The 288358-nt window shown below is 37.7% G+C and overlaps 3 protein-coding genes across 5 annotated transcripts; 1 reads left to right on the forward strand and 2 right to left on the reverse strand.

Moving 5' to 3' along the window:
* Positions 1-23193: 23193 nt before the first annotated feature.
* On the reverse strand, positions 23194-83567 carry Rbm41 (RNA binding motif protein 41). Of its 2 annotated transcripts, none has more exons than XM_060375600.1 (7): positions 83507-83567; positions 78798-78914; positions 77727-77919; positions 76758-76962; positions 45200-45603; positions 31264-31339; positions 23194-29776 (listed from the first exon to the last, which is right to left on the reverse strand). In XM_060375600.1, the coding sequence occupies exons 1-7, from the start codon at positions 83512-83514 to the stop codon at positions 29610-29612; spliced, it is 1170 nt and encodes a 389-aa protein (XP_060231583.1). In that variant the 5' UTR covers positions 83515-83567; the 3' UTR covers positions 23194-29609. The 2 variants fall into 2 exon arrangements, with proteins under 2 accessions (XP_060231583.1, XP_060231582.1); XM_060375599.1 differs by having other exon boundaries at positions 31264-31411.
* Positions 83568-91393: 7826 nt separating this feature from the next.
* Positions 91394-156560, reverse strand: Nup62cl (nucleoporin 62 C-terminal like). 2 transcript variants are annotated; one of them, XM_021663211.2, is made up of 9 exons: positions 156405-156560; positions 130123-130229; positions 127589-127745; positions 118405-118552; positions 118130-118179; positions 117864-117995; positions 115253-115364; positions 111917-111983; positions 91394-92424 (listed from the first exon to the last, which is right to left on the reverse strand). In XM_021663211.2, the coding sequence occupies exons 2-9, from the start codon at positions 130178-130180 to the stop codon at positions 92339-92341; spliced, it is 810 nt and encodes a 269-aa protein (XP_021518886.1). In that variant the 5' UTR covers positions 130181-130229; positions 156405-156560; the 3' UTR covers positions 91394-92338. The 2 variants fall into 2 exon arrangements, with proteins under 2 accessions (XP_021518886.1, XP_060230857.1); XM_060374874.1 differs by lacking the exon at positions 156405-156560 and adding an exon at positions 156206-156260.
* Dnaaf6 (dynein axonemal assembly factor 6) lies at positions 155894-210498 on the forward strand. The gene is made up of 7 exons (XM_021663210.2): positions 155894-156238; positions 164392-164562; positions 172036-172108; positions 174373-174478; positions 178515-178611; positions 206473-206558; positions 210338-210498. The coding sequence occupies exons 1-7, from the start codon at positions 156212-156214 to the stop codon at positions 210462-210464; spliced, it is 687 nt and encodes a 228-aa protein (XP_021518885.2). The 5' UTR covers positions 155894-156211; the 3' UTR covers positions 210465-210498.
* Positions 210499-288358: the final 77860 nt, after the last annotated feature.

The raw sequence follows: 288358 nt of genomic DNA on the forward strand, positions 1-288358 counted from the left end.
AAGAGAGAGGACCCTAACTAAAATGTCCAATCCCCATCCGGAAAGGTAAAATTGCTGTCTTTATCCACATGGAATTGATATTTGTATAGGATGCGAGATAACTATTAACTTTCACTCTTTTACGTGTGGATTTCCCATTTTCCTAGTACTATTTGCTGAAGAAACTCTTTTCTTCAGTGTGTTTTTGACATATTTGTCAAAAATCAGGTGTAGCTGTAAGGGTTTATGTCTGATATTCTACTCATTCCCATTGTGGTTCTGTGTCTGTACCATGTTGTTTTGTTACTATTGCTCTGCACTAAAACTAGAAATCAAGTACAGAGACATGTTCAGTCTTACTTATTTGCATAGGATTGTGTTGGTTATCCAAGGGCTTCATGCTTCCAAATGAATTTTGGGACTATTTTTACTTTCTGTGAGGAATAATAGCATTGGAACTTTGATGGAGATTTCACTGAGCCTGAAGACTGTTTTTAGTAAAATAACAAATTTCAAGAAATTTATTCTTTCAATACATGAGCATACACGGGTCCAAAAGTTTTGATCAAGACTAGTGCTTTCTTAAAATCCTGCAAGCATTACTTTCTTTTTTCATGGTCTTTACAATAATGTTACTCATGTCTAAGGCCTCATCTTTCCCAGTTTTGCTCTTTGTAGGATGGTTCAGCCATTCTGAACTCGTATCACTTCCCTAACACACTGTCCTAACCCATTTTTAGGCTTCCAAATCTGATGTATTGCTGGAGTATTCTCACCTTCGATTCCTACCTCCTCACTTAATAAATTTCTCTTCAGCCTGATGTGTTAGCCTACGGATCACTGACTCTAAGAAGCACTCTATGATCCTAACAGGCTTTGTTCACTTCTCCTATGTGCTTTCATAACATCCTTAAATATTATACACAGCCATCAAATGGACAGTAGTAGAGAACACAGGAAAACTGTATATGGCCCAGGTGCAGCTGGACACTTGGGGTCTGTGCTTGAGAAAAGGGAGTCAGCTCCATGTTGTTCTCTTTAAGAGCAAGTGACAATAGCTTTATCATAAGAGCAAAAAGCATTCACATTTTAGCTAGGCATGAATGCATACACCATTAATCTCAGCACTTGGGAAGCAGAGGCAGGCAGAACTCTGTGAGTTCAAGGCCAGCCTGATCTATATAATGAGTTCCAGGACAGCTAGAGTTACTGAGACCCAGCCTCAAAAAAATAAAAAGAAAAAAGAAATCAAAACCAACCAAACAAACAAACAAAAGAGTCCACATTCTGATAGCAAAGAATCAAACTTGTTGCTAATTTCCTGGGAGTTGCTAGAATTGCTGAAATCTTACTATTTAAATACCTCAAGGGATATGCAGATAATGTCCAGTCCATTTTACCAAGGCAAAAGAAATCTATATATCTCATTTCCAGTAAATATTGAGAAGGTAGTTTTATTGTTGTTTAACATTCCACTATTTTTGTAATGATCATGCCATACTAAAATTGGTTGTAAAGCCTCCATAACAAACATGGATGGCTTTTGAAGACGGCAACTCTATTTCATTGACCTTTATATCTCAACCACCTAAACAAGTTTTAAAGACTTCAGCTTCTTTGAAGGAATAGAATACCCTTCAAGATTAGACTTGGAAAGAACTGATAAACAAGTAATTTAACAGATTCTTTTCATTTATATGTGTTATTCCTGTGTGAGTCTTTAGAAGAATGCCTTGTCTCTAAGAAATAAATAAAAAAAATATGGAAGCTGGGCAGAACTCCTTGGGGTTATAAGGGTGGAGACTTACATTTCTTGGACTACTTAATTTTTGTGCATGAATATTCTATCATTCTTCCAGCCACAATCATGGAGTATTGGAAAATATTTACATTGGAACATTCATTGAAATAATTTGGGTAGGCTTATCAAATTTAAGCATAATTTTTGACAGCTTAAAGATAATATTTTAAAAAATGGACAATTTAGTGTAACAAAATCTTCCTTGGGAATCAATTTAATTTTTTAATATCTCTCAATGTTTTGGGAGCATGCTGCTGACATTCTATATGCTTGTTAGTTAAACTAGAAAGCCACAGCAACATAGCAAAGAGGAACAATTTATTTTAGTACAGTGTCATAATATTTTTTTTCAGACAAGGTCTCATTGTATAGCCTGGCTGGCCTAGAACTCCTCTGTAGACAATGATGGCCTTAGACTCACAGAGATTCACCTACCTCTGCCTCCAAGGTGATGTGATTAAAGACATATGCCACCATACCCAGCCCTACTAGCATCATGTTTTTGAGTGATCTTTCTGTTATTATTATAAAAGCTCCAAGATAGCATATTTTTTTTATTCCTTCTGGGTGAAACAACAAAATACACTTGTAACATAATCTAGAAAATAAGCCCTCCCATCAGTTTTGACAGCCACATTGTTTTCTCTTGATCCTGTTATAAATCTTAGACTATCTATATAGATATCAGCCCATCGGTGAAAGAGAGAATGGGTTAACAAGAACACTTGGACTCTAATCAGTTTCAATGGGGGAGGGTATCAACAGAAAAAGTGAATGTATGAATGAATATGAAGATCCACCTGGAAGAAATATCTCATCTGCAAATTGGCTAGTGAAGCCTGACCTACTTTATTGAGAAAGATTTTTGTTCTTGTTTGAGAAAAACTTAATTCTATATGTTTACAGTTGCATTTAGTTAGGAGAAATCCTAAGTAAAAAGTAACAAATCAAGAGGTGGGGCTATCACTCAGCAACAGTGTGCTTTCCTAGAATATCCAAAGCCCTAGTTTTGATTCCCAGCATGGCCAAGCTTTTCCAAACAAAGAGATTCAAAAACAATGAAGTTGGTTTAATCAAATTTCAAGTTCAAAAGAAATGACATTTTTTATATTCAATAGAAGTTTATTTTGTTACCCTTTTGTTGCACTGGGAATCAAAACCAGGGCTTTGGCAACAAAATCAATCTTGTCCTTTCTAAGCCACGAATCAATAAATATTTACAATTGATTTTGACAAGAGGACCAAGCGAATTCAATGGCAAAAGAATGGTATTCATAACAAATGTAAAAAATCCTAGTATTCAGTAATGGAAACTCACTATATCTGACCCTGTCTGCTGACTCTTGTTCCAGAGCCATAAGACTCATCTGATATTCTAGAAAAATACAATTGGAATTAGTGCTCATTGTTTGATTCTTTTTAGAAATTAATTTTATTGCTGCTTATTTTTAATTATTTATTTATCCATTAATTTTTAAGTTTTTGAACATTTGTATATTTATATATTATAATTATTATATATTTTATAATTATTATAATTATATATTATATATAATTATATTATATAATTATATATAATTATAATATATATGAATAATATACAGTATAATATTATACAGTATATATAATAATATACAGTATAATATATACAGTATAAACCCTCCAAACACCATCCACTTTCTTGCTCCTCCACCTCCTACTAGTTTCCTTTATCCCTCTAGTTTTACTTATATTTTCATGACATATATACATTTTTTACTTTTATATATCCATACAAAATATAAAAATCACAAAGAAAATAAAATGTATATTATTTCTTATCAGTGTGGATCCAGACTTTGTAATTTAGATGTTAATTGTTGAAGATAAAGTTGCAAATGCAAAGTATTAAGTACGCACTAGCCAGTTTTATAACTCACTTAGAACGTTATTTCAGCACATTTTTATTTCACTATTTTGAGTTCAATTCCAGGAAGCTGGAGCAATGGTTCAGTGATTAAGAGTCCTCACTTGCTGATCTTACAGAGGACTGGTTTCTGGCCTCCATATCAAGCGGCTCATCACTACCTGTAATGCCAGTTCAAGGGGCTCTGACATCCTCTTCTGTCATCTACGGTCACTACACACATGGTGCACATGCAGACAAGCAGGTATACATAGACATACAAATAAATTCAGTCCCGAGGCATTGTATACAAGTCGTTCAGTGATTAAGAGCCTATACTGCTCTTATACAGAATTCAATTCCCACAATTCATATTAGGCAGCTCACAGCCTTCTGGAACTACAGCTCCCTGTGAAATCTGATGTCTCTGCTCTCCACAACACTTGCACTCACCTGCACACACACTTACACATCATTGAAAAAGAAATGATAAATAGAAGAAGCAAATTCAGTCACTCATATGTTCCTTGGAATCTGTTATCATCTCATTATTTTCTACATTAACAATTTCAATAATCTTTGACATGTTCACTATTTATTAAAGGCTAGAAGTATTTATTATTCATTCATTTTGGTATTGCAGTTTTCTCAGTGTGTGTGTGTGTGTGTGTGTGTGTGTACATTCAGGCAATAGCTCTATTTCCAATTTGCATTTCTAGCACAATAGTTTTTTGTTTATAAGCATTTTGAAACCATATCACATATGTGAACTAATGACTTATCTACAAAATAAATATATACACTTCCATTCTAGTAGGTATATGACTTTAGAAAATTATTATAAGAGTTAAGCTGTCATGTATTTCCTCCTCAAATTTCTGGGCTTTTTTCCTTTTGGCCTCTTTTGACAGTCACTCACCATGTGATGCTAACACCTTACAACAACCCAAATTTGCAACCTGATCCCTAAGTTCCTTTTTATCTCAATTTCAAGTACAGAGTGAGAAACTGCTGTCAAACTGTCTTGCTTTCTTTTTTCTACTCCATTTGTCGTGTGTTTAATACCAGTTGTTTTGCATCATTTATCTTGTAATCAAAATGTTTGTTGGTTGAATTTACAGCATCTACACCTTGGCATGCAGCGCTTTCTGATATTTTGAAAGTTATTTTCCTTACACTGTTAATCTTGTATTAAACCTGAACCTCCTTGATCTTCCAAAACTGCTTTCAGGGCTACAGGCTGGGAGCTGGGGGTGCAGATGTATGATATCTTCTCAAGACAACTTCAAGGGTGGGAGCTTTAAGGAGGAATGGGTCATTTCCAAGGGGAAGGTCCTTTGTTATTCAATAAGAATAGGGTTATGATCATTGTTAAAATATTTCAGGCAACATAGCAGCTCAGTATCCAAGTGGATTCCTTAGTAAGGGGAACAGTGACTGTCTCTGACATGAACTCAGTGGCTGACTCTTTGATCACCTCCCCCTGAGAAGGAACAGCCTGGCCAGGCCACCAAGGAGGACAATGCAGCCAGTCCTGATGAGCCCTGATAGGCTAGGGTCAGAGGGGAGGGGAGGAGTACCTACCCTACTAGTGGACTTGGAGAGGGACATGGGAAGAAGTGTGGAATTGGGAGGGAATAAGGGACGGGGCTACAGCTGGGATATAAAATGAATAAACTAATTAATATAAAAATTAAAATTAAAAATGTTTCAGGTGTGACTGAAAAATAATAATACTGTGGTGTGACTCTAACCAAGCAAGTCAAAGACTTGTATGAAAAAAAAATTCCAGTGTCTGTAGAAAGAAATAGAAGAAGAAATCAGAAGATAGAAAGATCTCCCATGCTCATGGCTTGGCAGGATTAACATAGTAAAAATGGCCATCTTAAAAAATCAGTCAACAGATTCAATTTATTTCCCATCAAATTACCAACACAATCCTTTACAGACCTTGAAGGAAAAATTCTCAACTTCATATGGAATAACAAGAAACCCAGAATTGCTAAAACAATCCTCTATAATAAAAGATTTTCTGGAGGCATCTCCATCCCTGATCTCAAGCTGTACTATAGAGCAACAGTAGTAAAAACTGTATAGTACTGGCATAGAAACAGAATGGTGGATCAATGGAATCGAATAGAAGACCCAGAAATAAACCCACACACCTAGGGATACTTGATTTTTGGCAAAGATGCCAAAACCATGCAAAGGGAAAAGACATCATCTTCAACAAATGGTGCTGGTCTAACTGAAGGTCTACATGCAGAAAAATGCAAATAGATCCACATTTATCACCCTGCACAAACTAAGGTCCAAGTAGATCAAAGACCTCAAATATGTAACCAGACATATGAAACCTGTTAAAAGAAAAAGTGAGGAAAAACCTTGAACTCATTGGCACAGGAGACAACTTCTTGAACAGAACAGCAACAGCACAGGCTCTAAGATCAACAATCAATAAATGGGACATCATGAAACTGAAAAATTTTGTAAAGCAAAGGACACTGTCATCAGAACAAAACAACAGCCTACAGATTGGGAAAGGATCTTCACCTACCCTATATCTGACAGAGGGCTAATATCCAGAATATATAAAGAACTCAAGTTAAACAGCAACAAATCAAGTGATCCAATTTTAAAAATGGAGTACAGAGCTAAACAGAGAATTCTGAATAGAGGAATATTGAATGTCAGAGAAACACTTAAAAAATGTTTAACCGCCTTAGCTATCAGGGGAATGCATATCAAAACAACCTTGAGATTTTACCCTACCCCCATCAGAACGGCTAAGATCAAAAACTCAAGTGACAATTCATGCTGGAGAGGATGTGAAGAAAGGAGAACCCTCCTTCATTGCTGGTGAGAATGTAAACTTTTAGAACCACTTTGGAAATCAATCTGGCACTTTCTCAGACAATTAGGAACAACACTTCCTCAAGATCCAGCTATACCACTCCTAGCATATATCCAAAAGATGCTCAAGTATACAACAAAGACATTTGTTCATCCATGTTCATAGCAGCTTTATTTGTTATAGCCAGAATTTGGAAACAACCTAGATGTCCCTCCGTTGATGAACAGATACAGAAATTGTGGTACATTTACACAATGGAATACTATTTTAGCAATTGCAAACAAGGAAATCATGAAATTTGCAGGTAAATGGTAGGAAGTAGAATAGATCATCCTGAGTGAGGAATTCCAGAAGCAAAAATACACATATGTTACATATTCACTTATAAGTGCACATTAGATATTTAATATAGGAAAATCATACTAAAATATATATACCTAAAGAAACTGATCAAGAAGGACGATCCTGGGTAAGATGATCAATCCTCATTCAGAGAGGCAAATGTGATGGACATCAGAAGAGGGAAAAAACAGGGAACAGGACAGGAGCCTACCACAGAGGGCCTCTGAAAGACTCTACCCTGCAGGATATTAAAGCAGTGGCTGAGATTCATAGTCAAACTATGACAGAGTGCAGGGAATCTTATGAAAGAAGGGGGAGATAGGAAGACCTGGAGGGGACAGGAGTTCCACAAGAAGAGCAAATATTAAAAAAATAAAAAAATTGGCACAGAGATCTTTTCTGATACTGATACTCTAACCAAGGACCATGCATAGAGATAAACTAGAACCCCTGCTCAAATATAGCCCATGGCAGCTCAGTGTCCAAAGTATGTTCCCTAGTAATGAGATCAGGGACTGTCTGGAACATGAACTCAGGGGCTGGCTCTTTGATCACTTCCTCCCCCTAATGGGGGAGCAGTCTTAGTGGGCCACAGAGGAATATAATGCAGCCAGTCCTGATGAGACCTGATAGGCTAGAGTCAGATGGAAGGGGAGGAGGACCTCCCCTATCAGTGGACTTGGGAAGGGACAATGGGTGGAGAAGAGTTAGGGATGGTGGGGTTGGGAGGGGAAGAGTGAGTGGTCTATAGTTGGGATATAAAGTGAATAAAGTGTAATTAATAAATAAATAAATAAATAAATACATTTAAAAAAAGAGCTAAAGTGAAATTAACAAAATAAATAAATACATTTTTAAAAAGAGCCAGCCACTAGCATACATGCACTAAGTCATTGCTTTCTTCCTTTGACTGTGGATGAAAAGTAATTAGTTACTTCAAATCCCCGATGCCTTGAATGTTATACAATGATGGAGTATCATCGGGATGCTGAATCAACTAAATCTTTCCTCCCATAAGTTGTTTTTGTCATGGTATTTTATCATAGCAATGGGGAAATAAGGCAGTAACTGTAATAATCCCTTTTCATACATTTACATACATATTCTACTTAGGTAGAGATTATGAATAGGTTCTCCAAAGCTGTTTTAACTTTTTTTTTTTCCTCACAAAGTGTGAGAGCTCTTATTACACTCCCTCATCATTTGCTATCATTATGCTAATTTTGACACTGGTGATTTATCATTGGGTCTATAATAAAAATTTCTCTGATAACTAATAACACTGCATGCCTTTTAATGTATTTCTCAGTCATTTTGATATCTTCTTTTGTCGAGTGACTCTTCAAGTCTCTTGTCCATTTTGTATGTAATTTTCTCTTTTTCATGGTGATTTGTAAGAATTCTTTATTTTACGTGTGAGTCATTTATCAGTTATATACATTTATATGTATTTGTTCCTACTTAATGATTTGCATCACACTTTTAAAATTAATATTTAACAGTATACAAAGTAATGGGTTTTACTGTGACATTTTAATACATATAGATCACCAAATTATTCTTACATATAAATTTAAACCCATATTCTGCATATAAGAGAATATATGTGACATTTATCTTTGTTTGGCTAATTTTCCTTTACTTGATGATTTTGAGTGCTCTCAATTTTCCTGCAACTGCCATAATTTCTTTCTTCTTTACAACTAAATAAAAGTCCATTAGGTGAATGAATTACATTTTTTAAATTCAGTCACCTATTTATGAATGTGACAGTGCTAATTTTCATCCTGACAAAATCTAGAACCATCTGGGATATAATCCTCTGACCATATATGTGAGGAAATTATCTTGATTATGTTAACTGAGGCTGGAAGACTTGCCCACTGTGGGTGGCACCATTTTGTGTCTGGAATCCTGGACTATATAAAGGGAGCAAAGGAACTAGACAGCCTGCATGTATTCCTTGCTCTCTGCTTCTTGACTGTGGATGCAATGTGACCAGCTCCCACAGGCTCCCACCATTGTGACTCCCTCATCATAATGGACTATACATTTAATTTGTGAGCCAGAATAAACGTTTCCTTCTTTAAGTTGTTTTTGTCAAAGTATTTTATCACAGCAACAGGAAAAGAAACTAAGACAATGGATCTATAGGCTGGTTCCATATTGTGTCTGTTGCTTCTGTAACAATATATCTAATAGAAGCAACGTAAAGAAAGAAAGATTTGTTTTGGCTCATATTTAAAAAGGAATAAATCTCATCACAGAGGGAGGCTGGTATTGGGAACGTGATGCAGTGTGATATGCAGTTTGAATACGAATGATTCCCTTAGGTTCACGTAATGCTTAGATATCAGGGGATGGCACTACTTGAGGAGGTTTAGGAGGTGTAGCCTTTTTGGAATAGGTATGGCCTTGATGGAGGGAATGTGTCACTGTCGCGTGGGCTTTGAGGTATTAAAAGGCCAAGCTAGGCCCATGCCAGGCTCCCTCTTCCTGCTGCCTGAGGATCTGGATGTAGAGCTCTCAGCTACTTCTCTAGCACCATGTTCTCCTGCACACTGCCAGGCTTCCCTGCCATGGTGATAATGGACTAAACCTCTGAAACTGTAAGTAAGCCCCAATTAAATGTTTTCCTTTGTAAGAGTTACTGTGGTCACAGTGTCTATTCACATTAATAGGACAATGCCTAAGTGTTGTGGATATAAACATGGTTTTATTTTAATCCTAGGTGTGGGATGTGGGACTGATTCAGATGGTCCACAGCAGCAAACCATTTGCCTTATGCGGGCTCTGAGAGGCACTCTGTCAGCTGCAGAGGGTTTAGATCTGAGGACTCTGGAGAGAGAATAAATGACAGAGCCCAGAGAGTATTGGGGAGCTCCAAGAAAAAACAAAACAAAACAAAACAATACAATGCTGCTCCTGCTTGCCCCTGCAGCTGCTAGTTACTGTTGTTGTTGTGAGACAAGAAGTTGGAAATTTCCTGAAATGAGTGTTGGACTGGCTCCAAGGAACCCAACAATCCTAACCAGCAGGAAACAGCTAAGAAAGAGAACTGCCCCCCTCCCACTAAACATTTCTCTCTCCTACCTGGTGTTGGGATGTTGGAAGGGGTTGGGGTGGAGTAGGGAGGAAGAGAAATAAAAATATATAAATAAAAGAATTTTAAGAAGTTCGCCAACACCTAAGAAACAGAGTCACATTTTGTCTGCAGTGAGGACAGATAGATAGTGCAAAGAGATAGATGCTGATGCTCAACTAACTAGCTTCCCCCTTTCCCCGTTTTCATTCAGTCTTGGACCCAAGGTAATGGGTTAGTGCTTCTCACATGAAGGTTGTATTTTCCCTAATTGAAACCTCTCAGGAAATACCCTCACAGACATAGCCTTAGGTATGTCTCCTAGAGGATGATTCCAAATCTAGTCACATTGACAATGAAACATATTAAAAATCAAACATACTTCGCTATTGTAAATAATGCTATAATTAACATGGATATGCAAGTATCTCTGTGGTACACTGACAGAATCCTTGAGGAACTGTTGTAAATTAAAATTGAGTATCGGACTGTATAATGCTTATTGTTATTATTATTATTATCCCTATAATTATGCAGCAGTATTATCTAATCTACTACCACAAATAATAAGACAGACACCTCGTCGATTTTATAATTGTCTTATTTACCTTGGGTAGGGCAGATATTTCACCTACGCTGTCTCAATAACCTCACCATCCATCTCCCAGGCCCCATCCAATTCCATCCACCTGAATTCTCATGTGGTTTACCTTCCAACCAAAATCCCAATATACTTGCTTATATTTTTCACCTTGGTGTTTTTGTTGTTGTTGTTACTGTTGTTTTTCCATCCATGCCATCCTCAGAGTCCTTCCTCCTCACCCACATGCTTCCTTCTCCATCTAACCCATTGTGGCATCCTCCTTCTTCCTCTCTTCCTGTCTGTTTCCTGTGATTCTCCTGTTTTCCAAAGCCCAGGAACCTTAGCCACACCTACCCTATTTTGCCCTGCCCAGACATAGGCCGTTTAATTAGCCAATCAGGTAGGTTTACACAACAAGGATAGGTGTATCCAGATCTTGAGGGCCAATAACATGCATCAGACCAACCTCCAACAAGGAATATAATCTGGAGTGGTATAGCTAGATGGATCATATAGTAGTTATATTTTCAGGAATTTTTAAGAAATCTCTGTACTGATTTTCAGAATGGCTATCCAGTTTACATTTTTACCAGGAATGTAGAAGAGCTCTTCTTCATCCACATCCTCACTAGCATTTTTTTTTCCTTTCAAACTTTTGTCTATAATGCACTCTGAAGTGTTTCACACAGGTGTGAATTTGGGACCAAGATTCATTTCCTTTTTTAATTCCTTCTATTGATTACAATAGAGCGCACAATAAATTCCTCCCTCCTCTGCAATGCTGTCATTGTCATAAATAAATATCTATGTGCATTGGATGTATTCCTAGACGCTATTATAGTTTGCCTGCGATTTAAAAAAATATATCACTTTGCCGTTGTTAATGTAACTTTATAAAAATTGCTATGTGATGATATTATTTTTTCCTTCTACTTTATAACTGGCTTGGCTGTCCTCAGCGTCTTAATTTTTTTTTTTTTTATGTTGTGAGAAAGACATTGTGACCAAAGTAACATGAGGAGAAAATGGTTTATTTTACTTTCATGTCCTGATTACAGTCCATCACTGGGGGAAGCCAAGGCAGGAACTCAAGTAGGGCAGGAACCTGGAGGCAGGGGCTGATGAAGAGGCCATGGAGGGGTGCTGCTTACTGGCTTGTTCTGATTTCTTATAGAACCTGGACCACCAGCCAGGGATGACACCATGCCCAGTGTACCGGCACTTGTACATCAATCATTAATGTAAAATTTGATTGGAGGCATTTCTCAGTAGAGGTTCCTCTTTCCAGAAGACTCTTGCTGACAAAAATCTAATAAGAGACACTTGAGTCTTTACCTTTCTTTGAGCAAATCAGAGTCAACTGAAAAATTTCAACCAAAATAAGAAAATGCATTGAGATTTTGATTGAATTGTATTACATATACAAATCAACATGAATAGGACTGAGATCTTCAGTGTCCAGTGTTTATATCCATGAACTTAATTTTTCCATTTCTTTTTTTCTACTTCACTCACTAATATTTTGTAGTTCATTTTTAAATTGTTTTAACATTTGTGGTGTGTGTGTGTGTGTGTGTTTGTGTACATAGACATGGAACAGTGCCTACATGGAGGTCAAAGTACCACTTCCAGGGATAAGTTCTTTCCTTTTACTATGTGGGTCCTGGGAATGAAATTCAAATCATTGGGTTATAGCAAGTGCCTTCACTTACTTGGCCATCTATCACCTGTCCTATTTTAATATAGTTCTTAAGCAGAGGTGTTTTAAAATTAATTCCTAGATATTATATGTTATTTTAAATGCTATTTTTGATTTTTCATTTATAATTATTTTGTTGATATATTATCCAGTAAAAATTGCATATTAACTTGCCAATTCTAATATGTAACGGCAGGCTAATTTTTCTACATATACATGTATATAGTCTAAGAGTCTAGGTATGTTCCAAGATTTCATTAGCTGTTTGAAACTATGAATAGAAGTAAATTCTGCATATGTTTTGATATTTGCCTATATATATATATATATGTATACATACATATATATATATACATATATATATATACATACATATATATATAAGTTTAATTTATAATTAGGTATATTAACAGATTGGCAACAATAGCTACTAATAAAATACAGCAATTATAATACTATCTTTTTGGGGTTTTTTTGTTTTTTAATACAGGGTCCTCACTATGTAGCTTTGTCCTGGAACTCACTGTGTAGATCAGGCTGAATTCGAACTCACAGAGATCTGCCTATCTCTGTCTCCCAAGTGCTAAGATTAGGTGTCTACCACTATGCCCAGTTTATAGTATGATCTTGTAATAAAAGTTATATAAATAAGGTTTTTCCTCTTTCAAAATATATAGGTTAAGTATATGATTTTCTTCCTTAAGCTAAAAGGTTTTACCTTTGCTTCTGTTTGTATGTGTGAGTATATATATATGCACTCTCCATTAAAATACTGGTTAATTAAATTAGTACTATGACAATGACAGTCCATCTGGTTACTATGATAGCTACTCAGAGACTAAGAGTGGGTGATAAAAACATTGTGGTCAAATATACTGGACAAAGGTCTGATTCACATCACAGGCAGGATGTACAGCACTATATAAGAATTTATTGTGTTACACAGAATGGTATGTAGTTTATAACTTATGAATTACTTATTTCTGAAATTTTCCATGTAATACTTTCAGACCACAGTTGGCCTGAGATCAAAGGAAACTCCTGTGCATTTTTCTGTTCCATTGTGTATACATGCATCTGTATGTGATTTTTTAAAAATGTCTGTAGAGAAAACATAGCAATAGGGAACCTCATTCATGACTACAATTTCATTAATTAGCTGCAGTTATTACTTAGCACTCACTCTCACTTTTATTTATTTCCTGGCTTCCACTTGGCCACTTCTGCTGCCTGCCAAACTGCTCAGAAAAGCAGCAGCATTGACATCACCTACAGTACCAAACAGACAATTTCTATATGCTTTGAAACACCCAGTTTTTGAGGTATCAGACTTGTTTGGGGTTGCATGAAAAGGAAAAAAATATCTTATGTATTCTGTTCTGGATTATGCTTCCTGGGATCTAAGTCTAACTGCATATACTCCATTTTAGAGCCTTTCATAAATGCTCCTTGCAACTTCTGGCTCTTTTGCCAGTCATTGACCATGAGAGGTCACTCAGTCCACAGTACTAAGGACACTTCATCATTACCTCTGTTTTCTAATTTCATCTCTTTTGTTACCTCCTCACAGTAAAACAACCTTCCTCCCCACCCACCCCCCAAAAACCTGTCTCATAGTTTAATCGATGGAAGTAAATGGACAATAATATGAGTACTGGGTATAAAAACAAAACAAAACAGACAAAAGATCACATAGTGAAATTCTAGTCAGATTTTTCCATCTATCTAAAACAAAATCTAAGACAAAATATTCAAAATATTGGCCTTCTTTATTGAATAGGTAGTACAGATATACTATCTCCAACAGAAATAACAAAGATGTAAACTCCTGATTTTTTTACCCCAATTGCATGCCTGAATAAAAATCCCTGAATTGAAGATACATAAGATTAAAGGCTATCAAGATACTGAAAATTTGAAAGACACAGTAATAGAAATGAGAGAACTGAAAAGGTAATGAGGTGAGATGGAGGTAATAGGTAGTGAGAAAATGAGGAGGACGAAGAGGGAGAGGAGGAGGAAGAGTAAGTGAATAGGAAGAAGGATAAAATAAAGAAAACAAGAGGCTAGAGGCATAGAGGGAGATGAGAAAGGAATGAAGAGGGGAGAAGGGTAGGAGAGAGCAACAGAGACAGAGGCTGTGACAGAGAGAATATCCAAAACTTGTGGTCATATAGAAAAGACTTCCTTGATCTTTAGCTGAGTAGTGATTATTTTATGTTATTTATTTTTACTAATTCTATTTGTTTTTGACAGTTTCATATATAGCACATGATTTATTCTGATTATTTTTTACATCCTCTCTCCTATCTCACTCCTACCCCATATTGTGTGACACTATTCTTGGGGAAACATGAACAAACATCTATAGACCAAAGTAAGGGCACCAAGGAAGTCCAACTTGGTGAACTAACAAGTTTTAGTGTGGCTACTTAGAAGAATGTGAGTGACAAGTTACTTACAGTCATTTAAATGACTCATAGTCATCTGAATCACCAAAATCTCTCCCCAGCATGAGTGACAGATCTTGAAAACCAGAAACCAGAAGTGAATTACACAATCTGCAGATATCTGAACAGGTTGGTATGTGTCCTTTCCAGGTAGCTCAACTGCTCTGAGCCTCTTCCAGGCATTTTGGCCTGTCTGAAACTCTTCAGTTACCTGATCTTGTTTGAAGGTATCGCTCAGCAGTCTGTACAGCTTATATATGCTTGTAAATGGAGGAATCCACTGAATCTGGTCAGTTTCAGTGTTTACTTCCAGAGCTTAATGAGCTTCCCTACAGGACATTCTGTTGTTTCACCTCCTCGTAGACCACCTTGTTGTTTCACCTTTCATTTAAAGTCTTAATGAGCTTCCCTTATCTCAGATGAAATTGCCACAAAGCACCCCAGTCAAGCCCCCATCCCTTTCTACAGGTCCCTTTCCTATGTTCTTGTCATGTGGTTTTGTTTCATGAAGCACCGACTTTAACCAGGGCTACGTGACCATGGATTTGGAACTATCAAATGGAGCCTGGAGGGCTCAGCAGTGGATGGATACACAATTGAGGACAATGACTCCTTCAGCTTCAGAACCTATCAGGAACCAAAATTTCAGCAGGGAAGGGTTGAACCATATAAGTCCCTTCTTCATCCACAACTGACGTGTTACAAGCTCAGTCTTGTGCAAGACCTGTACAGGAAACAATAGCTTCTGTGAATTCATGATTGCAATGGCTGTGTCATATCCATTTGGACAGTATTTCACAGCCTGTCTCCCTAGCCTCAGTTCTTACATATTTTCTGTCCATGATTCCTCCATGTTTCCTCTGAGCCTTTGCTAAGAGAGAAAGGGAAAAATATCCTGTTTTAGGACTGAGCACTCTTCCCTTATTCTCAGAACACTGAGAAGCCGCACAAGAATCTCTACATTTATCTCCCACTGTTCAGTGTAAAGAGAAGCTTCTCTGATTAAGGCTGAAAGTAGTGTCTGTCCTACAGGTATAAATATAGATATTCAGAAGGCAGTTTGGTGCTATGCAAATTTAGCTAAACAATAGTAGTAAGTTCTCTCACTAGGGCCCATGGCCTCCAAATACATACGTTTTAAATAAAGTCAACAGTATAAAGCATGAATATTTTCCTAGGGATCTGGTCTCAAATTCAGTCTAAGAGCTGCTGGTTACCTCCACAACAGTTGTGCCACCATTGCACTAGTAGGCATACCTTGCCTGAGAAGATAAGTTCCTAAGGTTCACAGTGAAGATTAGTCATGCCTTTTATACCCCAGCAGCCTGCATGATACCAAATGGCACTGTAAAAGTTAGGAGGAAGTTTCCAGCTCAGTTCCAGGTTGATTTTTCTATATCTAGCAATGGAGGTGTGTATTGCCTTCAGCAATAAGGGTCTATTTACTAGCTACGTGGGCAACCAAGAGAAATGGCAAGAGCTGCTGTTATTTTCAGAGCCAACAACTCAAAAAGGGGTATCTCACACCCAGCACTTGTATTTTTGTTTAACCACCCATGGAACAAAGCTGGGAGATGGAAAGAAAAATTGAAAGCAATAGGAAGAGCAACCTTTAGCATTCGCTTGAGCTAAGAAATACTTTGTACTTCTCCCAGGCACAGTAGAAAATTCCAAACTCCAAGCTATAAGATTCAGTGCCCATAAACACATTACTTCAGTAGTGGAGAAAGACAGCTATATACTAAAACCCAATAAAGTTTAAAGGCAAGCCTCATAATTATAACACAGAATAAAATTAATTTAATCATACCTTAGAAAAACTTTTAAAAATTAAATGCATTTTAAATATTTATCATTCATCAATGAAATGGCATGATGGCTGATATCCAACAAAAATTGTGAGACATTAAAGAAAGTATAAAATTTCAACCCACAATGAGTATAAAAAGTGAATAAATTAAAAGACACAAAATATACCAATGAGATAATTACTATATATAAATATTAAAATGTTCAACTCTTCCATGTTTTTCAAACATATGAACATGATAAGAAGATATGAAGCCAACCCAAGGTAAAAATTTGAAAAGTCTGAGAGGAAAAATACCCCTACTAGATTACATATTTCAGTGGAAAGATTAACAAATTTGAAGAGAGAAAAAGAAGAATCCTTAATGAAATACAGAAGAAAAAATTAATGAAGCATCACCTAGCTCTCTCTGTAAGACAACTTAAAGCAGAATAATATAGAGTTCAATGTGAGAACAGAAAAATGTTGGAAGAAATAATCACAGAAACTATATGATGACAAAGTTATAAATCTACACATCTCAAAAGCTCAATAAATGTCAAGCACAGGAAATATGAAGGAAAATACACTAAGACATAGTTTTAACTGCTTAACACCAGTGGTAAATGAAAAAAAAAGTCCCTCAAAGCAGCCAGAGATCACATAACATATAGAGACACATTACTTACAGAAGGACAAGGATAAGCATGATGGCACAATTTTTTTCATGGAAAACAATACAAGCTACAGGAGTGAGGAACAACATATTTAAAGACCCAAGAGAAATCAAATGTCAACCGATACCCATGCAAACTATCTTTCAAAACGTGTGTGAAATAAAAATATTGGCAGACAAAAAGACCTAAAAACATATCACCTATCATTCAGTTAGTCAAGAAACATCGTAGGAATCCTTTAGATGTGAGCAAAAGGGTAGAGGTGATAGCTCCAAATGACCAACTTTGTGGAAACATTAAAAGAAATAAACAATTAACCTATGTCACAAAGATCTGTCAGAAATACCTTCACCAGAATTGTGGAGATCAGGATAACTTTTAGAGGAACTGAGTAAACACTAAATCAAGAAAAAGGTAACTTTTAAATGCTGTTTAGTGTCTTTGCTTCTTTTCACCCCAGTGTACTTTCCTGTTCAAAACTGGCCTTGAAGACAATAAGTCATGTTTGCAGTATGGAAACCCAGTCTGTAATTGTGAGGAGAGCAGAATAGACAGACACCATTCAAAGTATTGGGTTATTTTTGATCTACGTAGCCAATATATTAGAAGCAGGAACCTGTCCATTATAAATAGCAAGCTATCATTTGCATTTTTAAAATTAACTTTGAAAGTTATGTTATAAAGCACTGGGTTTCATCCTGGTATCTTCATAAATATGTGTCAGTACAGTACACCATGTCTTCATTCATCCCCTACCCTATTGCCTTCTGTCATGGCCCTGGCCTGCCTGAATGGTTCACTACATTCCTCTTGTCCCAATATGCCCTTATGCTTTTATGTGACATGTATTCATTTCACTACCCTTTCTTCCTCCCTTGCTAGTAGGTATGCTCTAAATTTGTATAGTTATTATATAACCATGTGTGTATATTATCGAGACTCTTGGCACTATTCAGTGTCACCAATCTCCTGTTTGAGACAAGGTATGGTTATGTAGCTTTGACATGAAACTCACTATGCAAATATGGGTCCCCTTAAATTTGTGGTAATTCCCCTGCTTCTGTCTCCCAGAATGCCACCATACCCCATTGGTGTCATCAGTCTTTATATTCGATTTTCTGAAACTTTGACTTGGAATGGACAGGAGCTCCACAAGGAGCAACAGAACCAAAGAATCTGGGCATAGGTGTCTTTTCTGAGACTGCTACTCCAACCAAGGACCATACATGGAGATAACCTAGAACCCCTGCTCAAATGTAGCCCATGGCAGCTCAGTGTTCAAGTGGGTTCCCTAGTAATGAGATCAGGGACTGTCTGGGACATGAAGTCAGGGGCTGGCTCTTTGATCACTTCCTCCCTCTGATGGGGGAGAAGTCTTACTGGGCCACAGAGGAAGACAATGCACCTAGTCCTGATGAGACCTGATAGGCTAGGGTCACATGGAAGGGGAGGAGGACCTTCCCTATCAGTGGACTGGGAGAGGGGCATAGGAGAAGAGGGAGGGAGGATGGGATTGGGGGGAGTAAGTGAGGGGGCTAGAGGTGGGATACAATGTGAATGAACTGTAATTAATAAAAAATTAATTAATTAAAAAAACAACCACATAGTGTCTAGCTCTTGGTTTCTATGATCCATTCTCCAATTAAAGAAAGCATGGGCCCATGAAAAAAAAAATGATTATTTCCTGGAATAGGGAAAGTATCAGATGATTCTAGAAAGCTTGTGGAGTGAGAAATTCAGAGGTTCGGGGGTAGGTGGAATAAGGACATGTCAAAATGACAGAAAAAAAAAAAAAAAAACACCTGATGGAGCTCCAAATGGTCAAAGAAAGAACAGTTTCATCAACAAAATTATATTGATTTTAGGACATAAGCTACTGAGTCTATTCCAGTAAGAATAAAGGTAAAGAAATGGATGCTATGTTATCTTTATAGAAAGCTGAAGCCCAATGACTCTAAAGGAATTAAAGAACTAGGAAAGCAGATGCAGAGACTCAAAGCCAAACTTTGGACAGAGCACAGGGAGTTTTAGGGAAGAAGGAGGATATAGAAGGACCCATAAGAGACATGAGCCCCACAAGGAGACCAACAAAGAAAAACAAAAAAGAATGCTGGGCCAAAGGTAGCCTGTAGAGAATTATGTATCAACCATGGACCATGCATAGAGGGAACCTAGACCCCTTGCCCAGATGTAGCACATAGACAGCTCAGTCTCCATATGGGTCCCTTAATAAGGGAAGAAACAGTCTCTGACACGAACTCAGTTGCCTGTTCCTTGATCACTTCCCCTTGGTGGAGCGACCCAGCCAGCCCACAGAGGAAGAGGATCCAGACAGTCCTGATGGGACCTGATAGGCTAGGGTCAGACAGTAGGGGAGGAAGACTTCCTGTCGGTAGACTAGGGAAGAGGTACATAGCGGGGAGAGGGAGGAAGAGTGGGATTGGGAGATGAGGGAAGGGGCTACAACTGGGATACAAAGTGAATAAATAATACTACTACTACTAATAATAGAAAAAAAGAACTAGGAAAGCACTGCCACTTTGCCACTGGTAAAGATACTTATAAAATCTCTCTGTTGAATTTTATTTTTGTCAATGTGATAATATGTATAGGTGTTTCCTTTATGAGGTCATTAAGTCCTGAATGTGAAATCATGTAAGAAGGAATTTACGACCTTGCAAAATAAGTTTGATGGATTTGTCTCCTTCCTTTCAATTTTTGTCCTTCTCTACACGGTACCATTAGAGAAGCCAGAGTTATTCTCCTCTACAGAATAGACATCAGATGTGGAAGAAAACAGGGAACAGGAAGGAGCCTACCACAGAAGGCCTCTGAAAGATTCTACCCAGCAGTGTATCAAAGCAGATGCTGAGACTTATAGCCAAACTCTGGGCAGACTGCAGGGAATCTTATGAAAGTAGGGGGAGATTGAAAGACTTGGAGGGGACAGGAGCTCCACAGGAGAGAAAAAAAAATCTGGGCACAGGGGTCTTTTCTGAGACTGATAATACAACCAAGGACCACGTATACAAATAACCTAGACCCCCTTGCTCAGATGTATGCCATGGCAACTCAGCCTCCAAGTGAGTTCCTTAGTAAGGAGAGCAGTGGCTGGTTCTTTGATCACCACCCCCTGAGGAGGGGCAGCCTTACCAGGCAAAAGAGGAAGACAATGCAGTCAATCCTGATGAGACCTGATAGGTTTGGGTCAGAGGGAAGGGGAGGAGGACCTCCCCTATCACTGGACTTGGGAAGGGGCATGGGAGAATGAGGGAGGGTGGGATTGGGAGGGAATGAGGGAGGAGGCTATAGCTGGGATACAAAGTGAATAAATTGTAATAAAAATAAAATGAAATTTAAAAAAGCAGAATACAAAAGCAAGTCATAATTTTGAGTGCAGAGAGAACCTTCACTAGAAATCAAACCTGTTGGTGTCATAATCTTGGACTTCCCAGTGTTCCAGAACAACGAGAGAGAAAAAACAAAACAAAGCAAAACAAACAAAAAAAAGTCTCTTTGTTCTGTATAGGATGACTTGTAACTGATCTCCTTGTATGACACATGAACAAGGACAAAAGATCACTTCTGTGGTTTATTAACAAAAATGCAAAACTTCACCTAAATATGAGAAAATATCTGACAAAACCCAGTTAGAGCCATATATGGAGGTAGATGTGTTCCAATCCCATACTTAAGAGGCTGAGGCAGGAGGATCTTCAATTTGAGACTAGTGTAAGCTACACAGCAAAGCTTTGTATGAAAACACACACACACACACAGAAAGAGTAAATCAAACAACTCAGTTAAGGAAACTTCATTGTTGTCACTTATATTTGCTTCACTATGTATTTTTTATCCACTTTGAAATTTTACTATTGATTTGACATATAGTTGTTGTATTTGCAAATCTTGTCAACCTGAAAGACTTCTACTTAGTATTAAATCCCACATTTGGGGTATTCCATGTGAGAGTATTTCCAGATACAAGTATGTGTGTCAAAAAAGGGAGGAGGACCAACTATAAAAATGTGAAGAGCTTGGGTCGAACAAATGCTAGAGGAGGACACATGCCAGAGCACTCTGTCTTTCTGCTTCCAGGCCACTATGAAGCATACAGCTTTACTTTGTCACCTGTATCTCATTATCTGCCTTACCTATGGTCCCAAAGCAACCCTACCAGCCAAACATGGGATAAATCCTGCATTCAGAGGAACAATAAATCTTTCTTTAAATGGTTTATCTCAGGTATTTGTGGAAACAAAAGGTTTGGCTTAATACTATTCTCCATTCTTGGTAGGGTCAGTGTTCGTGGTTACAGTTATCAGCAGTCAACAAAGTCCAGGATTATTAGATGGAAAATCCTAGAAATTGGTGACACGTATATTTAAACTTCAGACTCTTCTGAATACTGTGATGAAATTTCATAACATTCTACTGACTAGAATCTACTCCATTCTGCCCATATCACACAGGGGATGTGATTTAATCCTTTGTCCAGGGTATCCACATTATATATGCTACCCACCAGCTATTCACTTAGAAGTCATCTAAGCTATCAGTTTATCACAGTACTCATATTTAAGTAAGCTTGTCCACAGACTATGGGGGCACACATTAAATGTGTATATGGCAATGTTTCAGGGTATATAGGAGAAAAACAAAATCAAAATCCAGTAGATAAAGGGTTTGGTATTTTCCAGTGAGTTACTAAAATAAATATTGTACATAAAGGATATTAGTTTTTGGAACAATAGATTTCCTAGTTTTTAATGGCAAAACTGTGTATGCATATACAGATTTTTTTTTAAAGAAAAGCTATTTGTAGCATAGGCTGGCTTGTAACTCACCACGTATCTCAGGTTAGCCTTTAATTGTCAGCAATCTTTCTGCTGTCTGGTCCTGAGTGCATGTACTATATCTGGTTCAAATTTTTTAATTAATTTTTATTTTTTTATATTAATCAGGTTATTTGTATCTAGCTGTAGCCCCCTCTCTCTTTCCCTCCCAATCCCACCCTCCCTCCTTCATCCTTCCTGCCCCTTTCCAAAGTCCACTGCTAGGGGAGGTCCTCCTCCCCTTTCATCTGACCCTAGCTTATCAGGTCTCTTCAGGATTGGTTGCCATGTCCTCCTCTGTGGCCTAGCAAGACTGTTCCTCCCTCGGGGGAGGGGGAGGTGAAGGAGCCAGTCATTGAGTTCATGTCAGAAATAGTTCCTGTTCCCCTTACTAGGGAAACCCACTTAGTTACTGAGCTACCATGTGCTACGTCCGAGCAGGGGTTCTAGGTTATATCCATACATGGTCTTTGGTTGGAGAAACAGTCTCATAGAGGGCCCCTGTGCCCTGATATATTTTATTCTTGTGGAACTCCTGTCCTCTCCCAGTCATATTAACTCCCCTTTTTATCGTATAATTCCCTGCACTCTGCTGAAGGTTTGGTTATGAGTCTTAGCATCTGCTTTGATACACTGCTAGGTAGAGTCTTTCAGATTTTTTTAAATTTACATTTTAGACAGTACAGGGGATTGAATCTAGGGCCTCGTGCATGAAAAACAAGTGCAATACTCCTGAGTTACAGAGATTTGTGATTTGTAGAAGATTAACTGTCATGAGCTCACATATTAGAATACTTGATCCTTAGTTTGTGACCCTATTTGGCAAGGATTAGGGGGTGTGGCTTTAAAGAGGATGTGCTCCCCTGGGGGCCCAGTCTGCCTCTTTGCTTCCTGTTCATAAATCAGGATGTGAGCTCTCAGCTACTGTGTCAGTGCCATTCCTTCCTGCCTGTTGCTATGCTCCCTGCCATAATGGTGATGGACTCCTATCTCTCTGCAACTGTGAGTTTTAAATAGACCCTTCCTTCTGTAAGTTACTTTGGTTATGGTGTTTGTCACAGCAATAGAAAAGGAACTAATAAAAGATTTTGATTTAGTAGCATGGGCTCACCTGTGAGAAGCAAGAGAAATAGAGCAGCTTTGAGCTTTTTCAGGAGTAAGCAGAGATCACAAATATTTACAGTAGTTAATAAAATGACTGTCTTTCCAAATCTCTATTTCATTAAAAATTGCTTTTATTTTTAAAAATCCACACATTAAAATTCATTCTTTTGGTGTATAATTCTGAGTTTTAACAAAAACCATACACATTGTAACTACAAACAACATACAGAAAGTTCTCATTATTAAAAAAAAAAATCCCTTGTGCGAACACTTGATAGCTACTGGTTTTTCAGCCTTATTGCTTCACCCTTTCTGAAAATCACACAAGTAAATATAACAGTAAGCAGCCATTTGAGTTTGACGTCTTCAACTTAGTAAAATACACTTATGATTTATCTAAGTTGTTAATACATGGTTCCTCAGTTTTTATTGCTGAGTAGAATTTTGTTGTCTGGATATACCAGTTTCTGTATCTCTGCACCAGTTGAAAGGTCTCCTCTATTATATTTTCTCCATTTTTAAGTGGTCTTTAGGTCTAGTAATGAGGAGGTAAGGTTTCCCACCTGAGAGGAAGCAGTCCCTTTTGGGAAACCTGGCTGAGAAGTATGACCAGGGTAACATGTTCAAGAGGCTGTAACTAGATTTCACTTCTCATCGCTTAAACTCTTTCAAAAATTGGAGCATTAATCATGTGAGCAATAGAGAAAATGAACACAAGTTTGTCCTGAGTAAAGTCAGAAATCCTCTGAGTAGGTCTGACAAATATTCTGGAAGCCAAGTGTTTGTAAGAATATTTTAAAAATTACTTTTTAAAAAAAAATAGTGAAAAAGGTAAAAAAACCACTCCAAATCACACCACCTAAAAATCTTCACAAGGTGAAGGTATTTTTTTAGCTTGTATTGACCCACTTCCAGAAGGTTTACAGCCTGTATATACATTTCCTATTTCTTTTCTACATTTGTTTGAAATTATCTCTACAAATTACACACATGAACTATTTGCTTAAATTGTGTCCTTACTATACACACATCTTAAACATACATACATCTTACTCTATAACTTATAAAATCTTAGATATGAGTACAAGTCACAAAATATTCATAGGTATAATCTATTGTTTGAAAGGCTTCATAGTATCCTACTAAATGAGTATGTGACATAAGTCATAAGCCACTCATGTTGACAGATGGGCATTTGGATCATCTCCAATTTCCTGTTTTGTTTTTTCAGGTTCACTGAGATTTAATTAACATACCACAAAATTTACCCACTTGGTATATTTATTGTTATACAACCATTAAGGTAATTTATGAACATTTCATCGGCTAGTAAAGAACTCCTATCCACTCTAGTTTTCCCTGCCTATCATTTACTGCTATATATGTATGTATTATATATGTATGCATGCATATTTATATATATATATATATATACACAGATATACCAATTACGGATGCTACATATACATGGAATTCTAGAATTTGTCATCATCAGCGACTGGTTTCTATGACTGAATAGATTCTCAGGGTTCCTCCATGTTGTAGGATTATTTCTCAGAAGTGTTTTTATTTTTAAAACAGCTTGTGGATAAATTGGATTTCTGTTTTATTAAACATTCAGTAGTATTCTAGAATTGAAATAAAAAGCAACTTAAGTATGGGTATCTTTGTGGGTATCTGTCCTGTTACTTATTTAATCTATTAGTTATTAGGTCTACTCTGACTTCCTATATTTTGTTCTTTCTAGAAATTTGTTCATTTTGGGTAAGTAAATTTATTGCCACAAGTATAATAGTATTCCCTCATACATCTCTTACTTTTCAAAGGTCAGTAGTAATAGACTTTCCTCTCTTTATCATTTTAATAATTATAGTCTACCAATTCCTGCTATATCTAGCAAAAGTTTACTACTTTTTTACTTGGATTCATTGCTTTTCCTCTGTTGTTTTCCACTCTCCCATTTTGTTCTTTATTGTTATTATTATCATTAACTACAATTTATTAACTTTTTATCCTGGCTGTTGTCTCCTCCCACATCTCCTCCTGGTTCCACCTTCCCTCCCTCTTTCCCCCACCTATGTCCCTCCCTTAGTTCACTGAAAGGGTAGGTCCTCCTCCCCTATCTGATCCTAGCTGATCAGTCTCATCAGGACTATCTGGATTATCTTTCTCTGTGTCCTAGTTAGGCCACCTCGCCAGAGAGAGGTTATCAAAGAGGCCTAGTTAGGCCACTGAGTCCATGTAAGACACTGCCCCTGCTCCCCTTACTAGTAAACCCAGCTGGAGACTGAGCTGCCATGGGCTACTTCTGAGCAGGGGGTCTAAGTCTTCTCCATGCATGGTCCTTGGCTGATTCATCAGTCTCTGCAGGACCCCCTGAGCCCAGATTTTTTGGCTCTTTTGGTCTCCTTGTGGAGCTCCTGTCCCTCCAGGTCTATCTCCCCTTCTTCCATAAGATTCCTTGCACTCTGCCCAAAGTTTGGCTGAGTCTTAGCCTCTGCTTATTGGGTAGTCTTTCAGAGGCCCTCTGTTGAAGGCTCCTGTCCTGTTCTCTATCTTCTTCCACTTCAGATGTCTATCCTGTTTGCCCTTTTGAAAGAGGATTAAGCCTCTTCCCTAGGGTCGTCCTTGTTGTTTAGCTTCTTTAGGACTATAAATTTTAGTGGGTTTGTCCTATATTATATGACTAATATCCACATATAAGTAAGTATTTGCCATGTGTGTCTTTCTGCTTCTGGGTTACCTCACTCAGGATGATCTTTTCTAGTTTCCACTATTTGCCTGCAAATTTCTTCCTTTCCTTGTTTTAAACTGCTGAGTAGTATTCCATTGTGTAAAAGTACCACAATTTCTGTATCCATTCTTCAGTTGAGGGACATCTAGGTTGTTTCCTGATTCTGGCTATTACAAATAAAGCTGCGATGAACATGGTTGAGCACCTTTTGGATATATGCCCAGGAGTGGTATAGCTAGGTCTTGAGGTATTGCTATTCCCAGTTTTCTGAGAAAGCTCCAGATTGATTTCAAAACTGGTTGTGCAATTTTACATTCCCACCAGCAGTGCAGAAGGTTTCCCCTTTCTCCACATCCTCTCCAGCATGTGCCTGTACTGTTGGTGTCTTTTCCACTCTCCCATATATTTTGCATGTTTTCCCATTTTTCTATTTGTTCTAGATATAGTTTGCTATTATTTTCTTACAGCTTAAGATATAAACTGAATTACTATTAAATGATCTTTCTTCTCATTAAGTAGGCTTATCTCTAAACATTTCCCACATAGAAAAAGGTGGCTGTGAACAACTTAATGTCAGTGCTCAGAATTAAACTTAGCTCCTCTGTAAGAGCAGCCAGCACTCTTGTATACTGAGCCATTTTTCCAGCCCTTCTTTTCTGTTTCTTTATTGACCTATCTGTTATGAAGTGTCATTAATTTTCACTTTTTCATGAGTTTCACAATTTATTGTGAGTGATTTGTAACTTCCTTCCACATGGTCAGAGAATATGTCTTACTTCAGTCTGTTTGTATTATTAATAACTGTATTATGGTTCAGCTCATGATCTAGCCTAAAGATGTTTCATGTGCATGGGATGAAAATATATATTCTAGTGTTCTAGGGTAGTATGTTCTATAGCTATCTTTCAGATCTATTTGGCTTACAGTGTTGAAGCAGTCTGCTTTGTTGTTTCTCATCTGTGTTGCACTTTTATTAGAAAGGGGACACTTTTTTGAGAATTGTCTATTTCTCCTTTCATTCTTTACTTTGTTACCTTGCTTGAGGTTATTTTGGGGCTCTATTGTCAAGAATATGTGATTACAATTGTTACATCTTAAAAGATCGATCTTTTAAACAACAAAAAATGGATTTTTATCTCTAGTATTTTTGTTTCCTTATTTCATACTTGGGCGTATGACAGCTATGCAGACTATTTCTACATGTTACAGGGCTAACAATACATTATAATTATCACTTAACATACTTCTGTACATTCAGGAAGCTGAATTATTTTTATAGACTTGTAGAATGTTGCCATCTTATTTCTCCTTTATTTTTTCCTATAGATTTATGCATTTTTAAATAAAATACAGCATTAACAGGACTTTATGTCCTATTAATGGCAAATACATTGACTTTTATGTTATAGCAAATACAATGCAACTATGTGCAACTTAATGTAACTTTTAAATAGAAATTAACAGAAATATAACATTGGGGAGGTAGAGGAGAGAAGATTTCTGAGTTTGATGCTAGTCTGGTCTACAGACCCGGATGTAGGACAGCCAGGGTTACACAGAGAAACCCTAACTCAAAAAACTGAGAGAGAAAGAGAGAGAGAGAGAGAGAGAGAGAGAGAGAGAGAGAGAGAGAGAGAGAGAGAGAGAGAGATGAGAGGGAGAGGGATGAGAGGGAGAGGGAGAAGGAGAAGGAGAGGGAGAGGGAGAGGTGTAGTGGTGCATGTCTTTAATCGCAGCACTCAGGAGGCAGAGGCAGGCAGATTTCTGTGAGTTTGAGACCAGCCTGGTCTACAGAGTGATCAAGGGCAGCCCAGCCAAGGCTACACAGAGAAACTGTCTCAGAAAACACACAAAAAAGAAAGATTAGTTTAGTTAACAGAATAAGAAAAAAGAATTCAAGGTTTTCTTTTACAGTCACACAATCACCTTTGTCTATGTTCTATGTGTAGATTCAAATTATTCTTTAAGGTTACTTGCTTTCAGCTTGACAAAGGTACTTTTTCATGTCTTGTGTGATCTGCTGGCAACAAATTCTCCAGCTTTTAAAAATTAGGTGGGCAATTTCTAAGATCACATTTGTGTCACTTTTTCTTAGTTTTGGTTTTTGAGCCAGGGTCCACTGTTTTACACAGACTGGTTCTGAATCGGGGTGCAATGCCTGCCTCAGCCTCCTGAATAGTTGAAAGAACAAGAACATGCCTAGGCGACCATTCTTATTTCTGATGAGAAGCTAACTGTTAATTTAGTTAGAGTTATATGACAAATAACCCTCAGCTTTCTTGGGTTACTGTCATTATTTTCTATGTCTCTTGAGTTATAGCATTTTATTATAATGTAGCTGAGGTTTGCATGGCTTTTGGATTGGCTCTACCTTTTTTGCTCAATTTGAAGTATGTATAACCATTATTTCTTTAAGTTTTAAAAATATTTATCTGTTTATGTGTATGTGTGTGTGTGTGTTTGTGTGCCTGTGTATGTGTGAATATGCTTGCCATAGTATATACTTCTGAACATTAGAGACAACTTATTGGAATTCTTTCCTTCTAGCATGTATTTGAACTCAGGTCTTCCTGTTTATTGGCAAATGCCTTTACCCACTAAGACATTTTGCTAGTCCTCTGGTAGTATTTTTATGCACCTTTTTTTCTTTTAAAATGGAATTCTTTTTATATGTTGTTTGATATCCTTAAGAGAGTTTCCTACATTTCCTTAATCTTTTCCCTTGCTCCTTACTTTGGATAATACAATCTCATTTAACCCTTATTCAGTGAGGTAAGTAGCAATATTACTCTTTATAGATGAGACAAATGAGGCTCACATTAAGTGACTTTCTAAGTTCAAGGTAGTAAACATAAGAGATTATGAGGGTCCACAGGTCTGACTCCAAAGCTGGCACTATGTCTGTACCATATTATGTTTCTTTTCTGCAACAACTATAAACAAATCATTAGGGGATTTGAGGTAGGGCCTTTATTCTAAAGAACCTTCTTTCCATGTCCCTTTAGTACTTTTTGCTATTTCATTTCCTCTTAAAAGTTCATATAACTAATATTAACTAGGCAGGTACTCCATGTTTAATGTTTATTGTTTTGAATTCAATATTTTGGTTTAAAAGATGTCAGAATAACATATCTTTTTGAGGACTCTGAAAACTTGGTGTGGAAGAAATCATTAAATATGTTGATAAACTCATGAATCTACCTATTTAATAGCTGTTGAAAGTTCTGACAAAACACAAGTGAGTTCTAGTAAATAAATATTTTAACACTGGATTAGTTTTAAAACTTTGCATTCAGGGACAGTCCTAGGAACAGTCCTAGAAAAGGTGTTATCTCTAGGACTAAACACTGAAGACTGCAAAAATGTTAAAGAATTTTCAGAATCTTCAGGAACAATCCTATGTAATATATCCCGAGAATTAAAGGTTTTCATATGATCTTAATACTCAGGCTATTATATGCCCTATATAATGTTTGATTATTTTATTTAACAATGAGGATATTGTTAATTTAAAATAATGTTTTCATATATTATACAGTATTTAATTATAGAAAAAATTTTTACCAATTTTCTCCAAATGCTGAAAGCCACTGTCCTAATTACTGTCTTTCTGATATTTCCTCTTTAATTTTAAAGAAATTGGAGATATATATATATATATATATATATATATATCCTAGATCTAAGATTATGATAAAAAATATCATCTGAGTGTGAGTTTACATACATATATACATACATACATATATGCATACATATCCAAATATGTATGTCTGTGTAGGTAGATGTGGCTTTCTAGCTACCACTGGTTTCTGTACTGTTTTCTGTAGCAGATGTTATAATGGAAGCACCCTGAACAGCTGACTGTTGCTTTTTGTTTTTTCCAAACTGTATCACCAGTATTTTCCCATGGAGTTTATATCCATTTATTTGATGCAATGCTTGCCATGCTATGTCTTTATCTGGAAAAAAAAATAAAAAAAAAAATGCACCGAATTACATAGAGCTTAATCACTCAATTATATTACAAGTTTAATTTTAACTAAACTTATATTTAAGCTTAATTACAAGTATAAAAATCATACTGTTTGATGTTTTTATCTTACCCACAATCCCCATCTGTGTATGTTAGCAAGATTAAATTAATGGGTAATAAAAATGATGACAAAAGATACTCAAAATATTTGATTCTAAGATACAGAAGAAATGGGGAAATAGTACATAGGGAATGTACTGAAGAAATATAAGTTAAACCTAATTATAAACATGCCTCTACCTTAGATATATTATAGATATGACAAGAAAATTTTTCAAAATTGTTACACAAATAGAAGAAGTTACATTACCAAACATACTTAGCTACTTTCTTTTTCCTTTTAGAGAGAAAGCAGTTGTGGGAAACCCTACTGAGATAATGAATTTTTCTTGCAGGTATATGGAAAATTTGTGTGTGAGAAAATACATAGCAGGAATATTCAACATATGAGTCTCAGAGACTCTAAGTAATAAATAAGGATGGGGTAGATTTTGGACTAGAGGCTATGGAATTATAAGTAGATAATGCCATTAGACTGAGATCATTTTGTCTCAGATATACCCTGAAGTTTCAAGTGTGTACTATACTTGTTAGGATTACCAAACTAGCTACAAATTATGAAGTATAAAGCTGGGAGATGGCTCTGTTAGCAAAATGCTTGCCATGAAGGCATGAGGACTTTGCTCAGATCCCTGGTACCCATATAAAATTCCAGATATTGAAGTATACATTGGTAACCCTAGACGTAGGAAGGAGTTCCTGTAGCTCACTGGCCAACCAGCCTAGCCACATCAATGATCTCTCAGTTCAGTGAGAACATGAAGGTGGAAGAGCAACTGAGAAAGACACTGTATGCATGCATAAAATGCATATATACACATGTGCACATACACACACACATGAACATATACACACATATGTATACATACTAACAAAAAAGACCAATATAAATATGCACTGACATGCAAGTGATATTTGGCAGAATGTATCATCTTCCAATAATTATGAATTGCTAATGACTTAATTCATTCACTTAGAATTACTTAATCCTAAAGAAATAGGGCATAAGACAAGTATGTCTTCTGATCAGAATACCAACACAATAAGTATGAATAATTCTATTATAACATACAGTAGAAACAGTACTGTAAACAAAAGAAAGTAAGTATTGGTAAGGTAGGAAGGAAAAGTCAAAAAAGAGGCAAACTGAGGTCACCAGGATAAGGTGGTTATGTAGTATCCACAGAGAAGAGGAAGTAAGTATAGGAAGGAGAATCTAGGAATACGGGAAATATATTTTCCTTACTGGCCCCCCTTTCATGTGCTAAGGCTATATCAAATTCAGCAAGGTAATATGGAGTTTTTCATGAACTGATGCTGCATTGGAGTGATTACCTAGATGAAGTTACTTACTAGGAAAGGTGATGAAAGCCTGTCCCCTCATGCGTCCTGTCATCATTTGGAACTGAATGGGTGGTCCCTTTTTCTCCTGGAACCGAGCAAATAATGAGATAAGGTCCTTTTCTTTCACCCGAGGACTAAGGTTCTTCAGATATAGCACCTAATACAAATTGGAAAAGTGACAAATATATCTCAGAACGAAAGCAACTTTTTCATTATGGTTTGAATTACTTTCAGATAAAGGTGGGAGACTGAACATTCATCTGATGTTACTCTCTCCAGAAAATTCTGAAACTACAGGGTCTGAAACAGTAAGGTCAGTAAGAACAGAGAAAGAAAGTAATAACAACAGTATTCCAGATGATATAAAATAAACAAGTAAGTAGAAACTAGGCACACCGAAGGAGGTACAATATCAAACTCATAGGGTGGAAAAATCCAACATATTCAGTCTTCTTCAAAAGTCAGATGTGGGCTACGGAGTACAAAGGCTTGCTACACTAACATGAAGACCTGATTTTAAATCCCTGGTATCTATGTAAAAAGCTGGCTGGATGTCTAGAGCTGGATGGACAGCCAGTCTAGCCAGTTGGTGATGTCTCAATTCAGTGAGACCCTTTCTCAAAAAATAAGGTGGAGAGCATTAGAGGAAGACAATGAGACATTGACTTCTGGCCCTATGTATGTGCATGTACACATGCACACACGTGCACACACATACACACACACACACACAAATAAAAATTTAAAAAGTCAGCGCAGTGGTGAAAACCTAAAGTTCTACCAATTAGGAAGGTTGAGTTGGGACAAGAGTCCAGTCTGGGTTATATAGTGATATCCTGTCTAAAAATTGAATAAATATATAAAAACAAAAATAAGTAAGACAAAACACATGCACAAACAGTTCTAGAATTGATAGCTTTGGAGGGCTTCAGAAATAGATATGATTAGATAAGGTTAGAATGAGGATGGTAAGTTGAAAGCAGTTGTAAGTTGAATTAGATCTTTACCCCTTCCACATTTATAGTACTGGGTGAGGGCAACTCACCAACCCTGGTCGAATATTGAAGGTTAATTGTCAGAAAATTCGGAATGTCTTGTACAGCTGTCAAGAGTAGTGTTTTTGAAAGCAAGGGCACTGAAAACATAATCTAGACAAAATACACATCAGGAACACTGATGATCTGGCCACCATTCTTCTAGTAGAACACTGATAGTTCTTTTGCAAGAGACCCCAGAAGCAGTCTCCTCTATGGAAACTAAGCCCGAGGAAAGATAAAAATACTAATTTGGAGTAGGAAAATTCTCCAACAAATGATCCAAGCTGTTTTGTTATTGTCATTTGGAGACAGTCTCACTATATACCCCAGGCTGGCCTAGAACTCACAATTCTCTTGCTTCAGCCTCCTGAGTGTTGAGATTATAAAACATCACCTTAAATTCAAAGTACACAATTGCCATGATCTCAGGGCTGATAAACAACTTGCATTCCTTACTGAGAAATAACAACAGGGATTTTAGGGAATTGAGAAAGGCTTTTAATGTGAAATCCAAAAAACAGGGGCAAAAAAGCAAATGAGAGAAAACAGAGATCAAGAAAAAAACAACTAAAAAAGAAAAAAAACAAAAACAAAAACAAAAACAAAAACTTGTGACTAATACACTCAGGAAAATATTCTATCAATTAGTAAGAAGATGTTATTGAAATTTTAAAAGATCAAAATAATCTTATGTTATTTAACTTATATATTGTCAGCTTAAAGCATCATTTTATTTATAGTAACTACAAAGAAAATACATAGAATAAATGAGAAAGGAAATGTCCAGCAACAGATAAAGAAAAGGTAGTACATACATAGACTAGAATATTATTTAATCTTGCTTTCTTTTTCTTTCTTTTCTTCCTTCCTTTCTCTTCTCTCTTCTCTTCTCTTTTCTCTTCTCTCTCTCTCTTCACTTTGTATCCCAGCTGTGGTCCCCTCAATTTCCTCCCAATCCTATCCTCCCTCCCTCTTTTCTCACCTTATGCCCCTAGTCCACTGATAGGGGAGGTCCTCCTCCCCTTCTATCAGTACCTAGCCTATCAGGTCTCATCAGGGTTGGTTGCACCATCTTCCTCTGAGGCCTGGCATACACCCCCCTAGGGGGAGGTGATCAAAGAGCTGGCAACTGAGTTCATGTCACAGACAGCCCCTGTTCCTCTTACCAGGGAACCAACTTGGAAACTGAGCAGGGAGTCTAGGTCCTCTCCATGCCTGGTTCCTGGTTGAAATATCAGTTTCTGCAGGAGACCCTGGGCCCTGGTATTTTGTCTCTGTTGTTCTCCTTGTGGAGTTCCTGCCACCCTAGGTCTTTCTATATCCCTCTTCTTCCATAAGGTTTCTGGCACTCTGCCCAAAGTTTGGTTATGAGTCTCAGTATCTCCTTCGATACCCTGCTGGATAGAGTCTTTCAGACTCTGTGGAAGGTTCCTGTCCTGTTCCTTGTCTTCTTCTGATGTCTATCTTGCTTGCTCTTCTGGGTGAGGTTTCAGCCTCCTCCCTAGGGTCCTCCTTGTTGTTTAGCTTATTTAGGACTAAAGATTTTAGTATGTTTATCATATATTATATGGCTAATATCCACTTATAAGTGAGTATATACCATATGTGTCTTTCTGCTTCTGGGATACCTCACTCAGGATGATCTTTTCTAGTTCCCACCATTTGCCTGCAAATTTCACGATTTTCTTGTTTTTTAATAGCTGAGTAGTATTCCATTGTGTAAATGTACCACAATTTCTGTATCCATTTCTTAACCGAGGGACATCTGGGTTGTTTCCAGCTTCTGGCTATTACAAATAGAGCTGCTATGAACATGGCTGAGCAAATGTCCTTATTGTGTATTTGAGCATATTTTGGATATGTGCTAGGAGTGGTATAGCTGGATCTTGAGATAGCACTAGTCTTAATTATCTGAGAAAGAGCCAGACTGATTTCCAAAGTGGTTGTACAAGTTTACATTCCCAGCAGCAATGGAGGAGGGTTTCCCTTTCTCCACACCTTCTCCAGCATGCATCATCCCTTAAGTTTTTGATCTTAGCCATTCTGCTAGCTGTGAGGTGGAATCCTGGGGTCAGTCTGATTTGCATTTCTTGGATGACTAAGGACCTTGAGCATTTCTTTAAGTGTTTCTCTGCCATTCAAGAATAAACCATGGCTTACTCTTTTTTGAGGTAAAAGTTCTTTTTCATTAACACTATTATATGCTATGACACAGACATTTAGTACATGTTAAATGACAGAAGGACAAATATTACATCATTTTAATCAGACAAAGTATTTAAGTAGTTCAACTCATTGAAGATACAAGTATAATGGTGATAAGTTATTGAGGCTGGAAACTGGAAATGAGAGCATTGCTTCTGTCATAGAAGATGAGAAGCCCTACAAGCCTGCTTGTACAAGAAACACCATGCTAAAGCCAACAATAGTGTTTTGGATACCTAAATTTTTCTTAGGAATGTAGATCCAATGTAATCTTTAAACATAATACAAAAAAGATTGGAAGATGAAAAAATAATCATTTAAAATATTTTTAGCTAAAGCTAAAGAGTAATTTTTTAAGTTAGAAAAGAGTTCACAGTAGAACAGAAAAGACAACAGCTAGGAAATGACGGATATAGTCACTGAAAAACATTAATCATTAAAATTTCTAAGTAGTAGACTCTTTAGCTCTAACACACAAGAATTATTGAGACTTAATGAGCAGTAGATGGCCCACACAAAATAATCTCAATGGTACTTTTGTAAATTTTTGTCTCATAGTTCTTTGTTTGGGCATTTACAAAATAATCTTGGCAGTCTTTTGCTTACATATTATAGTTTCTGATCTTGTATTTTATGGGTTTGTTTTACATGTGGTGTGTGTGTATGTGTGTGTGTGTGCATACATGCTTATGTCTTTTCTTTCCAGGTTTTCTACTCTAGTTTGCTTATTTGCCTGTTTGTTTTCTTTTATTTTTTATTTACTTTTTATTATTAGTTACATTTTATTAACTCAGTATCCCAGCTGTATCCCGCTCCCTCACTCCCCCCCAATCCTACCCTCCCTCCCTCATCTGTTCCCTGCCCCTTTCCAAGTCCACTGATGGGGGGGACCTCCTCCCTTCTCATCTGACCCTGTTTAATCAGGTATCTTCAGGACTGGCTGCAAAGTCCTCCTCTGTGGCCTAGCAGGGCTGCTCCTCCCTTCGGGGGTGGGGACGTCAAAGACCCTGCCATTGAGTTCATGTCAGAAATAGTCCCTGTTCCCCTTACTAGGGAAACCCACGTGGTTACTGAGCTACCACGGGCTACATCCAAGCAGAGGTTCTAGGTTATATCCATACATGGTCCTTGGCTGGAGAAACAGTGTCATATAAGACCCCTGTGCCCAGATATATTCGGTCCTTGTGGAGCTCCTAACTCCCCTTTCTTTCATAGGATTCCTTGCACTCTGCCGAAGGTTTGGTTATGAGTCTCAGCATCTACTTTGATACACTGCTACGTAGAGTCTTTCAGAGGCTCTTTATGGTAGTCCTGTTACTTTTATTCTCCTACATCTAATGCCCATCCCATTTGTCTTTCTAAGTGAAGACTGATCATCTTATCCTGGATCTTCTGTTTGTTTTCTAAAAAGAAAGCAACAGTGGAGTTGGATGGGAGATGGAAAAGCATGCTCAAATACATAAAAAATATTAAAAAAATTACATTTAACAGGCTTAAAAAGAGATGTGTAAGAACAGATTACAAGTTTTTCAGTAACTAAAAATGACCCATATTGACTGTTCCTTTTGATAAATATAATTTTAGTTTTATAGTATTTAAAAATATTATTTTACAGGTTTGAGTGTTTTGTTTGCAGGTAAGTCTATGCACCATATGCATACACTGCCTGCAGAGACCAGAAGAGGACATAAGATCTCTTGGAGCTGGAGTTACAGATTGTTCAGCCTGTGGATGCTGGGAATCAAATCTAGGTTCTCTGAAAGAACAGCCAATGTTCTAATTGCTGAGCCATCTCCCCAGGCCCATAATAAAAAAAAAAAATTCTCTTAAAAATACAAAGGGCTTCTGGACAAGAAGTTCTCTGAGATCTTTTTTAGTTCCATGTTCTCTGCTACAAAAATATAAACACATACCTATATGTACAGATATATGTACGTGTATATACAACATACACAACAAGAAGCTATTGGGAGACCCTAAAACAAGGTAAGCATGCTCATGAAACAGAGTAACAGAATCTCCTGCTATCACTGTGTAATATGTAGTTTTGATTGCACACTTTGATGTTTATATACAGTTTTATGTTCTCTGCATTAATTTCTAGCCCTTACAAAAAGCCTCGTAGATTTGACTTTAGTTTTAGAACAATTTTAGATTAACATAAAATGGAGTGTATGCTCCACATCCAGTTTCTGACTCAATATATTATTATGTTACATTTATTGTAATGAAACTACTGTTGTTATATTATGACTAACAGGAGTCCCGAGTCCCTTGTTTATTTTGATTTCCTTAGTCACTACATGTCATTTTTCTGTTTAAGACATTATCTAGGATACTGTATTTATTTTAGTTGTCATGTAACTTTAAGTTCCTTTTGGCAATTTTTTAGATTGTCCTCATTTTTTTTTATGATCTTGAAAATCTTAGGAATCCTAGTCAGATTTTTTTCTTATATGATACTCCAATACTAGAATGTTTCTGTTGTTTTTCTTAACATTAGACTGTACTAATGAGCTATAAGTAAGAAAGCTATACCAGAAGAATTCAGTTTTGATCATATTGTATCAAACGGACATACTGACAGCACTGATTTATGACAGGTGATATTATTGGCTTTCATCACCTGGCTGAGGTGGTGTTGGTCAAATTTCTCCATTACTTGCTTGTCTTCCTTTCCATATGGTAATTTTGGAAAACAAGTCAACACAGCCCACTCAAAACTAAGCATTGGGAAATTATGTTCCTAATATTCTTCTCTTCTTTGTTTACTTCCTCAATTCTTTAATTATTAGCACCTGTATACAGACAGGGATTTTGAATCACTGCTCACAGTTAATTTGTTTAGTGTGTTGCAGAAATATTTGTAGCTTTGATTATTGGAGTTTTCCTTCAGTCCCAGTGTTTTATGTTGTTATTTTACTTTGGCTACAGAAAGATGTACAAGGCTAATAACCTTGTATATTTCCTGCCTGAGTAATAGGAGCAGCCATTTATTTCTCCAAAAATCTCATTACACTTAGTAGAGAATGGTATTAGAAATAATCCATCCTGAGCAAGGGCAAGTTTGTTTCATTGGGGCTTGCTCAACTCAAAGAAGAAAGACATGTTCATACTAACCTGTGTTTAAACACACATAAATTCTTCTACATGTAAAATAATTGTGTCTACATTAAGTTAAATATGAATCTACAGTGATGCATCCAAATTTAAGCTTGTACCACATGGATCATTTTTAACTCTCCCCCTCCATTTACTTATATATAAATTCCAACGAGAACCTTAGCTTCTACTATCTGCCTATCATTTATTTAATAATGCATGTACAGCAGTATCAGTACTGCTAACCTGGAGACACAACCTTAGCAACCAGGGTGTGGTGTTTATGTGCAGTTTCCATTTATTGTTGGTCTTGCAGATTACACATTTCCAAAGCCATAACTTAGCTCAGCACCTCTCCCTTTAGTGAGACTGTCTTATATAATTGTAGTACAGAAAGACTTTTCATAATCTTTATTCTTTCCTGAAAGTCTATAGGCTCTTAAATGATTTTTAAATATCTGTATACATTAAGAATCTCTTTATACTATGTAGCTTTATATATGTTGTCAAAATGTAGAGGTTGCTTTCAGCATTTCAGTATAATGCAGAATAATTTTAATCTCTTAAAAAGGCCCTATACCTTTCACTTATTCTCTCCTTTCTCCAAAACTTTTGGTAATCAACTACCATTTTGATGCCTGCCATTCTGAATTTTCCATAATATTGCAGGATGAAATAATACAATGCTTTATTTTCATAGTAGCATCTTTTATTTACTAATATGCACTTAAAGTTTGTGCATGTCTTTATATGGTTTGATAGATCAGTCCTTTTGTTGCTAAATTATATTTCATTACATCAATCTGCCAAAATGATCTTTATGTAGGACATTTTGATTGGCTCTAATGTTTGACAATGCATACACACACACACACACAGAGATTTTTCGAACAGTTGAATAAATAATAGAGTAAATTTCTAGATTCCAGAAAAAAACAATATTTTACTTTTAAAATATACTTTCAAACTGGCTTCCACACAAGTAATGGCATTTTATACCCCCACTTTCAATTATTAAGTGTTTTTGTTGCTCTGCATCCTTGCCAGCATTTGGTATTGTCAGTTTTATCATGGATTTTAGTCATTTCAGTGGGTGCTTAATAGTATCTCACTGTTTCATTTTGCAATTTCTTTTAACAAGTAACGGTACGATTTTTTTTTCCATAGGCTTGTTACATTATAATCTTTGCTGATAAACCAGCTAGTCTTACCCTTCAAACATTTTTAAAATTGAGCTGTTTAATTATTGTCAAGTTTTAGGAGTTCTTTGTATATTCTAGATTTTTGTTAGATATGCATGTGTTTTGAACTATTTTTCTAATCTATGCTATGTCTTTTGTATATTTTAACGTCTTTCAAAGAAAAAGTTTTTGTAATTTAAATAAAGTATACTTTATCAATTTTTTAATATAAAGTGTGCTTTGGGTGAAAAATAATCATCAAAGACAAAGCCACTTAGACCCCCTTCCCATTTTCTTCTAAATGTTTTGGAGTGTTTTATCCATGGATCTATGACACATTTTCAAAAAGTTTTTATGATGGAGGAAAGGTTTGTGTCTAGTTTTGAATGTGGCTATCCAGTTATTCTCATGCCATTAGAGAAAAGACTATCATTTCTGCATTGAATTATCTGTGTCAAAGTTCAACTGAGTATATCTGTGTGAACCTAATTCCGAAGTTTCTGTTCTGTTCCATTGGGCCATTTTTCTTTTTCTCCACCAGTACCACACTATATTAGATTATAGGTATTCTTGATAGTAGATAGTAACAGTTGTTCTTCAGTGTCGTGTGGGACATTCCAGAACTTTTCTCTTTCCATATAAACTTACACTGTTTGTTAATATCCACAAATAACTTGCCAGATTTTTTGAGTGGTGGATTGTATGGACTCTACAGACCAATTTGGAAAAAAACATGTTTTAACTATATTCAGGTTTCAATCTATTAATCCAAAGTATTTCTGCATTTAGTATCTTTCATTTTTCATTAGTTTCAGCATTCCTGCATACAAATCCCATGTTTTGTAAAATTATATACAGTTTTTAATATAGTTTATATATATAATTATTTACAGTTTATTTATAATTATTTACAGTTTATTTATATTATATATAAATAATTTATATATAATCGTTTCTTCCTTTTGTGATACTAAACATTTTTAAACTAATAATTTGAAGTCTTTATTTCCTATATATAGATAAAAAACTGACTTTTATATATATGGCTTGTATGATCCAAACTGTACTTACTTAATAACTCACTTTATTTCTTGTCAATTATTTGGGATTTTTGATAAAAATTACTGAAGAGTATAATTTTTCTCTTCCTAATCCATGAACTCTCAATTTCCTTTCCTTGGCTTAATACACTGGCCAACACTTTCAGTGTACTGTCAAAAAGGATTGGATAAAGGTGAAAAAAAAAATCCTATTTTGTTCTGGAGGGAAAGTATCTCCTTCCTTACTACCAGGTATGATGTACAGTGTTGTAGCTGTTCTTCACTATCTTAAGGATGTTCTCTTTTCATAGCTCACTGAGTTTTAAAACATGAATAAAAGTTAAGGCATTTTTCAAATGCTTTTTCTACATCACATGAAATGAACGCATGACTTTTCTTATTTAATCTATTGCTATGGTAGGCTACATTGATTTCCAAATGTTGAACCAGCTTTGAATATCTGTTGATAATGATAGGTAATTATTTCCACAAATTACTAAATTTAATTTTCTCATATTTTGTTTTTTACGAAAACACCCAAGAAAAATATACTAATGCTTTCATTAGCATATACTAATTATATGTAATAATGGATTTCATTATGGCACTCAAAATGTTTTGATTTAGGATTTTTGCTTTTATGCACAAAATAGGTTGTAATTTTCTTTTATTGTAATGCTTTTAACTGGTTTGTGTAATAAGCTAAATCTCATCTCACAAAATGTGTTCTTTCTGCTTCTGTTTAACAGAATTAGAAAATAATTTTATCATTGTGTATTCTTTCCTCAAAGTTCTTCATTTACATAGATCTGAATTATTAAAGTTCCTAATTTTGTTCAACTTTGGAGAATGACTTTATTATGACAGATTCTCTACATTCTTGTTTGAGAAACTTATTTTACTGTAACTGTTTTGAAAAGATAAGTTTTCTGGATAGACTTCTAGGTAGATGGAAGGTTTTTTTTTTCTAAACATAAATATTTCATTCCATACTCTTCTTGCTTTTTTTTGCCTTGTGATAACTGATGTATTTTCATCCTATACAAAGTATTCCCTTTTTTTGTCTTGTCTTTCTATAGTTTGAATATTTTATGGTTACGTGTAGTTTTTAGTATTCATGTTGCTTCATGTTCTCTGAGATTCCTGGATGTATGGCTAGAATAATGTAATTATTTTCAGAAAATAATCAGAAATCAGTAGTCCAAATACCTCTCTTCTTTATTCTTGTTCTCACAAATGTGACACACACACACACACTTATAAAAAATAAACATAAATCTTTAAAAAATGAAAAATAAACCTTATAAATAAATACTGAAGGCAAAAATATCAAATGATGGACAATGAAACAGAAAATTACCTCACAGAGAGTAGTAGAATAGTTAATAAATGTATAAATACACGTATATCATTACATGAGGAATATGCAATTACCTGTCCAAATTATTAGTTAAATTTAAAGGTCTAATATAAACTCTTGGCAAAGATGAGGCAAATCTCTGAAATACTGCTTGTTAGCTGTGTGGTGGCACCATTTTTACTTACTTACTTACTTACTTACTTTTAATCTCAGTACTTTGGAGATAGAGGCAGGCGTATCTGTTGAGCTTGAGCCTAGCCTGCTTTATATAGCATGTTCCAGGAGCAAGTAGCCAGAGTGACACAGAAAAGCCCTGTCTCAAACAAGTAAAAGTAGAGGAGGAAGAGGAAGATGAGGAAGAAGAAGAAGATGAGAAGGAGAAGGAGGAAAAGGAAGAGGAAAAGAAGGAGGAGAAGGAAAATACAAATATCCTCTATCATAAACATACTAAAATATACACCTAAAGAAGCTAAGCATAAGAAGCAGGACAGGAGCCTACCACAGAGGGCCTCTGAAAGACTCTAACTAGCAGTGTATCAGAGCAGATGCTGAGACTTATAACCAAACCGTCAGCAGAGTGCAAGGAATTATATAAAAGAAGGGAGAGTTAGTAAGACCTGGAGAGAACAGGAGCTCCACAAGGACCAAATGTATCTGGGCACAGAGGCTTGTCTGAGACTGATTCTCCAACCAGGGACCACACATGGATATAACCTAGAACCCCTGCTCAGACGTAGCCGTAGTCCATGGCAGCTCAGTATCCAAGTGGCTTCCCTAGTAAGGGGAACAGGGACAGTATCTGGCATGAACTCTACAGCTAGCTCTTTGACCTCCCCACCCCCCGTGGGAGGAGCAGCCTAGCTAGGCCACAGAGGAGGACATTGCAGCCAGTCCTGGTGAGACCTGATAAGCTAGGGTCAGATGGAAGAGGAAGAGCACCTCCCCTATCAGTGTACTTAAGAGAGGGGCAGGGAGAGGATAAGGGAGGGAAGATGGGATTGGGAGGGAATGAGGGAGGGGGCTACAGCTGGGATACAAAGTAAATAAACTGTAATTAATACAAAAAAATAAAAATTTAATAAAAAAGGAAAACTTAAAACACTTCATAGTAGTTGCTTTAAATGTAAACCTATCAATGGATTAAAAGCAATTATTAAAAAAAAGTAACAACAACAAAAAAAAAAGAAGCTAAGCAACAAGGAGGACCACCCTGGGTAAGATGCTCAAACCTCACTCAGAAAGGCAAACTGGATAATCGGAAAAGGGAGAAAATGGAACAGTACAGGAGCCAACCACATGGGCTTCTGAAAGACTCTACCCAGCAGGTGAATGAAGCAGATGCTGAGACTCATAGCCAAACTTTGGGCAGAGTGTAGGGAATCTTATGAAAGGGAGAGATGAAAGACCTGGAGAGAACAGGAGCTCCATGAGGATAGCAACAGAACCAAAAATCCTGGGCCCAGGGGTCTTTTCTGAGACTGATTCTCCAACCAAGGACCATGCATGGAGATAACCTAGAACCCCTGCACAGATGTAGTCCATGGCAGCTCTGTATCCAAGTGGGTTTCCCTAGTAATGGGAACAGGGGCTGTCTCTGACATGAACTCAGTGGTTGGTTCTTTGATCACTTCCCTCTGAGGGGATATCAGCCTTACCAGGCCACAGAGGAAGACAATGTAGCTAGTACTGATGAGATCTGATAGGCTAGGATCAGAAGGAAGGGAAGGAGGACCTCCCCTATCAGTGGACTGGGGGAGGGGCATGGGAGATGAGGTAGGGAGGATAGGATTGGGAGGGGATGAGGGAGGGAACTACAGCTGGGATATAAAGTGAATAAAGTATAATAAATAAAAAATTAATTAATTAAAAAAACAAATATCCTGTATCACACTAATTTCATTCCTAGGTATACAACCTATAATAGCAATTCTGTAAATTCCACCTCTTAGACCAATAGTTTCAGCATTTCCTGGGAACATGTTGGAGGGTAAATTTTCATACCATTTTTCCAGATCCACTAAGCCAAATATCTAGTGGTGTTTTAATAACTCCTTCAGGTGGTTTTCATTTCTGCTAAAACGTAAGAGACATTATAAGAGAGTGATATATTTTCCAACGTTTTGCCTGAGATCTACAGGAAGAATTGCATTAAACACTGTAGGCCACATAAACTACTTCTTTATCATATTCTCTCACATATATGCATGCACAAAATATAAAGTTTTAAGAAACGGTGATCAATTTTGTGGAATACAATTATATGGGATATACTTTTGATTTGTTATTCTGTTCTATTCTTCTATTTATATTCTTAAAAATAAAACACCACTGGTGTGAACTATGAATTTTAAGTTAAGTTTGAAAAATATTGTCTAGGAAGAATGCTTGTACATGGACAGTAAGAGATGTGCATAAGCCAAGCCTGGTAATTTAAGCCTAGAATCCCCATTATTTAGGAGGCCTACGCAGGAAGATCACAAATTCATGCTTACTTGGGCTACAAAGTGAATTCAATATTAGCCCACAGTTAGTGAAATCCTGTCACAACATAAAACGTGAAAAAGAAGTCTATGGCTATAGCTCAATGGTAGTGGGTTTGCCTAGCATTCACAAGGTTTTAGGTTCAATCTATAGTACTGAAAAAAAAATATGAACGATAATGTTGTTACAGCTTTATCTGTATTAGTAAAATAAGAGGGGGAAACAAATCATCAACAAAATGGACAAATTAATTATAGCATATTTTTAAAATGGGATAGTAAATAGTTCATTATATTCTTAGAAATAAAATTTCCAAGTACTGGGTATACTGAGTCAAAATAGTAACAGAAAATATATGTAGGGTATGGCATTATCTATGTAGTTTTAAAAATGTATAAAATTGTATGAATATCTATACATATTTATAAATAGCTAAGATACAACTTGGGTAAAGACAGGGCTCTTGATAAATCCTTTGTAACATGAAAATATCGTAAATTGGAAATGCAGTTAATGTACGTAATCTATGGAACACTGCGACTTAGCCACCTTGTACTCCTGAGTGTCAGCTGTTTCCCTCATGATATGTAGCTGACTGTGAATGGTAGGTCACTGTGCTGCTCAGAATCTCAATAAAGTACCACAGCATCACAATGCATATTACTAGCTTGACAAAAATAAAAATTCAAAATCTAGAGTACAGGTTCTACTGAAAGCATATTTTTTCTTATACAACCATAATGTAAAAGAAAATAAATTTACTTCTCATTACTTAGGGACAGTTGTAGACAGTTTAAGGCAGTAAATACATAAAAATGCCCAGAGGAACAGAACTAACAAATTCAAAATAGTGGTTAAATCTGGGAAGATGGAAGAATGGGACAGATGAAAATGTGAAAGCATTATCCATATGTTTTAGTAATTTTTAAAATGAAGCAAATATGAAAGATTATTAAATCTTTGTAAACATGGCTTTCTAAGTATGCAGATAATTCCATAATGTATTTGTGGGATATGAAGTAAGAGCTCATGACAAAAAGTACATGAGAGTCGAGCTGCCTACCCTAGGAACTGGAAGTACTTCAGAAAGTCACTCAAAGTACTTCTGTATCCCTCCATACATTTTTTTTAATTCAGGGAATGTTTCATTATTTTAATTCTGTACCCTTAAATTAGAAAAAAAAAATTAATGCTGTAAGGATTTATGCTGTTGACACTACCCACAACCAGTGGGTCAATCACTAGGAAATTGGTGGGTTACTTTTTCCTGTATCCCAGAGCTTCTAGTAGGTAAATCTCATTATGATATTTAAAAAATTTTGAGGAGACTTTAGAACCTAAGAAAGGCACACAGAACATGGTAGAAAATAGGCTACTTAAATAGTATGCAGAAAATTATGGTTAAGGTCAAGGAAAAACAGAATCAGTATAACTATGTCACATTTTTGGCATAATCAAAGGTAATTTTAAAATGCTACGTTAGGTAGAGGTAAATAAAAGTGAAAACAACCCATGTTGTTTTCTTGATTTGGCCTATACCTTGTTTGGTTCCCCTGGATTATATGAAGAAAACACAGGAATGTTTCGGATCTCTTCCTCTGACAAACGATTTCTCTGGATCTCATCTTCTGGGATAAATTCTACTGGTTGCGTCAGCTTCTTAGGCCCAGTCCAACATTGCTCAGGTGGAAAATCAATAACTTTTGCCACATGGAGACTGGGGCCTTTACCCTGTGCTGCCTGTTTCCCCTTGTCCTGGAGTAGTGATGGGCTCTCAGCTGTGCCACTATCACCCACTGATGTAGCTGAGACCAGTGAGTGGGAAGCAAAGGGTTCACCTCTCATAAGTTGGAACTCTTCAAGACGTTTTTTCATTATAGCCTCGTGGTAAAAACCTTCCAGGTTGTTCATGGGATCACCTTTGTTCTTCTTTGGGGGTTCATCTAGATCAAGACAAAGAGATATGGAAGTTCTACAAAGCCTCCCCAGTACAACCTTTTAAAAATTAATAAAAATGAAATTCTGGATCTCAGATACAGAAACTCTTTTAGGAAAGGTCTTTATAACATGTAGCAATACATCTGTATGTATGTGTGTGCGTGTACATGCATGCATGTGCACGTGTGTACCCATGAGTGCACATGTGCATGTATCTTGGAACTGTGCATCTCTAGCAAGGCCAATACATGGCAAAATAAGTAAAGTACCCAGAAACCTTAAGCTTATGCAAGTATATATACCTGTAACTCACAAGGATATTTGAAGAACAGAACCAGGATGGCATTTTCATATTCATGATTCCTACACATCATTTAACCCCAGGGTTATATTTGAATTATCTTATTTCAGTGATTTTTTTTAACACTTGGTTATTTAATCAAGATCTAAATCAGTTTTGGGGTGTTATGGATTTTAAATTATTTTTTCTGTCCCATCCCTTCATCAACTTTTCTCCTCTATCCTTTGAAACTATAGAACCAGTCTGTTCTATGAACAAAAAGATTTAATGAAGTATTTTATGATGATAACTTTTTCCTAATTTCTTTCATTTCTTCAGAGTTAAATCTAGTCACCTTGGTCACCTGTATTTCTTTATTTTTTTTTAAATCAATTTGGGTCGATTTTAGTACATTTCAAATGCTTGATTCTATCTGTTCTTTATTACTTTTGAGAGTAAGGAAACTACTACTTTAAGAAATATCTATGGTGACCAGTGGTTAATGTCAGTGTAACTGTAAAATCACATATTTTTATATAACGCACGTGTTTTAATTAGATATGTTCACTATTTGTAGTAGTGGACAAACGGTCCCACTTAGGACCCACAGGAGTCCCAAGCTTATCTTGCACATTTTCTAACTTGAACCTGGACTATTTTTCCAAGGATCTCTGGTTCCTTTTAAAGAAAAGTACTTGGATACTACTGTTGTTCAGAGTGACTGTTGTTGTTTCTAAGACTTTGCAGTAGACAAAGCAGGTATAGCTTATAGGAGAAAATAGATGCTAGATTTATAACAGCATTTCCAATTCAAATTTAACATGACAAGATTTGTTCTTAAATTCTGATTTTAGACTTGCATCGCTTTAATTTTATTTTGTTTGGAGGGTTGTTTTTGGCAGTCCTGGGGATCAAATGCAGGGCTGTTTTCCTTTTAGGCAAGTACTCTATCAATTGGCTCTATTTCCAGTTCCTTGGCTCCTAATAATATTATCAAAGTTGTTTATTGTCTTTCTCTAACTACTCACATAATTGAAAATTTTCACAAGCAATACTAATAACAACAATAAATATACAAACCAAAACAAAATAAAATGCTAACAAAATAACAATAAAATGATTGAATATACTTTTATATTAGTAATAGGCATGCATTACTTTAAAGTCACTAAAGTAATAATTTTCTCTGTACAGTTTTGCTACCAACCATGGATATCATTTGTTTCATTTGCTTCAGGTTGTTTTTGAATTTTACAGACTTACTCTTTCTTCAGTTTTATGTGTTTATGATCCTGTGCAGTGAATCCAGGGCTTAGTGCATGCTAAGCAAGCACTCATCTGTGAAGAGTATCCTCCAGCCTCCCCTTTCCCTTTTTATTCAAGTTTTACTACATTTGTCATCATGCAAAACATGATTGTCTCTAAAGTGAAAAGGGTTATACAGTACCTTTACAGAAGAAGCATTCCATCTCTGATCCTTTCATTTCATTCCCTTCCTTCCCCATAAGTACTATTTCTTATTATTAAGTTTGACTTATGGTTCCAGTATTTCCTTTTATATTTGAAACTGAAATTCATTAGTTATATCCTTTTCTTATATAAATACTTGACCAAAACTTGCATGTTTTATTTTAACAATACATTCCATCAATAATTCCATATTAATGTTAAAAATATTATTTTGCCTTTTACAGTTACACAATACTTTACTTGTTTATATGTACAATAGTTATTCAAATACTTTCCTACTAACAAATACTGAAATATTTGTCTTATAGTCCAGTCTTACGCTGTTTTGAACTATGCCCTGAAAATAAGCCTTGTGTGTATGTGTACACACACACACACACACACACACAATTTGGTTTTTTTTTTCAAGCATTTCTTTCAAATAAACTCTACGAAGTGAAATTGCTGAGACAAAAAATATATGTCCATATACTTTTTATATGTTAATTTCACCCTGTAGGAGTTGTATTATTCTGTATTTCTACCAGCAATGTGTCAGACTATTTATCTCTTAAGATAAAAAAAAACAAAAACAAAAAAAACTGAATTCAAGAAAAAAGAGCCATGAATCGAGAGCAAGGGGAAAATCATGGGAGGGGCTGGAAAGAGGAAAGGGAAGGGGGAAATATATAATCATATTTTAATTTCAAAAACTAAAAATACTGTATTTTTAAAGGGGACAAAGGGTGCTCTTTAAGGAAATAACTGCTCAATACAGCTGTATTAAAATAAAAAATTCTGATCCTGAAAAGTGTCTGAAAATGTGCTACAAAATGTCTCAGTGGGTAAAGGTACTTGCCACAAAACTTGCTAACCTGAATTCAATCCCTGAGGTCCACATGTGGAAGAAGAGAACTAATTTCCAAAAGTTGTCCTCTGACTTCTACTATATGCCATGGCACAAGGCATCCGATAAATAAAAGTAAGAGAGTTGTAAATTGATAGAAAAACCCTGGGTTATGATATAGCCGGGTGTGGTGGCACACACCTGCAATCCCATCACTTGCGGAAGCAGAGGCAGGCTTACAAAAAGTACCTAGCACAGCCAAAGCTACACAGAGAAACCCTGTCTTTTAAAAACCCTAAAACAAATAAAAAAATACATATTTACTATACAGATAATTATTAAAGAGCGTGAATACTGAATATATGAAATTCCATATATCTACAATAAACAGAGTTGGGTAACCAAGAGGAAAATGAGCTAAAGATTGATGAATCTTCCATAAAAGAGGAATGATACATAATCAATAGATATGTTAAATCTAATGTTGATCACATTAGTTGTATTTGGTGAAATGTAACTCAGATGAGGAGTGAGTTCCATAGGAAAAAAACTTACGTTCGAAAATATATAAAATCATGCCAGTACATTGTTAATGAGGCTGCATAACTACTGGAATTTTATGAGCATTCTAAAATATATACTCAAAAATACTTATTTAATGACCACTATGAGGCAAGCGCTGTTCTAGGTTTTCAGGTGATATCAATAAGTAAAGACCCTAGGAACTTAAAGATGGGAGGAACCAGGTGGGGTGGCACAAATCTTTAATACCAGCACTCACGAAACAGAAGGACACAGAACCCTGAGTTTGAGACCAGCCTGATTTATATAGTGAGTTTCAGACCAGCCAAGGCTGCAGAATGAGACCCTGTCTCAACAAAACAAAACAACCTCCCCAAAATAAACCAAAAGTTAATGATTTTTTCCTTATAAATACATCATAATGAATAGCTATGAATAAAGCATGCAGTGAAAAAGGCAAGAAGATAATCCTTCCCTGACTCCAAGCAGATCAGCCTGGGGAGAGAATTAAGACCAGGCCTGCCACAGTGATACCTAGTGCCTAGTACCTGTAGGCCAGTATTTGTGGATTTTGTCATGAGAACTACATTAAGTTCTGAGGTAGAGACTATTCCTAAAACCCTTCCTCCAACCTCAGGAGGCACAGTATACAACTGGACTCTACCTGTCCACATAAAAACTACACAGAGCTTTTGTCTCAGAGTTTCCTGTCAAGGCCAACATAGTGAAAGATTGCATTGGGTAGAAACTAAAGGCTCCAAGCAGAGTCCAGAGCTCAGACTTACTCTCTAGATGCATTCCCAAATCAGGTGTAGACCTGGGTAGCTATGAGGGAGACCCAAGTTTCCACTCTCTCAGTTCTAGCCTGAGTGTGGAACTGGAGTCCTCTCACCCGACTTTCTGAACTGGACGAGCCCTGGCAACTTTGAGGTTCCACTGTGACTCACCTTAGAATCAGATTTAGTGGCCAAGATACTATTTCTACTAACTATACCCAAACCTTGGGCATAGCTATTACTATGCTGGTAACTCATGGTAGCTCACAGATGGGAGCTCTACAATTGTATAGGTACATGCACATCAGTTGTGGCAGACTTGTATTTTGCCATATCACCAACACATAAACACTGAAGTACCTGAGGCAGGGTGGGCCCCTGCAGCTGTGAGACTCAGTTGTGAGTAGCTTAGCATGAGTTTAGATGGCCAACAGTCTACTTATGCCAACATCTCTCCAATCTTGGGCAGAATAAGATGGTGCAAGAAGCCATTCCTTTAGATAGGACTTTCCTGTGCAGCTTACTTAGTGCTAGGCACAGAATATACCACATGAAGTCGATTCTAAGAGTCCCAACTCCAGGTCTGTCTGCTGTTTCTTTGGAAAATTTAACTAAATGACAAATCATTTAGTAGCACACCAAAAAAATAGAGAAGAAAAAAATGATTGAAATTATGAACTAAAGAGGAAGCATCACCCCTCGTGGAAATGAAAGCAACTACACAGAAACACTGTGAAGAACTCTAAGTCAATGAGGCAGAAAATTTATATGAATTGACAAATTCATCTATCTATCTATCTATCTATCTATCTATCTATCTATCTATCTATCTATCTAAATTATCAATACAGATTCCAAAACGGGAATGACTTAGCAAGCCTATAACAAGAGGTTGTTAGTAATTAGTAATAAGCAATAAGTAATAAGTAAGTTAGTAATTAGTAATAAGCTAGCTATCAAAAAGAAACAACCAGGTTCATTTGGATTCATTGCTAAATTATATGAAATATTTAAAGACTCAGTATCAATCCTGCACAAAAACTTAGAAAGTAGAGGAAGAAGAAATCTGTTTCAACTAATTCTCTTAGTAACATAGTCACCAAAAGAAAACAAGGATAGCAAAATAAAACAACAGACCAATTCCTCTAATGAACCTAGACGTAAAAATATTAAATGTGATGACATATGGAACAGTTGGAATAATGTGAGAAAGGGGCCATGAGTCAAAGAATGTTAGTGGCTTCTAGAAGTTGAACAAAACTCACCTAATCTCAAGACACATTTTAACAAGTTGCTCTTAGGCTTTCCGACCTCTAGAACTATGCTAGAAGAGATCTATGCTGCCTTATATTACCAGATGTATGGCAAGTAATTATGATAACCACAAGAAAGTAATAAAGTGCTCGGAGCTGGCAAAGAAAACCTAGAGATTAATGGTTAAAAACAGTTGTCTCCCCCTGAAAAGGGTACTTGCTGCTCTTCCAGAGAAGTTGAGTTTGGATCCTAGCACTTATGCCACGTAGCTCAAAGCCACCTATAAGTCCATCTCAAGGGGATGCTTTCATAGGCATGCTGACAAACATGAACACACACACAAACATACATACACAAATAAAAATAAAATAAACCTTTTACTAAACCAACTGGCTTATGGACATGACAGGACTGCTGTACTTATGAACTCACAACAGCTATGGCTACCTGCATAAGACCTGCACAGGATCAAGTCAGTCAACATTCTAGCATGAAGTATAGTAGTGTATTCGGCCCTGCTCCTCAGGAGCTATTGACATCTGATAGCTTTTGTGGGAAGAAAAGTCAGTTTTCCTTAAGGGAAATTAGGATCAGGTGGAAAAGTAAGGGTAGATCTGGTAGACATGAACAGGAGTAAAAGGTGGATATGATGAAAATATAGATTAACGGTATATAAAAGTCTCAAAGAATTAATAAAAATATTACATTAAAAGACTGGGCAGCAGGTCATGGTCGTGCACACCTTGAATCCCAGGATTCAGGGAGGCAAAGGCAGGTGGATTTCTGCGAGTTCAAGAACAGGCTAGTCTACAAAGCGACAGCCAAGGCTACACAGAGAAATCCTTCCTCAAACAAACAAATGAACGAACGAATGAAAATAAAAGAAGACTGGGCCAGGTATGGATGACACATGTTTTAAATCCCCAGCACTCGGCAAGTCTGTACATGGATATTTGTGAGGCCAGCCTGGTCTACAGAGAGTTCAAGGTCAGCTAGGGTTATTACACAAAGAAACCCTGTCTCAAAAAGGTGAAAAAAAAAAAACAATAAAAGAAAAAACAAAAAAAGAGAAAGAGAGAGAGAGAGAGAGAGAAGATTAGGAATAAAATACTAGCTCACAATATTTCCATTCAACAATGGACTGAAGGTTCTAGAGAATAGAAGGCAAAATCAAGTTTCCAGACTAGAAAATAAAACTGTATTTAGAGGAACCATGTATTTTTCCTGTGTAGAAAAATCTAAGCTATCTATAATAAAACCATTAGAACTAATAAAATAATTGGTAAAACATTTAATTAGATCATTTTAGACTAATATAAGATCAATACAAAATTCAGCTTATTTCTATATACTTGCAGACAAGAATCTAGAATATAAAACAGAATAATTCTATTTATAAGAGTGTTAAAATGACCCTGAGATTTCACTGTACACCCATCAGACTGACTAAGATCAAAAACTCAAATGACCCATACATGCTGGAGAGGATGTGAAGAAAAGGGAACCCTCCTCCACTGCTGGTGGGAATGTAAACTGGTACAACCACTTTGGAAATCAATCTGGTGCTTTCTCAGACAATTAGGAATAGTGCCTCTTCAAGATCCAGCTATACCACTCCTAGGCACATATCCAAAATATGTTCAAGTAAACAATAAGGACATTTGTTCAACCATGTTTGCAGCAGCTTTATTCCTAACAGCCAGAGCCTAAACAACTCAGATATCCATCAATGGAGGAACTGATACAGAAATTGTGGTATATTTATACAATGGAATACTACTCACCAATTAAAAAGAAGAAAACCATGAAATTTGCAGGCAAATGGTGGGATCTAGAAAAGATCATCCTGAGTGAGGTAACCCAGAAGCAGAAAGATAGACACGATATATACTCATTTATAAGTGGATACTAGACATATAATATAGGATAAACCTACACAAATCTGTATACCTAAAGAAACCAAGCAAGGAGGAGGACCTTGGGTAGGATGATAAATCCTCTCTCAAAAAGAAAAAAAGGATGGACATTCGAAGAAGGAGAAAACAGGAAACAGGACAGGAGTCTACCACAAAGGGCCTCTGAAAGACTCTACCCAGTAGGATATCAAAGCAGATGCTGAGACTCAACCAAACTTTGGGCAGAGTAGACGGAATCTTATGAAAGAAGGGGGAGTTAGTAAGACCTGGAGAGGTCAGGAGCTCTACAAGGAGAGCAACAGCATGAAAATATCTGGGCACAGAGGTCTTTTCTGACTGATACTCCAACCAAGGACCATTCATGGATATTACCTAGAACCCCTATTTAGATGTAGCACATGGCAACTCAGTATCCAAGTGAGTTTCCTAGTAAGGGGAACAGGGACAGTGTCTGACATGAACTCTATGGCTGGCTCTTTGATCACCTCCCCCTGACAGGGGAACAGCCTTGCCAGACCACAGAGGATGACATTGCAGCCAGTCCTGATGAGACCTGATAAGCTAGGGTCAGATTGAAGTAGAGGAGGACCTTCCCTATCAGTGGACTTGCAGAGGGGCTTAGGAGGAGAAGAGGGAGCGAGGATGGGATTGGGAGGGAATGAGGGAAGGCATGAAAGCTGGGATACAAAGCAAATAAACTAATTAATATAAAAAATAAAAAGAGTGAAAAAGAGTGTCAAAATAAACGAAATGCTTAGAAATAAATTTAATACAAGAAGTAAATGTTTGTTACACTATAATATATAAAATACTGCAATAAATTACATATAATATGAAGAAAAAGACACTGTGTTCATGGAGTAGAAGAAACTGTCTCTAAAAATGACATTATTTTCTAAATTAAATGACAGACTTAATCTAATCTTCATTAAGTTTCAGACTTTTTATAGAAAATCAACACAGTACTGATAAAATTTACATGGATAACAAAGACCTAGGATAAAAACATAAAGTTGGAGGAGTTACTCTCGATTATCAAACTCACTATAAAGGTCCACTATGGATATGAAGCATCAACGCAGATACATGGATCAAAGGAACAAAATTGTACATGGAAATTCAATGGGAAAATTAGTCTTTGCATGATACAGAGTGAATTAATTGGAAATAGTCACATGAAATTAAGGACTTAGATCATACAAACACAAATTTCCATGCATAATAAATAGATCTAAATATAAGATCTAAGACAGCAGGTATTCTAGAAAAAGACATAGAAGACTATTTTTTACTTTGATTTCAGGAAAGATTTCTAAGTTAAGATACCACAAGCTTCACCTAAATGAACATTGGTACAAACTCGCAATTTCAGAGATCAGACCTCTACTCTTGCCTGATGCGTCTAAAACAAAAAGGGGGAACTATAGAGAGCTGCGTAATGCCGCGCCTTAAAGATGGAGCTGGTTTCCGCCTTCCACCTTCCCGATGGTGAGTGCTCTCTGTCACAAACAACTCCATATTTGGCTAAGGCTGAGGATCTGGCTTGCTTCCATGTATGTGGACCTATCTGCATTGCCCACGAGGCACGCTGGGGTTGACTACCCAGAGGCTATTTAAGCTGTGGGCTGGCTTTCCCCAGGGTCAGAAGATTGTTCAAGGTTCCTGAATAAACTGCATTGAGAAGAACAAAAAAAAAAAAAAATCAGAAAGAAGGAGAGGAGGACCTCCCCTATCAGTGGACTTGGGGAGAGGCATGCATGCAGAAAGGGGAGGAGGGTGGGACCGGGAGGGGAGGAGGGAGGGGCTTATGGGGGGATACAAAAGGAATAAAGTGTAATTAATAAAAGTTAAATAAAAAATTTAAAAAAAGATACCACAAGCTTAAATCATAACAGAATTAATTCCTAAATTGAACATCATTAATATATAACAGTTGTGCTTCAAGATACATTAAGACTATAAGTGATAAACTACAGACCAGAAGAAAGCATTATGCCTTATAAGCAACTTGACTTAAGAATATACAAAGAAATCATAGTATACAATGTTAAAAACACCAATACTCAGTATACAATGCTAAAAATACCAATATTCCACAAACTTAAAAATGGACAAAAGATACAAATAAACATTTCACTAAAGAGTATTTTTGGTGCTGGGTAAACACATAAAATATAATTGATAGTGAAAGTATAAAATCCATGTGAATACCCACAGCTTCAGAGTGCCTACTGTTACTGTATAGACTTTCACTGAGATGTATAGATTTGGGTGTTGGTTAGACTTTATCTATCTGAGGAGAAAATCATAAACTGGAACTCTACTTTATAATGTACACATAAATCAGTTCCAAGTAGATTAAGGACTTAAATGTGAAGGACAAAGAAAACCTTCAGAACGAAGAACAATAGCTCCCTATACTCACACTAGGGAGGATTGATTAACTGAAACACAAAAAGCCTTAAGCATGAAGAAAATATTAAAACACTTTATTCCATAAAGATGAAGAATTTTTTTTATCAAGAGGTATCATACAGGCAAGGAAATGATTAGATAGAATGAGACTGTATACTTTAAATACATATAACTAACAAATTAATTCATAGCCATAATGATAAGAATTTGTACAAATTTACAGGAAAGTATACACTATGACTAGAGAGGTAGAGATAAAATATTCAGTACATATAAATGCCTAAACATTCTTTTCTTCCTTCTTCCTATAGTGACACTTAGATAACTGGAGACCACTGAGATCTACCAGCTTCAAGGAACTCTGGAGCTGAGCTACAGTTTTGATACAGGCTTAAAATAACTTCTGAACCAAGACTCTCCCTGAAACACACACAAACAGATGGAAGGAAGAGTATTTAGAAGTAAATAATCATTTTTACATTTATTACACAGGCAAACATTTTAAGGCCCATTCACAAAGGAGGCTGCTCAAATGGTCAATGCAGGTGTGAGAAGGTGTCCCTCATCAGTAGAAAATTAAATTTTCTAGAAATTATCTAGAAAATGAAATTAAACCCACAATGAAGCAAACAATATAGATTTAAACCCCAGAAAAGAATAAATGTCTGGAAATACAACTGTCTTTATAACACCACTCACACATATGTATACACACATGGATGCACATACACACCATAAGAGATATTCTAAAGCAAATTAAATGCAATGTGTGATCATGATTATAAGCTGGATAAAATGATAAATCTGATTACAAAATGTATATTTGATAAAATTATGACAGTAACAATTTCTCAAGGATATTATTATTGTTGTATAGAAAAATGCCTTTAGGAGAGACATAATGAAATATTTAAGAATAAACCCTACAGTCTGAAAGGATGGCTATTTCTTTCACAGAAGACTCATATTTGTTTCGCAGCATGCATGTGGTAGCTCACAACTGCCAATAACTACAGTTCCAGGATAATGGATATCTTTTGGTCTCCATGGGCACCAGGCATGTACACATGCATACAAACAAGTGAACCACTCAGACACATTTAAAGGATGGTTACTTCATATATTTGGTAAGTATTCTTTTAATTTTTCTCCATGGGGGAAAAATTTCAAAGCAATAGGGTTAAAGAAAATAATACTTGAATAAGGAAGGGTTAAAGTGTAAAGTATAACACTAATGTTAATTCTTAATACAGGGAATACAGTCAAGGAAACATTAGTAAACATCTATTAGATTGAAATCTGACAAGACTGTGGATGAGTTTAAGGTGCAACCCAAACATTCCTCCTTGACCGTTGAGATGTCAACTTGGGGGAAATGCCTTCAGATATTAATTAATATTTATTAAAGTGGAAAATATGTGGACTCATCACTTCTCAATTCCATTCCCAGGTCTAAACCCTGAGAAAATCATGTATATATGTTCCAGGATTCCTGTACATGAAGCATCACGTAGCAGGACTGATACTGACGCTCCATCCAAATGAGAACACCCCAAATGTCCAGTTATAGCAGAACAGAAATAAAACTTAACTGTTCATATAAAGGAATACTACACTTCAGTGAAAATAAATTTTCTGTAGCTCCAAACTGTAATGTGGCTGAATCTCACAAATAATAATATAAAATAGAAAAGGAAGACCCAGTAAATGTACAGTTTAGTGGACTGACAGAGTATTTAAACACAGGAAAAGTAAGTATTGTCTATTCATGGACATACAGACAGTAAAACAAATATAAAGAAAAGTATCATTATGAGTCAGTACAGTACCTGAAAGGAAGGGGGTTGTGGTTTATAAGGGGTATACAAGGGCATTTACAGTTTTCCACTGCTCTATTTATTGATCCCCTTGAGTCAGTATCGGAAGTAGTCTTCAGAATGATCAGTCTTATTACTTGAAAAATACAGTTTGTACAAATATGAATGAGAGACGAAGAAGAGGCAGTAGTAAACATACTGGGTTAAAGAATATTCCAAAGCCTTAGAATTTAACTTCAAATAAGAATGAGGTCTTTGCAGATATAATTTAATCAAGATGAAATCATAATAGATTAGGGGAGGGCCTAAGTCCAAAGACTGGTGTTCTTATAAGGAGGCAAATGAAGGCACAGTGCCATGTTCACAGAAGGAAAAAATGTTATGTGATAACAGAAGCAGTGATGGGAATGCTATGAGCCAAGGCTGGTCAGGAGTTAGGAAAGAGGCATCCAAAGGATTCTCCCACATAGCCTTAAGAGGGAAGCTACCTAGCCAACATCTTGCCTTTGTCCTTCCATACCCACGAGATACTATATTCCTGTTGTTTTGTTTTGATAACCCAGGAAGCTAATAATTATTTTGGACAGGAAATGGAATGATGTTGGAAGAATTTTTATGTTTTTCATAATAGAAGCCCAAATTTCCTTCAGGAATCCACTGGCGAAAAGACAGGTCTTAAAGACAGTTCTGTTAAAAGCTTAGGGGGGGAAAAAAGGAACAATAGGGAAAGCTCATGCAACCCTCTATGCATATAGACAAGCACATGTATACATACTCATCATGAATACCATGTGGCTACAGGTATAAATACTAATATAATTTCTGGAGAATCCTTAGGAAAATAGCAAACATTATTTGACACTGGAGGAAAGGCGTTTTTTATTATGCAGAGGCAGAAATTTGGCTGAAGTGCTTCCAGGCTACTTAGAAAAAAAAACCTACCTTTTAGGTGAACAATTTAGATATGTAGCTGAGACTTCCAAAGTGTCAAAGGTAAGAGTTGTTTCTTCTTGATATTCATAATAAAATCAGAACACTACAGATATAAAATGAAACTGGAAGTATTAAGGAGAAAGAAACCACCACTTGATAATCTTGAAAATCCTAAGCCTATTTACCTATCCAGATACTGTGCTCTGCAAAAAGGGCCATGGCTATAGCCAGACAAACTTTTACTGACGATATGGGGAGTGTGACTCATAGACTCAAGCAACAGCAGGAGCCAGAGATAGAGACAGGATTATCTAAGCAGGATCTGCAGAGAGCGTCAGGTCTAACAGCATGAACCTCTTGACTTCCTCAAAACTGACATGGTATCAGATAATTCTGCACCAGCGGAACCAGTGGTGGTCTGGTGGGAGACAGACATGGGACAAAGGGAATAAAGGAGGAGCAAAGAACCAGCTACAGAGGTCAAAGGAGCTCGGAATGTGGCTAAGGAATAAAACTTGCCCTGCTGGGTGGTTGACTAGATTAGTAACCCCTTTATTCCTTCTTTCTTGCTCTTTCAGAATATGGTTGTCTCGTATCCCTGTCCTACCATCACATATTAGAAGAGTATGACTTATTTTCCAGTTATACTAGTCTCTGGGTATGAAGGAAGAAATTTTGTTCCAGGATGTACTATATCCTGAATCTCATCCACACCTGATTTAGATTGAGTTGATGTGTCTCCACAAGTCACAGAACATGAAGGAGCGCCAGGAAGTCACAGAGACTAGAAAAGGTAAGGATGGATATGTTATTAAAGCCTACAGAAAGATGACCCATCAACATGTTGATTTGTCACCAAAACTGTGAAGGAAACAATTTTGTCATACAAAAGATGATTTATTTGAGGTTATTAGCAGCATTAAGAATCCCATACAGAAAGGATAGGAGCTCCACAAGGACCAAATATATCTGGGCACAGGGTCTTTTCTGAGACTGACATTCAACCAAGGACCATGTATGGATATAACCTAGAACCTCCACTCAGATGTAGCCTGTGGTAGCTCAGTAACCAATTGGTTTCCCAAAGTGAGGGGAACAGGGACTATTTCTAACAGGAACTCAATGACTGGCTCTTTGGTCTCCCCACCCCTGAAGGGAGGAGCAGTCCTGTTAGGCCACAGAGGAGGGCTTTGCAGCCAGTCCTGAAGATACCTGATAAAACAGGATCAGATGAATGGGGAGGAGGTCCCCCCTATCAGTGGACTTGGAAAGGGGCAAGGTGGAGATGAGGGAGGGAGGGAGGGACTGGGAGGTAATGAGGGATCGGAACACGGCTGGGATACAGAGTTAATAAAATGTAACTGATAAAAAAAATAATAATAAAATAAAAACAAAACAAAAGAATCCCATACAATGATTATAGAAACTTCATCTATAAATTGTGTTAGAGAAAGACATAGCTATTGAGTGACAGGTATACACAACAGTATACCTCAAAAACTTTATGTTGAATTAAGTAAATTTTCACAAAGAATAGTTACTATATTGTTATAAAAAGCTCTATAATAGGCAAAACTAATATATACTGGGGAAAAAAATCAATGTGTAATTTGCCTCTGGGTGAATAGGATGGGGTTACTGGAAAGAAGTATGATGAGACTTTCTGGAATGATGGTAATTTATAAAATTTGATAAGTGTTAAGTTATGAACGTGCACTGATGTGGAGGAGATGGTCTAAGGATTGTGGACACCCATGTTTAATTCCATGATGAGTGAGAATAGATTGGTAACTGCAACTTTCCATAGTGAGAATATATAGACTATGGAAACTAGCAAATAACAAAAGTCATGCCTGAACAACTAATGCACATTCTTACTAGTATATAACTATTCAGAAACATATTGTCTAGAAACGGGCAGATGAACACTTCAGGTGTGTATATTTAATAACATGCAAATTTTATGTAGAATCAAAATAAATATTTAACTACAGCCAACAATATGTATGCTGATGTATTGGGTAGTACATTAACAACTTTTGAAACATTTGTAAGTAAAATGGAGGCGCATGCATGATCTGGACCTAGGCCCCCCTGCACACATGTAGCTGACAGGGTACTTGGTCTTCAAATGGAGTGCCTAGAGAGTGGACATGGGGCCTGTTTCTAACATGGACTCTATTGCCTGCTTTTCGGTCACTTTCTCATAGCAGGGGTGCCTTGCAGGCCTAAGGGGATGAAGATATTCGAAGTCCTGATGTGACTTGAAGATCTGGGAAAGGTTGATTGGGAGGGCTCCATTTTCTGGGGGAGAATGGAGAAGAGAAAGGGGAAGGAGTGAAAGTAGGGGAGGGGCTGAGAAGAGGGGAGAGAGAGGGTACCCTCTGGATGTAAAGTAAATAAACTAATATAAAATTAAAACAAAAATAAAAAATAAGTTAAATGGATTGATATGTGTATAGAAAGATATTTTATAAGGTATACCAATATATACAGATGTTATAGGTATATGGTACAATACTGATTGTGATGTAATGAGTGTTTGTGAGAAATCTTTTTTAGTTTTCTACATGTTTGCAATTTTTCATTGAAAAAAGAGATCAGAAATCTCTTCCCACTTAAGTATCAAAAATATTAACAGATACATATAAGCCTGGATTACTTAAGACTTTGATTGATACTGTATCTTTTATATAGTATAAGGTGAAAGAAGATCTAAACATTTTTTTTTCAAGAACCTGAAATGCTGAAAGATTCCACCCCACCACCCATTTTTCACGTTGTTTAGATAAAAGGGGTATGTACTCGGGGGAAGCTGGAAAATGACACAATGATTATTATGTTGGAGTCTTCAGAGGAAAGGAGGGACAACTGAAGTCCCTTGGGAGAAAAGGACAGAATCCAGTACTTGAGTATAAAGGTTAGCACAAAAGAATCCCCTATCTCAGAAGAGCCTTGAACTCATTGGCATAGGAGACAATTTCCTGAACAGAACACAGGCTCTAAGATCAACAATCAATAAATGGGACCTCATAAAACTGAAAAGCTTCTGTAAAGCAAAAGACACTGTTGTCAGAACAAAACGACAGCCTGCAGAACGGGAAAGGATCTTCACCAACTCTATCTGACAGAGGGCTGATATCTAGAATATATAAAGAACAAAAGAAGTTAAAAAGCAACAAATCAAGCAATCCAATTAAAAAATGGAGATAAACAGAAAATTCTCTGTAGAGGAATATAGAATGGCAGAGAAACATTTAAAGAAATGCTCAACATCCTTAGTCATTCAGAAAAGGCAAATCAAAACGACCCTGAGATTTCACCTTACACCCATCAGAATGGCTAAGATCAAAAACTCAAGGGACAACACATGCTGGAGAGGTTATGGAGAAAGGGGAACCCTCCTCCCTTGCTGGTGGGAATGTAAACTGGTAAAACCACTTTGGAAATCAATCTGGCGCTTTCTCAGACAATTAGGAATAGTGCTTCCTCAAGATCCAGCTATACCATTCCTAAGCTTATATCCAAAATTTGCTCAAGTACACAACAAGGACATTTGCTCAACCATGTTCATAGCAGCTTTATTCATATTAGCCAGAATCTGGAAACAACCCTGATGTCTATCAATGGAGGAATGGATACAGAAATTGTGGTACTTTTACACAATGGAATATTACTCAGCAATTAAAAACAAGGAAATCATGCAATTTGCAGGCAAATGGTGGGATCTAGAAAAGATCATCCTGAGTGAGGTATCCCAGAAGAAGAAAGACACACACGGTATATACTCATTTTTAAGTAGGTACTAGACCTATAAGATAAGATAAACATACTAAAATCTGTACACCTAAAGAAGATAAACAAGAAAGAGGACCCAGGGTAAGATGATCAATCCTCACTTAGAAAGACATATGGGATGGACATTGGAAGTAGGAGAAAGCAAGCAATATGACAGGAGCCTACCACAGAGGGCCTCTGAAAGACTCTACCTAGCAGTATATCAAAGCAGATGCTGAGACTTATAACCAATCCTTGGGCAGAGGGCAGAGAATCATAGGAAAGAAGGGGGAGTTAGTAAGACCTGGAGAGGATGGGAGCACCATGTGGATCAAATATATCTGGGCACAGGGGTCTTTTCTGAGACTGAATCTCCAACCAAGGAACATACATGGAGATAACCTAGAACCCCTGCTCAGATGTAGCCCATGGCAGCTTAGACTCCAAATGGGTACCCTAGTAAGGGAAACAGGGACTGTTTCTGACATGAATTCAATGGCTGGCTCTTTGACCTCCTCACCTCCGAGGGAGGAGCAGCCTTGCTAGGCAAACAGAGGAGGACCCTGCAGCCAGTCCTGAAGAGACCTGATAATCTAGGGTCAGATGGAAGGGGAGAAGCACCTCCCCTATCAGTGGACTTAGAGAGGGGCAGGGAGGAGATGAGGGAGGGAGGGTGGGATTGGGAGGGAATGAGGGAGGGCGTTACAGCTGGGATACAAAGTTAATAAACTGTAACTAATAAAAAAATAAAAATTAAAAACAGAATCCCTTATCTCTGAATGAAGTGGGAAGAAAGGGAGAATGAGAAACCAAAAGTTAGCAGGAAGTGGGAAGAAGAAGAAGAAAGTTCTTGCTGCTCTGAAGTTGAACAGAATTCTATCTGTTAAATGTAATAGAGTATGATAGGAAAAAGGAATGAATATCTGCAATAATCCTCATAAGGAATGAAATGGAGGTCTGACTAGGGAGAGAGAGAAAGAGAGAGAGAGAAAGGGTAAGAGAAGGCTTTAGATGGTACCAGAGAAGGAACTCTGAGAAGTACTAATGTATGGAACTAGAAAAGATCATCCTGAGTGAGACATCCCTGAAGCAGAAAGACACACATAGTATATACTCACTTATAAGTGGCTATTAGTCATATAATATGGAATAAACATACTAAAATCTGTACATCCAAAGAAGCTAAGCGACAAGGAAGACCCTAGAGAAAAGGCTCAAACCTCATTCAGAAAGGCAAACAGGATAAACATCGGAAGTGGAAAAAGACAGGGAACAGGACAGGAGCGTTCCACAAAAGGCCTCTGAAAGACTCTATGAATCAGGGTATCAAAGTAGATACTGAGACTCAGCCAAACTTTGGGCAGAGTGCAGGGAATCTTTTGGAAGGGGAACTAGAAAGACCTGGAGGGGCTAGGAGCTCCACAAGGAGACCAACAGAGGCAAAAATTCTGGACCCAGGGGAGCCTGCAGAGACTGATGACCCCCTGCTCATATGTACCCCATGGGCAGCTCAGTCTTCAATGTGGGTTTTCTAGTAAGGGGAGCAGTGCCAGTCTCTAGCATAAACTTGTTTGTTTATTCTGGCGAGGTGGCCTTACTAGGCCACAGAAAAAGAGGATCCAGCCAGTCCTAATGAATCCTGAAAGGCTAGGGTCAGATAGTAGGGGAGGAGGACCTCCCTTTCAGTGGACCTAGGGGACGGACATAGTGGGACAAGAAGAAGGGAGGGTGGGACAAGGAGGAGATGCGGGAGGGAGCTATAGCTGAGATACAAACTGAGTAATTTGTAATGAAGAACTAATGAATGAAAAGTCACATGATTTTTCTCCAGTAGAGCTTGCAAGCAATGCTCAAGGAAGACATCTGTCTAAGGAGGCATGATACACAGACAAGAAAGCAAAGAGAATGATTCCCTAAGGTTGAAGCTGAATGAGACTAGGCAAGAAAAGGAACCAGGCAAGAGATGAGAGATTACAAATAAAAATATAAGAACTGAAGATATGGCATGGTCTAAGAGAACTCTGAGAGCTGGTAAGGTAAAAAAAAAAAAAAAAAAAAAAAAAAGAAGGAATGGCAGCTGGCCATGGTGGTGCATGCCAAAATCTCAACACTTGAGAGGCTGAAATCAGTTGACTGCCAAAAGTTCAAGGCAAGCCTGGGATACACAGCAAGTACCAGGCCTGTTAACATTGCACAGCAGGACTCTGTCTCAAAAAATGAAAAAAAAAAAAAAAAACAACAAAAAATATGGTCAAAGAGCATATGTAAATTTCTTAAGTATACTTCTAGAAATAATATATTATGATTTTCCATGAATTTTTAAATGATATTTCATAATTCAAGGGAGAGTTTGTCTCAAGAGCTGGAGATACAGCTCAGTGGCAAAGCCCTTGCCTGGTATACAAGAAGGTAGAAGTTCAATCTCCTGTTATTGCAAAGGAAAGGAAAGGGTTGTTTCAAGATATGGTCTTTAGAAATCATATACACAAGTGCTGTGACCAAAGTATCATTGATTTTTCTGGAGATGGCATATTTAAGGGACAGCATAACTAATTAATAGCCGTTATTTGAGGAAAGTTATTTATTTTCTTCAAAAGCTCAATGTTGTTACAATATGTGTAATAGAGTTATATCTTATAGGGCTATTACCAGAATTAAATGCATCAGTTTGAAAACAAAAAGTATTTAGCACAAGGATTGGCATAAATAAGCCTTCAAAAAGTATCAGCTGTTAGGAGTTCTCTTTCTAGGTAAGATGAAATAAACACCCCTTCACTCTATCTCATGAAGTAGAGTTAAAAACATATCTTGTCTAACCCACAAAGTAGAGTTACAAAACTTAGCAAGAATGTATGGTCCATTTGAAGATTGTGCTAATAAACAGTAACAGCCAGTTAACTGGTTAAAGGCCTGGATACTAAACTCAGAACTCATTAAATTGATGAAAATAACAAGAAAGCCAGAATAAGCAGCTTAATCCCAGTACTTGGAAGGTAGAAACAAGAAGATCAGATGTTCAATATTATCTTTGGCTAATACAGTAAGCTCATGGCCATCCTGGACTGCATGAGACCCATATCAAATACAACAAGGAAATAAACAGAAATAAAAAAGTTAAAATATTATATTTGTGGTAAATTTATTTTCTACACTGGTGTCAAGACAATTTAATGTGAAATGGCAGCCTTTTCATATGTAATGCCAACTGTACATAATATGTGTGTGTGATGAATGTAAATGTCTATTATATGCCAAAGTAACTCAAAATGGTTCGTAGACTTAAATGTATGAGCTGAAACTGTAGTATTTTAGAACACAGGAAAAAACTGGTATGACCCTGAGTTAAAAAGAAATCTTCATCATAGCACCAAAAACAGAAGTCAAAAGCATGTCATCAAAATCACACACTTCAGAGCTTTGAACTATGCCATTAAAACAATGTCAGCAAAAACAGCATAGTAGGAACACTTGAAAGATCTCTTCTAAAAATGACAATAAAAAAATGTCAGAACTAAGTCTTAGAATTCTAGAAAATAGTCAGTCTTATGACAACCTGGGGGAAGATTTCTTAGAAAGAATAGCTCGATCTCTGCAAGAATAATGAGTTTTTAGTGCTTTAATCTGTCCTACTTCCATCCCAACTCTTATTTTGGTGGGTAACATTGAAAGCCTGTGATTTGAAATCAAAGAGAGAGAAGAGAGAGACAGAGACAGACAGAAGAAACCTAAATACTAAAACCTAGCAGAAAAGTAGCTACAGGGCCACCAGTAGAGAGTGAAGAATGAGGCAGCAACCTTTTGGAAGTACTATTCCCAGAGCTGTCACACACTTGACCCATCTGGTGGCTTTCAGGAAATTCAAGGGACACTGTCTTTACGTGAGCTAACTCAAAGCTCAGAAAGAGGTAACAGCCTTTTTTTCTAAGGAACTTCTGGCAAAAATGTTCATATGAAATTGCTGAATTTCACAAACATTTGAGTAGGTAGAAAACAGTTGGGAGAAAATGCAGGTTAATAAAAAAAAACTTAAAAAGGCGAAATCAAGGGAATGAATCTCTAAAACCATCTAGCATTTTGTGTAGGACTACACATCCATACATGTATATAGCCTATCCACAGACTTAGGTTTCTGCATGCTCAGGAAAGTCCTGAAAAAGCCACGTGGTGTCACTTTTGAGCAACATGAGGCTTTGTGCAAACAAGAAATGAAAGGTGAGATTGCAAAGTACACGGGTGAGGGCTGATGATGTTTTCAGCATGCACACAAAAATCCCTCAAGAAACACTGAAAGAATACTACTTCTAGACACCAGAAAAGTAGAGAGCACCATCTATTACATGAATCATTTATATAAAATGTCCCAAATAGGCAAATCCATAGGGATGGATATTTTCTCAGTGGCTGCCAAGGATGGGAGTGTAAATAAGAACTAATAGCGTCTCTGAGGTGATAGAAATATCCTAAAACTAGGTTGTTGTTATGGTTGATGAATTCTATAAACTTACTACAAATCACTGAATTGTGCACTTAAGGAATGAGTTTTATGGTATGCAGTAAATGCTAACTCAATAAAGTAGGAAAAAAAATGACCCAACTCCATGCTATACAAGCTTACTCTTTCCCAAGTGTAATAACATAAATAGGATAGAGATAAAATAATGCCAAGAAAGCTAGAGTGAAAAAGCTCTAAAAAATCTGTGTCCAAAAAGCAAAAAGGACATTAGCAAAAAAAAAAAAAAAAGGTCAAAATCAATTTTGGAGGAAAATTAAATGCTTGCAATAAAACATGGAACACTGTTTTAAGAAAAAGTAAGATTAGTATGGTTTGTAGCATTCCAAGTTTCCATAATCACCTTTCTCTCCAGCTTCAAAGTCTTAAAAAAAAAAAAAAACAAAACTTTACTGCCATTATAGAAGCTGTAACCAAGAAAGGTAGAACAGTTCTAGAGCATTAAGAAAAAACAAACAAACAAAAAACAATAACACAATAACAAAAAACCATCCTCAGAGAATCTGTACTATTTCATGTGCTGGCACCTCATGGGAAAGCTACATTCTGAGGACTACTCTTTGATCTGACTGATATCCTACACTGTAAGAACAGTTCATCTCTAGGGCATTTGTCAAAATTAATCAGTGGGGTTTATATACAGTACATCTGCTTGAGAAGGAATTAACAGTTGAGACTAAAAAGGAGCCAACGCAACGATCTTGCACAGGATGAAAACAGTCAACATTCCACTATGGGGGAGCATGGGAACCTAAGCCCTGACCCCAAGCTGAGGATTATTGTTTTTAAAGGCTGTTAGGGGAGCAAAAGTCACTTTTCTTAAAGAGTACACTGCCTATGCTCTAGTGGACAGTTCTCTACCCATGCACATTAGACTCAATGAGGTTATCCAAAAAAAAAAAAAAAAAAAACACAAAAAAAAAAAGAAGGCATGAAGATGGGTAAGACATGGGAGAGGATTAAAGGAAGGATAGGAAGGGAGGAAGTGAGGGGCAGGCATGATCAAAATATTCTGAATACATGTATGAATTTCTCAAAGACTATATAAGTTAAAAAAATTTAGAAACTTAAAACAGAAAATCAAAGTTTTAAATATCCACATGTGTTCCCAAGGATCTGAAGAGCAATAAACTTAAATGCAAAGCTGTGTGTATACACAGGACATCTGGGAACTGATAAGACCCTAATATATCACTTTGGACTGACACTAGGGCTTAGCATGAGTAGAATGTGACGTCAAAGGCAGAGTTGTAAAGTATTTGGGTTTTGAAGAATGTTCCAAGCTATATCCACATGAACCCTTGAGCAAGTGATGATAAGACATTCTGGTTTAAGACATTTAAGGAAACTCTCTTCAATCATTAGAAGATTATTTTGCTAAGAAAGCAGAGAGAAGACATAATTTTTAGAATTAAGTACAAAGGAAAATTACTAAATAATGGCACCAACAAATCCATGATGTAGTGGTGATGGTGGATTGGTTTTTCAGAATAACCATGTTTTACTGTTTAAAATCTCTAATTTTCAACAAAAATACAACATATTACAAAGAAAGCAAAAAGTATGGCCCATGCACAAGAAAAGTCAATAAGAAGTATTTTAGGTAACTAGGCAAAAATTTAAAACAGTTATTCTAAGTTCCTTAAACAACTGGAGGGAAAAAAAATCAAACTATCTGATAAAGTAGAAACTAAAAATAAGCAGAGGAAACGAAAATAAAGACCCTAGTAGAAACTTTGGAGTTGTACATAGAGTAACTGACATGAACCCTTCACTAAGAACTTAACAGAACTCATATAAGCACTGAGATAACTCCACTATCTACTCATAGGACAATAATCCAGTCTTGAAAAAACAAACAAACAAACAAAAAGAACAAGGAAAAAGTAACAGCCTCAGAGGAGAAAGCAAATGATTAACCCTCTCAGATAGCACATACAGATCACAGGAGTCCCAGAAGTTAAAAATGGAGCAAAAAAACAAAAAACCCACATTTTTAGAAGCAATGGCAATTTACCCTGCCTACAAGATACGCAGGGCAAAAATAAAACAGGGATTGAAGCAATTTCCAACCAACGCCTGGCCCAACCTGAGAACTACCCTGTGGGAGACAGCTAACTCCTGAAACTATTAACGATACTCTGCTGTGCTTGCAGACAGGAGTCTAGCATAGCTGTCCTCTGAGTGGCTCCACCTAGCAGCTAATGCAAACAGATGATAAGACTCACAGCCAAACATTTGGCAGAGAGCAGGGAGCCTGTGGAAGAGTGGGGGAAAGGATAGAAGGACCACTAGGGCACGGGAGCTCTACAAGTCCAACAGAGCCAACTAACTAGGACCCAGAGGGGCCTGTGGAGACTGAAGCATGAACTGAAGACCATACATGGGCAGGACCCAGGCCCCTTACACAGATGTAGCTGATGGGTCGCTCTATCATCACATAGGTTCCCTAGTAAGAAGAATGGGGGGTGACTTTGAAATGGACTGTTACCTGCTTTTCAATCACTTTCCTCTTTCAGGGCCACTTTGCCAGGCCACAGGGGAAGAAGATGTGCTCAGGTCTGATGCAACTTGATGTGCTGGGGTGGGTTAGGAGTAGAGGAAGGGGTTAAAGGGAACTGGGAGAGAGGGTGAGATTGGAAGGAAAGGAGGGAGGTGGTTATGACCTAGATGTAAAGTGAATAAATAAACAAAACAAAAAAAAAATAAGCCACAACATCTGTGCGTGATGGTACATGCCTTTAATCCCAGAATTTGGGAGGCAGAGGCAGGCAAATCTCTGAGGTTGAGGCCAGCCTGGTCTACAGAGTGAGTTCCTGGACAGCCAGGGCTACACAGAGAAATCCTGTCTCAAAAGACAAACAAAGAAGAAGAAGGAGAAGACGGAGGAGAAGGACAAGAAGAAGAAGGAGGAGAAGAAGAAGAAGGAGAAGCAGCAGCAGCAGCAGCAGCAGCAGCAGCAGCAGCAATGGCTAGTAAAATCTCCAAACTGATGAAAAACATTAATCTACACATTGAAAAAGCTCAACAGGGGCTGTAGAGATGGCTCAGAAGTTAGGAGCACTGACTGCTCTTCTAGAGATTCTAAGTTCATTTCCCAATAAGCACACGGTGGCTCTCAACCATCTGTAATTAGATGTGGTGCCCTCTTCTGGCATGCAGGTGTACATACAGAAAGAACATTGTATTCATAAATATAAATAAATCTTAAAAAATCAATAGAATCAAAGTAGAATAAATTCAAAGACACACACACACACACACACACACACACACATACACACACACACATACATATATATATACACATACATCCAAACTGCCAAAGCAGAGTGCAGAGTAAGTATTTTTTGTGTGTACATGTGCACTTGTAAATGTGTGGGTTTATGGAGGGATACTCATGTATTACAGAGGTTTGTACATATACATAAGTGACCATGCATGTATAGGACACAGGACAACCTCATTGTTGTTCCATAGGAGCCATCCACTTTATTTTTGAGACAGGATCTCTTATTGGCTTGTAGCTTCTCAGGCAGGCTAGGCCAGCTAGGCAGTAAGGCTCAGGGATCCAGCTATCTTTGCATCTTCAGACCCAGGATTAATGCTGAGCTTTTTATGTGGGTTCTGGGGTTTGAGCTCAAGTTCTCATGATTACATGACAAACACTTTACTGACTATCTCTTTAGCCCAAGAATGAATATTTAAAACAGCAACTCAAGAAAAGGGACACATCGTGGAAAGAGGTCCAAGTAAAATTAACAAAGGACTTAACAAAAATCACAGAGGCCAGAGGCACTAAGATGCCAGATTCAATGTGCTGAAAAAAGAAAAGGTTGTGAACCAAAAGTTTTCACCCATCAGAATTTCAGAGAAGAGGATAAAAAGAACTAGTAAAGTAACAGTGGGATAATTATATCTAAAATATAATATATTCATAAGAAAATGTCCCAATGAATTCATTATTTTGCATAACTAACATATGCTAATACAGTGTTTTATAAAAATTATAATTAACAATTTTCAGATAAGACATTCATTATCAGAAGACCTGCCTTAAAAGAAAAAAAATTATTTAGGCTAAAAAGGAATGAAGAGTGCATAGTAACTCACATGCACAGAATGAAAAAGCACTCAGAAAGTTGACTACATGGGTAAATGTAAAACATGGTATAAGTATCTTTTCCTTTGTAATTATTTTTCTTCCTCTCTGATATAGTTACAAAACTGCTATTGCGCTTGAAAATCTATACAAATATAATCTGTATGATAATGCTTCAAGTAAAGAGAGAACAAAAATTTTAGATATGATTAAAATTTAATTGTCATTAATATTAACTATTTTGATTAATATAAGATGTTAATTGTAATCCTTAAGACAAGTAGGAGTAGGAAAGAAATAAAAGATACACACAAACATACACACTGTGGATGGGAGGGAAATAATCAAGTTAATTAAAATGACAGACTAGACAAAACTAATTCCATAAATTAATGAACAAAATAATAAATGTAAATACTATCTTATCTACATAACCTAATACTTTAAAATAAGCAAACTGAAAACCTCAAAAGACATGAGAAGCTACACCCATAAAGTTTCAATAATATGATTGCTTAAACAAGACCTGCATGATAAAACCACCAGCCGACATGCCAACACTTGCAACACTAAATGGATCGAGCAGGATTTGCATGTAAACAAACACACACAGACACACACAGACACACACACACACACACACACACCAATTAACATGTTTGTAAATGAATGCTGTGCAACACTAAATATACTGAGCAGGTTTTATATATGAACAAACAGACAAACACCCAAACACACACAGACACAGTCATGAATTTGAGAAGGAATGGGATTTGGTTGTTGTTTTTGGCTTCCTTATTCAAGACAGAGTTTCTCTGTTTTCTTGAGTGTCCTAGACTCGCTTTGTAGACCAGGCTGGCCTTGAACTCACAGAAATCTTCCTGCCTCTGGTTCTCTCAGTGCTGGAAATATAGGCAAGAGCCACCATGCCTGGCAGAATTTAGTTTTGATCCACTCATTATCTAGTAACATGATGTATTTTTTGCATATTTATAAATTTCCTGTCTTATTGATATTAACTTTCTATTTTTATTTCATTTTAAATAAAAGGGCTGAGTGTTACTTTTTCTTCTTTTGGTGACAAAATTTCAGTTTTTCACTAATATAATATTAAGTACTCACACATAAATATAGCAAAATAAATTATGAAAATCATATAAAGGTAACATAGTAGGGGAGAAGATATTCCTTTGTACAGCTAGTGCTCAAGCATTCATACACAAGAAAAGTCAATCTCTTTCTAGATCTCATGTATAAAAATATCAAGTAAAAATGGAATACAGGTGTACACACACACACAAAAAAGTATAATTACAAAACCACAAGAAGAAAAGACCGGAAAATGTCTTTGACATCACCTGGTATTAGGAAGAGTTCTTAATTCTTATATTCTTATAAAGGTGTATGTCCACACATACACCTTTGGACCATTGGACATACAACATGCATGTATGTCCATAAAAGAAACAAGTGATAAACTGGATAAGAGTTCAGAACATTTTCTCTGAGGTGGAAGACCTATACACTGAAAGCTAGAAAACATAGTTAAAAGAACTAAAAAATAAAAAACACACAAATAGCATTTAAGAACTCATGATCATTTAGAAGACTTGATACCATTAAAGAATGGACACACTAGCCAAAGGTCTCTTCAGATTCAATTCACTCCAAAATGTCAACCAAAATGTCAACGACCTAGTTTTGTAGAAATAAAATATTCTACTCTAAAATTCACATGAAATCTCAAGGAACCACCAAAATCACCAAGACAATGTGAAAAATGCCATAAGTATTAAATATTATTACTTCCTGATTGCAAAACTTAACTACAAAAAAGCGTTCTCCATGCCATGTATGGAGACACACAATTTTAATCCCAGCACTTGGGAGGAAAAGGCAGGTGGATATCTGTGAATTTAAAGCCAGCCAGGTCTATAGAATGAGTTCCAGGACAGCCATGGCTATGTAAAGAGACCCTGTCTCAACCTAACCAAAACGGCATGCTATTGGCAAAAAGCCAGACACATATACCATAAAAGAGCCTGGAAATAAACTCTCATCCATATGATAAATGATCTCTGGACAGAGCAGAAAGATTCAGTGCAGAAAGAACAGTCTTCAAAAAATGGCCCTGTGAAAACTGAATAGCAACTAATGTACTATGACCTATGTACCTTAACTCATTCTATATGCAAAAATTAACTCAAAATGGATCAAGGACCTAAACAACAATAACATAAACCATAACAGCTCACAAGGTAACAGAGGAAATGCTTCCTGATTATTTGGCAATGACCTCTTATATATGCTAATAAAATCATAGATAAAGGGAAAAAAAAAAACAGCTGGGTCGTGGTGGCTCAAACCTTTAATTCCAGGACTCAGGAAGCAGATGCAGGTGGATCTCTCAGAGTTCAAGGCCAGGCTGTGTAAGAGTGAGTTCCAGAACAGCCAGGGCTACACAGAGAAACCCTGTTTCAAACAAACAAACAAAACAAAAAAACGAATAAAAATGAGAAAATGCTGTGCATTAAAGGATAGTATAAAAAATAAATAGGTATATAACAAGAGAAAATAGTTACAAATCATGTACCTGAGAAGTGATTAATATCTAGATACTTGAATAGATATCTATTCATAAAATAGTCAGAGTATATGAAAAAATACACAGCAGCATTAGGTAGGAAAATGCAAATCGAAATTATAATATGTCATGACTTTTAAAGCAGCAATTATCTAAAAAGAGAAAGCCCCCAAAATAACATGTGTTCTTGAGTATTTAGAGAACCATAACTTTTGTGCATTGCTGGTAGGAATGCAAAATGGCAGTCTGTATGAAGATCAGTAGGGAGGTGCATCAAAAAAGTAACCATAGAGTTATTATAGGATCCAGCAATTCTACTTCTATATATGTACTGAAAGAACTAAAAGCAGATATCAAACATTTGTACACCAATGTTCACATCAGCATTACCTGCAATATCTATAAAATGGAAATACTTGAAGTATCCTCTGATGAATGAATTGATCAAAAAAGCAGTATGTATATACAATGAAATATTATGCAGCCTTTAAAAAAGAATGGAATTCTGACACATGCTACAATGTGAATCAGCAGTGAAGACATTTATGCTAAAGTAATATAACTCAATCATAAAGGAAAAATATTGCACAATTCTATTTATGTGAGATAGAGTAGTCAAATTCACAAAACGTAGAATGGAAGCTGCTAGAAGGCAGGGGTTGTGAGGTAAGATAAAGTAGCTTTTAATGTGTATAACTTTAGAAGCTCTGGAGCTGGACAGTGGTAATAGTTACAGAACAATCTGAATATACTTAATGCCACAGAAGTAATTACTTAAAAATAGTTATAATAGTAAATTTTATGTTATGTATATTTAAGCACAATTAAAAACATACTTCAAAGGAATGAAATGACAAGCTCCAAACTGTGAAAAAATATTTGTAAAGCACACATCTGACAGACGACCATGTTTAGCATATATAAAGAAATCTCAAAATTCATTATGAAGGAAAAACAACCCAATGATAAAATGACAAAGATGTGAAAAGAAACTTTAACAAACAAATATAATGATGGCAAAAAAGCAAATGGAGAGATGCTCAGCATCATTAGCCATTAAGAAAAGGCACATTAAAACAACAGGGAGGCATCACTTCACACCTATCAGGACAATCACAATAAATACTGACAATACCGAATACTGACAAAGATGTAGAGCAAGTGAACTTTCATACACCATTGGTGGGAATGCAAAATGGTACAGCCACTCTGGAAGATGGTTTGGCAGTTTCAGATAAAGTTAAATGTGCACTTACCATATGACCCAGTAATCCCACTTCTAGATATTTACCTTAGAAAAATAAAAACTTATGTTCACACAAAAACCTGCACAAGAATGTTAACAGCAATATCATTCATATAAAGACCATAACCTGGAAAACCCAAATCCACTGCAATATGTGAATAGATATGGAATATCCATACAATGAAATGAAACTCCACAAAAATGAATGAGTTATTGATATTAACAACTTGGATGAGTCTCAAAAGCATTATGCTGATTGAAAGAAGCTAGCCTCACAATGTCACACACTGCATGATTCTATTTACATGACAGTCTCTAAAAGATAAAGCAGAAGTAATGGAGAGAAGCGATTGCCAGGAACTCGGGGTGAGCAATGGGAGTGACTCTAAAGGGGATAGAATGAGGAGAGCTTGTCTGAGTGATGGAGTTGTTCCCTCTCTTGATTGTGGTAGTGGATACATGAAATCTACATGATTTACAATTCACAGAATTGTACAGCAGGAAAGGCCCCATGCAATTTTAATACAAGCTCGATTCAAAATAAAATGCTAGTTTTGATATAATTATCATCATTATCAACAGTTACACTGATTAATGGTATTCAGAATTATTTGTGCAATGGGATCTAAAATTCAGCAAGGTCAATGTACGTCTGGCACAATAAAACTATAGAAGTAAAAACAAAAATAAATGTAAAATCTTGACAACTTCTACTAATTCCTCTCTTTAATATTTCTTATCAGGAAAATATGTTCTTTCTGGATCATTTCCTATAAACATTGTCGTATAGTGAATATGGAAATAAATAAGTGCTCAACTTAGAAGCCTGGGACCCTAGTTTACATTCCTAAATCTAACACTGTAAGAAAACTCTCAACTTGCCTTTTGTGCCTAATTTTATCTTCCTCTTCATTGAGGTCATGTACTTGTTTGCACTTGTCTTTGTGGTATGCTGTGAAGGTTTAAAGCAAGGAGTTTCAAAGAGAGGAAACAGAAACAGAGACTCACACACTCCCACCCCCCACCCCAACCCCAGGCACCACTCTGATTTCCAGGTATTACCTCATTTAATCCTCCTAACAATGCCATACCACAGCTACTATGGATAGTCTCATTTCATAGAGGAAGCAACTAAAGCATAGAGATTAGGTAACATGAGCACCACTTCACAGCTAGTAAGTTGGGGAGCCAGGCTTTTCCCAGGCAGGCTGCTTCCAGAGTCTATGCTCACATTCAGTATGCCACAATGCCTCTTTACAGAAAGCTGCTCATTTGTTCCTTCCATCCTCCACCACAGCTTGGCCACCTGTATATATCTTTAACACACCATTCAATCCCTCATGTAACTTTAACATAAAATTGAAACAGAGATGAGTCCTAGCTCCAGAGACCCACTTCTGACTTCTCAGCTTCACTGCTTCATTTCTGCATCAGTATCAACATATGCTAATCCCACCATTCTCACAAATTCAACATGTTCAAATGAAAACACACCATCGTTCCTCAAAATAGTCCCCTAAAGAGTTAATTTTACCAACTGTTAAGTCACATGGCCTTGAAATATCTGACTTATCTTGCCATATTCCTCTTCACTTCATTCTTAGTCAATGATCCTTCACTCAGTCAACAGGTTTTATCAAGTATTCCTTTGACATATCACATACAACTAATCCCATCTCTCAATTCCACTGATGTCGTTCCAGTCTAGATATTGATAACTCAGTGATTTTAATGCCATTCTCTTTCCTTTCTCTGATTTCCTTTCTTGACCACCACATTAATTATTTCCAAATACAGTTTTTATCATCTTACTATATTCAAATGTATTAACTAAAAAAAAAAACTAACACCATATACCTTTGCACCATCTAACAAATAAAGAGGCAAAAATTCTGAGCTACCTTTTCAAGCTGATCTCTTAAACTGCACCCAATTAACAGTGCTCATACCAATTACTGCAACTGAATGCTATTTCCCCTCTTGTCTAATAGATAAGCTTAAAAGAATATTTAAATCTTACCTCTTCTGAGAGGCCTTCTTCAGTCATACCACTAAAACTCTGAACTTCTGTGGCACCAAGAGCCACTATATCTAATATTACTTCTACAGAGTATACATGGGCATCTCCAAGCTGACCAGTACAGGGCTAGGAACCATTTCATAAACCCTTTCTGTGTGCTTTCCACCATGCAGAGTGAATTCTTTATGGTTAAGACACATATTGTTTATGTATATATTTTGCACTATTTTACAGTTCAGTCTAAAGATTCATCACAATCTAGCTTTATTTCCCTTTCGTGTATCAGATGTCATTCCTTGCCATAACCTGTTTCGCTGCGACACAGACGACCTCACTGTTCCCTACATATACCAGGTCTTTGCATCACGTGGCTCCTATCTGCTCACTAGCTGTAATGTTCTTTCCCATTTACATTAAAAATATGCCAGTTGCCCTGTCAAGGTAATACAAATGTCAACTTCCAACTCCCACAACTAGATTTGGATGCTCTGTGTTCTATGCCACCTTGGCATTTGATTAAACTCTCCATAGCAACACTTTCCATGTTACCATGCAAGTAACTATATACAAATTTGTGTCTCTCTCATGGGACTACATATTTCTCAAGAGTAGTGATACCCTGTCTTTTACTAATTCCCCATATCTAATGCCCTGATATTAAAATCTTTCTTTCAATTAAAGAACAGTTCAGAGTCAGTGAGGATCCCATACCTTGGTAATAAAGAGCCTTAAGGAAGGAGTGACGATCAGTCCCCTGAAATAAGGATTTTTCGATTTCCATTTCTCTCCGGGTCAGTTGTTTGCTCTTTGAAAACCTCTGTGGCAGGCAAAGGATACGCTGGCGCTCTGAGATCCTTTCTTCAATATCTTGAAGCCGTTTCTGTATTGCTTCGGGAGTTGCCCTTAGCTTTGTCCTCTGAAAACAGGGAAATAAGATGCTTTATATCAAAAAGGACACAGCACTAAAGTGAATCCGAGACCTCACATAAGAAAAAAAGATGAGAAAGGCCCAGAAAATGGAAGTGTTTGTGGAAGTTTTAGTTAAAGGTAAGCCAGAAGCTTATCATTAGCCAATGTTTCTACAGGAAAAACTAAAGATGATTCAGATGCAACACTCAGTTTCAAAAAACTCAAAACATAAAGGATTTCAATGACAAAATGAAGCAATCACTATGTAGGGGAGTTCAGCTGTGCCCTCTTGCAAAACATCATCCTAAAGCTGGTTGATGGCTTACAAACCCCAGCATAGAGGCAGAATTGGGCATAAGATTTATCTTCTGAGTATCCTACCACTCCCTACCAACTGGAAATAATATATGTGATCTGGGAGAGGGCTAGAGTATACAGAGGCCACAGAACACTAGCCAGGGGCTTGTGGCTATGGGAAGGCCCTCATCAGTGTTGGGTAACTCTTTTCAGGCATAGTTTGTTGAGCGAGTCATGCCCACACCCTTATCGGTACCCTTTAACCTAAGCTCTGTGAGGAAGCTCAATAAATTCATTGGTTTCCCAGAGTGAATTTTGGCAGAACTATGCCGTAGTTTGTTGGTTTGTTGTTGGGATCCTGGGAGAAAGGGCAGATGCTGCTCTAAGTCTCTCTTAGGGAAGAAATTGTATCAACACAGGCACAAATACACATAAATGAAAATAAATTTGTAAGAAAACAGCTCTTTTTTTTACCTTTTCACCTGAAACGTGGCCTTTCCAGATCAATATTTCTGTTTCACTGAGCCCTAGTTCCCTGAGAGAAGCAGTTTCCTGGTCTTTTTCATGTAGTGTCTGGAACTGGGACAAAGTCATTGTCCCAGCTGCTTCCTTCCCAAAGGGCTTGTACATAGTACCAGGGGCAAAACTCTCTTTCTTAGAGACACATCTGCAAAACACAGAAAAGAGTAAGAACAACTTGTGGTTACAAGTCACAGTAATGGGGCCTCCTATTATAACAGGTCAAATGATGCTCATAGGCAAAGTCTCTCTCACATTCTATTGCCAGGAAGCACCATGGAACCAAAACGGAATTCCACCAACAGCCCCCAAACATCCAGGACTAATAAATGACTAAATTAAAAGAGGTTTACTGAGTACCTGCTATGTATTAGATGCTGTATTCTATACTAAGAGTTAACAGTAAAAAAAAAAAAAAAAAAAATCAAGGGGCTAGAAAGATGGAGCAACAATTAAGAGCTCTTACTGATTTTACAGGGGACCTAAGCCAGTTCCCAGCACCCACAGGGCAACTCACAACCACCTGAAACTCCAGTACCAGGAGATCCAAAACCCTCTGGCCTCTGCAGACACTGGCACACATGTGGGTCACATAAATTAACATGTTCTCTCTCTCTCTCTGTCTCTCTGTCTCTCTGTCTCTCTCTCTCTCTCTCTCTCTCTCACACACACACATAGACACTCATGGACAAAATAGTCTTCTATAAAAATATTAAAAGAGGTGCCACTTATATAAAAAATAGTAGAAAGGAGGCAACTAATTAGGAAATAACCATACAGAATTATAAACGTCATGTTAGAGGATATGCAAGATGCTTAGTAGGACACAGTAAAAGTACTCAGCTTAGGCTTAGCACGACATAGGAAACTTCCTACAGAAAGATACAATAGCAAAATCTGATTTTGTATAAAGAGGTCTTTCAAAGAAAGTGTTTGTGTGAGAGAAAAGTGCTCCGATCAGGCTTTACGCGGGATGTATAACCTGCAGGTGAGTCTATTATAATCTGTTTTCAAATCAATACTCACTCTTCAATGGAGACAGAGGTATCGAGTTGATGTTGAAGGAGGCTCTTCAGCTGCCTCTCACCTTCTGTTTCCAGTTCCTCCAGGACATGTTCTTCACTTTTCACACAGCTATTTACCCTGGAGTAGATGTAAAACAAACAAATAAACAAAAAAGCAAAGACCACAGGAAAAGCAGACAAAACATATAATCCAAAAATATATTCCTTATTTATATTACCTATTAGTGATCCATTTGTACAAAGACATTTCTTCAACATTCCCCTGCCCTGAGTATTGATAATACAAACATTTACTAAATGCCTATGCATGGAATACGTACTGTCTTAGTTACTTGTACTGGCTAGTTTTATGTCAAATAACACAAGCCAGAGTCATTTTGGAAGAGGGTACCTGAATTAAAGGAATGCTCTTAAAAACTGGCCTATGGAAAAAAAAACAAGTGTAAAAACAAGTGTATGGTGAACTTTCTTGCTTGATAATTGATATGGGAGGGCCACACTCGCTGTGCATGGTGCTACCCTTGGGCTGGTAGTCCTAAGTTCTATTAAGAAAAGCAGGCTACACAATCCATGAGAAGCAAGCCAGTAAGCAGCACCCTTCATGGCCTATGCATTATATCCTGGCTTCCAAGCTCCTGCCCAGTTTGAGTTCCTGTCCTGACTTCCCTCAGTGATGGCCTGTAACCTGACAGTGTAAGCTAGAATAAGCCCTTTCATCCCCAAGTTGTTTTTGGTCATGGCAGTTTCTCACAGCAATAGAAAACTAAGACACTACTTGTGGAAGTTTTAGATGTTCAAGGCATAGTTTTGATCAAGGAATTTGTAATATATTTAGGAAGAGGTCTATACACTTGTGCTGTGTGCATGTGCCTACAAAGACAAAGAATCTGAATAAATAATAATAGAGAAACATGTTCAAATTAGTAAAAGTTTGCAGAAGAAAGGGGCAAACTGGAGCTCAAGTGGCAAAAAAAAAAGACTTCAGAAAGTTTTTCTTAAACTGGTATTTGAAAGTGTGGGTGGGGCAAACAAATGGAGAGGTGAGAAACCAAATATAAAGAGACAGAACACATACTGCGGGACAACTGGAACCTCTATTTAGATGTAGTCTTAAATACATGAAGGGGTTCTAGACCAGACCTGATCACACAGGTATTAGAAAGCAAATTATCAGGCCATTAGGTGTCAAAGAGTAAGCAGTGGTTTAGGCCATATGGATTAGAAGATAACTAGAATAACTAGTTAGAAAACTACTAAAGCATAAGGCAATGAAGGTGCAGACAAGGCAGTAATGGCAGAAATACATAGAAGGGAACAAATGAGAGCTATCTTTTGGAGGCTGATGTTAAGTAAAACAGATAGATAGATAGATAGATAGATAGATAGATAGATAAATAAAATAACACAATTTTTTCTTTCCTTTTTCTTTTTGGTTATCTGAGGTAGGGTTACTCTCTGAAGAAACCCTAAACTCACAAAGACCCTTAAACTCACAAAGATCCACCTGCCTCTGGGTGCTGGTTAAAGGCATGTGCTACCTTCCCCAGCCAATACTCAAATCTGAAACTACTGGTATAGCAAAAATTTCAAACCACTGTAAGAATTTGAAAGAATGTTACTACCAATGTAGGAAAAGAATTCCAGATGGAAAAAATGCCTAGGAAAGTGACATTAATACCCACATTGAGTTGACCAACTCTTACAACTCTAAAAGACTGGTGTAAAGTACACTTCCCATACACTGCCTGTGAAGTAACACTAAAAGTGACTAAGAGGCAAGTGAATGATGGCATATTCTTCCAGGGAGGACAGTCTGAGCCTGAACATGGAGAAACCTTAAGCCATTTGTGTACATAGATCTGAAGTCTTTAGAGAAGTAATTCTGCAGGATGAGCAGAAAATACGAAGCATGTCAAGTTAACAACTTCCAGACTAGCCACTCTACTGTGTAGATACCTGGATCACGTCTATGAGCCAAGATCAAGTACCAAAAAAAAAAAAAAAAGAAAAAAGAAAAAAGAAAAAGAAAAAGAAAAAAAAAGAAAAGAAAAAAAAACCCCGCAACCCTTTAACTATCTAATAATAGAGTAGAAAATAAAAACCAACCACAAAAATAAGTGAAATCAATGCGAAAAAAAAATAAGTATTACATTTCTTACAAAAAAAAAAAAAACTTTGTCTACTGGGGTTTATATAAAGTATAGGAAAAATCCTTCTAATTGTAAGATTCCTATAAAGACCTGGACCTATATTGAAAGATTCTAAAATAACTTTGGAATGAATTTTTTTTTACAACCATTTAAGACTCTCCATTATTTAGAATTTGTTGTTAAAAATGAATAAGCATACCCTATACAATGACTTGCTAAACCACTTTCTCATCATGGTATATCACACAAAGGCTCCGAGAATCTAGGCTTCTGATGCATCTCCACCAGAGTGCATGGCTGGCCTTTCTTTAGCTTTATGTTACTTGTATCTGTCTTCCTTAATCTTCTGTAGCTCCCAGACATGTTTCAAAGACCTGTCTCTGAAGTCCATGGAGAATAGCTAGTTAAAGTAAGGTTATATATGAGCTATTTAATAATATGCTACATACTTTAAATATTGGTGAATTATATGTAGCAACTATAGTAGAAAATTATGGCTTATTTACTTATTTATTTATTTATTTATTTTGTCTAGGAACTAGATTTGGTCTCACAGCCTTTATATTCATGAGTAATTCTCCTAGATTCTCTCACTAAACTTTTTTTGTTTGACTATGTTGGCTATAAATTTGATCTATTTGTGCCTCTTTGTGGTTGTGAAAAAAATGGAGTGTTTGGTAAAATTTTTTCAAATTGTAAAACACCACGAAGATATAATTTTCCGTTAACTGGTGTTTTCTGGCCAATGACCCATCAGACATTTTGACCAGTTGTTCTGACAGATTTGACAAGATGAGCTTCAAACAAATGATACATGTCTAAAATGGGCTCTTTTAGGCAATTCTCATTAAATCTTTCTAACTACTGCCATACTGAGTGCTAAAACATGGAAGCAAAATCTCTACTTATTGTCACCCTCAAAGTTTTTCATTTCAAATAGAAAAAAAAGAAACATTCTCCGAAGATACATTATGACATTACTACTGTGCCATGTTGGATTACTGGCATAAATTCATGTTAACAACAAACTGCATTTGGCTAATTATCTCATATCAATCTATTACTGCTATTTGCTACATTCAAGGTTTAGTCACAAATGATTTTGAATATTTTAAAGATACAAACTGCTTTTATTGGGAAAACAATAAAAACTCACTATTGTTGAACTGATGGCAGAAAAAAATGAATAAGCATATCAGCACACATGAATCTATAGAGAAATGTTGTGTTAAAAAAGCTTGCCACAGAAAAAATAAAGACAATTATGTTCCCATTTATATAAGATTAAAAACAAATGAAACTAGAAATATTTCGTTCAGGGATTAAATTTATATGTGGAAAATGTGTTAAGAAACAAAACAGGGGGCTGGAGAGATGGCTCAGTGGTTAAGGGCACTGTCTGCTCTTAACCAAAGGACCAGGGTTCAATTCTCAACACCCACATGGCAGCTCACAACTGTCTATACCGCCAACTCCAAGGGATTTGACACCTTCACACTAATGCACATAAAATAAAATTAAATAAATTATCTTAAAAGGGGGGAGGGGCAAGGGAATAATTGGTGCAAAATCCTAGAGAGAAGGGGGAGAAGCAATCAGGGAAGAACCAGAGGTTTTTCAGCTATGTATGCTAATGTTCTACTGCTTACACTTGTACAGTTGTAGCCTTTATGATTATTCTTTAAGCTCTACAATAGATAATTTATTTTTCATCTATGAGGTATGACATCACAGAATAATTAAAATGTTACTTTCTAATTAGGGCAGAGAAAACTTAAAAACAACAGAAAATCTTTAAAAGTTCAGGCACTAAGAAAGCAGGAGAGAGCATTCTTCAACATGTAAGTTGTGCAGCACGTTCTAGCGTGAAGATTCTCCTGCAGAGTGAATGCAAAACTAAAGTAGAGCGGATCCTTTCTGCAGGATTCCTGTCCTGTCAGTAACTGTGAAGCTCTGGGTCTCAACCGGGGCCATCCCAGGTTAAAAGGGCCACTTACTGCAAAAGCGGTAGGAGAAAATGCCCTGAAGTAATGCCTTTCTTCTCCCAAAACACGTGGCGCCAGTTTTGTGCTCAATTCGAAAACAAAAGCAAAAACAAAAACAAACAAACAAACAAAAAACCTATCGCTAACTTTAGTATCTGTAAACACTACCCTGTGTTGCAGCCCCTTTATGTCTTTAAAATCTAGACAATGACCACCCTGAGACCCTCTGTAGGGTGAGTCGTCCCAGGGAGGGCCGGCCAGGAAGGAGCTAGCTTGCTAATCTCCAAAGAGAGGAATGTGAGAACCCAGGCAACAACCCAGGGTTCTGGCCCGAGGGAAACATTCCTATGGAAACCGGCCTGGCAGGGGCCCTTCCAGAACTTCACCTAGCAGACTGGTCCGGCCGGCCTTCCTGTCCCCCTTCTCCTTTGTCTTCTCGCTAGAGAGAACCCACCCTTCGAGAACGTAAAACATCCCAAACAAAAGGAAAAAGCAATTTTCAAAGTATAAGATAAAAGTTGCCACCTCAAAGTATAAGATAAAAGTTGCCACCTGTCACTCGGACATGACCTTACCTTTTCATGTTTCCGCAGGCCCCTATCACTAACTTGGGTAAATAGGCCCCAGACCTCAACTCCCAGAAATCTGTGAGGCGGACTCGAAGGTAATGGAGGTGGAGCGTGGGATTCTGGGACTTGTAGTACCAGAACTATGTGGTTATGGAAAAAGAAAGTAGGTTTCGGGTGCCAGGTATATTGTAAGTTAAGAACTCCTAAAGATAAAAAAAGATAAAGGCTAAAGATAACCAAAAATGTAAAGCTTATAAACCCAGGATTTGCCTTTGGCTTCTTAGCTCTTTCTCTAAGTATCAATAAATCTAGTTCTTCTCTAATTGCCTTCGAATTTGTTCTTGTCAGCAAGGCTTCTCTTTCGAGGATTTATGTGACCTACCTGCTATTTCCAGTCAAGCTGCTGATCTGACCACATCGCTTGCACTAATGCTTCTCTCTTCTTAGCTGTAATAGATCCTTCTTGGTTCCCTTAGTTTAAAGTCAGAATCAGTATGTAGCTAGGCTATTGGATATCTTATTGATAAAATATATCAAATCAAGAAGTAGATATAGTAGGAGTTGGAGACTGCACTTGTGGGAACTCAGTTCCCAAACTGCAACTCACAATTTTCTATACCCAGTTCTGAGAATCCAACCAGTTTCTGGGACACACATGGTGGACATACATACATGCAGGCAAAACACTCATACACAGAACATATATATATATATATATATATATGTTATATATATGTATATTTTAAAGTTTCATATAATAAAAGTGTTTAAAGGGGCTGGAGAGATGGCCCAGGGGTTAAGAGCACTTGCTGCTCTTCTATAGGTACTTAGTTCAATTTCCAGCAGCCACATGGTGGCCTCTTCTGTCCTGCAGGTATACATATAGGCAGAACACCATATACATAATAGACAAATAGAAAGATAGATAGATAGATCTTTAAAAAATAAAAAAGAAAAGTGTTTAAAAGCATTGGTTCTTGGGTTTAGGAATGAAGCTTAATCTGTAGAGTCCAGGCTTGGCATGCATAAAGCACGGGGTTGGATCCTCAACACCACAACCTGGCTGACAAACCTGTGTGCGGAATACTTGCTTGTTTAGACACTGAGTTCAAGGCCAGCTTGGATTACATGAGACTCAATTAAAAAATTACAACAACATCAATAACAAAAACAAAGTAAGTGTTCTTTGTAAAATTAAGTGTGTTTGTTATATGAGTGCTCTCTCTGTCTTCACACATGCAAGAAGAGGGAATCAGATCCCATTGCAGATGGTTGTGAACCATCATTGCTGGGAATTGAACTCAGAACCTCTGGAAGAGCTCGATACTCTTAACCTCTAAGCCATCTCTGCAGCCCCAAAGTGTGTGTTCTTAACTGTAAAAATTGGAAATGCAAATATCCCTAAACCTAAAAAGAAAGGTGTTAATTTATAAGATGGAAATTTCAAGTTACATTACACAGTTCAAGGCAAACCAGGTCTACATAGTTAGAGATTCTCCTGGAAAAAAAAAAAGTCAACATAAACAAAAACATAAAACAAAAGAGGACTCCCATCACTCCTCTAAACTATCAAAGCTAAATAGAAAATTCTGAGATTGTCACATCTATGAGGACACATGAGAATGATGGTAACATTTGTTATCATCATGGTGGGAAGCATGGCAGCATCCAGGTAGACATGGTGCAGGAGAAAGAGCTGAGAGTTCTATATCTTGATCTGCAGGCAGCAGAAGGCTACCCCACGCTGGGTGCAGCTTGAGCACAGGAGACCTCAAAGTCTGCCCCCACAGAAACACATTTCCTCCAACAAGGCCACACTCTTCCAGCAAGGCCACACCCACAAATAGTGCCACTCCTTATGGCCAAAAATTCAAACACATGAATCTATGGGGGCCATTCCTATTCAAACTAACACATTTCACTCCCTGGTCCCCATAGGCTTGCAGCTACAACAAAATGCAAAAGTGCATTTAGTCCAATTTCAAAAGTTTCCGTTGTCTATAACAGTCTCAACTTATTTAAAATTCCAAAGTTAAAATTTTCTATTGAGATTCCTGTAATCCCTTAACTGTAATCCTCTTTATTTTGCCTTTTTTTCCCAGAGATGAGGACCTAATTGAGGGCCTTTCGCTTGCTAGTCAAGTGCTCTACCACTGAGCTAAATCCCCAACCCCTGTAACCCTCTTTAAAATCAAAATAAAAAAGCAGATCACAAAGCTTGCCATGGTGGCACATGCCTTTAATCCCAGCACTAAGGGAGGCAAAGGCAGGAGTAACTGTGAGTTTGAGGCAAGCCTGCTCTACAAAGAGAGTTCTAGGACAACTAAGGCTACACAGAAAACCCTGTCTTGGAAAGAAAGAGGAGAAGGAGGAGGAGGAGGAGAAGGAGGAGGAGGAGGAGGAGGAGGAGGAGGAGGAGGAGGAGGAGGAGGAGCACATACTTCCAACATATAATGGCACAGGATTGTAGGATCCTGAAACAAAAAGAGGACACTAGGTAAAAATCTAAGTAAATGTAAATAAACAATAATTTTTATTTAATAAAGTTCATTAGATGTGACAAATATACTGTGTTGTGTAAGATGTCAACATTAAGTGAAACTGAGTGGAATATGTATGGAACACTGGAATATGAAGCTTTTATCTAAATCTGAAACTATTCTAAAAGAAAACTTATTATTTTTACTTACTACATAGGATAAGATGCCAAAATGAGAATACATTTGTTTTGCTGACATTCTGGTGAAATGAGCACTCTCATATATTGCTGGTAGGAGGATAAATGGGTACAACCTCTACTAAGAGCAACTTGATGTCACTACTGAAATTTAAATACACTATTGGGCGTTGGTCTGATGTTTGTATATTGATGCCTGGGTACACCTATCCTTGTTGTATAAATCTACCTGATTGGCTGATTAAACATGTATACCTGGGCAAAGCAGAATGGGGTAAGCATGGATAAGGTTCCTGGCCTTTTGAGACAGGAGAATCACAGGACACATATGGACAGGAAGAGAGGAGGCAGGAGGACACAACGATGGGTTAGCATGGAGAAGGAACCATGTGGGCTACGAGGAAAGACTCCAAGGACAGTGTGGATGAAAAAAACACCAAGATAAAAATATAAGTATATTGGGATTATGGGTGGAAAGCAGACCAGATAAGGATGATTGAGGTGGCTGGCATTGGATGGGGGCTGGGAAATGGATGGTGAGGTTATTGAGAGAGCATAGGTGAAATATCTGCCTGGCCCAAGGTAAACAAGGCAATTATAAAATCTAACAGTTGTCTGTGTCTTATTATTTGTGATAGTGGGTTAGATAATAGCGCTGTAATAATGTTATGGCTAATAATAAACATTATATAGTCCATCACTCATTTTTTTAAATTTACAACAACAGTAAACATTTTCTTTAAAGTGGCAATTTAACACATCTACAAATAATCCTCAATACAATAATAATAATCCTTAATCTATATGCATTACTATTCAATAACTGACTGTAGCAGAATCCTGGGGGGGGGGACTTAAACATACAAATACTATCAATGGAATCTATGTAATGATGAAAGGTGATAAAGTCCTTTGGATTAATACAATCTTGAAAATATACCTAGCAAAATAGCAATTTTCAGAAGAACATATAGTATACTTGCAAAATAACACATAGTATATTTACATTTGTGAAAAAGATGGAATATATATGTGCCTGAATATGCATGAGATATTTCTGTGAAAATATATGACAGTGAATAGATCCAGTTAACAGAATTCAATGATTGAAGGACATGAACAGAAAGAAAAAATACAACTCTTCATGTTTTGTCTCTATTGAAATTTATTTTTTTCATTTATTATTATTATTTTTTATGTATTATAATTTATTAACTTTGTATCTCAACTGTAGTCCTCTCCCTCATTTTTGTCATTGTATTGATACTGGGTTTTGTATGTAGCTCAGACTGGCCTTTAATGTGTGATCTTCATGACTGAGCCTCCCAAGTATTGGGATTGCAGGTGTGTGCAAAGCATGCCCTTATATCCTTTCAAGTTTTAACTGTATGACTGTCTCACCTAGTTGATTTCTTTTTTAATTAGATAGAAATTTTCTTATATCAGGAATCAGGTAAGAAAAAAATATCTTGTGAGCTTTGGGTTCATAATATTTGGGTTGAGATTTCAGTTCTCAGTTGCTGAAAATATATCATAACCAATATGCATGTTGAAATTTTACACCAATATGTATGTTAAAATTTTGTTTTGGTAAGTTAGTGGAATATAAATTTCAGTAAATTTCTTTGACTAGTTTAATTCAGCTTCCTCTTAGGTAAAATGAGGATAATCAGCAGTTCTCAACCTGTAGGTCATGACCCCTTTTGGGGTTGACCGACCCTTCCACAGGGGTTGTATATCAGATATCCACAATTCATAGCAGTAGCAAAATTACTGTTATGAAGTAGCAACGAAAATAATTTTATGGTTGGGGCATCAGCAAGACTGTATATAAAGGGTCACAGCATTAGGAAGGTTGAGAACCACTGCTTCAGAAAAATAGGCAACAGTGAAGCTGTATGATTTTAAAGCTTTTTCATGACAGGGTGGTTATTTAAATATTCCAAGGTTATCCAGTAAGTTCAGGCTTGTTCAAACTCCTTCATACTGTCATGTTCAAGTCAGCAAAAGACCAAAGAGCAGCTAAAGGAACAAAATGAAATCTTTATAATTTTGTACTTTCTGAGAACTTTTCTAGTAGACTTAAAATATCATGACAGGTATTAAAGTTAGCTGAAATCTACCAAATGCAAATGCCAGTGCCCTAGAAGCACACTGATAAATAAATGCAAATATAAAACACATCACTTTGTAGCTCTGACATAGAATAAAACTGAATGTATGTATTAACAAAATGTGGGTCATATCAGTCTGTAAGTTAGGCATATTCTCTAAGGTGGTAGGGCTTAACATTGTTGCTCAGCCAAACTGTCCACCTGACAAATTTGTAGAGAGGAAAATGGAAAACATACCAAGGTTGTTAATATGCTTGACTTCCTGGTTGGATGGAACATTTTTTTCATCACCGTAAATTTGTCCAGTTCTAGTAAAAGAGTCTATTGACACTGGAGTGATGCACACACTACATAACAAATCTCCTAGGTAGCATGAGAGGAGAAAGAATGGCTAAAATACAGTTACATGGATGTGGAATTGCAAGTGGAAAGCAAGGTCATGAAGTGTTCTGTGTATCTGTATATAACTGCAGACAACCCAAGTGGTAGGCACCAAGAGATGTTTAGAAAATTTCACTAGAGGGAATGCCATTGTACTTCTAGCTCTGCCAAACTAAGGTATACTAGCTATTCCATTTTCTTTTTTAAATTTGTTTTTTAATAAATTAGTTTATTCACATTGTATCCCAGATGTAGCCCCCTCCCTCATTCCCTTCCAATCCCACCCTCCCTCCTTCATCTCCTCCCATGTCCCTCTCCAAGTTCACTGATAGGGGAGGTCCTCCTCCCCTTCCATCTGACTCTAGCCTATCAGGTCTCATCAGGACTAGCTGCATTGTCTTCCTCTGTGGCCTGGTAAGGCTGCTCCCCACTTCATGGAAAAGTGATCAAAGAGCCAACCACTGAGTTCATGTCAGAGACAGTCCCTGTTCCCATTACTAGGGTGCCCACTTGGATACTGAGCTGCCATGGGCTTCATCTGTGCAGGGGTTCTAGGTTATGTCCATGCATGGCCCTTGGTTGGAGTATCAGTCTCAGAAAAGACCCCTGTGCACAGATCTTTTGGTTCTGTTGCTCTCTTTATGGAACTTCTGTCCCTTCCAGGTCTTTCTATCTCCCCCTTCTTTCCCTGCACTCTGCCCAAAGTTTGGCTATGAGTTTCAGCATCTGCTTTGATACATCCGGTTTCAGCACCATCTGTCAATGCCCTGCAGTGACACCTGAATACCACCTGAGTGAAGGCTGGAGATAAAGAGACAGGGCGACACAAAGAAGGACACCAAATCTAGGTTCTGATCAATGTGTCATTTACTGAATGTCAAGTTAACACTTAAATAGCAGGAAAGTACAAGCAGTTTCTCACGGAGGCAACTTTACTTGGCCAAAACATACGAGGGCTCACTCAAGGTTACACAGAACCTGCTCTCTGGTTACCATGGTTGCACGGAATTTATTGTCTAGTTCTCAGGGTCAGAGCCCTCTGCTGTAGAACTGTCAGGGTCAGTCTCTGGGTCACTGAGCTTTTGATTAGAGCCAGGGCCAAGAGGCCAAATTACACTGCTCAGATGTGCACTCCAATTTGGCAATCAACTCCAAATAGGCTGTCACATGTACTCATAAGCTGATATTAGCCATAAAGTACAGGATAACCATGCTACAATCCACAGACTCAAAGAAGCTAAGTAACAAGGAGAGCCTAAGGAAGGATGCTTGAATCTCACCCAGAAGGGGAAATAAAATAGACATCTGAAGTAGATGGAGGGAGAGACCTGGGTGGGAGAGGAGTGGGGAGAGGGACAAGGTGGGGATCTGGTGTGGGGAGAGCAGGGTGGGCAGGGGGAGAGAGGGCTGAGACACAAAATGGAAATCGATGGGAGGACATCTCTGGGACATAGGAGTCTATGGAGGTGAGCCTAGGTAAGACTCCTAGCAGTGCAGGTGGAGGGTGGGGTTATGGAGCTTAAAGTGGACACCTGAAATTCCTTCTTAAAGGAGAAAAATGGCTGTGTGTTGAGAAGGGGCCATAACATTACAAATGTAAGAGCTCTCCTTCAGTTAATACTTGAACTTGATAACAATAGTTCCCTTGGTATTATTGGCAAAATGGGTTATTTCTTTAAAAGTTAGTATTGGTTTAATCAATGTCATTTCCTTTAGACAAGTTAGAACCAGAATCAAATATACTTTTGGGTAAATTTAGTCTGAGGTTCTAAATTTCAGACAAGATACTTGGAGGTTACTGCATGAACCTGGAAGCTACTTGTCATTTTCCAAATCTTTTATGTACCAGTGGTAAAAAATACTCTAAATTCCAGTAAAGGTAACACAAAAGACAGTGTAAACAGGACTTTAGCTTCCTCTCTTTATAGAAAGTTTGCAAAATATCCTCTGCTTGTATTTAAAAAGGAATAAGAGAATCATAAAACTTTGGAAACTTAAAAAAAAGTTTATTCTCAGAAAACAGTTGGCAAAACCAAATGACCCCACGTTTCCTTTTTGTACAAAAATGTTGCCTAAGATGATTTTTTTTCTCTCCAGTAAATTAGACAAATAGACGTTTAAAACCATAAATTTACAGAAAACATTATATTGTCTTTACTGAATGTGGAACCTCACTCATATGTAAGCTATTATACAAGAGGTTCATCAGAAACAAACAAACAAAGAAAAAAAATCAATGTCCTTGTCTAAGATACAGTGGTAACAATATTGAACCCCCCAAATTAGAGATTACTCAAGATAACCACCCCCCTCTCCATATCAATATTAAAGACTGAAGCTGTGGTGTGCTAGCACAGCACTCCATCACAGAACTTGCAGGACCGGACATTGTTTTATTCTTTGAGACACGGTCTTATTTAGTTGGACTCATGCTAGCCTTGAATCTGTGCTCCCTCTGTCTCAGCTAGGTGGGTGGGATTATAGGCCTCTGCTACCAGGTCTAGTTCATACTCTATAATTGTGAGTGGTGGCAAAAACTTACTGAAATAACTAGGCATTTCATGGAAACGTTTGAACAGGAAATGAAACCATTACGTTCTAGTATTTATTATACTCACAGAACTTACCATCACAAGTAGTCATTTAAAAAATTATATTTTTCTGTGACATGAACCCTTCAATGAAGCCATGTGTGATCTGGACAAAAAATCAGTTCAGTCATTTAAAATCTTTTAATCAGTTTATTTTCATTTTTAGGACATCACATTATTAGTGACTTTAAGGAAACACAGAGATGAAGATGTTTAAAAGCTAAGAATAAGGCTTTTTCTTTAAAAACATAAAAAGTCACATAAAATAGCTCTATATCATATGCTAAAACAAAACAAATGATAAAAATCACTAGGATACCTAGGTGTGGTGGCACCTGGAAAACTGAGGCAGAAGGATTGTAAGTTCCAAGCCAGCCTACGCTATACAGTAAAATCTTGATTAAAAAAAAAAAAAAACACTGAGGTATTTATATAATGCTGGGTATATAATCCAAGAGTGTGGGATGGGTTTGATCTTTAGTACCATAAGAAACATTAAATCCCTAATTAAAATCCTTAATCCGTATCTTCTCTGACACTTGTCCCTAAAGACACTTGCTCTAACTCATGAGACACTTCCTTTCATTGCCCAAATTGTTCAATTACATATCAGAGTAGACAGCAAATTTCACTTAGGCTTTGCAGTTTCTAGCATTTTAGGGGAATGGCAAATGCTCAGCCAAGACTGTTTGGCATGTGCATTTTGCCAAACATCTTTCCACAATGAAGCTGCAGTAGGAAGTTGGTGGGTACTGGTGATGGTATATAGAATCTAAGTAAGTAAAATAGAGATTGTGACACAAAAGCAATACTTCATAAGCATCTGTCTGGGCAAGGGAGCTAACATACCTTTTGCTTCATTTTGGGTAAGCCTCTATAACTAAGTCCTGATCTTACTTCATTATGAAAGAAAAAACAAATGTATACTTCTTTTCACAGTATTTAAATGAAAACTGTTCGAACACATGCACAAATTATTGCAATCAAAGATTAAGAGGTAAAAGTAAACACTACTCTATTTAATAGCATCAGGGTAAATGAATAATCCAAATGGAGCAGGTTGGAGCAATAGGTATTAAAAGGCAGTCTTCATGTTCTCCTGTTCCTTGCGGAACTCCTCAAAAACCTTCGTAATCTCTTGGACCTTCTGATGCATTATGCCTATAGAGGAAAGGCATACAATCATCAGTCATCACATGACAGGAACATACCATCACACCCTCCCGTCAACGATAACATATAAAACCTTAAATCTCAATTTTAATAGTTTTAAGTTTTAGAAAATGAGAGAGAGAGAGAGAGAGAGAGAGAGAATCCAACTGTTTGAAAACAATGAAACAATGGGTGAGAATAATCTTTATTTATTCTCTTTAATTTTGGAGCAATAATAGTCTAACTTAAATTTCTGTTTTGCTGGAGAATGAATGTGAAACCTCATTCATATGTAGGCTATTATACAAGAGGCTCATCAGAAACAAACAAACAAACAAAAAAGCAATGGTGACCTTTGTCCTTGTCTAGGATACAGTGGTAACAATATTGAACCCTCCAAATTAGAGATTACTCAAGATAACCACCTCCCTCTCCATGTCAATATTAAAGACTGAAGCTGTGGCGTACTAGCACAGCACTCTACCACAGAACTGCAGGACTGGACATTGTTTTATTCTTTGAGACAAGCTCTTATTTAGTTGGACCTTATTTAGCTGTTTATTTTTACTCGTTAATGCATAAAAGTACAATTCAGTGTTATCAATAAATTGAACACATAAATTGTGGTAGGTCTGAACTACCTGTAAGACACAAGTCTTAGGGAATATTTACATTTCTTGTTTTCTCAGTGATTTATACACATTGGTTGTTCTTAAGTTTGCTTAGGGGCAGTGTACCAAAAAATACCATTAACAGTGACCATATCAAATAGTACTTTTCTGTCATGAAAAATAAACTCTTGAAGGAAGTGTGTTAATCAGAGATTTTTTACAAAATGCACAAATAGAAATGGTCATTCATGTGAACTAAGGAATAAAGAATAGTTGGTACCCCAAAGGAAAGAAAAGATTTGCAAAATGAAATCTAAAGTTTAATCGATCTACTTTATTTCTTCCAGGCAGACAAAACAGTCTTACTATTTACTCAGTTTTTCTTAGAAGCATAATGGCTCCTCTTATCATATAATGTACATTCTGCAAGCTCACACTCTTAAAAATAGGTAATTTAAAGCATGGTTATCTGCTGAAGGGCCAGAACAACAATGAATGAATGATATCTTGACAAAACAAACCTCTTCCTTTTGTTGTAATCACAAACTGCAGGGTGCAGATTTCCCCCTTAAATAACCATTTTAATGTTATGGAAACATAAACAAGCACTGCAAGGAACCATTAACTTCAGACTACAGAGGTCAACATATGCACAATTTACTAATTTGCTGTTTGGAACATATTAAATGCAAAAGAATGCATTTATAACAATCTTAAAAAATTAATAAACTATCAAGAAGCAAAAGTCATTGTTATTAAGAGAGTCTTACTATAAATATTTTGTCGTGTCTTTTAGTTGAATTCTCAGGACTATTTCTGTATTAACGCACTTTAAATGTTTTAGGCCCTTCATTCATTAAATAGTGTATATGGTGCCTACTGTCCAGAATTCTGGTCCCAAGACCATCATCATTAATTGGTTTCTGTCAATATATTTAGTTAACACATCACAATAAAAATAAAATTTTAGTAGCAGTCACTTGTAAGAAAATATACCATGCACACATTTGCATTACTAAAAATGTACAAAAAATAAAAATTCTATTCCAATGAGTTTGAAAGAGAGAAAAGAGGGGTACATAGGAAATTTAGGAGGAAGAAAACAGTAAGGGAAAATGATGTAATTATACTATAATCTCAATATTGAAGAAATAAAAATATACACCATGACATATGAATATTTAGCAGTCATTAGCAGCATAAAAAGATATTTATGTATACAAGTCTGTCAGCTGTCAGTTTTGTGAAAGCTGAGGGTTTGGTTGAGATAGCTCAGCTGGATAAAAACATGCAGGTTTGAGTTCAAGCCCTAACATCCTCATAAATGGTGCTGCAGAAATGGAGACAGATGGATTCTGTGGGCTTGTTGGTCACAGCCAGCCTAAATGACGAGCCCAGGTTCCCAGTGAGAGATTCTCTCTCAAAAAGTAAGGTAAGATGGCTCCTGAGGAATGACACTGAGTTTGACCTCTGGCTACACACACACACACACACACACACACACACACAAACACACACGCACACGACTGTAATATGACAGCAAGCTCTTGCAGTATAAAAGTTATGGGGTTGTACCAGTTTACATTCCCACCAGCAATGGAGGAGGGTTCCCCTTTCTCCACAACCTCTCCAGCATGTGTTATCACTTGAGTTTTTCATCTTGGCTATTCTGATGGGAGTAAGGTGAAATCTCAGGGTCGTTTGATTTGCATTTCCCTAATGGCTAATGAGGTTGAGCATTTCTTTAAGTGTTTCTCTGCCATTTGATGTTCCTCTTTCGAGAATTCTCTGTTTAGCTCCGTTCCCCATTTTTTAATGGGATTACTTGGTTTGTTGCTTTTCGGTTTCTTAATTTTATTTTTCTTTGTAGTTACATTTTGTTAACTCTGTGTCCCAGCTGTATCCCACTCCCTCATTCCCTCCCCAACCCCACACTCCCTCCCAGGTCTCCTCCCTGCCTCTTCCAAGTCCACTGATAGGGGTGGACCTCCTCCCCTTTCATCTGACCCTGTTTTATCAGGTATCTTCAGGGCTGGCTGCAAAGTCCTTCTCTGTGGCCTAACAGGACTGCTCCTCCCCTGGGAGGGGGGGAGTCAAAGAGCCTGCCCTTGAGATCCTGTTAGAAATAGTCCTTGTTCCCCTTACTTTGGAAAACTACTTGGTTACTGAGCTACCACGGGCCACATCTGAGCAGAAGTTCTAGGTTATATCCATAGATGGTCCTTGGTTGAGTGTCAGTCTGTCTCAGAAAAGACCCTGTGCCCGGATATATTTGGTCCTTGTAGAGCTCCTATCCTTTCCATATCATACTAACTCCCCTTCTTTCATATGATTCCCTGCACTCTGCCGAGGGTTTGGTTATGAGTCTTAGTGTCTGCTTTGAAATACTTCTAGGTAGAGTCTTTCAGATGCCTTTTGCGGTAAACTCCTGTCATACATTCAATGCACATCCCATTTGTCTTTCTAAATGAGGATTGATCATCATCTCCCGTGTCCACTTTCCTGATTATTTTCTTTAGGTGTGTAGATTTCATTATGTTTATCATATCTTGTAGGTCTATATAAGCGAGTATATCCCATGTTTGTCTTTTTCCTTCTGGGATACTTCACTCAGAATGATCTTTTCTAGATCCCACCACTTCCTGCAAATTTCATGATTTCCTCCTTTTTGATTGCTGAGTAGTATTCCATTGTGTAAAAATACCACAATTTCTGTATCCATTCCTCCATTGATGGACATCTGGGTTGTTTCCAAGTTCTGGCTATTACAAATAAAGCTGCTACAAACATGGTTGAACAAATGTCCTTGTTGTGTACTTGAGCAAATTTTGGGTATATACCCAAGAGTGGTATAGCTGGGTCTTGAGGTAGCACTACTCCTAATAGTCTGAGAAAGTGCCAGATTGACTTCCAAAGTGGTTGGGAAGGGAATGAGGGAGTGCAATACAGCTGGGACACGGAGTTAACAAAATGTAACTAAAAAGAAAAATAAAATAAAATAAAAAAAGTTATGGGGAAAAGTTTCCTGTTCAACAGAACATTTGGAATAAGAAGTAGAGTGCAGATCCAGAAAAGTTAACAAAAATATAGAGACACTTGGAAAGAATAAAAATGTAGATCAGTTCAGGGAACCAAACATTCAATTAAGCATGTTTCCGGAAAGTGGAACAGAGATAACATAAGCAAAGAAATGAGCAGAAAGCTCATTTAAGAACATAGTCTCAGAAAGAAATGAACTTCTTGACTCATTAATATTAGGTTCAGTAGATAAAACAGATTCACATCAAAGCATATCATCTGAAATGTAAGTATTCTCCCAAAGAACTTAAAATTTTCAATAGAGAGAAAAAAAAGCAAAATGAAGAACTTAAAAAAAAAAGGTTCAGAATCAGACTAGCTCTCAGAGTTAGAAGACAACAGAACTGCTTCTTCAGAAGTCCCAGGAAATTTTAATTCCAAGCTATAACTCAATACCTAATATTATCAGGCAAGTTAGATGGTGGAATATATTTATCTTTTCAGAAATTCACAATATCAAAATATTTAAAAGACATACAAACTTTCAGGAAGTTGCTGGAATATTTGCCATATTGGAAATAAGGATATAAATCAAGGGACTGGAAATAAGAGCCATGAAAGAAATTTGTCAATATGATAACAGTGCAGAAAGGAAGAACTTACCTAAAGAACACACCGAAACAGCAACAATTTCAGAAGGTAAAATAAAGAGGAACTAAAGGGATGATAGCTCAGGGGTAGAGAATTTGCTTAGCATGCATAGGCTCTAGGCTCAATCCCAGGCACTACCACCACCACCACAAACCAAATAAACAGCCCAGAGAAACAACAGTACAATAGCAATTACATGACTATGGAAGATAGCAGTCATGTAAGTTGAACTAGATAATTTAAATTAAAGCACAGATTTAGGTAATGACATCCTGATAAATATACAGAAAACTACACAAAAACATGAATAACATTCAAAAGTAAGCAAAAAATTGTAAAAAGAAAGAAAATATAGTGTATTAGGCTGTGAACAACACCTGAATGATTGCAATTAAAGTAATAATGATCAAAGTAAAATTTATGATATATGTATATGGCAAGTTAGTAGAAAGACATAATATAGAAAGTCGAAGAACTAAATAGTTTGCAACAAATTTATTTTAATTTTAGGTGCGTTTGGCATAACTATGTTTGAATGTTTGCTAATGCAGAGTTTTGACAGTGAAAATAAAAATAATCATATGTGAAAGTTATGGCTGGAGATGATAACTGAGGTCAAACATATTACTGGTTAAAACAGGAAACAGAACAGGAGCCTACCACAGAGGGCTTCTAAAAGACTCTACCCAGCAGGGCATCAAAGCAGATGATGAGACTCATAGCCAAACTTTGGCCAGAGTGCAGGGAATCTTACGAAAGAAGGGAGAGATAGTAAGACCTGGAGGGGACAGGAGCTCCACAAAGAGAGCAACAGAACCAAAAAAAAATTGTGCACAGGGGTCTTTTCTGAGACTGATACTCTAACCAAGGACCATGCATGGAGATAATCTAGAATCCCTGCTCAGATGTAGCCCATGGCAGTTCAGTATCCAAGTGGGTATCCTAGTAAGGGGAAGAGGGACTGTCTCTGAAATGAACTCAGTAGCTGGATCTTTGATCACCTCCCCCCCTCCCCCAGGGGCAAGCAGCCTTGTCAGGCCACAGAGGAGGACAATGCAGCCAGCCCTGATGAGACCTGATAAGCTAGGGTCAGATGGAAGAGGAGGCAGACTTCCCATATCAGTGGATTTGGCGGGGGGCATAGGAGGAGATGAGGAAAGGAAGATGGGATAGAAAGGGAATGAGGGAGGGGGTTACAGTTGGGATACAAAGTTAATAAACAGTAATATAAAAAATAAAAATTTAATAAAAAAGAACAAAATATAAAATACATATGTAGAGAGAGAGAGAGAGAAAGAGAGAGAGAGAGAGAAGGCTTTTTAAAAGAATACTATTAGAAGAAAAAGTAGGGAAGATCCTCGAACTCTTTGGCACAGGAGACAACTTCTTGAACAGAACACCAACAGCACAGGTTCTAAGATCAACAATCAATAAATGGGACCTCATGAAACTGAAAAGCTTCTGTAACGCAAAGGACACTGAACAAAATGACAGCCTACAGACTGGGAAAGGAGCTTTACCAACCCTTATCTGACAGAGGGCTGATATCCAGCATATATAAAGAACTAAAGAAGTTAAACAGGTACACATCAAGTAACCCAATTAAAAAATGTGATACAGAACTAAACAGAGGATTCTCAATAGCAGAATATCGAATGGCAGAGAAACACTTAAAGAAATGTTCAACATCCTTAGTTATCAGGGAGTTGTAAATCAAAACGACCCCGAGATTTCATCTTACACACATCAGAATGGCTAAGATCAAAAACTCAAGAGACAACACATGCTGGAGAGGTTGTGGAGAAAGGGGAACCCTCCTCCACTGCTGGTGGGAATGCAAACTTGTACAACCACTTTGGAAGTCAATCTAACTCTTTCTCAGACAATTAGGAATACTGTTTCCTCAAGATGCAGTTATATCATTCCTAGGAATATACCCAAAATATGCGCAAGTACACAACAAGGACATCTGCTCAACCAGTTTTGTAGGAGCTTTATTTGTATTTGCCAGAACCTGGAAACAACCCAGATGCCCCTCAACGGAGGAATGGATACAGAAATTGTGGTACCTTTACACAGTGGAATACTACTCAGCACTTACAAAAAGGAAATCATGAAATTTGCAGGCAAATGGTGGGATCTGGAAAAGATCATCCTGAGTGAGGTATCCCAAAAGCATAAAGACACACACGGTATATACTCACTTATAAGTGGATATTAGACCCATGAAAAAGGATAAACATAGTAAAATCTATACACCTAATGGAGCTAAGCAAGAAGGAGGATCCTGGATAAGATGATCAACGGTCATTCAGAAAGGCAAATGGGACAGACATCAGAAGAGGGAGAAAATAGGGAACAGGACAGGAGCCTACCACAAAGGGCCTCTTAAAGACCAGCAAGGTATCAAAGCAAATGCTGAGACTCAGCCAAAATTGTCAGAATGCAGGGAATCTTATGAAAGAAGGGGGAGATAGAAAGACCTGGAGGGGACAGGAGCTCCACAAGGAGAGCAACAGAGCCAAAAAATCTGGGCACAAAGGTCTTTTCTGAGATGGATACTCCAACCAAGGACCATGCATGGAGATAACTTAGAACTCCTGCACAGATGTAGCCCATGGCAGCTCAGTGTCCAAGTGGGTTCCCCAGTAAGTGGAACAGGGACCATCTCTGACATGAACTCAGTGGCTTGCTCTTTGATCACCTCCCCCTGATGGGGGAGCAGACTTACCAGTCCACAGAGAAGGACAATGCACCCAGTCCTGATAAAACCTGATAGGCTAGGGTCAGATGGAAGGGGAAGGGGAACCTCCTCATCAGTGAACTTGGGGAGAGGCATGGGAGGAGATGAGTGAGGAAGGGTTGGTTTGGGAGGGGGTGAGGGAAGGGGCTATAGCTGGGACACAAAGTGAATAAACTGTAATTAATAAAAAATTAAATAAATTTAAAAAGAATACCATTATAAGCCCAGTGTGATGGAACACATCTGTAATCCCAGCACTCAGGGAGAGAGTGGTAAGTGGGTCTCTGAATTGAAGGCCAGCCTGGTCTACAAATAGAACCTAGGATAGCCAAGAAAAACAGAAACCCTGTCTAGAAAAAAAATACCATTAGAAGCAAAGAGAGATCTCAAAGTAATATTCTATTTGCCTACCTTAGAAAATAGAAAAAGGACAAAATCAACACAACTCAAGGAAAGGGAGAAAATGATCAAGACAAGAGCTGAGAGCAACAGAAATGCAAAAGAATCACCATAGAAGAAAATCAATGAGCTAAAAAGCTAAGTCTTTGAGAAAAAAGTCAATAAAATTAATAAACTTCAGACAAGAGAGAGAAATTTAAGCACAGGAAATATAAATCACCAATAGCACAAAAGAAACAGGATATCGCACTATAAAACTACAAAACTGTATTTATATCTTAACAGCTTAAAAGAAATGTACCCATTCTATGAAAACCACAAGCTTTTAAAATTTAACCAAGGTTAAAATACACAATCAGAATAGTTTTACAAACAAATGAAAATTTCTCCCTATAAAAATACCCAGGCCCAGATTGTTTCCCTGACAATCTATCAAACATTCAAAGAATTAATACAATTTCCTCACATATCCTAAGAAATAGAAGATAGTGTTAATACCAAAACCAGGCAAAGATAGTACAAAATCAAAAGGGAAAACTACAGACCAATACATCTGCAGAAACTCAAAATATCTCATATATTTAAAAGCTTCTAGCAGAGCATTAGCAAAGTAGATAAAAATAAAAGTAGATTTTTATTCTATATATGTATGGCTGACTCTATTAGAAAAGTATCAATGAGTCTAGTAGTAAAGAAATTAAAGTTAAAAAAGTAACAAGTGATACAGAAAAAGCATTTGATAAAATCTAATATGTACTTCTGATTTAAAAGTATCAGCCCAACACTCAGGAGGCAGAGGCAGGTGCATTTCTGTGAGTTCCAGGCCAGCCTGGTCTACAAAGAGAGTGCAGGACAGCCAAGTCTACACAGAGAAATCATATCTTGAGAAAACAAAAACCAAACCAAACCAAACCAAAACAAAAATCAGCTAGTTAAGAATAAATAAGAATTGTATATGCTTAATGAAGAGAATCCACCAAAACCCTACAGCTAATATTACTAAATTAAGATGAAAGACTGAAGACTTTGCATATATGATCAGAAATGTATAAAACATAAAAGCAACGGATACATAACCTTAGGGCTGTGTGATATAAGAGGAAAGACACAAATATCTACAAAATAAAGACTTCAGGGAAAAAATTCAAGCATACAACAAACTGATTTTTGATAAGGCATGAAAATAAATTCAAGGGCCAAATATGGTGGTTTATGTCTGGAATCCCAGGTTTAAGGAGGCTGAGGCAGGATTGCTGTGAGTTGGAGATCAACTTGGTCTATGGTGTCAGAGACTTTCTTTTAAAAGGAATGAAACTTAGACAACATGATACCTCAGCAGATAAGAGTGCTTGTCACCAAACCTGAGGATCCATGTTCAGTTCCTGGAACTCACATGGTAGAAAGAACGGACTCCTGCAAGTTATCTTCTGTCGTTGACATGTGTGTTGTGGCATGTGTGTACATGTGAACACACACACACACACACACACATATAGAATATAAACAAAAAGCCATGATAAGAAAAGAAAAGAAACTCATCTGTCAATGAATAGCTGTTCCAATAGTGTTGGATCAACTGAATGAATGCAGTTAAAATCAACAAGCAAAAAGCCCTTGATCTAAACCGCAATGGATCACAACTTAAAACATAAAATGTAATAAGATGAAACTTACAGAAAAAAAATGGGTGAAAAATCTTTGGGATACAGATAATAAAAGCAAAAACAAACACTGACAAATTTCCTATCATCAAAATCATACTTTTGTCCTGTGAATTAACTCCCATGAAGAAGATAAACAGATAAGTTATAGATTGGAAAAATCATCTTATAGCTACATACCTGGTAAGGAACTTGTATCTAGAATACATGAAAAATTCTTAAAACGCCAGAGCAAAAATCAATTAGATAAAAAGAAAGATTCATGGAAGAAAGTTCAATAAAGCAGGCAAAAAAAAAAATGTCAGTATCATTAGACATGAGGGAGATGAAAACTGAAAACAATGATATCACTACACAACCATTACAGGGTTAAAATGAAAAGATATATATAACACCATACAGTGGTAAGGACACAGAAACATCATATCACTCATACATTGCTGGTGCTGATGTAAAATGGGACAACACCTCTATAGAAAACTGCAGCCTTTTCTGAATCGGTGGTTGGGCGTGGCAGGGTCCATCTGTAATCCCAGTACTTGGGAGAAGGAAGCAAGAGGATCAGAAATTCACAGCAGTCTCAGCTCAAGGCCAGCCTGAATTCCTTAAGACCCTGTCTCAAAACATGTAAACACGCAACTACCATGGGGACCAACAATTATAGTCTAAGACATTTATCCTAAAGGAATGAAAATTTATATCCACTTAAGTGTTCACAGCAGCTTTCCTCATTTTATCTCCAAATGTCCTAGACAGATTAATAACCAGTTAAATAAACTGCGGTACACCTATACTGGAAAATTACCTACCAATATGAGAGTCAAACTATTGACATATTCAGCAAGTCAACTGAGTCTTTATGGAATTTTGATGCATGGGGAAAAAGTATTCTTCAAGATCACATGCTGTACAATTCTATTTATATAATAAATCACAATGAATTTCTGCAACACAGACTAGATTAGTAGTTCCCAGGAGTTTAGAACTCAGTGGTAAGGCAGGGGAGCAGATGGAAGGAAAATGGGCACCTGATAAAGCTGCATATAATTAACATGTATCCAATTAAAACTGAACAAATCTGTGACAAGATGGGTCAGTGTCAGTACCCTGATCGTGGTGTTATACTACATTTGTGTGTATGTGTTTGCTTCTTTTATTTTTTTTAATTTTTTATTTTACTTTTATTGATTACAGTTTATTCACTTTGTATCCCAGCTGTAGCCCCTCCCAATCTCATCCTCCCTCTTCTTCTCCTATGCCCCTCCCCGAATCCAATGATAAGGGAGGTCCTCCTCCCCTTCCATCTGACCCTAGCCTATCAGTTCTCATCAGGACTGGCTGGGTGCATTGTCTTCCTCTGTGGCCTGGTAAGGCTGCTCCCCCTCAGGGGGAGGTGATCAAAGAGCAAGCCACTGAGCTCATGTCAGAGATGGTCCCTGTTCCTCTTACTGGGGAACCCTCTTGGACACTGAGCTGCCATGGGCTACACCTGTGCAGGGGTTCTAAGTTACCTCCATACATGGCCCTTGTTTAGAGTATCAGTCTCACAAAAGAGCCCTGCGCCCAGATTTTTTGGTTCTGTTGTTCTCCTTGGGGAGCTCCTGTCTCCTCCAGGTCTTTCTATCTCCCCCTTCATTCATAAGATTCTCTGCACTCTGCCCAAAGTTTGGCTATGAGTCTCAACATATGTTTTGATACCCTGCTAGGTAGAGTCTTTCAGAGGCCCTCTGTAATAGGCTCCTGTCCTGTTCCCTGTTTTCTCCCTCTTCCTATGTCCATCCCATTTGCCTTTCTGAATGAAGATTGAGCATCTTACTCAGGGTCCTCTTTCTTGATTAGCTTCCTTAGGTGTACAGATTTATACTACATTTTTGTAAGAAGTTATAACTGAGAAAATAAGGTAAAAATAAGAAGGGTTTCTGTATTATTTCTTACAACTGTGTGTGAATCTTAATTGACCTCAGAAACAATTTTGATAACAAAAAGACCAACACATTTAAATAAGGTATTTTGTTTTTGCTGTTTAAACAGTTTTTCTCCTCTCTCTCTCTGAAGTTGAAGCTGGCCTGGGGAACTCGCTATAAAGTTCAAGCTGAACTAAACTTGTGGCCCTCCTACTTTAGGCTCCGTAGGTACACCACATGTTCAGGTTTTAGCTATTACATAATATATCCTATATATTAGGTTAGGTTACTTTTGACTATAAATTTGAATTTTTTTTAATTTAATATAATTAATATTTCCTTATAATTTAGAAAATGAGAATGAAGAGAAAAAGAGGAGGGGGAAAGGTGGGGGAGGGGAGAGAGATGACATTTTCTGACTAGTCATAGCTACTCTTAAGATATTCAATTTATTAAAATTCAAGTAACAGATGAATATACTTAAGTTTTTGGTCATATATACCTTTCAATAGAAAAGATATTTATAGAAGTACAAAGCTCTCACCTCCACCACGAGAATTTAATCTGGTCTCTTTGTTGATATATTAAAGTGATGACAAGACACTATGCTTGTTATAGCACTGCTCTTTACACACAATTGATTAAAAAAAAATTCGTCTCAATGACGAATTAAAAAATAAAAAAGATTACCAAATGGCAAGGTGTCCTGAATTATTGCAGTCAAGTTAGGTAATCCAGGTAGAATTATTTTTACATTTGTATGTGGTCTTTGCTTGGTTATTTATCAAAATTATCAAAATTTACTCATTATAGAAGTCTCACTAAAAATGTCAGAAAACTAAATCCACAACAAAACCTTGTGAGCCATTTTACCCACTCAGTTTTTATTTCTTTATCACCTCTTACCTCCCCCTTTGTACTTGTTGAAGGCAGGTATAACGTGGACATTTATGCCAGCTACAGAGTAACACAGGGCCATGCCACATAGGTGTTTTGTTTGACATCTAAATAATATCTAAAACAACAATACTTAATCACATAGTACTTTAATTTTCTGCATGCACATGGTGTATGTATACACAACAGAGTGCATGGCATATGCATGTGTGCTGTATGTGCGTGAGTGTGTGCATGTATGCATGCAGAAGACATCAGGTGTCCACTTTTAACTCTTTACCTCATTCTGTTGAGACAGGATCTTTTAATCAGGAGCCAGGCTAGCACCCAGCAAGCCCCAACAATCTTCTTTCTCTGTCCCTTCCCTCTCCAACTCTGTGTTTACATGGAGAACCCAGCTTTTTGAACTTGGGACCCTATGACAGCACAGCAAGCACTCTTACTCACTGAGTCATCTCCCAGCCCCCACACTTGCATTTTCAATGCCTGTGGATGCTACTTTGGTTCTTACAATGTATGTAAGGAAGTTTACATAGGAAGTTTTAAGCAACTTATCAGAGGCCAAAGCTAATGAGGATTTAGTTGAGCCTATATGATAGACTCCTATCTAATAGTGCTTTTTTCTATTAATGTACATCCTTGTCAAATGCTATGAAGTTTTAAAATAAACAGTTATATAATGCATGCATATATTGAAATATCACACTGAACTTCATTGACACTTAATAATGGATAATGTTAATTAAAATAAATTAAATGCTGGGCCAGCAAGATGGCTTGGCAGATAAAGCAACTTGCCACCAAGACTGATGTCATAATTTAGATCCCAAGAGCCCATGTGGTGGAAAGAAAAAAGTTTGACTTCCTCCTACAAGTTGTCCTTTGTATTTGACAGATTCACATTGGAATATGCAGAACCCCACCAAATTAAAAAAGGCAATAAAAATTTAAAAATAAACTAAGCACTGACCTATGTGTGGTGGCACACACTTGTAGTCCCAGCACTTATGAAGCTGAGATAGGAGAAGCACCATGAATTCAAAGGCAGCTTAAGGTACATAGTGAGACCCTGTCTCAAAAGTAAAATAAAATAAGCACTGTGCTGGCTCCATAATGGCATTTGTTGTTCTTAAACACTGATGTACACAAAATGAGGATTGCCTATGTGAATACTTCATGGGATGCTTAACTGAAAAAAAGACATCATTATAGCTCATGTTTGAAGTAGCTATTGAGCATGGCATCCAAAACAGCATTATCATGAGGTTCCAGCATAGTTATTTATTTATTTAGTCACTAGCAAGAGGAAAACTGCTTTGGAGGAAAAAAATACCTTTCTCACAAACAATATAAATTCTGCTATTTGGGAGTGATTTAAATTATATTACATATAATTCATGTGGGGAAGCTCACCAGCTTGAGGAAATTCACTTGGGCACAAAATGTACATAAGTAGGATTAGTGAGAAATCTAATTTTGCAGATGTATTGAGGGTATGTCAAATCTGGATTTACATATAGAAAAAGAAGTTTGGGAAGTCAGCTCTGAGAATGTTAACCATCATACACTATTTCTTAACAGGAACTGAAGATTTGCTTAATTTTAAGTTAGTCCTCTAATCTAAAGTACAGGACGTTCTTTGGAATTAAGGGACAACATCTGTTTTGTTTTTAAAGAATAGCAGAGATGATCAAGTGGATCATTGCAATTGTTGGAAGATACAATTGCAAGAGTTAGTTAAATACAGTTGGTGACTAAGAATATTTAGCACAGAACGTAAAGCAGTCACAGACACGGGAATATGTTTTGGAAATATTATAGCAACCCCTAAGGCCATTTTAGTTATGCTAAGGAGTAACTCTTTCTGCCCTAAATAAAAGTATAAATGTGAGAATCTACAGAATAATTATGCAGTTCTACTCTTTAGGAGTGTGAGATGAATATACATAAAATATCTTTGGTCTTAGAGGCCTGGGACCTTTCATGAAAGAAGTAAAATGCCATGATAATACTGAAGTTTCAAATGATAGCTAGCACATGTTCTTCCCAGAGTCTGCTCCCTTCTTATTGTGCTTTTTGGTCATTATCCATATACACAAGCAATGATTTGGTGGCATATAAAGCAACAGGAAATATGGATCCCTTATCCCACCTTCCTCCTCTGCCAGAATGAACTCCACATACTTAAAACAAATAATAATTTGCCAATTGTGTTACAAGAGTTACTGCAACTTCAGGGACTGTCAACTCAGAAGACAGATGTGACTGCAACACGATCCTCAAGCCAACCTTGAAATAATGCTGTAGTGTTTTACAAAAAGGAAGACAAAAGAATGGACACTTATTTGGATCTGTGGCTACTATCCACTCTCAATTATTTACTTGGGAGAAAAAAAAAACATAATGTCGAACAGTGACTAGGCATCATATTTGAAATCCTTCATGTTCAGGTTCCCCTTAATTTGAGGGCTTCTAACCCCCTTTATTTCTGCCCTATCCCTATGGACTGTGTAGAAGTTAGTGGCAAACCAGGCCACGTTTGTAGATGCTGAAAACTTGATTGGACAATGAATGTAATGTGTCAACATACTTAAAGTGTATGTGATGTTTGTCTTCCAATTTATTTGTACTTGTTCATTTCATTTATTTTTCTTTTGAAATACAAATGATTATTTGGAGTAACTTTACATCCATGGAAAGGGATTTCTCATACACTCAGTGCTCGACCCTCACAAGCACACCCACCCCAGCTACCAACATCCCATACCAGAACAATGCATTCACTGCCACTGATAAACTACCATTACTACCCAAAGTCCATCCTTTACACTGAGGTTCAGTTGCAGCATTGCTCATCCTATGGGTTTTAGCAAAGGTAATAATGATAAGATCCATCATTACAGGACCACAGAAAATATTTTTACTGCTCTGTGTTTACTACTACTTTTTTTCTTTTACTATCTCCACTCTTTTGCCTTTTACAGAATGCCACATATTTGGAATCACACAATATATAGTCTTTTCATTTCAGCTTTTCTCAGTTAATATTTATCAAAATCACTTTTAAAGAAATGATTTTCAGCTAAATATGTGATCTTTTTCATGTAACAGCTGCCATGTTTTATGTTGGAAAATTTTTGTGCCAATATTACAGATATTAAGTCACAAAAACATTTCCCGGAAACCTTTTAAAATAAAGATTTGATTTTATATGAGTTAATGATTTATCTTTAGTAAAATATAATATTTGTATTACTATAATAACACACTCATTCATTTTTCTATCACTGCTGTTTCAATGTGAACAAATGGACTCATTTAATCTTAAAACTTGCAGTCCATAGATCATTTCAGCAGACATGTTCCTCCAATTAACTATTAAAAAGCAACCTAAAACAAAACAAAACAAAAAAAAAACTCTTCTCCTGGACAGCATAAATAAGCCCTGCCATTCTCCACTTCTTTATCACCCCATTTCCTGATATGAATATGAAAGGTAAGGCTTGTTGGGTGGGAATGGCAACAATAATCTTTCACTGTCAGGAATTAACAGGCTTCTCCCATTCTGCAGCAGAGCCCCTATCTCAAATGCAAGCGTCTACAACAGTGGTTCTCAACCTTCCTAATGCTGTGACCATTTAATATACTTTCTCATGTTGTGGTGACTCCCAACCATAAATTATTTTCATTGCTACTTCATAACTGTAATTCTGTTATGTTATAAATTGGAATGCAAGTATTTTTGGAGATATACTTTTGCCAAAGGGGCTGTGACCCACTTGTTGAGAACTACTGCTCTACAACATTCTGCTGCTTCTCTAAGCTCAAGTGACTCTTCAGTGAAAAAGAAATTCTCATTAATCATCACTCTACTGTCATATTCTTGCTACCAATTTTGACTGAGAGCTTTACTAAGACACCTAAAATTTACATTCCATTGAAATATTTTCATATCTTGACAACCCTGTCCTCTACTGTTTTGTACATGATCAAATTTTGTTTTTATAGCCAAGTGTGGTGGTGCATGTCTGTAATTCCAGCACTAAGGGAGGCAGAGGTAGGCAGATCTCTGTGAGTTCGAAGCCAGGCTAGTCTACAAAGCAAGTCCAGGACAGCCAGGGCTACACAGAGAAACCATCTCAAAAACAAAAATAAAAAAACAAAAAAAATTGTTTATATATCTAATAATACCTACATTGTTCAAAAAGCATACTAGAATTAAAAATACTGCTTTGCACATAAGGAAATCTGGATCCTGATCCCAGTTATTCTCTGATTAGTTTTAGCTATGTCTTCTAAAGGCCTCGAGAGACTTAGGTACATGCTAAAAAGAGGTAGTAAGTTGACTTTAGTGTGTGTATTACTTTTCTATTGCCATGACAAAACACTATGACCAAGACAATGTATATATATATATATACACATATATATATATATATATATACATTTAATTTGGGACTTATGGTTGCAAATCTATGACTATCATGGTGGAGAACATGGCAGCAGGCAAGCAGGCATAGCATGGCACTGGAATAGTAGCTGAGACCACACATCACAGTTTACAAGCATGAGGCAGAGAGAGTGAGTTAGCTGGGAATGGCCTGGGCTTTTAAAACCCTAAATCCCATCCCCAGTGACACACCTCCTCCAACAAAGCCACACCTACTCCAATAAGACCACACCTCCTAATTCTTCCCAAACAGTTCCCCCAACTGGGGTCCAAGAATTCAGCCTATGGAGACCATTATCATTCAAACCACCACAGTATGCTTCTCCCTATTTTAACAAATTCATGTGCAAACAGTATAGAACTTAACTTCCTGTCAATGATTCTAAACACAGTTTAGGAAGGAGCAGGGCATTTCTTCCTCTAATACAGGGAAAAGCAGGTAACAATGAATGATAATATTGCTATATTTCTAAAGAGAAAAACACAATCGAGATTCACTCTATTTGTTGTCGATAAATTAGAGAAAGGAATACAGGAAGAAAAAAATGTATTATTTTAAGGCTATGTCTTGAAAAGTTGTAATTGGTTGCTTAACTAAATTTTGTGTTCTTTTTTCCTGATATATCTTCATACAACTACATTTAGTAAAAGTTTATAAAGTGACTTGCCCTATATTTAATGTTTTTACTAGTTCTTTCCGAATTCCTGTTTTGATTATATTAATCCTCTCTCCTCCAATTCATCCCAGACCTTCCTTACACATACAACTTAGTGCCTTTTATTACCATCAAGGCCAATTTGTACTATTCAAATATTCTTGAATGAGTGGCCTTCTAACGGACCACAGTCAACTTTCCAGGAGCTGCACTCTTAGAGAAAAGTAACTTTCCTCTCCCAGTAGCTAAAAACAGCCCAAAGCTCTATGGCTGAGTAGCAATTTGTGTTCCACTCCCCTTCCCGTGTTCTTTTCTGTCTGTTTTTGTTGTTGTTAATATTATTTTGTTTTGTTTTCCTCGAGACAGGGTTTTTATGTGTGGCCTTGGCTGTCCTGGACTCACTTTTGTAGACCAGGCTGGCCTCAAAGTCACAGAGATCTGCCTGCCTCTTCCTCTCCAAGTGCTGGGATTAAAGACATGTACCACCATGCCCTGCTGCCTATTGTTTTTATCTGTAGGAAAGTTCAGAGAAGTGTAAAACTGATATACTTGTATGCCCTTCATCTATATATGAGTTCATTGTTTTGCCATAAGTTCCTCTATATTTTCTAGGAAAATATTTTCTTACACAGTGATGATCATCGCACTCAGGAAAGTAAACGCATTCTATTTAGTCTATATACCATTTAAACTCCTTAATTATTTGAAAAAATGTCTGTTTTAGCTCTTGTAGTATATTTAATCAATGACTTAATCACCATGTCTCTTTTAATCTATGATTATTTCTTTCAGTTTTTATTTTTCATGATTATTTTGAATAGTCCAAAACAATGATATTTCAGGATGTATACACACAGATTATATGATTTTGCTCTTAGTTTCAGGTGAAAATTTTTGATAATAATACTATTTACATAAGTCAAGTATATACTTATCATGCATGTCAAATCATGAGGCATACTAATCACCTTATCCATTATTTGTCAGGTCCAGTTTGATTACTTCATGAAAGTGATGTCTGTCAGATAGCTCTTATAAAGCCTGTCTTCTCTTTTGTAATTATTAATCAATATATGAATGATACATGGAGTGATTTTAGTACATAAATATCTTATTCCTCAGTCATCCTAAACATTATAGCTTTTGCCATTTATCGATGTCCTTGCCTGAATCAGCTACTAAACACAAATGCGAAATTGTAATTTCTCCATTGACTTAAACAACTAAAATGTTGTTTCATGGTATGCAAATTGTGCCTCAATAAGACTATTTTTATAAAGTTAACAGACTAACCTGTAGTCTTTATTTGGTTCATTTCCTGCTACCATATTTTTCTGCCAAGAAATGACTATTAGTTGAAAGATTTTATAAATGAGGCAAGGTATTCAGGATGAACGTAAACATATATTCCATGGAAAACTTGTAATTAGAGTTTACTAAATTTGTCACCTTCTATAATTATTTGTTGGCATAATTCTGCAAAATTTTCCCTCCCCTTCTCATTCCTCACTTTCCTTTAGAAGTATAGTTGTGAGCTTATGAGGTTTTGCCTTTAAAATATTATAATCTATTACTGTTATTATTATTTTTATGTTCAAAGCATCCTAACATAGTAGTGGAAGTCACACAAAGCAATCTTATGTTCTGATAGAGCATCATTAGTATTATAACAATGTTTTCTTTCTTGTACCTCCCCTAGTCCTCCTGTACTCCCCTCCTTCAGCCCTGAGGTCAATGTCCTCCAAGAATCGCTTTCTTATAATGGGATTCTTTGTAGAAACCAAAATCTTGGTGCTAGATATGTATTTCTAAGCCTAAAACAAAGAAATCCAAACCTGAACCATTGAGAAAGTTTACTCATATTTGCATTTTTGTCCACCTAATGAGAACACACTACCAAGAACACTGTGCTCTGGGATGCTGGAGATAGCTCAGTTGCTTAAGCACTTGCTGCCACTAAGCTTCAGGCTCAAAGACTTGGTAAAAAAATAAAAAAGGCAGAGAGGCAGAGAGGCAGAGAGGAAGGTACCCAACATTGACTTGCCTAGTCCCTGTAGGCATGCATACATGTAACAAAAACACACACAAACACATACACATGCATACCCTTACACATAAAACACTCAAAAAAGAATGTTGCATTCAATGGTATCTACAATGAGTTAGTATATTACAAATTGCACTGATTTTTTCATGGGAGAGGGCTTTAGTATTTGTCTTTCTTTCCATTTTGGGATCCAATTATGAGTATATGAAATGTTTATGTTTTACCAAGATCAAAACTGCATACAAACGATAAATTTAAAATGTCTGCTTCTATTTGTACTGGCAAATACTTTACCTCTGATCCAGTCACTGTTTTCATCAATTTCCAGTTACATTTTAGAATTTCTCCAGAGCATGAGATGCACAAACTTTCAGCTGATCTCTGAAATCAGTGTGGTCATAGGGAGCACAATATGTGTTGTACACTTTCATATCTACAACATGATATACAAAACAAACTCCTACCTGAATTCTGACTGATCCAGTAGAGAGACTGCATATGAGCATTCAGAATTTTGGAGATCTGTTGAAGCTGAAAATACATCCAAGCCTTTTAGATTATGATCATTGTAATGTAGTAAACAAACAAACAATTAAAAGGAAGAACACAGAAAAAAGAAAGAAAGAAAGAAAGAAAGAAAGAAAGAAAGAAAGAAAGAAAGAAAGAAAGAAAGAAAGAAAGAAAGAAAGAAACACAGGAAATTGAAAATAGGAAGCAACATTTAATTTTGTTCTGGTAAGTGGTGCACTAACAAAAAACTACATATTAATGGTGCTTTGTCATTTCATACTTACACACTAATTACTTTTATGCATTACTTCAGTCTATTCATTTTGTAACTGTCAGGAATTAGATTCCTATAAATTAAACAACCTGACAGGTACAATATAAAAATAAAGGACATTAAGAGATGCTTCAAAAAAACCAAATTAATATATCACATAAAGTTAAGAATATCAAATCGTCAATCAAATCAGCAATTTTAAAGACAGTGGATTGTTAGGTAGTTCAAATTGGCCAGGAAGTTAACCATGTACCCTAGGCCATTCCTCAGTATCCTGAGTGTTGTGCCAGCATGCATGGCTCCTCAAATTCATTATTTTAAAAATAATAACATTCAATAGTCAAGTACAGGTTGATTACGCCTTACCTAAAATGTTTGGAACAGAATTGTCTCATATTTTCTTTTCAAAATTTTGGAACATTACATTATATATAATGAAATATCCCAGAGATGGGAAACAAGCCTAAACATGGAATTTATATGTTATACATATCTTGTATATATAGCCTGAAGGTGAAGTTATATAATATTTGTATTATACGTGCAGGTTTGTGTGTGTGTGTGGGCTTGCTTGCTCATTTGTTTCTCTTGTGCTACACAAGACTATGACCACTGAGCTACACTCCAAGTCCAGCTATGCCCATGTTTTTTGAGTATGACCCATTTCATGATTGTGAACTTTTCCACTTGTGCATCATTTCAGCTTTAAAATATTTAAAAGATTTTGGAGCATTTATAATTTCAATATTTCAGATTAGGAACACTCAATTTGCAAGTAGGAAAAATCAGCACGTTAATACATACTCAAAGTAATATAAATTGGTCCAAATTTCTGAATGTAAATTTTTATAGCATGTGTCAATAGTTTTAAAATATTTATACTATCATTTTTCTCAGTATATGCTACTTCCAGGAGCCTACCCAAATCTAAATATAACTGGTCATTACAAGGCTACATTAGAATTTGCATCAAATTTGGAAATAATATCTCACTAATAAAAATGTGAAATTCAACACTAGTGAAATATCTGGGCACTACTAAAACACACATTGTCAAAGAATGTTTAAAATTTTCAGAGAAGAACATGAAAACTGAAGGTAAAAAAGAATATAGGTATGTTTCTGATTTTGCTTAAATAGAAGAACATATTTGTGCCAGCACTGTAAAAAGACTAGAAGAAATACATCAATACAGAAGGAAGGAGTTAGTAATTTGATGTTTTAATTTTTTATGGATTTTATAAAAAATATAACTGGAAAACTGAACAGAATATGTTCAATAAAAATGTAAGTATTATGTGGTCTCTCCCATTCACCCCAACACACACACACACACACACACACACACACACACACACACGAGTAATAAAAGATTAAATCCCAGCAGTATGAATACTGGAACACATAGCTTCTACTGTGATTCCATGATATATAGCACACAGTAACAGAGTTTGTGATGATTGTAATATGTAGGAACACTGTCATTAAGTGGGTGTGTTTTTTCCTGCTTTCTGTCCAATGATTTTTTTTTTTTTTGCTATCTGAAAAGAGGGATTATTTCTTTCTTCCTTTATCCTGCTATCACACAATAAGTACCCTTAACTCACTCATCTTAAACATCTCAATTATCCTTACCAGGAAAAATGGAAACAAAAGAATATTTATTAGTAAAACAAATACAAAACTACTTGCTAGACTATTAACTAGTAGAACAAAATAGTCACGGGACAAATTTAGAAAATGAGAAAGATAGGATTTTACTAATTCTGTTCACAACACTTCTCATATTAATTCACTCCAGGTCTAAACATCAGTTCTGCACTATGCCTATCTGCTTGTATTTATCTATGCACTGGAAACCTATCACAACAAACCATTTTTGAATTTTGGAATTACATTCAGAATCTAATAGAAATGTGCTTTGTGGGCTCATGATCATCTTGGGAACGCAGGGCAGATGGTAGCATTGGTAATTCCAGACTAATTTATATTTGTCACTGTTCAATTATATATTGATGCTACGTAGAGAACAGCACTATTATATGGCTGAAAGGGACCCAAGGAGATTATGTGACAAACAAAGTACTAAGAGTTTCTTAACTATAACTGGCCATCTTATCGTAATTAAAAAAGTCGATAATAATATGTATGCACAGAAAGAACTGTCTGCATCCAACTGGACAAAGAGAATAATCACCACTTATGTATATGTTATTAATTCTCATCTACCCAGATCCTAGCCTCACTCCTACTTATAATTAATGAGAGAAAGCACAATGGAAGCTCCTACAATGGGGGATTCCTCTTAGCATTAGTTCCATTGAGTGAGAGTGGGGAAAGAGGACAATAGGAAAAGATAGAGGAAATAAGCTCTTTATAATTAGAGTATAAAAAATGAAAGAGAAACACTCCTTTCTTACTAACAAATTGATTCACAGAATCTCAAATCTGACAGGATCTTCAGCCATACATTTCCATAATAGAATGTATTTGCTTTATGAACTAAGTAGTACTCTGTGAGGCAGTTAGAAACATGATGACAATATTTAACAAAAAGTTTCTATAGGAAAATGCTAAGTCTTAATAGTTAAGTCACTATATTTTAAAGATATAAATTGAAGAGTACCTAAATATGTCTAGCAGAAATACACCCATCTACTCATATTTATTTGAGTATGCAAATAATTATATGTTATGAAAAATTAGTAAGTGGGAAAAGAGTACCAGGATACATTTAATTATGCAGAAAGTAAATCCTGAATAACATTGAAAGACTCACTTATTTTACCCTCTGGGAATAACCACAAAAACCTCACAACTGTAAATATTTACTAAATGTTTACTGTCCCACTAATCATGCCTAAGAGCTTGGTATCTCTAGAGAGCAGATAAGGAGTACTCTGGAAGACAGGCAAATGTGACTAATTAGAAGACCTATAGAGGGGTAATTTCATATGAAATCTTTCAATTTCATATGAAATCTTAACTGTCTAAACCAAAAGAGCAGGGACCATACCTGTTCATCAATGTTAGCAGGACGTGCAAGCGAATTCAGGTAAACAATAATGTCCCTGAGATCTTGAGACATTTTTTTCAGCTCAGCATCGATATGTTCTGCTAATTTGTAACTGCAAAGGTAAATGACAGAAATATTTTCTCACTTTTGTTACTGACATACAAAGATATAATTGTCAACAGGATTTGTCTCAGTTCCCCTACATTCACATTGGTTCCTAGTTTTAATCAATAACATATAGTCTCATGGATTCAATGTTTGTAAACTTATTACCACCAGAACCTAAGAATGTAAAGACAAAGGTTATTTAGCCTCTGGCTAAATTTCTGATGAGTGTTACTGCAAAGGAACCCTTTTGGGGAAACAAAAAACATGCATTGGACATTTGAACAGATAAAAGACCAGTGTTGAACATTATTCAATAAAGGTTGAGATTTCCTCAATGATAGAGAATACATAAAATTTCATAGTAAAACCTTACATGATATAGCAACAAAGGATTTATTTTCCGTTTTTCTTCCTTCCTTCCTTCCTTCCTTCCTTCCTTCCTTCCTTCCTTCCTTCCTTCCTTCCTTCCTTCCTTTCTTTCTTTCTTTCTTTCTTTCTTTCTTTCTTTCTTTCTTTCTTTCTTTCTGTTTGCCTTTTTGGGACAAGGTTTCTCTGTGTAACAGCTCTGGTTGTAACAGCTCTGTGTAACAGCTCTGTGTAACAGCTCTTGTAGACCAGGTTGGCCTCAAAAGCACAGAGAGCCACCTGCCTCTGCCTCCCAAGTGCTGCGATTAGAGGCCAGCACCACCATGCCCAGATAACAAAGGGTATTTTGAGAAATGAGCTTTTCAACAATAAAAGGTAGATATATCTAAGTTTATGACAAATGGATCAATGGCATAAATTCTCAAAACTTCCACTCAAACTGTTTATGAGACACAGATCAGGGAGGAGGGACAGAGAAAGACTGATTGATTTGGTTGAAAGATTTCTCAACTTTATTATCTATAAAATTAAAAGACTCAATTAGATTTCTTGGTAACTATCTTGGTTGGCTAAACAGATGAAAATTCCTGTGAAAGTATTAATGCAATATAAATCTGACCACAAAAGTGCAATTGGAAAGCAATTGGTGTTTCTAATGTTTTATTCCCCAATCTACAGATAGCTTATGCTAAAAATGTGTTTTAAAAACAAAACAAAAATGATAGAGTAAAGTTGAGCATGGTGGCTCATTCCTATAATCACAGCACTTGCAAAGTATAGATAGGAAGGTCAAGCTTGTCAGTCAGCCTTAGCTGTTACACAGTTTCTACTAGATGAGACCTTCTCTTAAAAACAGTGATAAAAATATAGTATATATCAGGCATGGTGGAGCATACCTACAATCCCAGCACTCAAGAGCTGGAGACAGGTATATGGATCTCTATGAGTTCAAGACAGCCTTGTCTACGTAGAGAGTCCTAGGCCAACTTGGTCTATATAGGAAGTCCCAAGCCACCCATGGATACATAGTCAGACCCTTCCTCAAACAAGGAAACAAATGCGTGTGTGTGATTGTGTGTATGTGTGTGCATTTCATAGAAACAATGGCATAGAATAGAGCAAGGAAATAAAAAAAAAAAGAAAAGAGAAAAAAAAGACTGAAATATAGAAGTAGAAATAAAATGGAGGTCAGCACAGATTAGCTGTGCTTATCCACATTTAAAATTCCTACAAAAAAAAAAAAAAAACAACCCCCGTTAACTTGCAAGGCTTACAAAAAAAAAAAAAATAAGTTCAGTGGCAGAGCACTTGCAAACGATCAGCTGGGCACTATGATGTGTGCCTGCATTTCCTGCTACTCACAATGTGAGTGACAGAATCACTTTAACCCAGGAGTTTGACATAAACCTGGGAAAACCAGTAGGAACCTGTCTTAGAAACCAAGAAAGAAAAAAAAACTAAAATATAAAAGACCCATCTCAATTCATTAACAAGCCACTGATAAAATGAGTCCAATTAAGTCTCAATTTAGATTATGTGGTATATTCACACAAAATCTCTTTAGGCTTTCTAAACTGGCCTGATTATCAAATCTCAGGTCCAGGGACAGTTACTATGGAAACGCTGACAATGAACAGATACAAGGTAAAAACTGAACAGTACATAAATAAAACATACCTAGCCAGAAACACTGAAAAAATCATTCCATTTTTGAAAACCATAGTTCATCCTTATATTAACAGTCTGTCTTTTAAATAGTAAGAAATGTATGACTAAAACAACTGTATATTAGGTTTAAGATGTGTCATTATGAGAACAGAAATATTCCACAATGCTGTGATATCACACATAAGCTTTGTATTTCTAATCTAAGAACACATTTGACAAATATAAAAAGTTTATAGTAGACAAACATGAGCTTGATATTAATAAGAGTGAATGAAATGCTATAAAACAAAGCTACCAGAATGATTTATTCATTTCCAAGCATCCATTAAAAATAAACATGGAACAGTCCAACAAGCTGATAAATACCAACTAGAAGAACTTGCCCTTTTCTACCAATATTTATTTTCTGCTTTGTAATTCAATTTCTCCCTCCTCTGCCCAATTCTTCAATCTTTATTTAGTTACTTACATTATCTCATACTCTTTATCTATAAACACATGTAAAGGCCCATTCTGTTCCTTCAAAAACTCCTCTAAAGGAATCAACACATGTTCTAGTTCCTTCTGCTGTGTCAGGATACAATTCAATTCGTGTTCCAGCCTGAATAAAACAAGTCAACAGAAGGGCTGATGAAAGCAATTTTGGGTAACAAATTAAATGTCAATAAACAGCAAGGGAAAGAAAACAGCACAAAAGTATCTTGAATATTTCAGCCAAAGAAGTCAAGGTTCTACCTCTTCTGGTCCAGTTTCACTTTTTCCACTTCGTTATACAAAATGGCAATCTTTAAAAAGAAATAGGAACAAGATGATGTTGATACTCAGAGTTTCTCAATGATTTGAGAACGATATACATTTTCTCAAACATGCCTCTTCCTAATTCAGGAAAATGTTTTTAAGCTACTCTTCAATATTGCCACAGGACACTAACCACAAAACAAAAGTCTATTCTCTTGTTTATCTGAAAATACGTGTGTAATACAGGAAGATTAAGGAGAATGTCTTCCTACCTCATCACCATAATCAATGAATGTATTATTCCAAGCACTGTATTTGTTTTCCTGATGAAGAAATTTTCCTTGTTCTTGTGGGTAAAGATTCCAGTTGTTCTCCACACTATCCAGATGTCCATATGTCATTACAGGAGTTACTATTGAGCTAAAAACATAAACAGATGATCATATTTATTAAAGTATAATCATATTTAAAATAAAAAACACAGGAAGACTAGGGGTGAAAAGCTTTTGGGGAAATTCTCAAATTTGCTTTCCAGCAAAATCAAAATAAGTAAAGATGATTTTTAAACATCCACTTAAATTCTTTGAAAGTTATCCTAAGGAAATAGAGTAAATTAATACTTCTTAAGATGTCTACTAAATCAAAGTATAAACAGTTAAGTCTGGGCCACAATTCACTTCCACTCTTTCTGCTATGTCAGCACAGCATGATGAAAGCTACAGAAATTAGTCATCTTAGTAAAAGTATGCTTCTGAATACTAGTAACAACTGACAGGAATCCCTTACCAACAAGGAACTGTTGTACTGAACTCCAACTCCTCTGCCAATTTATTTAAAGACTAATCTTTGATCTTGTGATCAAGGCAGCTCAGCCACACTGTGACTCTAGCAGGGGTAGTATCAGTGGATCTCAATGGGAAGGTAAAAAGTAATACCTTCTAATTTCCTACTGGGATACTAATGGGGACATATAATGGCAGACTGAAGTTAAATCCTCTCTCAAAAGCAACATCATTTTTTTAAATTAAATATTTAATTTTACATTAATTACATTTTAGTCGCTTGTATCCCAGCTGTAACCCCCTCCCTCATTCCCTGCCAATCCCATTCTTTCTCCCTCATCTCCTCCCAAGCCCCTCTCCAAGTCCACTGACAGGGAAGGTCCTCCTCCCCTTCCATCTGATCCTAGCCTATCAGGTCTCATCAGGACTGGCTGCAGTGTCTTCCTCTGTGGCCTGGCAAGGCAGCTCCTCCCTCAGGGGGGTTGTCAAAAAGCCAGCCACTGAGTTCATGTTAGAGACAGTCCCTCTTCCTCTTACTAGGGAACCCACTTGGATACTGAGTTGCCATGGGTTACATCTGAGCAGGGGTTCTAGTTTATATCCATGAATGTACCTTGGTTGGAGTATCAGTCTCAAAAATTACACCTGAACCCAGATATTCTGGTTCTGTTGTTCTCCTTGTGGAGCTCCTGTGCTCTCTGGGTCTTACTAACTCCCCCTTCTTTCATATGATTCCCTGTACTCTGCCCAAAGTTTGGTTATGAGTCTCAGCATCTGCTTTGATACCCTCCTGGGTAGAGTCTTTCAGAGGCCCTCTGTGGTAGGCTCCTGTCCTGTTTCTTGTTTTCTCTTTCTTCCAATGTTCATCCTGTTTGTCTTTCCAAGTAAGGACTGGTCATCTTACCCAGGATCCTCCTTCTTGTTTAGCTTCTTGAGGTATATGGATTTAGTATGTTTATCCTTTCTTTTAGGTCTAGTATCCACTTATAAGTGAGTATATTCCATGTGTGTCTTTCTGCTGCTGGGATACCTCACTTAGGATGATCTTTTCTAGAGCTCACCATTTGCCTGAAAATTGCATGATTTCCTTGTTTTTAATTGCTTAGTAGTATTCCATTGTATAAATGTACAACAATTTCTGTATCCATTCCTCAGTTGAGGGACATCTGGGTTGTTTCCAGGTTCTGGCTATTACTAATAAAGCTGCTACGAACATGGTTGAACAAATGTCCTTGTTGTGTACTTAAGCATATTTTGGATATATGCTTAGGAGTGGTATAGCTGGATCTTGAGGAAGCACTATTCCTAATTCTCTGAGAAAGCACCAGATTTATTTCCAAAGTGGTTGTATAAGTTTACATTCCCACCAGCAGTAAAGGAGGGTTGCCCTTTCTCCACATCCTCTCCAGCATGTATTGTCACTGACAACTTCCTGAACAGAACACCAACAGTACAGACTCTGAGAGCAACAATCAATAAATGGGACCTCATGAAACTGAAAAGCTCCTGTAAAGCAAAGAACACTGTCGTCAGAACAAAATATCAGCCTACAGACTGGGAAAGGATCTCCATCTACCCTATATCTGACAGAGGGGTAATATACAGAATATATAAAAAACTAAAGAAGTTAAAAAGGAACAAATCAAGTAATCCAATTAAAAAATGAGGTACAGAGCTAAACAAAGAATTCTCTGTAGAGGAATTTAGAATGGCAGAGAAATACTTAAAGAAATGTTCAACGTCCTTAGTCATCAGGAAGATGCAAATCAAAATGACCCTGAGATTTCACCTTACACCCCAAAGCAACATAATTTAATGAGAATGAATTAGGCAGGATTAACTGTTAAACCTCTCCATTTGCTCTGGCATCACAGAGACCCAATAGAGAATCTAACCTCTAAATCTAAACACTCTAAGACAAGTTCAGACTGGTAAGGATTCTCATTTCCTTCGTCCTGGATGTCAACAAGACTTGGTGGAGAGTTTAACCTCCACACTGACTGGTAAAACCAAAAGAGGTGGCTGATCAAAGAAGGCCTATCCTTTTCTCCCATGAACCTTGTATCAGAAAAGTGCAGTAGAAGGCCAAGCTCCCATGTCAATAGAGTATCAATGAGGTCAAATACGGTTGTATGAGGTAGAGTAGTTGACATACTGCAATCCACTGTTACCAAGATCCAAGTAGTTGAAATTTTGCCCATAGCTATATCAATTAAGTATTGAGTCAGCTCATCACTTGCGTCTTCACCTAGAGCTCCTGGCCACATCTGCAAGCTGGGCTCACATTTCTACAAGAGGTAGTGAAGTGGTATGATGCAATGCCCCACTGTCATAGGGAGTGAGTAAGCAGAGCTAAGACTGTTGAACATCCACACCACCCATGTGCACTGAGGCAGTATGACTCAGTGCTCAATTTTGTTGGGGTGCTGAGGGCAAGATACAGTGAGAAGCTAAACATAAAAACACACCCACTCTCTGTACTAAATTTCAACAAAAGACTATCTAATGAAAAGAAAGAAGATATAAATAGGACCCAAACACTCTGAACATAATAGAAAAATGTCCATGACACAATAAAAATCAATATCATATCAAGAACTAGGAAAATCACCACTTGAAAGAGAAAAAGGCTAGCTAGCATCACAGATAAAAACATTAAGAGGTATCAGATTTTGGGAACTGTCTGAAAAGAATTTTGAAGCAGCCACTAAAAATGTCTAAAGAGGGCAATTTTTAATCCTCTTGAAATTAAAACAAAAACCAAAGTAATAGGGATTATAAAAAGGAAGCAGAAAATATACAACCGAAAATAAAATAACTGAAATAACAAGCCACTTGAAAGGCTTGACTCTAGAGTGGAGCGTGCAGAAAACAGTCAATAAATGTAATGGCAGGTAATTAAAATTTACAGAACAATAAAGAAAAAACAGAGGCAAATGAAAAAAAAGGCTCAAGGACATAGGAGAACAATAACAAAGTATATGCAACAGAAGTTCCAGAAAAAAGAATGGGTCTGAAAAATTATGTGAAGAAAAGGTTGCAAACTTCCTTAATTTGGGGAAAGACATAAACATGCAGATTCAAGTTAAACAAATGAAAATAGTATAACTCACAAAGATTCATGGCCAATACAACTGTGTTATATAGGCAACTGTGATAGCCAATACATTATGGAAATGGCCCTACAAATTCTATGGTAAGACACAGAATAATTAGACTTCTGGAAGGTAAAGAAGATTTTTAAAATTGTGGAAGCAATTAGACAGAAAAAAAAGTGCTTCAAAGAAAAGAGCAGTTGAATGATAGCTGGCTTCTCATCTGAAACTGAGAGGTTAGGAAGAAGTCATATACTTTCAAAGAACTGAAAAGAGAAAAAAAAAAGTTCATCATGGCCTTCATATCTTCAGAAATGAAGAGGAAATAAAGATACTTATGCAAGTGAAAAAATAAGGTAAAGCATTTGTAACAAATTTACCCTTGAAGATAAACTCTGCAGAAAGGAAATGAAAAGTCTTGTAAGGTGCATCAAAAAGAGGGGAAAGTATCAGTGTTTCTTAAATTTTATGTGACAGTTGGGATGAAAAACACAACCTTCTGTGGTGTTACGTTCAATGTACATAGAAGAAATACTTGCAATAACAATACTTCCAAGATAAAAATGTAGGAAAATTAATTTATGAGTTTCTCTACTTGACGCAAAATGGTAAAATGTCAATATGAATTTAAGTTATACATGCATAACTTAATATCCACAGCCACCAGTAAAAAACACCATATATACAACAAGGTGAAACTCCGTGAAAATTTCCAGCAATCATGGGAAGATTAAAAACAAGGAGAAATGGAATGCAAATTAAAATCAAACAACCAAAGAGCACAGCCAGGCTTTGATAGTCAATATCTGCTTTACATATAAATGTTCTAACTTTAGCAAATATAAGACAGTGTTTGACATGATTGATATGGTGGTTTTAAAATATCCAACAATATATGGCATAAAAGAAATCACTATAGCCAGGTGTGGTGGTACACGTCTTCAATCCCAACACTCTGGGAAACATAGGCAAGTAGATCTCTGTGAGTTCAGGGCCAGCCTGGTGTACAAAGTGAGACCAGGACAGCCAGGGCTACACAGAGAAACCCTGTCTTGAAAAACTGCCCCCCAAAATTTAAAAAGCAGAAAAAAAGAAAATCATTCCAAGGATATGGATAGGTTAAAGGTAAAAGAACTGAAGATGTAGAACTAGTTTTCGTATTTTTTAAAGAAAAGATGATGTTCTTATCGAATAGGATAGATTACAGAATAACAAAAATTACCATATTCAGAATAAAGGGGAACTACAGAATAGTAAAGAAATCAAGGATCAAGGAGAGCTACCAATCTAAATGTATATGCAACCTAACAATAAAGCCTCAAGATACATGAGAAAAAGATAAATATAATACAGATCATGAAAACAGAAGACAGAACTATTTAGGGGACAGGAAGGGACCACTAACAAGAAATGAATGTGGGAAGCAGGGAAGAGGAGCAGGCTGGCCAATAAAAGCAAATTATAATGATATATATGTATGGAAATGTCATAGTTATGCCCATTTCTTTGTGCAGTAATAAAGAGTAAATAAAAATAACTACAAATATCACTCCAAATTTATCAATAGAAAAACTGATAAAGCTAAAGAGACAAAAATAAGACAAATATGTAATTATTTGGTTGAGAACTTCAAAAAGCTACAATCCACAATGGAAGGAATTAGACTGAAATATGGCAAAACTCCAAAATCTGAAAATACAGTAACAGAATCTAAGAGACATATATAGAACATTATACTGAATAAAAGAAAACAGAATATTTAGGTTTCCATGGAACATTTTGTAAGATGGACCATTCCTTACATACAGGAAAAAAGACTGAATAAATATAAAATAGCTAAAATCATAGGGAACACAACTAATTTAAAAAAAAAAAAAGAAGAAAATCTTGAAACACTTGGAAATTAGACAACATGCTTCCAAATAATCCATTGCTCAAAGTGAAATCAGAGCATAATGAAAGACGTGGGCTGCGGGAAAAGCAGTGCAGAGGCTATTTATAGCACTAAAGGCTGCTGTGAGAGGAAAATGCCTCAAAGATCATTCATTAGGAAAGTAGCAAAAGAAAATGAACCCAATATAATCAGGAGAAAAGAATTAACAGTGGATAACAATGAACCTGAAAACAGGAACGTTTTACAGAATAATCAATGAAGCAAAAGCTGGTTCTTTATAAAAACATCAATAAAATTCATATAAAAAAAAGACGCCGGCCACAAATGTCAGAAATGAAACAAAAATATCTCTCCAATATAAAAAAAGACTATGGGGGGCCATAAACAAGTTTATGCTCATGAATTTTGGACCTTTTCCTTTAAAATAACACGCTGCTGAAGCTCCTGAAAGATGAGCTGGACAGGTTGACTAGTTCTGGATCCATTAAATAGGTTTATTTTTAATTTAAAGGATTCTGCATGAGATTTATCTAGGTGTAGAAGTTTTCATTAAAGAAATATTTAATGAATCAGTACCAATTTTACAATTTCTTTGAGAAAACAGGAGTAAGAATGCCTCCCAGAGAATTTTATAAGTTGTAAAATTGGTACTGATTGATTAAATGTTATTGTGTTATCAAAACATAAGAATATGTATCCACATGCATACATAAAAAATGTATATAAAAATACAAAACTATTATCAAATATATATCATTACATCATAGCCAGCCAGAATGGAGGGTATAAAGAGTAGAGGTAGTAGATGATGACTACAAGGACAGCAGTTGTGACAACATGCATGAGGTCTGTGCAACCTCAAGCTAGTCAAACCCCAATATGGAAAAGGTAGGTAGCCATGACGTCCTACACTTAGCCAAACTGCTGAGAAAGGGACAGTAAGTTTTCATCAAGAGTATAGCTAGAGAGGAAGTCCACACATCCAATAATATACGGTTAGGACAAATCTTGATGGGTGTATCAAACAAGAAAGGACAACACAAACTTGAGCCAGTAGGATTGGGGTAGATCTGGGAGGAGTTGAAAAAGAGGATGAATGTGATCAAAGCACATTGTATTAAATTCTTGAAGATACAAGGAATAATTAAATACGTACATCATTAGATATTAAAATGCAAACTATCATAAGATCACATCTGTAAGAAAGATAATAAAAGGTATCATATTGCCCCTACCAAGCAAGTAAACATGGACAATCTGGGTAACTCACACACTACTGTAAGGTACTCATAGCCACTCTAAGAAAGTGTTTGGCACCTAAAAATATTAAATACAAAAATATCACACTGACATGCACCTATATTCCAGGATATTTACCCCAGATACATAGGACTTAGTGTCATCAAAGCACATGTACACACATGTTCATTCCATAGCCCCAATCTGGAAACAGTCTGATGCCTATCAACATTCTATTCTTTTTTTTATTTTTTAAAATTTATTTAATTTTTTTATGTGTATTATTGTGAAGGTGTCAGGTTCCTTGGAATTGGTAGTACAGACAGTTGTCAGCTGTCATGTGGGTGCTGGGAATTGAACCAGGTCCTTTAGAAGAGCAGACAGTGCTCTTAACCACTGAGCCATCTCTCCAGCCCTAACACTTCTATTCTTAAAGAAACCACATCACACCCAGAATGGAATACTTCTCAGAAAAGAGAGAGAGAGAGAGAGAGAGAGAGAAAGAACAACAAACTTTCTGGTGGAACTTGAAGAAGTATGCTAAATGAAAACAAAAGGGCTGGAGAGATGGCTCAGAGTTTAAGAACACTCACTGTTCTTCCAAAGGTCTTGAGTTCAATTCCCAGCAACCACATGGTGGCTCAAAACCATCTATAGTAAGATCTGGTGTGAATGCAGAATGTTGTATGAATAATAAATAAATCTAAAAAAAAAAAAAGAAAACAAAAGCCAAATTCTTAAAGGACACAAATGTCATGGTTCATCTGTATAGCATTTTTAAAGTATTGTGAATATGGAAATGAAAAACAGATTAATTAGTGCCCAGAAAAGAAGAAATGTGCTCATCAAAGGGCACCAAGAGGAACCCTTGTGGTGACAGAACTGTTCTATGAGTTTTTAAAAGAATATTTTTAATATTTGCTTTTATTTTTATGTGTACTTGTGTGCAGGTGTCCATGGAGATCAGAAGAGGGTGTTGGAACCCCTGCAGCTGGAGTTCTAGGCAATTCTGAGCAGCTTGATATAGGTGCTAATGTCCAAACTCCAGTCCTGTGGAATAACAGCTACTGCTCTGTTGAGCACTCTTTCTCTTGAGCTCACTCCACTGAGCTTTCTCTTGACTGAATCACTGTCAATATGTTTTTAAAATGATTTTTTTGTTTTTTCTTTATTAATTACACTTTATTCACTTTGTATCCCCCCTGTGGTTCCCTCTCTCCTCCCGCCCCAATCCCTCCCTTCCTCCGCCCTCTGCATGCAGGCCCCTCCCCAAGTCCTCTGATAGGGGAGGTCTTCTTTTCCTTCCTTCTGATCCTAGTCAATTAGGTCTCATCAGGAGTGGCTGCATTGTCTTCTTCTGTGGCCTGGTAATGCTGCTTCCCCCTCAGGGGGAGGTAATTAAAGAGCAGGCCAATCAGTTCATGTCAGAGGCAGTCCCTGGTCCTATTACAATGGAACCCACTTGGATACTGAACTGCCATGGGCTACATCTGTGCAGGGGTCTTAGGTTATCTCCATGCATAGTCCTTGGTTGGAATAGCAGTCTCAGGAAAGACCCCTGTGCTCAGATTTTTTGGTTCTGTTGCTCTCCTTGTGGAGTTCCTGTCCTCTCCAGATTATACTGTTTCCCGCTTCTCTCATAAGATTCCCTGCACTCTGCCCAAAGGTTGCCCGTAAGTCTCAGCATCTACATTGATAGTCTGCAGGGCAGAGCTTTTCAGAGGTCCTCTGTGTCAGGCTCCTGACTTGCTCCCTCTTTTCTCCTTCTTCTGATGTCAGCCTCTTTGCTTTTCTGGATAAGAACTGAGCATTTTAGCAAGAGTCCTATTTATTTTTATTTAATGGGCATTAGTGTTTTAACTACATGTGTATCTGTGTGAGGGTGTCAGATCCTCTGGAACTGGAGTTACAGACAGTTGCAAGCTGCTATGTGGGTGCTGGGAATTGAACCCAAGTCCTCTGGAAGAGCAGCCAATGCTCTTCACCACTGAGCCATTTCTCCAGCCAAATGGTAATATTCTAGCTGGTTCTAACCTATAGTAATGAAAGATTCTGTCATCCATTAAAGGATTACCTTATCTCTATGTTTTCTAGTCTTCTATTAAACAGGACCCCAAATAGTGTTTATTTCATAGCATAATTGTGAGTGTTAAATGATATGATGTTTTTAAGGTATTACCATCTTGCTAAACATAAAAACTGCACATAAATTACAGCTGTTAGTAGTACTGTATGTAGTAGTAGACTGTATCACAACAGTATGAAGCCTGTTGACTGTTTGCTTTCCAGAGCAACAGTAAAAAAAAAAAAAAAAAAAAAAAAAAAAAAAAAACAACCTTTCCTTGTTCCCACAACTGATTTACAAAATACCAGTCTAAAGCTACCTATGCAATTATGTCTTTAAAGTGATCAAACCAAACACAAAGTGCCAAATAGACAAGCTTACTTTACACTCATGGTAACAGGTAGAGAAGCCACACTGACTAAGCCAGCATTATCAACCCAAGGTGATGCCGCAGTTTTGACATACAGATTGAAGCCACTTGTCATTGTGGTAGTGGTATTGGTGGTAACCGTGGTACTTGTAGATGTTGAGGTTGTAGCTAGAAAACAAAATAGATAGTGTTGAGAAGATTTTACAGTGTTAGTAAAAAACGCCTCAGTCATTCGACATTTTCTTTAAAAAAAATTTGTTAGTGAGAATTTGAAATCAAAGCCATGGATTTAAACCCAATATTATTGCAATATGAAGTGATATACTGCACATCAGGCATCTAAATTAACCTTCATGCTGAAAATTAAAACTCCTGGAGAGATTCATTAAAATATAAAACATAACTTAACAAGCTCTATAATCGTTTAGGGAATTCTATCAGTTTTCAAAACTCTTCCCATAAATATGGGAACTTCAGACCCAGATGACCTCCTTGCTCTAAGTTCTACTAAACTTTCAATGTAAAAATACATTGCAATGTACACAAAACCTTGTACATATTTTGCATAAGAACATGACTATACTTGAGAAAGTAGTTCCTACAAAAGAAATAAATCAACAGACTGGCATGCTCTAAATCTTAATGTGTCTTGTGAAAGTGCCCTACCAAAGTGATGCTGAAGAAAGTATATTCTTGTCAATAGGAAAAAAGTGGCTATTTCTGTACTTCTTAGCTAACACTGGGCATGCCTTTTTTACAACCTGCAAGCGAAAGCCTCTTAAACATTTTGCTTACATTCCTGACCACCTTTATAACTCTTTTGTTGTTATATTCTTTCTACAATGCCTTGCTGTTTTATAGATTAAATATGAATAGACTTCACAGCTTAAGTCCTATGTTTTCTATGTTTGTTTCTGATATCTACTCTTACTTTTCATAACTTCAAGGCCACTATTGATCCTTACTATATGCCAAGCGTATAAAGAAAAATACAAGAAAATTGTGGCTGGTGGAGACTGGGAATATATAATAAATATATTATTTTCTTCTTCTTGATCCTCTGTAGTTTCAAACATTCTTGCAATTAAGTGGTTCTTATGCAACATGAATTTTGTAATACAAATTTTTCTTGTACACAATGGTTTATGTTAGCGTAGCTTTCCCAATTAGCAATATGTTTAAGGTAATGGTTGTACAACATAACCACAGAAATCATGGTGCCTGCTAAATAGACTGCCTAGTCTAAGAAAGCTTCTTCTACTCCATTCCTGTTCAGGGAAGATTCAGGCACTCCTTTATTCCGGGTAACTTTGTCTATTGATCCTGGTTCATAGTACAGCTGTCCAGCAACAAGTATGTGAAGTCCAGGAAGCTGCCCCATTTGCCACTGGCTTATGAGAGGACCCGACATAAAAAGCTCTATCTAGACAGGGTAGATCAGAATCTGATTCTCAAACATTGAGTGACATGGAAGAAGTAATACCTGTCAGCATAAATGTAAAGGAATCTCCAGTCTTATTCAAATGCTATGATTCTGTCTTTGTAACCTTTTTCTGTCTGGTATTTTTATTTATTTTCCATATTATTTTTAAAGGTGTAAACTAGTTCTGGCATATTTGAGTAGAAATAATATTTCAGTTAGTACCAGAAGAAGCAATGAATCTCAGAGTTCTAGAAGATAAAATACAAAGAGCATAAACTGGGGCGTGTGCATAAGAATGCACTATAGCAAGGTTCCAACACTTATCTTTTTTGGATTAGTCACAAACACAATAAGGATTTCTTCCATTCAGGTGTACTTGGAAAGCTTCCCTTCTTATTCTTATATTTATGGTTGTGAGCCTAGCCTTTAATGGCTGAGCCATCTCTCCACCCCCTTTCTTCTTCTTAATAGTTATTTCAAACACCATATTGTTAATGAAGTAGATGCTAAATGCATCATTTTAAACCATATTTAATGTGGTGGCTTCAGTGAGATTACCCTCCATAGACTCCTATATAACTGAATACTTGGTTCTCAGTTGGTGGAATAGTTTGAGAAGAATTAGGAGGTGTGCCCTAGTTGGAGGAAGTGTGTCCCTGGGAGTGGATTTTGAGGTTTCAAAAGCCAATACCATTCTCAGTTAGCTCTCTTTCTCTGTCTTGTGGTTGTGGGTCAGATGTAAGCTCTCAGCTACTGCTCCAGTGCTGTGCCTGCTATTATCATGCTCCCTGACATGATGGTCATGGACTCTCACCTTCTGAAACTGTAATCAAACCCCTACAGACTCTTTTTTTCTAGAGGCTGCCTTGGGCATAATGTCTTGCCACAGTGATTTAAAGGTAACTAAGACATTAACCATGATAATAATAATAAAAAAATAAAGCCTCACAGCTAAAGCCATGATAATGAGCTTTATGCAAAGCTACTACTGACATCAACAGTCATAGATGAATTAAAGCATAGTGATTAAAGATTCAGGAAATCTATAGCTTCTCTTGAGAAATGGAGTTAAGTGGGCTCATGGGAAAGAAGAGTGATTTCTTTCAAATCAGTAAAACTTACATGCAAGTCCCTGGGAAGCCATGTAGGCAGGAAAGTGTGACATTCCAGAGAACATCATAGTCCTTGAAGTGTCAGTGATGACCACGGCAGTAGATGCTGGAAGCAACCTAAGAACAGAGTAATAAGTAAAATGCAGTGACTGAAAATAATTCTCCAAAAAGAAAACACCAGTACAAGATTCACTTACACAGGGGAACAAAAACAAAGAATGGAAAAGCAAGTACTACAAATGAAATATCTTATATTAAAAGAAATAGTAAAAGCCTTATTTTTAAAATGCTCTTCAGTACTGCCTGCTCAGAGCCTCCTAGCGACCTCAGTTGAAACAGTAAACAGATGAGAAGCATCCTTTCCCCGGAAGGTCAGCATAAGAACTCCTGTGAAACTATCTGAAACTGGTAAACATGGTTTTTAAAGACTGTAAAGTGCTGGAAATTATTCTAAGGGTATACAGTGAATGAAAGAACATTTCTTCAAGAACATCTGTTAGAAGTCAGTGATCTAACACTGATGGTCTACATATGGCATACGAGCCATAACTCACTGTCTTCTTCCCATCCTTTTCCTTGACTTTGTAAAAGTAACACTCCAGATAAGAATGGCTTAGAAGACTGGATGCCCTCTGGCCTTGGCCCTCAATCAAAGGAGACAAGCTTTCCATGAGAAGGCAAGCAGCCGGGATTCTCATCACCACCAACACGGATATGAAGGGCAAGATTCCTGGTGAGTAAAGCCAAAGCTTCTGGGACATGTTTCTTTTAGCCAGTTCCCATGCCTAGGACAGACACACCCTGACACAAAGAGCAGAGAAAAGTAGAGATCCAATCACTCCACTCTGATTCCCTTGCCTAAGCTTATTTGCAGCTCTAAGTTCCCCATGCGAAGAGGCCATCAAGATGAGTGGTTGTTATCACTGCCCGGCACCCAATGTACTGCCTCAAATAAAGATTTTTGCCCCAGAGATAACAGCTGCTCCTAAGAACAGGGAGCTCCCAAACTCCCCCACAAAGAAGTGACTTTATGTGAAACAGAAGATAAAGCAGTTTCAACTGAAGGATTCTCTCTTAGAAGCTGAATATTTGGTCGTCAAGAATTAAAAGTTGACACATAGCTTTATGACAGCAAGAAGTCAGGCTCCCAGTGTTCTAGTCTACCAGAGATATCAAGGAAGAGTTAAGTATGCTATACCATGAAACTATGATTATTTAAAGATTATTTAAATAGTTGGGAAATATTTAACTCTGCTATACCATGAAAAAATATCTTGGAACTAGTAAGCTAAATGAAGAAAAAAAAAGACACAAAAGGCAAAGTGTTACATGATTTCAATTATATGAAATGTCCAGAATAGGCAAAACCATAGACAAAAAGTTTATTAGTGGTTTCTAGGGGCTGCAGGATGGAGGGGGAGAGGGTTTAATGGAGGGTGACTGCTAACTGGCTACAGGGTTTCTTTTAGGGGTAATGAAAATGTTCTCAAGTTACATGCTGTTGATAGTTATGTACTCTGTAGCTATATTAAAAACCAGTGAATTGTACAATTTTAAAGAGTGAATTGCAAGATGTGAATTATATGTCAATTATACTGTTATTAAAATACACATTATCATCTCAGGAGAAGAAAAAAAAAACAGCATTTGACAAAAATGCACTGCCTTTTCATGATAAAAACACTTAACGAACCAGAAAGAGAAGGGAACATTTTCAACTCTTCTAATGATTTTTTTTAATAACATGAAATAGCAAGACTATTTATTCTGCCATATGTTGTAAATATTCTCCCACCCCAGTTTGTCAATGGCCTTTAATTTTGTTACTATTCTAGAAGTGGCCAAATCTTTCTATCCTTTTTTTCTTCCTTTATGGTCTAGTCTAGGTCTCCATATCACATTTACAAAGTCTTTCCGTCTTAAACATAAGAAAAAGTGTTCAATCTTATTTTCAAAAGAAAACTACAAATTATCCTTACATTGAGAGCAATTTCACATAACAGATGACAAGAACTCAAAAACTACTAACACACTCAATAAAGGACATCAAGAAAAAATAAAACACACAGCCCTATGAATTTCTAATGAGAATGTAAAATGGCGTTGTTTCTGTGGAAAATAGATGGTCAATGTTATAAATATTAAAGTGCATCTATTATTTGTGATAGAAATGCTTCTAAAAATTTATCCATAAAGAATGCACTTTACGTCACAGAACTACCTACAAGCGACCAACCGTACACTTAAAGTGCTGATGTTTTTTGTTTGTTGGGCTTTTTGTTGTTGTTTTTGCTTTGTTTTATTTTGGTTTTTGATTCTTTTGAGAAAGGGTTTCTCTGTGTAGTCCTGGCTGCCCTGGACTCGCTTTGTAGACCAGGCTGGTCTCAAACTCACAGAGATCCTCTGAGCGCGAGGATCACAGGCATGTGGCATCACTGCCCAGACTATTTATTTTTTTTAGTGTATATTTTATCACAATAAACATGTAAGATGTTAATGTGTACTTGTGAAGTGTCACATAAGATGATATCCAGGGCCTGAAAGGTGTTTAAGCTGGTGAAAATGGTTGCCATTCTGGCCACCAAGCCTAAGACCTGAGATCCGTATCCAGGTTCCACATGATGGGGTGAGGCACTTGATGGAAGAACAGAATGGACTCCCCTAAGTTGTCCTCTTTTCTCCTCCACAGAGGTGCCACAGCACACAAAAATACATGAGCAATAAATAAATGTAATAAAATGACATGCACTACATTACTACTTGTATTGGCAAAACAGAAAACTAATATATCAATCACCAAGGGAGTGGATGTACACATTTTTAGTATGTCCAGATCATGGAATACTATGATGATATTAAAAAGATACTAAAGAATCTCTCAATGATGTCAAATGAACTCAAAATGGTTTAAATAAGTATACTATAACATTTACAAGTTGAAAAGGTGCACACTAGTATACAAAACATATTATCTACGTCTAAAAACAGAAGGAAGGCTGAAGCTGCTGGTACATCTCAGTGCCACAAGATGATACAAGCCTGACAACCTGAGTTCTGACCCTCGGAACCCATTTAAAGGCAGAAGGAGAGAATGGACTCAAGAAATGTTCTCTAAACTTCATGTAAGCCATGACATGTGTGCTAACCCCATCTCTCTCTCTCTCTCCCTCCCTTCCTCAGTCCCCCCCCTCTCTCTCACACACACACACAAATAACAACTATCATAATCATAATTTCTAAAGGTGGAAGTCTAAGAACACAGGGGTTTTCTTTGTCACTGGAAGTCTCTGGAAGGAAGAACACTGTGACAGTGGTTAGCTGGGTATAGAAAACAAAGACAGCTGCAGTGCACAAGGGTATGGTACATATATTTGTAGTATTTATAGCTTTATTTTTATACTGTTTGCCTGTATTATTTACAAATTAGAAATAAGTACATGTTCTTACAGCCAGTATGGGAAATATTACTTACACAGTTTCAAATTCACCTACACCTTTAAAATATTTATGTACTCTATTTTCTATCTTTAATTCATGCAGTATTTCTTATGATTAATATTTTAAGCAAACAACAGTTAGCCAGCTATTACAATTCATTTATTCATTATTTCACTCTCTTCCCCTATGGATTTGAAATGCTACCTTCATACACATGGGTTTATTTCTATGCCTTAAAATATTTCACCAATTGTTTTTCTTCCTCTGCCTGTTATATAATACAAGCTCAATTATTATTGCCTTAGAATTATTTATTTTCACATTATATACGATTTAAACTTATAGAAAGATCACCAACTTATGCATATTTTCCCAAAAGCACTCTACCATTTCTTGACTAAGAAAACATCAAGGATGGCAGGTCTCATGCATTTATTCTTCCATTTGAATTTTAGAATCTTTTCAAGTTTTATGCTCCTTTCCTTCTTCCCAAAGAACAACCATCACTTCACCAGAATTGCATTAGATTTATAAATTAATTTAGTAGTAAATTTCTTTTGATATTATCAAGTCTGTGAATACAGTGGTCCTGTTCATTCTTAGATGTAGCTTTTATATGTCTCACTAAGTTTGTAGTTTTTTCAAAAGTTTATTTCTGGGTATTTCATAATTTTGGCTGAAATTGTAAATGGGCCTTTTCTCAGCTATATTTCCCAACAACTATTGCCTAAACATGGTGAAGCTATTGATTTTTATATTATCTATTTTGTAAATGGCTGTATTACTGAAACTACTTCACTCGCTCTAATTAAATTTCTTCTTGATTTATGCCCATATTTTTAAAATCCTAATCATTTATCTCCAATACAGGCATCATTTCAGTGCCTGTCCTTAAATCACATACCAAAAGATTACTAAGAAAGCAAATACCACTTAATATGACTTACTTTTAAGTTAAATGAATCTTACTCTAAAATAGAAAAGGGTTTAAGACACAAAACCTTCTTTTCTCTAATTATAACTACAGTAAGATTTCTTAACTTGACACTATTGATATTTTGGGTCTGATTATATTTTGTTAAGGAAGACTGTCCTGTAAAACACAGGACATTTATTGAACTCTACTCAATACATGCCACTCCTGGGTATATAATCAAAGGACTTTATGTCCTACCTACAAGTCACCTACACATCCATGTTCACTGCTGCATCAGTCACAAGCTAGGAAACTGAATTAATTTGTATATCCATTGTCTTAGCTAGGGTTTCCATTTCTGTGAAGAGACACCATGCCCACAACATCTCTTATAGAGGAAGACACTTAATTGGGGCTGGCGTACATTTCAGAGGTTTAGTCCATTGTCATGGCTGGAGGCATGATGGCATGCAGGCAGACAAGGTGCTGGAGAAGCAGCTGAGAGTTCTACATCTGGATCAGTAAGACATCAAGAAGAGAAAATGAAACTGGTCCTGCTTGTGCATCTGACACCTCAAAGCCTTACCCCAGAGACATACTTCCTCCAATAAGGCCACATCTACTCCAGCAATGTAGCACTTCCTAATACTGCCACTCCCTGTGAGGCTATGGGGGCCATTTTAATTTAAACCACCACATCCATCAACTGATAAATGAACAATGGAAATGCAGTATACACAATGGAATATGACTTAGATATAAAAAGTAAACATTTTCAGAGAAATGGATAGTACTGGAAAAAATTATACTGAGTGATGTCATCCAGGCCCAGAAGGACAAATGTTACATGTTCTCTCTTATATGTGCATCAGAGTTCTGCATTGTTTCGTGTTGAACTCAGGAAATTATAAAGCAACCAATTGCAAGGGATACATTAATGAAGAAGGGAAAGTATAATACAAGCAAAATACAAGTAAAGACGGAATACTGAGTGGAAAGGCTCAAATGGGGAAAATTGAAGAGAACATGGGGAAAACAAGGGAGCAGTGGGAGGGTTAACCAAAATGAAGGGTGAATGGAAAAGTTATATGGAATCCTACTATCATGCATCCCAATTAAAATGTAATAGGGATAATAGAATACATGTCATATGTAAGAAGATGCAGAGATACTGAAGATTAAAGGTTTAAGAATTAATGGGACTTAAGGATATTTGGGAAGAGGGGATAGGAAGCTAGCTGATCAAACTAAGAAGACTTATGGAAATCTAACAGTTTGTTAATTATTTACAAAATAGAATTTTTTTTTGAAAAAATAGTTTGAAGGGTTGGCTCTACCAACCCTTGTAATAGTTGGCACTCTGGACTTGGGGAGAAAAAAGGAGTTTGAACGGTGGTAGCATAAAGGGGTGAACAATGCTGCTCCCAGAAGACACAAGTTACCAAACAAAAATCTCAGTGTCAGGAAGGCCGTTGTTCTTGGCTGCCCACCATAACTACTGCTGAAGACACCATACACTTTGGTTGAAGGACATAAGGAAATCCATCTCAAGCTGACCAAGAAACTTCCTCCTTGCTGGGTAGCTTTCATAGTACCAGAAAGTGCTACTTATACTAGAAGAGGAAAAAATATCAGTGGCCTTACCCAGCACTGGACTCTGAATCCTCAATACCAACCTCTGAAGCAAGACATGCTCAGTGTGCAATAGTGGTATGACATATGGGGGTAGCTCACCACTTTCTGATTAGATTTGATGTTTGTCCCATAGAGGAAATTCATGTCTGGTACTCTACACCTAGTCAAAAGCCCATGTCTTAAGAAGTCGTAAGTTCAAGTGGAGGTACCTAATATTGTTATGCTCTTAAGTGGTCATGTCAGAGATAGCTCCTGTCCCCTTTACTAGGGAACCCACTTGGAGACTGAGCAAGAGGTTCTAGAACTCCATGCATGGTCTCTGGTTGAAGTATTGAGGGGCCTGCTGGGTCCAGGTTTTTTGGCTCTGTTGGTCTCTTTGTGCAGTTCCTGTGCCCTCCAGGTCTTTCTATCTCCCTCTTCTTCCATAAGGTTTCCTGTACTCTGCCCAAAGTTTGGCTATGAGTCTCATTATCACCTTCCATACCCTGAGGGGTAGAGTCTTTCATAGGCCCCCTGTGGAAAGCTCCTGTCCTGTTCCTTGTCTTCTACTACTTCTGATGTCTATCCTGTTAGGCCTTCTGAGTGAAGTTTCAGCCTCTTCTCTAGAGTCTTCCTTGTTGGTTAACTTCTTTAGGACTATAGATTTTAGTATGTTTATCTGAAGTTATGTGGCTAGTGTCCACTTAAAAGCAAGTATGTTCCATTTGTGACTTTCAGCTTCTGGGTTACTTCACTCAGGATGATCTTTTCTAGTTCTAGAAATTTGCCTGCAAATTTCATGATTTCCTTCCTTGCAATTGCTGAGTAGTATTACAATGTGTAATGTACCACAATTTCTGCATCCATTCTTCAGTTGAGGGACATCTGTGTTGTTTCCAAATCCTAGCTATTACAAATAAAGTTGCTATGAACATAGCAGAGCAAATGTCCTTGTTGTATGGTTTAGCATCTTTCATATATGTGCCCAGGAGATCTTAGCCATTCTGATGGGTGTGAGGTAGAATTTCAGTGTTTCTCTGCCATTCTTTATTCCTCTGTTGAGAATTCTCTGTTTAGCTCTGTACTTCATTTTTTAATTGGATTACTTGATTTGTTGGTGTTTAACTTCTTGTGTTCTTTACATATTCTTGATATTAGCCCTATGTCAAATGTAGGGTTGGTGAAGATCTTTTTCCAGTCTGTAGGCCGTCGTTTGTTCTAATGAGTGTCCTTTGCTTTACAGAAGCTTTTAAATTTCATGAGGTCCAATTTATTGATTGTTGATCTCAGAGTCTGTGCTGTTGGTGTTCTGTTAAGGAAGTTGTCTCCTGTGCCAATGAGGTCAAGGCTCTTCCCCACTTTTTCTTCTAACAAATTTAGTGTGTCTGGTTTTATGTTGAGGTCTTTGATCCATTTGGACTTTACTTTTGTGCAGGGTGATAAATAAGTGTCTATTTGCATTTTTCTACATGTAGACAACCAGTTAGACCAGTACCATTTGTTGAAGATGCTGTCTTTTCTCCATTGTATGGTTTTACCTTCTTTGTCAAAAATTAAGTTTCCATAGGTGTATGGGTTTATTTCTGGGTCTTTGATTTGATTCCATTGATCTACCAGTCTGTTTCTATGCCAGTACCATGCCATTTTTATTACTGTTGAAGCAGAAGAATTATGAATTCCACTGCAGCCTGACCTGCAAAACAAGTCCCCCTATTTCAAAAAACAAATTCTAATAAAAAGTTGAAATATCAGATTTATGCCCAAATATAACAATAATTACAAAATATGTTAAGTGATCCATGCATACCAATTAAAAGAGAGCTTGATAGAAGGATTTAAAAGCCACGAGCAGCTATGTCTACTATGTGTATAAGAAATTCATTTATCTCTGATAACCTCCCCCTGGGGGTGCAGACTAATCAGGCCATGGAGGAAGACAATGCAACCAGTCCTGATGAGACCTGATAGGCTAGGGTCAGATGGAAAGGGAGGAGGAACTTCCCTAACAGTGGACTAGAGGAGGGGCATAGGGAAAGAAGAAGGAAGGAGGGTGTGGTTGGGAGGAGTTGAGGAAGGGAGCCACAGCAGGATACAAATTGAATAAATTGTAATAAATGATAAAAAAAATAAAAAGCAATTTATTTAAAAACTATTACATCAGCAAGCTAAGAAGAAAAGATAAAAAGATGTGTGCCATACAACATTAATCAATGGACAGAAAGATTCAGCATAACATTATTATATAAGTAAACTTCAGAGTAAATGAAATTACCATAGATAGAAGGGATGTTTACCTAATAATTAATGGTCAAACCTCTAAGGCATCTGGCATTCTTATTAATGCAACAAATAATGGAGCTCTAAAAAACACAAAACAGAAACTGATAATATAGCAGGAGAAAATGTCCTACATGGAGACTTCAGCACCTGTCTCTTACCAGCTCCTAAAACTACAATGTTAGCAAAGATACAAAAGAACTCAAAAAAAATATCATGAACCATCAATATCTAATTGATGTTTGTAAAACACTTTGCCCCATAATGGAATACATTCAATTTCCACGGTGGAAACAACACCAAGATAGATCGTATTCGAGGGGTACAAAATAAAGGTCAACAAATTATTTTGAAGAATTAAAACACACACACACAAACACACACAGAGTGTGTGTGCTCTCCAATTGCAATCAAATCAAACTAGACATCTACATCATGAAACTAGAAAAAAAAACCAATAAAAAGGGAAAATGGTTTTATTAGGGAAGAGGAGATTAGGGACTACATATAACAGGAGTGTAGAGAAGGGGCCTTTGGGAAGAGGAAGTGAGTCATCAGAGAGGGCAGGAGGGCAGGAGAGGGCAGTGGAAGAAGAGGATGAACAAGAACAAAGTATGTTTGGAAAACACTATAATGAAACTCAGTACTTGCATGCTAATTTTAAAAAATAATAAAACTGGAACTAAAAGAAATCAATAACAAAAGACAACAAAATTTTCCAAACATTTGGAAACCAAGCACACTTTAAATAAATGGTGGTTCCAAGACGAAGAAATGTGCTGAATTGAAAGAAAATCAAAATACATCCTATGTAAATTTAGGAGAAACAAAGCAGACTGGCAGACAAATCTGTGGTAAAAAAATGTGGACATCAAAAGACAAGGAAAGCATAACCAATAGTATAAGCTGCCAACTCAAGAAATGTCAAAACAAACCCAAGGCAAGCAGGAGAAAGCACAAGGCAGAAATCAATGACATTAAAGACAAAAACGATTGAAAAATTCAGTGATATAAACTTCCAATTCTTAAAACACATCAGTAAAATTTAAATTAAAAATGCTGGAGATCACGTCAGTGGGTAAAAATGCTCGTTACATAGACCTAATGACATGAGTGTGGCTATCAGAACCTATGTAAAAGCCAAATGCGTGGTGTGTGTCTGTAATTTCAGTACTCTGAAGTGAGATGAAACAGGGAGTACTAATCCTAAGCTTACAGCCTAGCTAGAATAGCATACATAGCATTGCCTCAAAACAGGGTGGAAATAACGACACTTGAAGTTGTACTGTCACTTCTACACACACACTGTGGCACATGTAGACTGTTACACACAAACATGTACACATGTATGTATATAATACACCTAAACACACACACCTACACATAATCACACACACAAGGATGCACATATATAGGAGGAGGATCTCCCCTATCAGTGGACTGAGTGAGAGGCATGGGAGAAGAAGAGGGAGGGAGGGCAGGATTGAGAGGGGAGGAGGGAAGGAGCTACAGCTGAGATACAAAGTGAATAAATGAATAAATGAATTTATTACACAAATAAATGAATGAATAAATAAATGTAAAAAAATCCAATTGAGCAGCACTTCTGCTTTTTTTTCACTTTTTAAATTTTTATTAATTACACTTTATTCACTTTGTATCCCACCTGCAGCTCCCTCCCTCACCCCTCCCAATCCCTCCCTCACCCCTCCCAATCCCTCCCTCCCTTCCTCCGCCTTCTCCACACATGCCCATCCCCAAGTCCACTGGTAGCTGAGGTCTTCTTTTCCTTCCTTCTGATCCTAGTCTATTAGGTCTCATCAGGAGTGGCTGCATTGTCTTCCTCTGTGGCCTAGTAAGGCTGCTTCCCCCTCAGGGGGGAGGTGATAAAAGGCCAGTCACTGAGTTCATGTCAGAGACAGTCCCTGTTGCCATTACTATGGGACCCACTTGGACACTGAACTGCCATGGGTTATATCTGTGTAGAGGTTCTAGGTTATCTCCCTGAATGGTCCTTGGTTGGAATATCAGTCTCAGAAAAGACCCTTGTGCCCAGATTTTTTGGTTCTGTTGCTCTCTTTGCGGAGCTCCTATCCTCTCCAGGTCTTACTATTTCCCACTTCTTTCATAAGATTCCCTGCACTCTGCCCAAAAGTTGAGCCTGCCATAGATGGCCTCTGAAAGGCTCTACCCTGCAGGGTATCAAACCAGATGCAGAGACTTATGACACTTCTGTTTTTTATAAAATCACATTATGTACTAAAGCCAAGTTCCTATACAAAAGGATCCATGTAACAATACATTGCTTTTAATTTTTTTTAATTTATTACAGTTTATTCACTTTGTATCTCAGCTGTAGCTCCTTCCCTCCTCCTCTCCCAATCCTGCCCTCCCTCCCTCTTCTTCTCCCATGCCTCTCACTCAGTCCACTGATAGGGGAGGTCCTCCTCCTTTCTATCTGACCCTAGCCTATCAGGTCTCATCAGGACTGTTTGCATTGTCTTCTTCTGTGGCCTGATAAGGGTGCACCCTATCAGGGGGTTGGTGATCAAAGAGCTGGTCACTTAGCTCATGTCAGAGACAGTTCCTGTTCCCATTACTATGGAACCCACTTGGAGACTAAGCTGCCATGGGCTACATCCGTGCAGAGGTTCTAGGTTATCTCCATGCATGGTCTTTGGTTGGAGTATCAGTCTCAGAAAAGACCCCTGGGCCCAGATACTAAAATGTGTACAACCAAAGAAGCTAAGGAAGGACAACACTGGGTAAGGTGATCAGCCTGCCACAGAGGGCCTCTGAAAGACTCTACCCAGCAGGGTATCAAAGCAGAGGCTGAGACTCATAGCCAAACTTTAGGCAGAGTGGAGGGAATATTATGAAAGAAGAGGGAGATAAGAAGACCTGGAGGGGGCAGGAGCTCCACAAGGAGAGCAATAAAACTAATACATTGCTTTTTTTTTATCCTGGCTGAAGAAAGACATCCACAGACAACTTAGATAGATGAGACATTAACATTGGAAAAGATCCTCAGCCTCATTAGCCATCAGGGAAATTGCAAATTAAAGCTGCACTATGGTATCATTATCTACAAGGGAATAAAATTTAAAAAGAAAGATAACACCAAATGATAGTGACAATGCAGAGAAAGTGAACCACACACATATTGTTGGTGAGTATGCAAAATGGCAAAGCCAACCTGGAAACAGTTTGGCAGTTTCTTATAAAACTGAATATGCAACTACCATATGACCCAGCAATTACATTCCTGGGCATTTATCCTACAGAAATGAAGGTTATTTCTGAAAAATGTTCAAAAATATTCATAGAAGCTTTATTTGTAATAGAAAAAAAGTGATAAATTTTAGGGGCTACATTTGAAATGTAGCCCCTAAAATTTATATATTAAAAATTAATACCTGAAGAGAACCCAGAGATGGCCCCATAAATATGTCATTAGATCTGTTCTATGAGTGGCTTAATATCATTTTTTTCTAAGAAAGGTCCTTTAAGACAAGATGAGCTTGACACCCTCCCTCTCTTCTCATGCTCATTATTGTACCATTTGCCCAAGGATAACACAGCATGAAAGCCTTTATCAGATACCTACTAGATCTCTCAGTTTTCATAACTGAAGGAAACCATTCTTTATAAATTACCCAGATACTGTGTAAAAATGAACAAATGGTCAAACTACAATGCATCTTCATGATAGAATAGTACACAGCAATAAAAATAAACAAAGAATTTATATACACAACAATCAGGGAATTATTATAGAGAGTAAAAAAAAAATCATTCCCTAAAGATTATATACTATACAGTTTAGTGTATATAATTATGCACATTGCCAAAGATTAAAATACATAACCATTTTAAAATGACAATCATTGATATAGAACAGATTGATGATTACTAGGCCTAGTGAGTAGGGGTGGGAAAAAAGTTGATGCCTCTACAAAAAGGCATACCAAGGAAGATATCCTTGTAGTGACAGGGATAGATATTTATCAACTGGTATCCCATGTATGGTATGAAAAATGTCAGTTCTAGACATAATATTCCAGCAAGAATATACCACAATGTTTTCATACAAAAGCAGTTTAGAAGCAAGGTGTATAGGCATGCACTTGCAATTCCAGCATTCAAGAGACAGAAGTAGAAAAATTGCTTCAATTTCAGTGCCAACCTAGCTTAAATAGGTCAGGGCTGCATAGCAAAACCCTATCTCAAAAACAAAAAACAAAACAAAACAAAACAAAACAAAACAAAAAAACTAGGTAATTCATAAAACATTCATTCTGGCAGATAATGGGCCTTACCTGTTTGCTTTCTGCAGTTTATTAAACAAGACAAGTTTTAGTTTTAGAAAGAAAATCAAAGATCACAAGAAGCATTCACTTGATATAATTTCTAGAAACGCTGAATGCATATTTCATGACCTATGGCAAAGTGCTTCCGTATTTATATTACTCCTAAGAAAATGTGCCATTACTATAATGGGATCAAGGAGTACGGCAAGGAGAATATTCCCGCTCTCATCAGGCCACCAGGTTACTACTGAATGATACAGATCCAACTGTGTTTATCTAGAAGACACTGAATGAGTATCTCCCCCAAATTCATTTAGGCAGAGAGGGATGTGCCTTCAGAAGACTGAGTCAAAAGAATTATTATGAGTCTCAGGCCAGCCAGGGATACAACATGAAATGCTGCCTCAAAAAAAAAAAGTCATTAATTCTGAAATGCATCTGCAGAATCAAGGTGATTATAATGATGGTAAGGCTTTCTCTTTAGAGGGTTACTGTGTAAGCAACTCCATTTCTGCATGAGATCATATCTAAACTCATAAGATCATTTCTAAAACTCAGAATCCTTTGATGGCTCACAATAAATGCAGGGAACACACCGATCAGAATTCAATGTGTGTTCTGTGCCTCGTTTTTGAGAGGATGTCAGTTTCTAAGACTATCTTGGAAATGAGTGGCTCAATTCCAAATGTTAAACATGCCATATTCTTCTGTGCTCTAACCTTAAAGTCTGTTTCTAAAGATGAAGCTTCCATAGCCATGAGAAAAACCACAAGCTGTTTTGCTCTAACCCTGAGGGGATGCAGTTTCTAAGGTTGGAGTTGATACCGCTGGAGGCACATTCCTGCCATCTATGGAGCTGGACGCAGGGTGGTAGAAAATGGCTGGACAGCTTTTCAAAATGAGAACCAGAGGGAGCAAAAGTAAACCGTGTAGTTGAAATGGTGAATGCTGTCACTGCCAAGTCAAAAGCAAACCCACCTGGAGGGGGTACCAACTCCTCCTAAATTAAACCTGCTCCTGGCCTCAGACCCTAAAAGGAGTAAAAGAATGGCAGGAGAGAGAGAGAGAGAGAGAGAGAGAGAGAGAGAGAGAGAGAGAGAGAGAGACCTTAGTGAGACTTCTAAGTGAATATTTTGGATGGAAGCCAATGTGGAATCACTTCCTCTTACTCCAGAACCCTAGAAATACAAGTTTAAAATACTGAATGACACATTTTAAAATATAGAAAAAAGTTGTTTTTTTTTTCCAAGAAGAGACTATCAATTTGCTCCTGCACGAGGTCAATCCTCTGATTGAACACCATCAAGTCTCCTTTTAGTTGAGCATTAATTCATTAATTCCTTTTTGTACATCTAAGGCATGAGCTACATTGGCTAAAAGGTTATTCAGGGTCTGAGCAGTCTGCACAGTATGACTCCTGGCTAATGCCGCGGTGGTAGCTCCAACAGCCGCCAGTGAGATGGCAGTAACAATGGCGGCTGTAATTCCAAGATCCCTTTTCTGTCTGAAGAGTCATAGCGTGAGGGGCATCAATGGGCGCAGGCACCCAGCGAGGCATGCGAGTAACCAGGGCATACCTAAATTCACTAGCATTCCAGCATTGGGCCAAAAAGCAAGTATCATTACCACAGAGATCAGACCTCTACTCTTGCCTAATGCATCTAAAACAAAAAGGGGGAAGTGTAGAGAGCTGCATAATGCCACGCCTTAAAGATGGAGCTGGTTTCCGCCTTCCACCTTCCCGATGGTGAGTGCTCTCTGTCACAAACAACTCCATATTTGGCTAAGGCTGAGGATCTGGCTTGCTTCCGTGTATGTGGACCTATCTGCATTGCCCACGTGGCACGCTGAGGTTGGCTACCCAGAGGCTATTTAAGCTGTGGGCTGGCTTTCCCCAGGGTCAGAAGATTGTTCAAGGTTCCTGAATAAACTGCATTGAGAAGAACAAAAAAAAAAAAAAAAAAGAAGAGACTATGGTTTGGGTATGGGTATCACACAGATGTGGAGTTATTATTTTTGAACAAAAGGTGAAACAGCTTAGTACAAATGAGATATGTGCCTTATTAGCTGGAAACTCAATGATGGCTGGAGAACAATTTGAGATCACAGGGTGAAGACCAGAGCCTTGTCAATCAACATAGACCTGGTAGAATTTAAACCTGGGCACAGTCTATGGGAGGGTTAAAAAGGAGCAAGAAGACAGCTCTCAAGCTGGTCCAGTAGACATGCTTAGAAAGCCCAAGTCAAATTTGCCTTTGTGATCTGGAAACTTCAAGCAAACATGAAGTTGTTAAAGAAACATTCAGGACAAGTGGTAGTGGCACATATCTTTAATCCCAGTATTCTGGAGGCAGAGACAGGCAGATCACTGTGAGTTCGAGGTCAGACTGGTCTACAAAGCAAATCCAGGATAGCCAAGGCTACACAGAGAAACCCTGACTATAAAAAAAGAAAAAGAAAGAAAGAAAGAAAGAAAGAAAGAAAGAAAGAAAGAAAGAAAGAAAGAAAGAAAGAAAGAAAGACTATTTGAGCCAGAGATCTAGCTTAGCCCTAAGCTTGATCCTTAGCACTGAAAACATTTCAAGAGATAGATTTAAATGATAGCTTCACATAACTGGAAAAAACATAAAGTCACTGAACTGGACAAGAAAAGCAGCAAAGACTGCCAGAACACAGAGTGACAGAGTAACCGGAAATGAAAGAGATAGTAAAAAATAGGGAAAAGGGGCCACACAAACACTTCCGTACAGGGAACACACCTTAAGTCACTTGACTTTTTAATTTTTCTAAAAGATGTTCTCATTGATTTTTATCAAACATATAGGAACCAAGTAAAAAGTCAGCTATGGTAGCACATGCCTATAATCCCAGATCTGGTAGAGGCAAGATACTCACAAGTTAAATGCTAGCCTGGGCTACATAATGGTAACTTGCTTCAAAAGAGCAGAGAGGTCAAGAAGAGAGTTTGAGAGTAAGGGAAGGAAGGAAAGGGGAGGGAAAATGAGGCGATGATAGGAAAGAAAATGAGGGAAAATGATACGGAAAAAAAAAGCCTAAGTAACCACATATATAATCCAATTTTCACCTCAAATTTATTGGTACTCTGTCACAAACAGATGAAGATATTAATTCATCTACATTTTCTCCTCCTCCTCATCTCTGTTCCTCTTCTCCTCCCCCTCTCCTTTCTCCTCCTCCTTTCCTTTCCCACCTCACTTTGAAACAGGGTCTCACTATGCAGCTCAGGCTGGCTTTAAACTTGAAATTCTCCTATCCTGTCTCCTTAGTATTGGGATTACAATTATGTACCATGGTGCCTAACTGAAGCAGTATTTCTCCTGCTTCTTTTTTGTTTTTATTATACACAATTGTTATTAAAAGCAAAGTTTCTGACATAATCTGATTGGCCTGCTCTTTGATCACCTCCCCGTGAGGGGGGAGCAGCCTTACCAGGCCACAGAAGATGACAATGCAGCCACTCCTGATGTGATCTGATAGACTAAGATCAGAAGGAAGGAGAAGAGGACCTTCCCGATCAATGGACTTGGGGAGGGGCATTCGTGAAGAAGGGGAAGGGAGAGTGGGATCGGGAAGGGAGGAGGGAGGGGCTTATGGGGAGATACAAAGTGAATAAAGTGTAATTAATAAAAATAAAAAATTTTAAAAAGCAAAGTTTATACAAAATATTAAACAGATTAAAAAATCCTTAGCTACAAAAGCCATTTATACATGTGTACATGCACACTCATATACAGTACACTCAGTATTTTCCATCATAATTGTTATACATGTATACAAATATACTATTTAAATGTATGCATACATTTATCCAAACAAGAAACAATTATAAAAACAAAAAGAATGGAAAAGTAACTAAATAGTCGCGGCATTTAAAATATTACAAAAATATTCTTTAATCTAAGAATGAAGGTATTTTGTCCAAATATCAAAACTAAAATATCAGTATTAGGTCCCTGTTGCTGTTATTCTTTCATTTGATAACAATTTAAAAATAAATGTTCTTACTAGTGACAGGTAAGTGAAATTGTACTGTTGATCTGAATAAACTGAGCACACAGATCAGATGAGCAGAAAAACGTAGACGATCATCTAGTAATCAAGACTGAGACAAAACTCCACCTAGTTCCTCCACTTAAACCCAAAACTTCTGGATAGACTGAAAGAGTGATGAAACTCCATGAAATGCACTTTGACTCCTTAAAGAGTGCAGAGGGAAGGGGGGGAGGACCTCCACTATCAGTGGACTTAAAGAGGGCCAGGGAGGAGATGAGGGAGGGAGGGTGGGACTGGGAAGGAATGAGGAGGGGCTTCAGCTGGGATACAAAGTAAATAAACCGTAATTAAAAAAAAATAAATTTTAAAATGTTTCTTCAGCTTGAAGTAGCTTTAAAAAAAAAGTCTGGAAATCATTTTGCTATATATTTCTAACCAATTCCACAAATAGCTGTTTCCTAGGAGTCAAAAGCCATTCCCAGAATCTCAGAGGTTTTTACCCCAGCTGACCATCGTGCAGACTTTGATCCGAGAGATTTTCACATTACCTGTGTGCACAAGGAGGATTACGACATCAAGACTACCTCCGGTACACCACACACTCTCATTACCCTTTCTGAGGTTAAAATGTGAAGCAGCAGTACAGACTTCTTACAACTGAGTATTGCCATCATGGGGTTGAGAGGAGGACGACAACTCGAAAGGACGGTAGCGAATGTGTTAGTTACTAGCTGCTTCTTTTAAAAGTCATCTACACTTCCTACAACTTTTGAAGTGTCATCTCCCTTTGGTGATTTCAAGTGGAATAAATCCATCTCAGAAGGCACAGAGCAAGAAGGTGCAATGAGCAGAGTAATAGCACTTAGTACTATATTTCATTTTACATCCCCGAATGTACTACTCTTCTGGGGCTCAAGTGCTATGCTGCTATAAATTATATTAGATATTTTATAGCATATAATTATATGCTTTTATATTTATAGATCCTACTTATGGTCATAAAATCCGTCTATCTATGATAAAATTACAAAAAAAAATGACAGAAAAACTCAGTGTTGTCAATCCTGATGCTGATCTTATTGCAGAATTTTGATATGTTTTTCTGCAAGGTCTCACTCTTCACCCTAGGCTGCCTTGGCACCTAATGATGTATTCCCAGGCTGTGTTTGAGTTCATGGCAATCCTTCTATCTCAGCCTCCTGATGCTGGGATCTCAGGCATGAACCACTGTCACTGACTCTTAGAGTACAAATTAACAAACACTTTCAGATTTATGTACTGTCTCTGGTAGCTGCAATACACATTGAAAATGAAAAGACAGTGTTTGCTGTTAATGATACTGTTATGCTTGCAGACAGGAGTCTAGCATAACTTCCTTCTGAGAGGCTTCATCCAGCAGCTGATAGAAACAGATGCAGAGACCCACAGCCAAACAATAAGAGGAGCATCGGGAGTTTTGTGGGAGAGTGGAAGGAAAGATAGAGGGAGCCAGAGGGGTCAAGGACACCTCAAGAAGACCTGCAAAGTAAACTTACCTGGCCCATGAGGGCTCACAGAGACTGAACCACCAACCAAAGAACATGCATGGGCTGGTCCTAGCCCCTACACATGTAGCACATGTGCAGCTTGTTCTTCATGTGGGTCCCTAACAATGGGAGTAGGGTCTGTCTCTGACTGGTTACCTACCACTGAGTCACTTTCCCATAGCTTGATTGCCTTGTCTGACCTCAGTGGGAGAGGATGCACCTAGTCCTACTGTGACTTGAGGTACCAGTGTGGGTTGGTATCCTTTAAGGACTACCCCCCCTTCTCTTAAAAGGAGTAGAATGGAGATTGGGGAGAGGGCAGGGCTGAATGGAGAGAGGGAAGGGGTCTGGTATCAGGCTTTAAAGTGCTTACACAAAAATAAATAAACGAAAAAGAAGGGAGTGTTTCGGTAACCCCCAAAAGGTGCTTTTGCAACCACAGACTACCTATTTTTTTGCAAGTAAGTGAAACAACTTTCTATGAAATTATAGCATTCACCTTTAAATTGTTTTTACTTTAGAAATTTGGGGGAGAAAATCTTCTCCAAATCATTACATTTGGAGTTGAAAATTGACTTTTGCCACTAAAAATTGTTAATCAAAGATTATTTCCCTTCCAACTAATGTCGATCTTAACGAGTATTCTGAAATTGGCTTTACTCAACTAGTTTCTGATAAAGGTGTTTTTCGAAGTTATCCACCATCATTAGAAATTGTCAATTTCCCTGTATAATTCCATTGCTCTTTACTTAATGTATGGGTGTAAAAACCGTACCACGAGGGCCTACAGTGAAACTTGTCCCGATGACTCTTTTGGTAACTGTTTTCCCTTTCATTAATATGAAGTATCTATTTATTGCTAAGCTGCATTAAATCATATTTTGTCTGATATTAGTGTTGCCTTACTGCTTTTTCTTTTGGTTGTTATTTATCTATTTATCATTTTCCAAGCCATCGTTTTAAATTACCATTTTAAGTGTACCTTTTATCCTTTCTGCATATTTGGGTTGGTAGGAATTCTCTTTACTCGTTTAATTTTCCCAATTTTGCAAGTTATATATTCAAATTATATTTATTACTTTATTTAGGTCCTCTTACATTCTTTTATCGGGAATATTTCCATTATGTTTTTCTAACCAGTCCTATGACATTTTGATAAACAGGACAATGGCACACTTTGATTTCCCTGTACAGATCAGTATTTTCCTTTAAAAGCCTGTGCTGCTTATCTGTGGCTATCAGGTGAAAAAAAATCTGTCTGTCTTGTGGAGTCCCTTTTTCCATGCTACTCCTTTTTCTAGCCTTTCTGTCTCCAAGGGGCAATTTAAACTAAGTCAATTATAGCTTTTCATGTTGAGTCCAGTTTACAATTCTATCTTGGATGCCTCAACAGAAGTACACTTATTCAAAGGAAAATAGTTAATGGTAAAACGCCTTCTGCAGAAAAGCAACTAGGCCTGGAGAAATCATCCCAGATCACGGTGAGGGCTATTGGAAATGGGCAGATGTTCTCGGCCCAGCTGTACAATCTAAAGCTTCTTAAGTTAACTAAATTACTAGAGGGAAAGAAAATAGCTCACTGAGTGTGAGTTCCCGCCAGACTCTGCTAGCTCCGAATGCATGGTTGCATCTCTTGCCTCATTTCTACACTTCTGCTGGTTCCACTAGGTGGGACATCAAGATAATTTTTAAAATAAATTCACTAAAGACTCTCTGCATAAATTACCTTATCTAATTCAATTTAGTGTGAAGTGCTGAGTGAGGATCAGCAAATCCAGGGTAATTATGAAACCTTTTCAGCTGGGCAAGAAATTGAACATAAATTGAATTTCAATTTTACAAATCATACCATACATTTATCTTATTTATCAACATGCGAATTAACTATCGAATGTCATTTATTGACCCTAGGAACATTTTGGGTAGTAGGACCATAATCTAGGATCAATAATGACAGTAAGACACTTCAGACCACAAGAGTCTATCACTCAAACTTTTGAATCTCCTGTAAACAGAGACTAATAAAGGAGGAAATGTACTGAATCTAAACTTTTTTAGCTTTAATAATTCGTAGGAGGGAATTGTGATCACGATTGTGTAGCTGAGGAAATTTAGACACTCCAACACCACACCAGTTCCCCAAAATGAAGCAACTATTAAGTGAAGGAGATGTACACAATAAATATTTTCATAATAACTTGAGCACACAACATTAGGAAGATAAATGTGTGCCTCAGAAGAAAGATGAATTCAAACCTGGGTACCTATTAGAAGTCATTTTGTCATCAATGTGTAGGGACGTTTGTCTCTCCAGATATAAAAATTGTGTTTGGGGTTATTTGTACCATTATTTCCCTACATTTATTTTGACAATAACTGTTGAGAGGTAACCAGCATAGAAACTCAATCATATAATTTATTAAAAATTGTTCCCACCTTCTTAGAAGCAAATAAGCTATTTTCCTCGGAGATAGCATTTTCTCTAAAATGCCTAGTTACGTGACAACCTTTGAGTTCCATGAATATGCTTTTCCTCCTCAGGAGCATCATGATGAAAGGATCCGGCCAGAAAATGAGCAAAATGTGACTATCAAGTAATAAAGCCACTCCTATGAATAGCAACGGCTAATGGTGTGTATGATTCTTTAGCATACCATTCATTAGAAAGGCGGAAAAGCAAAAGAGCACAAATTTTCTTTAAAAAAAAAAGAAAACAACACAGCTCTGAGTCTACTAAGATATAAAGCATTAAAAAAAAAAAAACACTGAAGAAGAAAGTACAGAACTCTCAAATTACACTGAACTCTTTACTACTGACTACGGATGCCAACTTTGAATACTCTAGTTACTGATAGTTTCTTTTAAACCAGTCACTGGTAAGCAATAGCTAGAGAAAGGTAGGTTTTGTATGTATGTTTTAAAGGAAATAGAGAAAAAACAAATGTGTAAAGTTGTCATTTTATTTGATGTCAAAATAAAATATAGGGCTTCTGAAAATAGTGTGCCAATTCTGAGTTCATATTAAATATCTTATGGAGCAAAATATTCTTATTATCTCTCCGACTAAGTACATTTTCACGCATTTAAACTAGAATGTCTTAAAGCTGTAAGATCAGAACTTAATTTTAAGAACTAGAAAAAGTAAAACAAAAACAAAAGCAAATGAAGAAAACCAAAATCCCTAAAGACCAAGATCTAAAAACAGGACTATTTAGCAGGTAAAAGGGGGCTTGGGGAGGGGTAATAAGAGAGGGTAAAGGGGAATGTGTGATTTGAACAAATTATAGTATGATGCCATGTATAAATATGTCACAATGAAAACATAATTTGTACTCTACCTAAAATAATAATAATAATTTTTAAACCTCAAAAACATATCTTCAAAAATTACAAGTGTGATGCTGGTACTGTGCCTCAATGCTACACTGCTTATGAGTATGTGTAAGACCTTCAGCCCATTGAAAACTGAAAACAAAGAGGGACAAAACGTGTGATATTGGCAAAGATTTTAAATTGCAATGTGATGACCCAAATCTCATTTGTGTGTGTGTGTGTGTGTGAATGATGTTAGCATTTAGAATACTGGAAAAGGAAAGATCAAGATGGTACATACCCCAAGAGAAGGTAAGCAAAACTAAAAAAAGGGGGAGGAGGAGGTCTCAGATCTGCTGAATCCAAGAAAGATGTGGCAGGGTAGGAAGACCCAAAAGTATCCTGCAAAGAGATAAAGGAATTCAAGAGAGGGCAGAGGATATGGAAGTGAATATCAGGAATTATGAGAGAGATTGGAGAAGGGAAAGAGAGTAAAATATTTAACAAAACTGGTACAGAAAAGAAATTACAAAACACATTAAAGCAAGAGAGCTTCAAAGATATTACTCCATTTAGAAAATTGGTCCCCTAAAAAAGAAGGCAGACAAGAAGGAAGAGAGCAGAATAAGAAGAGACCAAGGAAGAAAGAAAGGCAAAGAAAAAAAAATGGGAAAAGTATGAAGCATTTAAATATCTCAAAAATAATCTTACAAAAACAAATAGATCTGGTTAATAGAATTTCTTAAAGTTAAAAAAAAATACATGTATGGGTTCATTGCCCATATGTTTGTCTGTGGAGGCTGGAAGAAAGCATCTGATCTCCCAGAACTGGAGTTACAGACAGTTGTGAGGTATGGTGTAGGTAATGGGATTTGAACCCAGGTCCTCTGAAGGAGCAGCTAGTGCTCTTAACTCCTGAGGCACCTCTCTAGACACCGCCTGCATGAAAAAAAAAAGGATAGAAAGGACAGGTCCTGTGTATCCAAACAGCCAAGGATAAACTTGAAGTTCTAATTCATTTTTTTTAACCTCCCAAGTGCTGAGGCGACAAGCACGTACCACCAGAACTCCATTATATCTCCACTTCTAAAGTATTTTTTTAATATTTTTTTTACTTTATGTATATTTCAAACATTCTACTAATTGTATTATATCTCCACCTCTAAAGTGATTTTTTAAAAGATTTACTTTTTTTTTTTCACTTTATGTATACTGTTGTTTTTGTATGTAGGCATACCACATGCATGCAGTTCTCATAGAAGCCAGAAGAGGGAGTCAAATACCCTGGAACTACAGTTACAGACAGCTGTGTCCCACCACGTGGGTGCTGGATCTAGAGCCTGGATCCTCTGGAAGAGCAGCCAGTTCTTTTATCCAGCAATCCATCTCTCCAGCCACTCTAACATATTTTTTTTTTAAAGAAATACATTTTCACTCTGGTGAAAATTCCATACAAAGATACAAAATTAATATAAACTTGAGGCTTGTTTTTAATTTTAAAAAGAGAACAGTTGAAGTTGGGGGTGATATGTTCAACCAAGTTACAGTGCATAAAATTCCCAAAGGATAAAATTAAACCAAAAAATACATTTTGCGGCTGGAGAGATGGCTTAGCACTTAAGTTAAAAGTCTATACTGCTCTTGATGGTGACCTGAGATTGGATACCAACTCCAGAATCAGAAAGCTCACTACCACCTGTAACCTAGCGCCAGTATACTGAGGCCTCTGGCCTCCTTGAGCACTTACACGTACGTGAACTCAACCACACAGAGCTGAAAAACACATAATTAAAAAGAAAGTAAATCATAAAAAAGTTGCATTTTGGTCCGGAGAGATGACTCGGTGCTTAAGGGTACTAGCTGCTCTTGCTCTGGCCTCACTGAACACCAGACATGTCTGTATGTGATGCAGAGACATACATACAGGCAAAACATTCATATAAAATACAATAAAATGAAGGTTAAAATACAAACACAGAAAAAAATACAGTTTCTCAAAAACACTAAACATGTACAATGGGTAAAGAAAGTAGCAACTATGAAATCTACTGTGAGTATGTGGGTGGTGGAATATTACTGAGTATTTTTTTTTTTGCTGTTTGAAATATTTCATAATTTTTATGAGGGACTACTTAATATTCTCCAATGTAAAGGGACAAAAAATATGAGAGTGTCTGTGCTCTGCAGAGCGAGGTGTTCTCTAAGGTCAACTATAGCCTTTCTTATAGTCAACTTAATTGGCTACTTTGTAAAAAATTAAAACTTAATAGACATAATCTTTGAAGAAGATATTCATAAAAAGAGCTAATCAGTGTGAGTATTGTTATGACACTTGAGTCTCCTGGAGTCTTCTATGACTCATAAATTTTAAAAATCATTCTGAAAATGTCTATTTGGTTAAAAAAATGCATCCAGCCTAACTCTTCTATATAAAAGATACTAAAGCTCATCACTTCTGCTTAAGCATAGGAAACTAGACAGTCTTCTGTTGCTGGTTTAGTTAAGCTAAGTAAATTAAAACCATGTCACTTATTGGACTATTGTTAGGTTATTAAGGCAAAATTTAAAAAATATCAACATGCTAAAAAATGTTTCCCCAGGAAAATATTAAGCAAACTCTCCCCAAACTGGTAAACAAGGCTGAAATCCCAGTATACAATCTGGAGTTATATGTATAAATGTGGGAAATAAGACTATGATATGATACAGGAATGGGTTAATTTTTCATCCTTAATTTCTTTGAATGTTGGTTTAATAAAGTATTTAACCAGTATTTTTAAAGTGGTTACATATATTCAAAAGAAATATCTAAGTGAAGTGCCCCTTTTATAGGTAGAAACGCACAGAAACCTTCAAGTGTATTTTGCTCTGTTTTTTACATCATTCAAACTTCATTACTTTAGAACAGAATTAGAAGTCAAATTCAGATAGCTATCTGTGCTCAGGCTAGGTTAATCCAGGAAGCACTCTGTATTCTTCTCTTCCCTCTAGATCTGTTGTGCTATTAAAGCAGGCTAGAAGAGAATATTGTACTTTAAAAAAAAGAATATTTTACTTAATCAAGCGAGTACTATCTCTGAGAACAAGTCACTGACATCAAGAACCTGACGGAGTCTCTCAAATCCCAAAGTTTCACAATCTCAAAATTTCTGTATTCAAGTTCGGATGGTTTGTCTCAGAACCAGGACCCACCATCCCTTCTAGCCTCACTGCTTAGCAGTGGGTTCCATCTTTCAGGGACAAACCAAATCCTAAGGGTCCATTATAACCCTAAAATAAATAGCAAGTCTTTCCCTAAGCACGTGGGCCAGGGGAAAGGGCAAGACCACACAGGACTGAACTGAACACTTCCGCCATTTCCTGAATATTCCTGAACAATCTGTGCTTTTTCATAAATTCAGTAAAGGCCTACAAAAGTGTGAAAGCCAGAAGTGTAAGACCAGTATTTTTCATAATGAAAATTAATTCATTAATGGAGCATGGCATATATATATTTAAAATATAGTACAAAGTGTTAGACTGCATTTCACATTATAGTGAGTTTTACAAATGTGTCAATTATATTGTCTTTTTGTCAAATAAAAAAAAAAAACTTGATTTTTTTTTTAAAGTGTTCTGCTACTTAGTTGAGGCTGGTTTTGAACTTGTGATTCCTCTTGCCTTAGTCTAGCGCTAAGAATACAGACATAATTCCTTACACCCAGGTCTTAAAATGTACTTCTTTATCTGTGAATTATAGTCAAAAGGTTTCCAAAACACTGGCTGGATATTACAGATTTAGAATTAATGCACAAAGAGGCACAACAAAGACAAAACAGGCAAACCAACCGAGATAGCAAACCATACGTAACAAGCTGTAGAATTATCTAGAGACTTAACAAAATGGACGGCATTTTAACTGTGATCATCCACAATAATAAAGGGAATTATGGTCTTGCTTACTTGGCTAAAAAAAACAGCATTTTAAGTACCTCACTATCATATTTTTATTTATCGTACATAATAACAACAGAATGAATAAATTACTAAAACTTCATTATTATTTCCTCCTTGCCGTATGCGGTGAGGCAAGGGCCGTTGTTCAGTACCTTCGTAATCGAATCCCATTCCCTGGATAACCGAAAGTATTCATTAAAACCATCTTACGTCTCCTAGCTTACAGTTCAAATCCCATATCCAAGTAATTTTTCATCATTCCTTCCTTTCTCCTTTATTTAAAATCAAATCAAGCAATTCGTGGGAACTATCCTTAAGGTGAAGCTACTCAATTCCCTATCGGTGGCTAAGGGTACGACTTCCCCACTCCAAAGCCGTCGAAGCTGGGCACCATGCCCAGAGACTTTCCCAGGATTTCGGAGGCTCGGTGGCCTTGAAAACTGCTCCGAAGGAACATCGTATCAGATGATGTCCCGCTCCCCCGGGGGCTCCTAGAAGGTCGGACTTTGCCCCTGTGGGGAATAAAAGGCTCAATTCCGCTACCGCCAGTACCGTGCCGCCGCCGGGACCGCCACCAACCGTCTCCCCGATGCCGCCACGACCACCACCTTGGAGGCTCCTGACCAGCGAGTGCCCAGCAGGGACAGAGGCACACACAACACGTGTCTCTGTCATGGGAGGGGGGCGTGGAGAGCCAAAGCATCACTGGGAGCAAAGCTTCTCTCCCAGACCCCAGGCAAGGAGCCCTACCTTTCCATGTCCGCAGCAACAGACCTGCTGAAGGTAAGGAGTTCTTAGACCCGGAATCCGCCAAGGGGAGGGTAGGGGAGGAAAGAGTCCATGCAAAAAAACAAACAAACAAACAAACAAACAAAAAAAAAACCCGGGATGCAAATGTAGGTTGATGCAAAAAAGCCCGCGATGCAAATGTTAAGCCAGGAGCACTTACCTCTGTGGTTGAGCAAGCTCGCTGTCGCGTCAGCGAAGTAGAGGCAGAGGCCAGCAAGAGCAATCAGCAAGAAGGGGGCGGACCCGGGCCGGACTCACTCCAGCGAGGAAGCAGCGATCTCCCCGGAGCTAGCCGCAACACAGCCTGCAGCTTTGCTGCGGTCAACCTACTTAACCAGAAAGGGCGGCCATCGACCAGGGACGGGACGCGCTGGGATTGGTTGCCTTTGGTATTGTTTCAAAGGAGGTTCTTCTGTGATTGGCTAGCAGACTCAAGCGGGAACCCGAGGTGGGACGTAGGAGAGGGGGTTTAACAAAGTTGTTGCCCAGGCAACAGAGAGACGCACAGCGAGCGGCAGTCTATTCGGAGCCTAGGTGAGGAAAATTGAACCTTAGGGGGGAAGAAAAGGGAGAGTCCTCTAATGTGGTGACCCTTGGAGAAACTAGGGAGAACTTAAAATACCTAAGGGCTCATTGAGATAGCTCTGAAAAGCCCCGTGTTGCTCAAAGTAGAGGAAAACCTTCCTGAAGTCCCGCCCTCCTTGACCCGAAGCAGAATGTTTCTAGAAAAAAACTAGAGAAGGGATGGGTATTGACCTACTGTAGAAAATGCACCTTTTCATTAAAAAATATATATATTTTTAGGTAGGTCTAGGTGCTCAAAGTTGGGAGACTCACTATACCTTGCATTTTATATGAACAAGCAGTAGTAATTCAGGGCCAGTGGGCCCTGTATGAGAAACGGAGGAAGAGTGTATTCTGTAATGCCTTTCAGACAGAAAAAATAAAATAAAATGGCTCCTGACAGTTGCTATGGAACAGTATTTCCGAGGGAGAGAATTTCAGAGCCCTGAGTTCAGAGGACCTTGGTCACTCCTTAAGAAATGGAGAATAGTCACACCCACAGTAACTGAGTAGGAGCATAGGGTACAAAGATTACTCGTACCTTAAAATTCATGCTACTCCAAAGGCTGATTAGGAGAGTATTTTGTCATTTTACTATTACTTTGAAAACATACACCACTGTGATAAAAAAATTAAATCTGAAAAATGGAAAAGAATGGAGTTTGAGCAGAGAGATAAAAATCATTAATCTTAAAGAGTTTTCTGTTGTAGTAGGACTCAGAACAGGGACTAAAGAAATAAACCAAACAGGTTTTTTTTTGACATTAGGATACATTCGAAAGAACTGTAAGAAAAGTTACCAGCTGATGCTCTTTTTATATAGAAGAGGAATTCAAAACTAAGAAAGAAACTTAATGAGCTCATTTCAGGCAAACTTAATACTTTTGGCAATAATAGGCAAAGAATTACTGATGAGTATAGTTATCAAAAACTAATAATGTATCTGTGTGTGGGTTTGTACACAAGAGTCTGGGTACTTACTCATGGAGGCCAGAGGTGCTGGATCTCCGTGGAGCTGGAATTTCAGGTATTTTTGAGCTGTCTGATGTGGGTGCTAGGAACTAGAGTCCTCTGCAAGAGCAGTGTGCACTTTTTTCACTTTATTCATTTTATAACCTGAGTGTAGCCTCTTCTCTCATCTCCTCCAGTCCCACCCTCCTTCTTCATCCCCCTATTCCCTTCCCCTAGTTCACTGAAAGGGGGAGTTCTCCTCCCCTGCCATCTGACCCTAGTTTATCAAATCTCATCAGGACTGCCTGGATCCTCTTCCTCTGTGGCCTTGCAAGGCCACATCTCCAGGGGGAAGTGATCAAAGTGCAGATAGCCTAGTTCATGACAGAGGCTGCCCCTGCTCCCCTTATGTGAGAACCTACATGGAGACTGAGCTCTTAACCACTGAGCCATCCGACCAGTCCTTTCCATCATCCCCCAAATATTTTTTTAATGACAGGAATAGTTACTGTGCCATAATTGAACACTTATCTACAAGCATAGGGGCCTAGATTCAATCTTAAGCATCTCCAAAAGTAGAAAAACCTATTAGCCAGAATATTATCATTTAATTCAGACATGAGCAGAGATGATACTTTACTTTTGCATTCTTAGAAGAATTTCAATGCCCAAATTGCTAAATAAGGAACTATAAAAAACAAAGTTATGTAAGAAATGTAAAATTCATTTAGAGAATAAACAGATTTTGAAATACGTGGAGTCATTTAGATATCAACAGAATTTTCCTTGGGAATATGTTTTCACTTACTTAAGTTCAAACAAGATGCTGGTTGATGATTCGTTGCCTTTCTTGCAGCACTTGCGATCAAAATCAGGCCTTCTCCCATATCTGGCAATCATTCTACCCTGGAGCTACACCCCTAGCGATGGTTGGCGGTTTTTCATTTCCTGATCTCATTTACTGTGCATACCTAATAATACATATTGGTACTATTTTATTTATTTTATGTGCTTAATAAAATAATCTGTACTACACTAACTTAACTTTGACTTTTCTCTGAGTAGTTAAACAGCCATTCTTATTGATGCTGTATATGGAAGTCATTAACAAACAAATAAGAAAGAATGGTTATAGGCTCACACTCAAAATCTGACTTGATCCTATGTCTATTGGTATTGCCTCAATGCCATGAATCTTGAGCCTTCTTGGTATACATTTTAGTCCCCAGCTGGTCCCAGTGTTTTGGTTCGAGCTGGTTCCTGACTGTCTGTTGTTTTAACTGGTTAGCAAGACAGATCCCCCAACTACATTGTTTTGTTGTTGTTGTTGTTTTTCTGAAGGCTCTAAAGGCTCAGATTGATGTAAGAGTAACAAAGCTCTGTCCGGAAACACTGGTTTTGCTATTGGCTGGTCAAAATAGACTTGGGAGTGGAAGAAAGAAAAACCACAGCCTTAGAAAATTTATTTTCGCTGAGCGCGGTGGCACATGCCTGTAATCCCAGCACTCTGGGAGTGGGGAGGGGGCAGAGGCAAGTGGAACTCTGTGAGTTCAAGCCCAGCTTGGTCTACAAAGCCAGCACAGGACAGCCAAGGCTACACAGAGAAACCCTGTCTCAAAAAAAAAAGAATCAAAATCAAAACAAAACAAAAAGAAAGAAAGAAACTTACTTTCTAAGTGGCCACATCTCAATAAAAAGATTCTTTGCTCTTACCACCATCACCACCCTGCTTACTTGTTGAAAATCAAGCCCAAGGCCTTATGCAAGTACTTTACCAATCTTAGTTTATTTAAAATATTCCTGTCAACAGTCAGGCATGGATGGAAGAAGGACTAAGGAGCTCCAATTCTCACTCCAAACTATCACTGCTACCGATGTTTCTTCAGGGACTGAGCCTTATTGCTTTGTGTAGCTACTGTTGACTCTACCAGTTCCAATGGATAGATCAAATTCAATGGTCACACAGATGGCCCTGTTTAAACTAAATGGTTAACAAAACAAAACCCCCAAATCAAGAATCTGGAAAAGGAACTGATAGAGACAAGAAGGGGAGACAAGGATAGAAGCAAGATAAGTGAAAGTATTGAGGAAAAAATAATCAGAATTCATTATGTAATTGTATCTATGAAATTCTCAAAAACTTAATAAAAGAAGTATAAATGTTACATTGAAACATAGAATCAATAGCTCTAGAAATTTTTAGTTTAGAAAATCACCACACTAGTCTGCCCAAGTAGTCTAGTAATTAGAAGAATGTACTCTAAGATTCAAAGGCTGCAAGTTAGAGAGTACATTATTAACAGAATGTAGAATACATGTAGAAAAGAATGTGTGAGAAGAGCAGAAAATTAGGCTGATACTATATCCTGAAATCAGTGATTGCTAGACTTGAGATTATATCAAACTGACAAATAAAATATTAAAAGGCATGTCTTCTTTTCTTTTTTACTATGATGATCATGACAAATGAGCTTTGAAAACTATCTTTCAATTTAAGAGTATTCTTGACTTGCTAGACTACTAAAATGTTAGTAAAATTTGTATTTTCATTGAGTTAACTTTTCCAATATTTCATTTAATTGATTGCTTTTTGGTATTTTGAGGTATTTAATAATTCACAAAATATTTGTAATTCTTTTGTTTCTAAAAATGTATCATTAGATTTATCAGGACCTTTCATTTGCTTACATATTATTATTATATTTGATATGGTGAAATATTATTTTTGTAAAAGTGTCCAATTTATAATATTTTGGCACAAATTACCTATAATTTGAGTCTGTGTCATTTTTTTGCCAGTATAATTTGGACATCTATTTCCCAATATGTTTCAGGTATATAAAATATTAGTAAAACTTTTATGAAGGATTTTTAAACATGGACTTATCCCCCAAGATATGATATACCTACAATGCAGTCACTTTGAGTGGCTAATATAATAGTCTAATGATGTTGCAATTACTCAAATTGCATTTTAGACTAGTATTTTTAGAAGAGCTTTGAGGTCTCTATCATATTCTTTTTAATAGTCTCAAAGAAGGAAATCTTCATATTTTGAATATAGATAGCTAGATACATCTGGAAATCACTAGGAGACAAATCTAATGTGTAATCAAGCTGGATGATGCTGTAATGATATCTATTTTCTTAGTGATACATATGAAGGAAATTCCAAGAGAAAAGAAAATTTCTAAAATATTTTGAGCATTGATGGTATAATGTACATCAGTATATAACCTTCCAAGGTTACTGTTTTGAAATGCCACATTCCTATGAATTTAATCATATTCATTCAGTATTCATCAACTGCTGACTAAATTCCAGCTGTGGTTTTGAAGATGTTCTTTCTGTATGTATAGCTTCTCACTGCCCTCACTGCCCTCACTGTCCTGCTTCCCACTCAAGAGCCAGACAAAGCCTTCTCAAGCAACTGGTAGAAATTTTGAATTATTTTTTCCCCTTAGTCCTGTGTTCCATACACTTTGTGAGCCATAATTTTCATTCATGACCTTCTCTGTGGGTGCTGGATGACAGAAAGTAACTGATGCAGGGCCTACCATGGCTACTATTTTTGCTCTGGAATTTTGGTCCCTGCCCTATTCTGAATATTCATCTAGCCTCCAAACCCCTGACATTTCTCAATAGCTAGACCTTTCCCATACTTCTACCTGTGATCTGGGGTTCTTTGTCACTCTGAATATCTCTCTACATCCAGAAAGTCCTGCTAGACAGAGAAGACTATGGGAGTACCTCTTGCTACTGCTACATCAGATAGTATATTTGGAACATTTAAATATCTTTCTTATGGCTTGGCTTAGCTGTATGTTTACTCTTTACTCTTTTCTCTCTACCTTCCTATTGAAGTCTCCGAAGCCTCATGATCATACAAGTATCAGTGGATACTATGTTTCAGATAATAATGTTTATTTAAGCAATATGATGTCATATTTAAGCAATCATAGTCATCATTGTTGAATAATTGGCTATCATATTATAAAGTTTGTAGAGTAAATAATATTGATGTAAAAAACAATTTCTGTTATTTTTATTTCTTGAACACATCATTGTACAATTTCAAGTCACAATACTAATTATATCAGATATCAGGTGTGTTTTTCCCTGAAAGTGAAACTGTCAAAGGTAGAAAATATTCCAGTAAACAGTCTGTTTTTTATGTTGGCTAAATATTTAATGAACACAGAATCAAGAAATAATTTAAAAATAAAAACAGAAGCCTCTTTGTTTAATTTAATATGTGTCAATTATTCATCTCCATAGCAGCCTACCAGACCGTACTATGAGAGAAATCGTTTGTCACCTTTTATTTCACCTTCTCTATTTAATGAGTTTCCAATGTAATGAGTTTTATCATTAACTTATTCTATAGCACCATTAAATGTGATAGTCATGGCCAGCAAAATGAAACTTTTAAAGAACTAATAATAACTAACATAGGTTGAGTGCTTACTATGTGCCAGGTACTAGTCCAGGCTCTTTTATATGCATTAAAGCTACTTAATACTTGTAAAAATTCAAAGAGACAGACACTGCTATTATCCCACACTTCACAAATAAAGAAAATTAGGTAGAAAATTTAAATAATTGCTTAAATCCAGACAGCGAAGAAGTACACAATGAATCTAATTCCAAACAGCATGACCCCAGCCCTCTTATTATTATTATTATATTTGCCTCCATACTAGCAATAGAGATGTCAGCATTTCTTTCACACCCTTGACATTTCCAGTAAGTATCCAAATCAATTATATATTCAACAAAGAAAGTAAAAATATTTGTAAAACAAAACTTGGAAAATTCCATCTTCAATACAGGTCGATTTTGACAAGTGACTATATCAGGACATTATTACCATTCTAGATACAATGGAAATTTTTTTATGTATAATTTAATTAAACCCGTTAGAGAAATGTTCCCTGAGAATGAAGTTTATGAAATAATGTCTCAAAAATATCTGTAAAATTGTGGGAAAGATACCTATTTCAGTTATGTCCAATTTACCAACAATAAGCACAATTCTACACTTCTTTTTAGGTTACTCATTAAAGTCTGACACCTCTGATATATATATTTATATATTTTTTAAGATTCTAACTGTCCTGCTGTGCATGTAACTGCAGGGATTATTTTCAAAATTGCCACTAGGATGATACAATTCAGTATTACTGTTATAATCATAAAAACATGTCTTTCTTTGTTCATGAATTTCACTAAAATGAGCCAATGCTCATTTCAAATGTCATTGTAAAGCTAGGTCTCATCAAAGGTTAATTAACAATATAAATGAAGCAGAAACGTACACACTTACCTAGGGCAAATATGTGAAATGACTAAAGGTTATGTGGGCATATCCCTGAAGCAAAATCTTTTGAGTTCACAAATTGGAATATACAGCAAACATGAAACAGATTTAAAAAGATAGGCTAAAAACTGTGTTCCTTAATACTAGTACATATCTTACAACAACTTGTACTTTTAATCAAATTGCCAAATGTGTTCTTTTTACGTTTTGGGGGCTTTGAGCATGGTAGGCAAGCATATTTGCAAATGAGCTGTATCTAAAGCTTTCCCTCTAGTCACTCTTATGTTGTTGCTTTGTCTTGTTTTTCTTTGTTTTGTTTTGTTTTTGAGGCAGGGTTTTTCTGTGTAGCCTTGGCCATACAGGACTCACTATGGAGACCAGGCTGGCTTCAAACTCACAGAGATCCTCCTGCCCCTGCCTCCCCTGGGATTACAGGCATGCACCTCCAGATCCCTGCTATTCTTCATTTTTTTCTCATTTATTTTATTCACTTTACATCCTTGTAGTCCCTTCCTTCCTCCCCTTCTAGTCTTACCCTCTCTATCTTTTTGTTCCCCCTCCCCTTTTCTTCAGAAAGGGGAGCTCCCTTTACCATCCACGCTAGCTCATCAAGTTGCTTCATGACTAAACATGTCCTCTTCCCCTCTGGCCTATCAAGACAGAAGGCCTGTAGAAAAAGAGAAACTGAGGCTGGGGACATTTTTGTGACAAGCTGGAGACCTAAGTCAGGGTAGGATCCTAGGAGGGTATGAGGGGTAATCAAGCAGAGACTTCTAGTAGCAAGGGCCAGGGAGACTGAAAAAGACATCTTCTAACTAGACTAGTCTTCTAGTAAAGGGAGGTGAACACCAACCCACCCACAAAAACTTCAACCCAAAATTTACCCTGCCTACAAGATATGCAGGGATAAAGGTAGAGCAGAGAATGAGGAAATGCCCAACTGATGTCTGGCCCAACCAAAGAGCCATCATCTTGGAGTGTGCCAACCCCAGACATTATGAACAATACTCTGGTAAACTTGCAGACAGGAGTCTGACAGAGTTGTCTTCTTTATTCTTAAGCACACTAAAAACTAAGAACCATTTATGTAGTTACTTAGTGTGTGCTGGTTAGATTGAACAAGAACTTTTAGTGAAGCATGCTGAACGCTTGGATTTACTTGGTTTCCTAGGTTCTGTGACTTTGCAAAACGCATATGTGGAGGGTATAAGTATTTCCAAACGTGACTGAGATAGTGGAGTGACAAAATGAAAAGAAAAACAGGAGGAAAGAAAACGGACAGTAAAGTGTGTCTGATTATCCTTTCCCTCAGAATATGGAATCAAAAAGTACAGAAGCTGGAAACATGGAAACAGGAAATTTGGAAGCAAAAAGCACGGAAGCTAATAATTTGAAAATTGGGACATTGTCTTCTGTCTCGGCCCTGCAAGCACTGTCCAGTCTACTGTATCCTGAAGAGGAAGATGATTTTGATGCTGAACAGGTGGTCATATACTTAAAGATAGTATAATAATTGTTATCTAATAAAATACTAGATAATTGTATTAAAGGAAGTTGTGGAACTGTATTTTAACAACTCGTTCTCACCTTGCTGTGGGAGCAGAACTGTGTCATCTGATATACACATAAGAAGCTGGAAGGCTTATTATGCATGAGGCTATAACCTCTAGCACATTTCTAGCAAACATAATTATATTTTTTTCTACACCACCTGAAAACTGAATAGGAAAATAGTTCTGTAACTATGGTAGCAGTAGCTACATTTCAAAATGTTTGTCATTTATATTTATGGTCAAAGAATGCCTTACAAGCATTGCAAAGACCAGTAGCTATGATTGTTTATGCCTAGACCAACAAATATTTTTTACAAAGCAAATATTTTCAGTTATGCAGTATTAAGGAATCTTTTAATCCAAGTCTCTTAATTAAAAAAAAAACAAACATATGAAAATGGCAAAATACTTTGAGCCATATAATAGAAAAAAAAAAAACACCTTCTGTCTATTAATAGGGGTTTCCTGATACATGCTTAAATAGATATATAGAGTTTAATCAGGTGATTTTCATTTTGGAATCTGGATAGGTAACACCTTCAAGTCTTGGAACAGCAAAATGGCATTCTTTTGGGATAGAAGAGTTACCTATCCAAAGCCACTGCTATTTCCTCAATAACCAAAATAGTGTTGCATAACTCCCTGGTTTCCCCTCCCCTCCTTAAATAGAAATGAACGTTGGCAATTAGAACATCTATTATAATACAAAACTTGATGCACAGTCATTCTACTATATTAGAATATTTCAATTGCATAAAAGTATTTTAATGAAATTATACCGACAAATAAACCATTTTCTATGAAAGTATATATCAGTTTATTCCTTCCAATTTTTTGACATAGTATGAAAAGCAAGTATTTTATGAGTGGGCCACAAACTCAGTGGCCCAGATAAATATCTACCCTCATTAGGTGAAATGGATCAGAATTAAATAAGATAGAAAAAGGAAATAAAATTTGTAGAAAAGGGCTGCTGAATCAGCTTGGGGCCACGGTAAGAAGACATAAAGTTTTAGAGAAAAGCCTTAGTAGAGCCACACAAAGAAAAATCAAGTCATTGATAGTAGCATTAAATATACACAGCAAATAAGGCACAGGGGAAAATGTTTGGTGCAATGTATCCATGAGGTTGGGAAAACAAGTTCTTTTTGCAACCTAATTTGAAATAACAAAATACTAACTCTCCAGCGCATAAATCCTGGGAAAGACCTGCTTATACTACATAGAAAGAGCATATTAAGTATTTGAAAGACAGAAACCAGTAATATTGTTAAGCAGAACTTGCAATTGGCACCGATGCAGAGGTAAAAATCCGCACTGGTTACAAAGCTTCTTCCCTATGGTGTTTATGTCTAGGGATATTTATTTGCATCTAGAGGTATTTCTAGGAGGAAAGATGAGTGTTTATGAAAATAGAGAGACTATAACATCAATTTACTGAATTTCACAATCCATAATAGAAAATTACCATAATAATATATGATTGTGTGTATGTGGGTTATAAGCAATTTTTAGATAATTGGTCACTCAGACATCTCAGTACAAATAGCATTAGAGGGTATAGAATCAGAGATTCAGTACGGTGGGAGAATAATTAATGTTCCCACTGAACTATTAAATTTCCCTGGAGATAAAATGCCTTTCATTTGTAACATGTATTAATCCTGAGAACAAGGGAATGATTACAACTGTTTTCTAAAATGGACTCTGAAAAACAGCAAGAGAACGGTTGCACACATTGGTTTATTTACACTATCCCTCTTCTAAACGAATTGTTAAGTCTCTGGGAGATTGGGAAAAGGGTCTGTTGTTTTTCAAACTCCTGAAGGGGTCTCAAGACTTATGGGAAATAATATCCCACCAATTTTCAGACATCATGACAAGGATATTCAGAATCTCTCCAATATTACAAAGTGACATGGATTGGAATGACAAATTGCTCTGATAACTGGCTGTAGATGCATGGAAGAGGCTTAAATGATGTCCTTACAGGGAATAATTATCAGGTGGCATTTTATTATTTCATTTTACCTTTTCACTTGAAATTTTATTTTTAATCATTTATTTTCATTAAGTTAAGGAACTGAAACTCCTTCACTCTTCATCCAATCATACCCATACACAAAGAGCATATCAGATTTTGCCAGAATGTTCACGGTTTTATTTCTACTTATTTAAACTTTCTGTGGAGAGATTACAAAATAAGAGGCCCTTATGTATCAAGAACTGATTTTGTCTGATTGACTATCAGTATTCTGGTGATTAATAATTTAATAAAAATACCACACATTCATGTGACCTCGGTGATTAAACAGAGAAAAAAAGGTTCAAAATGCTATTGGGATTTTTATATAAAAATATCTGCAATTTCTTAACCACAATAGAGCTTTTAAATCTCCTTTTTGAAAAACAGTAGTTATTATCTCACATAGTGTTGAGATATTACATATTATTTTGCAATTTATAACTGTTGGAATAGTTTAACATAATAAAGAACCAGGTGAACTTTTTCAACAGCATGCAAGGATACACATTACTCTTCTGAACTAAAGAGGACTTTGCAACTATTCTACATGTTTGAAGTCTTGAATGATTAGGGCAAGAACTAAAAAACAGGGCAGGTAGATGTGGTAGTTTGCCAGGATGCAAGGAAATAAGTATATTTTGGCTGTCAGTAAGGGAGTGAATCAGAACTTCATAGTCAAATGGTTGAATGAACAATTAGGAAGAAATTGAGTTTGTATTTAAATATCAAAGAATTCCAGAAAAGGCCAGTGAAGTGATGGGATGAATATGTGTTGCATTGGCTTAGAAAGAATGAAGATTGTTCTGCAAGGTTGTGCACACTAATAAAAATATGATAAAATAAGCATATGGCTGTATGAAGACAAGTGGTTTGGCATTCAGCTGACACTATGAGTTGGGAATTGCTGCAATAAGAAGAGTGGGAAGTGCAGATGCTGAGACTTATGGGTAACCTTTGGGCAGAGCTCAGGGAATCTTAGGAAAGAAGTGGGAAACAGTAAGATAGGGAGAGGACAGGAACTCCACAAGGAGAGCAACAGAACCAAAATATCTGAGCACAGGGGTCTTTCCTGAGACTGATACTCCAACCAAGGACTATGCATGGAGATAAACTAAGACCCCTGCACAGATGTAGCCCATGGCAGTTCAGTATCCAAGTGGGTTCCATTGTAATAGGAATAGGGACTGTCTCTGGCATGAATTGATTGGCCTGCTCTTTAATTACCTACCCCTGAGGGGGAAGCAGCATTACCAGGCCACAGAAGAAGACAATGCAGCCACTCCTGATGAGACCTAGTTGACTAGGATCAGAAGGAAGGAAAAGAAGACCTCCCCTATCAGTGGACTTGGGGAGTGGCATGCATGCAGAGGGTGGAGGAAGGGAGGGATTGGGACGGGAGGAGGGAGGGAACCACAGGGGGGATACAAAGTGAATAAAATGTAATTAATAAAGAATAAAAAAGAAATGGACTATAAAAAAGATAATTTGCATAATTTTTATATATTGAATTTTACCATTTATTAAAGACTAGAACACAATTGCATATTTAAAAAAAAAAGTGTGGGAAAGAGAAATATTTCATCCCCAAAGCAGAAAGAGATAAAAAGTTATTGGGACTTTTAAATGGATCCTTTGATGTGTATATTCTTAGCTTCTCTTTACTTTTTTAAATTAAAAAAAAAATTATTACAATTTATTCACTTTGCATCCTAGCTGTAGCCCCACCTTCATCTCACCCCCTCCCTCCTCTTTCTCCTCCTTTGCCCCTTTCCCAGTCCACTGATAGGGGAGGTCCTCCTCTTCCATCTGACCCTAGCCTATCAGGTCTCATCAGGACTGGCTGCATTGTCTTTCTCTGTGGCCTGGTAAGGCTGCTCCATCCCTCAAGGGGAAGTGATCAAAGAGCTAGCCACTGAGTTCAAGTCAGAGACAGCCTCTGTTCCCATTACTTGGACACTGAGCTGCCATTGGACTACGTCTGTGCAGGGGTTCTAGGTTATCTCAATGAAAGGTCCTTGGTTGGAGCATCACTCTCAGAAAAGACCCCTGGGCCCAGATTTTTTGGTTCTGTTGCTCTCCTTGTGGAGCTCCAGTCCCCTTGAGGTCTTTCTATCTCCCCATTCTTTCATAAGATTCCCTCCACTCTGTCCAAAGTTTGGCTATGAGTCTCAGCATCTGTTTTAATACCCTGCTGGGTAGAGTCTTTCAGAGGCCCTTTGAAAGACCTCTTCGTATGTCTATCCCATTTGCTTTTCTAAATGAGGATTGATCATCTTACCCAGGGTCTTCGTGCTTAGCTTCTTTAGGTGTACAGATTTTAGTATGATTCTCCTATATTGTATGTCTAACATCCACTTATGTGTGTCCTTCTGCTTCTGGGATACCTCACTTAGGTTGATCTTTTCTAGTTTCCACCATTTTCCTGCAAATTTCATGATTTCCTTGTATTTGATTGCTGAGTAGTATTCCATTGTGTAAATTTACCACGATTTCTCTGTCCATTCCACAGTTGAGGGACAACTGGGTTGTTTCCAGATTCTGGCTAATATGAATAAAGCTTCTACGAAGATGGTGGAGCAAATGTCCTTGTTGTATACTTGAGCATCTTTTGGCTATATGCCTAGGAGTGGTGTAGCTGGATCTTGAGGTAGCGCTATTCCTAATTGTCTGAGAAAGCACCAGATTGATTTCCAAAGTGGTTGTACAAGTTTACATTCCCACCAGCAATGGAGGAGGGTTCCCCTTTCTCCACCTCCTCTCCAGCATGTGTTGTTACTTGAGTTTTGTTTTTACTTTTTATTTTATTAATTACAGTTTATATACTTTGTATCGCAGCTGTAGCCCCCTCTCCCATCCCCTCCCAATCCCATCATCCCTCCCTCTTCTTTTCCTCTTCCAGTCCAATGATAGGGGAGGTCTTCCTCCCCTTCCATCTTACCATAGTCTATCAGGTCTCATCGGGACTGGCTTGTCTTCTTCTGTGGCCAAGGCTGCTCCCCCCTCGGGTGGAGGTGATCCAAGAGCCAGCCCATAAGTTCATGTCAGAGATGGTCCCTGGTCCTATTACTGGGGAACCCTCTTGGATACTGAGCTGCCTTGGGCTACTTCTGTACAGGGGTTCTAATTATCTCCATGCATGGTCCTTCTTTGGAGTATCAGTCTCAGAAAATACCGGTGTGCCCAGATTTTTTTGGTTCTGTTGCTCCTTTTGTGAACTCCTGTTCCTTCCAGGTCTTTCTTTTTTTTATTTTTTAACTTTTTTATTTTTTATTAATTACACTTTATTCATTTTGTATCCCCCCATAAGCCCCTCCCTCCTCCCCTCCCGATCCCACCCTCTCTCTCCTTTCTGCATGCATGCCCCTCCCCAAGTCCACTGATAGGGGAGGTTCTCCTCTCCTTTCTGATCTTAGTCTATCAGATCTCATCAAAATGGCTGCATTGTCCTCTTCTGTGGCCTGGTAAGGCTGCTCCCCCCTAAGACAAAAATCATTCCAAAACATGTGTACATATCAGAGTAATTTCTGTTAGAATCTATCTTCGTTTTCTCAGAAGGAAGCTAACCGATCCTAAAGTTCACATGCGGACAGAAGGTATTCAGAATGGCCACAGCTTCATCCAATGGAAAATAAGTTCTAGGTCCAGTAGTTCCCTATCACCACATTTTATAGAAGGCATGTTGGCTCTTGTTCTCAGCACTATGACAAAACACCTGACAGAAACAAGTTGCACAGTATACTCACAGTGTGTATACCTGCGCTTAAAGACAAATAGGAATAGTGCTTCCTCCAGACCCAGCTATACCACTGCTAGGTATATACCCAAAGTTTGTTCAAGTACACAAAAAGGACACTTGCTCAACCATGTTTATAGCAGCTCTATTTGTAATAGCCAGAACCTGGAAACAACCCAGATGTCCATCAACGGTGGAATGGGTACAGAAATTGTGGTATTTTTATACAATGGAATACTACTCAGCAATCAAAAAGGAGGAAATCATGAAATTTGCAGGCAAATGGTGGGATCTAGAAAAGATCATTCTGAGTGAAATATCCCAGAAGGAGAAAGACAAACATGGGATATACTCACTTATATAGACCTATAAGATATGATAAACATAATGAAATCTATACACCTAAAAAAAATAATCAATTGAGCGGACATGGGGTAAGATGATCAATCCTCGTTTAGAAAGACAGATGGGATGTGCATTGAATGTATGACAGGAGTCTTCCAGGTCTTTCTATCTCCCCCTTCTTTCATAAGATTCCCTGCACTCTGGAAATGCAAATCAAAACGACCCTGAGATTTCTCCTTACACCCATCAGGATAGCTAATATCAAAAACTCAAGTAACAAGACATGCTGGAGAGGATGTGGAGAAAGAAGAACTCCATTGTTGGTGGGAATGTAAACTTGTACAAGCACTTTGGAAATCAGTCTGGCGCTTTCTTGGACAAATAGGATTAGTGCTATCTCAAGATCCAGCTATAACACTCCTAGGCATATATCCAAAATATGCTCAAGTATACAACAAGGACATTTGCTCAACCATGTTTGTATCAGCTTTATTTGTAATAGCCAGAAACTGGAAACAACCAAGATGCCCCTCAGTTGAGGAATGAATACAGAAATTATGGTACATTTACACAATGAAATGCTACTCAGCAATTAAAAACAAAGAAGTCACTTGAGTTTTTGATCTTAGCCTTTCTGATGGGTGTAAGGTGAAATCTCAGGGTTGTTTTGATTTGCATTTCCCTGATGACTAAGGATGTTGAGCATTTCTTTAAGTATTTCTCTGCCATTCAGTATTCCTCTATTGAGAATTCTCTGTTTATCTCTATACCCCATTTTTAATTGGATTACTTGGTTTGTTGCTTTTTCATTTCTTGAGTTCTTTATATATTCTGGATATTAGCCCTCTGTCAGATACAGGGTTGGTGAAGATCCTCAGAATGCTCCCTTAAGAGTGCCTTTCACCTAACTCCAACCAAACCACAAGGTGCCAATGTTTTTCTGCTACCACTTGGTTGTAACCTTCATAGTGATGAATGTGGCTCATTCCTCCTCTCCCAAGGGATACGTGATTTATTGGGCTGGAGCCAGGGATTCAGTTCAACCAAAAAAAAAAAAAAAATCAATTCAGCCTTAGAGTCTATTAAACCAAATATGTTTTTGAAAGGACAAGGAAAGCACATTGAAAATAATAGTTGGCATCTGTGTCTGTGCTGTATAACAATAGTGAATAATTAATGTGGAACTCTTTATGAGGGTTTTTTTAAGATAGAAAACCTACCAGATTTAAATTATTAGTAGTAATATATGTCATACAAGGATTGGTTACAGAATATTGGACTTATTCTATTCTCCCCAAGGGACAATGCTCACCTGCTATTGGAGCCCTAAGCCCTGGGAATATTGGACCACCTAAAGCAAAAGAGTCCAAAGGTAAGTTATTTAATAAAGTAATATAGTCAATAGAGTGTTTTTACTCAGCAGAGTCAGAGTAATAAAAACTAATATTTAATAAGATGAATGGATTAAATGCCATTGTATTAAATACTTTTGATTGCTATGAAGGTACATCTTAAAAGTCTTTTCCTCACCAACAAATGATAAATATGTGAAGTAATACATATGTCTTGGTTTAGTCATCCCACTATGCATCCACACTTCAAAACATCATATTGCACATGACAATAAATTAATTTTTAATTTTTCAATTCAAAACAAGCATGCGATTTCTAAAAGATAAAGAGCTGAGCTCAAGCAATCACACACATGCTGAGTCACCTTTGACATACAAAGCTGTCATTTTCACTTCTGCTGCAGGTTAATAGTTTTCTATTAAGAAAAATAATTTTGCCTCCAACTGTCTACATTCTTTGGTATATTCTGTGAGGTAAAAGCCTGGGGAAATCATATATGCTTAGGCTTAATTTTAGGCACATTGCTCTTTTTCTGTTGCAACCATAGGAATATCAAGACCTTTAGATTTCTCATTTTTCACTCTTGTATAGTGTAGCAATTTCCCAAGATCCATTTATTAATACAAGTTCAATAAATATTTGTTGGGAGTCTGTTATGTACCGGGCAATATGATTATCCTTGAGACTGCAGAGGAAATCAAAGACCTGTTCTAAAGAAGGAAGTAAAACGAATAGCTAGATAATTTCATCTTACACTGAAAGGCTTCTAAAGGGAAGTCCATGGGGTTCCTTTAAAAAATTGCTGGCCCAGGGGCTAGGATTGTAGGTCAGTGTTAGAATACTCACCTAACACCATAAAAACAGAATGCAAACAAATAAGAAATCTAGTTCTGTGGTTCTCAAGCATTTTTGTTTATATATTCTCACACAACTGAATATTTCACAAATCTTTTTTTTGAAAATGTAAAAGTGTTAATTCTGTTGTTTCTGATTAAAATTACCAGAGGATGGACAGAAAGGGGAAGCACGTTTTATTCATCACATTAATTGATTTAAAGGATAGTATACAGGAAAATGTTTAAAATAATGGATAAATGAGGTCTGAGGGTGCTTTTAAATTTTCAGTTATTATTACTGTATGTACTCAAGAGGCTCTTTGTCTCACTCCAGAGATATTCAATACATGACAGACTAGTTAATATCTGGATGGGTTTCCATGTTGCTGTGTATCCAATAATGTAGTTCTAATAATCTCAAAAATTGGACGGCAATGAGTCATCTGTAAAATATTGTGTATAAGCCTGCATTGGGGCTTTAGAAAGCTAGTGCTAGATAGAAGCAGATGATTTACAAAGAATTGTGGAATTGAAAACCTAACAATCAGGTGCATTTCTGGGAAAGCTTAAAAGGACTGAAAATAATGTTCTGAACCTAATGTGGGTCTCCAATTGTTTCTCCAATGAACCAATGCAAGCCAAGGTTTTGCATGCTTACTGGAGTGTGCATAGTTTTAAACATTTAAGGATGATACATAAAAATCCAAGCACCTACTTGTTTTTGCCTAAAGGATAAGTAATAGAGATTTTCTCTAAAGAATGCATATGCAGTATGAAGATAGTGCATTAAAAAGTAATCATTCTAGCCACTGTTTTCCATTTTTTAATCTACATTATTTTTCAAGATTATATAATACATACATAGAAATGTATCAAAAAGCTTTTATAGTAAAATACAATGCAAGATGATGTAACTCTATAGAAATCATATTGTGTGTGCTTTAGTTTTTATGTAAAAATTTTACAGAAGATCTATTTGTCACCTCCCCATAGTGACAGTTGGATGGTTGGCTACTCCAGAACTCCTATCAAGTCCCCATTGGTTCAAAGGCTGTATAAAAATGCTGCGGCACAATAAAAGTACATCTGCACTAGATGCTGCTCTCCAGAGTCTGTGTCTGGGGTTGGTGACTCATCTCCCTTATCCCCTTCTGGGCCCTGGTTCTCACAACCACCAACATAACTATACTGATTATCTCAATACCATATAGTTGTGAGTTATAATATTTTCTTCTTTTTGCTGATGTGATTTTTCCATACTTATTATTACATTTATAAAATGTATTGACCTGTATTGATATTAAAGGCAAATTCTAGTTTAGTTTATGTGGACTAACAATGAGTCAGTGATTACAAATAAAAAATATTTTCAATCAATTGTCCCAAAATGATTATGAAGAACATGGAGAAGCAACAGCTTCAGCTATGTTTTCTCTTTTCTTCACAGCCATTCTTAAATCCATTTGTGGCGAAAGTGATAACATCTGGAATCCAGAAGAGGTTCCAGAAGGAGCAGAGCATGATGATATATGGGATCTTCGAGAAATCCCAGAGTAAGTCAAATGATACCAGGAATATGCTTAGATATTTAGGCTTAATGTGTCATTTGATACTATTATACTTTTTTAAAATTCATAAATAACTTGTACCACATAACAGTTAAAACTGCAATGACAGAGAGCAAGTACAACTGATTATTTTTCCTGTTCTAAAACAAAAACAAATAATTAGACACAATACCTTCCTATTAGTTATTATCTAGCAATAGTGAAAAATAGAGCCATTTCCATTATAAGGTTTATATTCAATTTCAGTTTTGTTTAATGAAGAACTACCAGTGAGAAAAAAAACAGCCATTAAATTATAAAAATTCACACAAACCAAAATACAATACCATGTTTGTGTTTAATTGCCAGTGTTCTGTAGTTTCAGTAAAAGGCTATGTCCTCCCTCCAATTATCAATTATCATGCAGACTTATTTACTAAATAGTTCAGGGCTATGCTCAGCATTCAATATATTTTGCAACTGGGTTTCAAGCTTTGCTTTGTAGCCTTTTCATACAAAATCTTTTCATTCTGATAAAAAAAATCACTCTTTTAAGGAACTGAAATAATATTTACATACATAGATAAACTACATGGTTAAATGAACTTTTAAACATTTATATACATTTATGTCATAAAATCTTGAGTATTTAAAACAAGTAATCTTGATTATAATGTACTTTGTTATAGTACATTATACTAGTTTTGTATAGTACATTATACTGATGTATGATGTTAAAGGCTCTACTGCCTAAGCTAGCCTCAAACTAAGGGTCTTCTCTTTTACACTTCCAAGTGTGCATCTTCATGTCTGACTCAATTTACTTGGAAAGAGTTTTATGGCTAGCGATCTGACAACATTTTTAAGTCTGACTACAAAACTATCCAATACATATTTTTTTAATTATGATTTTATGTTAGTTTTGGAAACAAAAGCAGTGGTAAATCACAGATAATTAACTGAAAGGAAGGATACAGTTTTCAAATAAACAATGTCCTAAGACCTGTAAGCTTTACTTTAAAATAAAAATCAAAGATTTTAAAACGTTTTATACTATTTTTTTTTTATCAAGGCCCGTGTCCTAGTTAGGGTTATTGTTGCTATGAGGAAACAGCATGACTAAAGCAGCTTGAGGAGGAACAGGTTTATTTGGCTTATGCTTCCACAGCACTGTTCATCATCAAAGGAAGTCAGGACAGGAGTCACAGGGCAGGAACCTGGAGGCAGGAGCTGATGCAGAAGCCATGGAGGAATGCTGCTTAGTGGCTTACTCTTCACAGCTTGAGCAGCCTGTTTGTTTGCTTTCACTCATTCTTTCTGTCTGTTTTTCTTTCCTCTTCCTTCCTTCCTTCCTTTTTTCTTTCTTTCTTTTTGTGTTTTTTGGTTTTTGTGAGATGTGTTTTCTCTGTGTAGGCTTGGCAGTCCTGAACTCACTTTGTAGATCAAGCTGGCCTTGAGCTCACAGAGATCCTTCTGCCTCTGCCTCCTAGAGTGCTGGGATTACAGGTATGTTCCACTGTGCCCAGCTGGGGTACCTATATTTTAAATCCAATTTTTATTAAAAATAGACTTTTTCATATAATATATCCTGACTACAGTTTTCCTTCACTTTATTCATCCCAGTTACTCCCACCTCCCCTCCAATCCACAGCCACCCCTTTTGTGTCTCTCATTAGAAAGCAAACAAACTTCTAAAGGATAATATGATATAAAATATAATAAGATTTTTTTAAAAAGCCAAACCTATCAGAAGAGGACAAAACAAAAAGAAAGAAAAGATCTCAAGAAAAGGCACGAGAAACATAAATAGACACAGAGACACATTTGTTTGCACACTCAAGATTCCCATAAAAACACAAAGCTTTAAGCCATATTGTATGCACAAGAGACCTGTAGGGTAAAAATGAGAGAAAAAGTTAAAAAAAAGAAAGATAAAATTAAAAGAAAAAAACAAAACCCTGCTATGTCATTTTGAGAAAAGAACCTCCAGAGTTGCTGTTGAGTTTGTTGTTTTCTGTTGGCCATCTGCTGCTGGGCATGGGGTAGTATGTCCAAAAAATGAGTAAAGTAAACCTCAAGTTTTATGGTGCCCACATATCTATATGAAAGTCACTCATTTGTCATACTATGGAATGAATGTCTCACATCCATATTCAGCCAGCTCCCAACTAGAGTCAATGTCCACTTTTCATCTAGACATTTGAAGTTCACCAGAGAAAGCATCTGTCAAAGTTCAGAGTGAAAAATCACCTTAGTCATGACATGAGCAAATTTGCTTTACAAGAGTTTTTATCTTGATTTTTTTTTTTTTTTTACCTAATGGAAATGGACTTCAAAAATGTTCTAATGGGTAAAGAGGAAAATGGATAAAGAACACAAAGTTCACAAAAAGAACTGCATGTGACCAAATGGAAAATAATAAGGGCCTAAGCCAAGTCACTGGCATGAAGGGAGAAATATAAGTGTTGATTACTTCAGGGAGTTTGAAGGTTTAATAATTGTTTAGATATGAACGATGGGAAGAAAGCACGAAAGAGGATGTTGAGCTTATTGTTTAGGATTGTAGATGGGGAAGAAATGGTTTGGTGTTGGAGACATAAACTCTGAGGTGTCTTGGGGACCTCAAGGCAAACACATGTAGTATGAAGTAAGAGAATTGTATATTTTGCTCAGGATAAAGGCAGAAACATGAGAAATTTCATCTTGGAATCTCACACATGCAGTTCAGGTTTTTGTTTTGTTTTGTTTTGTTTTGTTTTACCTGGATTCACCTTTATAAATACTTGGTAGGCATTACAGCTTATTAAGAGAAATGTATTTTATATCAAACAGCAACCTATTGCTAGTCCAATACAAACTCAAAAATTTCTTTTTAATTCTTGTACTTTCTTATTTACATATTGTCAGAAATTAAACCTAAGCTTTTAGCCTTCTAATATGTTGTCACACTATTTCTCTGTGTAGAATTGAAGATAAAAATAGTTTGTAGATCTGAGAGTGTAGGTCCTTTGTAGAACACTTTCTAGCATGTGTGTATGAGGCCCCCACTTAGATCCCAAACACTGACAGAAGAAAGAGGGAGGAAGAGGAGTGAGAAGGGAAGGTAGGAAGTGAAGAAGAAGAAAAGAGAAATGGATGGAAAGAGATGAAAAAGAAAGAGATGAAAAAACTTGTAAATCATTGTTTCCTTCCAGATAGAGCACCTTCTAGGTAGATGTTTCTATGAATTTTATCCCTCGAACAAAAGAAATGTTTGTGAAAGGTGTGGGGTGGGGGAAGAAAAACCCTTTATGTATTAAGAAATCTATTGTACTTGAATCTAAACCTCATAGGCCAGCTGTCACAACTATACTACCACTGTTTCTTCTGTAGAGTTTTAGAAGCACAAGTGGCTGTACAGGTCAGGTAATTCACACCTGTGTCTCCCATAAATCATACAAATGTAGAAGCCAAGATCCTGTGTGTTTGCAATGTCACCAAGGTCACACAATTAATGACAGTCAGTACTGAACCTAGATTGTCTTAACTTTGTGGTTTAAAGTCATCAAAGAAGTTTTTTATGTGTTCATCAGTCCTAGAGGTAATGAGTCCAGTATTTTCTTTCTTTCTTTCTTTCTTTCTTTCTTTCTTTCTTTCTTTCTTTCTTTCTTTCTTTCTTTCTTTCTTTCTTTCTTTCTTTCTTTTTTATTGTCATTGTATTCAAGCAATGGTTCTTTTTTTACTTGCAATTTTGTTGAGCCTGTTCTATAAGTTCCTTCAGCCCACTTATTTGGCATAGATTTGAAGTAGGTAAGCTTTGTTTTAGAAAACAGTGTTTACAAAAACCACAGTCCTACCCCCCCCAGCATTTCCAGAAATCTGTTCCTTTATGTTCTATTACATATTTTAAAAAAAACAGTGAGCATTTTGTTTACTTTAGTTCTTTCCTTTCTTTCTTTGTTTGTGCTAACATAACATCAAAAGTCTCCAGTATATTTTTTGTGATGTGACAGAAAAGTGTTCTTTCACCCAAGTATTGTCATTGATAGTGATATTTTTTCAGGTATGAGATTATATTCCAACAAACTGTGGGAACTGAAGACATATACCTCGGATTAACAAGAAAGGATCCCTCAATAGCATGTTGTGATGAGCTGGTGGTAAGCTTCACCCCTTTTCTCCATTTTGTGTATGACCATTATACATAACTTACTGATATTTTTCATAATATTGTAAACAAAATGTAAACTACAAATGGTGGCTTCTATGTTCAAGATACCAAGGAACTTATGAAATAATTTTACATGGATCACATCAAAAAATCACATAAGACTCCCTGTACTCTGCCCAAAGTTGGTTATGAGTCTCAGCATCTGCTTTGATAGAATGCTTATGAAAGAAGGGGTGATAATAAGACCTGGAGGGAACAGGAGTTCCAGAAGGAGAGCAACAGAACCAAAAAATCTGGGCATAGGGTTCTTTTCTGAGACTGATACTCCAACCAAGGACCATGCATGGAAATAACCTAGAACCCCTGCTCAGATGTAGCCCATGGAAGCTCAGTATCCAAGTGTGTTGCCTAGTAATGGGAACAGGAACTGTCTCTGACATGAACTCAGTGGCTGGCTCTTTGATCACCTCCCCCGGGGGTGGGGAACAGCCTTGTCAAGCCACAGAAGAAGACAATGCAGACAGTTCTGATAACACCTGATAGGCTAGGATCAGATGGAAGGTGAGGAAGACCTCCCCTATCAGTGGACTTGGAGATGGGCATGGGAGAAGAAGAGGGAGAGAGGGTGGGATTGGGAGGGAATGAGGGACAAGGCTATAGTTGGGATACAAAGTGAATAAACTGTAATTAATATTAAAAATAAAAATAAAGAAAATAAAAGAAAAAAAATCACCTAAATTTATATATGTTAGACAACATTTACAAATAAACATGATAAAGTCATATTACCTAATACACTATTTCTAATCCCAGTGACACTGCACATTAGCATACTGAATATTCTTCCATTTTAGTTCTGTTTGCTTATCTGATCATTTATTATCTTCCAATGTGCTGACAAGCCAAATGGAATAAAACACTTCCTTCACTGAATCTGTCTTTTCTGTTATTTTTCTGTTCTTGGAAATTACTCAGCTTATAATAAAGAACTACGAAAAGTGTTTTCTTCTTGGTTTTCAGATCTGATTTTTACTTCTAAAAATAAGTGTAAAACATTGCTTAGTAGTTCACTTATTTGAATGAAGACACAACACCTCAGGGACTATGTCACCATTTCTATCTAACAATAGCAATGCCAATAATAGGAATGACTGCACTTCAGTGTTTCTTACTCTATACTCATAATGATTTTGTTGCAAAGTCTGAGTCAACCCTAGAATGCGCAGTTCAACTCGCTTTGACAACAGGTATAAGTAATGGATGTTACAATTTTAGTTTTTAGATAAGGAGGTATTCCTTCTTTAAATCCTTTGCCTTCTTTTACATTATCAAATGCTGAGGTACCCTGAGGAGATGCTTAATAGCTTTTCTCAAGAAAATGATAAATGGGCTCTCCTTTTGGCGGCAGTAGCTTCAAGTTTTCTCCTATTAACAAAATCTAAGACACTCAAGTTGAATCAAGTAACATAATGGGAATACCGACTTTAAATACCTCAGGAGATTTTTCAGACTCTAATGAGTTAAGATTTCAAGTGATCTTGAAGTAATTAAGCTCCCAGGGTCTTATCAGTAATATTCAAATTTTTCTCTCTTAAATTACTGTAAAATTATGTTTTGATGTCTAGTGTTGGGGATTGCTCTAAGCTCTGGAGAAATCCTACGCTCTAAATAAATAAAACTGTTGTAAGTCTATCCGTTTTTCTTATGCAAATTGCTATTAGTTTTAATATTAAAGGTATCCTGAATAAAGGATCTTGGAAACTAAATCACATCTCATAACAGCAATATACAGTTTATCTAAAACAAAATAAAAATATATGCAGAATATTCGTGCCTTCGCTCTAATGAATGTATGTATAATCAACTATGGAGAAAAACCTAATAGAGATAAATAGATTTTATTATTAACAATTAAACTCAATGTCAGCAATTTTAAGTCCAGCAAGGAGTTCAGGTTTGAATAAAGCAGGTATCCCAATGAAGAGCAGCATCAACTAAAACATTGTTCATGTCATGACACTTTGTTGTGTGTTGTTGTTGTGTGTGTATGCGCATGTGTGTTCATGCTTGTATGCATGCATGGGTGCCTGCTTGTGTGTGTGTGTGTCTGTGTAGACTGGAGGGCAATTTTGTATGTCACTCTCATTCCAGGAACACCATCTACCTTCTTTGAGACAAGATCTTTTATTGGCCTAAATTTTACCAATTGGCTAGAGTGGCTGGTCAGAGAGCCCCAGGAATCCTCCTGTCTCATCAACCTCCTCAGCTCTGAAACTACAAGCATGTGCCACCATGGTTGCCATTTTTATATAGGTCCTGGTGCTTATAAGACAAGTGTGTTATCAACTTAGCCATACCACAGCTCCATGTTTTGCCACTTCCATACTGTTCTTTTTTTTTTAACTTTCTTTTCATATTTATTCTTCATCTTTAAATACTTACTAAATTCTTCTGCATACCAAAGTCTAACTAAGTACTAACCTAAAAAGAGAAATCAGAAACAGTTATTTCTGAGAAATTTACAGTGAATGTAATAGATGCCTTTTAAAATAATCTCTAGGGCTTTGTATGTTCAGTCCATATGTAGAGGCATGTAACAGGTATAGAATTATTAGCAGAAAAAGATCAATTAACCCCATTTGGATGGATAGGATTTCTATAGCAGACAACATGCAAAGAAAAGTCTTCTGAGCAGTGATAACATATGAAAAGATGTACAAACATGGCATATTTGAGTGGCTGGTGACTATAACAGGAATCCAGAATAAGTGAGGGCAAATGTATAGTGGTAAACTGACTTCCAAAATGGAATTTCTTTATTAAAAGCCCTGACTTGGGTTGGTAGTGTTTAGATCAGAAATAATAGAAATAGAAATAGAAATGTGCGGGAGATCATGGGTTTGATTCACTCCACACTAAGTAACCAAACTTCCAAATTTTAGCTTGAAGTTTTTTCTGTGAGTAAATGGATGGTTACATCTATTCTCATTGCTTCAGTCCACTGGTAAAATTCAGAATAAAGAGATTATTGATCACACCTGTGCTAGATAGCTGTTTTTATTTTTATTTTTATTTTTATTTTTTCAATCAACGTAGCACAAGCCAGGTTCATCTGGGAAGAAGAAAAAGCTTCCATCAGATTGACCAGTAGGCAAGTCCGTGGGTGCACTTTTTTCATTGATGATTGGTGTTGGTGATCCCACCCACTGTGGGTGGTGCCACCCTGGGCAGGTGGTCCTGAACTGTGAAAGAAAGCAAGCTAAGCAACCAAGGAGAAGCAAGCCAGTAAGCAGCACTCCTCCATGCCCTCGGCATCAATTCAGGCACACAGATTCCAGCTCTGCTTTCCCTCTGTGACAGAATCTGACATGAGAATTATAAGATGAAATAAACCCTTTTCCTCTGCAAGTTCCTTTTGGTCATGCTGTTTTATCACTGCACTAGAAGCCTAACTAAGATAAAAATTTCTTCCTCAATTTTGTGTGCCTATTTTTCCTATTGATAATATGACATTTCTTTGAATCTAAGACATCTTTAAGTTCTACATATCATTTGCTTGATAAAAAATGTTTTAAAGGAAAGATGGCAGTTATACCAAATAAATATTAACTATATTCATCAATTGTGTGATGCAGTCCAAAGTAGGAAATACTAAAATATGGGAAAAAATTGAGCCTCAACATTGGTTAACTATTAGAAGTGGGTTTTGGATTTGGTTGATGTATAATAATCTAATCCAGAGACTTCCAAAAGAAAACTTTGTCTTTTGTCTTTACTTAAGGTGAGGACAGTAAACAAAATTCTGAGCCAGGAATATAATATCTTCTACAAACTTTCCTTCTAACACCAAACCTAAAGAGTACCATTATTTCAATTTTGAGGGCCTATTTTTAATCCCCTGCTATTGGCTCCTGGGTATGTAGGTAACAAGTCTCCTCTATCTTAACCTGTATTGAAATATTTTTAATTTATTTATCCTTATTATAAATTTATTTATTAATTACAGCTTATTCACATTATATCCCAAATGTAGCCCTCTCGATTGTCCATTCCCAATCCCACTCTACCTCCCTCTTCTCCACCCATGCCCCTCCCCCAGTCCACTGATGGGAGGGTCCTCATCCGATTGCGTCTGATGCTAGTCTATGAGGTCTCATCAGGAGTGGCTGCATTGTCTTCCTCTGTGGCCTGGTAATGCTGCACCTTCCTCAGGGTGAGGTAATCAAACAGCAGGCCACTGAGTTCATGTCCGAGATAGTGCCTGTTCCACTTACTAGGGAACCCATTTGGACACTGAGCTGCCATGGGCTATATCTATGCAGGAATTCTAGGTTATCTCCATGAATGGTCCTTGACTGAAGTACCAGTCTCAGAAAAGATCCCTGAGCCCATATTTTTTTTCTCTCCTTGTGGAGCTCCTGTCTACTCCAGGTCTTTCTAGCTCCCAATTCTTTCATAAGATTCCCTTCACTCTGCCCAACGTTTGGCTATCAGTCTCATCATCTACTTGAATACCCTGCTGGATAGAGTCTTTCTGAGGCCCTCTGTGGTAGTCTCCTGTCCTGTTGCCTGTTTTCTCCCTCTTCTGATGTTCATCTTGTTTGCCTTTCTGAATGAAGATTGAACATCTTACCCAGGGACCTCCTTCCTGTTTATCTTCTTTAGGGGTACAGATTTTATTATGATTATCCTATATTATATGTCTAATATGCACTTATAAGTGAGTATATACCATGTGTGTCTTCCTGCTTCTGGAATACATCACTCAGGATGATCTACTCCCACTATTTGCCTGTAAATTTCATGATTTACTTGTTTTTAATTGCTGAGTAGTATTTCATTGTGTAAGCGTACTACAATATCTGTATCCATTCCTCCATTGAGGGACATCTGGGTTGTTTCTAGCTTTTTACTATTACAAATAGAGCTGCTATGAACATGGTTGAGCAAATATTCTTGTTGTATACTTGAGCATATTTTGTATATATGCCTACGAGTGGTATAGCTCGATCTTGAGGTAGCACTATCATTACTTGTCTGAGAAAGTGTCAGAATTATTTCCAAAGTGGTTGTACCAGTATACATTCCCACCAGCAATGAAGGATGGTTCCCCTTTCTCCACATCCTCTCCAGCATGTGTTGTCACTTGAGTTTTTGATCTTAGCCATTCCGATGGGTGTAAGGTGAAATGTCAGGGTCGTTTTGATTTGCATTTCCCTGATAGCTAAGGACGTTGAGCATTTCTTTAAGTGTTTCTCTGCCATTCGATATTCCTCTATTGAGAATTCTCTGTTTAGCTCTGTACCCCATTTTTAAAATTGGATTACTTGATTTGTTGCTGTTTAACTTCTTGAGTTGTTTACATATTCTGGATATAAACCCTCTGTCAGATATAGGGTTGGTGAAGAACCTTTCCCAATCTGTAGGCTGCAGTTGTGTTCTGACTACAGTGTCTTTTGCTTTACAGAAGCTTTTCATTTTCTTATGTTCCCATTCATTGATTGTTGATCTTAGAGCCTGTGCTATTGGTGTTCTGGTCAGGAAGTTGTCTCCTCTGCCAACGAGCTCAAGGCTCTTCCCCAATTTTTCTTCTAATAGGTTTAGTGTGTCTGGTTTTATATTGAGGTCTTTGATCCACTTGGACTTTAGTTTTATGCAGGGTGATAAGTATGGATATACTTGCATTTTTCTAAATTTCAATATCGAGTTAGACCAGCACCATTTATTGAAGATGCTATCCTTTTTCCATTGTATGGTTTTGGCATCTTGGTAAAAAATCAGGTGTCCATAAGTGTGTGGGATTATTTCTGAGTTTCTTGTTATTCCATATGAAGTTGAGAATTTTTCTTTCAAGGTCTGTAAAGAATTGTGTTGGTAATTTGATGGGAATTACATTGAATCTGTAGATTGTTTTTGGTTAGATGAACATTTTTACTATGTTAATCCTGTCAGGCCCTGAGCATGGGCAATCTTTCCATCTTGTGATATCTTCTTCTCTTTCTTTCTTCAGAGACTTGAAGATATTTTCAGACAAGTCTTTGAATTTCTTGATTAGAGTCAAACCAAAGTACTTTATGTCCTTTGTGGCAATTGTAAAGGGTGTTGTTTCCCTAATTTTTTTTCAGCCCATTTGTCATTTGTATAGAGGAGGGCTACTGATTTTTTTTTTTTTTGAGTTAATTTTGTATTGGGCTACTTTGCTGAAGGTGTTTATCAGCTGTAGTAGTTTACTGGTAGAATTTTGGGGGTCACTCATGTATACTATCATATCATCTGCAAATATTGATACTTTAACATCTTCCTTTCTGATTTGTATCCCCTTGATCTCCTTTAATTCCCTTATTGCTCTAGCAAGGACTTCAAGAACTATGTTGAAGAGTTATGGAGAGAGTGGGCAGCCTTGTCTCATCCCTGATTTCAGTGGGATTGATTTAAGTTTCTCTCCGTGTAGTTTGATGTTGGCTATAAGCTTGCTGTATATTGCCTTTACTATGCTTAGGTAAGTGTCTTGTATCACTGATCTCTCCAAGACTTTAAACATGAATGGGTGTTGGATTTTGTCAAATGTTTTTTTTCAGCATCTAAGGAGATTATCATGTGGTCTTTTTTTGTTTTCTTTCAGTTTGTTTATATGATGGATAACATTGATGGATATCCATATATTTAACCACCCCTGCATACCTGGGATGAAGCCTGCTTGGTCATAGTAGATGATATCTTTGATGTGTTCTTGGATTCAGTTTGTGAGTATTTTGTTGAGTATTTTTGCATCAATGTTCATAAGTGCGATTGGCCTAAAATTCTCTTTCTTTATTGGGTCTTTGTATGGTTTAAGTACCAAAGTGACTGTGGCCTCATAGAATGAGATTGGTAATGTTCCTTCTGTTTTTATTTTATGGAACAGTTTGAAGAGTATTGATGTTAGCTCTTCTTTGAAGGTCTGGTAGAATTCTGCATTGAAACCATCTGGCCCTGGCCTCTTTTTTGGATGGGAGACTTTTGATGACAGCTTCTATTTCCTTAGGAGATATATGGCTATTTAATTGATTTACCTGGTCTTGATTCAGCTTTGGTAAGTGGAATATATCAAGAAAATTATCCATTTCATTTATATTTTCAAATTTTGTGAAGTAAGACCTAATAATTTTTTGGATTTCCTCAGTGTATGTTATAACGTCCCCCTTTTCATTTCTGATTTTGTTGATTTAGATAGTGTCTTTCTGCCTTTTAGTTAGTTTGGTTAAGTAGTTGTCTATCTTTTTTATTTTCTCTTGGTTTCATTGATTATTTGAATTGTTTTGTTTCTAATTTATTGATTTCAGCCTTGAGTTTGATTATTACAATTGCCTATTCCTCTTGGGTGTGTCTGCTTTTTTTCTCTAGGGCTTTGAGGTGAGCCATTAAGTTGCTTGAATGAGATGTTTTGAATCTTTTCTTGAAGGCACTTAGTGCTACGAACTTTCCTCTTAACACTACTTTCATTGTTTCTCATGAGATTGCATATGTTGTGCCTTCATTTTCATTGAATTCTAGGAAGTCTCTAATTTTTTGCTTTATTTCTCCCCTGACCCGGCTGTCTTTGCATAGCAAATTTTTCAGTTCCATGTTTGTGTAGGATTTTTGCTATTTCTGTTGTTGTTAAGGTCCAGCTTTGGTGCATGGTGCTCAGATAAGATACAAGGGATTATTTCAATCTTCTTGTATCTTCTAAGGCTTGCTTTATGACCAAATATATGGTCTGTTTTGGAGAAGGTTTCATGAGGTTCTGAGAAGGTAAATTCTTTTGTGTTTGGGTGTAAGATTCTGTAGATGTCTGTTAGGTCCATTTGATTCATGACCTCTGTTAGAGTCATTGTTTCTTTGTTTAATTTTTGTGTTGTTGACCTGTTATTTGTTGAGAGTGGGGTGTTGAAGTCTCCCACTATTAATGTGTGGTGATCTATGTGTGGTTTAAGTTTTATTAATTTTGTTTTTTTTTTTTACAAATGTGGGTGCCCTTGTATTTGGGACATAGTTGTTTAGGACTGTGATATCTTCTCAATGGAATTTTCCTTTGATGAGTATGAACTGTCCCTCTCTTTTCTCTTTTGATTATTTTTGGTTGAAAGTCTATTTTATTAGGTATTAGAATGGCTACTCCTGCATGCTTCTTGGGTCCATTTGCTTGGAAGAACTTCTTCCAGCTCGCTATTCTCAGGTAATATCTATCTTTGAGACTTAAATGTGTTTCTTGTATGGAAATGATTGTTCGGTCTTGTTTATGAATCCATTCTGTTGGTCTGTGTCTTTTTCTTAGAAAATTGAGTCCATTGATGTTGATGACCAGTGGCTGTTAGATCCTTTAATTTTGACATTGGTTGTGGTATTGTGTTTGTGTGCTTGGTTACTTTTAGTTTTGCTGTAATGAGGTTATTTATTTCCTGTGTTTTCCTGAAAGTAGTTAGTTTTCTTGGGTTGTATTTTTCCTTCTAACATCTTCTCTAATGCTGGATTTTTGGGTAGGTATTGTTTAAATTTGTTTTTGTTATTGAATTCTTGTTTTCCCCATCTATGATGACAGAGAGTTTTGCTAGGCTGACATCTGTGTTCTCTTAGGGTCTGCATGATATCCTTCCAGGCCCTTCTGGCTTTCATAGTCTCTGTTGAGAAGTCAGGTGTGATTCTGATGGGTTTGCCATTTTATGTTACTTGGCCTTTTTTCCTTGCAGCTTTTAGTATTTTTCTTTATTCTGTATGCTTATTGTTTTGATTATTATGCGGCGGGAGGATTTTCTTTTCTGGTCTAATTTATTAGGTGTTCTGTAGGCCTCTTGAATGCTTATAGGCCTCTCCTTTAAGTTGGGGAAATTTTCTTCTATGATTTTGTTAAAAATATTTTCTGCACCTTGGAGGAGGGAATCTTCTTTTTCCTTATTCCTATTATTCTTAGATTTTGTCTTTTCATGTTGTTTGGATTTCTTGGATGGTTTGTGTCAGGAATATTTTAGATTTATTATTTTCTTTGATGGATACATCGATTTCTTCCATTGTATCTTCCTCACCTGAGATTCTTTTTTCGTCTCTTGTAGTCTGTTGGTTATGCTTAGCTCTGTAGTTCCTGTTTTCTTCCTTAAGTTCTGCCTCTCCATGATTTCCTCCATTTGTATGTTTTTAATTTTTCCAATTCTATCTTCAGATCTTGAACCATTTTGTTGATTTCCTTCACCTGTCTGACTGTATTTTCCTGTTTTTCCTTCAATTCCTTCACCTGTTTGTTTGAACATTCCTCTGTTTCTTTTATTTCTTTCAGTAATTTAATCATTTCGTCTCTGAAGGCCACAAACTTTTTGGCAGTATCTTCCTGTATTTCTTTACAGATGGTTATAATCTGTTTGACTTTATCTTTCTGTTTGACATTATCTTCCTCTATTTCTTTACACATTTTATTTGTTTCCTCCATTATTCTCTTCATAAGCATAGATGTAAGGTCATCTTGAATTTCCCTTATGTTTGGGTGTCCAGGGCTACCTGCCCCTGGATAATTGTATTCTAGAGATACCTTATTGCTTTGGCTTTTGTTGGTTGTGCTTTTATGCTGGCCTCTACCCATCTGGCTGACTCGGGTGTTGGCTGTTAGTTTCTGGTGCTTGCTGGAATCTTAGGGTGGGGAGAATCTCCTTGGCAGGATTCTGAAGGAGGAGGCCTCCTCAGCTTTTTGGGTATGGTCAACCAAATGGCGTTGCTTCTCAGTTATTACCACAGCTCACCTCAGGTGTATGGACCTGTGTGGTAACTATGTTTGTTGTTAATCAAGGGGTCTGTCCTCTCATCAGGAGAAGTCTTGTACAGCTTCCCTGCCACTGGGTTTCTTGCTCTGAATTTAGTGAATTGGTGCTTTTGCTCTTAGATTCTTTTTCTGGATGCAGCCCTCTTGAAGAACCAGGGAGTCCCATGGTTTGGTCAGTTTAGCTGGGGATAACTGGTTGCACCTTGGTGCAGTATCTGGGGGCTGATCCAGTGGCTCTTAAGCTTCTGTAGGTCTGAAGTTGGAGCTTTATACCCCAGTACCCAAGTGGTAATCAGTGGCAAGTGAGCACAGCATTCATGCATGCAGCAGGAGGCTAGAGCTTGGAACTTTCGGGAACCCAGAAAGTTTTCTGGAGCTGGGTGTCCTGAGATCAGACCTGATATTTCCCCCACTGTGGGGTTTTCCTCCCTACAGGGAAACTCAGTATGTCGTGTTTTGGGGTCCACAGTTCCCTCTGGGATGGTGTGTAGAGCATGCAGGCATAGGCGATTGGCTCCTTTATGGTGACTTGGTGCCTGCAAGAACCCGGTAACTTTTCTAGAGAATTTTGCAGGGGTGGGGCTGTCAACTGAGTATCCTGAGGTCGAACCTCAGCATAGGGTTTTCTCCCTACAGGGAAATCCAGTCTTTAGTACCCTGGGGCCCACAGTTCTGTCTGGGACTGTGAGGCTGGCATGCAGACAGGTCTCTCGGCTGGCGGCTGGGCACCTCCCGGACCCCAGGCCTTTTCCCGGGAATTTTCTTTGTGACTTGAGTACGGTCCTGATTGCTTCCTTCACCGTGGGGTTTTCTCTCGACAGAAAATCCTAGTCTCTGGTGTTGTGGTGCCCACAGTTCAGTCTAGGATGGTGATCAGAGCACACAGGCGTGTGGCTCTGGGCAGGGACCAAGCACCTGCCTGGACCCAGGAACTCTTCCAGGGTTTAGCTGGGTGATCTGACTGGATTGCTTCCTACACCGTGGGGTTTCCTCTCACCTGGGAAACACAATTGCTGGTGTTTTAGGGCCCAGAGTTGCATCTGTTGGTCGCTGTGAGTCACTGCTGTCCTGTCTGTCACACACAGTGTCCTTCCAGCACAGCCATCTTGGATCCCCCTTATTGAAATATTTTTGAGCTAGAGTGGTTTACAGACTTATTTTGCTTTGGTTTTAGCTGTCAGGCCTTTTTATTCAAATACTTATTATTATTATTAATTATTATTAATTTTTACATCCCAACTACATTTTACCCCACCTTCTTTTATTCCAGTTCCTTCTCCACCTCCCTCTGCTTCCCCCATCCACTCCGACTCCTCAAATATGCTTTTATAAGAAATCTTAGCACATTGATGAAATAGGTACTATCGCCCACTAAGTATCTAATAGAAATGACAGGGGCCCCTTGAAGCATATTTGAAAAATGTTGATCCAGTCTTGCCTTTTTATATTATTACATTAAGTTAGAGCTTATAAGATATTAAATATTCCTAATGAATTAATGAAAGAATGTTAAGAGCAATAGAGTTTTTTTTTTTCATGGGTGGCATAGATGTCTTAGTTATTTTCCTATTGCTGTAATTAAGCACCATCATCAAGAGAACTTATAAAAGAAAACATTTAATAGGGGGCTTGCTTACAGTTTCACAGGGTGAGTCCATTATCATCATGGTGTGGAGTGTGGTGGCAGGCAGATAGGCACGATGCTGGAGCAGTAGTCAAACACTTACTGATCTGATCCACAAGTTGCATATATACATATATATATATGTAGAGAGAGAGAGAGAGAGAGAGAGAGAGACTGTGCCTACCCCAGTGACACACCTCCTCAAACAAGGCCACACCCCTTAAGCCCTCCTAAACAATCCATCACCTGGGAGTCAGACATTCAAATATATGAGCTTATGAGGGCCATTCTCATTCAAACCACGACATATATTTCTTCATACCTCATGAGTAGGTAAATTTTTTAATTTTTTTAAAAAGCAAATATTGTCTTTTTTTTTTTTTTTTTTTTTGAGATGGGGTGTTTCTATGTAACAGCTCTGGCTGACCTGGAACTTGCGGCCTGGAACTCACATAGATCCTCTTGCCTCTGCCACTCAAGTGCTGAGAGTAATGACATGAGCCACCACTGGCTGGCTCTTTTTCATTCTTTATATTCTGTCTTTCCCTTCCCCCAGGTCTCTACACTATGGATTTTCTATGAATACCCATGACTATATCATTGTTTGTTATGATTTCTGAATGCAGCAAATACTCAAAGAGAATTTACTATATGCCAGATGCTATTGATGGATCACACAGTGGATATATAATGTTGAACAAAATAAACAAATTTCTCCTTGTCTCTTATTAACAAAACCAAGCAGTCCCTAAGCAGGGCCACAGTGGGATCTGGTAGGCCGACTGAACAGATTTTTCACAGATTCATCAACAGGAAAACAATGACCCCCAAAGGAAGGAGATTCTTACTTACACAAACATTACTAAAAGCTCACTCTTCAATCAGCTCCTCAAATCCTTCTCTCTCAGGATAATATCAAACTAAAAGGGTCCACATGGCATGTAACCTGAACAGTAGGGTAAACTGTTGTTGTGAGGTGAACTTTGCAACTGGCTCTACTTTATAGCCTGCATTTGTACTCAAGATAACTGAAATGTGAAGTTATGTACTTTTTTGGAACTAAGAAGTAGTGTGAGAAACTGTCTCATGGCAATCTTCTACAAGGTTTTGGGCCTCCAACAATGTAGAAGACAGATAAAAAGAACAGTGAGGCAATTCTTCAATGGTTATTTATCTTCCTACTTTCCGGGAGGATCATAATATGTTCTGCCAAGACCTAGGTCACACTGTAGTTTAACCTTGTTTACAAGGCCTATGTGGGTACTGCAAGGTCACTAGAGTAGCACAGTAGAGAAATTTCCCTACAGTATGAAGAAATGATTTTTGTCTTGCTGCTTTCTTTAACTTCATAATAGGAATAATAACAAATGGTTAATATAATGTTGATTATGTGCTAGGCATTTCTCTAGAAGAACCACAAACTGCCTTACTAATCACCACTCCACACCTGACACAGATGTTGTAATTCCTCGAATTTTATAGATGAGGGAATGAAAGCACAAGCAGCTAATATGCTTCAAAAATACTTTTTAAATCTGGTGGAGCTAAGGCTTTTGGGATCTGATTGATGTATGTGCAGAATGATATAAATGCAAAGAAAGGAAAGACCAAGTTATTTAGCAATGCAGATGGCATTTGACCTGGACATAATGTAAGTCACATGGTGCCAGGTGTGGTGGTGCATACCTGCAATCCCATTACTTAGGGAGGAAGAGGCTGGTCTACAAAGCAAGTACAGGACAGCCAGGGCTACAAAGAGAAACCCTGTCTCAAAACAAACAAACAAACAAACACCCCCCCCCAAAAAAAAACAACCACCTTCCCACTTTAAAAAAAAAAAGGAAGAAAAAGAAAGTCAGACAGTATTTTGTCAGGCACAAAGGATGAAAAACTTTCTAAGCAAAGTGATAGGTAAGAATAAAGTCATGGCACAAGAAAAACAGGTGGCATGTTTTCTCTTTCCTTTTTTTTTACTTTTATAATTACATTTATCCTTTCCATTTCCTCTCTCTAAATCCTCTCTTTTCTCTCTTTCAAATTCATGGCCTCTCTTTTATTGTCATTATATGCAAGTGGATACATTGAGGATTTAGGTCAGTAAATTCCCATTTTCACTCATCTCCATCTCTAATGTCTAAAACTCAATGGGACTGTAGTTATTCTGCTAAGTGATTCATTATTTGCTCCAGGAGAGGGATAAAGCAACCTGATGATAGTTTAACATTCCTTTTAAACTTGAATTGATGTGTAATTCTTTTGTACTCCTACTTTGAGGGATCTATATTGATAAGGAAACAAGCTCACGTGACCTAACAAACAAGGTTGCTTTTTGTTTTGTTTTTTCATGGTCATCTCTTCAAAATGTGAGCTAGGAGTTTTCTTCCTATCCTTGAACTTCACTGAAAACAGGGAGGGATTCAAGGGATGGACTAGAAGTCTGTCAACACCCAGCAACCACAACCAGGAATAATATGTTTATCATATGCTATAATATCCATTTACTTCAAAAAAAAAACCTCTTCATCATTGTAAGCAGTTCACTGAGAATCTACTTGTTTCTTGAATAGTGTGCTTCTTATTCCTGATTTGTGTTTTAAGGTTAAAATAGTCATATTCATTTACTCCTAAGAAATAAATAGATCTAGCCACTTTAGTAATGAAGTTGATTATCTTTTTTTCCATTTAAAAATTCTAGAGGACAAACAACTATTTTGTCTTGTTTTTTGAGCTTTCTGATTATGCTGACCTTCCTTGTTTGATTAGTTAGATATCAAGCCATGTGTCAGTGAGAAGGATATTGGAGTGTAATAGAATTCCTTATTATCAGCTTGAGGCAGAACAGTGAACCTTCAATTAAATTTCTAATAGTTCTTTCAGTAACATACATTCATTTTTAGTTAATATGGCATTAATTTGTAATGATCATGGTGGTGGCAGAGGATAACAAATACCTTCTTAAAAGCTAATATAATTGTTTTGACTTAATATAGTTCTGATTATGAAAGTAATATATAGTTATGATGTTAAAAATACCAATATTAGCAGAGTAAAAATATTAAAAGCCTTTCATGGTGACATACAGATAACTCCAAGAAGGGCTTAAAATCATGGATGGAATAAGGGTACAAAATATCTTATACATATTACATAGTAATAAAAATCACCAGTGATTGTACATTTCAATGATGCCATTTTTATGTAGTTTTCTCAAATGATCAAAATCACATGGCCCGTAATTGTTGAGCCAGAATGGGCAGAAACATTTGATTACAGACAAGCAGTTTCATAACTTAAAAAAACATCAATATTTAAGGGAGGGATGAACAAAGGAAGACACACAGAACATGAGCAATTTTACTGTAAGAGTAGAATGGTTATTTACCAGAGGCTAGAGAGAGTGAAGGGGGGAGAAGAATGGGAAAAGGTTGGTTAGTGGGCAGTAAATTATAGTTATACAAGAGTGAGAAACTCTGGGATATTATTGCACAGCAGGATGACTACAGGCAATAATTATGTACTGTACATTTCAGGTTAGAAGAAAGGATTTTCAGTGTTTTCACAATAAAAAAGGATATGTAGTGGAGGAGAAAGGCCTAACTTGATTTAAATACCACACAGTATGTAAATGTATCAAAATATGTGGTACCTCATTAATAAGAATATTTTATAAATATTTTTGTGTATGATTTGTATGTGCATGCTGTGTATAGGATGGGTGAGGAGGTGTGGGGTTCATGCACACATGTGGAGTTCAGAGGACAAAGTCTGGTGTTGGTCCTACTTTCCACTTTCTTTGTTGTTTGCTTCTGCATACTCAGGCTGAAGGTTTTTGTCTTTGTCTCCCATCTTGACATAGGAGCATAATTATAGACATACTACTGTACCTGGCCACAGATGGGTTCTAAACATTTGAACTCAGGTTCACATCAAACCCTTTGCCAAGTGACCCATCTCCTCAGTCCAATACATACATTTTTGGTAAAGAAGTTAAAATAACTTTAAAGGAAACAAAAGGGGAAGGATCAAGAAGGGTACTCAGAATTGCAGGGAGCAACATTAGATTTGTCAGATAAGAAGTGGTCAGCCAAACAAAAACAAAATGAAAAGCTCACAAAAAGCAGGAGTCTATTTTGTGTTGGCCAACTACTTCTTGGGATTTGACCTGCCTTGGAAGTGTGGTTGATATACCAAGTGACACTCTATTGGAGAAAACAGATTTTTTTTTTCTTTGCTAGCTGGTACCAATTGCAAGTAGCCTTCTGGTTAAGGGTGGAACTTTGTGACCTCTTTCCATCTCCATGCTAGGATTTTGTGGTTTTTGAACCTATGTAGGTCTTGTGTGTGCTTTTACATTTTCTGTGAATGCATACGTGCATCGCCTCAGATGTGCTGTTACAGTCTCTGTGAGTTCATACGTGATGGCCTCTTTTGTGCCTGGAGGACACTGATTACATCTACCAATCTGGCTCTAACAATCTTTCTGCCTCCTCTTTCACATAGATCCCTGAGCCTTGAGTTTGATAAAGATGTCTCGTTTAAGACTAAGTGCTTCAGAATAGCTCTGTATAGCTTCCAGTTGTGGGTATCTGTGTTAATTACCATCTACTGCAAGAAGAAGATTCTCTGAGGATGGTTGAGCAATGAACTAATCTATGAATATGTCTTTAGGAGTTATTTAATTGCTATGTGCACAGTCGTTACCAACCTGTGGGTCTTGACCCCTTTTGGGATCTCTTATTAGATATCCTGCATATAGATATTTACATTATTATTCATAACAGTAGCAAAAGTACAGTTATGAAGTAGCAACAAAAATAATTTTATGAGTATCAGCTAGAGTTATCCCCATATCCTTCCAGAAGCCTACCCTGTCTTAGGTCTCCAGCTTGTCACAAGATACCTTAGCTGATGGCTTCTCTTCTCTCTGCAGACCTTCTGTTCTCCCACCTCAGCTCCACTCGGGTCTTATTTCCACCCTCCTCTGGTTCATGGAGACGGAAGATGATACCCTCTAACTAGACAACACTCATAGTGGAGGGAGGGGAACACCAAGCCACCCAAAAGAACATAGTTAGATGTGAAATTTATTCTCCCTATAAGATGTGCAGGGATAAAGATGAAGCAGAGATTGAGGGAATGTCTAACCAATGCCTGGCCCAACCTGAGACCCACTCCCATAAAAGAGAGCCAACATCTGACACCGTTAATGATACTCTGCTATGCTTGCAGATGGGAGCCTACCACAACTCTCTTCTGAGAGGCTCCACCTAGCAGTGGATCTAAACAGATGCCGAGACTCATAGCCAAACGTTGGACAAAGCATAGGGAGTCTTGTGGAAAAGTGGGGGGAAAGACAGAAGGATCTGGAATTGACAGGAGCTCCACAAGAAGACCAACAGAGCCAACTAACCAGGACCCAAGGGGGCTTGTAGAGACTAAAGCACCAACTAAGGACTGTGCATAGACTGACCTAGGCCCCATATACAGATGTAACTTCAGTACAGGCTTCATGTTGGTGTCCTAGTAAGGGGAGCAGAGTCTGTCTTTGACATAGACTCTGTTCCTTGCTTTTTGATCTCTTGCCCCTGGCAAAGCTGCCTCACCAGGCCACAGGGGAAGAGTATGCATTCAGTTCTGCTGCAACTTGATGATCTGAGGTAGATTGGTGGGAGGGGACTTCCCCTTCTCTGAAGAACAGGGGAAGGGGGAGGGGAATACAGAAGGAGGGTGGAATCAATAGGAGAGGAGGGAAAGGCAACAATCAGGATGTAAATTAATTAATTAAGTAAAACAAAAAAAATAATTTTACAGTTGGAGGCCTCCGCAACATAAGGAACTGTATTAAAGGATCACATCATTAGGAAGGTTGAAAAGCAATGCTTTAAGCACAATAATAGTAGTAGCCTTTCTCCTAGGAGCCTATTACCTATCTAGTCTCTGGCATTTGTATTTTTTGTCTTAGTAGGGTATTTTGTCTGTTTTGCTTTTTGCTTTTGGGTTTTGTTTTAGAGAGATAGAGCAGTGAAGCCCATGAAGTTGGTAGGTAGGTAGGTGGTAAGGATCTGAGAGGATTTGGGATAGGGGAAAGAATATTATTAAAATATATTATATGGAAAAATTAATAAAAATAAGGAAGTTGTCAGCCCTAAACATATATACATATGAGCAATAATAAGTGGACTCAGCAGACTATATTTACAAGCATACACACATGTATGTGTTGTGTGTTTGTTTGAAACAAAAATAAAGAAGAGTTCATAAATTTGAGAGGGAATGGGGAGATAGGAAGAATTGGAGGTGGAGAGGACAGTATAGAAATTATGTAAATACAGGACTAATGGATGTGTCTCAAAAAATAAAACAGGTGTTGGTCTTTGGAAGACAGCAGCTTCAGTGTCATGAATAATGGCAGATTGAGCAAATCAAGGAAGTGAGAAAGACACTAACATATAACTCTTATTTAAGGAAGTTTAGTATAAAAGATGGGAGATGGAGGGCTACATGAAACTTTGGAAACATTCTACAAAAGGGTTGTTCTTAGTATGCTTTAAAGCGATGACAAATATCTATCTCGGTATTAACCTTCATTTTTTTTATTGTGTGTCACAAGATCTAATAAACACTAAAAAGTAGTCCTAGTTTAATACCTTAAAGAATGTCTAGTATCAGAAATAGGAGAAGACAGGGAGCAGGACAGGAGCCTTCCACAGAGGCCTCTGAAAGACTCTACCCATCAGGGTATTGAAGCAGATGCTGAGATTCTTAGCCAAACTTTGGGCACAATGCAGGGAATCTTATGGAAGAAGGGGGAGACCTGGAGGGGACAGGAGCTCCACAAGGAGACCAATAGAGCCAAAAAGTCTGGGCTCAGGGGCTCCTGAAGAGACTGATGAATCAACCATGGACCATGCATGGAGAGAACCTAGACCCCCTGCTCAGATGTAGCCCAAGGACAGCTTAGTTTCCATGTGGTTTCCCTAGTAAGGGGTATAGGGGCTGTTTTTGACATGAACTCAGTTGTCTGCTCTTTGATCACTTCCCACTGGCAAGGTGGCCCTACTAGGTCACAGAGGAAGATAATGCAGCCAGTCCTGATGAGACCTGACAGGCTAGGGTCATATAGTAGAGGAGGAGGACCTCCCCTATCAGTGGACTAGGAGAGGAACATGGGAGGGAAGAGGGATAGTGACTGGGAGGAGATGAGGGAGGGGCTACAGCCAAGATACAAATTGAATTAATTGTAATAATAAAGAAAAAAATTTAAAAAGAATGTTGAGGGATGTATAGATGCATTTTCATTTGCTATTACAGGGTATTATCATTTTGTACTCAGAGGCCAGAGATCATTAACTCCTGCCTTAAGAGGGTTAATCTTGAGTGTGTATACTCAGCTCAGATGTATAGTAGTTGCTGAGACCATTCCAGGCCCAAGTTCCGTCCTTTGCAACCACAAAGGATAATCTTGAAAACTAAAGAATTTTTCCACACAAACATCAAAATTGCTTCCTTCTACTGATTAGAAAAGGACAGTTTGTTTGGGTGTGGTAGTGCATGCTTGTAATTCCAGCACTCCAGAGACAAGAGACTCACCACTCAGAAAAATGAAGGATCACCCCAAGTCTGAGGCCAGCCTGATCCACATACTCATGAAACTCTGCCTAAAAAAAAAAAAAAAAAAAAAAAAAAAAGATCAGTGGGAGAGAATTTGGAGATATAATGTGACCGACCACTCAGCACAATTCCTCTCTGCTGACTTTTTCCTCTTTGAAACAGTTTTTCTCTTTTTTGATGACCTAACTCCTAGTTTCTTCCCACATTGTACAATCCTCCTTTCCTTTGCTCCCATATCACTGTTTGCAGTTCCCTTGAGCTTTGACCTATGTCCTTTTCCCTCTATCTGTTTTCTTTTGGTTTAGTCCCTTGGCTTACTTCCCACTTTTTTAGTAGGTGACAGAAACCCAACATGTCCATAAAAGGACTCATAATTGTTTTCTTTGACATCTTTCTCATTCAACTTTCTCATGGCAATATTATTTACTAGGGATCATATAGCAAAGAGATAAGCATTTGCCAAACATAGCAGGCTCAAGCTAAAACCCTAACTCAGCTCTCATTCCTCTTTTCCTTGTATTTCCTAGTATTTCAGCAAGTCTTATTTGTTATACTTTCAAAACATATTTAAAGCCCTCTAGCTTTAATTACCACAGCAATTGATTTTATGTTCCAAATTACCTCCAATTCTTGCCTGGTCCATTTTGATCTCCTCTGATTCATCTCTGTGTTTCTCAACTTTTGAGACAGTGTAAGAGATCTTTATAAAGAAAACAGCCCCAGCACTTCGTAGGATGAATTGGGAGAATGGTGAGTTTGAAGTCAGCAGAGGTTACATAGTAAATTTGAGGCTGGGCTCGACTATATAATAAGACTGTTTTCTAATAAAAGATAGCAAACAAATATACAAAATTAGATCAGACTTTTTTTTAACATAGGCCCCTAAATGCCTTCTTATTGCAGTTAGAATAAAATCCAAATTCCTTTATCCTGATCTGTGAGGTCCTATGTGATCTCAGTCTTACTATCTTTTAGTTTTATCTCATGTTGCATTTTCTTCCTTGCTCATTATTTTCTACTTATTCTAGCCATGTGGTTCTAATCCTTCAGTATGCCAAGTTTTTTCATTCTACCTGGAATATTTGTTTCTCACAAACTAAGTTTATTTCCTACTTTTCAATAATTTTTTATTGTTTGTTGTATTAATTAATACCTCCAGATCTATATTATGGAATAGTAGTAAATAATGAACACATTTCTTATGAGTATCTCCTTTTCTGTTTATTTTTGAGATTGTAATTTAGTTACAATTTAATTTACAATTTAGTTACTTCCCTTTCCTCCTTCCAAACCTTCCCAAATACCTCCCCCAACACTCTCTGAAAGATGGGGTGGAAAGACTATAAGAGCCAGTGGATTAAGGAGTTTCCTGTGAGATAGTGTCTCCCAGTAACATCAAAAGCTGTATTCATAAATTCTCACCAACATAACCACCCAATTGAGCTGAACAAGGATAACACCAATGAACATGCCAAACTAGGTGGGGACAAGCCCACAAGGCTGCAAACCTACATAAAGAACTACAGGCAGTGGAACAAAGCTGGGAGTAGGAGAAGTGGTCCTCTCCAGGAAAGGGCACACCAATATGTTGTCCATTGCCAACAGTGGACCCTGTTGTAACATTGTATGGACTAAACAGGTTACATTTAGGAATGTATGTATATACATATATATGCACACAATAACAATTGATGAATATTTCCTTAGACTAGTTGTAGTATAGTCGGTAAAGGCCTCTGAGCATGCACTTTTTAAGCAAAGACTTAAAGGAGATGAAGAAGTAAAATTTTAGTGTTAGAAGAATCCATCTGAGTAAACATTTGAACCATTGAACCACTGCAGTTTAAGACAGGAAGTGATATTAGAAATATTATAGAAAATAGGAAACTATTCTCAGTAAAATCAGGGCCACCCTGGAAATTGGTAGATGATTTGAAGACAAACAGTAATGGGCATTATAGAGTAAAGGTATGGAAATTTTAATTTCATATGTTTAAGATATGCAAGATGGTTTGTTATCCATATACATAATGAATTAATTACTATAGTCATTTCAATATATATTTATATATAATATTAAATATTAAATATATATACATAAATAACTCTATATGTTATCTTTGGGGTGTGTGTGTGTGTGTGTGTGTGTGTGTGTGTGTGTGTGTATGTGTTAAGGGTACCTAAGTTGAGTCTTAGAAAAATTTTATTATTATAGTCTTCATGCTGTACTTCAAATATTTAGATTTATTCATCTTATGCTATTGAAGTTTTGAACTCGTTTTTCCTGGATCTTATATTCTTCCATCTCTGGGAACCACTCCTCTCAAAATCTCTCTCTCTCTCTCTCTCTCTCTCTCTCTCTCTCTCTCTCTTTCTGTGTGTGTGTGTCTGTCTGTCTCTTTCTGCATTTTAAAAGGTGTACATGTAAGAGAGATCACACAGCATTTTTGTGTTTGTGTCTGGCTTTTGTTACTTCATATGATGTAGGACCTGACATTTTTTTAATGAAGGAGAGGGGCAGGCAGTGATATAAATATGGAACCAACTGAAGACTGTGGGGAAAACAGTGCCCTCAGTAGAGGTACAGATTTTATTTAGACAGAAAATGAAGAGAACATTCAAAAAGGTAAGAAATGAAGGAGAAATGAGGCACTGTGTGATCCAGTGGACCTAACAGAAGATATTGGTGAATCCATGAGTGTAGGAAACAGTAGTGGGAGAGATATGAGTGGCCATATGGTAATTATTAGGTTACAAAAAATAAGGCTTCTTATTGTTGTGAGAAAATGGAGATAGAAGCATAATGGCTTTACTTTGGGTTGTATTGAGGTAGATAGTGGAGCCACTGACTATTTATGGGAAAGTTGGGTGCCTGTGGAATTATGGAAGTTTGTGAATGAGCTGAGCTTGCTTTTTGGTTTTGTAAGCAGTGTCTCACTATGTTCCATACTCTGGTCTTGAACTCCCAATCCTCCTGCCTGTCTTCCAACTGCTGGGGTTACTGGCTATCTCCCCACATCTGGATTTGAACTTACTCTTGACTCCTGTGATAGGAGAGGTGTCATATTTCTGGAACATATTTTAAAAACAGAAGAAATGTGTAGCAATGTAGTACTGGAATGTTTAAAAAGATAATGACATTATAGAAAACTTATATTAATTAAAACTATGCATTATTGATTTTGTTCCCTAGTTTTAGAGAATATATGTTTCTATATAATTATTATTCTTTAGAGATTAATATTTATGTAAATTCAAGGTAAAGATCCATTATTTTTGTATTTTCATTTTCTACAGAAGGTTTTGTTTTGTTTAATAAACTACTGTGGAAAAAAAGGTTTCCATAGCTCAACAATGGGAAGTTAAATTGTTCAAGTGATTCAAAATAAAGCCTACCCAAGTCTCTCTAATCACAATTTCCTGATGTTATGTTGTTTTATAGTGAAACTCAATTTTACTTTTTAAAGAATCAAACGTATCAGGAATAGTGTTCATACTTCTGAAAATAGAAGTATTTTATGATATCTATAGCCTATGAATTAATTTAGAATAGTTTTTAAAATAGCAACACAAAATCATCTGTATATATTGTTTTACTAAAATGCCAGTAAATAGGTTAGAGTAAGCCAAGTTACATATAAAATATTCTAAAATTATTCTTTTTTAAATATGTCTTAATTGGAATGAATGTCATCAATTTCCACATCCCTTTTTGCCTCTAATCCTTCCTATGTCCCACCTCAAGCTGTTAGCCTGTTATTATTATTATTATTATTATCATTTAATGTATATGTACAAATATATATAAATACAACCTGCTGAGTACATTTTTGATGTTTGAATGCATATGACTTTAGGGATGATTATTTTGTATTGGGAAACTAATCAGGCTCAAGCCTAATAGAGCCTGATTCTCTCCTCTCAGCAGTCATTTGCTTGCATTTCCTTGTGTAGGGTTTATTAGCCTTTAGGATTTTCCCCCTTTAGCATTATAATGTTTATTGTTAATGTCATTGTTCAGATCTTGTTTGTGCAGTCATTTCTAAATGAATTCAGTTTGTGAGCTGTGTAAAAGAACCTAAATTCCTTTGTTTTCTCAGTGGTATCCCATACTTGGCAATTTTTAACAAGTTAAGCCTTTTGCACAATCAGAAGTCAACTATTCTCCAAGGTTTCATTGACAATACCAATTATTAACAAGTCTGGCTCATGGTTCAGGAGGGGTTTTCTGCTAAGATTACAAGAGGTTTGTGTGTGTGTGTGTGTGTGTGTGTGTGTGTTTTACTTTTAAAGATCTAAGCAGTTCATAGTAAAGAAACAGCTGTATCCCTTGATCCATGTGACAAGTACAAGTCCTTCCAGTTTTTGGGAGGGGAGTTTCTGTTAATATCCCCATGGAATCTTTATCTTGTGAAATATTGCTGTGCTCCATCCCACCTAATCTGTCTTTTCTCTTGTCCCTTTTTTGAAATATTGTAGCAGACACTTTTAATTTTCTTAAGAGGAAAAATTAGTGAGCTGTTTCTTTGAATTATCTCTCACTGGAACCAAGATAATAACCACTTTGAAGTTCTGCCTAGGAATTCTATCTAAATTTCACATATATCATCATACTTTCCTTCCACAATTATCCTTTCAACCTGTATGAAATACTATTTTACTGTTAAAGATCTAAATATTTCAAAGTTAAGAAACGAATAATTCTATCCCTTGATCCATTTGGCGGATATGAGTCATACAAGGGTATCTCAAATTAACTATCTGACTGAAAAGTTATTTCCGTAAAAGTGGGACTTTCGTCCAATCTAATGATCATTCATTTTGAGTCAGAGTGCCTATAACTGTTTCTGTGAAAAATGTGTTATTTGTTTCACTAAGGCATTTATTAGGTAGATTTGATTTCTAAAATGTATTTTAGAAAATAATTGTTTGAGTAAAAAGTTAACCATAAGAAGTACTTAAATGCTGGCACCTCTAGGCTGTCATTTATCAGAATACTTAAATACAAATTTAATAAAGAACATATAATTCAGAAGCATGTATTGATCCACACATCTCACACTATGGAAACACCATTGTATGTGTTGAGCATTTTAGGAGGAAATTCCAGTATGTCACATTATTTCATGTGCATGTCCCCTAAAGCATACTGGACTCTCTAAATAACTAAAATGTCAGGTCACCTAGCTTATCTTAGAAAAGGCTTCATAATTTACCTAAACTTTGGATTCCATTCTTTTACCCCTTCGTTTACAGAAATTGTATGTCCTCACACAGTTATGCATGTATAACACAGTTCATGTCAACTCTCATCACAAAAAGAATAGATGTTCTTCTGGCTAGTTTATGTCACCTTGACACAAGCTAGAGTCGTTTTTGAAGAGGTAGCCTCAGTTGATAAAATGTTCCCACCCAGTTGGCCCTTGAGCAAGCCTGCTGTGCATTTTTTGTAGTTTTTTTAAATGTTTTTATTTATTACAATTTATTCACTTTTGCCTGGAAATTTCATGATTTCCTTGTTTATAATTGCTGAGTAGTATTCCATTATGTAAATGTACCACAATTTCTGTATCCATTCCGCAACTGAGGGTTGTTTCCAGATTCTGGCTATTACAAATAAAGCTGCTACGAACATGGTTGAGCAAATGTCCTTGTATACTTGAGCATATTTTGGATATATGCTTAGGAGTCGTATAGCTGGATCTTGAGGAAGCACTATTCCTAAATGTTTGAGAAAGCACCAAATTGATTTCCAAAAAGGTTGTACAAGTTCACTTTCCCAACAGCAAGGAAGGAGGGTTCCCCTTTCTCCACATCCTCTCCAGTATGTGCTATCACTTGTGTTTTTTATCTTAGCCGTGGTGATGGGTGTAAGGTGAAATCTCAGTGTCATTTTGATTTGCATTGCCCTGATGACTAAGGATACTGAACATTTAATTAAGTGTTTCTCTGCCATTTAATAGTCCTCTGTTGAGAATTCTCAGTTTAGCTCTGTACCCTATTTTTTAATTGGGTTACTTGACTTGTTGATGTTTAATTTCTTGGGTTCTTTATATATTCTGAATAGTAGCTCTCTGTCAGATTTGGGGTTGGTAAAGATTCTTCCCCAATCTGTAGGCTGTTGTTTTGTTCTGATGACAGTGTCCTTTGCATTACAGAAATTTTCAGATTCATGAGGTCCCATTTATTGATTGTTGATCTTAAAGCCTGTGCTGTTGGTGTTCTGTTCAGGAAGTTGTTTCCTGTGCCAATGAGTTCAAGTCACTTCCCCACTTTTTCTTCTTTGTAGGCAAATGGTGGGAACTAGAAAAGATCATTGTGAGTGAGGTATCCCAGAAGCAGAAATACACACATGGTATATACTCACGTATAAGTGGATATTAGACATATAATATAGGATAATCACACAAAAATCTGTACACCTAAGGAAACTAAGCAAGAAGGAGGACCCTGGGTAAGATGATCAATTCTCATGCAGAAAGGCAAATGGGATGGACATTTGAAGAGGGAGAAAACAGGGAACAGGACAGGAGTCTACCACAGAGGGCCGTTGAAAGACTCTACCCAGCAAGGTATCAAAGCAGATGCTGAGACTCATAGCCAAACTTTGGGCAGAGTGCAGGTAATCTTATGAAAGAAGGGGGAGATAGAAAAACCTGGAGGGGTCAGGAGTTCCACAAGGAGAACAACAAAACCAAAAAATCTGGGCCCAGGGGGCTTTTCTTTGACTTATACTCCAACCAAGGACCATGCATGGAGATAACCCAGAACCCCTGCACAGATGTAGCCCATGGCAGCTCAGTGTTCAAGTGGGTTTCCCTAGTAAGGGGAACAGGGACTGTCTCTGACATGAACTCAGTGGCCTGTTCTTTGATCACCTCTTCATGAAGGGAGGAGCAGCCTTACCAGGCCACAGAGGACGACAATGCAGCCAGTCCTGATGAGACCTGATAGGCTAGGTTCAGATGGAAGGGGAGGAGGACCTCCCCTATCAGTGGTCTTGGGGAAGGACATGGGAGGAGATGAAAGGAAGGTTTGATTGAGAGGGGATGAGGAAGGGGACTACAGCTGGGATACAAACTGAATAAAGTATAACTAATAAAAATAAATTACCTAAAAATTATTCACTTTGTATTCCTGCTGTATCCCCTTCTCTTGTCCCCTCCCAATTCTGCTGTCACTCTCTCTTCTCCCCCTATGCCCCTCCCCAAGTCCACTGATAAGGGAGGTTCCCCTTCCCTTCCATCTGACCCTAGTCTATCAGGTCTCATCAGGACTGGCTGCATTGTCTTCCTCTGTGGCCTGCTGTCCATTTTTTAAATTTTTGATTGATGTAGGAGGGCCCAGCTCACTATGGATGATGACATTCTTGGGCAGGTGTTCCTGGGGTAGATAAGAATAGCACGCCATGGTGACCAAGCCAGTAACAGCAGCCTTCCTCTATGGCTTCTGCACCAGTTCATGCCTCCAGTTTCCTATCCTGGAGGATAATGAACTACAAACTTTAAGCTGAAATAAACCTGTTCTTCCTCAAGTTGTTTATGGTCATAGCGTTTTATAACAGCAATAAAACCTTAAGACAGATGTAAATTATAGAAGAGCAGTTTTGTGGTAAAATATACATTTATCATTGGTGACATTTGGTGTATTCATAGTGCAGTGTAACCATTGTTAGTATCTAATTCCTAATTATTTTCATATACCTAAGAGGAAATCTCATACACATTAAGCAGACAGCACTCTTCTCCATTCCCCAGCCCCTATACAACTCCAGTCTACTTTTTGTCCCTCCATTGACTTGTTCTGAACATGGCATATAAATAGATTCCTACAAAATGCACCTTTTAATGTTTGGCTTCTTTCCTTTAGTACAATGTTTTCAGGATTTATCAAACAATGCTCTTTGCTAGAGAAATGACTCAGCAGGATGGAGTACGAGTGGCTCTAGCAGAGGGCATGGATTTTATTCCTAACACCCACATGGTAGCTAACAATTTCCTGTAAATCCAGTCACAGGAGTTTCAATGCCTTCTTCTGACCTCCACACACTAAGTATACATGTGGTGCACAGACAAACATGCAGACAAAACATGCCTACAAATCTTTAAAAAATAATAAACTTTGTTCTTTTCTCCAGTGGAATATTCTGTGTGTAAGTGTTACTTTGTCCATGTATCAGTTGATACATATTTTGACTCTTTATACCTTTGGACTATGATGAAAAACGATGCACAAATTTTTGAGTATGTTTTTTTTTCTTTTCTCTACTTTTCTTTTCTTTTTTTTTTATCACTGCTATTGTTTTTAGGCAAGGTCTCATGTAGCCCAGGCCTTTCTCAAACTCAATACATAGCCACAATTGGCCTTGGGTTCCTTGGACATATTACCAAAAGTGGAACTTCTTCTGGGCCTTATGGTAACTGTGATGAGACATTTGTATATGAAGTATGCTAAACTAGTAGGTAGTCCTTCCTGGGAGGTGGAGGTTATATTATTATTTTTCTTTTGTTAATTTAACTTTTCTGGATGTCAATACTTCCCTAGGAAATGTGGTATTGGTATTTTTATTACAAATTGGCATCATCAACCTGCACTTAAATGAAACATATATATATATGAAGGTGGTCAAAGGTCCCTACCAATTGTAGTGCTGAGTCAGTTTAGTCACACTACTGATGGCTACCCTTTATCCACTGACTAAACTTCTCTGTCTCTCCACAAGAGAAATGGAGGTAATAACTTGTTTCTTAAAATTCATAAAAGAAAATCACATAGAATTCCTCATATATCCTAGTGCTTTTAAAAGTAACTGCTGGTCAAAATGACAGTATTTTCTCATGTTATCTCAGGTGAAAATTAAACTACCCGATACAAATCCTTCTGAAATTCAAATTGACATCCAAGAAATGTATCTTGATCTTCGCACTCCTAAAAAGTGAGTAAAGCATGAGATTGAAATAGACTACAATGACATTAATGAGTCATTAGAATACTTCCTATTAAAGTATAGTTATTTTTTCATCAACCTTAAAATCCTTAAGAAGGTGAAATTTCCATTGATCATGCAGACATTTTGATCTACACAATAAATTGAATATGAGTGCTAGACTATAACTGTGGTGAAGTGCTTGCCTAACGTGCACAGGAGTCTGTAGTCAGTCCAAAAATGTTTGGAAATACCTAGGTTTCATATTTTGCAGGTGCATAATAGGTGTGGGTTGACCCCATTGGAACATAATCCTTGACATTCCAATATAGTTCTGCCTATCAGAAAGAAAGAAAAGAAAAGAAACACAGCTAGAAGTGAAATTCTGCTAAGCTGTAAGCCTTGCTTACATACTAATATGATGTTTGGTTCAATGGTTATATAAAAGAAGCATTACCTTTAAACTTTCTTGATGTTAGTAGGCCTCAAAGATAAAATTAGAATATGTCCATTTTTGAAAATGCACAAAATCATTCTTCTTATTACATTAGTTCAAGTCATGTTCCGCAGACAACACATACAGGAAAAGTCTTACAAAATATTTCATCTGAAGCATAGATAAAAGGGATGGGAAGCTCCAATTGGGATGTAAATTAAATGAATTAATTAATGAAAAAAAGAACAGCTATGCCTCTTAAAACTAAATCTTTAAAAAGGATATTGTTGGAACTGAGTGTGTGTTAGATAAAATACCTAAATATGTCACATATTTGTTCAGTTTCCATGTGGATATGCAGTAGTAAGCACATATCTGTGATTGCTGTGGCCCTTTCTCTGGAACTCATCACTATTTCCCACTGGGTTTAAGAGGCAGGTAGTTCCTGGAACATTCTCTTCCATTATTATCAGTATCTACAATCCTCTTTTGTTGAGCTTAGTTACGGCTTTGAGAAGATTAAAAAAAAATAGTCAACAAAAGACCACTTTTTATTTCTGCAGTAGATTCATTTAATGCAAAATGATCTTCAGATGAATATTTATCTAAACCTTCTTCTGATTATTCCCCACCATTTAAAAACATAGTCTCATAAAAATATTTCATCCTACAAAAATTAGATTCACTCTTCTTACCACCACTCAGAGGATTAGTTAAGCTTTGCACTGTATTTTTATATGCATGCATTCTTTCTCTAACCTTAGTAAGGAAAGTTAGTTAAAAGAACAGTCAGTCAGTCTTCTGTGATATTTTCATGCTTGCTAAAACTGCACGCATATCTACACTCTGCACAGTTAATTTCCGTTTCTCCAGCAGTTCTCACTGTCACCATCAATCTTGAGGCAGCTGTTCTAGCTCTGCCATCATTCCAGATATCCATCAAAGCTCACTAAATGAAAGTCTCTCACCGAGGTACTTTTCCACATAGATCTTGGGCTGCACTAGGTCGTGTGTATACTCCATTTATACTTTGCAATATCTAAATAACATGTACAAATGAAAAATAACATACATACTTCCCAAGATTGCTTTCTATTGTTATGGTAAAAGACTGACCAAAGGCAACTTGGGAAGGAGAGGGTTTATTTCATCTTTACAATTCTCTGGCCATATTCAATCATTGATGAAAGCCAGGCCAGGAACCTGGAGAGACAAGAACTGAAGTAGAGGACATGGAGGAGAGCTTGTTACTGGCTTGTTCTTCATGGCTTGCTCAGCTTGCTTTCTTATACAAACCAGACCCACCTATCCAGGGGTGAAACCAACTGCAGTGGGTGGGGCCCTCCCTCCTACTGACCACTAATTTAAAAAATGTCCTATAGACATGCCTACATGCCATTCTGATAGGCAATTCCTCAGTTGAGGTTCTTTCTTCCCAGTGACTCAACTTTCTGTCAAGTTGACCAAATTAGCCAGCACATGTACTTAAGTTAGGTATTAAATAATCAGTAAAGGGAGTAACAACTCTTAAGCAAACTTAACTAAAATAGAAGAGAAATATAGGATTATTTGAGCATCTTTTAAAGCTATGCTGTTACCTCAAACTGTATAATCATAAATATGCCTTGGCGTGAGTGTATACACATCCCAAACTACTTCGCTTACTTTCTATCCACAACATTCTGTGATGTTGTGTTTATGCGCTAAAAAATGTTTTCATGGAAGACATTATGTTCATGTATCTAAAGGTAGAACAAGTGAATTTATTTTAATTAAATCGAGTAGTGATTTCAGTCAAACAGTAGTAATATGCATTGTATTTTCTTAAAGCCCTAATAGTTTAGCACTATTCAACCAAAGGAGAGGTTTGATGGTTTTTTGGTTTTTTTGTTGTTGTTGTTGGTTAGGTTGAATTAGCTAGAAAAGAAGAAAGATTAGGGACCAACAATTTCCAGAATCTTCTGAATTTTGCTTACATATTGAAGTTTCATTAGTTTTGTAATTTAATTCTTAAAATATTGTAAATAAATGCTTTAAAGTGGTCATCAAAACCATTAAAAAGAGAATTATAAAATTTAGTTTTCAAGAAGTTACCTCCCTACTTTTACAAAATCAGATTCCTAAGGGTGAGGCGAGAGTTTAGGAGGTAAAGAGTTTGGCACATAAGCATGAAGCCCTGCAATCCAATGCCACATAAAAGCCAGGGACAGAGCTTGCTGACTAGTTTTAGGCATAGTAGAGGCCTGTCCAAAAAAAAAAAAAAAAAAAGACCCACCAAAATCAGTCAGTCAAACAAACAAAAATCCAAAACCATGAAAAGCAATGGAAAAAGATCAACCTCTGGTCACCATATGTACTCCTTTGCATATGTACACCACCCACACAGAAACACAAATACATACAAAATGCCAGATTTTGTTACTGAATTGTATCCAGGTGACTTTTTCTGTCTGCCTTGAAAAAAAAAAAAAAAAAAAAAACAGCAGCAACAATGCCAACAAAAACACTCAAGCCTTGTCTCCCGGGAAAGTGAGGTTTAGTAAGTGTTCCATATTTAAATTTCTTCAGGTGTCAGCATATGCTGACCCTATGCATAACTCAGATTCATACCACTGTGACAGAATTACAGCTACCTTATCACAGTGATACATTTAAAAGCATACAACTGTCCAGCAGCTGAGCCATACACAGCATAATAAACCAGCAACCTATCACAGCAGCTTTTCTTTTTTTTTGGGGGAGGGGAGGTCAGTGTGTAGTAGAGAGAACCAGAGGCAAGCAGAAAGAAATATTTTCATTGATGTGGCATTGAAATCATCCCAGGCCAAATATTTAAAGCCTACATATGTAGTAGATGCTCAGCCTAAGGTGGCATTCACAGAAGTATTAAAGAATCACTCCAATATCAGATTTGTATCTGCTGTCTGCATTCCACCTACACATATATTAGACTGATACCAGATTAGCCCAACAAACTCAGGGGCATGGTTCCATTTCTCAGCCTGGAGGCATAACCTGACACTGTTTATACAATGCAAAGTGAGGTCGATTTAAAGAAAAAGAGAGAATCAATCAAAGCATCTGGTTAGATTTTTTTTTTTAAGGAGATGGGTTCTTACCTTCTTAGAAGTATAGAGACAAACTGGTATATGAGCTGTGTTAAATAAGTATATTTTTATTCAGCATGTATTTTGTCTAAATTATTTTGTGGGAAAGTCAAACATACTGGTGACAAGGCATACATATATACATACATACACACACACACACACACTGCCTTACTGAAAATGTCACTTTAGGAAGTTAATCCCAGGTTCTAATCTTCTTCTGGTTTATCTTATCTCATTTTCAGGAAGCTGTTAGTAAACTTTCCCCAGCCCGTGCACTATAACACTGCTAAAGCAGCCTACATCTGGGAAGTTGAAACACTTGAAGTCAGGATGGCCCTGAAAAGGGAGTTTGACTATAGTCTTTCCTGAAACTTCATGAATAAGGAGAAGAGACAGAGAAATTCATGGCGGTGATAACACTTTTTGTAACTTTGAATAGTGCTTGTTTGTGTTCTCTATTTTTCTGATGTATTTTAGAAAGGTTCAGTATTTTAGTGGTGTTTCGATCATATACAGTCAAGTCTATTACTGATGGGCAACATGGTTTGTCCCATACAATAAGGTGCTGGTTCACTTTTATAGTGAGAGCTGAATAAAATATTTACAGGTTAATCAGCTAGATTACTACATGATCAATCACACAGAGGAACTATGATCATAAAATAAGTGATTCACTTAAGTCAGCAGTATGAAGATATTAAGCTTATTAATTACCTACTATAGAAGCTGCTACATAGAGATCCATTATTATTATTATCACCAGAAAAAATGTATTTGGTTGCTTTTTCATTGATTTTTATCAAATAATTTAAGTTGTTTGCAATCAAGGCTCTCAATATTGTTCTGGAACATACAAGTAACAAAGGGTTATAAATAATTTGCCTTGTCATATAAGCCACATGTCTACTTAAAAAATAATATAGATATATTTGTAGATTCAATTTTATCTCATTTTTACCTTTCTAATTGGACATTCTTATTTTTATAGGTTATTCCTTGCATTGTCTCTACTATTGAATAAATTTATTTAATGGCTGTTTAATAAAAGGTTACATATTATCATTGTTGTAATTTGTCTTCACACATCACTGTAGAACTGTGGATATTGAATGGGAATAAATTTTGGAAAGAAAAACAACTGGAATGTGTTTATCATTTCTATGTTAACCATCAAGAGAATACTCAGTAAGATGTTTCCTGGAGTCAATTATGTATATGACTACCAGACATCTAATTTGTGACTAGATTTAACAGAAGAATTATGCTAAAGTTTTGGAAGAAGTGATTATCAAAGCATTAAGCCAAGAGATTCTGACATTTAAGTTACCACCATGACTACGTTCTGTGAGCCGAAGCATTGAGGGAGAGGAAGAGGGAAGAATGGAGGGACCCAAAAGAAGGTAGTGCCTATGAATGTCAGTCACTGGTGTTGCAGCACCAAAAAGTTTCTTGCTTTACCGTTCTTAGCAGCTTCTAAGAATGTAATATCACAGAACAGGTGTGGTGGCGCATGCCTTTAATCCCAGCACCCAGGAGGCAGAGGCAGAGGCAGACAGATCTCCGAGTTTAAAGGCAGCCTGGTATACAAAACAAGCACATAGACAGCTAAGACTACATAGAGAGTCCTTGTCTCAAAAATGACCTAAAATGTAATCTCTGGGGCAAATTTAGGTAGTAAATAGTATTTTTTCTTTACTAGAGAGCAATGGTGACTCTGAAAAGCATGTCTCTTTTTGTCTGTGTAACACTGGCTCTAATTATGAAGACATTATTACTCAAACTAACTAAATGCATTCAAGTTGTCCCTAGAAGAGAATATAGAGCATATTTAGGCCAACATGACTTGGTCTTTGGTTATGTTGTGTTATATTAATTATATAATGAAAGAAAGCTCTATAATTATTCTCCTCTAGAAATCACCTTACCTTACTGTCATTGGCCTTAGAATAAAAATGGTATTGGTTATACTGTTCTTTTGTTTTAAAGCAAATTTGCAATACTTTTTCTTTTGTTTTTCTTTCTTTCTCCTTTTTTTACTATATGTGTACCAGTGCTTTGCCTGCATGTATGTCTGTGTGACTACTCATGCTCAGCATTCTTTCAGATCTACTGGAACTGGAGTTACAGACAGTTGTGAGCTACCATGTGAATGTTGAGAATTAAATCTGGGTCACCTGGAAGAGCAGTCAGTGTCCTTAACCACTGAGACATCTCTCCAGCCCCAAGACTTTTTACATTTTTTAAAATAGAAATAGTTCACTAACACTGTAGATTTTAGTATGTTTATCCTATATTACATGGCTAATATCCACTTATAAGTGAGCATATATCATATGTGTTTTCTGGTTCTGGGTTACCTCACTCAGGATGATCTTTTCTAGTTCCATCCATTTACCTGCAAATTCCACGATTTATTTGTTTTTAATTTCTGAGTAGTATTCCATTGTGTAAATGTACCACAATATTTGTATCCACTCCTCCATTGAGGGACATTTAGGTTGTTTCCAGATTCTGGCTATTATGGCCTGCTCTTTAATTACCTCCCCCTGAGGGGGAAGCAGCATTACCAGGCCACAGAAGAAGACAACGAAGCCACTCCTGATGAGACCTAACTGACTAGGATCAGAAAGAAGGAAAAGAAGGCCTCTCCTATCAGTGGACTTGGGGAGGGGCATGCATGCAGAGGGTGGAGGAAGGAAGGGATTAGGACGGGAGGAGGGAGAGAGCCACAGGGGGGATACAAAGTGAAAAAAAAAAGAAAGAAAAGACACACAGGGTCTTGAGGAAGGCTGTGTGTGTGTGCGTGTGTGTGTGTGTGTGTGTGTGTGCATATGGTTTAGATAGTAAAATGCCTCCAAAAGCCTAGATACTAAAAGCTTAGTGGCCATAACATACTATGGGGAGATGGGAGAACCTTAAGGATATGAAGTCTAGTTGGAAGAAGTTAGGCCATTAGGGAACTGAATTGAAGATTCAGACGTTAAGTCCAAATACCTTAAGTCAGATACGTGACTTAGATAAAGAAGCCAGGAATACATACTTGAGAAAGACAGCATCTTCAGCAAATAGTGCTGGTTAAACTGTATGGCTGCATGTAGAAGAATGTAAATAGAGTATACTTATCACCTTGCACAAAACTCAGGTACACATGTATCAAAGACCTCAACATAAAACCAGATACACTGAACCAATAGATGAGAAAGTTGGGAATAGCCTTGAACTCATTGACAGGTAAAGACTTTCTGAATAGAACATAATTAGCATAGGCACAAAGAGCAATTAATAAATAGGAAGCTCATGAAACTGAAAAGCTTCTGCATGGCATTGTTCCTCAGACAAATCAGCAGCCTACAGGATGGAAAAAAGATTACCAATTGCATATCAGATAGAAGGCTAATTTCCAAAATGTATAAAGAACAAAAAAGAACACTCCTATATAGCAAACAAATAACACAATTTAAAAATGGGGTACAGATCTAAACAGAGTTCACATAAGAGGAAACTCAAATGACCGAGACACACTTTAATGTTCTACATCCTTAGCTATCAGAGAAATGTAAATTAAAACTACTTTGACATTTCATCTTACACCCATCAGAATGGCAAAGATCAACAAATAGTGAAACATTCATCCATTGCTGATTGGATTGCAAACTTGTACAACCACCATGGATATCAGTGTGGCAGTTCCTTAGGGAGTTGGTGTATCTTAAGATCCAACTACACCACTCTTGGACATATACCCAAAAGATGCTCCATCTTACTACAGAGTCACTTGCTCAACCATGTTTATTGGTGCTCTATTCATAATAGTCAGAAATTGGAAAGAACCTAGATGTCCTTCAACAGAAGAATGGATAAAGAAAGATATGGTACATTTACACAATGGAGTATTACTTGCCCATTACAAATGAAATAATGAAATTCACAAATTAACGGATGAAACTAGAAAAAGGCATCCTTGGTGAGGTGCCTCAAACCTAGAAAGACAGATATGGCATGTATTTCTTTATATGTGGATATTAGTTATTAAGTCAATAATAACCAAGCTACAATCTGTAGGATCTCAGAGGTTAGGTATTAGTAAGGGACTGGGAGGCAGATTTGATTAGTAAAGGAAAACAGAATACACAGTTATGGATTGGGATGCTGGAACAGGAGGATCAAATGGGAAAGGGGAGGAGAGGAGAATGGCTGAGTGAATATGGGGAGAGACAGCTAAAATTAAGGGCCATTTGAGAAGTGGTATGGAAACCTAATACAGTATAAACTTCCTAAAATATATAAAATTACCAAATAACAGAACCGCAACTGGTCATCTCTTCTCACTAAATAAAGTTTCTTGTCCGGGGATTGGGATACACTTAATTGAGGTTTTAGCCGGAGTCCCATGGGAACCCCCAAACAACCTAGGCTGTTGTTGCCAAGACAACAAACGCCATTGAGCATGGAAAAATTGAGCTGGTGCCTACATAGATCCTTCCCCCCTCTATTCTAGCATCTTTGGTACAGTAAGCTACTCTGTAGACTACTAAAAGAGAAATGTAAACAGCAACCCAGCCACAAGCCATGCGCAATGGTGGCACAAAGCTTGAGGGAGTAACCAACCAATAGCTGATTTGGCCTAAGGCCCACTCTACCAGATGGAACCCATACCTGACACTAACCGAGTGCCCAAGACTCCAAAGAGCCAGAAATCTAGGGTAAAACAGAAGAAAATGACCTAATGATAGTATGCTCTATTCAGAAACCATGCCTAGCTCAGTCATCATCAGAGAAGCTCCCTCCTGCAGCAGATGGGAACAGATACAGAGACCCACAGACAGACAGACATCTGGAAAAAAAAATGAGAGACCTTGGAACACCCAGCCTTAAAAGGAATGTCTTCATCAAATTCACCCGCTCAGGGCTTAGGGAACCCTGCTGTAGAGGAGGCAGAAAAGAATACGCAAGCCAGACGGGACACCAAGAAAACAACATGATCAAAGCACGTCTGCACCATGTCCTTTATGTATATATTACAGCTTCCAGTTTAATGTCTTTAGAAGATCCCCGACTGTGAGAACCAGTGAGTCACTGTTTCTAGTGCCTTCTTTGGGGCTCTTTTCCTTCTGTTCGTTTTAGCCAATTCCAATATGTTAGTTTTTGTTTTATCTTATTATATTTAATTTTATTGCTATCTTTTAGAAGCCTGTTTGTTTTTTTGTTTTTGTTTTTAAGAGAGACAAAAGGGGGTGATCTGGAAGGGAAGGGAAGAGGAGAGGAGCTGGGAGAAGTAGAGGGATGGAAATCTTAATCAGTATATATTATGTGAAAAAATGTATTTTCGATTATAAATAAATGAATAAATAAAGGATGCAGCTAATCATACGCAGCCTGAGCGCAAGGAGTTAAGTCAACCACATAATCTGATAACCTCATGAATCAACCAAGTTCATTTCTAGCTCACTCAGTAGGACACAATAGCCTCTCCCCAAACCACTCTACAGCTTTCAATATATAAGCTTTGGTATGATACCCTCAGAAATCTACACATAGAACTATTTTTATTCAAAAGTAAACTTAGGACATTGGAGGCAACTCCTTGAAAGTGATTTGGGCTTGTGACCCCTTCTGTTTTTACTTTTGAGCCACCATGAGGGAAACAGCTTTCTTCCACCATCCAAATGCACCAGGGCATCTCATGAAAATATAACACGACCAAGCAAACAGCCTGAAAACCCTTAAGGCAAAATAAACACATATAACTTGTAAGTTGATTATTTCATACATTTTGTACCATTGACATAAATCTCTCTCCTCTCTCTCCCTTTCTCTCTCTCTCTTCTTCCCCTCTCTCTGTTTCTCTTTCTTTCTCTCGTTGTCTCTCTGTGTGTGTGTCTCTCTGTCTCTCTCCTTACTCTGTCTTCTGCTTGTGGATTATATGTAAGCTTTCAGTTACTACTGCAGAGACATGCCTGCCTGCAAGTCTGCTCCACCACCATGTTGGTCATGGACTCACCCTTTGAATCTGCAAACAAACCCCCAATTGAATGCTTTCTTTTATAAGTTAGTTCCTTTGGCTTCCTATTTATTACAAAAATTAAACAGCAACCGTGGCATATTTTACAACTGTTTTTTTCCAGGATATTTTTTTTGCTTTTTAAATTGGTTCTCACAAAATTGTTGGCAGGTTTAGAGATTAATCCTATGGCCTTATGTTTGCCAGGCAAGCCATTTACATTCCAACAGCAGTAGTCTTGATAAGCTCTATGTTTATATGGTATTCTTTAGTCTGTTCACTTATTTTTCATCCCATCATCTTAAGGTTTTTATCTCTTACTTTCAACTGTATCCGTCTGGAATTGATTTTGGAATAATTAATTTTTGGCCTCCTAATTCTAGACTTGAACATAACAAAATATGTTTAAAACATTCAGTGTCACACTCTGCCTTCTTCCCATTTATTTTTACCATGAAGTCATCCATAAATTTTGCTGCTAGAAGAGCCGTTGATGATTTGTGGTGTATGATTTGTAATCTGTTATAAAGCAAGGGAATTTGAGTGCAATACACTTTTAGTCAACTCTTTTGACATGATAATTTTTTAAAATATATAGCACACACGCTCGCATGCATGTACACACACGTGTGCATGCACATACACGTGCGCGCGCATAAGTCTTACAATAAAATTATGAGTCCCAAGTTACTAGGGAGATGCTGAAAAGCAAACGGTTTTTCTTATTCTGCCAATCATTTAAACATGATTTGTTTACTTTTTACCTCAAGCAGAAAAAGACAGTTATACCTTTCAAGCTAAGCAAGATTATTATTTCAAATATATTATATTAATAATCCTGAATGAATGAGTAATGAGGGTGAAAAATAATTAGTTTCCTTTAGAACCTTTAACGTGTGGACAACAGAGTACAGAGAAAGGCAATGGCAAAGATAACATAAAAAGCCTTCCTACCTCGTTGACAAAAGATCACCGTTCACAGACAAATTACAAAAGGATCCTCCACTGTCCCAGTGAGGTGAATTGGGAAGAGGTAATCAAAAGTATATACAAGGTAATTTTGACTAGTTTCTCCATATTGTTTAGACGCTGTTTGTCCTATGCAACCTTTTCTGCATCCTCCTGTTAAAATTTTTTGTTCAGTGCATTTCTTGTTCAGTTCTTTCTACACTCTACTCTTTAAAGGTCAGTTGAGAAGTCTTAAATAAGCCTGTAATTTAGTTACTGGTGCTGTAATAATAGTTTTCTCAGTTTTGGCCATCTTACTTTGGTTATTCAAGATATTAAGGTAAGCTGAGTGAGGGCAGTATGGCAGCTCTTTATATTTTTTGCTAGTTGTTGTGAGTCTGAGATTACTTAAACATTGTTTTTTTAATTAGCAGATGAAAAATTTATCTAGAAGACTTTTGACCCCAGTACCACTGCTCTCCTTCCTTTGTAGTTTTAAACTCTCTCTATTTTTTTTGCCATCCTCACCTGTAATGTTCCCATTTCTTCTATTGCACCATGCAAAGAATTTGCTTATAAACAACTGTCTTTATTTTCCAAATGGTCTGTTCAAGCTAAAGATATACAACTTCAAGTCTATCAATCAGCCTTGCCAAACACTGTGAGAAGTATACAGCTAAACAATTTAGCTAGGAAGACGTGATTAATCAGTATACATAACAAAAGAAAACAAGAAAATGTGTAAATGTTACATTGTTCACTGTTAGGCCACAGAGAAGGACAGTACAGCCAGTCCTGAAGATACCTGATAAGCTAGGGTCAGATGAAAGAGGAGGAGGACCTCCCTTAGCAGTGGACTTGGGGAGGGGCAGGAAGGAGATGAGGAAGGGAGGGTAAGATTGGGAGGAGATGAAGGAGGGGGCTAAGGCTGGGATACAAAGTAAATAACCTGTGATTAATATAAAAATAAAAATTACTTTAAAAAATTGTTCACTGTATGAAATTAGCAAAGCTGAAGTAAAAATATCTGAAAATCTTCTCTTATGTAAAAGCAAGTAGACCACTATCAAACTGTAAAATCAGTTTCAGAGCTCTTGAAGCTAACCAGAAGCTTCTCACAATCCAGAGAGTGTCAAATGAAAAAAAATGACTGAATCTGAGTTAAAAACAAAAATATTTATGGATCCTCACCCTATTATCATCTCAAATATTCCCAGTTCTATGGTCGCTCAGAAAAACAGTAGACGATTCTTGTGGTAAATCAAGTATCCTGGAAATCGTTGTAGGAAGCAAAATGTGAGTGAAATCCTCTAACATTCCATGACCAGACTGATATTCGTATGTTGAACTAGCATTCACAAAGCACCCCAGGAACCAAAGACAAAATTTAAATTTAAATTGGACTTCATCAAAATTAAAAATATTTGTGCTTCAAAGAATGTTATCAAGAACGTGAAAAGATGGGACTGGCAGTAGTGGCACAAGCCTTTAATCCTATCACTCAGGAGGCAGACTCAAGCAAATTTCTGAGTTTGAAGGCAACCTTGTCTACAAAGTGAGACCAGGACAACCAGGGTTACACAGGGAAACCTTGTCTTGAAAAACTAAAAACAATACAAAACAGAAACAAACAAAAATACAAAAATATAAAAAAATAAAGTTAACAGACAGCACACATAATGAGAGAATGTATCTGCTAACTGTATGCCTAATAAAGAACTTTAATCCAGAATATATAAGGGAATGTTATAACTCTTTGCAACATATGGAGACCATTATAGAAAACCACAACCAATCAAAAAGCAGAGTTGTGGGGTCCATTCCCAATACAGATACACAACCATTCCAGCACCTGAAGCTCAGAGATGATGCAGAAGAGTGAGTGCAAAGATTGTAAGAACAAGAGGATTAGGGAGCTTGCTGTGAGACTGTGTTTCTTAATAACATCAGAAGCTATATTCATAAAGTGTCACCAATGTGACTGCCTAAACCTAGGCTGAACCCTTGACAACAAAAGGCATTGAAGGTGGCAGGGGAAAGACCAAAAGGCTTGACCCACACACAGAACTACAGTGAAGTAAGAAACTCTGTGAGTGGGAGAAAAAACCTTCCCCAAAGAAGAGCAGACCAATTGGTTATCCAATACCAAATGGTCAGCCCTGAAAACATATACATACATTTAACATATCCAGACTGAGTAGTTATATTTAGGAATATATATTTATATACACGTATGCATGTAACAGCAATTAACAGAAAATGAAGCCATTGATTAGAAGGAGAGCAAGGAGAGACATATAGAAGGGTTTGGAAGGAGACAAGAGAAGTCAGAAATGACAATTTTATATCTCAAAAAGTAAAAGAAATAATAATTTAAAAAATCTCTTGAGTAACACAGACCTGTGGCTGAACTGCAGCTCAAATTATTTCCATCTTGATCACAATACCCTTTCTACTTCATAGTTTTGAAGTTGTGTCTTTAGCTTTTGATAGAGGAAAACAATATTGATTTCTCCTGCTAACTGTACTTTCTACCTGTCAAAGATATTATTTTTTGAGGTTTTCTTTACATGTTTGTTTTTTTAATTTCACACATGAGGACTGTACTTATATCAATTAACCAAGAAAGACTGAACAGTCAGTTTCTAGAAAACATTCCTAGACTGAACCTCAACTATATATAAAGTATTAAGAAGCAACAGTAAATGCCCTTAGAAGGTTGTATATGTATATATATATATATATATATATATATGAGCATATATAGCACATATATGATAATAATGATAATAAAGAGACCATGAATATGGGAGTATAAACACAGAGTTTGGGGGAAGGAGGAGAAATGTAGGTACAGTGTTCATATAGAAAGTTATAAATAAAATAAAATATTAAGTATTTAGAAAAAAACATCTTCATTCATCTTCATTTTGAAATGCATTAAATTAAACTGAACTAAAATTTACCTTCCATTTATTTTCTGGGAATAATGTTAGGACAATGATATGATACACAGAGTACTGCAAAAATAATTTAGTGATTTAAATTGATTTAGAATTTTATATGGGATTATCATATTTAGATCATTTCTACCTCACCTTATATTGTTTTGGGAGCATTTTGGACTCCCCTGACTAAAAAGAGCAGTTTCCCAAACCAGGAAAGTAAAAAGGGATGGGTGGGGGCAGGGAAAAAGAGCTCTAGAGATGGAACTGGTGGGGTGCAGATGCTGGAGGGACAGGAAAAACAGGGAGCACTTCACCAAGGGAAGAGGGTGGAAGAATCAACAGACAGGAAAGAAAGGAAGGAAAAATAATACCAAAGATATTTGAAAACATCATAAGGAAACACATTTTTATATTTCTTTAATGTTTGTGCACATATGTATAAGTTTAAGTGATAATTCTCTCTCCAAGAGCCACAGACTATCTAACAAAAAGCCCAGTGTCATGCATGGGAAATTTTATGAATACTTTTGACACATTTGTTATTTTAATGTGAAAGGTAGAACTCCAGACAAATAGCCTCATTAAAGGATACCTAGCAGGTAACATTTTCATAAATCTATGTCAACAATAAAATATGTAATATTAATAATCACAGTACTCTCCTTTTGCAAATGGAAGATATTTACCAAGACTCCAGATCAGATAGTACTTAACTATATTCAAGCCATTTTGCCTATATATCCATTTCTATGATAAAATTTAATTTAATTAAACATAGTAAGATACTAGCAACATTAATAAAATGCTGCAGTAATAACAACATAATAAAATTTACGTGAATATGGTCATCAGTCTTTCAAAATATATTATTGTAGGTGGGATGGATTATAAGATTTTACCATCCTAAGAACAGCAAAAATTTAAAACTTAAGAATTGTTTATTTCAATAATTTTTCATTTAATGTTTTGGACTGTGCTTAACAGTGGATTGTCAACACTACACAGAAGAAACTGAAAGATAAAGTGTGATCTCTGTATATTAAAATAACTGAAATTATAAAAAGAAGTAGATACTGAAATAGTGGTATCTGAATCCAAAAAGACACTATGGGTTCTGTATATTCTGATGTACAGAAGCTAGCTCAAATGGCATAGGTTTACAACTTTTGCTTAGGATTGAGGTACCAAATTTTCCCTTGAAATGATGATGGAACAGAGCTCTATAACTAAACTATTGAGAACTACTAGGCCTAAAAGTGTTATTACTTTTAAAAGTATAAAGAGGCAAGACTGACTTCTATGACAATAAAGAGACATAATGAGTACATACAGAATAGAAAATGATCTAGAGAAGTTGGGTGTTCAGAAAAGGCAGGACTATCTGGATCTTCTTCCTCTGTGGGTTGGCTAGGTCTCCCCATCAGGGAGAAGTGATCAGGGAGGGAGGGAGCCACAACTTGGATACAAAGTGAATAAATTATAAATAATAATAAATTTAAAAAAAGAGAAAAGATGGGGGAACTTACATGGTAGAAAGAAATAACCAATTCTCCAAGTTGTCCCCTGGCCTTTGTAAGCATATTGTACATATGTACATATATACAGACAGACAGATACATACATACATACACACATGGCTTTTGTATGCATATTATACATACATATATAAATGTAAAATAATTGAAAGTTACAATGTATTACAGACACACCACGTAATTGCAGATTGAAAATATTACTTGAATTGAGGAATTAAGTAATTGCCTCTGGGAAATGCTGTGGGAAGCAGTAGAAGCAAGAATGGAAGGGATCAGTGAGTAAGAAAAGAAAAGTTTTGGAGAAATTTGGGAGGAAAGGAAAAGGGACCAAGATCTTGTGGAGGAAAGTAGACTTTGGCTTTTGTTTTATTTTTTCTTTTAGAATTTTTCTTTTGTTTTGGGAATATTTTAAAAATAGATAGTTAAAATATCAGTGGGCTGGGGAAGGGACATGGGAGGAGATGAGGGAGGGAGGGGTGCGGGATTGGGAGGGGATGAGAGTGGGGTTACAGCTGGGATACAAAGTGGTTATTTGTTCAATATCACAGGGCCAGTAAGCATAAACACAGGGACTGAAACACGGAAGACTGACCTCAGACCTATACTTTTAAGCAAAATACAAATAGGCCGCATATAGCCTTGCAACTGTGGAATCTGTGGGGACAAACTGAGATCAGTAGAAGTGGTGTTGGAAACTTGAGAAGAGCGGAGGCAACTTGAAACAGCTGCTCAAAGTCCATAGGTGAGGAATGCAAACAGTGTGATATGGAAAACCTAACTGAGGTAGAAGACCATTACTTGTTTGCAGCTTTCTTTACTAATAGCCCAGGAGATGAGATATGTTGCAAGAGACAAGAAGGTTACAGGACAAAGTATTCTAAACTGTTACTAAGTACCATTGTTAAAATATTTGCTGGAATGTTGTCAGCGAAAATGATAGAAGTAGGAATCTTAAAAATGCCACTCCTCCATTAAAACAATGAAACAGTGGGAAAAAGCTATCAGACTCAAGTCTGTACATTAGACAAAGGCAACAACTTTGGAAGCATATGTTCAGCTGAGCTGTCACATCTCAGTAAGAACACTGGGCTTTATGACATTTTAACTTACTTTATTCCGTTCCCTCTTCTATAGCTACTCTACCAAAACTGAAGAAAGAAGAACAAAGCTCTCTTTTTTATCCCATATCATTAGTTAACCCTGAAAGCTTGGTTTGTAAGGTCCTTTATCAGCAGCATGCTGCTAACAAGTTCTGTTCAGTGAGTGTTTCTCAGAAATATTCAGAGACAGTGTTTAATGGCATGGATGCACAAGGTATCTGATAAGAAATTAATATTCAAAAGCTACTTAAGGAATGTATGCATCTCAATAGCAAAAGGGAAACTAATCTGATTTTAAAAGGAGCAAGGGACATAGACATTTTATCAAAAGATGCACGAAAGTTGTTCACTATCAGTAATCATCAGGAAAAAGCAAACACAAAGCACAATGAAATAGCACCTAACACCTCTTAAGATGTCTATTATCAAAAAGTCAGGGGAAAAAGAGTATTAGTCTAATGACTGGTCTCTCTTGAGGCCTAAGTTATGGGAGGGAGCCCAAGCCTGACACTGCCTGGATGGCCAGGGACCAGAGGCTAGATACATAGGATAGAAATATAGGATAGAATCAAACACAACTGGTCAAAAACTGTCAATGAAATAATTTCTAATGATATTCTGGTATATTCAATTAACTGTAGCCTGGCCCAATCATCTTCAGAAAGGCCTTCCTTAGGCAGCTGATGGGAGCAGATACAGCAACCCAGAGCTAAACATTAGGCAGAGCTTGAGGAACCTTGCAGAAGAGGGAGAGGAAGGACTATAGGAGCCAGCAGGGTAGAAGACAGCAGGAGAACTCAGTCCATAGAATCAACTAAGCAAGTCTCATAGGGGCTAACAGAGACTGAAGCAGCAATCACAGAACTGGTATGGATCTGACCTAGGTCTCTGCAAATATGTTATGGTTATGAAGCTGGATGTTTTTATGGGACTCCTAACAGTGGGAATGGGGGGATATCTAACTCTTCTGCCTGTGTTTATGACCCTGGTCCTCCTACTGGGTTTGACTTGTCTGGTCTTGATATGAGGGTTTATATCTAGTCTTATTATATCTTGTTTTGCCATGTTTGGTTATAATTCCTGGAAGGCCTGCTCTTTTCTGAAAGGAAACTGAGTGGATCTAGGGCTAAACAGTGGTGAGGGTGGGGACTGGTAGGAGTAGAGAGAAGAGAGGCTGTGGATGAGATGTATTATATGAGAGAGAGAAATTTAAGGGCTTATGTAAGGATAAAAAAAATAAACGTGTTGGCAAGGCTATTGACAAAAAGAGAACCTTTGTACTCTGTGGTTGGGAATTTAAATTGGTACAGTCATTATGGAAAACAATATGGAGTTTCCTCAATTTTTTTAAAAATAGCCCTACTATTCAGCAGTCTCACTTCTTAGTATATATTTAGCAATCCCATTTCTATGTGTTCAGGCGAAGGAAATTAAATCAGGACCTGCAAGAAATATTTGCATCCTTAAGCCCACCGCAACATTATTCAAAACATCCAAAATACAGAAACAACCTAAGTGCCCATCAACAAAGAAATGAATAAAAGAAAAGTAGTATATAATGAAATATTATTCAATGATAAAGCAACAATTAAAGACATTAAGGCAGAGTAAAACAGTGATATCCAACGTCGGGGGAGAGGAAATGAGAAATGTCTGCCAAAGGATTCATGCTTTTAGGGACAAGATGAATAAGTTCCAGAGATTTAATATGCAGCAAGATAATAATAGTCAATAATACTATATTAGTTGCTTGAAATTTACAAAGATAATTTTTTTTTTACAAAGAGAATCTTAATGGTATTTACTACACACACAAATACACATGCATGCACACACACACGAGTAACTGAAGAGGGTTATGCACAGCTTGATGTAGGTTTTATCCCAGCAGTCCATGTATCAGAAGCTTGTTTTCCCCTATGTGGCAATAGTGGTGATGGAGACCTTTAAGAGGTGGGACCTACTGAAAGATCATTGGATAATTCAAGGAGATGCCCTTGGAGGGGATTAATGTAGCACAAAAAGATCAAAACTGGCTAGCATGTAGCTCAGTTGGTAGTGTGTTTGTCATGCAAGAAGCCCCAGGTTCAGTCCTTAGCACTGTATATACTGACATGGTGGGACATATTTGTAGTACCAATGCTCAGGATGTGGAAGATCAGGAGTTCAAGATCAACCTTAGCTACATAGTGAGTTCAAGAATAGCTTGGGATATATAAGCCCTGCTTCAAAACCCATAAAATTAAACAAATAAACAACAAAAAGAACCAACCTGCCCTACCCAATCCTATCCTTTTCTGTCTGATTATATATTTTCACACTTGCCCACTTATTATAACCTTGACAATATCTACCATTATTCATTCATCAATATTGAAATTTCAACCAAATCTATGAAGTAAATGTGCCTTCTTTTCCTTACAGTTATTTTATCTTGGTATTTCATTGTAGTAACAGAAAATGGGTAAAATAGAAAGCTAATTAATTTGGTGTTGGTAATTATGTCAGCATGTATATATATACCAAATCACCACCTTGTACTCCTTGAGTATATACATTTTTTTACAATTATACAAAATCATCCCCAAAAAGCTAGGAAATGAATAAAAAATCAAAATACAGAAAACAAGGGAAACAAAAATCTAGTCAATTAGTCAGAAAAAAATAGAGTTATAGAAAGTTGAAATAAAAAGTAAGCCTGTCTATACTAAAGACAGAAGGGCAGAGAAAGAGGAGGACTTTGCAGCCAGGCCTCTATTCCTTTTTTTTTAAACTTTTATTAATTATACTTTATTCACTTTGTATCACTCCATAAGCCCCTACCTCCTCCCCTCCTAACCCCACTATCCCTCCCCCTTCTTCACGCATGCCCCTCCTCAAGTCCACTGGTAGGGGAGGTCCCCCTCTCCTTCCTTCTGATCTTAATCTATCAGATCTCATCAGGAGTGGCTGCATTGTCATTTTCTGTGGCCTGGTAAGGTTGCTCCCCCCTCAAGGGGAGGTGATCAAAGAGCAGGCCAATCAGTTTATGTCAGAGGCAGTCCCTCTACCCAGTACTATGGAACCCACTTGGACACTGAACTGCCATAGGCTACATCTGTGCAGGGGTTCTAGGTTATCTCCATGCATGGTATGAGTTGGTATGGTTGTAGTATGAGTCTCTGGAAAGACCTCTGTGTTCAAATTTTCTGGTTCTGTTGCTCTCTTTGTGGAGTTCCTGTCCTCTCCAGATCTTACTATTTTCCACTTCTTTCATAAGATTTCATGCACTCTGCCCAACAGTTGGCCATAATTCTCACCGTCTGCTTTGACAGTCTGCAGGGCAGAGCCTTTCAGAGACCCTCTGTGGCAGATTCCTAACTTGTTTCCTGTTTTCTTCTTCTTCTGATATCCATCCTCTTTGCCTTTCGGGATGGGTGTTGAGCATTTTAGTCAGAGGCCTTCTGATTTTTTTTTGAGTTGATTTTGTATCCAGCCACTTTGCTGAAGGTGTTTATCAGCTGAAGGAATTGGTTGAATTTTGGGGGTCGCTCATGTATACTATCATATCATCTATGAATAGTGAAACTTTGACTTATTCCTTTCAGATTTGTATCCCCTTGATCTTCTTTAGGTGGACTTTGCAGTCAGGCCTGAAGATACCTGATAAGCTAGAGTCAGAAGAAAAGGGAAGAGGTCCTCCCCTATCAGTGGACTTGGAAAGGGGCAGGGAGAAGAAGAAGGAGGGAGGGTGGGATTGGGAGGGAATGAGGGAGCAGGATACAGCTGGGATACAAAGTTAATAAACTGTAACTAATATTAAAATAATAATAATAATAATAATAATAATAATAATAATGGAATAGAGGGAAGCTGTGTGGCATTATTAGTAGAAAAGAAATTGAGAGCAGCCAAGTGGCAGATGGAATTTGTGTGGCCTTGAAAGTTACATGTGTGCACAGTACTTTTGAATCATTTTGTTTCCTTTGTGAATGGTTTTTGACCTTGGGGGAATTTAGCCTACTGAATTCTTCTCTGTTCTTCCTGTTACCTTGAGTAGAATTTCTCTTTTCTTCTGTTAACATCTAGGCTTCCACATTTTGCTCCCTTAACTCTACAAAAAAAAAAGTACATTATTCTGCAAGTTTACAAATTCTGTCTTTGTGATGTTTTAGTTACAATTCTGTAGTTTGTGTTCAATGTCCTATTTCTGTTTTCTACTCTCCTTGATAACAAGCATCATAACTCAACTTTGGCAAAGTTTCCCAGGGTGGCAACGCAGCCCCTGATGGAAGTTACGACAAGATTTTCTGAAAGACTTTACTTAACGTTCAAAGCATGTATTTTCTTTCTTCCTCCACCTCCTCCTCATAGTCTCTTGCACACTACCATATGGTTTCTCTTCATGCTATAATTCTATCAACATTCTCTTTTGCATCTTTTTGCTCCAGTAAAAAATATGATAAAGAAGAGGATCAAGGCAGTCCTGATGAGACTGGATAAGCTAGGGGCAGATGGCAGGGGAGGAGAACTCCCCCTTGCAATGGACTAGGAGGGAAGACGGAGGGAATGTGGGACTGGGAGGCATTGAGGGAGTGGGCTACTTTTTAACTTTAAAAAACAAAAATAATAATAAAAATGTAAAAAAAAAAGTAAGCCTGTCTTTATTCACAAATGACAGTTTTGTAGAAAAAAAATCTATACTGTTTGCCATTCTGAATGAGGATCAAGCATCTTACCCAGGGTCCTCCTTGCTTAGTTTCTTTAGGTGTACAGATTTTAGTATGTTTATCCTATATTGTATGTCTAATAACCACTTATGAATGAGTACATACCATATGTATCTTTCTGCTTCTGGGATACCTCACTCAGGATGATCTTTTCTAGTTCCCACCCTCTGCCTGCAAATTTCATGATTTCCTTGTTTTTAATCGCTGAGTAATATTCCATTGTGTAAGTGTAACACAATTTCAATATCCATTCCTCCACTGAGGGACAACTAGGTTGTTTCTAGCTTCTGGCTATTACAAATAAAGCTGCTACAAACATGGTTGAACAAATGTCCTTGTTGTGTACTTGAGCCTCTTTTGGATATATGCCTAGGAGTGGTATAGCTGGATTTTGAGGAAGTGCTCTTCCTACTTGACTGAGAAAGTGCCAGATTGATTTCCAAAGTGGTTGTACAAGTTTACATTCCAACCAGTAATGGAGGAGGGTCCCCTTTCTCCACATCCTAGCTGTGGGGATGTGTACTGGGACATGAGCAATCGTCCAGTGGCTGGCCTCAAAAGAAAAGTTACTCTCTATCCCAGAGAAGTTGCCAATAGCTGCCCAGATGGTCTTAGGCCTCAGGAGCCCATTCCACCTCCATCTTGGAAATTTTTACTGGTATGATTTTTTGCAGGTCTTTTTCAGGTAAATACAGTTGTTGTGAGTTTGCATGTGCAACAACCATGTCATGAACATAAGACACTGTTTCACAGGAATCATGCACTTCCTTTGGCTCTCAATATTGTCTTTTCTTCCTCAGAGAGATACCTGAGCTTTGGGTTACAGGAGATTGATATAGAAGTGCCATCTATGGCTGAGCACTCACAGTTGAGAACTGACGCAGGATGTTCCAACGAGGGGTTAAGGCTTCTCATAATATTTCCTATAAGCCCACACCTGTTTGTCTATATCCCCCATTTTTATTCATTATTAGCTAGATAGAGCCAAGTAATTGTGGTAATGATACTTGCTTTTTTGCCCAATGCTGGAATGCTAGTAAATTTAGGTATGCCCTGGTTACTCGCATGCCTCACTGGGTGCCTGTGCCCATTGATGCCCCTCACGCTATGACTCTCTTCAGACAGAAAAGGGATCTTGGAACTACAGCCACCATTGTTACTACCATCTCATTGGCGGCTGTTGGAGCTACCACCAGGGCATTAGCCATGAGTCATACTGGGCAGACTGCTCAGACCCTGAATAATCATTTAGCCAATGTAGCTCATGCCTTAGTTGTACATAAAGGAATTAATGCTCAACTAAAAGGAAGCTTGATGGTGTTCAATCAGAGGATTGACCTCTTGTAGGAGCAAATTGATACCCTATGGCAAATCGCTCAACCTGGCTGTCAGTGAAAGTATGCTGGACTTTGTGTCACTAGCATACAACATGAGAATTTTTCCTGTGCTGCAAATCTGTCTAAACAATTGTCGAGCTATATTTTAGGTAATTGGACTGGAGAATTCGATACTACGATGGAGCAGCTGAGAGTGGCCATTGTCACAGTAAATTCTACCAGAGTGGACGCAGGACTAGCCACAGGATTATCAACATGGATTGCTGCAGCCATGAATCATCTGAAGGAATGGACGGGCATGGAATTGTTAGCAGGCCTTCTGGTGTTGGTCTCCTTGGTTTGCCTGTGGTATATATGCAAGATTAGAGTCTCACAACAGTGTGATGCAGCCATGATCATTCAGGCCTTTACAGCCATTGAAGCAGGACATTCTCCCCAAGCATGGTTGGATACCATAAAAAGCTAAAATGATACGCTCAGGATGCGAGGCTAAGCACTGCACTCAGGGTCAGCCGCTTTGGACCCAGAGAAGAGCATGTCTGGTTGCATGCGGGTTGATGCCCCAGGTCCCACCTCTGAGAAAAAGGTATCGGACGGGTCTGATGCTCTTTGGGTGGATGACACCTAAATGAACATCGGTACAAAATCCCAATTTATTTCTAATATCAGAGATCAGACCTCTACTCTTGCCTGATGCGTCTAAAACAAAAAGGGGGAACTGTAGAGAGCTGCGGAATGCTATGCCTTAAAGATGGAGCTGGTTTCCGCCTTCCACCTTCCCGATGGTGAGTGCTCTCTGTCACGAACAATTCCACATTTGGCTAAGGCTGAGGATCTGGCTTGCTTCTATGTATGTGGACCTATCTGCATTGCCCCCGTGGCACGCCTGGGTTGGCTACCCAGAGGCTATTTAAGCTGTGGGCTGGCTTTCCCCAGGGTCCAAGGATTGTTCAAGGTTCCTGAATAAACTGCATTGAAAAAAAAAAAAAAAAAAAGAAGTGCCATCTATGGCTGAGCACTCACAGTTGAGAACTCAAAGTTCTCAGCACTTTGACTAGCAAGGAGTCTCTTCATTAACTGCTACCCACGGCAATAAGTAGCTTCTCTGACGAAGGTTGAGAGCAGGTCAGATCTATGGATAAAAAACAAATATTCAGCTACCTCTAAGCAGGGTGTCTATGTCCTCTCCATGCAGGCCACCGCCCCTCCTCCCCCCCCACCGGCCTCAGATTTTTTTAGCTTTGTTGGTTTCCTTGTGGAGCTTCTGTCCCCTCCAGGTCTTTCTATCTCTCCCTTCTTCCAAAAGATTCCCTGCACTCTGTCCAAAGTTTGGCTAAGAGTCTCAGCATCTGCTTCGATACCCTGCTGGGTAGAGTCTTTCAGAAGCCCTCTATGGTAGGCTCCCATACTGCAGCTCAGTGTCTGAGTAAGGGGAGCAGGGGCTGCTTCTGCCTTGATCTCTATTGCCTGCTCTTTGATTACTTCTCCTTAGCCATGCGGGCTCTTTCCAGGCCACAAAGGAAGAGGATCCAGGCAGTCCTAATGAGACTTGATAAGCCAGGGTCAGATGGCAGGCGCAGGGAAAAGAGATCTTTTCGGTGGACTAAGGGAGATGAGGGAGGAAGGGTGGGACTGGGAGGAGATGCCTGAGGGGGCTACAATCAGAATATAAAACGAATAAATTGTAAAATAAATAAATACACTAAAAACAACAACAACAAATGTTCAGAAGGCATTTTACAAACACTGCCATTTTCACAAAGGTAGATCCAGGCGTACATCCTAGAACCCCTCCTCTTTACCTGCCCTTCTGGGTGTATGGATTGTAGATTTATTATCATGGGCTTAATGGCTAATATCCACTTATAAGTGGATATATACCAGATTAGTCTTTCTGTGTCTGTGTTACCTCAATCAGGATTTTTTTTTCTAAGTTTCATCCATTTGCCTGCAAAATTTCATGAACATTTTAATAGCTAAAGTAATACTCCACTGTGTAAATGTACCACGTTTTCTTTATTCATTTTTCCATTGAAGGCCATCAGGGTTGTTTTCAGATTCTGGCTATTATGATTAATGCTGCAATAAACATGTTTGAGTAAGTGTCCTTGTGGTATGGTGGGGCATTATTTGGGCATAGGCCCAAGAGTGATATAGCTGGTTCCTGAAGTAGATCAATTTGCCACTTTCTGAGGCAAATATGCCACCGTATTGCTTTCCAAACTGTCTGTACGAGTTTGCACTCCCACCAGCAATGGATATGTGTTCCACTTTTTCCATATCCTCTCCAGCTAATAGCTGTCACTTGTTTAGATCTTAGCCATTCTGACCGGTACAAGATAGAATCTCAGGTTCATTTTGATTTCCACAATAACTAAGGATAATGAACATTTCTTTCAGCATTTCTTGGACTTTTGAGTCTATTTAATTGACAATTCTCTATTTAGATTTGTGCTCCATTTTAATTGGATTATTTGGTGTTTCAATATTTAGTTTCTTGAGTTCTTTATGTGTTTAGGATATTAGTCTTCTAATGGATGTTTAGTTGGTAAAAATAGTTTCCTTTTCTGTAGGCTTCTGCTTTGTCTGAGTAACAGTGTTCTTTACCTTACAGCAACTTTCAGTTTCATGTACTCTCATTTATTAACTGTTGATCTTAGTGTCTGAGCTATCAGTGTTCTGTTCAAAAAGCCTTCTCCAATGCCAATGTGTTCAAGGATATTCCTCAGTTTCTCTTCTGTCAAGTTTAGTGTATCTGGTATTATGTTGAGGTCTTTGATCCATGTGGATTTGAGATTTGTACAGGATTTTGTCAAAGGCCTTTTTTTTTTTTATCTAATGAGATATCCATATGGTTTTGTTCTTTCAGTTTGTTTATATGGTAGGTTACATTTACTGATTTTTGTATGTTGAACTATCCCTGAATCTCTAGGATGAAGCCTACTTGATCACGGTGGATGATCTTTTTGATGTGTTCTTGTATTCAGTTTGCAAGTATTTTTGCATCTATGTTCATAAGGTAAATTGTTCTGCAAATATCTTTCTTTGTTGTATCTCTATGTGCTTTGGGTATCAAGCTAACTGTGGCCTCACAAAAGGAACTGAGCAATGTTCCTTCTGTTTCAGTTTGGCAGAATAATTTGAGAAGTATTGACATTAACATTCTTTGAAAGTCTGGTAAATTCTGCTCTAAAACTATCTGGCCTTAGGCTTTTTTTTTTGGGGGGGGGCGGGATGGAGACTTTTAATAATTGTTTTGGTTTCACTAGGGGTTGTAGGTCTATTTAAATTGTTTATTTGATCTTTCTTTAACTTTACTAAGTAGAACCTACATAGAAAATTATCCATTTCTTTTAGATTTTTTAATCTGGTGGAATACAGGTTCTTAAAGTATGTTCTTTTGAGTCTCTGGGTTTACTTGGTGTCTGCTATGTCCCCCCTTTTCATTTCTGATTATTGTTACTTTGGGTATTCTTTCTATCTTTTAGTTCATTTGGACAGGGCTTTGTTTATCTTGTTGATTTTTCTCAGAGAACCAATCCTTAGTTTCATTGATTCTTTGAATTTTTCTCTTTGTTTCTATTTTATTGATGCCAGCTCTCAATTGATTATTTCCTGACATCTACTCCTCTTGGGTATGCTTACTTCTTTTGTTCTAGAGAGAGATTTCAGGTGTGCTGTTAAGGTGCTAATATGAGATCTCTCCAATATTTGTATGTAGGCACTTAGTGCTACGAACTTTCTTCTTAGCAGTGCTTTCATTGTGTCCCATAAGTTTGGGTATGTTGTGTCTTCAGTTTTTATTGAATTCTAGAAAGTCTTCAGTTTCTTTCTTTATTTCTGTCTTGAATCATTTTTCATTCAGTAGAGAGTTGTTCAGTTTCCATGAGTTTTAAGTTTTGTTGATATTCACCTTTACTTTGTAGTGGTCAGATAGTATGCAGGGAGTTATTTCAGTTTTCTTGTATCTGTTGAGACTTGCTTTGTGATTGAGTATGTAGTCAATTTTGGAGAAAGTTCCATGAGGTGCTGAGAAGATATGTTATTTTGCATATGGGTGAAATGGTCTGTAACTCTCTATTAGGTTAGGGATATTTATGACCAATAATTAGTGCATATATGGGTGTGTGCATGCATATGTGTGTGTATGCATGTGTTTGTGTCCTTCCCTTCTTTTACATTTCCTGGTGTAAGATTATTTATTTCCTGTGTTTTCATGGGTGAAGTTAACACTGGTTTGGAGTTTACCTTCTACCATCTTGTATATGGCCAGATTTGTAGACATATATTATTTAAATTTGACTTTATCATGGAATATTTTATTTTCTTCATCGATGGTCATTGACAGTTTTGCTGGGTATAGTAGTCTGTGCTGGTATCTATGGTCTTTTAGAGTCTGCAGCACATCTGTTCAGGCCCTTCTGTCTTTTAGAGTCTCCACTGAGATTCAGGTGTACTTAATTTTGATAGTTCTGCCTATATCTTTTTCGTGGTCTTTTTCCCTTGCAGTTTTTTTTTTATTTTATTTTATTTTTTTATTTTGTGGCAAAGGGGCTCTTTTTTCTGGTCCAATGTCTTGTACACTTATAGGTATCTCCTTTAAATTACAAAAATTTTCTTCTATGATTTTCTTTAAGACATTTCCTGGGCCTCTGAATTGGGTTTCTTCTCCTTCATGTATGACCATTATAGTTAGGTTTTTGTCTTTTCATAGTGTCACAGATTTCCTGGAAGTTTTGGGTCAGGAGTTTTGGGGGGTTTTGTTTGTTTGTTTGTTTGTTTGTTTGTTTGTTTGTTTTTGGCCTTAACATTTTCTTTGACCCATGTATCCATTTCTTCTATCATATCTTCAACATCTGAGAGTCTCTCTCCCATATCTTATATTCTGTTGGGTGGAGCTTGCCTCTGTAGTTCCTGTTAGAATTCCTAAAATTTTCATTTTCAGAATTCCCTCAGTTTATGTTTTTATTATTGATACTCTTTCCATTTGGGGGTCTTAAATTGTTTTATTCATTTCCTGTTTGTGTTTCCTGGAATTCATTTCCTCTTTAATAACATCTACCTTCTTGGTTTTGAGGGACTGGGTCTGGTGAAACAAACAGCAATGTTTTAAGATCTTTTCGTGCTTCATTTATGTTGGAATATTCAGACCCCGTGGCATTATAATAATGGGGCTCTAAAGAAGACATATTGCCCTGGCTGTTAATGAGTATGTTTTTACACTGGCATCTAGGCATCTGGGTTTGGGATGATTGTATGTCTTGGTGCTAATTTCTGAATATGTCTTTTGGGGGGGGGGGATGCTTTGTTCCTTAGTTTCTGTTTCATCTCTGGATTTTCAAGAGTGTGATTGGTTGTGTTGCCTATTTTTCCAGCCTGGTCAGCTGTTTTTCCCAGGGAATGGCTGCAGGTGTTGGAGGCTAGGATATTGAGATAAGCTGACATGGGGGAAGGAAGGTTGGAAGAGAAGGTCTTTGTGATCCATTGGGGATGATATCAAAGAGTAAAGAAAGATAGCGGTAGGTTTCCTGCTACAAAGCTGGGAATGAGACTGGGACATTGGGTCTGGAGGAACGGAGATAGGAGGAGTTCTATGGGAGGCCTACCTGTGGTAGATTAGGAGACTCCTGCTGGAGTTGGGGTCTAGGATACAGCAACAAATGTGGGGAAGAAGGTAAGCAGGGATGGTCTGTGGGATCCAGAGATATGGGCAGGGGAGAAGGGAGGCTGAAGTTGGTGTTCTATTACAGTACTAAAGGTGAGACTGGGAACAACAACAACAACAGTAACAAAACAATAAGAAAGATTGTTAAAGAATGAAGCACACATATAAACTTAAGGAGTGGTTGCTTCATGGTTTACATTTGAGACTGAAAACAACCAGGGAGTAGCCTTGATTTACATTGTTACTGGTTTCTAGTTTCCTCTCAATCTGTACTATGTATTCATTTTTGTAACCCATCTTGGGTTTTAACCTCATCTACTTGGCTATTGGCTGCCTTCCAACTTTTTGTCCTTGCTGCATCCCCAAATCCGGTGTGCAAACTCTGTGCAAATCTGTGCTCCTTCCTGACATTTCTAGGCTAACTTGCCTTTTCAATGATCCTGTTAATGATACTTTTATGTTGAACTGGTTCCTCCCGCAAAACTTCCAAACTGTTTTTCACAATAGCTGTGCCACTATACAATCTCAAATCCATATATGAAGGTTCTAAATACTCCTCTAACACTTACTGTAAGGCACAAACAGAATCTGTACTGAAAATAAACCTCTAATTAGTTGGCCCCCATCATCCAGGCTTACTTAAAACTAAGAGTTACAGTCTTAATTGTACACATTTTGACTCTGAAAGCTAGAGTGCAGAAACCGGAATAGATCTTAAGCTGCATTGACAACTGAGATGAAAATCTCTGAAAGAATTAGAGATGATTAAGGAAAGGGAGATTGGTGTCCTTTGACACCCTTTCATTGACCGAATTTCAATTTATCCCTGTGACAGGATCTGCAGCCTTGATAGAAAGGTTAACATTTCAAAGATCACTTAACAACTCTGGCCACAGCCATGAAAGTGAAGAGGTCAGCAGACTGAGAAGAAATGCCACTCACAGTCTGAGGAGCTCTCTTTAGTTGATTAGTTTAGAACTTTCTGGGTGATACAATTTGGCCATTTCTCCCTATTTTTAAAGTACTCAAGCAATTTAGGCATTTAAATGTTCTTCCATCTGTAAGAGGTTTAATCACTTAGCCCTGTATTTTCAATCTTCTTGAATCAATTGAAGCCTTACAAAGTGTTCCTTTTAGCTGAGGTTGGAAAGAGAACAGCAGCAGCTGAGCCAATACTATTATTTGGGATCAGAATGGAGAATAGTTACTGAAGTATTCTGGGCCTCTAATTCATGTCACACAGGACTCAAATCATGGCCTGGGTGCCATGTGTAACACACATACCTGAGGGTCTTATCTTAAAATAACTCACCCCAAAAGTAATCTCATCAATCATTAGGGTTTTCTTAGAACTGAAGAATTGCTTTGTTCTTACTCATATAACTGGGAAATACCTGGGCACACCAAGATGTGTGCTTATCCTATCACAGACTTACTGAATCAAAGCTACTGTTTCCTTACAAACACTGAAGTTTGAGAACTACTCCAGTGATCAAGGAACCCCATTTTCATTCCCCACTGAGAACCAGTAACTCACTGCCATCATTAGACCAACCACAGCTTACTCTGGCATTGCTTTCCTTAACTGCCCTAACTGTTATCTTCTTCTATTAGCTTAAGTGGGCATCATGTGTTCTTTATTTGGAGGGCAGAAGGTTTAGAAAGATTCCCTGAAAATGGCTGAGCAGATAGCAGAGTCATCACTGTTCCTTTTGTCTGAGGCAATTGCAGAGGGCTCTTTCTCCATAGCTCATTCCATGACCATTTATTGAAAAACTTTCTATATGCTCTAAGTTGCTTACAGCAAAAAGGACTAACATTAATTGTGAGCATTTGCATGTATATGTGTATTTCTCAATACAGATGGAAAAATAGACATATTCCAATGAGTTTTGGAATATTTTCAAATCAGGAAATATTTACTTTGGTCCTTCTATGTGAAAGTACAGTGATAGTCACCAGGAAGCAACTGCATGGCAGTCAAACTCCCTCCTCTCATGGAACTTACATTCCAGTATAGAAAGTCAGATAAGAACAGAAAGAAATATATTATGATAATACCTTGATAATTCCTATTGGCGTGGGAATACGGAGAACTGGGGATGGAATTTGCTTATAGAACATTTTCCTAGTATGCATAATGCAACAAAACATTGGTGTGACTGAAATTAATTTTTTGGTTGGTACAACAATGATTGAAATCAAACCACTTTTCCAGAAAAGAGGTACTCGCTCATTAATAGTTTTCTTAGGTCAAGATAAAGAAAAAATTAAAACCATATTAAAAATTGTTTGTGTTTGCAAGCATTCATGTGAATGTCATTTGAAACATAATTATGAGAACAAAACAAAAGTAGCTAAATTAGAATTCATTTAGAACTTTCCCAGTTCTTGTCAAATAAAAGGAATAAATTTCTGTGAGAAAAATAACAAAGGAAACGAGTCAGAATCTGCCTATTGATATTTGACTTCTCATCTTTCTTCATTGTCCATTTGCCTCCTCCTTCCTTTTGCATTTAAATTTTATGAGTGAGCCTGCACTGGCCTCTCTTTCAAAGAACTCATCAAATATATCCATCTAACTACTAGAACCCAGCATTGGATCATCCATGTGTCTTCCACATGTACCCTACCTTACTTCATGTGTCCCTTTCCTCCCATTTCCTCTATTTATGGAATACAAATAATGTCGTCTCTTCATTTACCCATTAGTTAATTTTGACATCTGAATCAGAATCAGTATTGTTTTGACTTCAGGTGTTCTTAGACTCAAATTTTTATTTCTCATTCTCTGTCAAAATAAAAAAAAATACATTAGCATTCATGATTGGTGTCTAGGGCATAAAGATTCCATTGAATTAATCTGCTTTATATCCTCACTGTGTGATACTCATTTAGAAAACATGACAGATTTTCTCAACAAATGTTTTACTTGACATCAACATTACATTAATGTTCTTCGAAATGGGTTAAGAAGTTCAAGAGAATGTCTTAGAAAGCCAAAATCGGTTATGCCAGAACTGGCACAAAATGAAATCTCTCTTCACTCTTGGTCTACAGTATTAACATCTCTTGTAAAAGCACCCACATATATTGTTGCTATTAATAAATTGTACAAATGCATAGCCCATATATTTACCTGTAAAAAAAAAAGTGATGTTTGAGCTAAGACCTAGTTGGTAAAATTAAGCAATTTGAAGACCCCAAAGGAGAAGTGGTGTTTCAGGTTTATGGCATAATTATACGAGCAAGAAAGAAGTAAAGAACTTGATATATTTAAGAAATTCACAGAAGGCTGGCTTGAAAGGAATGTCAGGAATGGGAAGACTTATTATTGCACAAGAGATAAGAGAGAGAAGCCTTCATTATGAAAGCCTTCATTATGGGCTTTCATCAGGGATCGAACTGGCAGTCTTATTTAGAGCTTTTTTTTTTTTTTCAGGGGGAGATATTGGAAGGTCACAGGCAGAAAAGTGGAGTAATGAGCTTTAGATTTTTAAAGATTTCCCTGATACATTTGTAGAACATACTGTAAGAGAGTGGAAACAAAACTTCTTTGGAAAACTACTGTTGGTGGTGGACGGTAGACAGATGGCTGTGGCTTTTGAATAGGTGGTGGGAAGCACAGTGAAGGAAAAGTCTTAGTGTACCCTGGAGCTATGGTCACTGGTTTTGAATGTAGGGAATATAAAGAAAGACAAAACCCTAAGGTATTCTCAAATTTAGGGAAATGGTAAGATTATTTGACAAAACGCAGAATACTCAAGAAGTGCCTTGGATAAGGCATATCTATACACTGAGAATTGAGATTTAGATACGGAAAAATTCAGATCTTTGAAAAACAATCCCAAAATGAGATGTTAAAAGGTGGAAAATATGTATTTCAAGTTCAAGGTCACCTCAGAACCAGCAATGTTAATAACTTTTGCAGTCAGTGACATTTACATAGTGTTTAAAACCTTAAGGCTGCAGAACATTATCTAAAGATTTAAATAAGGAAGACAGTCCTACAGGCCTGATTATTATTATTCCCATTACACAGGTGAGAAAACCAATTCAATAACCCAAGACCACAGATCATAAATGGCAAAACCTTAATTAAAACAAGTCTGGGGGAAGTTGGCTCAGTGGTTTAGAAGGCTGGTTACTCTGGCAAAAAACCTTTTCAGTTCCCAGACTCAAAATGGTTCATAAGCTTCTACCACCCCAGTTCCAGAGAATCTGACACCCTCTTCTGTCTTCCACGTGTGCTATGTGCATGTGGCCCACATATATACGTGCAAGTTACAAAACACCCTTACACATAAAAATAAATGTAAAGAAAGGTTTCAACCTAGGTCTGCCCAATCCCTAGTAAACATACTCTAAAATGACTAAAATCAATTAAACATGGCATACACCTATAATCCCAGCACTCCAGAGGCGGGATCGGATAGATCTCTGTGAGTTTAAGGTTACCATGGTCTGCATAGTGTGTTTCAGGAGAGCTGGGACTACATAAGGAGACCACCAAAAATGTCTAAAATAAAAAAATAATAACTTGGCTTGGACAAACAAGGTTTAACATATCCATTTTGAACAGAGTAGCCATGTAATACTATGAGCTTGAAGTATCAACATTGCTATTATTTTTATGTTTCCTGGTTTTACTTTTTTAAAGACAAACAAATCACCAATAAGGATATCAAAATCAAAATAACTGTGTGAGATGAGGGAAATGAGAAGATGATTTTTAAAATGTTTTGCATGCAACACACAAGTTAGAATAACTTGGGAATTAAGGCTGAGAAATTAGTGGAGAAAAAATTCAGTGCTGAAGCATGAACAGTGAGGAAGCAAGGCAATTAAACATCCCCATTAGAATAAGACTGGAGCTCGAAATGGCAGCTACCAGGCTAAAAGTGTGCACTGTTTCTGAAGGGTAGAAGATCCAAAACTGGTGAGTGGATGGGTGACTGAAGCCAGAGAATAGAATTTGAGGCTTCCCAGGCTAGAGGGGACAACCCATGAGCTGGGACAGATTGGATCCATCCCCATGGATGTCTCCTGGGTTTGAGAGTGGTGAACTATGGACCCCCTGCACTCCCAGCTGCACTTCCCCTGCTTAGCTTGGGCACAGCAGCTTGGACAGGGAGTGCATAACCCCAGGTATGGGGTAGGGAGCCTCCTTACACTGAAGGACAAACAGGGGACCCAAATCTGAAGGTAGGATACTGTGGGCTCTCTGAGATTACTGCATACACCTGCAAATGAATTTGTGAGCCCTCTGAACTTCCCAAACAAGTCTACAAGTGAGTGCTTACAGAGCCTCAGATCCTGATCTTGCTGCACTAGCAGCCAGACCTCGGATCCCTCCCAACCACAACCCCACTGTGGGCAACATAAGGATCTCTGGGTCAGCGTTCTCAACACTGAAGGTCCTGTTCTGTGGGTCTCCCAGTGGAGTCCAGCCAAACAATTCCTAGAACCAAGACAGTGCAGCTCAGGCAGATCTGAGCACTTGGAGCACAATACCAAGACAGGTTTGTGGGCCACTGAGCCATTCAGGGCACTTGTATATGCGAGCTGCTCCCAGCACAAAAGTCTCCTGCACCACAATCTGCACTTGTGGTTGCTTCTCCCATTCATTTCACCCTTCCAGGCAGGCACACTTCCACACACACTCCTGGGCTTGCACACTTGTGCCTGTGACCTTCCTCCCCTAGCTGTAGCTGAAACACTAATACCTGCACTCAAACTAGTGGTCCTCTCTCATCTTCCTAAAGAACACTTCAGACTCCAGAGACAAACGGACCCAGTCTGCAGTACAAGCTCCAGGAACAAACAGCAAAGGCTGCTGACCATCAGATTGCTAGAGGCGGGTATGAAAACACATCCAACAAAAATCAGGACGTAATGGCTTCACCAGCAACCCCCAAAATCAATGGATATTTTAATTCATTAGACACACAAGCTATTAGAGACACATAAAGAGAAAATGAACAAACACTCAAAGAAATAAACACACAAATAGAAGAATATAAAGAGGAAATGAACAGAAGAAGATATCAGAAGATGGAAAGATACTTTTGGATCAGTAGGATTAACATAGTGAAAATGGCCATCCTGCCAAAAGCTATCTACAGATTCAATGCAATTGCCATCAAATTATCAACACAATTCTTTACAGAACTTGAAAGAAAAATTCTCAACTTCATATGGAAAAACAAAAACCAAACCAAAACAAACAAACAAAAACCCCAGAATTTCCAAAACAGATCTTCTGGAAGTATTTCTATCCCTGATCTCAAGCTGTACTACTGAGCAATAGTAATAAAAATTGCATGGTATTGACATAGAAACAGAAATGAGGATCAGTGGAACTGAATAGAAGACCCAAAAATAAACCCACACACCTATGAATACTTGATTTTTGACAAAGAAGCCAAAACCATTCAATGGAAAAAAGACAGCAGCTACAACAAATGGTGCTGGTCCAACTGGATGACCACATGCAGAAAAATGAAAATAGATCCATATTTATAAAACTAAAGTCCAAGTGGATCAAAGACTTCAACATAAAACTAGACACACTAAATTGGTTAGAAGAAAAAGTGGGGAAGAGCCTAGAACTCATTGGTACAGGAGACAACTTCCTGAACAGAACACCAATAGCACAGGCTCTAAAATCCACAATTAATAAATGGAACCTCCTGTCCTGGGAAAAGTATGGTCATATGGCATAATGACACGAATCCTGTAGTTCTAATCAGGAGCCCTGCCTGTCGCACAAGCTTCACCTCTGCCTAGTTGTGTAATTTTCAACAAGTCATTTGAGCTCTCCAGGAGAGTATTTTCCTAATAGGAATATGCATAAGGAGGCCTCAAAGATGTGTGATATCATTCAGTTTTTAACATGGTTAAAAAAAAATTTTAGCGGATTTCTTTTGTAAAATTACAATTGTATCTGTCTTTGAAATAAACAGACTGAGAAGATATATTTTCTGTGCAGGTATGCCATTCCCATTTCCAGAAATAAAGAGTTCAGATTTTGAAATAAATAAATAAATAGAACCTCATGGAACTAAAAAGCTTCTGTAAAGCATAGGACACTGTCATCAGACCAAAGTGACAGCCTACAGATTGGGAAAAGATCTTCACCAACCCTGTACCTGACAGAGGGCTAATATCCAGAATATATAAAGAACTAAAGAAGTTAAAAAGCAACAAATCAAGCAATCCAATTACAAAATGGAGTACAGAGCTAAACAAGGAATTCTCTGTAGAGGAATATAAAGTGGCAGAGAAACACTTAAGGAAATGCTCAATTTCCTTAGCCATCAGGGAGATGCAAATCAAAAGGACCCTGAGATTTCACCTTACACCCATCAGAATAGCTGATATCAAAAACTCAAGTGACAACACATTCTAAAGAGGATGTGGAGATAGGGGAACCCTTCTGCATTGCTGGTGGCAATGTCAACTTGTACAACCACTTTGGAAATCAATCTGGCACTTTCACAGAATATTGGTAATAGTGTTAACTCAAGATCCAGCTATACCACTCCTAGGCATATATCTGAAATATGATCAACTATACAACAAGTACATTGCTCAACCATGTTCATAGCAGCTCTATTCATAATAGCCAGAAGCTGGAAACAACCCAGATGTCCCTCAGTTGAGGAATGGATACAGAAATTGTGGTACATTTACACAATGGAATACTACTCAGGTATTAAAAACAAAGAAATTATGACTATTGCAGGCAAATGATGGGAACTAGGAAAGAACATCTTGAATGAGGTATCCCAGAAGCAGAAAGACACACAGGGTATATACTTACTCTTAAGTAGTTATTGGATATATAATACAGGATACACATACTAAAATCTATACTTCTAAAGAAGATAAACAACAAGGAAGACTCTAGGGAAGAAGCCCAACCCTCATTCAGAAGGACAAATGGGATAGACATCAGAAGCAGGAGATGACAGTAAACAGGACAGGAGCCTTCCACAGTTTGCCTCTGAAAGACTCTACTGATTGAGGTTTGGAAGCAGAGGCTGAGACTCATAGCCAAACTTTGGCCAGAGTGCAAGTAATCTTATGAAAGAAAGAGGAGATATCCATCCTCTTTGCCTTTCGGGATGGGGATTGAGCGTTTTAGTCAGAGTCCTCTCTCTTGATTAGTTTCTTTAGATGTACAGATTTTAGGTTTATCCTATAAGTCTATTTGAGTGAGTATATACAGTGTGTGTCTTTCTGCTTCTGGGACAACTCACTCAGGATGATCCTTTCCAGGTCCCACCATTTACCTGCAAATTTCATGATTTCCTTATTTTTTATTGCAGAGTAATACTCCATTGTGTAGATGTACCACAATTTCTGCATCCATTCTTCAGTTGAGGGGCATCTGGGCTGTTTCCAGCTTCTGGCTATTACAAATAAGGCTGATATAAACATGGTTGAGCAAATGTCCTTATTGTGTACTTGAGCCTCTTTTGGATATATGCCTAGGAGTGGTATGGCTGGATCTTGAGGAAGCGCTATTCCTAGTTGTCTGAGAAAGTGCCAAATTGATTTCCAGAGTGGTTGTACAAGTTTACTTTCCCACCAGCAGTGGCGGAGAATTCCCCTCAGGGTTGTTTTGATTTGCATTTCCCTGATGGCTAATGAGGTTGAGCATTTCTTTAAGTGTTTCTCTGCCATTCGATATTCCTCTACAGAGAATTCTCTGTTTAGCTCTGTTCCCCATTTTTTAATTGGATTACTTGGTTTGCTGCTTTTCAGCTTCTTTAGTTCTTTATATATGCTGGATATTAGCCCTCTGTCAGATAAAGAGTTAGTGAAGATTCTTTCCCAATCTGTAGGCAGTCGTTTTGTTTTGATGACGGTGTCCTTTGATTTACAGAAGCTTTTCAGTTTCATGAGATCCCATTTATTGATTGTTGATCTTAGAGCCTGTGCTGTTGGTGTTCTGTTCAGAAAGTTGTCCCCTGTGCCAATGAGTTCTAGGGTATTCCCCACTTTTTTTTTTTTCTAGCTGACTTAATGTGTCTAGTTTTATATTGAGGTCTTTGATCCACTTGGACTTCAGTTTTGTGCAGGGTGATAAGTATGGATCTACTTTCATTTTTCTACATGTAGACATCCAGTTGGACCAGCACCATTTGTTGAAGATGCTATCTTTTTTCCATTGTATGGTTTTGGCATCTTTGTCAAAAATCAGGTGTCCATAAGTGTGTGAGTTTATTTCTGGGTCTTCTGTTCGGTTCCATTGATCCACCATTCTGTTTCTATGCCAGTAGCATGCAGTTTTTAAAACTGTTGCTCTATAGTACAGCTTAAGATCATGGATGGAGATACCTCCAGAAGATCTTTTATTGTAGAGGATTGTTTTAGCAATTCTGGGTTTCTTGTTATTCCACACGAAGTTGAGAATTTTTCTTTCCAGGTATGTAAAGAATTGTGTTGGCAATTTGATGGCAATTGCATTAAATCTGTAGATTGCTTTTGGTAAGATGGTCATTTTTACTATGTTAATCCTGCCAACCCATGAGCATGGGAGATCTTTCCATCTTCTCATATCTTCTTCTAATTCTTTCTTCAGAGACTTGAAATTTTTTTCATACAAGTGTTTGACTTGCTTGGTTAGGGTTACACCAAGGTATTTTATGTCATTTGTGGCTATTGTGAAGGGTGTTCTTTCCCTAATTTCTTTCTCAGCCCTTTTGTCTTTTGTATACAGGAGTGCTGCTGATTTTTTTTGAGTTAATTTTGTATCCTGCCACTTTGCTGAAGATATTTATCAGCTGTAGGAGTTCCCTGGTAGAGTTTTTGGGGTCACTCAAGTATACTATCATATTATCTGCAAATAGTGATAATTTGACTTCTTTCTTTCCAATCTGTATCCCCTTGATCTCCTTCAACTGTCTTATTTCTCTAGCAAGGACTTCCAGCACTGTGTTGAAGAGACATGGAGAGAGTGGGCAGCCTTGTCTTGTCCCTGATTTCAGTGGGGTTGCTTTAAGTTTCTCTCCGTTCAGTTTGATGTTGGCTATAGGCTTGCTGTATATCACCTTTACTATGTTTAGATAAAGAGGATTGACATCAGAAGAAGAATAAAGCAGGAAACAACCTAGGAACCTGCCACAGAGGGCCTCTGAAAGGCTCTGCCCTGCAGACTATCAAAGCAGACGCTGAGACTTTATGGCCAACTGTTGGGCAGAGTACATGGAATATTATGTAAGAAGTGGGAAATAGTAGGTTATGGAGAGGACAGAAACCCCACAAGGAGAGCAACAGAACCAGAAGATTTGAACACAGGGGTCTTCCCAGAGACTCATACTCCAACCAAGTACCAGGCATGGAGATAACCTAGAACCCCTGCGCAGATGTAATCCATGGCAGTTTAGTGTCTAAGTGGGTTACATAGTAATGGGAAGAGGGACTGCCTCCGACACAATCTGATAGGCCTGCTCTTTGATCACCTCCCCCTGAGGGGAGAGCAGTCTTACCAGGCCACAGAGGATGACAAAGCAGCCACTCCGGATGTGATCCGATAGACTAAGATCAGAAGGAAGGAGAGGAGGACCTCCCCTATCAGTGGACTTGGGGAGGGGCATGCATGAAGAAGGGGGAGGCAGGGTGGGATCCAGAGGGGAGGAGGGAGGGGCTTATGGGGGGATACAAAGTGAATAAAGTGTAAAAAAATAAAAAATAATAAAGAAAGAAAAAAAAAAAGAAAGAGGAGATAGAAAGACCTGGAAGGGACAGGAGCTCCAAAAGACCAACAGAGTCAATAAAATTGAGCCCTGGGGGCCCTGCAGAGACTGATACCCTAACCCATGACAATGCATGGGGAGGACCTAAACCCTTGCTCAAATGTAGCCCATAGACTCAGTCTCCAAGTCGGTAAGTAAGGGGAACAGGGGCTTTCTAGCATGAACTCAGTGACAGGCTCTCTGATAACCTCCCCCTGGGGGTACAGCCTTGCCAGGCCACAGAGGAATACAAAATAACCAGTCCTGATGAGACCTGATAGGCTAGGGTCAAATAGAAGAGGAGGACCTCCCCTATCAGTAGACTAGGGGAGGAGCATTGGGGGAGAAGTGGGATGAAAGGTGGGAATGGGAGGAGATGATGGAGGGGAACACAGCTGGGATACAAATTGAATAAAATGTAATAAATGATAATAATAAAATATTTTACAAAGCAATAAGACTACTGAAGAACTCCGGACTGAAATGTGATCAAAGGTCTTCCTCCTCACTTCGGAATTTTTAATTTTTTACTATTTCTTTAAATTTACTTTACATCCTTGTTGTGGCCCCATCCCTCCTCCCTACCCCCACCCACCCTCCTACCTTCTCTCCCTCCCCTTTTCCTCAGAAAAGGGAAGTTCCCTTTTCCATTCATCCCAGCTCATCAAGTTGTATCAGGCCTGAGCATGTTCTCTTCTCCTGTGGCCTGGCAAGGCAGTCCCACCAGGAAAAACTCATAAAAAAGCTGGCAACTGAGTCCCTGTCTGCTGCAGTCCCCACTTGTCTTACTAGAGGACCCACATGAAGCCTAAGCTGCCCATCTGCTACACGTTTGTAGGGAGCCTTGGTCCTGTTCATGCATGGTCCTTGGTTGATGCTTCAGTCTCTGCAGACCCTTCTGGACCCTGGTTAGTTGGCTCTGTTGGTCTTCTTGTGGAGATCTTGTCACCAACAGATCATTTTCTCTTTCCTTCCTCTTTTCCACAAGACACCCTATGTATCACCCAATGTTTGGCTGTGAGTCTCAACATCTGTTTTGAGGTGCTGCTTGGTTACAGCCTCTCAGAGGACAACTCTGTCAGTCTCCTGTCAGCAAGCATAGCAGAGTATCATTCATAGTGTCAGGGGTTGGCACTCTCTGATAGGGTGGTCTTAGGTGGGGCCAGGCTATTGGTTGGGCATTCCCTTAATCTCTGTTCTATCTGCTCTATCTTTATCCCTGCACATCTTGTAGGCAGGGTGAATCCGGGGTTGAAGTTTTTTGTGGGTGGATTGATGTTCCACTTCTTGTACTAGGAGATTTTTCTACTTAGTGCATGTCCTCTTCAGTCTCTATGGTCTCTGCAACTAGGAGTCTCTTTTTGAGTACCCCTCATATCCTACCCTGACTTAGGTCTCCAGCTTGTCATAGAGATATTGCCACCATCAGTTCCTCTTTTCTCCCTTGCTCTCCCCTGGTCTGTTTTCCACCTTCAAACTCTGTGCCCCTCTCCTAACTTGTTCCCTCTCTTCAACCACTACCTCTCTCTATTCTATCTCCCCTTCCAAGTGAGATTTATGCATCTTCCCTCGGATCCTCTATGTTACAAATCTTCTTTAGAAATTTTATACCTTTTTCCTAACCATTTCTTTCTCATTGAAATTTTTTTTTTTCAATGCAGTTTATTCAGGAACATTGAACAATCCTCGGACCCCGGGGAAAGCCAGCCCACAGCTTAAATAGCCTCTGGGTAGCCAACCCAGGCGTGCCACGGGGGCAATGCAGATAGGTCCACATACATGGAAGCAAGCCAGATCCTCGGCCTTAGCCAAATGTGGAGTTGTTCGTGACAGAGAGCACTCACCATCGGGAAGGTGGAAGGCGGAAACCAGGTCCATCTTTAAGGCATAGCATTCCGCAGCTCTCTACAGTTCCCCCTTTTTGCTTTAGACGCATCAGGCAAGAGTAGAGGTCTGATCTCTGATATTAGAAATAAATTGGGACTTTGTACAGATGCAGAAATTGTGGTACATCTACACAATGGAATATTACTCAGCAATGAAAAATAAGGAAATCATGAAATTTGCAGGTAAATGGTGGGATCTGGAAAGGATCATCCTGAGTGAGTTGTCCCAGAAGCAAAAAGACACACATGGTATATACTCACTCATATAGACATACAACATAGGACAAACCCACTAAAACCTGTGCATCTAAAGAAACTAAGCAAGAGAGAGGACCCTAACTAAAACGTCCAATCCCCATCCAGAAAGGCAAAGAGGATGGACATCAGAAGAAGAAGAAAACAGGAAACAACCTAGGAACCTACCACAGAGGGCCTCTGAAAGCCTCTGCCCTTCAGACTACCAAAGCAGATGCTGAGCCGGATGGGCAACTGTTGGGCAGGTGAACGGAATTTTAGGTAAGAACTGGGAAATAGTAAGAGCTGGAGAGGACAGGGTCTCCACAAGGAGAGCAACAGAACAAGAAAATTTGAACATAGGGAACTTCCCAGAGACTCATACTCCAACCAAGGACTATTCATGGAGATAACCTAGAACCCCTGCACGGATGAACATCTCATTGAAATTTTAATTGAAAAAAACCGTAGAATTGTATACAGGTATAATAAAATGAGCGATCACACATATACTTTATTCAGTTTTCCAAATAGTAACAACTTGTGAAATTGTGTGGTGTAATTCCACAGGATTGCTATAAGACTTACCTTCCTTAGATTTTGTTTCCATTTTACATGTAATCACTATGTGTGCTTGTGTTGCCTGCCATACAGTCTTATAACTTGTGTATAGCCAGGTATCACTATTGTGAGAAATAAATCTATTCTTTACAAATTATGCAGTCTCAAAGATTTTGTAATAACAGCACAGAACAGGTGAAGGTAGTGCCTTATAAGCGACAGAGAATTATTACTCACTGTTCTTGAAGCTGGAAGTCTGATCTCAGGCCACCAGGATTGCCAGGCACTGATGCCTATGCAGATCAAACACTGCCAACTTCATGTATCCTCATGCGCTTGTAAGAAGTCAAGAATGTTCCCTGGGGTGCATGCATCCTGTTTATTTGACTATTACATTCGTGACTTAATATTTGCCAAGTCCCCATACTCCCTAAAATCAGAGTTTCAACGTAAGGATTTGGAGGGGGCTCATAAACATTTAGCCCATAACGTGACTACTGATAAAAGCTGTGCTGAATATTTGTGTTTAGATTCTGTGTGAATATAAAATTTTGTCTCACTGTGACAAATGTCCAGGAATGAGTGGCACTGCAGTTGCATACTTGGCTGGGGTTTTGTTGCTGTTGTTGTTGACTCTTTGACAATGTTGTGCACACATACATATAATTTATTTTTGATCCTTTTTGTATCCCAGTTGCCATCTCTTATTCCCTTCCCACAATCTCCTGAACTCCTTTTCCCTTGTTGTATTTTAATGAGACTGCCAAACAATTGTCCAAGGAGACTGCACCGTTTTACATCCTTTCCAGAAAGTGAGTGATCCAGTTTCTCTCCATCCTTGCCAGCATTTCGCAGTGTCACTGTTTTTATGTTAGCCGTTTTGATAGGTATACAGTGATAGCAATCTGTTATTTTTAAAAGGGGTTAACTGGTGAGGTGAAAGTGTTTTGAAATTTCTTTAAATTAAGATCTCTTATTGTTTTCAATTTAAGCTGCTCCAAACTAGTTTTTGCCTAGAAAACCATTTTGAAATTTTGCATTACATGATCTTCGTTCATCTGGGACCATGTTGCCCTGAAACCACAAAGCAATTGCTTATCTTCATCCAAGACTACAGATAAGCCAAGAATGCTAAGGAGAGTCTTCTGAGGAAGCTAAAGAAGGTATAGAGAGAGACTCTCTGAGACAATACAATACTTGCAAAAAAAATTAGGTTTTACACTCTGTTCTGTAGCTTTGTTTAAGGCTACAGCAGCCTAATACAAATGGCCCAGGAGAAAGCTGGAATACAGATATGGAGAGATGAGAGTTGGTTATACACACCTGCTTCCAACACTGTGTTCTGTGCTCACTTTAGCAGCATGTTTATCAATTCTTTGTTCAGTGACCATACATTGTTAACTTGAGATCTGACATGGTGACAGGATTTACAACATAGAAATTTACAAACACTGAATATGACTTCAATTTACTATTTAAGTCCAAGAAATTAGTGGTAAATATTTGTTACTGCATTGTTGCGCATGTCAATCCAGAATGCTAGAATTCCCTATCATTATGATCCAAACAGAGAGAAATGTTAACATAGACAGCAGAAAGCCCACAAGGACTCAACCCTAGACAAAGAACTAAGACAACCAAGGAATGCTGAGAGCAGGAGAAATTGTCTTCTCCTCAGTAGAACATACCAATCTGTTATCTAAAACAAATGGTCAGTCCTGATATCATATACATACAAGTAACATTATACACATGGAGCAGGTTATATTTTTTTGTGAAGAGCAATACAGACACACACATACACACACCACCACCAACAACAACAAAAACAAAAACAATTTTAAAACAGAGGCTAAACAAAGTGCCTGGCTAGCTCAGTCGGTAGAGCATGAGACTCCTAAAACAGAGGCTATGAGTTTGAAAGAGAGCAAGAGAAGGTACCAACAAGGGTTTGGGGAGAGGAAAGGGAAGGGAAAAATGATGTAATTTTAGTATAATCCCATCCAAAAGTTTTAAAGTATGGGGGATTTGTTAGATACCTATTAGATAGGTTGGCACACATAATTCTGACAAATTTGTAGATGTTCTTCTACCCATATTTTTGATAAGGATACTGAGATTCAAACCCGTAAGTACTTTCTCCATGTTTACTGTCAGGCAAGTGGTAAAGTCCTACCCAGAGTTGGGCTTGAGCAAAATATAAATCTTATCTTTCCCATACACCAAACTGGATCACTAAAGGGGAGGAGACATTGAGCTAGAGGGAAGGAATGAGACAAAACCTTAAAAAAATATTTTTTAAATACTTTGGTTTATGAGCCTATCCTTCAATGGCTACACCATCTCTCCAGTTTGAGACCAAATCTTAAAAATATTTCTTTGACTAAACAGAAAGAAAGAAAACTTAAAACTTAAGAAAAAGGGGTAGACGTACCTGGCAGGCATGATTGAGCTGCACAGAAGCTATAAATGGACCCTTGCCTCTTCCCTCTCTTGCTCTTGCCCCCTTGTTCTTCCTCTCTCTTGCTCTCTCCCCTTTCTCTGTTGGGGCACCCCTCCCCTCCCCCATCATGTCTCGCTTTCTCTTTCTCTCTCTCTCTCCACCACCATCCAATAAACTTCTTTCATATAAAAAAAAAAAGAAAAAGAAAAAAGAGTCCTTGGCATTATACAGCACATTAGCTTATCTAAAGTACATTTATATTTTTATACTAATTAGGTTTACATATGTACAGTCCTGCTGTACTGTACATGCTGAGTTTTGTTTCTCAAATATGGTTTCCTAATCCCCCACCCTCTGGAGGACACTTTCCTCTCTCTATGTGACTCTAGTAAACCTTGCAATTAGAGAGATCTGGCCTCCACAGCCACAGTTAATACCAGGCCAATTAGGATTCTCTCTTGGAATTTCCTACTGAAGCTGGAGGAAAAATGAATCTCTGCTTTTACTGCTTGGCTTGCTTACCTAGGGCACTATGAGTCAAGGGCTCAAACAGAGTCAGGGGTACTTCACACTATCTCTACTCTTCATGTTGCATGGTATTATAGGTGGCTTCTGACAGTTTCAATTATGTCATTTAGCGGTCCCGGTTATGGGAGCCAGTAAAGTCCCCATATTTCTGTCTATATAAAACGTGTGTTTGAGTAAGGTAGCCTAGTTGTGTTTGCATCATGTGTGAGCAAGATTCCCATATCTGTGGGATTAACCCAGTTCGGTAGACTTTTCTTTATGTGAATTTCTATAACATATTATTTATACTAGCTCTGTTCAACAGGATGATAATGTGAGCCATATAAATAGTTTAAATTTACCTAATAACTACATTTGTGCAAAAATATGTGAAATGAGCCAGGTGTGACGGTGCATGCCTGAAATCCCAGCACTTGGGAAGGCATATCTCTGAGCATTCAAGGCTATTCTGGTCTATGAAGTGAGTCCAGGACAGCTAAGGCTACACAGAGAAACCTCGTCTCAAAAACAAAACAAAACAAAAACAGCAAAATAGGTAGAATAAATTTAATAATATATTTTCTTTAACATGTTTAAATTTATATTTTTAGCATATAACTAATATAAATATTTTTTCTGGTTTTGTGTTAGTCATGTGATTTTATTTTTTTATTTTTTATTTTTTATTTTTTTTATTAATTACACTTTATTCATTTTGTATCCCCCCATTATGTATCCCCTCCCTCATCCCCTCCTGATCCCATCCTCCCTCCCCTTTCTGCATGCATGCCCCTCCCCAAGTCCACTGATAGGGGAGGTTCTCCTCTCCTTTCTGATCTTAGTCTATCAGTTCACATCAAAAGTGGCTGCATTGTCCTCTACTGTGGCCTGGTAAGGCTGCTCCCCCCACAGGGGGAGGTGATCAAAGAGCAGGCCAATCAGATAGAGCTATGTGCATGCTAGGCAAGCACTTTACTGTTGAGGTATGCTCACAGTTTGCTTTTTTTTTTAATGAAAAATTCTCATCATATAGTTCTGATTGTCTTTGAACCTATGAGGCGTTCAGGAACTCATTATGTAACCAAAGGTGTCCTCAAACTCTTGATTTTCGCATCTCAGCCACTTAAATGGATGCCATCACACTACCAGATAAGATAAATCTTCTTAATATTTCTTTGATCCACTTGGACTTCAGTTTTGTGCAGGGTGATAAGTATGGATCTATTTTCATTTTTCTACATGTAGACATCCACTTAGACCAGCACCATTTGTTGAAGATGCTACCTTTTTTCCATTGTATGGTTTTGGCTTCTTTGTCAAAAATTACATTTTTCATAGGTGTGTGGATTTATTTCTGGGTCTTTGATTTGATTACACTGACCCATTAGTCTGTTTCTATGACCATACCATGCCTTTTTTTTTTTTGAAACAAATAATTTCAGCGTTCTTTTTATTCATATTAATTTCAGGAAAACATGCCTCTAAATTTCATGTGAGTAATTTGGACAATCTTTGAGATGTCAACTCATATGTACAGTTAGAGGTGGGTCTAAAATATACAGACATCTTACTTTATTTTTCCAAACTTGATGGATCCATAATAATTTATGAACTAAATTTAAAAGTATGTGCTTCTTCTGCCCTGTGTCATAAATTTAAAACTGTTGTGTCTCAATGGAAGCTCTTATGTTTTGTACTAGATTGTGCTGATTGCAGCATGTAAAGTCAGAATGAACCATCACTGAAATAAAGGACATTAGAGAAAAAAAAATTACATACCATGCCATTTTTATTACTATTGTGCTATAGTACAGCTTACAATCAGGGATAGAGATAACTCCAGAAGATTTTTTATTGTACGGGATTGTTTTAGCTATTCCGGGTTTTTTGTTTTCCATATAACATTGAGGATTGTTCTTTCAAGGTGTGTAAAAAATTGTGTTGGTAGTTTGATGTCAACATAAATGCAGACACACTAAATCTCCTAGAAGAAAAAGTGGGGAAGAGCTTCAACTTTATTGGCACAGGAGGCAACTTCCTGAACAGGACACTAAAAACATAGGCTCTAAGATCAACAATCAATAAATGGGACCTCATGGAACTGAAAAGCTCCTGTAAAACAAAAGACACTGTTGTCAGAACAGAACACAATGACAGCCTACAGACTGGGCAAAGATCTTCACCAACCTTATATCTGACAAAGGGCTAATATCCAGAATATATAAAGAATTCGAGAAGTTAAACACCAACAAACCAAGTAATCCAATTAAAAATGGGCTACAGAGCTAAACAGAGAATTCTCAATAGAGGATTATCAAATGGCAGAGAAACACTTAAAGAAATGCTCAATGTCCTTAGTCATCTGAGAAATACAAATCAAAATGACCCTGAGATTTCACCTGACACCCACCAGAATGGCTAAGATCAAAATCTCAAGTGACAACACATGCTGGAGAGGTTGTGGTAGAAAGGGGAAGCCTCCTCCACTGCTGGTGGGAATGCAAACTTGTACAACCACTTTGGAAATCAATCTGGTGCTTTCTCAGACAATTAGAAATAGTGCTTCCTCAAGATACAGCTATACCACTCCTAGGCATATATTCAAAAGAGGCCCAAGTACACAACAAGGACATTTGCTCAACCATGTTTGTAGCAGCTTTATTTGTCATAGCCAGAACCTGGAAACAACCCAGATGTTCCTCAGTTGAGGAATGGATAGGTAAATTGTGGTACTTTTACACAATGGAATACTACTCAGCAATTAAAAACGAGGAAATCATGAAATTTGCAGGCAAATGGTGGGACCTAGAAATGATAATCTTGAGTGAGGTATCCCAAAAGCAGAAAGACACACATGGTATATACTCACTTATATAGACCTATAAGATAGGATAAATATACTGAAATCTATCCACCTAAAGAAAATAAACAAGAAAGAGGACCCGGGGTACGATGATCAATCCTCACTTAGAAAGACATACGGAACGGACATTGGATGTAGGAGAAAACAAGTAACAGGACAGGAGCCTACCACAGAGGGCCTCTGAAAGACTCTACCTAGCAGTGTATCAAAGCAGATATTAAGATTCATAACCAAAAAAATAAAAAATAAAGATTCATAACCAAACCTCTGGCAGAATGCAGGGAATCAAAAAAAAATTTGGAGGGGGTGTTAATAAGATTTGGAGAGGACAGGAGTTCCATAAGGACCAAATATATCTGGGCACAGGGGTCTTTTATGAGACTTTCTCCAAACAAGGACATGTACGGATGCAACCTTGAGCCCCTGCTCAGATGTAGCCCTTGGTAGCTCAGTATCCAAGTGGGTATCCTAATAAGGGGAACAGGGACTGGTTCTGACATGAACTCGATGGTGAGTTCTTTGACCTCCCGCCCCACCCCCCAGGGAGGAGCAGCCTTGCTAAGCCGCAGAGGAGGACTTTGCAGCCAGTCCTGAAGACACCTGATAAACCAGTATCAGATGTAAGGGCAGGAGGTTCTCCCTTATCAGTGGACTTGGAAAGGGGCAGGGAGGAGATGAGGGTGGGAGAATAGGATTGGGAGGGAAAAAGGGAGTGGGATACAGCAGGGATACAAAGTTAACAAAACTGTAACTAATATTAAAAAAAGAAAAATTAAAAAAAAAGAAAATTAGGAACAGTGCTACCCTAAGATCCAGCTATACCACTCCTGGACATATATACAAAAGTTTCTAAACCATACAACAAGGACATTTGCTCAACTATGTTCATAGCAGCGTTATTCATAATATTTATATGTTCCTTTATTTATTCTATTCTAAGTCTGAAATCACATATGTACCTTACAATATATTTTTACTGAAAGTAGTTACATTCCAGTTATTGTTTAACTATTTAGTGGTTGAGAATAGAGAAATAGCTCAGTATTTAAAATTTAAACTGTTCTTGTAGGTGACCTTAGTTCAGTTTTCATCACCCCCATGCTGAAACTCTGGCTCTATGGGATCTGACACTCTCTTCCAGATACTGAAGGTACCTGTACTCACATATGATGTACCCACACAGAGACACACATATACACCTGAGTAAAGAACAACAAGAAAAACAATAATATTTTTAATTACTCTCATTTTTTAAAGTATATTAAGGTTTTATTTAGGAGCATTAAAATGGTACAAGTCCAGAACAAGGAGAATTTTCAGTTGTAGAGTGATATTAGGTTTGACTCCAAACACAGCCTGAGAGTTTATAGGCAAAGAGCAAGTAAGGGATAGTGGATGGAAAATTACTAGGCAGAAACATCAGAGGTCCAGAGGATACTGGTCAAACCACCCTAACAGGATTCTTGCTGAAGAGGCTAGGGTGACCAGCCACCTGTCTTAACAGGTTACTTTGCTGAAACTGTGGTTTACAAGTTTGCATACAGGCTGGGAGGGTTCAGAATTCTGTCCACAGTTTGCCAAGCAGAGACTTTGTCAGTATCTCATGTGGAGGGTGGATGCTATAGATCCAATTAGGTGCTGTACATCTGAACACCTAATGACGAATCATTATCTATCACTGATAGAATAGTTTGTATGTGCATGCCTGATGTTTCCGCCTAACAAGTAAACCTCTTGAGAACAGAAATATCACCTTAATAAATTTTCTGGGAGCTTCTAATTCTAGTGTGGGACCATACAAATAGTAATTCTGTGAATATGTAATTTTAGTTACTCTCTTCCATGAGCAGAAGATTCCAATTCCCACCTTAGTAAAGAAATGTGACTGATGAGAAGAAAACATATTGCAAATCCAATGGAGATATGTCAGGTATCTGCATATGACTATATCAAATGTTTTTTTTCTAAGAGTAAACTATCACACTCTAGGCAGAAGAGAGAAGGACCAAAGTCATAAGAATGCCTTATGCTTCTCAAATGAAAAATGTTAAATTCAAAGCATAAAATGAGCACAGTTTAGTAGCTCTTTTCCAAAATATATGAGACCAGAAGTCTTTCAGATATTGAAATAATTGCATAGGCTTTAGAGCCTTATATTGTTGTGCAAACAAGCAGTTTTGGATTTCACAGCAGGTCAATTTTTTTTATTTTAGAATATGAACGCTCATATGTAGCCATTCCTAGTACTATTATGTTTTTCAGATGATAATATGAGTGCAATATGAGTGATCTCTACTTCTGGTAACATATAGCCATTAAATAATTAGCATCTTAACAGATGCCACCATACAGTCACTGTTTTGTTGTTGTTAAAGATGTGGAAACAGGGACAGATGGAGGGGGAGAAGAGGTAGGGAAAATCTAGGAGTCATCTTATAAGCCTTTTCCATAAGTACATATACTTTCCATACTCACTCCAACACACACTGTCTATCAGTATAACACTAGTATCATATCAGGGTACAATGCAGGTCTCAACTATGTAGAAATCTTCCTGAATCTCCCTCAAACCCAGATACCCATTCAGTGTCAAATGATCCCTTAAATCTCTCAGTCCTTCATTGACTGTGTATTATGTGCAGGCCATTCTTAGGAGATAGAGAGACAAAAGACTCAATATTTTCTCACATGAAGTTCAATCTATTGTGAGCATGTGGGAGATAATAAAAAGCAAATGGTGGAAGAGAGGATTCCTACCAATGACACAAAGTAAACATGATAGAATGGATATGTGCTAAATGTGACTGTGGAATGCTACACAGTAGCTATAATAACAAAATGTATTCACAGGAAAATCTCCAAGTATATTGTTTAAATTAGTTGACTGTTATGGAAGTATAGTCCTTGTACCAGCAGCTTCAGCTCACCAGAGAATGTTTCAGAAAAGTCAATTCTTGAGCCACAACCTAGATCTACTGAATTAGATATTCTGTAAGTGAAAACAGCTTTTTAGCAGGCTAGACAGTGAATCGGATAATGATGCTTTCTGCCAAGCCTGATGACCTGAGTTCTATCACTGGGACCCATATGGTGAAGGAAAGAATTGACCCCTCAGTTTTTTCTCTGACTTTCACACACACATTCTGTGATACAAATTCTCTCTCTCTACCCCACCTTTGTTTCTTCTGATTCTTTCTTCCCCATCATATACACACACACACACACACACACGCACACACACACACATGTATTTTTTCAATTATAAAAATAGAAATCTGTGATTTAACAAGGAAATATCCCAAGTATTTCTGAAGTACACTAACACTTATTTTTAGAAGGGAAAATGTTATAGAATTAAATGTGATAGCATTTATATTAAAACATTGCATATTTCCAGTATATATAGATATAGATTTATGTCTGGATATGCATAAAGAAAACCATGAGGGATATATATATTTAAAAAACTATGGAGATATATATATATATATACACATCCAACAGGTGTTGTTCTAGAGAAGGCTTCAGGATTATGGGGCATTATAGAAAGAAGGAAAGAAACATTACATCTTTCCAGAAAAGCTAGCGTTTGAACTTGGCTTTGAGGCTGGTCCAAACCTTGCATCTCATCTATTTCTTTGGGTCTGTCATGTGCAGGACATAGCTTTTTCCATATAAAGTGGAGCATCGCCAGAGAAGCTGCTTTCTGGTTTCTGAAATGTAGGATATAAACCAGTTATACTCATGCCCTATCCTCATCAGCTTCAGGCCTCAGCAAAAGCATTACACTGAGATTCTGAATCAGACTGAAAGGTGCTGGGATGAAAATGTGACCGCTTTTCCAACACAAAGAATTTGCTCTCTACCTTGTGTTATAAGAGCGGTGTTGATCTAAGAAGCATATTAGGGCAGCTGGAAAGCATGAAGCAGAGATCACTATTGATTCACCCGCAGCCAGACTCATTCAAATTCAAGATTGAAACGCCCTGGAGAGCCATCCATGTCCTTCTCTTCAGCATCAAGTGACAAACCATTTGGGGGAAATTAAAAAAAAAAAAAAAAAGCTATGCCCTTTAGAAGGCCAAAGCTGTATGCTATTGACTCTCTCTCACTCCTAATCTCTCTCTTTCTCCCCTCTCTTTTCTCCCCCTCTCTCTTCTCTCTCCCTTGCTCTCTTCTTTGCTTGCAGTCTGTTTGGATCATTTTAGCTGATGAGCCTGGTGGGAGGTGATGGGAGAAAAATAACAATAGTAAGATTCAGCCCAAGTCAACCAGAGCATGAGCATGGCCTTTTCAAATTATAAAGATAAATAACTTGTAAACAGCATTCTGGCCAGTTTGTTTCCAGTAAAGTGAATCTATAGAGAAGGGAAAAAATAATCACATTAACCTCTGACATAGCTTTCCAGGCAAACGCTTTCATAATTAAAGGCCAATATTGTGATGGCAGAAAGAAGCCCTGTAGAATAGGCTAGGTTGCCCTATATAATCAAAAGGGGGTAAGGAAACCAATAGTCTTGGTACATATCTCTATCATTAACAATCACTCTCTGACAGCTCAGAAACAGGAGGAGTGGGCTGCTATGTCCCCAAAATAACTGAGTTGAAAGGCAGTAGAAAAAAATGGTAAGTGCAAAGTGTCTACTTCATTTTGTAAGGTCAGAGATGGAGAATCAACGCAACACTCCAGGCAATTTTACTTTGAATCCAAGGTTCTTTAGGCTGAAAGAGCTTTCAGGACTGTTGATGTAGAAGAAAGCAACAATGTGTTAATAGAGAAGAATACTAGAATTTGGAGATGGAGGAGTTCTTTTCCAAAAGAATGTATTTTATTCGGGTTAAGAATAAATGGGTTTCCTAGTAAGGGGGTAGGAATTGTCTCTGACATGAAGTCAGTGGAAAGCTCTTTGATCACCTCCTCCTGGGGGGGGGGTACAGTCTTACCAGGCCACAGAGAAAGACAATGCAACCTGTCCTGATGAGACCTGATAAGCTAGGGTCAGATGGAAGAGGAGGAGGACCTCCCCTATCAGTGGACTTGGAGAGGGGCTTGGGAGGAGATGAAGGAGGGTGAGTGAGATTGGGGGAGAATGAGGGAGGGGCTACATCTGGGATACAAAGTTAATAAATCATAATAGATAGATAGATAGATAGATAGATAGATAGATAGATAGATAGATTTTTAAAAAGATTGTTGCCCCTCTGCAACATTTCTGTAGAACTTTATGCTGAAGTATGCCAAAGCTTGTAAAAAACTTAAAGGAGTAATGATTTGCCTTTACATGGAAATTTTGGGAATTGTACCAGTTTGGAGCATACAGCCTTTTCACATGTTAAAGATAAGTTTAAAACCTTTATTTTGTGCTATGGTTAAACTCCATTGCCAACTTGACAGGGTTTAAGATCACAGTGGAAACACAAGTCTGTGTGTGCCTACAAGGGTATCTAACTGAAAAGTCTAACTGACCAAAGAAGATCCACCCTAAAGACAAATGCCACTATTCCATGGGCTGAGGTCCCTTGCTAAATAGGAAGAAGGAAAGGAACTGCATTTTCAAACTCTTGTCATTATGATTTCCCTGCCACGATGGCCTATAACCTCTAACTGGGAGTCAAAAATAAAGCTCTCCTTCCTTCGGTGACTTTTGTCAGGTATTTTGTCACATAACCAGGAAAACACAGATGTCTACTATGTGCATAACATGGCATTGAGTTCAACAACAAATACAATGACCTATATGACAAAAATACTCACACGGAAGTTGTAGGACAATAATGGAAAAAAAGAGTAGAGGGTGAGCCACACACACAAATATTTATAATGGTGTAAGATCAGTTTATAATTTAATGACAAACTAGTGATATAAGCAAAAAGGTAAATGGGAAATTTTTGTCAATTGGGCAAGTCTGAAATTTTTTGAAGAGAATGTAAGAAACAAAATGTCCTCATGATAAGCTATATATAAATGTGTGTGTGTGTGTGTGTGTGTGTGTGTGTGTGTATCTTGAATTCCTCCAGCATGTATTTGAAAAGCTTTCTATGAAATTAGGTCATAAATGATGGTCAATGGTGACTGATCTAGGGCATGGTAGTAAAGTGAGAATTTGTTTTACTTGTCTTCTCATCCTAATTATTCAAAGGGTAGTGTACTAGTACTGATATAGAGGAAAGAAGGTTTAGCATCTAAGTCATCCTCTGCTTAATCCAATTTACCGATGCCTTATCATGCTTTTCTCAAATTTTGCCTTCTGCTTAGATCACTAATTTGTGCTTAGATGATGAGGATTCATGATGTCTTAGCATGAGCACATTTCTTGACTGTACTGCTTTGTTTTCAGAACAACTTGGAAGAATAGGTTGTATTCTTCACATATGCTGTATGAACAGAGAAGTAAATTTGAAAAGTTAAAGGCAGGTTTTTACCTTGACAGCATAGTTTCATGACTTATCCAACTTGGAAAATTCCAAACATTTAAATATTCACACTAGTTTTTCAAATGAGATCCAGATAAGGCCAATGAAAATGGCAGAAGAGTAAGGAACTCTAACGGCTCTTTCCCTCCATACAGGAAGAACAATGAAGAACTGGAAAAGCTATCCTAAGTAACTTTTTCGGAGCTCTAGAAATTAATTGAGTGCTCATAAATAGCAACTAGGCCAGTGTTTAATAAAGAGAAAGTGGCTGGATCTTGAAAGGAGAACTGAAAAAAATATTCTTCTTCACTAACTGAACATCAAGATAACTTAACAGAGCCTTTCATTGCCTGTTACAAGAAAAAGAATAGACTTCACAAGCTCTAAAGAGCACTACAACACAATTAAGAAGAGCCACGAGAAACAGCAATAAACCATGAAAATGAGGGAAAGTACAATTCTCGTAATTATCATATCATGTCTAAAATGTCCAATTTGGGAAAAAACATAACAATAAATACAAAGAAGCAAAATAGTAGGATCCATACCAAAGGAAATAGAAGACATTCTAGTGGGTGGCCAAACAGTATTTACCAGAAAAAAAAAAAAAAAAAGAAAGAAAGAACTTGAGCCAATTATCTTGAATATTCTCAAAAAGAAAAGAGAACAATAGGAGTCAAGTGACATCAGCAAAATGGCAAGATAGGGCATTTCAGTCCTCTCCCAAAACGAAATGTGGTGTGTGTGTGTGTGTGTGTGTGTGTGTGTGTGTGTTGTTGTGTGTGCATGCACGCATGTGTGTGTGTTCTTATGAGAGTTCCAGAATTTAATCAAGATCTTATTATACTACCTGATTGGATATAATAGCAGACAAAACAGAACACAGGAGGCTGGGGTAGGTAGGAAAGTAAGTTCAAAGACAACTTAAACTTACATAAATAACCATACATAACATTGCCATACATAATCAGACTGTGTTTCAACACCCAAACCAAACCAACAAATAAAACAAGTTGGCATCTGTGTTATCCCAGACAAACACAAAACAATGAACAGCCACACTTAAAAAATTTTGCTTTTCCTACACAAGCCCCTCTCTCAAGACAGAATAACTCAACATCAAGAAAGATCACATAGACCCATGACTTCTCCCTCAAGGGAAAAGGGGTAGTAGAGTGGGTGTTCAGTCTTTTAGGTTGCTGCCTAAGACACACACACACACACAAACACACAAATACACATGTATATTTTTCATATATAGAATCTAAAATGACATTTATGAATGTTGAGAATATTATGTGAAGCAAAGGAATCTAGACACAAACAACATAGTATGTATGGTTCCATCAAGTTGTTCAGAAGAGGCAATGCCATAGAGAGAGTAAGCAGACTGGGGGAGTGGCCCAGGATGCAGGGAGAGAAAATTGAGATGTATGGGTTTATTTAGTGGGTGATCAAATCATTCTGGATTAGTGTTGGTTGCTGCATAACATTGTACATATCCAGGAAACCCTTAGACTTGTACACTTTGGTGTAGATAAAGTAGAGAACTCCTTCTTGTGAAAAGCTTTCAAGTTCTATTTCTTTCTTTCTTTTCTTTTTTTTTAATTTATTTTTATTTTATTTTTTTGAGACGGGGTTTCTCTGTGTAGCCTTCAGTGTCCTGGACTCTCTTTTTTAGACCAGGCTGGCCTTAAACTCACAGTGATCTGTGTGCCTATGCCTCCCTAAGTGCTGGGATTAAAGGCTATGTCTAACTTTCAAGTTTTTATTAGCTTATTTTTATTGTACAAAGTGGTAGGATTCATAAAGCTTTTTATTTAAATATCTTATAGAAATTCATGTGAATTTTACTCCCAGAGATGTGTAAAGATGCATGGGATTCTCCTGTTTGCACAGATGAGATAGTAGCCTTTCTGACGAAGGGAATCTTCACAGATATGGAGAGCGTAGATAATCAGTTCCAAGCTATGTCAGTCATGTAGGACAGAGTTTGGCAATCTACAGCCTGCAGGCTAAGCCTGCTGAGTGGTCTGCTTCATAGGGCCCATGAGCAGCTGAAAAAGTTTTAACCCTTTCAATGGTGGTTAAAGGTAGTAATGGTAACAAATAAGGCTCTTCAACACGGACTTGTTGAGGGGGAAAAGTACAAAATTACCTACTCTCTATCCTTTTACTGAAAAACAAAATTACTGCCAGTGGCCTTCCATAATGACAAATATCATATTAAGTATTTCCATTTCCAGGCACATTAACTTTTTTTCTCAGGTGACTTTCAAACAAATCCTATGCGGTGAATGAGGTAGTATTTTTCCAGGTGGCAGAGAGAAAATGATGCTCTGTCACGTAGCCGAACTCACATAGTCTGTAGGTTATTCAGTATCTTGCCCCTATATTCCCTGCCTCTCAGCTGGAGAGCAAGTGAACACTAAAACTGCAATGTGATTTTACCTAGCAGTTCCTACTGAGGTTGCGAACAAGGCCAAGAGAGCTCTGTCTCACTGTCGCTATGATCCCTTTCAGCTTTTTATATCTTCTGCCAACAGTCATATTTTTATTTTTTCTAAATGAAATGCAACCCATATTGAAGGGCTCTGGAACTGTCAGGCCAAATCTTTCACGTGCTGTAGAGTTGGATGGTTAGCTATATTTCAAATACGTCAGGACAAACACTATAATAAAAATTGACTCATTTGTGATGTGCCCCTCTGTCAGAGCCCTGACATTTACTCCTTTCCCTAATATCCTGCATCCAACCTGCAGACAGCTTATCTAATCCACTTGCTTTCTGGCTTCCCTCCAATTAACCCGGTGTCATGTTTCCTGGCCTAAAGGAGCAATGCAATACTGTGCAGTTTAAGGAAGAGGCCTGTTGCATCCATATAGGCCGTTTCTCAACAGCTCTTCATGCTGGCCTTCAGGGCAGAAGAAAATGCCTGGTCAGTCCACAGCTTCAAAATGGTCTCATGAAAGCTGTTGTTCTCTCCTTCCGCCTTTCATGCCACCAGTCCCTGGCTTAGTACAGTTTCCTTGTGCAGCTCAGACCTGATCTGAAACTATCTTCAGACAATTTTGGAGGGTGGTTTCATATGGAGGGGAAGTAGCACCACGTGCAAGGTTGGTTCAGGTGCTCAAGGGTTTTGAAGTAAATAGCTGTCCCCACTGGAGGCACTGTGATCGAATTGTGAGGGACTTATAATTATGTCCTTCCATACAATTCAGTTAATTAATCAGCCCTTCCCACACACTGCCATTAGGTTCTCACTAGGTAGGCCATTTTACTCGCAGCATGTAGCTTCTACATTCTGTTCCTTCCTGCCCTCTTCTCGGGGCTCCTTTTCACTCAGGGACCTCAGAGTGAACAACACCTCTCTCCAGGAGTTTCTTTTTAAAATTTTCAGACAAATGCCAGATTACTGGTTAGGGCTCTTGTGTTTTGACTTTAATCATGTGGCCTAACTCTGACTTCATGTCCCTTATTCTAACAAGTAACCTCGGTTCCCTCACCTAGCATGTTAATCATATCCACAGCCTGAATGTTAAAGAAATGAAACTTAAACCATGTCCTCACATTCACCACTGTACCTTAAGACCCCTGCCCAGAACCCTGGATTCTAAGTGTCTTTAGGAAGGCAAAATTCCTCTTCTAGGAGGTAGCCCCAAACTATGGCCTGGCCCTTTTACTATCTTTTGTTTCCGCATAAAGACCTTATCTTGCAAGCATCACCAGGACATGTTTTCCAGCCTATGACCATAGATTCCTGGCATTTTAAAAGTATCCACCTGGACCTCCAGCTTATTGTTTTTAAACTCTCCCTTATTTTTCAGGGCTTATCTCCCTTTATTCAGAGCATTAAGGCTATGTGTCCTTAGGCCTCTTGCACAATCAACACACCTGGCCCCATTCTGGGCTTGGGATGAAAAGGTCTTCAGACTCCTTCCTCAGTGAGATCATTCCGTCTTGCTTTGGCTCCAGTGGCAAACAATATTTCTTCTTTACTCTAAGCAAAATCATAATACCAAAGTCATATTCCAGTACGTCTCTCCATTCCCCTTTCTCCTGAGATGGATTTAAGAAAAACTCTGTGTACCCTCATAAGGCAGACAGGCTTACTCTGGTGAAAGTACAGCTGCCATGTGTTGCCACAAAATGTGTACCTGGCAGAGAAACGCTGAGAACAAGACCAGGCTGTTGAACTGTTTTGTTTTGTTTTGTTTTGTTTTGTTTTGTTTTGTTTTGTTTTGTTTTGTTTCTGGAGTGATTTTCAGAAAAGGAAAAACTTTCTGCTTAGCATTTTTCTCTTCCATACTCCCAAATCTTGGTCAGTCGAGGGGGGGTTTCAGCATAGATTCTTGTCCACTAGAAGTATGTAGAAAGTTAATTATATCTTAATTCTTTTTTTTAAATAAAAATTATTAACTCAACTGATTTAATTGAAAATCATTGAATAATTTTATAAGTCTAGATGTAATTTTCCCAATAAGTTTTAAAATGTCCTCAAGCCACCTTACAAGTATTTTTTTTTCAATGCAGTTTATTCAGGAACCTTGAACAATCATCTGACCCTGGGGAAAGCCAGCCCACAGCTTAAATAGCCTCTGGGTAGCCAACCCCAGCGTGCCACGTGGGCAATGCAGATAGGTCCACATACATGGAATATCTTAATTCTTAAAAGTTGTTTTAGTCCATTTATGAACAGTTCCTCTTCCCTCTCCAAGTTTTAAGCTGGGACCCAGTTTCACACTTCAGGTTGAAGGCCTCTTTTTAAAAAGAGTGTTATTTCCACAACCTTCTGGAATCACATACAAACCTTTCCGTGGGGTTATGCTGCAGCCTTTGCTCTTTTGTGTGTCCTTGTCTCACTACCATGAATGTGGCCAGAGCAGGATTTGGCAATAGCTTTTACTTTGTGTTACTGATAGCAATCCCAGTTTCTAAGTTTGTGGCAAGCTAGTGAGCTTTTAAAAACGTAAGTCAAGGCAGATCAGGCACCAACTGAAAACCCTCCAGGGTCTTTCTGTTGTATCTTGAAGAGGATCCAAGGAGCTTTCCCTGACTCTGCCTACCTTTCTGATCTCATCTTACACTGTTCCTACAGCACTTGCAAATTCTTCAGATCCACAAAACTTGTTCTCACAAGCCTGCACTCCTTTGTACCTCATTGACTTTGGAACAATCTGCTTTGTTCTTGTGCTTTTCTGCATAGTGCTTTCTCTCCCAGATTGTTTTAAGAAAGGCTCCTTCTCACTACTTACACATCAGATCAAATGCCATTCTCTAAAAAGAATTTTCTTGACTACCCAAATCCAAAATTTAAAATACTTTTTGACTCAAGACATTTACTTTTATGTTATACTGTTTCATTTTCTTTGTGATTATTGCTATACCTAAGGAATTGTTTTTACCTTGTGCTTATTGTTTATCTCTATCTAAGGGGAACGTAAACTTCATGAAAATAGAGATCTGGTGCACATTACTCATCCAATATTTGGCACATTGTAGGTCTTCAACAAATATTTACTGCGTGAATAGATGAATCAATCAGACATAGCATTACTACTTAGCTTACTGCAAGCTTGACTGAATGACTATTGATTTTATTTTCATAATTTTCAAGGCTACAGGGCTTTTGTTATTGTTTTTAGTAACAGTTCCTGGATGTTTGTCTATAGACCTTTGGATAATTCACTTATTCAAACATTTGCTGAAGATCAGGTACTCTGCTAATCTCTGAGAGCAGAAAAGTAAATAAGACTACAGTCTCTGTCCTTAAGAGTCCATAGTTTAGTGGGAAAATGAACACATATGTAATTATACTAAAGTGATGCTGTGATAGGCAGTTGAATTAAGTGCCGCAAAAGCACTGAAGAAAAAGGTCCGTTTTTGGTGCTGGAACATTAGGTGAGGTGGCCATTGATTTGTGTCTTCATTGGGAAATAAGGGAAGGAAAATATTCCAGCATTGTGAAATATGGGAGAAAAAGAAAGTGTGCTACTCTGGAGATGAAAGGTTAGCAAGCACACTTGACCTTGGAGGATGATTGTAGTAGGCAAAGTTGGAAAAGAAAACAGATGCCTGTTAACTTGGAAGTTATTTCTATCTTTACAGGAAGATGACAGCTGTACACTGCTCCCTAGACACTCTACCATCTCACAAAAAGGGAAACAAAGTCAGAGGTAATGGTTACCATTTTGGTAAGACTAACTTTTGTGGAAATTAACCATGACTGTGTAAATGTGTGACTGGAAATTTTGAGAGCCTTCGTAACTCTGCTCAAGGTGAGCTACGGCAAATGTGTAGAGAAAGAATTAAAACACAACTGTGATTTTTGTAAGTAGAAACCAAATTAATTATATTATAGACTGCTTGCAATGAATTGAAAGCAGTTGGCCAGCTAAATGCAAAGTTACCAGCCAAACTCCATCCAACAGAGTGATCTTGGCTAAGTGAACTCAACATTATGGGTTTCTTGGCAAGGCTGGCCTTGTAGTTGATGGGAGTGCTTCAAGTTGCCTAAGCTGAGAGACCATTCCTAAGATCAACTAATTCTTCCTGTTCTGATTTTATGCTCACCAAGCAATCTGTAGATAATTTATTTGGCTCACCACACAACTTGCCTACAAGGAAAGAGTGCACTGATGTGACTACTTAAGCACTTTGGCTTGCTTAACAATTACATTTCTCATTCTAAATTAATAAATTGGCAATGATATATATACATTCAGAGAGTCTATATATCTTGACAATAGACAGATTATAAGTATATGAATGCAAATATAAAAACACGTCTCTATATATCAAACAGGCTTATGAGGCTATTTTATTTCATTTACTCAGTCCAGGCTCTGCTCTTTAACCCTGCAACTCAGAAACCCATTTTTATTTCCATATTGAGACACTAGCAATCTCCTACAAGGCTTTCAGAAGGAGACAACTAACACTCCCTAGGTGAATGAAGCTTCAGCATTGCTAAGTCCTCCACCCCAATTTTACCATAGGGATAATGTTCATTTTTAAGTGGGTTTTCCAATATGTCATCAGTATAGGCAGTTAAATTTGAGAAAGAATGAAACATTGCCTTACAAAAGGTATCCACAGAAAACATGTTTTCTTCATTTTGGTTTTTGTACTTTCAGTTCTCAAAAGCAGACCTTCAGTAAAAGATTTAGATACAAGTAGATATTTGAGAAATAACTTCAGAAGCACAAGATGGAAACAGTTGAATTGAAATAAAAAGAAAAAGGGGGAAAAAAGGCTGATGATGAATGTGTTAATGTGTGTGTTAGCCTGCAGCCAAGTGGGACTCAGCCTTCCCATGCATGATGAAAACCTGCGTTGAAGTATTGGGATCATTTCATGGAATGCTGGAGAGTTTATAGTACTTATCCATGAAGTTCCGTCCCCAGTATGTGATGGTTAGCTCTCAGCCTGCAGGGCGGTTTGACACTGACTTCTCATACTTCCAAGTGGTAACTGATCATAACCAAACGACTTGGTATTGCTCTCAGAAAAATCCCTCAGGAAAATTAGAGTCTAAGCCCTTGAAATAAGACACAGTTGTGCTGATGGAAACCCGAATCAGGAAGTGGGCCAAATGAATAAAGGGTGGGTCAGTTATAGCATTTAATGCATTATTAGACATAACTATGATGCACACCGAGGATGCAGTAGACAAATAAGCAAAGGGCATAGACTGCTAAATTGCACACAAAAAAATAAACATGGCCAATATAAAAAGTTTTAAATGCTTAACCTTGGTAGTAATCAGTAAGTCATAAATAAAAATGAGATCATAATTTTTATCTCTCAAAGGAGCAAAAGGGTAATTTTAATTAATAAAACTCATATTGAATGGGGTACACTTTCATTAACTGTAAATTAGATTGTCAATTGGCACAACCTTTCTGAAAAGCAAGTTTTCAATACAATAATCCATCTAATTATGTTTTCAAATATCCCGTGGCCATGAAAATGCTCAAATTATAATATTAAATTAAAGTCACAATACAAAAACTTATAGTGTGTTTTTAACCCAGTTGTTTGAATCAATAGTTTTTTAATCCATATATGATAGAGCTGTGGGACATTGGTTTATCCATAGCTTTTGGAAAAAATACTACTTGTTTTGTTTTGTTTTTTGAGATAGGGCTTTCCTTGAACTCATTCTATAGACCAAGCTACCTTCAAATGCACAAAGATTCACCTGCCTCTGTTTCCCAAGTGTTGGAATAAAGGTGTGTATCACCACTGCTCAGTGGAAAAATACTACATTTAATGTATCCAAGTTTTATTCTGCTGACAATGACATATATTTGTGTACATATGCAACCCTATATTCTACTTTTTTATTATGTTCCACTTTCTTCTTCAATAAGACCACCAAAGGTAGAGTCTAAGTTTTCTTCACATCTTAGTGTAAAGGACTATTTTTCAAATTATTTAGTAATTTTAATTATTTCATAATTATCAAGTCTGGCCATTTTTCAGAAGTGATGCAGCTTGCTGAGGTGGCATGTGGCTGCTTCTCATAACCTTGACTTGTGATGATATGACAAAATCATATCAAAGTACGAAGGGGAATTCCATGGGCTCATCAACTTATTTGGTTAAGCTTGTGGGTTTTTTTCTTTGCCTTGTTTATTATTATTAATTATTAAATTAAATTAGCTGAAAATCAATGTTATTCTTGAAAGTCACCCAGAGGCTTCTGACAAATAGATACTCAATGCTTTAGTGATAGTCACTCACAATGCATGCAGTGGTCACACCACCTTCCTTAGATTTTAAATTTTTATGGTATATTCCAAGATACTTGGCAATTTCTACTACCTTTAACTGTATGATCTGGCATGTGATGAGAAATCTCCCACAGTCACAATAATTTTTCATTTTTACTGTTGCATCATGGTATAATTTTTAGAAGACATTTTAAATGACAATTAGGGAGAAAAGCAAATTTAAGTTAAAAATTTAATCATGAGTAGAGCTACCAACTCAAATAAGTCAATTGAAGTGACAATCAGACTGCAGATTTCCTCTCAGTACAGCTCTGCCTACACACATGTAAGCAATGACAACAATATCACACTAGATTCCACGACTTTCTAATTTGCTGGTCACTTTTAATATCCATTATGAGATAAACACTGACTTCAGATAGGGAGCATATATACATTTGAATGCAGAAAATGTAGTATAAAATATGGATACAAACACACACAAAGAAAAAAATGGCCAACGTGAAATGTATCATAATACTCACACTAGCTAACTGTGGATGGCAGAACTACAGGTTGATATATTTTGGCTCATCTTTAGTTTTAAGAAATCTGAGATTAGCCTATACTACTGTTATATAGTGAAATACAAGACAATTTAGAGGAACTATCTTTGTATTTTGAAGGCTGTTATTCTATGTTGACAGAAAAGAGATGGAAATGAAGAATGAACTTGAATCTTACTTGGTAGGACACTTGCAGGGCCATAGTAACTTTTGGAATATCTGGATCCAGCAGAATAGTCAAGTATGTTAAATTCAGAGATTCCTTGCAGGAGAAGAAACAAACCCAGAACGGTGAGGCTATATTTGTCATTCCAATGCAGTATCTGGTTTGTCACATAATTTTGACAAGTTGCTTATTTGTCATATTTGTTATCTTGTCTGTAAATGGGAAAAAACTCTGTATCTTTCCTCTTCTTGGTTATGGCAAAAAGGGAGCTGAAATATTTGTTAAAGTTTTTAGAGACTTATTTGTTTCTACTCTATGTGTATGGGTGTCTTGCCTACATATGTATTTGTGCATCTCATGTGTGATGGCCAAGAAAGGGTGTCAGATCTCCTAGAACTGGAGTTATAGACAGTTGTGAGATGCCAAGTGGGTGCTGAGAATGAAACCAAGGTCCTCTGGAAGATCAGCCAGTGCTCTTAACCATTGAACCATCTCTCCAAACTCTTAAAAAGAAAAAAAAAAAAAACAAGCTCTATAAATTACTTCATAATCATGTGTGCCCATGAGCAATCCAAATATTTTAGAATAATCACATTAAGAAATATCCTCAAGGGATTAGTGGGGTGAAAGAAAGGAAAGAGGGAAAGGGAAGAAGGCGGTGGGAGGATTAGGGAGATGATGTCCAGAAAACCACAGGCTGACAATCTATACTGGGAGCTTGAAAGAAATGTCAGGCCTTTTGTAATTTCTGTCGCTGGGCACAACTGAATTAATTCTATACTGGTAATCCTTAGGGACAGTATCCAACTGACAGAATTTAATTTCAGCTAATTAAAATGGTCCTGGTCACCCTCTACCTGATCATGGGGAAAGGGGCCTGGGGAATTAACTTTACTGTACACATACTTGTTATTTTACTTACAGCCCTGACTTCCAAAGCAAAGCAGGTGACAAGGAGATGAGCTGTCAGTGAGACACTCTGACTATATGAAGTACCGTGGGATGTGATGTGGGTCAGCAGAGCTCCCAGCGCCTCCTCCCATGCAGCCCTCAGGAAATACATGTTGCAGGATCACAATGCTTTAGTTCACAAAATTTTCCCAACAGTTGGAGAAGCATCACAGAATTTTGAGCAGGCTGAACTGCTAACATGATACAAACAGTAAGAAAGCAGGAGCTGCTATCGTTCTCATCAGCAGCATCATAATTGCCTCCACTGAAAGAGCCTGCTAATCAATACTTCTTCCAGGCCCCTGTGGATGCAGTTTCTACCTTCACTAGTGTCTTCTCAGCTATACTTTCTGTTCTGAAAACCTTAAATGGCCATTTTGAGATAAAGCAGTAAATACCCTGTTAAGATACAAATGCTTCATGAGACATGAACTATCTCAAGCCTTTTTTATACAACAGATTTCCAGGGGGCAAACAGTAGGAGTGTGCTTTGACTCCAGAAAACCTGTGACTCAAGACAGAGAGGTCAAAAATGACGTTCTTGGGCCACAAGACCTCACAATTCAGTAGGATCTATCTGGACTACAGGTAGCCAGCCAAGCAGTAGAGAGGACTGAACCAAGATTACAATCCAGAATGGCTCATTGCCCCAGGATATAGGGATCTGGAGTAGGAAAGAGGAGAACTTTGAGTCAGGATGAGCCTTGTTTCTAAGCTTCAGAGTCAAGATTATCTAAGCTACAAGTGGCAGTATAAAAGACTTTCATTCCAACACTCAGGACACTAAGGTAGGAGGATCACAAGTTTCTGGCTATACAGTGATTTCAAGGCCAACCTGGGTTTACAGTGAGTAATTTTAGTAAGACCCTGTTTCACAAAATAAAATTGAATCACATAAAAATGGTACCTCAGGTCATGAGAAAGTGTTCATCAAGACTATAAGGAGGCAGCTTTCCTAAGCTCTCCAGTGCCATGAGGCCTGGAGTATTTGTGTGTATGTGTGTGTGTGTGTGTGGTCAGTGGAAAGGGAGGTTTATACTCACTAACAGCCAGCTAGATGGAGCTTTGGACAGGCTGGCAAGACAAAATAATTGATTGCCTTCTTGCTGCAAAATCAAAATGGCTTTTGATGCTCAGCCATTCATTGCCGTAACTGAAATAATAACACAATTTATTTTAGCTGCAGCCCTGCAAATGGATGACTTTAATAATAGCTAATTTGGGATGATGAATGTGCCATTTGGGGGTGACATTAGTGCTGAATAAGGAGAAGGGTGTACAAGATATACAGGGAGGAAAGGATGAGCTATACGAGATTAGCCATGTTTGCTGACTTTTGAGCCTGCCAGTTCTTCCATTCTACTCCACAAGCATTAATTGAGCAGGGCCCTATTCTCTCTACCTAGGATGAGATTTGGAAAAGAATCTAAAGATACATATATAAGGGTGACCACATGTTCTGTTTTCCCAGGGACAGCACTAGCTTATGTTAGGGTCTGGTAAAATTATTAATAACATCTGACTCCTACTGTCAAAATGGTCTTGGTTTGTATGGTAAATTATATTGACATTTTGTGTGCTTCACTTTGTTTTCTCTGAGTACACAGTTTTTCTGGAAAGATGTCTTATTTGTGCACATGGAGCAAAGCATATCAGCATATGAGAGAATATGACATAATCAATAAGCCAGCCAAATAAATTCAAGCCCACCAAGTAGTGCTTCTGAGTTCCAAACCTTAGGGTAGCTATCTGTTATATGCTGATGATGGCTTTGCATCCTTGGCAATGATGAACTCTCGTCTTTCCATATTTCACAGCAATCTGATGTTACCCTATCTTACAGATTCATGAAAGAAGCCCATAGGATGGAGGCAGTGAGTGTTTATGTTTGCAGAGACAGATCATAAGGAGCTGTAATTTGAAACCAGCACTGTTTTAACTGGAAGTTTTTGCATGTCCCCTTTAACACAGACTGAGTAGACATTACTAATTTCTAGAATGACTAAGGAGGCGCATACAGAAAATGACTTATCTTCAAAACATGCCGTCCAGTAAAGGTGAACAGAGTGAAAAAGTGGGAGGAGCAAAGTTGACAAGAAACAGTTAAAGAATTAAGACAGGTGATGGGTAACAGGGATGATTTATAAGGATGCTGAGTTTTTGCACTTAAAACTATTGATAAATAGAGATGAATAAAATGGCATTTGTACGCTAGGAATGGTAAAAATCACTTCAGAGTCTTATTTCCTTGGAATGGGGAATTAGATGGGAATGAGTCAAAAAGAAATAATTAATAAAGTTTTATGTTAATTAATTTATTTATTCACTTTATATCCAAATCATATCCTACCCTCTTATCCTCCAAGTCCCAGCCTTTTTCCCTATCCCCCCCCCCACCGCTACTACTCAGAAAAGGTGAGCTCCCCTCCTCTACCAACCCACCAGAGCACATCAAGTGGCATGAGTGCATCCTCTTCCCCTGTCAGGAAGAAATGATCTAAAAGCAGGCAACAGAGTCCATGTCAAAGACAATCCCTGCTCCCTTTGCTAGGGAACACACATGGAGATCAAGCTGTCCATCAACTACATCTGTGTAGGTGGCCTAGGTCGTGTCAACGCATGGTCCTTGGTTGGTGCTTCCGTTTCCTCAAGCCCCCTGAGTCTTGGTTAGTTGTTTCTTTTGGTCTTCTTGTGGAGCTCCTGTCCCCTCCAGATCCTTCTATCTTTTCCCCCACTTTTCCACAAGACTCCCTATGCTCCACCTAATGTTTGGCTGTGGGTCTCAGCATCCGTTTCCATCAGCTGCTGGGTGGAGCCTCTCAGAGGACAGCTATACCAGGCTCCCATCTTATCTGCAAACACAGCAGAGTATTGTTAATAGTGTCAGGGGTTGGTTCTCTCCTGGAGGGTAAGTCTCAGGTTAGGCCAGGCATCGGTTGGACATTCCCTCAATCTCTGTTCTATCTTTAAATTTTAGGCTGGAGATTTTGTGGGTGGTTTGGTGTTCCTTTTCCTCCATTAGAATTCCTGTCTGATTAGAGGGTGTCCTCTTCAGTCACATGACCCCTGCTACTAGGAGTCTCAGCTAGAGTCACCACCATATCCTCCTAATAGCTCAAAATTTTAATTCTTAAGCATCGTGATTTAAAACAATGTATGTTTTGCTCATCTATTTTCATGGATGCTCTATTCACAGTATCTAGTACATAGAAACAATCTAGATGCCCATCAATAGATGAATGAATAAGGAAAATATGGCATCTATATGCACAATGAAATTTTAGTTAGTCATAAAGAAAAGTGAAATTATGAAATTTGGATGGAATATGGATGGAACTGGAAATATACTGAGTGAGGTAATACAGACCCAGAAGGACAAAGGTTGCATGTTCTCTCTCATATGTAGATCTTAACATCATACATTTAGATATGTGTGTTTGTGTTTGTGTGTGTGTGTGTTGAGCTTGTGAGGAAAGTCTAGAATCCAAGAAACTAGAAAGAGAACAAAGGTGTGCAGGAAAAAAAATATTAAGGAAGCATGATATAAAGGAAAACAGTAGAAAGGGAAACTGAAGTGGGGAGAGAGATGCGGGATCAGAGGAGAGGGAAAGAAGGAATAATTCACACTAAAGATATTTGAACAATCCATATGAAACCTATTTTATAAGCTATACACACACACATTAATATAGAAGAGTTTACTTGGATTTATCCTACACAGGGATAATATTCCCCAGAAGCCATAGACTGCCAAATAAAAAAGCCCAGGGCCAGAGGTAGGGTACCTCCACTTTAGTTTTTGACCAGGGGAGTCCCAGTGATACCCTGTAAACAATACAGGCTACTGTCATTGTTCTTGCTTGCTCATCAAAATTTGATGGTAAGACCCTACTGCTGAAGATACCACATACGTTGGTCAAAGGACATGGAGAAATCGGATTAGTATTGGTCAGGAATGTTCCAATGTACTTGCTAACTTGCATAGTACCAGGGGTGCTACGCAGTATCCTAGGAGGGAGAGGACGTTAACAGTCTTACCTAGTTCTAAGCACTGTGAGTTACAATATTTACTGGCAGGGCAAGATATGCCCATGGATGCAATAGTGGCATGATTGCTAATAAAGTAACTAACAGCTTTCTGGTTTATTTAATTTTTTGTTTCAAAATTACCAGTACTATAAATATGACCAAAAAAAAAAACCAAAACAAAGAAACAAACAAACAAAAAACAGTTAGAGAGCTCATATAGGCCCTAGGGATTAACCTAATACTATTATTTTGCTAAATGGACACATACACAGTAGCAGACTCCCCTCTAAAGTTTAATCATTACACCCGGACATTAGTGCAGTTCAGACTTCATTAGAGAAGTTTCTTCATGAAGTAGATATAGTTTACCACAGAAATTCACAAATGGTCAAAGTGCATAAAATAAGTCTATGGGATGTTCAACCACAAATGAGACGTTTATAATTACACTCCCTCACCCTAAGGCTTAAAGACCATTGCAAAAGAGGAGATAGAAAGATTGGAAGAGCCAGAGGTCAGGGAGGACTGAAGTAATAGTGTTTTCCAGATCTGGCAGGACCCCTGCATTCATGGACTCAAAGCGGCTGTAGTTTCCTGCAAAAATTAAACTAGTGAACTTCCAGGACTGTGGGATGAGGTACCCATAAACCTTCACCTATAACTGAAGAGCAATTGAAAAGTGATGGCTTCTGGAGGAGGGAGAGTTAGGGTTTTTTTTTTTTTTTTTTAAGGTTGTGGTCCAATAGTTTATGGCCCTCTAATTGATAGCTGTACACCCATGAATGCAAAGGTAGCACAAACTGAACTCAAGGAGTTGCCTGAATGTGGGGGAGGCTGGAAAGATGTCTCAGTGGACAAGAGCATTTGTTGCTTTTGTAGATAACTCAAGTTTAATTCCTAGCATCTACATGGCGGCTTATAACTGTATAAACTGACAACATGACTGCTTCATGGTATGGTCAAGGGGAAGGTTTTAATTATAAATGAAAGGGAGGGAGGGAGAGAGGAAGGAAGGAGGGGAGAGCAGCCGGTGACATCTGGGGAGTTCAAAGCCAGGCAAGAAAGTAGACTGAACATGGCCAGGAGACTGGAAGTGGCCAGGCCTATCTACAACAGAGGGCAGAATAGCAGGGGATAGAGAATAGAGAAAACATAGTGAGAGAAACAGGAACAAAGCATAGAGAAAACATACTGAGAATAACAGGGTTATAAGAATTAATAGCTAGAGGGAGGAAAGCCTATGAGCTGGAGAGTGTTATGGATAAGGGAGGAGGTAAGAAGGATAAAAGCCATGGTAGGGGGCTGGAAAGAAGGCTTAACAATTAAGAACATTGGCTGCTCTTAGAACTGACCCAGGCTCAATTCCCTGCATTCATATGACAACTCACAACCATCTGTAACTCCAGTTCAAGGAGACTCGGTGTATTCTTCTGGCCTCCATGGGCACCAGATGATATGGAAACAGTACACATACTTGCAGGAAAAACACTCATACACATACAATAAAATTTAAAATATTAAACCCATAATGTGAGATTCACCATCTATCCTCCTTTGTCAATAAAATAATAATATCAATAAAGAAAAGAAAAAAATGACCCAAAACACCAAAAGGGGGGACTTCTACAGAAGCTGGTATTTTTTTTTAAAGAAGATGCATTCTGGACTAAGGGGCATCTGGAAAAAGCTTCTATTAGGACAAGAAGTGCTTCTGCAGGATGTTGTTGAGCCCTGAAGAATCTCTGCTAGCCTATGTCCTGAAACCAAGCTGGACCTGGAGTCCAGGAAGCTGACCTTTGTCCATTACAGCTTTCCAGTCTCAGGGTCAAAAGCTGAGAGGACTGCCCCTAGGAGCCATGCACAAAGGAATTTGGCATTCACAAGCTAAGCTCCAGGGTGTGGGGGAGTTTCTCCTATCCCGTACTGACCCATTCTCTAAGGCCCTATGTCCTGAGTGAACGGACATCCTGAAACCTGAGAGGTATCAAACTGGGAGATCAGTTAGGCTTGGTGGAAAAAGGCTGTTATTTCCTGTCCTGGCTCCTCCCCTGAAATAGCCTGTGAACTTGGGGCTTTGTTACAGGCTATGCTCCCCAAAAGGCATACTAAGCCAGAGTTTTATAGGTAGAAGAATGCAAGAGGTGAGGGGTTAATGGACAACTATGAATTAAGTGCCATCTTCTCCATCCAGGCTCATAATTTACTACATACACCACATGATGATTTTGTTCCCATCAGGTTTCCCCTGAAATCTCCCTTCCTTTCCCCTGTTTTTTCAAGCAGGGCATGTCTTTTATGCACTTATGAGCAGGTGTGGGGAGAAGGGCTTTGGAGCCAGACCTCAGCTGGAATCCATGTCCAGCTTTGGTATTGGGAAGGTGGCTGACTGACTGAAACCCCCAGACTCTGTCACAAGAAAATGGAGTTATTGATGTTTTCCCCGCTGGGTTGCTGGGAGAAGTAATTGAGGTAACTTCAAGGAACTGCCCCCTGCAACGTTTCATAGAACTCAGTGAATGAAAAAGGAATTAAAAAAAAAAGAGAACATGGCTGCTCCTAGGTATGATGGAGGAGAAGGTTTATTGTAGATAAAAGGGAAAGCACAGCCAGAGGCAGGGACACCTGGAAGAGTCCAGAGTGGACCTGACCTGGCACCATGTTAGGAGAGGGCAGAGGGGAAGGGAAAGGTGGAGTGAGAGGAACCAGGTGCAGCAGCCAAGATAATGAAAGGTGAAAAGAGGCAGGTAATCAAATTGTTGAGATTATATAGGGAAGAGCCTCTTCACGAAGGTCAGTCCTGCCCCTGGGCTGGAAAGTTTAGGGTAGAGGGCAGGTGAAGGGACTCTAGCTAACCCAAGCATGGCAATTATGGCTCTGGCAGGCCTTGCCCTTCTCCCCCATTCCCTCTGCCTTGCTCAAAACTATCAGATTACACTCCTAAAGCTAGCCACCAAGGTCCATTGCCTTATTTGGCCACTTTCTACTCCTGAGGCTGACTACCAAGGTCCAGCTATTGATAGACTTATTAAAATCCATCAATAAGTCCCCTTGAGGATACCCTAATTAACCTATACAATCAAAATTAAACACCTCATCCTAACATGGGGTTTCTCCTTTTACCTTTATAAACTGCCATTTTCCTATGTGCCATGTCTGTCTCCCCTCTATCCAAAGGCAGTCTTTGTCCCTCTGGGACAAATACCTCTTTCCTCTCTCCCTTGCTCCCTTTCCCTTCCCCCTTGTCCTCTATCCCTTGTCTTTGTCTCTTTCCCTGCCCTTTGTCCCTCTAGGGCAAATGATTCTCCTTCGTGCTGAGAACATGGCCTCGGGGTGCTTTGTACCTAGTCTGAGGATTCCTACATGGAGCATGCCAGTCATATCCTGTAACAGATGGTGACTGAGGGACAACCTGGCAACCAGCTCCACTTTGAGATGTTAGTCACCTTCAGTTAGCCATTTGTCTCAGGTTTGAGACCTAACACTAAGTAACTCTTAGTTAGCTCTCCTCTCCTCTGAAACCAAACTACACAATCCAAAAAAAAAAAAAAAAAAAGTTTGAAGACTAGTTTGCAATGAAGAAATGCTGTGTGTAAACTGGTAGAGTTCTTGCAAACTCATAACTCTAGAAAAATGAAGTCAATTCAAAATCTGACCCATGGCAACGAACTTCTCAGTATATGTTTAAGTTGCCTCTCTCTTACTGGGCCAGGCTCCTGAGTCCTAAGGACAGATTACTTCATATTCCCTCTGTTGAGGTGCATCAGCCAGCATCACTTAGGCTTTTCAAGAATGTGCATTCTCAGCCACCATTTGGGATCTTCAGTCTGAGAGTTGCTGTAGGTAGTCCTCAAACCCCACTGTTCTGGAACTCGGGGCTCATCATAGGCCAATGGCTCCAGGAATAATAGCCTTACTTCCCTCCACCACTCTCTCCTCATTTAGAAAGAACAAGACATGACAGTGGGAGTTTAAAAAACACACAAGAAAGCGCAGGACTTTTGCCATGAGACCTTGGGTTTAACTTGTATTCTACAACTACTGAGACCCAGGCAGGACAGCAAAGTCCTGCCTGTGGCCTGCTGGAACCTCCTTCAGATCATGTGTTGCAATCCTTGCCTCTGCACAAGTTTTTCCAGGTCCAGAGACCCTTAACCTTCTTGTCTCTTCACCACAGTCCCTAAGGCTTTGGTTGTAAACAGGTTTACCCCAGACCAATAGCACCTGCGCCACCTGGGGGAGTATTTCACAAATGCATATTCTCAGACCCTCCCCACACCATTTCAGGTGATTCTGATAAGGGCCCAAGTTTAGGATTTGACAGTGGCTTTAGTTGTGCAAGTCATGCTACAGGCACAGGGTAGATATAATTTTCTTGCTTTGGGGTAAAGAGGGAGGGCATTTGAGACAGTATCTCATGTAGCTCCAGCTGGCTTGGAACTTGCTAGACAACCAAGGATAACCCAAAACTCCTGATCCTCTTGCCTCTCCCATGTCAGACTATAATTTGCTTCCTCATCTTTATGTTTCCTGGCAACTTCTTCCTTACTACAGAGAAGAAATCACGGAAGACAGAAACACACTGAAGCAGAGGGTTTCTAATGCCACACTTCCTAATTAGAAGGCACTCCCTTTCCACTTTACTTCAGATTTATGTCCCGACCAGTGATTTTGAATCAGGCTAGTAGCTGATCTGGCTTGATTTGTACTTAATGCTTATTTCTCCAGTGGCTTGTTGCTACTGAAAAAAGCTTTGGCATCACAAGCAGAACATTTGGAATATAATATAAATAAACACTTTGAACAGAGATTTGAAGCAGTTTTATTCCAGCCACTAATGTGGCATGTTTTACAGCTTTGATTTCAATTCTGGTTGTGAAGACTCAGAGAAAGCAAACAGGTCTCAGAACAGAAAGAAAATCAAGGGCAGACATGGGAGGGATACCTTCCCTGTTAACCCTTCTACTCCACTGGGATAAAACTGTACAGTTCCTCTGCATGAACACATTCTTGGGATCAAGCAAATGTCTAGGTACAGAGAATGAACTGTACCTTACACAAGGGAGATCTGAATTGGGGAGGCAAACCCAAAGGTTCCAGAGGGTATATAGAAGCAAAAGAGTATAGCAAAGGCAAGGAAAACACGGGCAAGAGAGATGGTGAAAAGGTTGCTTAAAATGAGCCTTTCTCCATGGGACAATAGGCCCGCTCCCATATCCACAATTTCAGTTGCCATATTCTCAGTTACTCACAGGCATCTCTAGGCTGAAAATATTAAATAAAAAGTTCCAGAAATAAAGAATTCCTATGATTAAAATCTCACATCAATCTGAGTTGCCTGATGAAATTTCATGGCATCCTTCTGTCTAACATATCCACTCTGTCTATGTCCCTTAGTCACTCAGCAGCTCTCTGAGTTATCAGGTTTCACAGGAATCACATACAGGAATCAGAACTCGCCATGGTTTTAAGCTTCTACTGAATGTCTTGGAACACATCCCCTAGGAAATGCTGGAGGGATAGTGCATAGAGGAAAGCATGGGTCAGGTCTCAAAGGACCCAAATTGTAGCTTGATTGATGCACTTTATGGTTCTTCCAATTTTCTTCATCTGAATGGCAGTCCCTGTTGTACCTGCTTCACAGAGTTATTGTAAGGCTCAATTTAAAACAAAACATAACAAAAACCAACATCTTATATACAGTGCTTGATGCAATAGCAATGAACGGCATAGTAGTATTTTTTTTATGGACTTACTCAGGGATGTTCCCTACTAAAGTGTATTTATAAAAAGTATCAGCTACAGATTATACAATATGAGATTCAGTTTTTGGTAGGCATGAACCAAGTCTATTAGTGTTCCTGAGTCTGAGGTTACAGCATTCTCCAGATTTCTCTTCCTACAGCCTGTCTTTCTTCACCAAGGGACTAGCCTGGTTTCTGGGTCTAGCAGGCTACTGAAATACATTCAACAGGAACCTGAGACTTCATCTTTGTATTGACCTAAGTGTCAACTCCCACTCACATCTTTCCTGCTGGGGCCCTCTCCTGGTAGTTTGCCCTTGTCTCGTGCCTTGTCTATATTCTCAACCTAATTTTTAAATGGTTTGCACAAAGTTGAGAACTCCTTTCAGTCATTAAGCAACACAACTTTCCAGAATACTGGTTTATAGATGACAAGAATGAATGGTACTCCACGGACATAGGCAACACTGCCTCCCAGTTAAGAGCATGTGGTCACCTCCCTACCCCATCCTGACAACTGTTAATTCCCTTGCTTCTGTTTTTCTTTCTAGCATAAATTCTTACATCTTCCCTTTCTTCTCCCAAAGATGGTTGAGGCATCTTTCTCCTAATTTTATACAGTCAGCTTGTGCCTTCCCCTGTCACAGCAGTGGCCCTGTTATATAAATGTTGTCTGGCTATCTGTTTTTTTTTTTTAACCCTGTACTTCTAAAGGGCAAAAACTGTGCTTTATGTCCATCTCCGTTCCCATTACCTTCCATAGGAAATTGTGGCTGAATGGACCTGCAGTCTGAGACATGAATTGTACAGCTGGGGAACTTTGTGAGTGTAACTGTGACTTCCCTGCCTCATACCCAAAGGACACTGTGCTGACTTAATTACTCATATATGGGGTTTCACACAGATGTTATAACAGCTCACTTAGCAAAGGACAGTGATTAGTGTTTTCTTTTATTAACTAAACAGACAGCACCAAAGTGGAATATTAAAAGCCAGATGGCACAACTTTCATCTTGTCTATATCTGCAAGAGAAGCACAAAGTGCCAGCGCTGTCCTGTTTAGTTTTAAGAACAGTCTCAAAAAATATACTTAGCCACTTGTAGGTCACTCACTCTACACTTGTATCGGACCTACCCTAGTTGGGAGAAAGCCAAAAGAAAATGCAGCTTGAGGTCTGTTATTAGCTGAATTGTGTTACTCCGAAATTCACAGGTTAAAGCCCAAACCTATCAGTACTTCAGAAATGTGACTGTATACAAAGATCAGGCCTTTAAGGAGATAGTTAAATTAAAACACTGTCATTAGGGTGAGCTCTAATCCAATTTCTCTGGTGGCCTACAAGATAAGAAAATTGGGCACAGAGAAGAGACACCAAGGGCATCCATGCATAGAGGGATTATCATGTAAAGAGAGAACAAGACTGCAGCCAGATTTACCAGTCAGAAGAAAGGGCTATATGGGAGACCAACCCTTCCAGCATCTTGATCTAGACTGCTAGCTTCCAGAATTCTGGGGAATCCATTTCAGTGATTTAGCCACTATGTCTGTGATATTTTGTTATGATCCCTCCAGAAAACAATGGGAGAGTCTGTCTTAGTTATTGCTTTATTGCTCTGATTAAACTCCATGAGCAAGGCAACTTATACAAAGAAACATTTCATTAGGGGATTGCTGACAGTTTCAGAGGACGAGTCTATAACCATCATGGTGGGGAGTGTGGTAGCAGGCAGGGGTGGCACTGAGAAGTAGCTGAAAGCTTACCTCTGATATGCAAAACAGGAAGCAGAGAGAGATGCTGTGGCTGGTGTGGGTTTTTTTGTTTTGTTTGTTTGTTTTGAAATCTGAAAATCCATCCCCAGTGACACACCTTCTCCAACAAGACCACACCTCCTAATCCTTTCCAATTAATTCTAACTGAAGGCTAAGTACTCAAATACATGAGCCTATGTGAGCTCTTCTTATTTAAACTACCATAGACTTCATCACAGTTCAGCTTTGAGATGCCTGGCATGCTTTCAGACAATCTCAGCCAGCATTAACTGGGCCCCAGAGGTGGAACTTCATCAGAGTTATGCCTATCCCCTTATCCTAGGACCACTGTAAATTTCTTTAGAGTTGAAGTAATTTGACTTGACTTTTCCTTCAGTCTTTCGTTGTTTCACTCATTAACTTCCTTAACAGTCACTGAGAGATGCTGTAAGGATATATGGTACCCTGCCCTCAAAGAGCCTGACATCATATAAAGGACATTCATGTACCACAGCAAAGAGATGTGACCCAGTGTGTGGCATCACATCTAACATGGGTGATAATACTCATCAGTAAAGGAAGAAAACCAGTCTTCATAAAAGAAGACGCGAGGCTGACAGTGCGGTATAGTGAAGCAGCTAAGAGCTTAGGTTTTGAAACCAGAGTAGAGGTTGCAGTTAAGAGAATAGGCTCTACTCAGAGTGTAAAAGCAACACGACCTTCATAGAATACTAAATCTCTCCAATCCATGGTTATATCATTTAAAATTAGACTAAACAACAATATTTATATTCAATTTGATTAATTCATACAAAATTCTGAGAGTAATGCTTGACACATAGGAGTTTCTTCATAAGTTTTGCTGTTGGTAGATTTTAGGGTTAGAAAATTTGAATTTCAGTCTTTTGTTTATTGTCTATGTATTCATAGGAAAATACAACTCACCCCAGCTGGATTATCTTTCTATCTGACAAAGTCCTTGGGAGAATCAAGTGAAATAAACCAATATTTAAGTGTGCTAAAAACCACAAGGGCACAAGGATTTTATTGTTGCTATTTTTAAGTTGAGCCTTGAAGGATGGTGAACATTTAACATGAAAGCTAATATTCATTGAGCACTTTATACAAGTGCCATGTGTGTGTGTTTATCTTTTCTATCTTCCTAGTTCCTAGGACACAGGCATATGCCACACCTTGGCCAAAGTGTTGCTCTCCACAAAACTCTACATTTGAGGGATCATCAGAAATACAGATGTGAATCAAGAATGTGGAAGTGGTACAGTGAAATGGTTCTATAGGCAATTACATTTTGGATAGACTGGCCCTGAGGGGTAAGTTAGTTGGTAGTTACCCTAGACAACCTCTGCTGGTCCTTGATCATTTCCCTGACATCAAAATCACTAATTTGATAAGCAATCTGCTTTTCTCAATAACTTCTTAGCAGATAAAAGAACTTGCCAAGCAGGGCTGGAGAGAGCGCTCGGAGGTTAAGAGCACTGGTTGTTCTTCCAGAGGTCCTGGGTTCAATTCCCAGCAATCACATGGTGGCTCATAATCATCTATGAGATCTGATGCTCACTTCTGGCCTGCAGGCATGACTTCAGGCAGAATACTATATAAATAATAAATATAAATAAATATTTAAAAAAGAACCTGCCATTACTCAGCAATAAAAAACATGAAATTTGCAGGTAAATGGTGGGAACTGGAAAAGATCATCCTGAGTGAGCTATCCCAGAAGCAGAAAGACACACATGGTATATACTCACTCATAAGTGGATATTAGACATATAATATAGGATAAACATACTAAAATCTGTATGCCTAAAGAAACTAATCAAGAAGGAGGACTCTGGCTAAAATGCTCAATCCCCATTCAGAAAGGCAAAGAGGATAAACATTAGAAGAAGGAGAAAACAGGGAACAGGATGGGAGCCTGCCACAGAGGGCCTCTGAAAGGCTCTACCCTGCAGGGCATCAAAGCAGATGCTGAGACTTGTGGCCAAACTTTGAGCAGAGTGCAGGGAATCTTATGAGAGAAGTGGGAAATAGTAAGACCTGGAGGGGACAGAAGCTCCACAAGGAGAGCAACAGAACCAAAAATTCTGGGCACAGGGGTCTTCCCTGAGACTGATACTCTAACCAAGTAGCATGCATGAAGGTAACCTAGAACCCCTGCACAGATGTAGCACATGGCAGTTCAGTGTCCAAGTGGGTTACATAGTAATGGGAAGAGGGACTGCCTCTGACATAATCTGATTGGCCTGCTCTTTGATCACCTCCCCCAGAGGGGGGAACAGCCTTACCAGGCCACAGAAGATGACAATGCAGCCACTCCTGATGAGATCTGATAGACTAGGATCAGAAGGAAGGAGAGGAGAACCTCCCCTATCAGTGGAATGTAGGAGGGGCATGTGTGGAGAAGGGGAATGGAGGATGGGATTGGGAGGGGAGGAGGGAGGGAGCTGCAGGGGGGATACAAAGTGAATAAACTGTAATTAGTAAAAATTAAAATTTAAAAAAAAGAACCTGCCAAGCCTGACAACCTAGTTCAATCCCGGAGAGCTGCATGTTGGAAAAGGAGAAGTCGTTCCCTGGCTTCCACATATTCAAACTGAAGTTTGATTGGGGGATGTAACTTGCCCCCAAATCCCATTAATAGAAAATGAGATGTGTGGACTTGACTCTAAAGATGCTTTAACTAGTACTTACCACTGCAGCACACTAGGGGGAGAAACTGGCAAAAACTATTTGATGTGGGAGGAATATCCAGTCAGACCCAGATTGTAGGAGGGCCTGAGGAGGGTACAGAAGATTGTGAATTTCCAAAATTCAAAGGTAAAATGTTCACACCAGAGACTGTTAAAAATGGGAAAGACTAGGTACGATAGTATGCACCTATAATGCCCATACTTGGGAGAGTAAGGCAAGAAGATTGGCTCAAATTTTAGAGCATTCTAGGCTATGTAGTGATGTCAAGGCTAGCCTGGGCTACAAAGAGCAGGGCTCTCAGTTTCATCCCTAGAACTGGAAGGAAAAAAAAAAGTCCCAATGTTTGTGTGGTGACTCACACCTATAATCACAGCACTTGAGGAAGAGGTAGGGAACCCCAAGTTCAAGACCATCCTGGTGTACAGACTGAGACATTTTCTCATCTCATGAACAGAAGAATAAAATTAGAAAGAGACTTTGAGTTCAGCACTGTGCATTTCATTTATTGGATATCAGGAATCACAAGAGATGTCAGGCTCTCAGAGGCTACTATGTTAGTCTGAGTGTAAGGTAATGGAAGTTTACCTAGGAAACAATTTTTTTTTTTTTTTTTTGGTGGAAGGAAAAAGTCCTCACTAATGAATGATAATTGCTAAGGAAGAGTCTGGTGCCTGAGAAGCTGTTGACATCCTTGACCAAAATAATGAATTCTGGCCCCCAACTGATTTGGCGGTGACAGGAGGATGGAGCAGCTGTCTCTTTAGAAAGAAATGCCTTCTTTCTGCTGTCATAATTTCTAGCCTTTCAGCCTCTTATTTCAAAGCCGCTTACCATTTGCCTTTTTTCTCTGAGACTGCTTGACAGTACTCTAGTTTCACTCTGGGAATGGCACTACTACTCCCAGATGTGAAAACGAACAGCTTGTGTGAGGGGAGAAGCCTAGCCAGTTGGACGCAGTCACTTCTATGGGCTCCCGTGGCCTGGTTCTGGTTATTAATAACTGATGCTTCGCCATCTCTGGTTCCAGCAGCCCAGCAGGCTCTCATCCTCTTATAGTCTGGTGCCCTTTTGCTACTGCTGTCAGTGGTGTCCCAGCTGACAGTCTCTTAGCCTACTTTTCTAGTTATCTCTAGGGTGTTTTTTTTTTTTTTTTTTTTTTTTTTTTTGCTTCCCATCCCTTGATGTAGTGCTGCCAGTCTTTGTGGAAGAAAAGGGAGATGACCAAGGGCCCAGAACTCTGGCTACTTTCTTTGAACAACATCAACCCAATGTGGAAATGATTCATTCTCTCCCCTTACCATCCTTTTCTCTCCATATCTTTTTTCCTGCTCTCGCTTTTCTATTTCCACCTCTTTCCCATTTATTCTCTTGTTTTTTCTGTGTATACTAGCCTGCCTGTTATTGCTTCAGCTTTCTCTTGTCTTTCTTTTTTTTCTGCATTCTATAAACTTTTACTGGCACTGTGTGGCCTGACCTGTGATAACTGTTGGAAGCATACAAATGAGGAAATTACAAGCTCTGTTCTTATACCATCTCAACTATTTATAAGGGAGATATAAAATAGTAGAAATGAGACTAGGATATGTAAAAATAACCCACTGGAGACCTTTATTCCAATTAGAAACAAGGGAGAACACAAAAAGTTTCTGTAAAGAAATTATGCCAGAACAGGATTTGAATTTTATCCTGGCAGACATTTTTGTGAAGATGACCTAGAAGAAGGTATTGCAAGCAGAAGGAGCCAGCCTAAACAAACACATAGGGGGTAAGAGAAACCTCCTGCTATGTAAGGAAACATATAAAGTGATGGTGCTGAGATGGAAAATGGCAACATATGAGCTGTAGCAGAAGAAAGAGGAGATCTTTGTATGTCAGTTAAGAGTTTGGTCTTTGTCCAGTAGATGATGGAGGGTCACCAAAACATCTAGAGGAGAGCAGAAAAATGGTCATGTATGTTTCTTTTTGAGACAAGGTCTCACTGTGTAGCCCTTAGTGATCTGAAATATATTCTGCAGATCATGTTGGCCTGGAACTCAGAGAGATATGTTTACCTTTACCTCCCAAGTTGCTAGGATTAAAGGCATGCACCACCCATTCCTGGCATCACCTATGTTTTTAGGAATACAGATTATTATGACTTTCCAGAAGGGTGAAAGATATGCTACACAAGAACATTACATCACTTTGGAGGAACCCAGTTGGAAAGCTGTTACTGCCATATAAGTAGAGGTGATGGTGGCTTGAACTGGAACAGGGAAAGGTAAGATTAAGTTAAGAAAACTATCAAGAGGAGTAGCCTTGCCAGGCAACAGAGGAGGACATGGCAGCCAGTCCTGAAGATACCTGATAAGCTAGGGTCAGATGGAAGGGGAGGAGGACCTCCCCTATCATTGGACTTAGAGAGGAGCAGGGAGGAGATGAGAGAGGGAGGGTGGGATTGGGAGGGAATGAGGGAGGGGCCTATGGCTGGGATCCAAAGTAAATAACCTGTGATTAATATAAAAACTAAAATTATTAAGAAAAAGAAAACTATCAAGTGATACAATATGTACGTCTTTGTAATGACTTGGCTGTAAATGATATGTGGGATGGAAATATCAAGAATGACACTTTATGTAGATAGGAATAATAATAAAACTAACGAAATATTCTTGAGAATAGTGGTGTCATAAACCATAACAAGGGATTCAGGAGAGAGTGCTGGTTCAGAAGAAAATGGATATGTAAGTTGAAGAATGCCTATGCAACATACAATTGGAGATGCCTAGCAGGGATTTGACAGTTTAAATCTCTGGGGAGCATCTGTGCCAAAGGTTTATAGGATTTTGATTTGGGATTATACCAGGGATATCTGTCTGTTATGATCATAACATCTCTAAGAGAATTGCTACATATGATTTGCTGTCTGTTGCCTATACAGTCATGGTTTGTTCTCCTTAATACATTCTACCTATCCCTTGCACTGTCCTTTGTTTTAACTAGTGAGACCTACCTAGTCTGTCTCCAATTTAAACGGTGTAAACTGACCAGAGACTTAAGGATTCAGGTGGCTGTGCTAGTTTTGAAGAAAATAGAGAATTCCTTTTTTGGACAAGTGGATTGAAGATACCTATGAGGTGTGTAAGAAGAGATGCCTACCTGGGTTTTTTTAAAGTTGAGAGATGAGGTAGGCCAAATAGTGTCCTCTCATGGTTTTGAACTAAGTGCAGAAATATCAGATTACTGGCCACTGGACTTGAAGTTGGAAGACTTGAAAATTGAGTCATGGGCAGCTGAGGTCATTTAAAGCTCAAGTAAGAAAAGGGATGTAAACCATGGGTAAACAGAGGATTGGGAATGGCAGAAAGAGAAGAATTGGTTAGACACTGGAGTAAAAGATACAAAGGAAGACCAAGAAAGGACGTGAATAGGCTGTAAAAAGTCAGAGGAATTATTCAGTTTTCGAAGCGGCTCCATTATTTGACAGAGCTGCCACTGTCTGTGTGGCCTTAGTTTGAAGGCCAGCTATCTGAGGGTAACAAGAATGATGCTATTTGCTTTTCCAAACAGAAGTTACCAGAGCAAGATCACTCAGGAAGAAACAAACATGAAATAAAAAGAGTGGGCTGAAGTCAACAGTAGCAGTGTGAGCATGCCCCCGCCGTGTGTGTGTGTGTGTGTGTGTGTGTGTGTGTGTGTGTGTGTGTATTGTCAGGGAGAAGAGGAATCTACTCATATGCAGAGGGACAGACAC

Source organism: Meriones unguiculatus, chromosome X (genome assembly GCF_030254825.1).
Source record: "Meriones unguiculatus strain TT.TT164.6M chromosome X, Bangor_MerUng_6.1, whole genome shotgun sequence".
Taxonomy (NCBI): Eukaryota; Metazoa; Chordata; class Mammalia; order Rodentia; family Muridae; genus Meriones; species Meriones unguiculatus.

What these genes read in the sequence shown, in the direction of transcription:
- Nup62cl (XM_060374874.1), bottom strand. An exon ending in CCTGTTACCATGAGTGTAAA is followed by an intron (nt 118,553 to 127,588) that starts GTAAGCTTGTCT and finishes TTATGTTTTTAG; the next exon opens with CTCAATAGTAACTCCTGTAA. An exon ending in CTGCTAACATTGATGAACAG is followed by an intron (nt 111,984 to 115,252) that starts GTATGGTCCCTG and finishes ATGTATTTTCAG; the next exon opens with CTTCAACAGATCTCCAAAAT.
- Dnaaf6 (XM_021663210.2), top strand. Translation starts at nt 156,212, where the DNA reads ATGTCCGCAGCAACAGACCTGCTGAAG. An exon ending in ATGATTTTGATGCTGAACAG is followed by an intron (nt 164,563 to 172,035) that starts GTGGTCATATAC and finishes ATTCTCCCCAAG; the next exon opens with GGACAATGCTCACCTGCTAT. An exon ending in TAAAGCAAAAGAGTCCAAAG is followed by an intron (nt 172,109 to 174,372) that starts GTAAGTTATTTA and finishes TTTTCTTCACAG; the next exon opens with CCATTCTTAAATCCATTTGT.
- Rbm41 (XM_060375599.1), bottom strand. An exon ending in TAAGGCTCTTTATTACCAAG is followed by an intron (nt 45,604 to 76,757) that starts GTATGGGATCCT and finishes GTCTTGATCTAG; the next exon opens with ATGAACCCCCAAAGAAGAAC. An exon ending in ATCCAGGGGAACCAAACAAG is followed by an intron (nt 31,412 to 45,199) that starts GTATAGGCCAAA and finishes AATTTGTATTAG; the next exon opens with GTGCTATATCTGAAGAACCT.